Below are 288,358 nucleotides of genomic sequence, written 5' to 3' on the forward strand. Positions count from 1 at the left end.
TGAGTTTGGGAGAGTTCCCTCCTCTTCTATTTTCTGGAATACTTTGAGAAGTATTGGAATGAGCTCTTCTTTAAAGGTTTTGTAGAACTCGGCTGAGAACCCATCTGGTCCTGGACTTTTCTTTGTTGGAAGGCTTTTGATGACTTCTTCTATTTCGTTACTTGAAATTGGTCTATTTAAATTGTTTATGTCCTCCTCGTTCAGTTTAGGCAATTCATATGTCTCTAGAAACCTGTTGATGTCTTCGAAATTTTTTATTTTGTTGGAGTATAGATTTTCAAAATAGCTTCTAATTATTTTTTGTATTTCAGTCGTGTCTGTTGTGATATTTCCTTGTTCATTCCGAATTTTAGTGATTTGGGTTTTCTCTCGTCTTCTCTTTGTTAGTGTGGCTAAAGGTTTATCAATTTTGTTTATTTTTTCGAAGAACCAACTATTTATTTTGTCAATTTTTTGTATTGTTTCTTTCGTTTCAATTTTGTTGATTTCAGCTCTCAGTTTAACTATTTCCTGTCTTCTACTACTTTTGGTGTTGGTCTGTTCTTCTTTTTCTAGGGCTTTGAGCTATAGTGTTAGGTCATTTATTTTTTGAGTTTTACTTCTTTTATTAAATGCGCTCCATGAAATAAATCTTCCTCTAAGTACTGCTTTCATAGTGTCCCAGAGATTTTGATATGATGTTTCTTTGTTCTTGTTTACCTCTAAGAATTTTTTAATTTCCTTCCTAATATCTTCTGTTATCCATTCATCATATAGTAGCATATTGTTTAATCTTCAGGTGTTGGAGTAGTTTCTGTTTTTTACTCTTTCATTAATTTGTAACTTCAATCCATTATGATCTGATAGAATACAAGGTAGTGTCTCTATCTTCTTGTATTTGCTGACATTAGCTTTGTGGCATAATATATGGTCTATTTTAGAGAAGGATCCATTTGCTGCTGAGAAGAAAGTGTATTCACTCTTGGTTGGATGGTATATTCTATAAATGTCTGTTAAGTCTAAATTATTGATTGTGTTATTGAGATCTATGGTTTCTTTGTTCAATTTTTGTTTGGAAGATCTGTCCAGTGGTGAAAGAGGCGTGTTAAAATCACCTAGTATTATTGTGTTATGGTCTATTTGGTTTCTAAAATTGAGAAGGATTTGTTTAACATACATGGATGAGCCACTGTTTGGGGCATAGATGTTTATGATTGTTATATCTTGCTGATTTATGCTTCCCTTAAGCAGTATGAAATGTCCTTCTTTATCCCTTCTGACTAACTTTGGCTTGAAGTCCACATTATCTGAAATGAGGATGGATACTCCAGCTTTTTTGCTGAGTCCATGTGCATGGTATGTTTTTCCCCATCCTTTCACCTTTTGTCTATGGGTATCTCTTTCTATGAGGTGAGTCTCTTGCAGGCAACATATTGTTGGATCTTTCTTTTTAATCCAATCTGCCAGTCTATGTCTTTTGATTGATGAATTCAGGCCATTAACATTCAGGGTTATTATTGAGATATGATTTGTATTCCCAGTCATTTGGTTCATATTTAAAATTTTTGACACATCTTGGTTCCTCCTTTATTTGACAGTTCCTTTAGGATAATTCCTCCCTTTGCTGATTTGCTTCTTTGTTTTTTATCTCTTCCTCATGAAATATTTTGCTGAGAATGTTCTGTAATGCTGGCTTTCTTTTTGTAAATTCTTTTAGCTTTTGTTTATCATGGAATGATTTTATTTCATCCTCAAATTTGAAGGTAAGTTTTGCTGGGTATAAGATTCTTGGTTGGCATCCATTTTCTTTCAGAGCTTGAAAAATGTTGTTCCAGGCCCTTCTGGCTTTTAGGGTCTGGATTGAAAAATCTGCTGATATCCGTATTGGCTTCCCCCTGAATGTAATTTGGTTCTTTTCTCTCACAGCCTTTAAAATTCTGTCTTTATTTTGTTTGTTAGGTATTTTCATTATAATGTGCCTTGGTGTGGGTCTGTTGTAATTTTGTGTATTTGGAGTCCTATAAGCCTCTTGGACTTGATTTTCCATTTCATTCTTCAGATTTGGGAAATTTTCTGATATTATTTCTTCAAATAGATTGTTCATTCCTTTGGTTTGTTTCTCTAAGCCTTCCTCAATCCCAATAATTCTCAAATTTGGCCTTTTCATGATATCCCATAGTTCTTGGAGATTCTGTTCATGATTTCTCACCATCTTCTCTGTTTGTTCAACTTTGTTTTCAAGGTTAAACATTTTGTCTTCAATATCTGAAGTTCTGTCTTCCAGCTGTTCTATCCTATTGTTTATGCTTTCTATGGAGTTCTTAATTTGGTTTATTGTTTCCTTCATTTCAAGGATTTCTGTTTGGTTTTTTTTCAATATCTCTAACTCTTTATTGAAATGATCTTTTGCTTCCTGAATTTGCTCTGTTAACTGTCGATTGGTGCAATCGTTCAATGCCTGCATTTGCTCTTTCATCTCATCGTTTGCTTCCCTAATCATTTTAATTATGTACATTCTGAACTCCCTTTCTGTCATTTCTTCTGCCATGCTGTCGTTGGATTTTATTGATGTAACATCTAGATTTGTTTGGGGCATTTTCTTCCCTTGTTTTCTCATATTGTTCAGGAGTCAGTGGGTCATTAAGATATTGCAGATTTCCTCTATCAACTTATAATGTCCCTGAAGATTGCTAGTATATCCCCTCTTATCCTTCAGTAGCCTGAAGTCTTGGAGGAGGTTGATAATGCAGAGCTCCACGAAGAAGCTGCCTCTCTAGGGGTGGTGACCCTCAGGTGGCGTATATTCCCTGCTAGTGGGCAGAGGTGCCTCCACTTGTTGACCAATGGTCATCCAATGGGGAACTAGACTGCAGGCTGAGGCAAGGCCTGTTTGTGCCTGTGTCTCTGGTTTTACTGTCCCTGTGGGAAAACCTCCCCCGGCCAGGAAGACTCACTCGGTGGGGACGTCTCGCTAGTCAGTTGCCCTCCTAGAGGTTCCCCTCAATCTACAAGTACCACCTGGGCTGGGCTGTCTTCCTCTGCAACGATCCCAGGGGCCCGGACCTACGTCCTGGGCCTGGGAGCCTCACCCTTCGCAGGCGAGTCTCCTTAGGCTGCCTCTCCCAGAGAATCTGCCCGCCGCCCTGGAAACTTTGCTCCGCCCCTAGGCGTGTCTCTGTGCGGCTCTTCCAGCAAGAAGCCACCTAGCTCCTGGGACCCTGCTCTGCACCAATCGCCTGGCTATGCAGCCCCTCCTCTGAGCCACCACCTGGAGCCCCGTACAATAGCTCCGAGACCCAAAGACCCGCCACACACCTCCTCCTCCAGACAGCCACCCGGTTTCCGAAGCAGTCACTAGGAGTCCAAACAACTTACTTCGGGTCTCCTCCTCCCGCCAACCACCCGTAGCCCTAGGCAGTCACTCCAAGTCCAAGTGACCCGCCCTGTTCCTCCTCCTCCTCCTTGGGGTAGCCCCCCGGGTGTTCAGGAGCGGTGGCTCCGAGACCAAGTGACTCACCACGCTCCTCCTCCAGGCAGGCCACCGGTGTTCAGGAGCGGTCGCTTTTAGTCCAATCAACTCACCACTCGGCTCCTCCTCTGGCAACCACCTGTGGCTCTGATGCAGTCACTCCTAGACCAAGCGTCCCACCGCTCTCCTCCTCCAGGCAGGCCACCAGTGTTCTGGAGCAGTTGTTCTGAGATCAAACAGCTCGCCACGCAGCTCCTTCTCTGGCAACTGCCTGTGGCTCTGATTCAGTCACTCCTAGGTCAAGCAACTCGCCGCACTCCTCCTCTTCCTCCGGGCAACCTACCTGCATTCAGGAGTGCTCGCTCTGAGTTCAAACAGTTCACCACGCAGCTCCTCCTCTGGCAACTGCCTGTGGCTCTGATGCAGTCACTCGTAGACCAAGCATCCCGCTGCGCTCCTCCTCTTCCTCCGGGAAGTCCCCTGGTGTTCAGGAGCGCTCGCTCTGAGTTCAAACCACTCACCACGCAGCTCCTCCTCTGGCAACCGCCTGTGGCTCTGATGCAGTCACTCCTAGACCAAGTGACCCGCCGAGCTTCTCCTCTTCCTCCGGGCAACCCCCCCAGTGTTCAGAAGCGGTCGTTCTGGGTCTAAACAGCTCGCCACGCAGCTCCTCCTCAGGCAGTCGCCCGGAGCCCCAGCGGTTGCTTGAGTCCAAGCGCTGTGCTGAGCCGCCTCCTCTACGATGATCCCAGTTGTCCGTATTTACCGCTCCAGTGGGGGGAGGGGCGTCTCGCCGAGCAACTCCACTTCACAAATTCCCTGCGTTCTGGGGCTACCGCCCCATCCGGGACGCCTCCCCAACGGGAGAGACTCACCCAGCGGCTTTGAGTTGGTCCCAAGTCTCTCTCTATCTCCTCTTTTGAATCTTGCGTCCTGGAGCAACGTGAAATGCAGCCGCCCTCTAGTCCGCCATCTTGGCCCGCCCCTTTAATTTGTCTTTTAATTATATTAATTTATTTCAGTTCAATTTGTAGAGCCACAGACCATAACAGGATAAAGAAAAAGTCATTCTTTTAAGGCAGAAAGGAGAAGAGCAAATTTGACAGTCTTTCTAGGAGGAGGAAGCGGGAGGCTAGCCTGGCTGGTCTGGAGTGAGGCTGGGGATGTGGCCAACACTTGGAAGAGTTGGAATTCTGTATCACAGGAACATTAATTTCATATATAATTTTAAAAACAAAAAAGTGAAAAATTCTATGTATAGGATAAATTGTAACATTTTTCTTTTTAAAAAATTGTTTTTTTGGTGATGAGATGGAACCTAGGACTTCGTGCAAAATAAGCAGGCACTCTACTACGGAGGTGCATCATTAGCCAAGTAACATATTTTTCTTAATTACCAATACGGGCATATTTGGTCCATTGTCTTCTTGATAGAACTAGGTGTTAGTCAGCATTTTATCACTGTGATGAAATCACCTGACAAGAACAACTTAGAGGAGGGAAAGTTTATTCTGACTCATGGTTTCAGAGGTCCCAGTCCATGGTCAGCTGACTCCATTGCTCTGGGTCTGAGATGAGGCAGAACATCGAGGCAGAAGGGAATGGAGGAGGAAAGTTATTCAGCTCATGGCAGCCAAGAAGCAGAGAGATCAAGACACCAGGGATAAAATATAAACCCCAAAGTCATGCCCCCAGTGACCTACTTCCTCCAGCCACACCCTACCTGCCTATAGTTACCACCCAGTACAATAGTCCTTTCAGACTGTTAATGCATCACATGGATTCATACACTGATTACAGCTCTCATAATGTAATCATGTCACCTCTGAACACTCCTGCATTGTCTTTTTTTTTTTAATGTGACACCTCATGACTAAACCACAGCACTACTGTTCTCACGCCACTGTTTCTTCGTAACTCTGCCTATTTCTTACTAGTGTTTCGCTGCCAGTGTATCAGAGAACACTAGACTTTCTATGTCTACCAATACATTATAAATTAGGAAAACGGTCACTTCCCTTTATATGCATCTTTGAAAGTAGTTCCCTTGGGACTGAATAAATGGGATTTAAAAAAAAAAAAAAACTGGCCTCAGGAATCTTAAAACAATTGAATTGGATTTACTCCTAAGAGGTTATTAAGGAATTGGAGGTACTGATCCAGCCTGGAGTGGTGGTGTGCATTTGTAATCCCAGCACTCAGGAGGCCAAAGTGGGAGGATCACTAAGTCCAGGGAGTTTGTGACTAGCCTGACCAACAAAGCTAGACCCTGTCTCATGAACAAAGTAAATAAATGAAAAATGAAGTTGGAACCTCCTGGAACTTCTCTGTGCACAGTTCAGATGAGAAGTGATTTTGAGAAGCAGGGCATGGTGGCACATGCTTACAATACCAGCAACTTGGGAGGCTGAGGCAGGAGGATTATAAGTTTGAGGCTAGCCTGGGCAATTTAGCAAGACCCTGTCTCAAATTAAAAAATAAAAAGAAGTGGGGATGTAGCTCAGTGACAGAGTGCTCCTGGGTTCAATCCCCAGCCCCCTCTCTCCTACCCAAAAAATAGAAGTGATTTTGGTCTCTGATCTTTGGTTTCAGGCAACAGGAGCTAGTTGTACAAGTCCAGTCTTCTCAGGGAATTAGACGAGGGTCACCTGGCACTGACCTTGAGAGCTAGGGCCAGAAAGCAAGTGGTAGATGGGTTTGGTTCCCCCTCTGAGGTCTGCTGGAAGGTCCTAGGCAGTCTTTTGTGGAGTTTGTTTCCCAGGGGTTTTGATTATCTAGTCAATCTGTTACTGGACTCAGGTCTGCAGGCCCGTCCCATGGAAAAACCAATGTCTGAGAGAAAAGTGTTGGGGGAAAAGAGAAGCTTTGGTCAGTGGCCAAGCAGTGGAGAAGGGGGAACCCAAATTTGCCAATCAATTTCTCAACTCCAAAGAGTTAGGGGGTTGCAAATATAGGAAAGGAATAATGAGGGGGAGAGAGGCTAACATAGTGGAGGTATATTCTTTTTTTTTTTTTTTTTAATTATTTTAGTTGCTGAAACTTTATTTATTTATTTGTATGCAGTGCTGAGAATTGAACCCAGTGCCTCACATAGCTAGGCAATCGCTCTGTCACTGAGCCACAATCCCAGTCCCAAGGGAGGGATGTTCTTGTCTTTTCTGGGAATAGTGGAAATCTTCCAGGAGCTCAGATGCACTTCACTGCTTTCATGGTCTGGTGTTTCTGGTGATGTGGCTGGTAGGTGTCTTTAGCCTTGAAGTAGGAGGAGAGATGCTAGGCAAGTCTTGGTCAAGTTAGCCCTGTATATAGTTCTCAGCAAATCATGTCTCCGAGTTCAACATGTCTACATGTAGAGCTGAGTAGAATCTGACCAAAAGGTTAAGGAAGCAAAAGAGACAGATACAATATGGAGGTGGAGGCACCAAGCTTTCCCATGCCACATCAGCAGGTCAAAGTGAAGAGACTATGTTTTCAGCAAAAATGGACGTCAAGTTCCTAAAGAGTAATTTAGGCAACCATTATCATCATTTTTTGGTGTGTGTGGGTGTACTGGGGGTTGAACCCAGGGGCACTCTACAACTGAGTATATCTCCCAGCCGTTTTTAATTTTTATTTTGGGACAGGGTCTCACTATTTTCCCAGCCTGCCCTCAAACTTCCCAGCCTGGCATCTTCCTGCCTCAGCATGCTGAGTTGCTGGGATTGCAGGTATGCAGCACTGTGCCCAGTACCTGTAATCTTCATAACCCACGTGTCAGAGGTGCTACCTACAGCAAAGATGGTGAGAGAATAATGTTGTATGCCCAGCTGTGTGACCTTCAATATTTTTAAGTGATTTTTAAGTCAACTAAGAGCAAGTGAAGCTAGAGGATTTATTTAGATTTTCCCTAGTAACACTTCTCTGAAAAGGATACTTTTCCTGGGAATGTTTATTTTTAGGAAGTAAATTTATGATGTTGGGACATATTTACCAGCCTAACAAGGAATGCTTCACCCAGTGATACAGGATTATTTATCTGGTTTCTCACTTCAATTTTGGCCTCATTTTGTCCCAGATAGTGGAAATACATTTCAGGTATTCTAAGATTTGAGGGGTCTAATGAAATATTAAAGCTCATTTGTGGTGCCATTGGAAATAAATAGTAATAAATAGTAATAGTTTCAATTATCTCACATTATGACTATTCTGGAAGTGTAATATTTCCAGAGTGCTCTGGAGTTACCTTGGCTTGGGAACGGATCTACTCATTTTGGTGGTTTGTAAACATATCGACTGTGTTTATTGAAGATCTTTCTAAATAATTACAGATTTCCATTTCTTTTTAAAAAATTTATTTATTTTGATTCATTATAAACAAATGGGGTAAAACATTTCTCTGGTTGTACATGAAGTAGAGTCATACCATTTTTGTAATCATACATGTATGTAGGGTAATGATGTTTGTCTCAATCTGTTATTTTTCCCTTCCCCTCACCCCTTCCACCCCTCTTTCTTCTATACAATCCATCCTTCCTTCATTCTTGCCTCCCTCCCACCCCCCATTATGTATCATCATCCGCTTATCAGAGAGATCATTCGACCTTTGATTTTTGGGATTGGCTTGTCTCACTTAGCATGATATTCTCCAACTTTATCCATTTGCCTGCAAATGCCATAATTTTATTCTTCTGTATGGCTGAGTAATATTCCATTGTGTATGTATACCACAGTTTCTTTATCCATTCAATTGAAGGGCATCTAGGTTGGTTCCACAGTCTGGCTATTGTGAATTGAGCAACTATGAACATTGATGGGGCTGTATCTCTGTAGTATGCTGATTTTAAGTCCTTCGGGTACAGGCCAAGGAGTGGGATAGCTGGGTCAAATGGTGGGTCCATTCCAAGTTTTCTAAGGAATCTCCACACTGCTTTCCAGAGTGTCTGCACTAATTTGCCTTCCCACTAGCAATGTATGAGTGTACCTTTTCCCCCACATCCTCACCAACACCTATTGTTGCTTGTGTTCTTGATAATTGCCATTCTAATTGGGGTGAGATGAAATCTTAGGGTAGTTTTGATTTGCATTTCTCTTATTACTAGAGATGTTGAACGGTTTTTCATGTATCTGTTGATTGCTTGTAGATCTTCTGTGAAGTGTCTGCTCATTTCCTTAGCCCATTTGTTGATTGGGTTCTTTGTATTCTTGGTATAAAGTTTTTTGAGTTCTTTATAGATTCTGGAAATTAGTGCTCTATCTGAAGTATGAGTGGCAAAGATATTTTCCCACTCTGTAGGCTCTCTCTTCACATTACTGATAGTTTTCTTTGCTGAGAAAAAGCTTTTTAGTTTGAATCTATCCCAATTATTGATTCCTGCTTTTATTTCTTGTGCTTTGCAAGTCATGTTGAGGAAGTCTGATCCTAAGCCAACATGATGAAGATTTGGACCTACTTGTTCTTCTATAAGGTGCAGGGTCTCTGGTCTGATTCCGAGGTCCTTGATCTATTTTGAGTTGTGTTTTGTGCAGGGTGAGAGATAGGGGTTTAGTTTCATTCTGCTGCATATGAATTTCCAGTTTTCCCAGCACCATTTGTTGAAGAGGCTCTCTTTTCTCCATTGTATGTTTTTGGCACCTTTGTCTAGCATGAGAAAATTGTATTTATTTGGGTTTGTGTCTGTGTCCTCTATTCTTTACCATTGATCTACCTGTCTATTTTGGTACCAATACCATGCCGTTTTTGTTACTATTGCTCTGTAGTATAGTTGGAGTTCTGGTATTGTGATACCCCCTGCTTCATTCTTCTCGCTAAGGATTGCTTTAGCTATTCTGCGTCTCTTATTTTTCCAAATGAATTTTATGATTGCTTGCTCTATATCTATGATGTACGTCATTTTAATTGGAATTGCATTGAATCTGTATAGCACTTTTTGTAGTATGGCCATTTTGACAATATTAATTCTTCCTATCCAAGAACATGGGAGATCTTTCCATCTTCTAAGGTTTTCTTTAATTTCTTTCTTTAGTGTTCTGTAGTTCTCATTATAGAGGTCTTTTACCTCTTTTGTTAGATTAAGTATTTTTTTTTTTTTGAGGCTATTGTGAATGGGGTAGTTTTCCTAAGTTCTCTTTCAGAGGATTCCTCACTTATGAATGAAAATACATTAGAAAATACATGATCATTGATTTTATATCTTACTACTTTACTGAAATCATTTATGAGTTCTAGAAGTTTTCTGGTAGAATTTTTTGGCTCCTCTAAATATAGACTCATGTCATCGGCAAATAAGGATAATTTGAGTTCTTCTTTTCCTATTTGTATTCCTTTAATTTCTTTTGTCTAATTGCTCTGGCTAGAGTTTCAAGGACAATGCTGAATAGAAGTGGTGAAAGAGGGCATCCCTGCCTAGTTCCAGTTTTTAGGGGAGTGCTTTCAGTTTTTCTCCATTTAGAATGATATTGGCTGTAGGCTTAGCATAGATAATAGATAGCCTTTACAATGTTGAGGAATGTTCCTACTATCCCTATTTTTTCTAGAGTTTTGAGTATGAAAGGGTGCTGTATTTTATCAAAGGCTTTTTCTGCATCTATTGAAATTATCATGTGATTCTTAACTTTAAGTCTGTTGATATGGTGAATTACATTTATTGATTTCCGGATGTTGAACCAACCTTGCATCCCTGGGATTGGGATGGTACAAGAAGATCTCAGGAATGACTATCTCCCAAATTAATATGTGAATTACAATTCTAACAGAGAACAAGTAGAATGTAGCCTTTGAGTTACCTCTTTAAGAGCACCCTGTTGCTACTGATGGGAAGAATCCCAGACTCTGGGACAGGAGTCCCCTGAGTTTCTCCTTTGTTAGCATAGCAATAAATCTTTTTCCTTTTTCTCAAAACCATGGCCTCGTTATCAGATTGGCAATGGGGACAAGAACCAAGCTTTCGGTAATGTAATTATTGTAAGCAAAAGTAACAAAAATGGTTTCAGTACCATAATGAAAGCACAAATAACCAGGATGGAAGCAGACTTCATGGGTCAGCTGTACCTTTTATTCAACAGTGGAGTCAGGCATGGGGGTGGGGCTCACTTTCTGGGTAGAAAATGGCCCCTAGTTATAGAAGGGGTGTGGGTTTTATATGTTATACTGAAAGATGACTTAATCTCTTCAACAGAATGTGTCAGATTGGGAATTCATAAAAGAGGTTGTAAAAATTTGAGATTTGTTTTACTAGGCAAGGATGGAGGGTACAGAGTTTATCTTTTCCTCCAGGAGTCATTTTACCATCACTGGGAAAAGATTAATGTTTGGCTTCTTCCTCTTTCACTCCTCCCAGGTCACACTGTCTTGGGAATTGTCATTTTCCATATCCTTCAAGTATATTTACAATAAAAAGTTATTGTTTGCCTGAAATTCAAATTTAACTGGATATTCTGTTTGTTTGTTGCTAAATCTGACAACCTCATATTAGGAGAAATGCCTGTGTGAGGGAAAATAGGAGGGATTAGGACCAGGCTGGGAAATCTCTCAGATTGACCCAGTGAGGAGTTAGGGCAGACAGGTTGGGTAGAAATATCATGAAGTCTGGAATCAGGCAAGACACACAAGACAAAGAGGCAGGTGAAGGAGGTGGCCTGGGATCAGGTTTCCTTTAGTAGTCCTGACAGAGTTGACTAGAAACAGCCATGGAGCCTGCGCCATGACGCAAAAGGAGAAGTCAGAAAGGCAAGATAGCATTAGTTCCTTCAGGTCAGAGCAATGACTGAGGCTTCTAGGTGCTGCTCCAGTGGTCTGGAACAGACCGTGGTAAAAGCTGACAGCTGACAATCTGTTAATTAGGATGTCCTTGCAAATCTCAAAAATCTCTTAGTTACTCTTATCTTGGTGTCTTCAGCTCTGAAGGGGGAGGATTACCAGCTTTAGACGAACATTCCTTCAATGATTAATGTGTCTTAGCACAGAGTTGGACAGGAACCAGACTCAGAGTTTAAGGTGGCAAAGAAGACAGATGCAAAATGAAGGCAGAGATGCCAAGATTTACCTTGCTTGTACCTAACCTGAAGTATCCATTGAACATCTGCAGGCCCAAGTGAAGAGTCAGCAGCAAAATCAGTCACTAAGTCCCTATTACACAGTCAGTACAGAATTCATTTTCCTTGGGTCAGTTTTTCTCCTCTGGGTGAGGGAAAAAAATTCCTTTTCTCTGCCTTCTTAAGTTCAGGTCTGGAGCCCACAAGTTGAATTGACACAACACAGATTAACAAGAGAAAAAGATATATTTAATATGCATATGGAGGCTTTGGAGAACTGAAAGGAAATCTCCCAAAAGGCTGTCAGATCTGAAGGTTGATGTACCATTTTATCAAAGAATGACACATTTGTGGTGAAGTGACAAGGCAAAAGAAAAAGGCTTTGAGTTTCTAGAAGCAGTAAACTGTGGGAAATTAAATATATGGAGAACTAGTGGAAGATAAGGTTCTTTCATTAAGATTTGTTTATGCAGATTCAAGCCAGTGCATCTCCAGAGATAAGAATTGTCTTTTCCTCCTGATAAGGGAGTGAAGAGAGGTGCACCTTTAAAAAGAGAAATTTATGCTTCACATTTAGGCAGATTGGTGGGCAGGGTAGAGAACTATTTCAGCAGACTCCTGTTTCTCAGTTGTCTTCAGCTCCAAAGAATTCTTTGCAAAAGTGGTCTATTTTAGGATAGCATACTCGGATTCCCTTTAGTATGTTTGATTTAAAATGGCCTATAAGTTACCCAATAAGTTTGAAACTTAGCATTATTTTCATTTGATGCATTATATGAAGACAAGCACTTTCCCTTCACAGATGATAAGCAAATCCCATGTAGGGAGAGTTGCCTTGAGAAGACCCCTGGGGACAGAAAGTGGGTTTCCAGGCTGGGGAGGCTGGCTAGTTAGAGGGGCTACTGCCAATGATGCAAGCTCAGGAAAGGTCACAGTGGGTGAGTGAGGACTTTGGAAGGGACAGACTCTGAGAGATGTGGGGGTAAAGGTAGGAAGTGCAGCATACAGCCCCAGGCGGGGAAGCGCATGACGAGAATTCTTCCTAGTACTCTTCCAGGCACCAGGAATGACAGACATGGAAGTGGCAACCCAGGTACCATGAGGAAGCAAAAGAGTAGAGACTGTAAATACATGCTGAGCAAAAACTAAATATTGAAAAAAAAATCATGCATGAGGCCACATAGGATGTTTCATATTATTTCAAAATGAATAATATTATTCTATGTTCTCTGACCATAATTGTCAATAATATCAGAAATCAATGACAGAAGCCATTATAGAAAATAGTATATAGGTTCCTTAAAAAATTAAAAATAGAAGTGATATGTGATCCAAGAGTCCCACTTTTGCATGTATATCCAAAGGAAATGAAACCAACATACCGATGAGATAGTTGCATTCCATGTTTATTCCATGTTTATTGCAACACTATTCACAATACCCAAGATGTGGAATCAACTTAAGTGCCCATTAACAAACAGATGAATGGATAGAGAAAATTTGGTGCATATGAAGGAAATCTTGCATTGTGACAACATGGATGAACTTGGAGGACAGTATCTTAATTGAAATGCCAGGTACAGAAAGACAAATACTGCATGATCTCACTCATATGTTGAATCTAAAAAAGTTAGTCTAATCCGTTGGTCATACTTTCCATTCAATTTTTAATTTGGTTTATTGTTTCCTTCATTTTGAGGATTTCTGCTTGATACTTTTAAAAAATCTCTGCCTCTTTATTGAAGTGATCTTTCACTCCTGTATTTTTTCTCTGATACTATTTTTTGTTTTGAAGATGGGTCTAACAATGTACCTTCTAAACTCCTTCTCTGACTTTTTTTTCTACTGTATTGTCTATGGATTCTATGTTGGAGTATCTTGGTTGGAGGTGCTCTGTTCCCTTGTTTTTTCATTTTGTTTGTGTGTCTTCCTATCTAGTTATATGGATCTGAGGCAGTACTGTTTCTACCCTGTAGTCTTATAGTGTCCCTAAAGGCTTCCTGTACCTCACCTTTAAGGGGGAGTGCAGGGTGCCATCCATGGCTTGCAAATAAAACCAGGCTTGGTCAAGTTACCAGACATGGAAATCTGGCTCTCAGGAACTGGCAGCCATGAGAGACTGTTTCAGATTGCCTGCGGTATGTGGTTTCTGTGCAGTGGCTTACCACCAGAATTTGCAGGCCTTGCTGGGATGATCTGCTGGAGCAGAATGACTCCTTTGGTTCCACCCCATCCTTTTTCCCATGGGGGAGGCTCCTACCAGTCCCTCTTTGATGTGTACTGCTGTAAATAAAGAGAGTGTGGACTCCTCCATTGTTAGAGCCAAATCCTTTAGCATGGCTCAATCTGTCATTCCCCCTGATTCAAGAGATAATTGTCTCCTGTGGCTTTTTCTATTAAATAAATTTCTTAGTGATTAATTTACAGCTGGCCCATCCCTCTGACAGGAATCTTTTCCCTCGCTCACATGGGATATCAAGTGAGAGGGGAGACCAATATCAATAGCACCCAATGCAAACAATATACATCCTTAAGCCAAATAGCTCCTATTAAGGCATTGACAGTTTTGTTGCAATAAACAGAAATGATGTATGTGTTCAATTATTGTCTACAATATAAACAATAAGTTTGCCAAAAGGGTTTACCATTTCAAATGATGGACAAAGAGGGAACAGAAGTAGTGTAGGATGTGATGTGCCTATCCAGAATGGGTGGGGGGAGGGAAGAATGAAGGGATTTTGGACTGGGCAGAGGGGAGTGAGGGGAGGGAAGGGGGTGTGGGGATGGGAAGGGCAGTGGAATGAAACAGACATTATTACCCTATATACATGTATGATTACACTACTAATGTGACTCTGCACCATGTAGAGCCAGAGGAATGAGAAATTGTGCTCCATATGTGTACAATGTGTCAAAATGCACTCTACTGTCATGTATAATTAAATAGAACAAATTTTTTAAAAAAGTTGGTTTCATGGAAGCAGACAGATCAGAGGCTGGAGATTGGGGGGATTGAGGAAAAGGTGAGAGACACATTTCAGTTACACAGGAGGAATTTGTTCAAGGGATCCATTGCCCCACATGGTGACTGTACTGATATATTGTACCTGTGTTGTGATTTGGAAATGGATTGTCTCCCAAAGGCTCATGTGTTAAAGGCTTGGTCTCCAATGCAGCAGTGTTCAAAGGTGGGGCTTTGGGGAAGTAAATGGATCATGAGGGATCTGACGTCATATATGGATTAATCCATTGATGGATTCATGATTCGATGGCATCATTGGGAGGTGATGGAAACAGTAGGACGTGAGGCCTAAATGTAGGAAGTAGTCCACTGGGAAAAATGCCCTAGAAGAGTATATCTTGTCCTCAGTCCCTTTTTCCCTTTCTCTGTCTGTTTCCTAGCCATGGTAATGTGAGCAGCTGAGCTCCACCACACCCTCTCTGCCATGATGTTCTACCTCACCATGGGTCCATAGCAATGGAGCAAGCTGATCATGGACTAAAACCTCTGAAACTGAGCCATGATAACATTTTCCTCCTGGCTGGGTGTGATGGGACATGCTTATAATCCCAGCAACTCAAGAGGTTCAGGCAGGAGGATTGCAAGTTTGAGGCCACCCTAGGCAACTTGGTAAGATTCGGTCTCAACATAAAAAATTAACAAGCTCTGGGGATGTAGCTCAGTGGTAAAGTGCCTGGGTTCAACCCCCAGTACCGAAATAAATAAATAAATCTTTCCTTCTCTATGTTGATTTTCTCAGTTTTTTTGTCACAGTAGTGAACAACTGACTAATACAATCTAAAAGTTGCTAAAAAAAAATGAATAAAAGGGAGGGGGCACAGGTTAATTAGCTTGATTGAGCCTTTCCACAATGTATACATATATCAAACACCTTGTTTCACATCATAAATGTGTACAATTTTCTTTTATTAGAAGAATGACCAGTAACAGAAAACTACCTTAAACATCTTATGTGTTAGAAACCAAGTAACATTACTAAAGAGATCTTGAAATTAAAAGGAGTTCATAAAAGAAATTTAGAAGTATATGAAACTGAGTGACATGAGTGGTGAGGCGGTCCCAGATCTGGACCCCATGGACTGGGGTCAGGTCTATCTAAATCTCTGAAATACGGCTGTTTGTGCACTGGAACAGCATGTCATCAGAGACTACCCAGGCCTTGCTTTTAGTATTTACTACCAATAGTGGTGTTAGGTCCTACTGATCATATGAACATCCACATGCATGGCATTCCCACACTTCTCTTGAAGGATATGTGGTTTTGGAATTATCACTTGCTTGACCATATGTCACAGATTGCCTGGGATGGTTCTGGTTTATGTCTACTGTCCTGTAAAATTATTAATAGACATGGTCTCTTACTTTCATAAGCGTGATGGTATGGATAAATTATGCCATCCCCTTAAAAGTCAGTTAAGTTGCTCCTGATCTTGAAGTGCTGATATTTTTGAATTGGATAATGTCTTTGTATTATTATTACAGTTTTCTTTTCTTTCTCTTTTTTTCTGGAACTGGGTATTGAATCCAGGGGCACTTACCATGGAACTATATCCTAGCCCTTTTTAATTTTCATTTTGTGACAGGGCCTTGCTAAGTTGCTGAGGCTGGCCTCAAACTCAAAATCCTCTTGTCTTACCTGAGTCACCGGATCCTGGCATTATTATAGTTTTCTCTGGTAGGTGTTTTGTTGTATAATTGCTGCATTATTACCATTTTGAGAGAATAGTTTCTCTTCTCTAAACCTTTGCTATTAAGCTCCCTCCCCCTACACCCACCATAGGAAAGTTGGAATGGATGAGATAGTCAAGCTATGTGTGTGTTGGGGGGAACTTTGTCTCTCTAAATGGAGAGTCAGTTGGTGAGTTACGTCTTTGACATCCACTTCCTACTGTGATACTGACTTCTATTTCAGTGCATTGTCATTCTGATCCAGAAGAGAACACCTCTGTATGCTTAACATTAAAATTCTACAACGAAATACATGTTCTTTGATGTAAATGCAGTCAATTTAAGTTTTATCAGATCTGGAAGAATAGCAAGGAATACCAACCAGAACAAACTGAACTAATGCATCACTGAGCCCACGAGAGGCGATGCCTTCAGTGTGGGAGCATGAACATTTTCTTCTCTCCAGAGAAGCTCTCAGTTCACAGTCTCCCTTGGACGTACATTACTGAGTTTACATCAAAGGATGTTTCTAGCTTGCAATGTGCTCTGGCATCCCTCACTGACATGTTTATCCACGCTCTGTTGCAATGATGGTGTACAGGGTTCTTACCATTAATAAATCTGGAATAACTAGCTTATTGTGTGACCATAAAGACTGTCCTGGGTCACATCCTCAGGGCTAAAAAGAAATCTGGATGGCCTAAAGGAATGAAAAACAGCATGATATGATGTTAGCTGCTCTTTCTTATTTCCTTTTCTGTTTGGTTCTCACAAAACTCACTGTGTGTCTATTGTATAGCTCTTTGCTTTTTGAGGTTCCTTAGGGGGAAAGGCCATCTATGATCAGGATGCATGGGATATGTTTAATGTTTCAGGATGGGCGTGTAGATACTGCCTACTTTTCTAGAGGTAGATACAACAGTCTGAGATATTTAGAGACATGACTAGAAACAGGAAGTTACTAGATAAGATTTTGAACTCTGGAAATCAGTGCCAGGAAGCCTAATACTAAAAATCCACCAAATGAAGGGAAGGGGGATGGACAGGAGAGACAGTAGAATGAATCAGACATAACTTTCCTATGTTCATATATGAACATATAACCAGTGAAACTCTACATCATGTACAACCACAAGAGTGGGAAGTTATACTCCATGTATGTATGATATGTCAAAATACATTCTACTATCATGTATATTTTTAAAAAGAAAAACAACAACAACAAAACCACCAAGTCTCTTTCTAGGATAGATTCTCACATCGCTGGACTTGAATTTTGCTCATAATACGTGTTTCCTTACACTTTTAAAGAACTTTGCAAAAAGGTATACTCATATATTGCTGGTGGGATTGCAAACTGGTACAGCCACTCTGGAAAGCAATATGGAGATTCCTCAGAAAACTGGGAATGAACCCCCCATCTACCCAGCTATCCCACTCCTCCATTTATACCCAAAGGACTTAAAATCAGCATATTACAATGATGCTGCCACATCAAAGTTCATAGCAGCTCAATTCACAATAGCTAAATTGTGGAATCAACCTAGATGCCCTTCAATTGATGGATGGATAAAGAAACTGTGGTATATACACAATGGAATATTACTCAGCCATAAAGAATAATAAAATTATGTCATTTGTGAGTGAATGGATGCAGTTGGAGAATATCATGCTAAGTGAGATAAACCAATCCCAAAAAACCAAAGTCTGAATGCTTTCTCTGATAAATGGATGCTGATACATAACTGGGTTGGGGAGTAAGGAAGAATGGAGGAACGTTGGATTGTGTAGAGGGAAATAGGGGAGGGGAGGGGGCGGGGGGAAGGAAAGATGGTGGAATGAGACAGACATTATTACCCTATGTACATACATGATTACATGAATGATGTGAATCTATATCATGTACAACCAGAGAAATGAAGGTTGTTCTAAAAAAAAAATGCGTCTGCAAAAAAAAAAAAAAAAAAAAAAAAAGAGCTTCCTAGTTTATAATCAGAGTCCAGTGAACCAATTTAAATTTAAACATTTTATTTTCTTCTGATGTACACTCCCTATGAGTGGTGCTAGATTCCCAAACCCACTATCAGAGGTTTGAATCCAGGAAAGCTGATGGGGATCTAAGGATCTGTTTCCAAACACATCTGTCTCCCTAGGATTCTGTGGTCAGTGTTTCTTGGACCACAGTGGTTTGTCGTGAGGGCTGTCTTTTGAGACAGCTGGGGAATCACACAGGCACTGCCTGAAAGATCCTAATCAAGAAATTCCTCTTCAGGCTGAACCCACGGTCCTGATTCATCAGATTCAGAATGAGGGACTGACAGTAGCAAATTTGTTGAGGTGGGCCTGTTGAGGATCACGCCCCAGCAACAGCTTGAAACGTGAGACTTTGGTATCTAGACAATGAGCAGTTATAGCTTCATATATTTCAACCTTGTGGAAAGTTGTTGTTATGGTTTGGATGTGAGGGGTCCCCCAAAAGTGCACTTGTGAGACAGTGCAAGAAGGTTCAGAGGAGAAACGACTGGGTTGTAAGAGTCTTAACCCAATCAGTGATTTAATCCCCTGATAGGGATTAACTGAGAGTTAACTGAGGTGGTAGGGTGTGGCTGGAGAAGGAGGGAATTGGGGCATGGCTTTGAATATGTATTTGTATTGGCGAATGGATGCTCTCTCTGCTTCCTGGTTTCATGTGAGCTGCTTCCCTCTGCCACACACTCCGCCATGATGTTCAACATCACCTTAAGCCCCAAGGAATGGAGCCGGCTTTCTATGGACTAAGACCTCTGAAGCTGTGAGCCCTCAAATAAACCTTTCCTCCTCTACAGTCGTTATGGTTGGGTCCTTTAGTCATAGCAGCAAAAAAGCTGACTAAAATAGTCATCATCCTAGCTGATTAAATGAGCATCTCATCAGGGAATCAGTGTCTAGTTATTGTTTGGTGCTGTGTTTCTTTTTTTTTTTATTGAAATCTTTTTTTTAAAAATTTTTACAGACTGCATTTTGATTCATTGTACACAAATGGGGTACAACTTTTCTTTTTTATGGTTGTACACTATGTAGATTCACACCATTCATGTAATCCCCATGTACATAGGGTATTACTGTCTGTTTCATTTTACTATCTTTCTGCCCCTCACCCCTTTCCAACCCATTTTCCTCTACACCATCCAAAGTTCCTTCATTCTGCTCTTCCCCCTGCAACCCCCCCTCGTTATATATTGTCATCCACTTATCAGAGAAAACATTCAGCCTTTGGTTTTTGGGGATTGGCCTATTTCACTTAGCATGATATTTTCCAACTTCATCCATTTACCAGCAAATGCCATAATTTTATTCTTCTGTTTGGCTGAGTAATATTCCATTATGTATATATATACCACAGTTTCTTTATCCATTTGTCAATCGAAGGGCATCTCGATTGGTTCTACAATCTAGCTATTGTGAATTGAGCTGGTATGAACATTGATGTGGCTGCATCACTGTAGTTTGCTGGTTTAAGTCTTTTGGGTATAAACTGAGGAGTGGGATAGCTGGGTCAAATGGTGGGTCCATTCCAAGTTTTCTGAGGAATCTCCATATTGCTTTCCAGAGTGGCTGTATCAATTTGCAACTCCACCAGAAATGTATGAGTGTACCTTTTTCCCCACATCCACGCCAACACTTACTATTGCTTGTGTTCTTGATAATAGTCATTCTAATTGGAGTTAGATGAAATCTTAGGGTGGTTTTAATTTGCATTTCTCTAATTACTAGGGATGATGAGCACTTTTTCATATATTTGTTGATCACTTGTATATCTTCTTCTGTGAAGTGTCTGCCCATTTCCTTAGGCCATTTATTGATTGGGTTCTTTGTATTTTGGGTGTAAAGTTTTTTAAGTTCTTTATAAACTTTGGAGATTAGTGTTCTGTCTGAAGTGTGTGTAGAAAAGATTTTCTCCCACTCTGTAGGCTTTCTTTTCACATTATTGATTGTTTCCTGTGCTGAGAAAAAACTCTTTAGTATGAATCCATCCAATTTATTGACTCTTGCTTTTATTTCTTGTGCTCTTGGGAATCATGTTGAGGAAGTCTGTCCTAAGCCAACGTGATGGAGATTCGGGCCTAATTTTTCTTCTATTTGGTGAAGGATCTCAGGTCTAATTCCTAGATCCATTTTGAGTTCAGTTTTGTATAGGGTGAGAGATAGGGGTTTAATTTCATTTTACTGCATATGGATTTCCAGTTTTGCCAGCACCATTTGTTGAAGAGGCTATCTTTTCTCCGTTGTAAATTTTTGGCATCCTTGTCTAGTATGAGATAACTGTACTTATGTGGGTATATCTCCGTGTCTTCTATCCTGTACCATTGGTCTACCTGTCTATTTTGGTGCCAATACGATGCCGTTTTTGTTACTATTGCTCTATAGTAGAGGATGCTGTGTTTCTTGTTAGTGTGAGTACCAAGAAAAAATAACATAAAATAAATAAAAAATATTAAATACTCAATAAAAGAGTGTTTCTGTAATCCTCAATATTTAGTGAAAACCAAGTTCATGAGAGGAAAACCTAAGCCCGTGCTTTTTCATTTCCTCAAACCAGGCTCTGTGTAGTGTAGGTATGGGCAAGAGCGAATGTCTCCATGACAGATTTCTAGATTAAAGGAAGCAGAGTGGCTGCTTGGTCTCCAGGAAAGAGTTAACCTCACTGTCTCAGGCCCTGTTTATGAAGCTGGAAGCAGAGGATGGGTGTGGCATGTTTTGTCCTTTCTAAATGTTATGAGCCGCTTCATTAAAATTCACCCAAATGTCACAAAGTTTTCCATATGTAAAAAGACCGAAGGTACCAGAACAAAAGATTATAAAAACATTGACTTAGAAATAGGAAACCTTATTTTCTTAGCAAGACCATGAACTTGGTTCTGTGTATCCACTTCAGTAGCAGGTGTGGCTGTCAAAATATTTACCTGGAGGAGAACCAAGCAGAAAGTGGGCAGCCCTCCTGCTTTCTTTGTGTCCTTGTCACATCCTAGCTTTATGCCGTTTTGTAGCTTTTCACAGCTCTCCTTATTTCGCATTTGCTACTTCTCCCACAGACAAAATTTAGCAAACGTTTGACTTTCATTTAGGGTCTTTGTAAAAATGGAGGATTCTGGTTCTAATGGAACCCATTCATGTTCTTTCACATTCTTTCCTTCCCTGGCTAAATCAGTGGAGGGATTATTTCCAAAATCCATCCTCTTGAGACCAGGAGTTGAGGCCGTTCAGATTCTCTCCCAGTCTAATACTTCACCCTTTAGAAGGTCTTACAGGGAGAATTGCTCCAGGTCTTGTGGTTGTTCCAAATGAACACCCGATTCATCTCACTCTCAGAAAAACCGAGTTCTTATCTCTCTTTTTTTTTTTTTGTGGAGTGGGTAATTAATGATTATTGCTGAGATTGAAAGTACAAGGAAGATCAATAACTTCGAGGGGAACAAAACCCCTCAAGGAGTCCATAGATAGCCAGTTTCTTATAAAACTTCATTAGAAAATGCATTTGGGCAGTAGGATCAATACAGTCAAAGGCCTGCTAGAGAGCCTGGTCTTGAGCTTAATTTCATGTTGCAGTGCTTGAGAAAATAGTGTTAGAGGAAAGCATCAGTATCCTAGATGGCCCGTGGATCAAACGAAAGGGTATAAAATGCAATAGATAGGCTCTATTCAGAGTTAAAGAACAACCACAGCAAAAGGATGTGCATGTTGACCCAAAGCTTACTCACTTCTTTTTATCAAGATTGGTAATAGGATTCTGGTCATGAGGAACCACTGGAGCCCGAATGGAGACCAATTTACCAGGCTTACTGCACTAGGTCAATTTAGACGTGGACAGGCAGGTAGGAATCACTTGTGTTTCATTGCTGAGTGAGTCCCCTTCTCCTCCCTGTTATTTAATTTTCTTTTCTCCAGGGTGACTTCAGGATTTACACAGCATTTTATTCAGTTCAGCAGCCACTCGGCTCTGATGGTACAATCAGCACACTGCCTTCAATTTTCTTCTGTCAGTAAACTACCTCTCTGGAACAACTGCCTGGCAAACAAATTGGGTCACAATATGCTTGTCTGTAAAGCCGACAGCCCGTCACATCCTCCACGCAACATTACCCAGATCAGCTGTGTCAGAGCCCCGGCATTGCCATGTGACTGTTGTTCTTATTTCTTAGTTTAGCAAGAAATGGCTTAATTTCCCACGGGCGAGTTTAATCCCTGAATGGAAATTTGCCACAGCCTTAAAAATGAAGGAATGTGCAGATTGCTCATTCAGCACTGTTCTCTCCTGAAGTAGTCAGAATAACCATTTGTCACCAAGCAGTCCAGGAAATATTTTTATGACTCCCCCCAACCTCTGCCAGACTGCTCTCTGACTCTGGCTGACTTCCTAACTGAGCGTTCACTAAATAAATAGCTTTTCAACAAGTCCAATGGGGAGGCAGACTGAAAACTGAATATTGTGGTTTTTTCAGGAAGTGAAAGTGTGATAGAGTTCCCACTTTCTGTTTAATCTTAAATAACCCATTCAACTATTCATCTTTGAATATATTATCATGAAGCTTTGATTCAGTCCCCAGCCCTCCCTTCACTAAGGCTGAGCCAGCTGAGCACCTAACAGCAGGTACAGCCACTGGACTCTAGGTATGGCGCCATTTCCTGCAAACCCGCTAGCTGCTTGGTGATCATTTTGGACCTCTTCCAGCACAGAGGGAAAAGAGATTATCATCTTTGGAATGCACATGTATTCTCAATATAGATCTGCCTTTTCGCCTATAACGCCTTGTCCATTGTGGTGACTTCATTTCACACTCTGCAACGTGTTGCTTCTGATCAAGAGATTCATTCCACAGTCAAAGAAGTGTAGCTGTGGGCTTGTGCCCATGGAATCCACGCAGAGTCTGCTTGTCTACCAGAACATTGGCGTGGCCTCCTGAAAGCCATGTTGACACATCCTGAAAGCCTGGGGTTCTCCCTTACAGGGCATGGTAGGTGCTACGGTGCAGCCATAAAACATGGCCCAGGAATCCAGGTGGGAAGAAGTGGCTTCTCTCATTATTGCAACTAATAACCCAATTGCAGATTTCTTGCTTTCCATCCCTGCAATTTTGAGCTTTACTTGTTTGGAGTTTTTGAGTCCTAAAGGGGGAATGAATCATGAGGAGTTGCAAAAATGTTTTCATTGAGTTGAAAGTTAAGACTGCCCAATGTCCGTGTTGGTCTACTAATGTCATTGAGTCAATGGGCAACCCAAAACTACAGTGACACCAAGGAAGGAAAAGGAGGGGTGGGGGAAGAGGAAGAAGTGGAGATGAGAAAGGAATGAAGGAAGGAAAAAGGAAAGAGGAAAAAAAGACAGGACTAATGAAAATTGAGATCCTTTAGGAATAAAGATTTGGGTTACCCCCATTAAGTAAAGAATTGTGACCAGCTGAGGTTCTGTTTGAGGGCAAAGAGAAGATGAAATGAGTAGTGGAAGAAAGAAGATAGAGCTGGGTGAGGTGGTGCATGGCCTATAATCCCAGCTACTTGAGAGCCTAAGGCAGGAGGGTCATAAGTTAGAGCAACTTAGTGAGATCCAGTGTTCAGAAAAAACAAAACAAAACAAAACAAAAACAAAGAAGAAGGAATTTATAACTTCGTGACTATTACAAAAATGAACACTACTATAGCAGTGATGCATATTTTTCTTGGTTTATATGTATATGTGTGCATGAGCACAGGGTACGTATGCATGGTATGTATATTGCAGATGTAGTCATATTAACTGTTTTCTTCTTTTCTCTTTTTCTTCCTTTTAATATTTTATACAAGTTTTGTTGGAGACTGTCATTTAGTAATTTGGAAACAGAATATTCATATGGCACTGTACCCAATTTGTTTTGTTTTGTATTTTAACAGGGTCTTATTATGTTGCCCTGTTAGGTCTCAAATTCAGGGGCTCAAATGATTCACCCACCCCAGCCTTCCAAGTAGCTGGGACTACAGGTGTGTTGCTGCACACCACACCTGATAATCTGACAAACCTTCTTTCCTTCCTCTCTTTCCTTCTTTCTTTTTATTCCTTTGTCTCTTTCTTTTCTCACGTAGTGTCTTGCTATGTTGCCCAGGCTGACCTTGAACTTGCACTTCTCCTGCCTCAGTCTCCTGTGTAGCTGGGGTTAAAGTCATGCACCACTCTGCTGTTTTGTATCCATTACGGTTTGGATATGAAGTGTCCCACAAAGCTCCTGTGTTAATGCAGAAGTGTTCAGAGATAGACCGATTAGACCACGAAACCTGCAACCTAATCGGTCTGCTTAGTTTTAATGGACTGCTTAGGCGGTAGCTGTAGGCAGGTGGGACATGGCTGGAGGAGGTGGGTCATTGGGGGCCTTCCCTAGAAGGGTGTATCCGCCCTGTGGCCCCTTCCCTCTCTCCCTTGCCCCCACCCCTCTGCATCCTGGCAGAGAACAACTTTCCTTTGTCTCACCCTTTGGGCATGATGATCTGCCTCACCTTGGGTCCATAGTTGGAGTTGACCAACTATGGACTACATCTCTGAAACTGTGGACTCAAAATACCCTGCCCCTGCTTTCAGTTTGTTCTAGTTGGGTATTTTGGTCACAGTAAGAAAAAGCTAACTAATACAGTGTCAAATGTGAGGAAAAATTAATGTAGCTGAGAGGTGGATAGTTTGACTACCTTCTAGAGATGGATATGATGAATGTTGAGACTTGGTCTCTCATCATTTTGAGGAAAGTGTGAGAAAAATCTTGCTTTGTTTGAAAGCGAGTTGTACTTCTTAGACTGAAACATGGAGTTGTGTTTCCTGTGGAAGACATCAAGTATGTGTCAAAGATGTGCATGATTGGAGCAGCAGAAGGGTGGGTCACGGCTGTTATCAAGCTCTCACTCTCTGCTCTAAGCCCTTCACTGCTCCATTTGTGATGCTAATGCCCAGACTCTTTCCCTTTGCCAGTTGCTCCTTGCTAGACTCTGCCAACAAGGGGCAGGAGACAGAGATCCTGTAAAGGTGAAGGCCAGGGGCTTCCTCTTCCGGTTTGCTTCCTGAGAACATCTTGACTTATTCCTGTTACAGCGAGTGTCGCCTAACTCTCACTTCACCCTGACAATGGTGACTTAACGTCTGCATGCTGAATCCACATTGGCAGAATCCACTTTACCCCCTTTGAGACCTCCTGGTTGTGCCCCTTCTTTGGAGGTCTGAGTTTTGGCTCTATGAAGTCCCTCCTCTGGGCTTCTAAGTTTTAATAGTTTCAACCACTTCCCTCTTGTTCCCCCAAACCTAGGTCTGCCACCTCCACGGTCTCTTAGTACTGTTTCCCTTTTCTGTTACCAGATGAATAATTCTTTCTTTTTGCTTCACAGTTCTGGATGTTAAATTTTCCTCTGCCATGGGACTTCCATTTATACCCAAGATGAACTAATGGGAGCTGAAATAATTGAAGAATCCAGAAAAAATATATCAGACAATGGTTTTCCAGATACTGGGAATTAGCTAATAAGGACAGGGATGCCTGAAAGACGGTTGATAGAGAGGAGCCCTGTGATTGCCCCACCTACTGCTTTACGAGTTTTTAGGCTGTGGTGCAGGGAAGGGAACCCAGGTAGTGTGGGGTCTTCTTGCAGAAATAGAGCTAGGAGTAAGTCAGGTGGCCAGAGCTTGCAGAGCAGAGCACAGAATAGAGCTTCTTTGAAAGATATAAACAGAACAAAAAGACAAACTGCAGTCTGGGAGAAAATATTTGCAAATAAAATATCTGATAAGGGACTTTAATCAGGAATATGTAAAGAACTTTCAAACTCAATATTAAGAAAATAGTCCTGTGTAAAAAAAAAAAATAAGGGCAAAAATCTTTACCTTTTACAAAGAACATAAGCACATGAAGAGATGCTCAGCATCAGTAGTCATTAAGGAAATGCAAATTAAACTACAATGAGATTCCATAACACAACTACATAGGAATGTCTGAGATTTAAAAAATTGATCACATGTGTTGGTAAGGATGCGGAGGAACTGGTACTTTCATAAAATGCTGGTGGGAATACAAAATGGTGTACTTTGGAATAATACTTTCATAGTTTCTTAAAAAGTTAAACATATACCTACTATGTGAACCAGACTTTCCATTTCTGTTTAACCAAGGGAAATGAAAGTACATATTTACACAAAGACTTGAACCAGAACGACCGTAGTAGCTTTATTTTTAATAAACTGAACTAAAAACAACTCCAAAGTCCATCCACATGTAAATAAATAATTTGTAATTTGTGTGTTTGTATGTGTGTGTGTATACTTATATATGTATATACACATATGTACATATGAATATGTATATATAATGAAATACCATTGAGCAATTAAAAGGAATGAGCTACTGAGATGTACAAAAAAGATAAGTATTAACATAATTATGCTGAAAGAAACCAGGCAAAAACCATATGTATTATATGGTTCCATTTATATAACATTCTAGAAAATGCAAACTACTATAATCTACAAAGACAGAAAGCAGATCAGTGGTTACTTGGGATGGGAGTTCAGAGAGGGGCATGACAGATGTATTACAAAGGGATGGGAGGTGATGGACATGTTTATTATCTTAATAGTGATGATGGTTTCATGAATACATAATTATGTCAAAATTTATCAAATTTGTACACTTTAAACATGTATAGTTTGCTGTATGTACATTGTACATTGGTGTGTTGGTTTTTATCACTGTGACCAAAATAACTGACAAGAACAACCTAGAGGAGAAGTTTACTTTGGGCTCATTGTTTCAGAGGTTCAGTCCATGGTTGGCCAACTCCATTGCTATTGCCGAGGAGAAGCGGAATATCATGGTTGAAGGGCGTGGAGGAGGAAAGCTGCTTAGCTCTTAGCAGCCAGGAAGAGGAGATGGAGGTGGAGAGGATGGAGGGGGAGAGAGGGAGAGAGAGAGTGGAAGCAGACCAGGTACCCCCACCCAAAGACCCTTACCATAATGAAGCGTCTCCAAAGACCCTTGCCATAAATATGCTTCTTGTCATCAAGATTTTACAAAGAGTGTCAACGGGATTTCACAGGAGCTCCGCAGAGAGCTCAGGAGTTCTGCAGAGAGATTTTTTGAAGCTTCCTCTTTCTTGTAAATGCCAGGTTTGCACACAAAAGGAGTGATAGAGTCTGTCTCAAAGTGAGCTTGTTGCTGTGCAAAAAATACTATCTCTGTTTTCTTGGCAAAAACTTGTAAAACCTCTGCCTAGCCTAAGAATATGGGGAAAAGAGTAACTGTTAAGTTCCCATCCACTGGGTATAAAGTTCAAAGAATGACCAGACTCAGGGTCCAGCATTAGCCCCTCTGGACCACTGCAGCTTAAATAAACCTGCTTCCTGAAAATTCCTCAGGGGTCCAGCCTCATCTGTCCTACATCAGAGATAGATATAGAAGAGCCAGGCTGTTTTAGTCAGCTTTTTGGCTGCTGCGACTCAATGACCCGAGCAGCACAACTGTAGAGGAGGAAAGGTTGTTTTGAGGACTCACGATTTCAGAGGTCTTAATCCATAGAAAGCCAGATCCATTCTTTCGGGCTGGAGGTGAGGCAGAACATCATGGCAGAAGAGCATGGCAGAGGGAAGCAGTTCACATCAGGAAGCAGACAGAGAGAAAGACTCCACTCTCCAGATACAAAATATATACCCCATAGCCACGCTCCAATTCCTACCTCCTCCAGCTACACCCTACCACTTCAACTAATCCCATTAGGGATTAATTCATGGATTAGGTTAAGACTCTTACAATCCCATCATTTCTTCTCTGAACCTTCCTGCATTGTCTCACATGTGAGCTTTTGGGGACGCCTCATATCCAAACCATAACAGGAAAAACATATAGTCCAACGGCATACCTACACTTCTTTTAGCCATCACTACTTGCCTATAGTTACTGCCCAGTACTCTATTAAAATTATGAATCCCTCAAATGGATTAATCCACTAATGAGTTGGGTGTGGTGGTATATCATTCTTATAATCCCAGCCGCTCCAGAGGCTGAGGTAGGAGGATTGTGAATTCAAGGCCCTCTCTCACTCTCTTAAAAAAAAAAAAAAAAGGTGGTGGTATACCAGTGATAGAGCAGCACCCCCTGGTTTAAATCCCTAGTACCACCCCCACCCCAAAAAAAAAAAAAATCCACTGATCAGAGTGTCTACAATCCACTCATTACCTAGAAACCCCACCTCTGAACCTTGCAGTATTGGGGATCATGATTTCAAAACATGAGTTTTTCAGGGGACACTAAAAGCCCAAACCCTAACAATCAGTAAAGTTTAAAAGAATGCTGTTACAATCAGTAAAGCTTAAAAGAATGCTGTTAGGATGGTAGTAGTTAGACAAAATTGCACAAACTTCCTTATAGCACCTGACAAACCCACTTCTCTCCCATGACTCTGGCTGTGCACTGCACTCTCACTACAGAGCTTCATGTTGGGGCGAGCAAACCCAACTGAGTTTGGAGGACAATATTTTTACTTCCTACTGTGACCCTATATGTGTAGATAGGAACAGGTTTCACCCTCATAATCCTTGAATAAAGGTGCCAAGGAGTAATAGGATCAATGCATGACTAGGGCCCAAGAATGAGGGAGATGGAAACAAGGAAAAATATATGGCTAAATTATTTATGCACAGATAGCCTAGTGATAATCAGAAAATGTGCAAGCAACATTCTCAACGCTTAACTGTAGCTTTCTGGAGAGAAAGAGGCATGCTTCTATCTACAAAACACTTAGGACAAAGGGATGCATGCTTCTTTATATGACTTGATCTCCCACTTCTATGTTCAGAAGACTTTTTATACTTAAGGACATTTTCAGAAAAAACAATCAAAATGAGACTTTCTGGAGGGATTCTTAAAAACCTAAAGATGAATGAATTGCACCGTTCATCAAGACCCATTGAAACAGTGACTTTGTGGGAAGCAAGGGTCATTTTCCTCTCCTCTCCCTCATTTTGTTACCATAATCAGTGATTATTATTGGCACGGGGGATGCTGATGCTGTCTGTGTGTGCATATGTATATGGAGAGAGAGAGAGAGGGGAGGGTGATTAGAAATAGAGATAAGATAAACTGTGAGAGGTAAATAGGCTGTCATTTTTTTTTCCATATTACAGAGAGCTTAGTATTGGGACACAAAAAGGAAGTACTGAAGATTCAGGAGACAAAGATGCTGCAATGAATCTCTTTTTATAATTTTTAATTTTTTAAAGGCAAGAATCTGGTGATATTAGCAGCAGCAGCAGCAGCAGCGACAGGCTTAGAAGAAGCACATAAAAAGAATATTTTATCACATTATGACCCCAGATCATGGCATAATTATTACTGATGCATATACATTTTTTTGTGTGGTACTTGGGATTGAACCTGGGGCACTTTACCACTGAGTTACAATTCCAATTCCCCCCACTTTTTTTCCCTTTTGAAACAGGGTCTTGCTAAGTTGTCCAGATTAGCCTCAAATTTGAGATCCTCCTGCCTTAGACTCCTGAGTTGCTGGGTTTGCAGGTGAGCACCACTGTCCCACCCAGCAATGATGTGTACAATTTTTTATTGGTTCTTTGATGATGTGTATAATTTTTGACTTAAAAAATGCTGAAGAGGGAGAAATCAAATGGACTATGCTAGTGTCCATGTCCTTTAGATCACCATGACCACTGAACAAGAAGAGCATTGTCTGAATTTCACTATCACTAACATACATAAACCAAAACAGCAGACAATTCACATTGAAGTCAGAAAAAATTTCAGTCTGATTCCATGAATTTATAAAGTAGGATGAGTTGTGGAAGGCAAGGAAAATGCATTCTTAAAAATGAATCTGGGATGATTTCAAAGAATTGCATAAATGAATACCTAGAAGATGTTTTAGAGCATTGTAGAGTATATGTAGGAAGGTACCTTAAATATTCACAAAACTTGAGAGATGAACAATAATAATAGCACTTCTAGCTTATGGAAGATTGGCAATTGATATTAACTAAAATAGTATATGCTTAATTGTAGATTAAAATACCAGGATGCATAGAAAAAGCATTATAATTGATAATCTCTTCTTAAGTTGTTTCCTCTTTCTAGAAAGATAGTATACAAATTTTTAAAGGCAAGGTATATTGTGGACTCTTGCTGTTATTTGGTCACTGGCATTTGAAACCCCTTCACCCCAGGTTTTGATAATCCCCTATATTTGCATCCAGGTAGTAGTGGCTGAACAAGACCAATGCTTGGTTTCCCATGCTGTATAGTTAATGTGCTGGTGTATGACCTGCATTCCACTATTAGATCCACCTGTACTAGATTTTGACTTATAAGCTAGTAATGAAAACCACCCAGTAGCAATAGCAAGTGGCATTTCTAATGCAAAAATAATATCCAACTTAGAAATGATGGAGCATCCTTTCATGTTGGACATGTCAACTGCGGTACCTGTTAGAAAGTTAAGTTCTAGGTGCAGAACCAGCAGCCATGCTGTGGTGGTGGCAGTTGTGAGGTTTGATTCCTTGCTGAGAACCATCCAATCTTTTAAAGCATCTTATCTAATTTAAAAAGGCGATGACTCCTCATTATAGGAAATCTGTAGAATACAGAAAAAGACAATGTATGTTTTCATGTGTATGCACAAATGTGTATACACATATGAAGGGTTTATAAAATTGAGATCATACTATATTTTCTTCTTATAATGTGATTTTAAATTTTATTTTCCATGCCTTTCTTTAATAGGACAATTCTAAATAACAACATCATTTAACTGTTCTGCTGTTGAATATTTAGATTTAATATTCTGCTGTCAGAAGACTTCAGAGAACATTCTTGTATGTAGAACTATGACTACGTCTCTAATAATTGCTTTAGGGTAAATTCCTAGATGGCAGATCATTAACAGTAAAATATGAACCTTTTAAAGCTCTTCACCCATTTGTAAAATTGTTCTCCAGAGGTGGCTGACCCACTCCTGATTCCCTGGTGGGTTTTGAATATAAAGCACTGGCAATGAACTTTTATAAAACTGAAATGTCAGACATGAAAATATTTTTTAAAATAATGAATGTGATGCCTTCTATGAGTACCTTACTTGCTCAACACAGCTCTGGGCTTTAGAGGCATTACCATGTTGAATCCTCACAGTAACACTAGGCATTGGTACTGTTCAGCCTCACCAAAAAAAATAAAGGGAAGTGGGCAAACTTCCTGCCTGAGTTTCACAACTCATAAAAGTTAGAAACAAACATGGAGAAGCATTGGCTTTCTGATTTCAAAGTTCACTTTTCCCCCTAATACCACTGTAATACAAGAATCTAAATCATTTTTAAGTTGAAATAAATACCTGGAAGGAAAGAAGCATGGAGTTGGAAGTTGTAGAGTGGAGGTGGAGAAAGTGTTAAAACATGCAGCACATCTTTGTTACCCTTGTTGACAAACTGACAAAACACAGGGTAAACAGGATATTTTAACAATGAGTGTTTTATTAAAAGCCAGTGGTGCACCAGGCTCAGTTGTTGTCCAGTAGGCTGACAAATACAAATGATGCCACCAATTCACTTAGCTTATCGGATTAAACAAAATACATTTCATAGAAATGATTACAAAATGCATTGCTGATAGAAACAGAATATATTCTATACTTATAGATCTTATACCCTAAATAATTATTAGTTAAAAACCAGCCAATCCATAAGGTAAATAAAGTTAGCAACCACGAGTTATTTCTTTATTTTAGTCAACAGAGAGAGACATAAACTGTCAGGTTGAAATGGGTTTCTGCATTCATTACAGCCATCCTGTTTCAAAGCTGCTAATGTACTTGGATCTACAATCTGAAAAATTCATTTCTTATTCTGTATTAAATAAAATGTTACAACTTTTGGTTTAAAGATTAGTTTTGGTTTCAGAATAAGTTTAATTTAGTATTTCTGTCTCATGTCTCATAGATTCATGACCTGTGGTGGGTGAGAATCATTCCAATTAAGTATTAGTTACAGGAACAAAGAAAATCATAAATGGGATCGTTTAATCCACTTTGCTTGACATTTACCAAAACTGAATCAAGAAGTTAAGATACATAGGTGATTTAAACCAGAACACTACAGAAAGGGGCAGGAAGGTGGGGTGGGGGAAGCTGGTGTTATTTGAAGTAAGCCTATTTAGAGACATTTATTGCCTTTTTGGAGACTTGGGTGATTCTTTAAAGGACCATATTGAGTCCATTGATGTATGATATATCCCTAGGTTTGAAGGTTGGCTAGGAGGGGTGTACGAGCAATAGGAGGGCGGGAAGGACAAAGAGGCATGGGGTGGAGTGTTTACTGACACAATCGCGGCAATTGCGGAACCCCAATCATCCCAGAGAGTGTCCGCCAGGCCTTTCCTGAGACCTCCAGAGATGGGTCTGTTTTCTTCAGGCAGCAGCAGCAAAACTTCTTCGGAGACAAGGTCAACTTTTATTGCACAAGAAGCAGAATCAATCTTCTCCCCTTTCCTGAGCTGGAGACCTCCCAGTGCAAACATGTCTGGATTCTCACCGGCTTGCACCTCTGGCCAGCAGGGGGCGCTCAACAAGCATGCCTGGGGAGCACCTTCTTGGCAGGAAACATGAGGTATTGTGTTGGCCCCAGCAATCTGGTGGGTCAGTCACTATTCTCAAGTAGCTTTTGTAAGTTGTTTTGTATCTTGAAATAAAAAAGAAGCTCCTGTTAGTAAACAGAATGGTGTAACTTAAAGGTGTGTTTGCTATGGCCTGCTTGAGATTTAATCTTTTCTACCCTGAATAAAAAGGTACACATAGGTTAAATTGAAATAAGGCAAACAAATGCTTATTCAAGGATTAGAACTCTGTTTGACAATCTAATATAAAAATGAAAAAAATAGCTAAAGAAAAAAAAAGAGAGAGAGGCACAAAGGTGAAAATGTCAGTAGAAACTGAGAAATGAGATAGAAGAAAAAGAACAAAAAACTGACAGCACCTAGTGTGGCCCAAATTCATTTAGGGACAAAGGGAAATTGGCTTTTATAGAACCCATTTGATGGTTTGAATTAGACAAATGGCACATCATAACTGTTAATACTCCCATTAGATATAATTTATATAAAACATTGCCAAGAAGACTGTAAATTTCACCAGGATAGGGATTGACCAAGGGATTGACCATGTCATATGCTTGGACCTTAAGACTATAGTTCAGTATTGGGCCATTAAAAATGTACTCATTAAATGTCTGTTGAATTAAATAATTTTAAAGAATTCAGAGCAAGGAATTCTCAACAACCAATATGGTGATGGGAATAGGGAACCTCATGGATCAAAAAAAGAGAGAGAGAGAGAGAGAGAATATATTCTGCTATGGTCTGGGAATTTGTCCCCTCTAACACTCATATTGAAACTTAATCCCCAAAGTCATATGTTGACAGTATTTTGAGGCAGGGCTTTATAGGAGGAGGAGGAGATACTCAAGATGGCAAACTTGTTGTCTCACCATGTGTGAAACACTTGTGCCACCTCAGGACTTTACAGAGTCCCTATCAGCAAGAAGGCTTTCACTAGATGTGGCCCCTTGACCTTGGACTTCCCAACCGGCAGAACCATAAGCTGAATTAACCTTTATTCTTTATAAGCTACCTGGTCTGTGACTTCTGTTATAGCAAAAGAAAATGGACTAAGACATCGTTTGAAGGAAGTCTGTGATGTCCTACAGGCATACTTAGAGTAAGAAAAGAGAAAGGGGCTCTAAGTTGTATGTGTAGGAACTGGATGAGTGCCTACCTTAACCATGCCATGCCACACAGAGGCAGGTTTTATACCTGAAATTGAGGGTCAGAGCGGTTAAGTAACATGACCAGTTCCACCAGTAGTAAGTGGCAGAGTAGGGATAAAAGCAAAGGTCTGACTCCAAAATTTATACTCTTCCTACCAACCTACTTTACCACCATTAATGGCACTTCTAGTACCAAGAAAATAACAATGTATTTCTTTGCTCATAAAAAACATTTCCTTGTCTCATATTCCTGCTTCTTAACTTCCCTGCCTCCTTCAGGAGCAAGGCTAAGTGGAAAAACAGGGAAACAAAAGATGGATATCCAAAATATTTAAAACACACCTGCTAAGCACAAACAACAACAACAAAAACCCCAAATAAAAACAAACAAAAAACAAACAAATTCACAAATGTAAACCAAAAGTGGCAAACAAACAATTTGTAGAAGAAAACCCAAATGTCTGATAAATAGACGAGAGGGTCAACCTCAGCAATAATTAGGAAAACAAAGAAAATCCACACTGAGATTCATAGTATCAGACAGGTAATCTGGGGCCTGGCTGAGCCAGGATAGGGCCAAGGGAAAGAGACTTTGAGGAGACATTGGAGGGTCAAGTTCATAGGATTTGCCAACACATTAGTCGATCAGAGGCAAGTGAAAAGAGGAAGGAGATAGACATTATTCTTAGATTCCTAATGAGGAAGACTGAAAGAGCTGTGATCCCATGAGCAGAAATAGGGAGATATAAGCCCCAGAAAGACCATGAGGCTTAGACAAGACCCATCCCTGAAGGTGCAGGAGGGAATCACCGGGACTATGTAAAAAGCCCAGCCACCGCTCACACTTCTCCACGGCATGTAGCGCTATTCACCCCCACACTGTGCTGTGTAATTGTAATTGCTTCTGAGGAAGGGGGCACACCTATCCAAAAACAGGGGGGTGGCCTGGTATCTCTTTTTACACTTAGATTCCTTTGAGCAATGTGTGTAACTTAAAGTTTTTCAGAATGTCAGTATGTACATTTTGACCCAAATCCCCTTTCACTGATTCTGCTTTGGGACAGAGTGGTCTCCATTGGTTCTACTGGAGGTCTCGCTAGCTGGCCAGCTGAGCTGGGTCTGAAGCCCCACCAGAGACGCAGCCAGCTACAGACCTGCTGAGAACAAGTCCTTTTGTATTCTGTCCCCTTATTACCAAATGTGGCATCCTGGCCAGGCCTGGCAGGAGAAAGGGAAGAAAAGCAGGAGACGGCAGCAGGATTCTGTGTGCTTTCCATCCAAAGAATAACATTTGTATGTCAGAGTGAAACAAAACTAACAACTAATACCACTCCATTTTCTAGGTCAGCATGAAAATCAACATTAGTAAGCATTTCTTTACAAACAAAACCAAAACAACAGAACAAAAAAACCAAAATTATATTCAATTATCAGAACCTAATGTTTCAGAAAGGAAAAAATAAATTTAGTAGCTAATCCATATCCTGTCTAGTTGATTTTGGATTTAAAAGAAAATGTTTCCTAGTTTGCCCATAGATACAATGACTCAATATGAATTATCTGTCATAGTTTGTTTGAAACAGTGGTTTGGAAACTCCTTTGCTCTCAACACTTGGTTCATAAATGCTAGATAATATTCAGTGTAGGACAGCAAAGATAACTTTGCTCATTTATATTTCATATTTCTTCCCATACGTGCACTATTATGTAAAGTCACCAAATTCTGAGAACTCATGATAGCAGTTCTAATCAAACACTTGACTTTTTGCTCTATATCTTTCCTTAAGGATTAAGAAAAAAAAAAAAAAAAAAGAATTAACAGATGGGAAGGGACAGAAATGCTGAAAAATCTGTTTATTAGGTTTAATTCTGGGGATTTTTCTAGCACTGTTTTTCTCCTCGTTCGCCTCGTTCACCTTCTAAGAATGTCATAATCTAAGGACAGATTTGCCCTAAAAGATACTTTTAGAGGTAGAGGTACAGTGGCCTTATCTACAAGGCCAAGGTCTGGATTCTGAGAAGTAGGAAGGCCTAGGGCTGCTTGCTTGACTGATCTATCTGTCAATTAACTGATGTATGCATCATCTATCTATTGATCTACCGATCTGTCGATCTATCTTGCACAAGGGATTGAATCCAGGGCCTCTCACATGCTGAAGACATGCTGTACCACTAAACCCCAATCCCAGCCCCCAGTAGAGAAAATTTCTAAGTACAACTTTGCAATCAGACCAGGTTCAAAATCAGTCGACTTTCTAGTGTTTCATCTTGAGCAAGGTAATGAAGCTCGTTCTTTCCCTAATAGATAGTGATCAAATGCAATATTTTATGTACAGTAAGAATCAGCCTAGGTGGTGCTGGGCTAACCATCGGTCTCAGTTGACTCCCTACTGTGCCCAGTGTCAGTGGCGACTTTCCATCTGGCCCTGTGGTACAGAGAAATATGTGCAATCAAGGAGGAAACAAAAGACCAAGGGAGACCAAATATATAAAGGAAAATGAGATTAAAATCTGCTTCTTTATGGAAATAAAAAATATTCTTCCACATTTACTATGTAACCCCCTTGGCCAGGTTTGATCATTTAGGTTTTCTGCAAAGTGAGTTGTATGAGTGTGTAAACCCCAGTCCATGGCAATTGATGGAAACTAGCATGAAGGAAATGGGTTACCTTTTCTAATTTCACTATGTTAGCTGAAAGTTCTTGGCAGAGGACCTCCACATTTAATTGTACTTGTGATCCCAGGCTGGATGGTGCTATCTGTCTGTAAAAACAAAGAGAAAAATTATTGGCAGGGAGGGCAAAGAAAGAAGTGGAACGAACACATTTTAAATTTGAGGGGCAAACTAGGCTGTAACAGGAGAGAGGGAGCATTTCACTTGTTAACATCAGAAAGGTCCTGCAGTAATCCACAACTCCAGACTAGGTATTTAGGGGACTGATTCTCAAAAGCTAAGCTGGAAATCTTTTAAGCTATTTTTGTTCAAGGGAATGAGTTATGTCTTGGCTTCCTAACAAAAATCAGACCATTATTCAAATTCAAGCACGTGGTTTCTTAGACTCCTCTTTTCAACTCCTAACATCTTTTCCTTCCCCACCACAGCATACATTTGTAAGGCTTATTGCCCCTCAGAAATACAGCTTTTTGTTGTTTTTTTTTTTTTAATGGGAAAAGGGGGTCATGTATAGTAGAACTTTTGGAAAGTTTAGAAATGTCATTCTTGATAATCAAAGTTCCATTGAAGTCTGAGACTTTTTGGTTCCTTCCTTAAGACTTGTCATACCATCATAAGTGCACTTGTCTTAGGATCTGCTGGGTGTTCAATATTGACCATTTGACTATTTTGGGCCTGGCCTTACTTTAGGGTCCTGTGCCAGTTAACACCATAGGAAATTTGGAGAAGCACAGTAAATATATTTTCCTAGAGAGGTGATCTAAAGCCATTTATGAGATTTTCACAATAAGGTTAAGAACCATAATCTGTATCCACTCTACATTTCCTGATTGTGACTTAATTGGAGCTGTTCAGTTTTTGAACAGCAGTGACTGGCCCAATTTATTTTATTTAGGGTCTGTTTTTAAGATAGAGGTACTTGGTAAGGTATTGACAACAATCTAAATCTTAAGAAAGATGTCCATTTTCTAGTATTGGGACAAATTCTTTATCCTTACCCATGGAAACATAATCCCAATCCTTGACTTTTTAGGTGAGGGATCTGAGGCCTAGAAAAGCGACTTATCAATGTGCAACTCTGAGGAGTAGCTGTTCTTATCACTGGGCTGGGGATCTGGGGACGAGCAGTCCTAGCACCACAGGCTGCTAATATGCTAACAAAACTGGCGATATGCATGGATTCAAAAGGATGGCTCTTCAGCAATGGAAGAGGCAAATTGACATGTGGATTCAGCTGCCGGGCAGCACAGATGGATCCCTCTGGACAAAGGACCTGGGGTACCTTGGGTCCCAGAATAGGGTTGTGTCAACAGACCTTCCCACCAGGCTGTTCCCTGACCCCATGTCACAAGCGATCTTTGTGATTTTTTTTTCCTTTGAAGGATATTTTTCAGATTCTTATTTCCTCCTGGATTGATTGTTTCAAAAGAATGAATATTTAATTTGTTAGTGGAATTTCCCACTTATTACCGTCAAGTTCATTAAATGATAATAGGACATGAAATCTAGCTTTCTAAGCAAAGCCAACTCCTTATGTGGTAGTGAACTAATGGCCTGTAATAATCTGGGGTCACCAGGCCTCTAATTCTGTTAACAATTGAACAGGTGGGAGAGTAAGGGCAGGGTATGAATCCATTTCAAACTATTTAATAGGCTTGTATAACATATTGGTTCAAATGTATACCTTATGACTCAAAAATGACGTCCTAGAATGACATACATAATAATTCTTAAAGTATAGATTCCAGACCAGCACTGTCAGCATCACTTGGGAAGCCCCATCCCAGACCTACTGAATCAAAAACTCTGGGATAGGGCTGGGGATATGGCTCAGGTTGGTAGTGTTTGCCTTGTAAGCACAAGGCACTGGGTTCAAATCCCCAGCACTGCAAAAAAAAAAAAAAAAAAAAAAAAAAAACACCTCTGGGATAGATCCTGCAATCTGTTTTAACAAGCCCTGAAGATGAATCCGAGGCATATTAAGGTTTGAGAGTCACCAATAGACTGGAAAGCCTATCTTTATAGTTATATAGATCTGCATTTGAATCCTAGTTTTACTATAAACCATAAGACATTAAGCTAATTATTTCCGAGCCTCAGTTTTCTCATCTATAAAATGGGGATAACAAATCTCATAAGATTATGATGAAAATATCATGAGAAAAATCTGTTTGTATCTGTATATGTATATATCCATTCTGATAGAGACTCTTGCACACAGCAGGTAGTTAAGGCATATCTCTACTTTTAAAACTTAGCTAAAAGTATGCTTTCTAAACCTGAAATAATGATTTTATTTTACTTGAGGAAAGAGTGCCATGTCTGAATAGATTTATTTAGTCAGGCATGTCGAAAAGGAATGAATGAAAAATCTTTACAGACATAGTCAACAAATTACTAGTCACATGACTCTATAGTTGTCAGGAGTTTTGTAAACTAATTAGTTAGATTTAGACATGATGAAATGTGCTGACGTACTTGCATTGTTTCTTTTCTATGAATGTCCTGACTCTACCATTTTATGAAAATAAACTTTTATAGTTTAATAAATAGGCCAAGGTCACAATTGCCTCTTGGGATCATAGAGCAAGACAATGTAAAATTAGGTGTGTTTCTTGCCATATTAGTGGCAACACTATAGTAACTTGAGAACAGTGCAGGGTTAGGTCATTTATTCCCAGGATCCTCCTACCTCTTTATTTTTATATCCTTAAACATTTCATACAGAATGCAATCTCAGTTAATGTTTGCTAAGGAGGATGCCAAGCTTGGGTCAATTATTACGCTAATCTGAACAGCCAGCAGACAATAGCACTAGAGGGAAGCGTCTTACTCAGTACTATGGGTATCCACGAAGGCGGTGAGTGACCCCAGTCGCTCCTCCAGAGTGTTAATTCTGTATCTCATGTAGAAGGTTGAGATGATTAGGGCACAGGCACTGGAGAGGGATAAAGAGCAATTTCAAACAGGTTAATGGCCAGGATCTGATATTCAAAACACAATAAACTCAGGGCCAGTTTGTACGCTGGAGCAAGGAATTTTCTAAAACAACTGGCTATTTAGATGTTTAAAAGGTCTTTTTAAAAATAGGTGGATGCTTGTTATGAAACTCTCTGGTCAGAAGGAGACTTAAAGACTATAAGCCCAGTCTCTAAAATTGCAAATTATGGCTATTCTAATAGGACTGTTCAAGGTCAGACCCAAGCTGGATCATCAAGCCAGTGTTCCTTTCTCCTCTGCTGGAGGAGCTTGGGCAGAGAGTGCCCAGGCAGCTCCCCAGTGACTCACAAATCCCTTGCTTTATCTGGGAACCAGACTGGGCATGTCCTCCTTATTGTGAGGAACAGCCTAGAATTGGACCATGCTATTCTCAGAACAACTGGTTACAGACTGGAAGTTGATTAAAAAGTTAATGCCTGAGTTTCCAGGAAAGGGAGAAGACATTTCGAAGATATCTTGCTCTTTCTTCAGAGGACAGGGAACAGATGGAAAAACAACAAGAAAAAGATACTTCGTAATTTATAGGACAATGTTCCAAGGAATGGGATCCATTCAGAACTTAGTTCTCTGCTGAATTTGGCACAATCATTATGAAAATGTGACCTACACTTAGAAAACAAAACAATGTCAAAGTAGGGGACACAAATTGTCAGAGAAAATATTTGTGTCACATTAGAGACAAATACAACAAAGATTTACAATGGCTCTTGGCAATGTGAAGAGATTTTTCCTTTATAGAACTGAATCAGTTGCTTAAGTCACTCAGAATAAAGACATTTACTTACACAATTGCATAAAATATAAGAATGTGGTGGAGAGCTGGACATTTCTGGGACTTGACTTTATGCAAAATTCCAACGTTTTCTGACAGACCTGTTAGGTGGAAACCAAAAAAGCAACAATTTAACACCATGACATACTTCTTTCATCTAGCAATATCCCAATGGGGAAAAGATCCTGGAGACAGTTGATCAATCCCAGGGAAAAAAAAATTAGAGAAAATGTTAGCTGAAGTCTTTTAGTTGTCACCTTAACCAGTAGTTTCAATTCTTTCCAACTGTTTCATCCAACACAGGCTTATTGAGAGCCTTATTGTGTCAAGTATTGAGTTGGGGTCAATGGAGAACAAGATAACACCTTCCTTACTCTTAAACCAGCATCACCAGTGACCAGTTATTAGAATAATTAGTAAACAGGAACTAATTCAATGATTTGCATTTACCACCGATATTTGGATCATAATCTCAAAGTATTCAAAAGAATGAAGATATCTTTAAGAAGACTAATTCACCTTTGTATCCCACAGAGTAAAACACAGAACTGGGTTCTGGTTGCATACTAAACAAGAGAGAATTAAAATGCAGAGACCTACAATGGGAACGGAGGGAATATGAAGTCACAAAGTAAAACATTTGGCTATTTTAAAGTTTACAAACAGAAATCTCTTCCCCCTCAAACAAATAAAGAAAATAGACAAACAACCCTTCCTCCCCCCAAACTCTGCTCCTTACCATGTGGAGGGAGACTTTTGACTTTTCCTTCAGGAGCTCTGTTTACATGGGCATCTGCCCGAGTTGGTTTTGCTTCTCCCTTGGAGACGTTCAGAACTGTCTGGGATTCTGTCACATGGAAATCTACAAAGTCAAAATGGAACTGGGTCAGTTTTCTCCACACTACATTTAAAAACATAGGATCAACTACAAAGCAAAGCACTCAATCAGTATAATGGTCAAGTACATAAATGGATCATCTAACAGCTGGGTGAGGTGGCTCGGGATGGAAATCCAAGGCTCAAGCAAACAACTGATAAAATGATATAAGGATGGTCTGTGGTAACCCCACCAATTTGCAAAGGCAATTTGGCTATAGTAATTAATGCTATCACTGAAATAAGAATTAAGAAAATGCTACATGCTGATCTTCCTTGACCACCCTAATATTATGTCCACTTAAGAGACATTTGTTAAATGCATAAAAGGAAATGGACTTTGATCACTCAGGCCATTCCTTCCTCTTGAACTTTCAAGCTGCCCCCTTTCAAATTCTGTTTGCAACTGCTAACCAGAAAGACAGGTGTTTTTTTTTTTTTTTTCTTTGTTTTTATTGGGGGGGGGCAGGGATGAGGGAGTTTAGTGGGGAATTAAATTTTAATTAAGACACAAAGATCTGCCAGACCTCGAGAGTTCTCAGACTCTGGAGTTTGAGAACCAGAACTGCTGTATCCTTCCATGTCTTGACTTCTCTGTCGAACGACTCCATCCAGATCTGAGAATTCATCATTAAAATCCTGAGGGAGATAATGAAAGGAAGAGAGGCCAATTTTTCCTCATTAAACAGTCAGGCCTTTGTAACTCGTGGCCATCTCTGTTAGGCCTGACCCATAAAATACGGAAAAGGAGGAAGGATTACCCCACACAACTGGGATTTTCCTAATAGATCAGAGTATCTGGTTACTGAAACTGAGATTCTTCTGGGTGGTTAGCATTCTGTCCACAACAGTGGCCAACTTGTTTGAGACAACAAATGTCCAGAGGGGGAAAAAAAAGCTGGAATGCTAATGATTTGGAAAGCTTCCAGTGTAAAACTGAAGAAGTCTCATTAGCACTTTATAAAGAGAAAAACTGACTGCTGTAGACATACAGAAAAGAGTAGACTGAAAGCTCTAAATCCAAGTTTGAATACATAGAGAGGTATTACTAAATTATAGTTTTTAAAAAGGTATTAGAAACAGAAGGGAAAATGACTTTAGAAATTAGACAATGAAAAGAAAGTTTCCTTTTTTCTTCTTCCTTCAACTAGATCAAAATAGGGTCAGTAATATGAAATTTAAATTACAGGGAGATGATAAAGGAGTAAGGGAAAAGGCAGAAATGTTTTAGTTTGCATTCCATGGGCTCCTCCAAAGTACTTAGAGCTACAGAGATAAGTGGGGTCATTAAAATATCCCAGCAAAGGTATAATTAGGCTGAGCTTTTAACAATGTAGTTAGCTGCCAAATGAAGAAGAGACTCCTCTTGCAAACGAATCACCAACATTTTGCCTTGAACTTGCCTCTTTTGGTCATCTCAACATTCATTTTATTTTATGCAAGAATTTACAGGGGAATGAACACTGAAAAAATTAAATCTCTTCAAGTTAATCATGATCTATTGAATGCTTATCATGGATCCAGCTGCATGCAAAGCCCCTCACATACATGATTACATTTACTGCTCATAACCACCTGGGGACATGGGCACTTTAGTGGATGAGAAGACAGAGCAGTGATGGAGCTGGCCTGATGACATCACAAGCTGGGTGGAGCCCAGATTTGACGCCAGGCTTGCTGGATTTCGAATCCCCTCTAATTGTGTTTTGTACTGCTTCCCATTACTCTTTTGTAAAAGATGGAGCCTTAAAAAATCGAGATAAAATTCATACAACATAAAATCCAGCATTTTATAAAATGTGCAATTCGGTGGTGCTTAGAATATTCACGAGGTTGTGCAATCATCACCACTACCTTATTCCAGAATAGTCCTATCACTCACCAAAGTAACCCCGTTTCCACCAGCAGTCATTCCCAGTTTCTCCCTTATCCCATTCCCTGTTAACCACTGATTTAATTTCTGTGCCTATGGGTCCGCCTGTTTGACACATTTCAGAAGCAGATGGTCCCTGACTCATAATTTTTTGACTTGCGACGGTGTGAAAACAATTCACATTCAGTAGGAACTGTAAGTCAAATTTTGAATTTTGATCTTTCTCTGGCCTGGCGATACGCCTTACAATAGTCTCTTGTGAAGCTGGGTAGTTGCAGAGAGCAGCAGCTCCAGGTCAGCCACGGGATCATGAAGGGAAGCCACTGATATTCGACGGTGTATTCCACTGCTAAGCCCTGAGGTTCAGTGGGCTAGGCATAAGGAATGAATTTTTGACTTATGATATTTTCAATTTATGATGGGTTTCTAGGGATGGAACCCCATCATAAGTTAAGGAATATCTGTAATGGTAATCACTCATCATGTGACCTTGTGTGTCTGACCTCTTTGATTTAGCATTTTGTTTTCACTTGCCATCCATTTGGAAGCACATATCAGCATTTCATTTCCTTGTTATGGCTGAATAATATTCTACTGTATGTATATACCACATTTTAAAAAATCCACTCATTAGCTGAAAGACATTAGGTTCCCCCTACTTTTTGTCTATCATGAATAATACTGCTATGAACACTTTCTTGATAGTTTTTTTTTTTTTTTTTTTTTTTTTTTGCAGTGCTGGGGATCGAACCCAGGGCTTTGTGCTTGCAAGGTAAGCACTCTACCGACTCAGCTATCTCCCCAGCCCTGAACATGGTTTTGATTCTACTATTGTTTAAAAAAATTCTCTAAAAGATTTGTAGGAGGTATTCCAACTATGGATCCATACTGCTTCACTAACTGCAAATATATAATAATAACTGATTTGGGAATAATTACTTGAATGATACCACACTCTTTAGGGGAAAACATTATATTCCATTAGAGGTACAAATCTTGTACAAAAGGGAGATACTTCTCATAAGAGATGTACCCTACAGTCAACAAATTCTAAGAGAACCAAATAATGTCTACCTGTTACTTGGGTATTACAGTTTTCATTTTTTTAAAATTGCTTCTGAGTTTGCCTCACTTTCTTTTCTAAGCTGTCAAGCCTATGAAGGCAAGAATTAGCCACCCCATCACTCCCCACCATGTTTGAAGCAGGAAAACAAGGCTACCCAGCTTCTCACCCTGGCTGAGGAGAAAAGGGACTCCCATTCTCACCTCCCAATGGGAGAGAAGCCCTGAATTAGTTTTGATTTTTCCTGTTTTCTTATTGTATACACTAGTATGGTGCCTTGAACATAGAAGTCATTTGTGGGTTGACTCATGCTCTGCCTCAAATAGATTTGTGGAATCCCTTTAAAACCATGCTAATGGTATATAGCTCATCGGTAGAGTTATTTGCTTAGCATCACAAGGCCTGGGTTCCATCCCCAGCACTGCAAAAAACAAACAAACAAACAAAAAAAACCTCAAAAAACAACCCCCCGCAAAATCCACAACCTGCCCCTGCATATCCCAAACTAACAACAACAAAAAACAAACAAACAAAAAAAACAAATCCAGTCCTTATGAATTTCTGTGGTGACAAGAAGAAACTCACTAAGATAGTTTTAACATCATGTTTCTTTTGTTTTGTAGAACTCTTCAATTACTAGAAATAAGTTATGGTTTCCAATTAATCCCTCCTTTTCCAGAGAGATAGAGAAATGTGCCTTGCTGCTTCAGCCATGCCTCAAATTCTGTGGTCTTAAGCTCCTCCCACACTCTGGCCATGGTGTATGCACAGTGTAATTATGGAACATATTCTCTCTTTTGCACAAAGATAGTTAATGTTGGCTACTTACCAGAGGCAGAGATGAAGGGCGGTCTGCTTGGAAAAAATTTTCACCAGAAGACTGAATGGGGCTGCTACCAACACTTACATTCTGAAATTATTGGAACCAAATGAAAAACCAGATCAACTATTAAACCATAGGCAAGGGAGAAGAAAAGCAGTTACAGACACTCAGGATGTCATACTCACTTCCAAGTGCCCACACACAGATTTTAGTAGTTTGTAAGTTGAATCTCTGGAGAGTAAGGAGACAAATATATACTGAAAAACAAAACAGAATAATTATTAACAGATATTCCATGATGAGAAGTATGAGTTCAGAGTTCAAAAAAGTAGCCACATGTATTCGTTTTGTTTTCAAATGACACGGACCGTCCCCTTTACCCACATGTTCAAATTTTACTTCATTTCTGGAATAAAGCATGTACTACTGTCCCCCACCCCAGATAGCAACAAAACTTCTAGACTCAATTTAAGAGTAATAAAGAAATATAGGGCTCCAGAAGTCTGACATAGGTGTCCCCCAAAAGCTCAGAGAGCAAAGGGCCTAGTCATTAAGAGAAGGCCAGTGGCTTCGGCTGGCTCCTATTTAAAGTCTCTCCCGCTCCAGTTTTGTTTTTGTGTTTAAAGGTATTTAACAACTCCCACGGGTCCACTTTCTCTGCCCTGACCTAGATTTCCTCTGAAAACTTCCCAGCGACTCTTATAGGCCAGTTCTTTTTCACACCATTTCCAGATTCTTCCCTGTACAAATATGGAGATTTTCTAGTGGTTGCTTATAAGGGAGTTATGGGAAAAGAGTAAAATCAGAGCCAGACAAAGAAGTTGGAGACAAACGACATAAGGAAAATTTTTACCATAAATGATATATTCAGAAACTATAAGAACTTACTTTTTCTCTATCTATGTGAGCCACTGAATCTTTTCAGGTCCCCTTTGCATGAGTTTGTGATGATCCCTCTCTTTCATCAAGAAAACTTGGAGAAATTTCCAAGTAAGTTTTTATTATATTCCAAAGTTGTTAACACTGTGGGTTCTGGCATTAGGTCTAGTTGCAAATTTTGGTTCTGATATTTACCAAGTGGGTAATATTGGGAAAATTGCTCAAGCATTCTTCCCTCATAGGCTGGTAGCATGGAATAAATGAGAAAATACAAAGAGAGCACTTGATATATGAGATATACCTCATGCCAATTTGCTATTGGTATTTTTTAAAATCTCAAAATAGAAATATTAATTTATTTTCTAGCTTATCAAAATTGTCTCTTTTTATCTTTCCATAAGTTATCTAGTATGATTAGAAATGGAATGCAGGTATATGTTTTCATAAATATAATAGGTAAGAGATTAAAAAAGAATTTCAAGTAAAAAAACAAGTAACCAAACTTCTCCACACCCTCTCTCCTGTCAAGCTGAAATAAATAGCATTTTCTCTCTTTCCCTTTTTTACTAGAATTGAACACAGGGCCTCAGGCATGCTAGGCAAGCTCTCTACCACTGAGTTAATCCCTAGCCCATGAATTATTACCACTTTGAATGGAGATATTTCTGGTTGCCCATGTCTGGGGTAGCTGAGCAATCACCAATAGCTCTAGAATTTCTTGATAGAAGAGAGGTTATTCAAACACCTGGTAGCAAAAGGGATGGGAACTGATCCCAAAGCTTAATTGCAGAGCAGGTACAGGTTTCATGCATTTGGGATGACTCTGAGGAGGTACCTAACTGGAGTTATGAGGAGGCTGGCCACCCCATTCCAGGGACTCCTCAGTGTTACCTGTCTTCCCTATCAGCAAGGCTGTTGTTCTTACTTTTTATAGTAATATTAAAGGAATTGAACATATCAGTTTTGTCTGACTGAACAATTGTTAAGGAAAGGGAAGTTGGGAAAGAATTTAATTTTTTTGAACTTGGTCAAGCAAGTATAATTAAGTCAGCAGGAAATTCAAAATTGGGAACAATTACATTAGAATAAATCATTTTGCAAGGGGGAATATAATAATGTCTCTAGGCTGTAATTTTAAAAATTAGTCTTATAGAAAATTCTCAGTTTCACCATAGGAGCTGATGATATTTATGGTTCCAGGACTTTGTCCTTGGAAAGAAGCCGGGAAGGCAACAGATCCCGGAGCAGGAGGTTAAAGCAAAAGTGTTCGTACACTGCAGAGTACTCACCTTGTCTGTGACTGTCGCTATAATCAGAGCATTTGGCACCAGAAGAGCAGTTTTGGTTTTCTTTATTAAGGTTACTGAGAAAGCCGGAATAGAGATCTGAAACAGAATCATGAAGTTAACACTGGTTTAGACGTCACAGAACAGTCCTTCAAATCTACACATTAAAGGAAAAAGGGAAAAAAGATAAACAAGGAAATCAACATCAAGCTTTCTAGACTTCATGAAGAAAAGTGAGTCTTCTCAGCAATTTAGTGAGACCCCCAGCAACTTAGTAAGACCTTGTCTCAAAATAAAAAATAAAAAAGGATGGGGACATAGTTCAGTGGTAAAGCACCCCTGGGTCAATCCCCCTGTACCAAAAGGAAAAAAAAATGTGAATCTTAAAGAGTGGTATGAATGGTGCCACCTCAGCTTTTCAAACTGGTGTTTACAAAGCCAGAGGACAAATCTGGATCATCGATTCTACTGAAGGTCTTACTGGGAAACTTTCATCTTTAGATATGGGGAATAGAATATAAAAGCTACAATTATTTTCATTTATTGGAGCCCAAGGCTCTACAGAAGTTTCAAGATTGTGGCCAATGATTTGGGTTAACTTCCACATGCCCCACTCCCCTCTGCTGTGCGTGTGTGGGTGGGGACAACATTCAAGAGTACTGGTGCAGGAGAGACATCACTGCAGAGTCTGGGACATGCATTCAGTTCTGTTGGTATCTGCATGACCTGCTTAACTTTACAAACTTTCCACTCTGGGCCTGTTTCCTGATCCATACATAGGAGACAGTCTTGTCTACTTTATAGAATTTTCTGTGGATTAAAAGAGATAATATATGGAAAATGTCCAGTGCCAGATAAAACTTTCCATTCATTTCCTCATTTGTCTCATGAAATCAGGACTTTTTATTAGAACCAGAAATAAACATATATTGGCGAAATATAAGATTATTTCTGGTTCTAATAATAATAACAAAACTGTAGAAGCTGCACTTACGTACACCTGTTTACCAGATGGGAATGTCATTTAATTATGATAAGCCTATAAGTTGATATCTTAAGAGAGGTACATGACCTGCTTGAGGGCCTACATAAAAGAGGTTACAAAGGTGGAATCTGAACTGAACTGATCCAAAATGTGGGTTTTTTTCAATACTGTAAGAATGCATTAGAAGGTGCAAAGAAAACTAGGCATTCCTGATATCTTGTTATATCCTTCCAACCATATTTGATTTCAAAGAAAAACAGATCACATCACTTTGATCCCTGAGAACAGAATCACACAGGCATGGTCAAAAGAAAATGTCACTCCCTCCATAGGTCTGTGTCCTCACTTGAACATCTATTTCATTAAAATGCTCCATTTATTCCATAAGAGATCAACAAGGTTGACAGGGAAGAGAAAGCCTTCTGTTAGCACTGCCAGCTCAAGGAGGGAAAACGAGCTTTTCATTTTGAATCTCTGCATTCACATTTGGGTTTATGAGATGAGCTGACTTACTGTCCTGCCAAGTTCCAGGCAGGAAGACCAAGGAGGAAGGAGGAACTAATCCAAATTAGGTATTTTCTCTACCTATTTTGCCAAGAACTGTACCCACAAAAATTTTCAAGAATGGGAGGTAATTCTAAAGTTGTAAATTGGGATAACTTTGGGAAAAAAGAATTTAAAGACCTGTGAAGATTAATGATGATATCAAAATAAGTCCAATTTGGTTTTTGAGCAGCAGTGCAAACACACAGTGACAAGGGACTATAAATTTAGGTTTTTCTAAAAACCCTTAGGGAGTTTTCAATCATGAGTGCAAAATTACAACTTGATAGCACTTGTGAAATGAAACTGAAATTACTTTTCAGTGAGACTAGATGGAACTTGATACATGCATGCTAATTTTACTAGCATTTGAAATAGAGACTGGTTGACTATAAGGTCCTGATTAAATTAAGGCTGTACTTTATTAACATTTTTCCATAGCAGGGTAGTTAGAAAGTTCCCCTTCCTAGAGAAAATTATTTGGGTGCCTTCGGTTCATATTGGAACAGGCTGGAATTCTGTTGACAATGAAGATATACCTAATCTATACCTAATGCCAAAAAAAGCAAGTGTCCAGTCAGGTGCGGTGGTGCACACCTGTAAACCCAGTGGCTCAGGAGGCTGAGGCAGGAGGATGGTGAGTTCAGAGCCAGCCTCAGCAACTTAGCGAGGTTCTAAGCAACTCAGGGAGACCCTGTCTCTAATAAAATATATAAAAAAAGGGCTGGAGATGTGGCTCGGTGGTTAAGTGCCCCTGGGTTCAATCACTGGCACCAAAAAAAAAGAGAAAGTTTCCATTACATTTGTTGAGTGGTCTCTATGTAATTGTCAGAAACTTTAAGGAGAATATTTTAAAAGAAGCAAATCAACTCAAAACATAAAGTTTATAATCAGCCTACTTCAAGAGTATAAACACTGCTTATTCATCATCATGAATCCGAGTGACTGAAAACTCAGTCATGCAACCTGAGAAGGTGTTTTTTTTTTGACTTCTTACGCTGGTGGCCTGAGTGAACTGTGATGTAACACCATGCTCGAAGGCAAGGATGTCATCAGGAGGGGGTTATCTTTTCTCTTCCTACACTACAGGTTCAGAAGGTGGTGCGTGGGCAAACTGCCAGTTTCCTCCGGCTATTCTCATTTATGCTCAGGTGTCACACGCCTCTGCTCCCCGATTCTGTGTTTATAGAGAATGGAAAGGCTCAGTAACAGCGTGTACTTGGGGAAGTGGGTATGGGACTCCCCCAGAGAAGTGCTGCCCTTTCTGCTCACTATGCTGCGGAGGGCAAGTGGCTTATCTGCTGGTCTGTGATTCTAGACCTCTTTGTTGGCATCTGGTGTGAATCTGGTGTAAAGATTCACATTTCCTACACAAAGTGTTTTGGTTTTAATGAATGCCTTTCAAACAAATTGTACCATACTCCCCATATGACTGAGTGTTTCTGGTGACACCTGGGCAAAGGGGATCTGGGGTGTGGTGTGGGAGAGGGATAATGTGCTTGAATAAGGAAACAAGTGAGCGTGGTGAAGGAGGACTCAGTCCTTGACCCAGCTAAGTTCATAAAACAGGTCTCTCTCTGACCTGTTTTCTGGGTTATTCTTCCCCTCAGTTATCTTAAATTCCAGGATCACAGGTCTGAGCGATAACATCCTATGACAGATATCGGAACCACCCTTCCTGGTCCCAGGCATGATTTCATTGGTGTCTACAAGACTGCGTGACCAGCCCAGGACAACAATCAACTAGACCAGGCCCTGAGCAAGATCACAGCCACGGCAACCCCCCTGCCTCTCGCCTCTGATCTTTCCCTGTAGAACCACAGCGCTACTGTTGAGGCCCTGAAGACAGCAGCACAACCACACTGAGAGTAAATCCCAAATCCCTTTTGCTATTGTTGTTTTTTTGGGTGGCTGGGAGTGGGCCTGGTCTGCTGGGATTCCCCTGGGGGCCAGCACTACAGCTGACAAAGGTATTTAGGCAAAGAGGGAAGTTAGTGTCATCTGGAAGCATTTAGAATGCATAGTATTTGAAACCATGACAAAAGAAACTCAGTATAAAGGCATAATCATGATATATTTACAAATAGAGTTCAGCCAAAAAGAATTTATTTTAAAATTATTTTTAAATCATATATTTGTAACATATGAAAAGGCAGGGTTAGCTTTCTTTTCTAAATATTATACCAACCTTAGTGTCTTTTCCAAAGACCTTGGAATGAAAACAAATCCAGTTTTCTGATACAAAGAGCTTTCCTTGGTATAGTATTTCTTTCTGAAGAGCACAGGTAAAGCCTGGGAGAATACAGACAGGTATAATAGCACCATGTAGCATTCCACTAAAATATTATTTCCATTATTTCAATTTAAAATAGAAGTTGTGTATCTACTCAAGGATGGGCAGAGATCACACACTCATACTCCAAAGCTCTGTCATTTCTTTCTCAGACATCTTTAGTGGAATAAAGTTGCAGTGACTAGATTTTATTTTTTAATTCAAGGTCTTACAGACTCTAGAATCCAAACAGGAAGGCAAGTCAACCATCACACATGGGAAACCAAGAATGATGTTTCTGAGGTCTCCTCTGTTTAGGAAGGTGTGTCACCCTTGTGCCAATTGTGGCACGCCTGGCCCTCCCTTCCCAGGCATCCTCACTAATGACCCACTGAAGCAACAGCCGGTCACTCAGGGAAGAGCACATGACTCCCCCGTCTGCCTGGAGATCATGGCAGGAACCCAGCACCTTGCCTTCACTTGTGTACAAGAGACTAGGACTGAACCTTGAGCCCTGCGTGAGCCACACGTAACCAGCATGCCAGGAAGGTGCTTAGGTGTGACCACCACACCCTGCATAGCACAGGTATTAGCACCTCTGTCCACTTGGACCCGTGTGTCCTTTTAACCTTTTAGTAGCCTCTCTTGCCCCAGGCTTGTTATCATACATCTCAGGATGATTCAATCAGCTGCATTTCAGCAAAAAATACAAAAGGCAGGAGAGATCATTCTGGAACCATGCTGATGAGATCATAACTCGTGGGGAAATTCAGCTTCTCATTCTATTCTCTTATCTTGCAAGGTGCTTGGGGAAAGGTGACTGTGGTTGGCACTGTCGCTCCACCATGACCTGCTGCCTTCAGAAACCTATTGTCCTCACTGACCAGTCCCCCCACTAATGAGCAACTTTTCACATACGAAGCTTAGAAAGTCAAACAGGTCAGAACTTACTTTGCCTCAGTGGCTCCTCAGTTGGGACATCAAGAAACAACTTGTGAAAGTGCATGTTCGCCTTGTACTGCAGGGAGAATAAAACACAGGCCTCGCTGCACACATTTTGAGTCCAATTCAGAATAAATAACACATCTTCCCTCCCTCATGCTATCTTTAGGAATTTACCCTCTCTGATTTTGTAAGTGTTCAACACAGCCCCTCAGTTGGGGCACAAAAGTTCACTCTCTAACAGGATTAATGTCTTGCTGGGTGGACACCACATGCAGCGGGTGGTCAGCTGAGGTATCAGGCAGGACAAGGATGTTCCTGATAAGAAATGAGATGAACTCTAAGGAATCTCACTAGAGATTCCTGGATTCCAGGGCACTAAAGATACAAGGTGGGTACTTCAGAAGACCAAAAATGGTAGAGCTTTGTACTCAAACAAACCTGTCCTAAAGTCCTTGATGTGTGATCATGGCCTAGTCACTTCACTTCCCTGGGCCTCAGTTTTCTCTTTTGGGCCAGAGGGCAAAAACACCACCTGCCTCAGAAGGATGCCACCAGGCTTACAAGGGTACCGCATCTAAAGAACCTACTGCCTGGAGTGACGTGGGTCTGTTACTATGCTGATATGATGTGAAGGCATCTCCTTAGCCAGTGACAGGAGGACAGAGGCCGACAAGTATCATTCTTTCTTTCTTTTCTTTCCCTCCCTCTCTCCCTTCCTCCCTTCTTTCCTTCCCTCTCTCCCTCCCTCCCTTCCTTCCTTCCTTCCTTCCCTCCCTTTCTTTTTCTTTCTTCTCTCTCTCCCTCTTTCTTTGGTACCAGGTATTAAAACCAGGGCACTTAACCACTTCACCACTAAGCTACATTCCCAGCCCGTCTAAAATCTTTTACTTAGAGACCAGGTCTCACTGAGTTGCTTAGGACCTTGCCAAGTTGCTGAGGCTGGCTTTGAACTTGAGATCCTCTTGCCACAGTCTCCTGAGCTGCTGGGATTATAGGCCTGTGCCACCATGCCCAGATGACCAGTGGGATTTCATATGAAAGAATTAACTCTCCAGGGCAGTAGAAGGACCGAGAGTCAGAAAAGCTGCACATTTCTTCATTTTCACCATGTGCAGCTTGCAAATTGTGTTCACAAGCCTCATTCTCACAATTACCCTGGGAACATGGCGTCCCCATTCCAGGGCTTAGGACCTGTTCCTCAGGGAGCTTTAAGCCACACCATACCACCACTATAGAGCAGAGCTGGATCCTCCCTCTGCAGGATCACTCTGATGCATAGGACACTTCTGAAGAAAAAATCTGATCAGGAGAACAGAGGGAGATGGGCAAGCAGGCCTCTGATGATGTGTTCCCCAAACCAGGAGAGCTCAATGGCAAGACTGGGCCTCTTATTGCTATGAAGAAAAAAACTGCAGACCAGATTGTCACTATGACAGGTGGTCTCTGCAAGCCAGCTATTTTATAAATAGATACCTTACTTAAAGTATATTTCCTCACGCCACTTCTTAGGAGGACACTTTGCACCTAGAAAGACATCCTGATGAAAGCTCGGTATTGGCTGGGAGCTTCACTAGGATTTTGTTTTTAAATGGCTACAGGAAGCATTGTTTGCACACTTGATTTAAAAAATCCTAGTCTATGGAGTCTTCAAAAATGTCTGCAGAGGCAGGAGGATCTCAAGTTCAAAACCAGCCTCAGCAATCTAGTGAAGCCCTAAGCAACTCAGTGAGACCTTGTCTCTAAATAAAATACAAAAACAGGTTGGGAATGTGGCTCAGTGGTTAAGTGACCCTGGGTTCAATCCCTGGTCATCCCTCCCACAGGTGCCCTCCCCCCCCAAAAAAAAAATGACAGTGCAATGAAGAGCCAAAAATAAATAAATAAATAAAGGTAGTAGGACTGTAGACAACAAATGCAGTATTTGACTCTTGACTGATCCTGGTAGGGGATAAAAACCCCCAAACACTTTTACTTTATAAAGGACATCCCTTAGTAAGGCAATTATGGAAATTCAAACTGAATTTTGATACTTCGTTAAATTTCGCGGATGTGGATTTCTTTGTTTTAGTTCTTAGGAAACACATATTCAAGCATTTGGGGTGATGTGTTGAAAACCGCCCCCAAGCCCCAAATGACAGGAAGACTGGGCTAGAGGTGGAGCTCAGGGGAGGAGCATTTTCTTAGTATGTGGGAGGTCCTGAGATCAATCCCCCACACCCAAAACAAAACAAAACAACCCCAAACTCTTAGCACCTGTAAATGCATCACACTCAATGACACGGAACTGGGCTTTATTACCTATCAGAGTTTATTTGAGAGCAGAACTGAAATTACTTCTGCAGAGTCATAACCCTGCACGCAGGCCTTCCTTCTCTGGTGCCTATTCTGTAATTTTAACTTGTGGTTGTCACATTTTCCCTTGTCCTACTAATTATTATACAAGCACTATGTTGGTACCTGCTCTCTGGGTCCTTGTCAGAGTTAGGGGACACAGAACAGCACCCACTACCTCTCAGTATGTGTTGAAAGGTAAGTTGTGGAATCTAATGTTGATCAGAAATTGACCAGAGGAAGCACTGGGGAGTTAGCTCAGCTGATAGAGTGCTTGCCTCACAAGCACAAGGCCCTGAGTTTGATCCCCAGTACCGCAAAAAAAAAAAAAAAAAAAAAAAAAAAAAAAGAAATTGACCAGAGGAAGAGTCATTTGTCTGTCCTTCCAAACTCTTTGAACTTCTGTGCCTAGGTCAGCCATGTAGGAAGCTGCATGCTCAGGTTATTTTATTTGTTCTTTTTAGATATACATGAGAGTAGAATGCATTTTGGCATATTGTACATACATGGAGTATAAAATATTCTAATTAGAATCCTATTCTTGTGGTTGTACATGACACAGAGTTACCCTGGTCATGTATTCAAATACAAGGATAAGATAGTTATGTCTGATTAATTCTACTGTCCTTCCTATTCCCCTTCCCCTCCCCCCCCTTCCCTTCATTCTCCTTTATCTAATCCAATAGACTTCTATTCTTCCTCTCCCTACCCTCCCTTGTGTGGGTTAGCATCTACATATCAGAAAGAACATTCAGCCTTTGGGTTTTTGGGACTGGCTTATTTCATGATCTTCTCCAGTTCCATCCATTTACTGGCAAATGCCATAATTTCATTCTTCTTTATGGTTGAGTAATATTCCCTTGTGTATATACACCACATTTTCTGTATCCATTCCCCTGTTGAAGGACAGCTTGGCTGTTGTGAATTAAGCTGCTACCCTGCTCAGGTTCTTTCCCTCCTTTGGCACTGATGGGTCTATCACCCTCTGAGAGACAGCACTTACTCTACTCCCCCATTACCTGGCTGGAAGATGAAGACTTTTTCCTTTCAGTCTTAGGGTCATTTTTGCTTTCTGTTTTACAGTCATTCTTATCACCTACTAAAGAGGCACCATCACAATTGGATTTTGACCTGTGGAAATAAAATCCAGGGGGATTATAAGATGAATTGTTTTAGTCATTCATTATTTATTATAATAAATCTTGATTATTATACAATGTCACGAGAAAACCTGATGTTTATTTTTCTCTTCAAGATATCAGTAATTATTCCTGATACTCTCGGGCATTTACATAGTATGCATCTCAGGCGAATGGGAGATTAGAGCAGGATCTCAGCACAAACTGCAGAAATGATAACTTATTCATAAAGGGAGAAATGACAATTGAGATGTGAAAGTAACCACATCATTTCAAAAGTATTTTAGTATAAAGAGGAGTGCTTGAAGCAAATGACTAAATAAAATTACAGTCATAATTCAATCAAAGAATATTTTTGTCTCAGAACCCATTAACATTTAACAAGTATTAATTGAGGGAGGCATTGTGCTAAATGCCTTGGGCTCACAAGACAGTCTTTATCTTTAGGGAGCCTGTGTGGACACGCATCAGACATGTTTTTAAAAAGGCAGTTGTTAGGGCTCGGGTTGTGGTAGAGCACTTGCATAGCATGTGTGAGGCACTGGGTTCAATTCTCAGCACTGCATAAAAATAAATAAATAAATAAATAAATAAATACATGTAAAAATGTTTATAAAAGGTATTTTTAAAAAGGCAATACTTCATTTAGCAATACTATCAGAGGAGTTAGGAGAAAGTACAGAGTGAGTCTAAAAAGAGGCAAGGGATGGGAGGCCAACAGAACCATGTGGGTTTAACGAGTGGGGCCTAACAGGATGAGCAGGAATTGGGTATGAGGAAAAGAGAAACAAAACATCTCAGATAGGGAAAACAGTAAAAGTGAAACAGTTACAAAAAAAAAAAAAAAAAAAAAAAACCCCAAAACAATGTTTAGATTTGAGTCAAGTCCTCTGAGGTCCTGTCTTATTAAGCGCAGAGGTCAGAGCTCCAGAATTTCTTTCTAAGGTGACTCTAGTTCTGGCTCTCCATGTTAGCAAGTGTGTGAATTTGCATACATCTTCAATCCTATAGCTAAAAACAGGCATGTCCAAGTGGAATGCACATATGATTTCTAGAGGTAACATATGAACAAGTCTTACAATTGCATAATTGTCTTCTAATTTATTGGGGGGAAATGGCATAAAAGAAGTTCATGATTTTACATTGTTATTCCTTAAAATGAGGCTCTGTTCATAATTGGGTCAAAGTAGATTTAAGAAGAATCTGAAGGGGCAGATGACTGACATTAGAAATGACACTAGGCTCTGATTTGCTTAGCTGTGAAAACACGGGCCACAGATGTCCTGGGCCCCTTCTAGCCCCAACAGTTCAAGATCCCATGATGCTCACAGCCCAGGTAAAGTGCCGCTTAGCAACCTAAGGTAATAGGATTTGATTTCAGCTGCAGGCCTTTGAACCTATTTATACATAAATGTCTGGGGAATTCTAGAGATCACATTTTTGGAAACTGTGAGTAAATGTCTGTACTCAAAAATAAAATTATTCTTACCAATGTCAAATTACCAGTTATTTTACTCCTTGCTGATTTTAGCATCATCACCACTACTGATTCAAGTGAGTACCAGCGGCATTGCCAAGGACATGGCCAGGTCTTCTGAAGACCCACAGGCTGCATGTAGGCACATAGACAAGGAGCAGGTGGCTCTACCTTGGGTAATTTCAAAAGGCACAGCCGCAGGGGGCTGTCTGTGTACTGCTGACTTCTGGGGGTGGGAGTGTCTTTATTTGGGTTTTATCGACTGTGTTGTCTCACACTTCTCAAAGGTGTCTATGAGAAAAGCCCCATGCAAAATGAAAGTGTGCAGCCCGTGCACAAAAATGATTAAGGATTTCCCAGCAAGCAGAGCATTGACCCCGTGCAATAGCACAGGCCACAGAGCCATGCGTCCTCTCTGATGCAAAGTGCTGTTCTCATCTGAAGCCTGCGGAAGTCGAGTAAAACCAATAGTGTTTGCAAGGTGACTGTTGGAACCAGTCGACGCTGCTGAAAAATACATGAAACAATAACATATTTCGTGTCCTTGTGGAGAGACTCACTTGGTGAGTGAGGCAGGATGCTCTGACAAGAAACTACTGTGGAAGGGAGGGTGAAAACAGATGCTACAAGACAGGCATGCAGAAGAGATGGAGAAATAATTGGAAACTGAAGTCTGAAAAGAGAAATCTAGAGAAAGAGTTAAAACTTACACATGGTCCTGAAGGAAGAATAGATTTGGAGAGAAGATATGGGCTGGGAGCCAGGAAAGAAGTGAAAGGCAGGAGTTAGTTAATTGTCTGTTAGCAGAGGCTTCAGGGAGAAAGCAGCAGTTCTAATAATGCCGAAGGAGCAATTGCTCCTCAGTTGAGATAAAAAACCACGTGTGGGGGCTGGGGCTGTAGCTCAATGGTAGAGCACTTGCTGAGCATGTGTGAGGCACTGGGTTCGAGTCTCAGCACCACATAAAAATAAATAAATAAAATAAAGGCATGTGTCCATTTACAACTAAAAAATATATTTTTTATACCTTTATTTTATTTGTGTATATTTTATGTGGTGCTGAGGATCGAACGCAGTGCCTCCCACATGCTTGGCAAGTGCTCTACCACTGAGCCACAACCCCAGCCCCCAACTAAAATATTAAAACACAAACAAACAAACCCACATTTGGGGCTGGAGATGTAATTCAGTGGTAGTACGCTTGCCTAGCATGTGCAAGGGCCTGGGCTCAATCCACTGTATTTCAAAAACCAAACCAAAACAAATCAAAAAATTAAGCAAACCACCACCACCACCACAACAAAAAAACCCAAACAAAAAAATTGCACATTTACTTATAACTGACCATTGGTCTAGCTATTCTCTTTAAAGAGTTAAAAAGCAACTTTAGGTGCCCTCTTTGTAGCTGGTGCCTCAGAGAGGGATGGAGACTACAGTTACGCCCCTCAAAGTACTCCTTCCCTCCCAGCCTCCCTGATGGCCTAGTCACAGGCAGAAGTGGCCTGGCAGATCATTGGGATGGGGTCTCCTCTGCTCTTTTCCATGGTTCCCAGGAAAGTGAGAGGACAGGCCCAGAGGCTGAGCCCATCTCCAACTGGTCAGCCTTTGCAGGTGCTTCATAAATCTGTGCTTGGGAGTGGGTTTTCCTGGCTTCATCAGTCTGCAAAATCAGTGCTTTTAGAAAAGGGTACCTGCTCTTCAGAAGGCTGGGGCAGGAGGAGAAAAAGATGCTGCTAGAAAGTAAAGAGAGGAAGCCAAGTGCCAGTGATTGGCTGTCAAGGAAGAACACGCTGATCTTTCTCAGAGGCCTTATTTACCTACAGTTGGTCCATGCTCCTAACACCAACCATAAAACCAGAAACCCCAGTGCTTCCCACAACCCTGAGAACAAAGAGTTAAGTGAAGACTCACCGCAGGCAAATGCTTTTCTTCTGATCTGGGGACTCGGCCTCCACAGAGGGGGTAGGGGACTGGGCTGTGGGAGACCTGCAGACTTTCTTTTTGTCCTCCACACCATTCTCAGCCTCTGAGCTGGAGAAAAGAGAGAAACGCTTCACCTTAGACATTCAGAGGGAAGTGGAAGGAAAAAACGATGAAGTAACTTGGAGTTCTGGAGAGCCAATGATCTTCAATCTCCACCGACAGGCCCGTCAAATTGGACAACTGTGCACTTTTCCAATCTCCATCTGACTCCTCTTGGCTGGAGCCCTGAGGGCAATAGCTGCAGGTCACACCTACTTCACTTGTAAAGGCTGACTGTGCAAGGACGCCTTAGCTCCCAGGTCTGTGCCTGTGGGCCCTGCACTGCCTAGCTTTGACCAGCCTAGGCGTGTGCTGGGCAGCAGATCACCTGGAGGTTGGGAGGGCCCCTGTGCGCAAGCGCGCAGGCGCCCACAAGGGGTGGCTGCCTGCAGGTGCTGGGAACTCCCACCCCCTCTGTTTGTACTTCTCTTATGTCACTTATCACCTTTTGTAGTCATGAAAGTTCCACTTTGGGTTGTTGTTGTTTTAGCCAACCACTTCCCTAAGCAATTTACAGTCTTCAATCTTTACAACCACCCAGGCTGGATAGGAATGATTACCTTATAGATGAGATATCTGAAGCTGTCATCAAATATCTTGCCTAAGTTTACAAAGCTAGCCTCTACCTTGGTTGCAATTCAAACTCAGTTCTGTCCACCTGTAAGGTATTTGTGTGCACATTCTTTTTCTCACTCTCTCTCCCCACCCTCCATCCATCCCCAACCACTTACTCGTCCATTTATCCTCCTTACTAGCTCTTCAATGTGAGAGCCCCATATTGGAAATCTTATTCATCTTTACACTAACCAAAGGGTCAAGGATAGTGACAGTATGTGGTCATGATCAAGTGGTTTTGGAAAAACTAGATCTGACCCTGGTAAAAGACAGAGTGGAAGGGAATAGATGGAAAGGTGAGTCAAGAGAATTTGCACAATGAACCACTAACAAGTGGACGACAACCTTCATGGCGCACACAGAATTAAGCTACCTCAGATGGTGATTGAAGACCATTTGGAGACAATTTCCAATGTGGGAAGCAGGAGAAGGAATATTGAGGGGAGAAGAGAAGGTGTTATTAATATATTGGAACTTCTTTGATGCCAGCCTGCACAGCAATGAACACATAAGATACATTTTTTGAGGATGTAAGAATCCCTTAGTAGTTGAACATAAAGCAAGACACAGTAAAATGGCATTGCTATGACAGGTGACCTCATTTCAGTCCTAATTTACAACTTATTAGATATTTCCACCTGCATATGACCAAGCAGGCAGGAAATGTTATTGGTCCATTTAAGCTTTGCTGTTGCTTGCTTAGCCTTTGCCACAGCACAGAAACATTGTAGTCACTCTAGGAGTCCTATCCTAGAGTCAAAATCAAGACCAAGTGTATCTGACAATGATAACCAACTAGATAATAATCCCTAGGAATGGCTGATATTCTTTAGTTAGCATTTCTTTTTTTCCTAAGTAGACATATTGGAGCACAGAGATTCAACCTTCTACTTCTTTGGTTCTTCCAGGACTTAAAAGCACTCAAGTATATTAAAAAGGCTTAGTTCTTATCTGTACTGCATTATGTGACAAAGGTTACATGAGAGACCTTGAACTATTATTAGAAAACACTGATTTAGTTTAAAATAAAATAATTGAACTTTATTTTAGTATTAATTTAACTTATGAACTTAGAGTTTTCAAATTGTGAAGGTGCCTTGGTACGTACCTTTGCCTTTTCTTTTTTAAAATTTTTAGTTGTAGATGGACACAATATTTTATTTATTTATTTTATTTATTTATATTTATGTGGTGCTGAGGATCGAACCCAGTGTCTCACACAAGCTAGGCAAGCGCTCTACCACTGAGCTACAACCCCAGCTCTGCCTTTTCTCTTTATTCCCTAAGACATACATATTACTCCTATTCTTTAAAAGCATTGGGCAGAAGTGGACTTGAGAAGCCCTCCTTAGGTAGGGAGACTAATTGCCTGTGGAACTTCAACAATCCATCTCAGCATTCACTTAAATATTTACTAAGTTTTATGTGGGAGCAGAATAAGATTTGAAAGCAGAGCCATTGCTGTTCTGTACAGCATTTTTGTGTAGAAAGAGCCATTCCTGCTAAGAGCCACTCAGAAAAAGGCACCATGTCTCGAGGCCATGCCCTGGATAATGGATTGGCAGGGAGAAGGCGCTTCTTGCTCTGGTCACAAGGAGTCCAGCACCAAGATGTAAAGGAAGTCCAGTCCATCTGGCTTTGAGCCCTTCTCGACCTTGCCCTCCCTGGTCAGGCACTTCAGTGCTGAATGTCACATGGTGGTTCTGATTCAGGGATTCTAGCTTGGCACTGAAAAGATTACAACATTTGTGCATCCTATCCAAACAACATCTTGCAAGGCAAAACACCCAGGCGTGCTTAAGTTAAAAGAGGCAATTTCCAGATATCCTCCACCTGGCTCTTCCTTAGACTTGTGCTTGTCTTCAGTGCAGGTCCTGTGCTTGAGGGCCCTACCAGGAGACATCCTTCTAAAGCTTCCATGTAACTCACCAGGCCCCTAAACAATAAATGCCTTGAGTTGTTAACTTTTCTCCCAAAGGTCCTAGTTATCCAGTGACTATACCAGTTCCTTAAAGGCAGGGAACTTTGTGTTTTTCCACAGGGCTCAGTTCTGCATTTTGCTCACTGTGGTCATCACATGTTGACTGATGTGGGATTTGTTATGTATTGTCTCAAAGAGAAAGTGAATTCCATCTATGGGTCAATTCCATGTTAGTTTTTATTTTGTTTTGTTTCTTTTCATGCAAGAGATTTTATTAAGCAGATAGGCAGAGTGTCTGCCCACAGGGTGAGAGAGAGAGAAAGAAAATGAGAGAGAAAGAGAGTGAGAGAGAGATAGAGCACGTGCAAGAGTGAGAGCGAGGGAGATAGAATCTTTTTTTTTTTTTTTTTAAGATGCTTTAGGCTCAAACAAGCTAATTCCTAACAGGTGAATTTTTTTTTTTTTTTTTTTCCCCGTTCCTTACCTTAGAGGCTTTGTCAAACCCAGACCGAAACTATGTAGAATCCAAATAATAGATAGGGTTGTGTGTGTCTGAGTGAGCAGAGTGTGGGAGGGGAGTGGAATGCTTCCTCAAGGACTCTCTGTAGCTTTAAAGTTACTGTCCATGAAGCTGAACATCTTTATTTAAATCATGAAAATAAGAAAATCAGGGTTTAGAAAAATATCTTTAGTAGTAGATGGACACAATAACTTCATTTATTTTTTTATGTGGTGCCAAGACTTGAACCCAGTGCCTCACATATGCTGGACAATTGTTCTACCACTGAGGCAAAACCCCAAGCCTTTTCAGGGAGATTGACTAAGATACTCAACTAGAAAACAAATAAACAAAAAACCCAATTTTCTTCTTTCAACAAATACTTATTGGAATGGTCCCTGCTGGTAACAGTTGTAAGATGCTTGGAGCTTCATGAGAGATAAGTGAGCTGACAGTTCTAAGTACCCATAAAAGCAGCAGATGACGCTGGAAACACAGGATTGACCTTCACTTGGCCCTGGCAGGTTATTTCTTCTCCCATTTCCAACCCAATTTAAGCATCAGCTATGGGTCCTGAAAGCTCTTCAGTAGGAATTTCAGAGCAGTGAGACAGTCATGATTACACCCACCAAGTGGGACTTCACCTACTAGGGGAAAGCATTTTTATTACTAACTACAACAAGCTGGATTCAATAAAATGATTACATATGGTTACACAATCTATAAATAAACAGGTCGGACTATCCTTATCAATGACCCAATATTGGTCACTGCCCAGACCTCAGTGGTCTGATGATGACATAAATTCAGATGTCACAATTTTTCATAACTAGAATTCTTACATAGAGTTAACTATCATTCCTCTTGGTGATAGTCTCTGTGAGTTTAAGGTAAACTCGACCCTCCTTTCCTGTCACCTCAGTCTTCCCGACCCTCTGCCCCTCCTGCTGAGAATGTATTACATTCAGATATCCTCACATGCAAGGCCTGGTAAATAAGTAGCCACCTGGCAGAAGCTATGATTAAGTTGCAATTCAGGTGAATGAAAACAAGTGTCACACTGTGGTTTAGTCCAGGAGGCTGTGCTCCTTCTTAATTACAGCAGTGATTCCCTTTGTTTGAGTCTACTTCATGTTAAATTAGTCTAAGCAAAGGCATAAAAAAAAAATCCCACTGAATTCCTTATGCTAATACAGGTGGGGTAGTTTTACACCCACTATCATTAAAAAACAAAACAACAACCCTCTGATCATCATTTTTCAAATGACCGTTGTGACCAACAAAGAAGATCTCCACAGGATACATTTCTGGAAATGAGATTGCGAGGGTCAAGGCTGGGCCAGGGAAAGCCCAGTGTTGCTGACACGCTGTAAGCTCAGCGGAGACCGACTCACCAAGATCTGGGGACTCACGACTCCTTCCTTGTTTCTGGTGTGTGCCTGCCTGTAGTCCCGTGGCTGGCCAGCAAAGACTGCAATACTTGGGAATCAAACAGTTAACCTACAGGGACAGAGGAGGTTCCTGGGAGCTGCTGGGCAGACAGACATCTAGGAACCAAAAGAAGGAAGTAGAGGGGGCGTGTAGAAGTGCGAAGTCGGCAGTGGAGCCGAGGACAGCTGGGTGACTTGTAAACTCCAATTTGGTCAATTCAGAATCTCCCAAGGTAGATTTTTATGTCCAGAATGGCCTTCCATTTGTAACTCTAATATAGTGTATCTTTGTCTAGACACTTTACATTTATTTATCTATTTACATATTTGTTTCTGAATAGGTACTATAAGCACCAGTACAAAATCTGAAAGTTACAAACAAGGAAACAAATTTCCCTTCTACCCCTGTTTGATGGTGGCATAGTTTCTTTCCACGTAAGCACCTACTGTTCCCAGAAACTTGTGTATTCTTCCTGGGAGATCCGTGCATGTGTGTGTGTGTGTGTGTGTGTGTGTGTGCACCTGCGTGCCTTTTAAAGATAAATGACAGCATAATAATCTACACCTTGTTTTGTTTTACTTACTGTATTTCAGTGTTCTTTCCTTATCACATACAATAGATCTTCCTCATTCTTTTTTTTTTAATGATTGCATCAGAGTTCCACTATAATGAATGAACTATATTCAACCAGTTCCTTATTGATGGGCATTTAGGTGAATTTTAGTCTTCTGCAAATACAAAGAACATTGCAACAAGTGTCTTTATATTTTTATTATGTATGTGAATATACCCATGGGATAATTTCCTGTATATGCAGCTGTTATGTTAAAAGGCATGTGATTTAAAAAATTTTATAGTTATTGCCAAACTGCCCTTGGTAGGGCTTCTGTGACTCACACTGCAATATGTAGCTGTATTTACACATTCCTGCTAATGAAGTGTTAAAATATAGACACATTAAAAAAGAGTATCTGGTACATAGAATAATAATAATCATTTTAATAATGATCAGTGTTAAACTTTTTGATCTTTACATGAGATGTTAAAAAAAGCCCATTACAATTTTAATTTGCATTTCTTATGGGCAAGGTTGAGTATATTTTCATATAGCTAAGAGCTTATTCAAGTTTCCCATTTTTGTAAATTTTCTGTTTGTATGAATATTTTGCCAATTTTTCTAATTTTTACCCCCTGGTACTGGAGATTGAACTCAGGGGAAGTCTACCACTGAGCTACATCCCCAGGCCTTTAATTTTTTATTTTATTTTATTTTAAATTTTGAGACAGGTTCTCAATAAGTTTGCTGAGGCTGGCCTCAAACTTGTGATCTTCCTGCTTCAGCTTTTGGAGTTTCTGGATTACAGGTGTGTACCACTGTGCCTGGCTTTCTAATGACTTTTTGATCAAAACATTTAGGAAGAATAATTCTTCTTACTGCCTCCTGGATTCTTGGCAATACCCTAGAACTGCCTTTGTTTTTAAGACTTGGGGGCCTTACTATGTTGCCCAGGCTGGCCTTGAACTCCTGTGCTCAAGAAATCCTCCTGCCTCAGCCTCCCAGTAGTTGGGACTTTGGGCATGCGCCTCCACTTGTGGCTTTTTAAATAAAAAATCTTAAATATTTAGTAGATATTAGGGGTCAGTGTGACATTAAAATAAGCCACTAATGACAAATTTTATTTTTTCTTGATAGATTTATAGACAGATAAAAGGCAGATAGATAAAAGATATGCCAAAACCAGTATTTTTTTCCCCTTACCTTCTCCAAACATTCTATCAAATCTGATGGAGAATGGGAAAATGTTTGCCTCCCCTCTCTAAGGCATATAAAATGAGAATTTCTATAAGTTGCAATAATTCTGATACAAGAATGATGGGAAACCATGAGTAGAAGAGGGATTTTCCCAAATTTCTGAAAAATGGGACATAGAGAGTAAAGTGCAATCTTCACGCATGCAGCACAATAGCCTACAGCATGAGCATCGGTGTGACCTACTAGAACAGAGACCTGTTTGTTAGCAATTCAGAGAGGTGCTATAGGAGGGGTTGGTGAGAAGCTGCCAAAACATTAGATTTGAAAGTGCCTGTGAGAAACCCTTGACAGCCCTCTCCCAGTTCCCATGCTCAGACCCAAATGGCAAGCAGTCAAGAGTTCAGCCCAAGGGGGAAAAATATCAGAAGGGTCATTTCTAAAGAATCTTAAAACCTGAGGTGCAGGAAACAAGGGTACCTAGCACGTGGGATGGAATCCCAGGGTCCACCCTGACCTTCCATTTTGAATAAGGTGGTCCTCAGTCAGAGGCCATCTCCCTGTCCATGGACAACAAAGGTCCAGGACAGAGACTCTAGTACTTCTTTCCCCCACCAGTCCCTTGTTCTTAAATTTGAAACGATAGGCAAAGATTGTCGGATCTTAAAGAAAACTTGTGAAAGTCTGAAAGAAAAGACCAAGATAAACCAATAAGAAAGTAAAATCCCAAGGAAACTCACTGCAGAGAACAGAAGAAAATTGAAACAAACAAGCAAAAAGGAAAATACACAAAACCCCAAACCCACTTACTATCTTCAGAGAAAAGACAGCACACATAAAAAAATAACCTTGGATTCACGAAGCAGGAAGAACCATTTCTTTCCCAATCCTCCCAGAGTCCAAATCCTTGTCATAGCCTAACACAGACTCCAAGATCTGCCCCGTCCAACCTCCTGATCTCTCTGACCCTCGCTCACTCCACCCAGCCACACCCCGAGCTCTGGGGAGAGATCTTTGCTGGCCTCATCGCCTCAGAAAATCACGCGATCTTCTCATCTCCTTCAAGACGTCACTAAATGTCACTTTATTCACGAGATCTATATATTAACCAAGGGCTGTAAGACATTCAAAAAGATAAAGAGGCAAGAGGGAAAAATAAGCCGCCTGTAAGGCAGGCACATCTTTATTAAATGAACAGGTGTTCTGAACAGAATAAAGAGAGGAGAGGAGGGGAGGGAGGAAGGGAGGGAGAAAGCATTACTAAAGAAGAAAATGAGAGTGTGAAGGGCAGAGGCTACTCCCTTTTTATCCTAAAAGGTGGGAGGTCAGATTGATTTAAGAAGAGATTAGACTGATGTATTAAGAGAAAAATGCATGAGAATGAGAATAGGAAGGGTGTAGTGCCACTTAAAACTGGGAGTGGGGGGCTGGGGGATTAACCTCAGTGGTAGAATGTGCTTAGCATGCAGGAGGCCCTGAGCTGAATTCCCAGCACCAAAAAAGAAGAAGAAAAACAATTGGAGTTGGAAGAGAAAAAGGTAAGCTGAGTCTTTTCCATCAAAACAGGAAGTTGAGAGATCAGGTTTAAAATTCATAAAGCAAGAAAGAGAAGGACACATATTTTTACAGACAGTGAAGTAACTAATACAATTAAAATCCATACCGTTAAAAGTGGCAACCACTTTTAGTCATATAGGGGATGGGAGAGCTGGTATTGACTTCATTATAAAATTACATTATTTTGGTAAACACTCTAAAATTAAAAAAAATCTTTATTAATAAATCTATAGACAAAATATAAAATGCAGAGTGAATAATAAAAATAGATCTGCTATCTTCAGAGGAGTTCTTACTCTGTGTAAAACTCAATGCCAGATTCTGTGTTTTCAAGGTATTCGGCCTTTACTGGGAATTTTAGTTGAGCACATAAAGAGCAACACAGATGATAAGGGATAGTATAAAGAAATCAGGAATTCAGAATGTCTTTTAATTGTAAAGAAAGAAGGAGGCCTGAGGCGATGTGTCTTTTTAAATTTAGCGCACACACACACACACACACACACACACAGACACACACACACGCAATAAGTGCCAGGAACATATTTCAGTACAAGAAAGCAGAAATGTCAATAACATCTCTATTTGTCCTATAAACCAGTAAAAACAAAACAGTTCCTTAGATTGGAAAAACTGAAACCTTCCTTTACTACTTGGGTGCCACCTCTGCTCACAGAAAACCATAATTGTGCAGAACTGATTATAGAAGGATTGATATTTGAGCTGGGTACATATGATTTGGATGTGCAGAAATACCAAAAGGGTAAGAAACATGAGGAAAGGCAGAAGTTAAATCATGCCAAGGAGGGGTCACATGCTCACAAGGAAATCTAGCAGCTTGTGTTTTCTGAAGTACAGGCGGCAGGAAGCAGTAGTAGTTAGGTGGCCATGAAGCTTGATTCCTGACGAGAACCGGCTGCTTTTAGACTTTGATTGGCAGTCGGGATTAACTGAAGATTTGTAAAAAAGAGGAAGGAAATGATGAGATATTCATCGCCCACCCTGACCCATGTGTCTCATAAGGGGTCTGATGAGACATGCACTTCTGTAGGACTATTCTCATGTTGGTGTACAGGAACTGGGGAGGCTGGAGACAGAAAATGGAAAGGCAGATGGGGGATGAATTGGAAGGCAAGAAGCGGCCCGTGCTGAAGAAATACTGCAGAGAGAGCATCCAGATGAATGCAGAGAAAGACCAATACCTGTGGGGTGGTGCAGATGGCTCCGCTACCATGAACAGTTAAAGGAACACGAGAGGAACCGTAGCTTGGCGGGAAGGAATTTGAAAGTCTGTTTTAGATACAATAGAAAGAACATTGTTAATAACTGCCTAAAAAACTGAAAGAGTCCAAAATAAATCAACAATTTTAAAAGGAGTATATGACTTTGCAGAGGAAGATTTCTGCCAGTTTGAGAACTAATTCTGTTGAGTCCTGAGCAGAATAACTCCTAAATCTCACTCAACAGCAGGGCTGGAGGATGGTGTGGCTGAGGCTCCCATCTGGCTCCAATACCTCTTTAATCTGGTCTCATGAAACTCTCTCTGTCCCCATTAAAATGGGCAAGTCCCTGTTCCATTTCCTCCTTTAAATCTACTCTCAAGTCTGTTTTTCTAAATCATTACTTTTTCTCAAAGCTCCAGACAACTCACATTATTTCACAAAGTGTTCAACAGGATTCTGATTCTGAAGGGATAGAAAACTAGCTTTTGTTAAAAACAAACAAATAAACAAGTAAAAACCAGCCCCCAAGAGCTTTATTGGTGCCTTAAGATGAAATGAACAGCTGCAGCTGCTGAAATTCCCCTTGCACCCCTGGAACATGCAGCAACGATCTCCAGGGTGTCCCTCTCCAAGTCTTCTGGGACATCAATGCCTGATTCATACCCCTGAGACATCGCCTCCATTATGTCATGCCACTGCTCCTGAGCCAACAATGGCTTTCTATTGAGCACCAGATGAAGCCTCTGAACAGAGCCATGACCCTCCAGAGTTCCCCAGTCCCCCTCTACTTTTCAAAAGAAATTCTCCATTTCAGCCCTGACTGTGGGTCCTCGAACCTCAGCCTCGATGATGTCATATTCCATCCTTCCTCTGTGTATGGCTCTTGGTTCCTCTGGCCTGCAATGTCCTTCCTGCTCCCCCAACAACTGCCCGCCATCTTTCTAGCCTTAGGACAGTCCAGTTATACCCTTCCTCTCTCCCTTTTAATTTCCAATGTCTGGATGTAAGAAACTGTGCAATTAATTCTTATTGATTGGACAACTGAACATATTTGCAATACAAGACAACAATCCACATTTTTAAAAAAGGCTTGGGCTTAAATTTTATCTCAGAATTCACCTGGTAATATCCTTTCTAAATGTGGTGACAAGTCCTATAGGAATAGGACCTTGCTGAGAGCTGGGGTGGGAGGAGGAAAAGTCCAGTATTTTTACTTTCCCTCTGTTGAATTAGCATTATGTGCAAACTTATTCTTCAAACTGATTATTAGTTAGGAGAGCAATACTTTGAAACCATATGAAAATAGGAAAATACTGTCTTTATTATTGGAAGAAACAACAATAGTAAGCAAAACCACAATCGAGCTAAATAACTTCTCAGCAGTGGCATTTTGAGGCCAAGCACCGTTGGAAAACAATAAAGGAAAAATGACAAGAAAATGCACGAAGGAGGCAGAATTGACTTCTCCAATTTCCAGTCAAGGTAGACTGATGCTGCTGATAGTTCTCTTTTGTTATTCACAACCTCAGCACGTAAGTAAATATCATTTTGCATTGCTTAGTGCTAACAGAATTTCTGAAAATACATACTGAATACATCTCAGTTATCAAATCAGAATATAACCTTCTCAGGGGCTGAGACTTTAAATATTTTTCATATTTCTATCTCCATTCCCTTTTGAAGCTGTTCTTCTGCTAGTAATTGCTGAATACTAAAATAAGCCACTTTTTGTACACTTAAGAGATTTTAGAGGGCATCTATTGGATTAAGGTTTTTGGCCTCAGGCATCTATTGCAGAGAGAACAGATTTTTAAATAGAATGAAAACCTTACCCAAACAGAAAGATAGAAATGCACAAGAACAGGACACAAAGTCCAGGAAAAACAATGTAGATAAAGTACAATTAACAAATCTTTAGCTAGAAGGGCAAATATTTAAAATATCATGCATATCAAATAAAATTAAAAAGTAGTTCAGGTTCTTTGGAAATAACTATGGATTAGGGAGTCTTGGAAATATTTTTTTGGGAGGTGATATAGAAAAAAATATGCCATGTAATAAATCAAAAGAGCCATTTGGAATTAAAGATAATTCTGAATGACAAAATGAAGCAAAGCTGTTCACATAAACCAGACTTGCAACAGGTCAAATTTATAAGTGGGCCTATCTCTAAAAGTAGGAATCATAGAGTTTAAGAATAACTAAGTTCTTTCATCTGGCTTTGGGTAAGGCCATCTAAAATTTTCATATGAAAATCTGGTCTACACCAAAAGCAATCCTATATGCTTGATAAACATCCACACACATAGTTTTTGAACCTACTGCATCTTGCATGTGGTAGGGAAGAACAAACATAGGGGTGGGCCCTGTTCCCAATACATTTAGAGTTGAAACGAAGAGATTAAACACATGGATAAAAACCAAAACCCAGGGCTGGAGTTGTGGCTCAGTGGTAGAACGCTTGTTCTACCACTACACGTGTGAGGCACTGGGTTTGATCCTCAGCACCACATAAAAATAAATAAATAAAATAAAGGTATTGTGTCTACTGACAACTAAAACACATACATAAACATATTAATAGTTACACACACATATATAAAACCAAAACCTATTGTGCTACCAATTCCATTAAAACCCAAAATAATGTTAACAGTGTTCCTTGGGATTTTCAGAATTAAGTGGGGTCCAACATAGAGGAGATGAATTTGGAACCCTGGGTTTAAAGGAACAAAAGACCAAGGATAGCACAAAATTGGGAGGTTGAGGATTTCAGGCTAAAGTCATAAAAAGTTACAGCATGCAAAGAAGAAAGAACAGGTAGCTGGGGCCTTAGGAATGCCCCAAAGAGGAAGCACTTGTAGAAGGACGACTGGGAGGTGACAGAATTCTCAGGCTGAGGTACTGCACTTGCTGATGGAGGAAAGGGTACAGTTGAGCAAAGAACTTCTGAAGTCAGGGGAATAACAGGTCTTGCCATGATTTCCTGAGATGAGATCGTTTATGAAAATGATACTGCTGACAAAAAATATTGTGAATCTTCTGATAGATGGGTATTGCAAGAGAATAATGTCGGTAGTGCTATGATGTGAATTTCTGTGTCTCCACAAAATTCTTACCTTGCCCTCTAAATGCCCAAGGAGAGGGTACAAAGGTTTGGGCCCTTTGGGAGGTGACTGGGTCACAAGAGTGGAACTCTCTTAAGTGGGATGTAGGTATGAATATGACACTATGAAATTCACTCTTCTGTATACTTAATATGCACTAATTTAAAAAGTGCATACATCACCATGTAAATAAATAAATTGATAATAATAGAAGACTGAGGGCGCTCATGGCCTTGGCCACTGTAAGGACACAGTAAAATGACAGGTATCCACGAACCAGGAAACAGGGCCCTCACCAAACGGAATTTGCTGGCATCTAGAACTATGAGAAGTTCTGTTGTTTATAAGCTACCCAGTTTATGGTGTTTTGTTATAGCAACCTGAACAGATGAAAATATAAGGGTTTTCACTCCCAGGAAAAGAATGAATGAGGATCAGGTGGAAAGTAAAAGAAGGAAAGAGGCACCCCAGAGAGGCATTGCTAATACACTTCACCGGCAGGACATTCCTTCATATAAATCCTCTTAATTTTCAATTCTCTTCTTGTGACCTTAGTGAAATTATACCCACAATAACAAATTTTATTCAGGGGAAGAGGAAGCAGAATATATCATGCCAGAAATACATGCATTTGGCCAGAAAGGAATATCACACCTATTAATAATGCACTAACATTTAAGGTTAAAACAGACAAACAAAAAACAGGGCCATTAGAAGCAAACTTGGAAAAGACAAATGTTTGCTTTTGTTTTGAGAACTGTCCCTGTCCCCATGGAGCCAAGCTGAGCTACTCTGGCCCTCACCATTGGGAGCAGGCATTGGACCTGAAGCGCAGGAGGGAAGATCTGCCTCCTGCCACCCTGGCTGGCAGCCATGATGACTAAAGCCTTTCCCTTCCTCTTATACCCTTTATTTCCTGTAACTCTGTCTTTCTGTTCCATGTGGGACAGTAAAAAATAGATCAAAAGTCAGAGTGCGTTGAAAGACCAAGATGTGTGGGCACTGCAGCAGAGTTCAAGGCACTGAGAGTCCAAAACAGCACCAGAGTGCTCCAGAGACCTGGCACTGCCATTCCTGCCCCTCTCAAACTCACCATTTCTACTCCCTCTGCTTCCTGTATTCTGATCTCAGAGTTCAGACTGGATGTGTCTGAGGGCAGCATAGGACATCCACAGGGCTGGAACTTGCAAGTCATCCCAAGCAACCAACACAGCACGGACGGCACAGATGTTATCAGCACCATGTGCAAAAGCTCATTGTTAAAATGCTATGCATTATTAAAACTCAGGACTTTTCCAAACAAATCAGCTGGATACAGTGATGCATTCCTATAATCCTAGCTACTTGTGGGAGGCTAAGGCAGGGAGATCACCTGAGCCCAGAAGTTTGAGGCTAACCTGGGCAACATAGCAATACCCAACATTAAAAATATAATTACAAATGAAACAAAATAAATAAAAAATAGAATTCAACTTCTAGAAAGGCACTGTCATTTCTTAAGAATAGGATAATTATATATAAAGAAAACTGTTTTCTATAAAGAGCTTTGCTTTAACCAACTCCAAAACTAGACACATACTACTCCCTGACAAAAAGTAAGAGTATAGTTTTTGTTATTTTCAATTGTGAATGAGGTTTTAGCAAATGTTAATGTAACATACCTAAGAAAGCAAGTGTCTATCAATCGTATTTGGATTTTCCCAGAATTTACTCCTGTGTTTTATACATGTTAGTGTCAATAATATAGGATTATTCCACATTATTAATAGAGCAAATTTAAAAATATAGTTATTACATGTATCAAGATATGAAATGATCTCTAGCAGTTGGAGAAATGCAAATTAAAACTACACTGAGATTTCATCTCACTCTAGTCAGAATGGTAATTATCAAGAATACAAGTAACAATAAATGTTGGCGAGGATGTGGGGAAAAAGGTACACTCATACATTGCTGGTGGGACTACAAATTGGTGTAACTAGTCTGGAAAGCAGTATGGAGATTCCTCAGAAACTTGGAATGGAACCACCATTTGACCCAGTTATCCCACTCCTAGGTTTATACCCAAAGGACTTAAAATCAGCATACCACAGGGATGCTCCCATATCACTGTTTATAGCAGCTCAATTCACCATAGCCAAACTATGGAACCAGCCTAAATGCCCTTCAACAGATGAATGGATAAAGAAAATAAGGTGTATATACACAATGGAATATTACTCAGCCATAAAGAGAAGCAAAATTATGGCATTTGTTGGTAAATGGATGGAACTGGAGAATATCATGCTAAGTGAAATAAGCCAGTCCCCAAAACCCAAAGGCCGAATGTTCTCTCTTGATATGCAGATGCTAACTCACATTAAGGGAGGGTGGGTAGGGAAGAATAGAAGTATTTTGGATTAGATAAAGGGGAATGAAGGGAAGGGATGGGGAAAGGGGATAAGAAAGATAGTTGAATGAATAGGATATTACTTTCCTATGTTCATATATGAATACATGACCAATATAATTCCACATCACATACAACCAGAAGAACAGGAAATTATACTCCATGTATATATAGTATGTCAAAATATATTCTACTGTCATATAAAACTAAAACCAATTAAAAAATTTATAAAAAGTTTTGAAATAATTGCAGAATAGTGATAACTCCTTACTAATATTGAAAAGAGATGTTTATCCCAACATTTTAAATACTAATTTGTACAGGGTAGAAAAATTAGATTTAGTGTAATTTATATATGACAGTACCTCTTTGAAGGAAGTAAGTACTGAGACTGAACAGATTTCAGTCTTCCAGCTGATATCCTTATTTCCCATCCTTAATTTCTCTCACCACAAACATGTATTTCCTCTATCTGCACTAAGAACCTCTTGCTTTGGAAGACACACCTTCTTTGTTTTTTCCTTTTTTCTCACCACTCCTTCCTACTGGATTTTCCAGATGATGACGCTTGCATTGAACCCTGCTATTCTCAAAGGATATCTGTCCCCATGACATCGTGCTCCACAACTAACCCTCCTGCCCACCTTTTGGAGTAGGCATGTGAAGCAGGTGCTACCCACACTTCAGAGAGAAGGGAACACAGCTGAGGGCACCGAGGAACCACATGTCTGCAGCCTCAGGGATGGAGCCTCTGTTACTCTCAAACTGTGTCTGTCTTTCTCTCAGCAAGCCCAGCCAGACACCAAGATCTGTGAATTTTACCTCCTTAATATTTTTTACTTAAGTCTCCTTTCCTTTCTCTAGTTTGGTTGGCTTTGCTAGTAAGGTCTTTAATGTCTCCTGCCTGGGACACTGTCCCTCCCTTCTTCATTGAGTTGCATAGGACACCTTCTCCTTTCATCCGTGTGGAAGATCACTTTGTCCTATGATCTTTGAAAAGCTCCAGTATGATCACATCCTTCCTTCACCCCCTTTAAAAATCCTTATGATTCTCCATTACCTGCAGGATGACGAAGATGAGTTCAATGAACAGGGCCTCCATTCTGATGCCTCCCTTTCTGACTCTTAACCTGTTGTCATGCTCTTAGGCTGCTATACTTTCTCTTGAGGTCTCCTCAGAGCACTGTGCATCTTTCAAAACTTATCTCTGGCTGGGTGACCTCCTAGATGAAGCCTGCCTCAAACTCTTTGGGGTCCTGAGGAATGACCTCTCCCCTTTTCCTGTTCCCTCTAGTACCCTATGAGATATGACTGTTATGGCAATTTTATAACTTTAATATTAGGTTTACCTAAAAATTATGAATGGGCTACTGTTTGCTTGTCTTTCCTCTGCTTAGACTATAAGCCTCTGAAGGGTAGAGTCACGGTCTTATGGCATCTCTGTATCCCTACAAAGTGTCTCAATTCATCTACCTTAAGTACTTCCTATTCTTGAACTCAGCCCTGAAGACCAGATTTGCTGATTTCTAGCCCAGAGTCCTTTTTGATTATGTCAAACAGTAATAAATAGCAATAGGAAGTGCTGTATTTCACTTGAAATTCCTGGGCTTGGGAAGACTGGCATGGGAAAGGCCAGAGAACTCGTCTGCTGGGGGTTGAATCCTGTTCAGGAAAATTAGACTAAACACGTGAGGGTGATCTTGGTGAGGCAACAGTTGCCCATCTAATTCTTCCACACAAAGATGAGACAGAAGGATCCTGCCAAGGTGGTGGGTTAGGAAGAAATGTTTCCATTGAGGAAGCTTCACCACTCCTTCCCACGGAACTGGGTGAAAGGTAGTAGAGTTGGCCTAGTTGCGGAGGCAGATGACCTCATCATCCCTGCTGGGAGGGACCTGAATGTCTCAGTCTGCTTTGCTTTGTTAGAATTTAAAGGATGATGTCTAGATATTGTAGACTACAAGAAACTAGGAAAAAATGGGGTTGTTTTCCTTCACTTTACTCCATCTCAGAAATGGAGAAGGCTCTAGAGGAAGAATCTCTATCCCATGATCTGTGGCTTCCTAAGTGTAGCCAAAGGCAGTTTCTGGGAGTAGCAGCTTTGAAAGGGATGTTTACCATATTTTGGTGTCTTAATAAGAGCCTGGATTTTCCTGCCTCCATACCAGGTCCTCCCTCTCATTGCCAGTGTTGCAGAAATGCACAGCACAGAGCTGCTATCTGTCAGATCTTCCTCAAATGTAGAAAATTCAGACTTTTTCCCTCCTCTATTTAAAAAAACTTTTGAGGAAAGAAGACTTGGGGTATGTATGCATTTTCTATCTGATCAAAGAAGCTACACATCATTGATAAAAGGAATAGTGGCAATGTTTGAAAATCAGTCACGGTTATTGTTGGGTTTCATTAGAAAAACCCAGCCTGCTCTACTTTTTTGGGATTAATAAATTTATAGCATACCTGAGTAATTAAGGGTAGTCACTTATGGTTGACAGGTATAAACCAGCAAGTTCATCTTGTTTAACCTATATCCAGGCCCACTACTTCCACTTCCTATTTATTTTGAAGCAAATCCCCCAGAACATTATTTTTTTTTATCTGTTAACTACTGCAGTATGTAGTTCTAGAAGACTGTTTCTTTAAAAAACAAAAACCAAACAAACCAATATTGAACCCCAAAAAAGATTAGAAATTGTAACTGATTTTTTAAAATGAATGAAATCTTGTCACTCAGCATGTTAAGTATTAGCTCTGTGATAGGATTCAGGTCTGGAGTGGACTAAGGCAGCTGTATTTGGGGTACCTGGAAAGGGAGTCAGGAAGGTCACATTCCCTGCCCTAATCCAGAGGGCTAGGGTCAGCATATCAGTAGGAGGCATCCTCTTTGACATCATCAGGGACCACACCCTTTTCTCTTGGGGGCTACCTGCTCTGGCTATAAGGGGGAAAGGAAAAAAACAGAAATGACATCCCTAATCTCAACATCTGGGCCAGTAATCTGACTTCCTTGAGGATGAAGTAAGAGAGATTCCTGATTACACAGAACAACATAAAGCAGTTATAATTGTGAACAGAATCCAGCAAAGAGGATGAGCAACCACAACTTGGTAGCTATCCCATGATCCCTTGATAAAAGGAATAGTGGCAATGTTTGAAAATCAGTCACGGTTATTGTTGGGTTTCATTAGAAAAACCCAGCCTGCTCTACTTTTTTGGGATTAATAAATTTATAGCATAACTGAGTAATTAAGGTTGAAGTAATTTTGGTTGAAAGATGCAGCCACACCTGCATCCTGTCTGTGCCTCATGCTGTAGCTGCTCCTCTCCTGTAACCCTTGCCCCACAGCCAACGGACAGTGTTGAGAGAAACCTAAGTAATGACAGACATGGGCGATGTGACAGTCCATCAGTACCATGTGTCAGCGAGGCCCAGGATTGTGCTGGTACAAGACTGGGCTTTCCTGCAGGCATGCTCATCTGATCTTTGAGATTTGCAGGATTAGGCCAGGTCTCTGAATGCAGTCCTGCAGCCCTTTGAAAAAATGAGCAGTATGTGGGTTTGAAACAAAATATGGAGTTCTAGATGGAAAGGTCAATTCTCTCAGAGTATTCGATTCTTAGAATTATCAATCATAAATATATGCCTCAAATGATACCTGACCCTTATCCTTGCAAGAAGTTCTTGCCAGTTCTGTGGGGGGTTGGGGGGGGGAACCTATAGAATTCTGTTCATGAAAAACAGGTCCTATGCAACAATAATTTCAATCCTCTCCTTGAATGTTTCCAGATACCAAATGGGCAGGTTACTTTAGAAAGAGCACTGAGGAAATCTCTTCTTAGCTGGAAAGACAGCTTGTTTTTAAGGCAGATGTCTGCATAGTATAGTTTGCTCAATCACAAGAGAAAATGGGAAGGAACCTTCTCTATGGTGTTCCTGAACCCTCTTACTGTAAGATATGGAAAATGACGACCCCAGAGTAGTGGCCTGGGAAGAGGAAGTGAGGAATAAGGCAACACATTGATAACACTGATCCTTTCCTAGTGACAGGACAATCCCTGAAAAGGAAGCAAATATCATCCACTGACAAGACACTCCCTGGGAAGGAGATATCAAACAAGTCTAAAATGGCAGTCTCCGGGAGGAAGCCAAAGTATTGATCCTTCCCCAAATTAATCCTTGTCCAGTGACTGTGCAATGGAACCCTGAAGGGAAAGAGATAAGCACTGAATGCTGACCCCAGACCCTCCATTCTTCGCCAAGTAAAACTATTGTCCATTAAAACAACAATTTCAAATTCTCACAAAACTGTTTCCTGAATGCCCAAACTGACATGTTCTGTCAATAATTAAGTCACCTCTCAGTGTAACCTACATAAGCACAGAACCCCCTACCTTTGGACAGTGTTTCATTTTCCACCAGGAAAGTGGGTCCACCAGATGCATGATTTCATTGCTGAATAAAGGCTGAGCTGATCCGTGAAGTTTGCACCTGGCTTGGTCAATGAACCACTGTCCATCATTATTAGGGATCATTTTTCCATAGCCCTGATTTGTGCTGATAAATTTACCACTCTTTCCCAGACTCCCTTATAAGACTGTTGCTGGGTGAAAGAAAAAAAAGACATTTTCTTCCCACCTGGCCCAATAATCTCAGCTTGGTAGATATTCAGTTCAGTGATTCTAAGATGTTTATAGGTAAAGACTTCAAAAGGTCTGAAGTAGGACTAACAAGTGCATTTTTACAAGCTGTTCTCTCCCCAGCCCCTGGTGGTTCTGACACAGAAGGTCCTCAGGCCACGCTTTGAGAACCATTAGTTTGAGGAGTTCACGTACAGTTTACCACAGAGCCTAAGCACACCTGAATTGACCCGTAGTAGAGAAGAGGAAAGTTCTGTAGTCTACATTATACTCTTGGTTCTGTTTTTAATAACTGTTCCAGTCTATATATATATGTATTTGAAAAACACGCAAATACACTAAGAAAAGTTTTTTTCCTAAAAAATTTGATTTTGCCAGGCAAAAAGTGTTCTGAATTGATGTGAAAATTTTCAATGCTGGGAAACAAAAACATGAATAGTTATATTCCTGTTACCCACTGTCATGATTATCATATGAGTTCTTTCCTGTTTAGCAGTGAAATGCTTGGAATTCAGAAGTATATTTCATTAAGAACTTCCAATAAGCTGGTCCACACACTTCTAAGAAAACTCTCATTGGAGAGCTCTTCTCATTAGAATTAAAACATATTTTCTGTCTACAAAAAATTTTATGTAAGGATTAGCCATTGCAATGATAATTGTGAGATGCTGCTGCATATCAGTATTAGTAGTTGTGGTTCTCTCTTGTTAGGATGATCAAATGATTTAAATATGAGGAGGAATAGCGAAGAAGAGTATAAAGGCTGGGAAATCCCACTGATTTCAGAAATACTTATGTGGAATTTTACATAATTGAATCATGTTATATATATATATTTTTATTTTTTATGATAAAAAAAGATCAGAACCCAATCAGTAAATGGGTCAAAGAACTGGACAGACACTTTATAGAAGACATACAGGCAATTAATAAATACATGAAAAAGTGTTCAACATCTCTAGTAATTAGAGAAATGCAAATTAAAACAATTCTAAGATTTCATCTTACTCCAATTAGAATGGCTATTATCAAGAATACAAACAACAATAGATGTTGGCGTGGATGTAGGGAAAAAGGTACACATTTACATTGCTGGTGGAGTTGTAAATTGATGCAGCCACTCTGGAAAGCAGTGTGGAGAATCCTTAGAAAACTTGGAATGGATCCACCTTTTGACCCAGTTATCCCACTCCTCGGTTTATACCCAAAGGACTTAAAATCAGCACACTACAGTAATACAGTCACAACAATGTTTATAGCAGCTCAGTTCATAATAGCTAGATTGTGGAACCAACCTAGATACCCTTCAACAGATGAATGGATAAAGAAAATGTGGTATATATACACAAAGGAATATTATTTAGCCATAAAGAAGAATAACATTATGGCATTTGCAAATAAATGGATGGAACTGGAGAATATCATGCTAAGTGAGATAAGCCAATCCCAAAAAACCAAAGGCTGAATGTTTTCCCTGATAAGTGGAGAATGATATATAATGGGGACAAGGGGTGTGGGGAGTGAGAGAAGAATGGAGGAACTTTGGATTATGTAGAAGGAAATGAGGGGAGGGTATAAAAAACGGTGGAATGAGACAGACATCATTACCCTATGTACATGTATGATTACATAAGTGGTATGAATCTACATTGTGTACAACCATGGAAACGAAATGATGTACCCCATTTGTGCACAATGAATCAAAATGTAGTCTGTTAAAAAAAAAAAAAAGATCAGAGATATTCCTGAGATTATTTTGCTCGAATGAATAGAGATAAATGCCACCTTTCATAAATGCTGTGAAATATGTCATTACATTTCTGTGTATTTCATTAAGTAAATCCAAAATTGATGATCTTTATGGTGCTTTATTATCATACTATTTATTTTGATTAAATTTATCAATCTTTCCTTTTAATTTCTGAACTTACTTCCATGCACAGCAAGACTTTTCCTACTTCAAGATTATATAGTAGGGGCTGGGGAGATAGCTCAGTTGGTAGAGTGCTTGCCTTGCATGCACAAGGCCCTGGGTTGGATCCCCAGTACCGCAAAAAAAAAAAAAAAGATTATATAGTGGTTCCTGTTTTCCTCTACCGTTCTTATGTTTTGATGTTTAAACACCTGATTGATCAGGAACTAATTTTAGTTATAGGGTAAATATGTTTCCAATACTAATTTCCCCCAAGTGGTTGACCAGTTGTCTCACCTTTTTCTCACAGGTTTGAAATTACCTCCAGATATATTTGAATTTCTTTTTGAGCCTTCATTAGGATAGTTTCACCATAATAACCTATAGGTCTATTTTTTCATCATTCAGACTTTCCCTGGATATGCTTGTTCTTTCAGAAAAAAATTTAGGATCCTTCCATAATGTTTTCATGAGTCTGAGCTCTTGTTTGGAGTTGCATTAGACTTATAAATTTAAGGAACACTTTGTTATGTTAAGGGTTCCTTTTGAAGACAGTAAACTTGATTTATTCAAGTTTTGTTTTTTAGTAGGTATACTGTTTTACTTTAGGTCCTATTAAATTTATCTCTAGTCATTTTATATTTTTGGGTCCTTACTGTACTTCTTTCTCCAATTTCTTCTTTTTTTTTAAATATGGTATTGTTGGTAAGAAAGGTATTTGGTTTTTACATATAATAAGTCAGCCAAATTACTGAATTCTCTTGTTTCTAATTGCTTCTGTTGTTAGTTCACTTGAATTTAAAAAATACTGTACAATAAAATTTCACCTCTGTTCAAACTTGTATATTGAGAAAGTTCAACCTCCTACAGGTTACTCTTGACCTACTTGTCTTTAATTTTCCTTATTGCTTTCATTCTCTGATGTATGTTCTTTTTTTAATTTTTTGGTACTAATAACTGAACCCAGGGGTGCTTTAACACTGAGTGACATCCTTTAAAAAAATTTTGTAATTTTTTTCTTTTGAGATAGGGTCTCACTGAGTTGCTGAAGTTCATGCTAAGTTGTCTAGGATGGCTTCAAACTTGAGATCCTCATTCCTCAGCCTCCTGAGTGGCTGGGATTATAGGTATGTGCCATCATGCCTAGCCATATGTTCCCTTTCTTGAGAACTCTGACACCTAGACCCTTCAATGTTTATCTGGATGGCATCTGACAACTCATGACCTTTACTGCCATATCACAGAAACCACTTGCGTCAAAGCCTGGTTTCATTGTGGCTCATAAAGTTTCCTATGGCAATCCTCCATCACCATGACCTCTCGAATGTCCCCACTGTCTGCCTGTGATCGCCTACTCTTCCAAATCTCATCCAGCTGCCACCCTCACCTCCTGTGCTTTTCAGCCTCAGCGACCAACAGCAGCCCTTGATGTTTCCATGGTCTTCTAGTTTGTCAGTCCCTCTGGACTTAACTTACTTCCTGAGGCAGCTCAGGCCACTCGGGTGAATGATCATTCTCATTTTCTATTTATGCCAGTTCTTCTGCCACATCTACTCAGCATCTTACCCTCCTCCCCAAATTAGCCAAATTTTTATGTAGTAGTTTTTTAATCCTGAGGTTGAAAAGGAGAACATTCAGTCCTCATTGTGCAGTGGCCCCTTTGTTGTCAGCTGGGCCCCAAGTGTTCTTGGACACTCCCCACTCCTATTCCTTCGACTCCTATTCCAAACAATCTCTATACTTCTCAAGCCCCTAATCCATTAGTTGAACGGGGTCATGCCATGATTTCACTAAGAAAGCTGAAATTTAAAGCACACTGATGAGAGCAGCCACATATCTTCTCTTGAGCTACAATTACCTGTACCTTCCCTGAATGAGTCTATTTGTTCCTCCAGTTGCAAGATGTTAGGTCTCTCTCCTGTTCATGTTGGAGCCCATGTGCTGACGCCTCTGGGCTTGTTCCATCAGTTATCAGATGTGCCACATCATCTTCTCCCTCTCTGCTGACTCCTTCTCCTAGTTCGTGTATGGGCTCACACACACAGTCATCTAAAACACAAAACCTTCCATCGACCTCACTGCTCTAGTTACCTTCCTCTCATTTCTTCATTTCTCAGTGGAGTCTCTTGATGTCCTGGTCTATAAATGCAGTGTCTGCTTCCTCATTTCCCACTTAGCCAGTCCACAGCAGTCTAACCTCTAGGCCCATTGTGCCACTAAAATTTCCCTGGCAAAGTTCACTGGTGACTTTTACATCAGTAAGTTATAGCAGTTCTCTTAATGCTGGTCTTGGTTGCACCAAGACTGTTGATTGTCTCTCTCTCTCTCTTTCTCTCTGTCTTTTTTTTCCTGTTGTCACTGTTGATTTTATCTGACTTTTTATTCCAATAAAAGAGTTATTTCAATTCCATTTACATTAAATTCAAAAGCTGTTTTTCTTACATTATTTTAAATTCAATTCAGAGGGTTGTATTCTTTCATCCTTATTATTATTATTATTTCTTATATTCTATCAAGCAGCATTGAGCTCACAGAACTTGACTGGCATTCCGGTTCCCTCAAGTTCAGAACTCCCAGGAATAATTCTCCCTGTGAGAGGCTGGGTTTGATGACATTTAAAAAGAAAAAAAAAAAGAAAAAAAAAGCACCAGAGTTCCCATCAAGTAACTCATATCTTCCAGGCACAGGGTCAGAGCTCCACGTATGTAAGCTCACTTAATTTCCACTACATGCTCCCCTTTACCCAGGCAGGAAACTGAGGCTCAGAGAGGCCATGTGACTTACTATTGTGAAGTCTCAGAGATGGTTAAGGGGCAGAGTAGATCTCTGAACTCCAGTGGTTAGCCTGTATGCCTGGTCATTGCCCAGCCTGGCTCACTAACTCCTGGCTCAGAGTTTCATATGATGAGTAGGGGGTCAGGCATGGAGCCAAGGCAGGGATGGGATGGCGTGAATGGAAGAAGGTCGGAGGTGTGTTCACTCTCTTAAGAGTCTCCTTTCCTTGTTATTTTTTTCATGATTCTTTTCTCTTCTGATTGGCTTTTGCGCTGTTTATTCCCCTGCATTTTTGTTGCCTCTTCTATTGATTTTCATCAAAACATAGGCTCATTCCCAGATTCTCTTTGGATTCTTCTTCTTCTCTCCATTGGAAAATCCCATCCACTCTCTACTACAACCTATAGGTCAACAATTCCTAAATCTATCTTCCAGCTCTGACCTCCACTCTAATGTCAGTTTTGTATAAGAGAATTCATTTCAATACTCCACATAGTCTTCACCACCTATGTTTTTATGGATTAATATAATGGCATCACAACCCACACTGCCCTCCTGGAGGGAGAAAATACGAGTCATCCTAGCTTCCTCCCTCTACCAATCAAATCCATTACTGGTTCTTTCTATTTTCCATCTCAATATTTCTCAAACATATTCTCTCCGTTCCCCCTACCAAATAATCTCACTTGGATTGCTTCCCAGTCAGCTAAACCCTGCTTCCTGTTTTGTTGGCCAACAAATCTATCTTAAACCCTGCTGCTTTCCAGATCTTCTCTAAAAAACTAAAACTTAACTGTCTCACATCCCCCATTAATCCTTTCAAGGGCTCCCTATCCCTTATAAAAAAAACCCAGTTCTTTCTCATTGCATAAAATGTTCTTTCGGTGAATTTCCACCAAACTATTGCTCCAGCCTCACATACTGCCATTCGATTTTATGCAATTTTATGTTCAAGTCATATGAATTTTCCATAATCACCAGACCATAACTTCATCACTGATCTTCATTTAGGTTCTTTTTTTATGTTTTGAATGATATTTTTTTTCCCCCTGAGGGGGCTTATTCCTCTTCCTCCTAAAAACTTACCTGGATTCATCATTTCCCCTAAGAAGCCTTCACTTTACTCCTATTTTGGGCTAGTTTCTACCTCATTGTTCTCTTAAAAATGTTTGTACACATTCTTATTTATCACAGCAGATTAAAATTCATATTTAATGTCATATTAAGATATTTAACCAAATTATAGTGAAATTATCTGGACTGTATAACAAGAAACTCAACAGCAAAAAATAAATAACCTAATTGAATAAGTGGGCAATTGGGACAGGGAATATTGTTCAGTGGTAGAGCATTTCCCTAGCATTGCAAGGCCCTGGGCACAGTGACATAGAAAAGGGAACAAGGAAAAAGGGGGGTGGATGTTAATAGATCTAAATACACGTTTCTCAAAAGAATACATACAAGTGGGCAAACAAGTATATAAAAAATGTTCAACGTCACTAATCATGAGGGAAATGCAAATTAAAACCACGAGAAATCACCTCACCCCAGTAAGAATAGCTATTATCTAAAGACTAATGATAACAAGTACTAGTGAGAGAGCAGAGAAAAGCAAACCCTTGCACACTAATGCAAATTGCCATTATGGAAAAAAAAAAAAAAAACCATGGAGTTTTCTCAAAAAATTAAAAATTGGAGATACTATATGATCCAGCAGTCCCATCACCAGATATATGTCCAAAGGAAAGAAATCAGTCTGTTGAAGAGGCATCTGTATGCATGTGTTTGTAGCACTATTTCACAGTAGGCATGAACTAGAAATAACCTAAGTGTCCATAAATTGATGAATGGATAAAGCAAATGTACACCATGGAATGTTATTCAGTAACAGAAAGAATGAAATCCTGCCATTTTTGGCAACATGGATACAACGGAGATCATTATATTAAGAGAAATAAGTCAGACGAAGAAAGACAAATACCACAGGACCTTATCCACGGAATTGAAAAAAGTTGATCTCATAGAAGTTGAAGTAGATTGGAGGACAGCAGAGGCTGGGGCAAGCAGGGGGTTGGGAAGGACAAGGAAAGGTTGATCAACTGGTAGTAAGTCATAGTTAGCCAGGAGTAATAAGTTATGGTGTGCCCTTGCATAGTTGGGTGACTATAGAGAACAATAATGTACTGTATATTTCAAAAAGTTAGAAGAAAGAATTTTGTATGTTTTCTCCATAAATGTTTGAAGAGATAGATATGATCAGATTTAAGCATTATACAATGTGTACATGTATTGAAATATCAATGGTACCCTGTTAACATGTACAGTTTTTAGGTTTTTATGTATCAACTTAAAAATAACTTCAGTTAAAAATCATAGTAAATCTACCTTAATGTTTTTGAGGGAGGGTCTGTGCCTACCACATTCTAATACCCGATAACAAAGCATAGTGTCTAACAATTGTAGGTCCTCAAAAATGTGCATTAAATTCAATTACTGATGTGAGAAAAGTACTTTAAATAATAAATAATATAAAGTATATTAAAAGTGCTAGTATAATCATTAAGTTGAACTGGGCAGTTAGTATCCCTTTTTATTTCCCCAATTTCATTTCTGAGACAAAGGACTTTTTAACCTTAAATTGTATTCTGTATTCAAGTGCAATAAATGATTATTTTCAGATATGAAGTATACCAAAGAAATCTGAAGCTCTACTGACATTTGTGTTACAGGCTTAAATGAAGTAACTAGACATTTCTACTATGGCCAGTCCACGAAGCCCTGTGGCCAGGCAGGGTGACTGGATGCGACATGAATGCTGATCTACATCTATAATGTGAAAGAGGATAAAGTTTAGGTTTGTTCCAATGGCAGTCCTGCCTGAAACTCGTATAAATTTACCTCAGGAAAGACTTAAAAGAAAAAATAAATAAGGAGGCCAAAAACATGTAAGAAAGCAAGGATTCTATTCCTGTTTAAAAAGCTTTTCTCAGTTTGTTCAGTCTAACAGAATTCTTTACACAAAGGCTACCACGAAGCACCGAGAAGTAGGGCAATTTTTCAAAGACTGGTCCTCCGCAGATTGGAAGGGATCTAACAACTCAGACATTCAGTCCTCTCTTTGCAGAGGAGGAAACTGAAGACCAGAGAGGAGAAATATTTCCCCAAGTGTCAAAGAGTCGGAAGTGCCAAAGCTGGAAGAGAGGCGGGGAGCAAAGCAAAGAGGGGGAAAGCCCAAGGGACCCCAAGCCTTCCCCTTCAGTCTCCCTGCTCAGCCTTGCTGCCCACCACTCCAGCCATGAGCCGCCCCTCAGCACGCAACCAAAACAAGAATTCTAACTTACAAGTGTACTGTCCTTGTTCTTCCCTCTGCTTGGAATAATTTTTGTCCTGTTCATTTGTGGCTAAATTCTTTCTTAGCCTTCAACCTCACTTCAAACATCACCTCTTATCTCTGCATACTCCAAGAAAAACTGATGGCTTACATTTCTGTTCCCATAGTGTTTGATACCGAGTGGAATTCCTATCACACCTAATTAGTAATATATGTGTCTCACTCCCCATCCACAAACTGGGAATGCCTAAAGGACATCACACATAGCACTTGGCCTCAGAGTTCCAACATAGATTCCCAGGTAAATAGTGTCAAAAATCAGATTTCAGATAAAATGGCTGTGCTAATGAGTCTATCATGACCAGAAGTCAAGAACAGGAAATTATGCTTGCCTTAAATATGCTCAGGGATTTACGAGGTAGACCAATTGACTACCAGATGTTAACTATTAGTGGTACTTAGACACAAATGGAAAGCTTAATGCTAATAATTGGTAATTACCATGTGGGAAAGTCAAGAGTAGTGCCTTGCATACAGTGGAAAAGGCCCACCTGGTGTAAATCTATAACATGGGAGGGAAACTGAAAAAATGTAATTCCCACACAAATTCCCACTATGTGTAATGAAGTAGAAGATGGCACAAGAAAACGGTGACAACTGAACCTCCACTGTAGAAATTCATAGAAGCTTTTCAAAAATTGTTTTCCAGAATAGATAGGGTATACTTTTCAAGGCAAAGATTTATACATTACAGTTGCATCTTCGAAATGTTTTTCTTAATGCTTGCGATATGCCAATGCCTATCTGGGTACATTATAAACACTGAAAAATGATTTGGGAACAGAATAGTAACTATAAGTATTTATTGTTTTCATAATGTGGTTACAAAGTAATAAATCTAGATTTGAAAGTGTGAAACTGGCCTGCAAGTATGGTCAGAAGCTGTCTTAATATTTTATAGTCACATTTTGTTTTTGATCAAACATGAGCTCATCTAGAGTGGTTTAAAAGTATTTAAACTATTCTTATCCACCTCATTCACCAAATTTGACTTCAAACAACTTCAGGCTGTTTCTAAAACCTGAATTCACCCTGAAAGGAAGAACATTTGCCAACCTTATGACTAGTCAAGGAGCCAGATCCAGGCTTTGAAAGCAGCTCTGCAAGAAGAATTTCAAAAAGATTTTGTGCTACTGCAGCATTGTTGAAAAAGTGCTTGGGTTCCTTAGGTGACTATTCTTAGACAACATTCACATGCTTCTTAAATTAGTCATATTACTTCATAGAGACACACTGTGCTTGTGCAACAAAAACCCCAAAACTATGGCTTTTTAAAAGTTGGAATTTATGAATGACCACTGTGGAAATCACAACACCAAGCTGCAACTGTAAAGTTTCACTCTCTACAGTCAGGTGTGTGAGTACAACACAAGTACCCAAAAAGGTACAGGTGTTTGAAAATACAGCAGAGTACCACTGCTCAATTATAGCTGATTTGTCTTCTACAGAGCAGTAGAAATCTTTCCAGTGTTAGACCCATAGAATGGAAATGAGTCTTAGTTTTATAGTTGGGAAAACAGACCTATAAAAAGTAAGAGTGATGCACAGACATTTAATGGGAGTTACTTTGCCTTCTGCATCTTTGCTTCTCCTGAATTTAGGGAGCTTGTATTATTAATGATTTTAGCAGGCTGGTTCAGATTAGGCTGCCTGCTTTTGAATTCTGCCTTCAACACTTACACCACAGTGACCTTGGGCAAGTCGCTGTGTCTCTGTTGTACGTACGATGTGCTGAAAACAGTATATACCTCAGTATATGTACAGATGTAAAGCATGGTAAACAGTGTCTAGAACAGAGCAGTGATATGACCTCATCTTCTTTAAACTCTGATATATTTTGAAAGAATATTAAATCTCAAAATAATACATTCCTTTCCTCTATTCCACTCTCCATATGTGCAAAGGCTTTATGTTCTTCATGCTGTGATGTCCATGATGTTCTGCATGACTCCCAATACACGGAACTACTTAGTAAATGTCAGTTAAGCATAAGATCAAATCTCTCCAGTCATTAGCTATTGTCAAATACTGCCTACCTTTCTCTTAGCTCTTATGCCATTTATAATTCTCTCATTTCATAAGTTCTGATGAAAGGTCTGCTGTTTTTTAATTTTAGGATTTCAGAAAAGGTGTGCTTCTTTGTGTGACATATAGCACCACAGACTAGGGGTTTCACAATAATAGTTAGGGTCATGAAATAAGTTTTTCAGATAATAATCTTTCAGAGTAAAGGACACAAAAACTGGCATCTCTCTGAGGTTCTTCCAAGTTTTTAACTCACTGCAGAAGATGGAAGATATAATTTGAAAAATTTAGAAGATTATAAGTATAGGTATGATCACACACCTGATCTTTAGGGACTTCAAGAAAACACCAGCACGCACACACAAATCAATAGCAGATCAATATCTCCAGTTGGAGGAAGAGGCATATCGCCACCCAGCTTATTGTCTGAGATGTCATTGGTAAGACATGGAATGAGGTAGAGAGAGGAGGAGTGTCTTCCAGGATGGAAGAAGATGGTTAATGTGAGTCAGCATTTTAAAAATTTCTCTTTTCAATATAACTCAGCATTTTTTATTGCTATCTTTTTCTAATTCTCTTCTATTCTTTCTAATACTTGACAGTGACATAACCTGGTTTCTGCATTTACTACACTATGGCTTTTACTGTTATTTTTGAATGCACTCCCACATGTATGTATGCATATTGTAAAAGAGAAAGCCATGTTATGCCAGCAGCCCCCTCCCTCATATACCTCAGCGACAGAGTCTCCTGTCACTTTCTCTTGTGCTCGGTTTCATCTCTTACTGTTTTGTTCACACAGTGATGGGCAACACCACTGCACATGTACCAGACAGGCTAGGTGTGCAGTCCACCACACCATCTAGGTTTGTGAAGGGACTCGATCACATTCCAATCATGACAAAATCACCTCATGACACCTTTCTCAGAACATATTCCTGTCATTAAGCCAGGTATGAAGGTATGTTCATTGGAACAGGGCTATCTTAAAAGGCAAAACAAACTTAAAAAACTTTAATTTTGGTTTTAAATGACAATAGCATTAAGAAGAAAAACAGAATCTTGGGAGACAGTTACCTATCTCCCAGCTTTGGGATATAGACACAAGAAGCTGTAAGGTGGGAGGCAGGAGGAAGGCCTTTATTTTTCATTTTGTAAGAATCTATATTGTTTTAGATTTTTAAACTTACACACTTATGGCTTTAAAAAATGTCAACACCAATATGAAGGTTACAGTCCAAGTCTGTCATTAAAAAAGTAATAAATTTATATGCAAAATATTAAAAGGTTGTAAAAAAAAGAAAAGTACCCAGATATCATGGCCTGAGTTCCCTTCGCCATTATGACTTAAAGAGTGTTTTATATGTTTTGTGTATGTGTGGTTCTAGGGATTGATCCCAGGAGCCCTTTACCACTGAGCAACATTCCAGTTCTTTTTTACTTATTTTTGAGATAGGCCTTGAACTTGTGATCTGCCTCAGCCTCCCAAGTCACTGGGATTACAGGCATGTGTTATCTTGCCAGGCAAATTTAAAATCTTAAGTGTAAATGTCATTTAGCCAATATTCAACAGATATTCATTATATAATAAAGTATCAGGCACTGGCCTGCCCTTAAGGTGCTTACAATCTTGTTTCTCTGCTAATGTGAATGCCCTTTCTCTTAAACTTACAACATATATATATGCATTGCCAATGGAAATATAAAATGCTGTAATTACTTGAGAAAGCAGCTTGCAGTTCCTAAAAAAGTTAAATACAGGATACCATATGACACACCAACTTCACTTCTAGGTTTATCTTCAAGAGAAATGATAGTATATGTGTGCACCAAAATTTACATGCACAGGTTCACAGCAGTATTATTCCTAACGACCAGAAAGTGAAAATAACCTAAATGCTCCGCAGGTGAGCAAATAAGATGTAATATGCCCATATGATTGGATTTTATTCAGCAATAAAAAGGAATGAACTACTGGGACATGTAATTCATAGATGAACCTCAATGAATGATGTGAAGTGCAAGAAAGCAGAGATGAGTGACTACATATTGTGTGATTCCATTTACAGGTGGTTGTCAACTTATGATCCACTTTTGATCTTTCTACTTTATGATGGTGCAAAAGCAATATAAATTCAATAGAAATCACACACTTTACTTTCTTGAACTTTGATCTTTTCCCAGGCTAGCAATTTGTGGTATGATGCCCTCTCCTGATGCTAGAGAGCAGCAGTGAGTGACAGCTCTCAGCCATGTAGGTAGGACCAGAATTCTATTGCATACCATGTTGCTAAGCTGTGATACTTTGTAGGTTAGGTGTATTAAATGCATTTTTGACTTACCATATTTTCAACTTAGATCGAGTGTATTAGGACAGAACCCCATTATCAGTCAAGGGGCATCTGTACAAGAAATGCTAAGAAAGGCAGATTTAATGGACAGAAAGAAGAGAGCCTTGAGGCTGAGGTTGCGGTCAGGAATGGGGATTAGGTATGAATGTGTCTGAGGAATTCAGTGGAAGGATGAAAATGCTCTAAAATGAGGTGATGGTGTTGGTGCACCACTTAGTGCACCATCAGTAAATGTCATTGAATTGAACACCGGAAATGGGTTGACATGGCTTGGATCTGAGATATCTCCCAGTGGTCACATGTTGAAGGTTTGATGCCCAGCTGGTGATACTACTGGGAGGGTGTGGAGACTTTAGGATGTGGGACTAGTTGAAGGAAGCAAGACAGTGGAGGTGCACCTTTAAAGAATTTGTTCATCCCCATAGCTTCTTCTCTGCTTCCTGACCACCATGAGGTGAGCACTCTGCTCAGCCTCATGCTCTCTGCTATGGTGTGCTGCCTCATCACAGGTCCATACTGATGTGGCCAAGTGACCATGGATTGAAATTTATAAAATTGTGAGCCAAAATAATTCTTTCCTCCTTTACGTTATGTTGCTTGTGTATTCTGTCACAGCAATACAAAGCCAACTAACACGTGGGTAAGTTTTATGACATATAAAATATACCTCAATAAAGTTGTTAAAAATAACATGCATCTTGGGACATCATGCACCATTACACATACAGGGACCTCTGAGATATGTGGAATGACATGTGTCAATGACAGCATGTAAAGCAATCTACTTTGGGAAGTGCAGTTAAAATTGGTCCACCTTCTCTTCCAAGGGCAAATAATCAAACCTATGTTCCTTGAGGAGAAAAAAGGGCTCGTTCTTGTGGCTGAGGAGGTCTTTCCCCAGGACTTTTGTCTCCTTGTATTTGAATATACTGAAGTGCCTAAAGCTGAGCATTTAAGGAAATAGGAAGGTATTGAAGACAGTTCTGTTGGAATTTAGCAAATGGAAAAAACTCAGCAGTTTAAAGCTGAGAATCCTTGAGAATAAAGCTCAGTGCCAGAAAGCAGGATGTGAAAAATGAATGAATCATGGGCAAAAGTATTGGACAACAGATGTGATAATCCCAATTAAGTGAATAATACCTAAATAAGTCAGAAGGCCACAAAACAGTTATGACATGAGAACTTTTTTGCATAAAGTAGAAAATGCCACATCAAACTTTTGGAAACATTTTGGTACTATTAAGACTCAAAGTCACACAGCAGGCACTGCTGCAGGCTTCTATAAGAGTTACATCTTCTGAATTTTGACAATTTAGCTTAATTACATTTTATGTCATTCTTCTACCCCCACCCCATAGCATGTCCCAGACCCTGAACAATTAAAGACTAACATAGCTTCAGTTTGGACAAAAAGGATTTATTGTATTTCTCATTCAAATTTCAAATTGAACTGGGCATGGTGATACACTCCTGTAATCCCCAGGAGACTTGGGAGACCAAGACAGGAGAATCACAACTAGAAGCCAGTCTCAGCAACTTAGCAAGACCCTGTCTCAAAATAAAATTAAATAAACAAATGAACAAACAAATAAATAAATAAATGAATAGGCTGGGAAGGTAGCTCACTGGTAAAGTGCCCCTGGGCTAAATCCCCAGTACCCACATAAATAAATAAATAAACTTGAATTGAGCCTATATGAAGCAGATGATGAAACTGAGACTTGGAGGTGCTCAGTCATTTGCCATGGTCATATCTCTAGCAGACAGAAAAGTCAGATTCAAACTTTTGTTTCCTAAAGCCATTTTATGTGTAGCCTTGATAAATCAGCAATTTTCTGTGACATTACTCTGGCCATAGAGCTGATCTAGTTCATTATATCTCTTTTCAAAAACTTTCAAACCAGAACATACACTATTTTTCTCTATCTTTTCTCTATCTTTTTTTAACACTTTCGTTAATTGTACTTTAATATAATTTTATATTTTCTAATATGACATACATAAATTTTTCTTCCTACCTCAAAATTTATATTAGAAATTGAACTGGATCTATCTGATTTGACGACCTGGAATTTAAAAAAAAATATATAATATATATATATATATATTTAGTATTTATACATACATACACATATGCATAGAAAGATAAAATATAACAGATTCTTTTGCTAAACAGGAACCCTCAAAGTTCAGAGTTGAGCAAGCACTAGAGAAATCAAGTTATACTCAACAAATATTTGCCTTTGCTTCTCTTGCTTGTAATTGAAGGTCAATTCCTAACTCTTTGTTGTGATTGTGAAGTATCCCCAACATGCCAGGCACAAACAGTATAGCTTAGATAATTCTTCCTTTCACTGCAGGTAATTTATTTTTATTTAAATCCAATATTTAAGGTAAAAATATATACCTATATATTTTATATTTTTGTATTTTATATTTTTATAGTTTTTATATTTCTAATACCAGAGAGCTGTCATTTATTGATAACACCAAGGGAATCCCTGTCCCCACCTCTGTGCTGGCAACAAAACCCAGGGCCACCCATGCTAGGCAAGTGCTTTACCACTCTGCTATGTTCTAAGCTTCCTGCCTCAGCCTCCCCTGTAGCTAGGATTACAGATGTGTAGTACCACACCCAACTGAGATAAATGTTGCATATATCCATCCTCTTCTTATATATGGAATTGAAAAAATTTCTAGAACTCTTATGCCCTAAATTATTAAAATTTAAATATTAAATATTCAGATTGTATTTAAAATGTATATTATATACAATATAATTTATTATTTGGAATATGAATCAAGGTTAAGTTTTGTCAAGAAATACATCAACATTAGGTTTAGCTGCTGAAATTCATTAAAAGTAACCTGGCCATTACTAAATCAGACTTATAAGAAACTAAGAAATAAAACTATGTTTCATAAAATGTGTATCAAAAAAAGTTAGGCAATACAACTGTCTATGCAATGGTAAATATAATTCAGAATAAAAAAGGCAATATAAGTGGGAGAAATTGGATCTCAAAAGGAAATATACAGCTACATTACCTATTTTTTATCAGAAAAGGAGTATACTGTATTTTCAAAGCAAATATGCAGGTTGGTGATAAGTGAATCAACAGTTTCATCTACTCACAGGTCTCTGGAAAGTAAATGTATCTAAAAAATAACTGATAGAAATTTAAAGAAAATGTTAAACTGTAAATTTGCCCTGACATAGTCCAGCTGAATGGCAGCTGTAAGTATATTATACACTTTAAAGACAGTGTCAGGGGGTCTCCGCCGCCGTAGCTCACTAACAGATGGTTTTTGAAAGTGACTACTTGTTTGCTTTCTGAGAAATTCAATAAGGAGAAAATGCAGTTTGTGATCTATTTAGGGAAAGACACTCAATATAATCCAGTGGTTAACATGGGAGTTAATATATGTTAACAACTTACAACAATGCTTTGTATACACAAACCCTTCAATGAGCATTCATTGTTAAATAGCAGCAGCTAAGTTCCACGGGACTGGCCATGCACATTGGTACAAGGTGAGCACCAATAAGGAAGAGATGTTTGTGGCCAGTGATAAGGGAAGGCTTCAAGTGAGGGGGAACTGATTTCTAGAATTGCAAGAGAAAGAGGGAATTGCTTGAGCAAAGAAATAGAGGTGGGGAGAAGGAAGGCAGATGGGGATTCATTCAGTCCTACAGTAGGCATATTTTGCATTCAATTTGCTTATTGTCTCTTTTTTGTTTTATAAGAAATCTATACTTTATTTAAATTATTTTTAATTGATATGTTTATTTATTAGTCACAATTGTGTACATTTATGGGAAAAATGTAATGATTTGACATATGTATACAACATGAAAGGATTAACTCGAGCAAATATCTGGCACCTCACCTATCATTTTTATAAGACATTTGAAATTTGCTCTTAAATTATTTAAAAATACACATTGTACACATTGTTACTGACTACATATAGTCACCCTACTGTGCAACAGACCTCAAAACTTATTCCTTCCATTATACCCTTTGTGCCTTTGATTACATGCTGACCAGTATCAGGCAATGAGGTCAAAAAGAGTCTATGAGTGCCCAGATCATTATAGATCTTAAAATCTTGGCAGAGAAGCCTAGGTTTCAGAGTAGGCCATAGAGAGTGATTCTAGATTCTAGATTCTGGAGCTAAGGAATGGGGATAAATTACTGTGCAGTGCTTACAAGTTTGCTCTTGAATGAGCTTCAGTGTTCTTATCTGCAAAATGGAGATAAGAATAGTACCTACCTCATTCCATGTGCAAATGCATGTAAAGTGTTGAGCATACTCCCTGTACATAGCAAGCATTCTCAGTAAATGTTGGCGATCATTACCTACCTACAAGGCTAAGTTCTAGGTCATGAGGCCTAGGTGGGTACAAGTGACAGATGCAAGGGAATAGGGAGGAGTGAGTCACTAAATTCTCTTAGAAGAGATGTCCATGAGGACTCCTGGACTTCAAAAAAACTTTGAGATTAGTAATAATTAATCTAAGTATAAAGTCTAAAACAGAAAAGTTAGATGGGATTTCTAAGCATAAATATTTGGCAACCTAAAACGATTTCAGTACAGAATTATCATACTATTTTATCATTGTGATAATGATACTCCCTCTTAAAATTACTCTTATTCTGATACCAGAGCAAGAGTTTAAGAAAAGAGGACAGTATCTAAATCTTAGCTTAAATCATTAATGACTTTAATAGGCATAGGAAATACCACTTTGTAGGAAAAAACGAACTTCAAAAAGCAATAGATTTTTACCAAGGACTGCCAAATAGGTAAAAATCTTTATAGAGAAGATTTGGTTACAGGCCTTTTCTGTGTTTAATGTGGCAATGGCCACTGATGTCCCTTGAAGTACAGTACCATGTATTTGGGCCTCCTCTCCTACCCTGCTCTTGGAGTTCCAGAAAGGTAGATCCCAAATCACATTATCCTTGTATTGTCCACCACTGTTCAACAAGCAGATACTGTGTATTAAACTGAGATCAATTTGTGAAACTGGCAATTCTAAATGAGGGGCCATGCGAGGATCTTGAGCTTCAAGGTGGTTTAGGCTTATTTTCTACAAAATTATTTTCCTATTATTTGAGTTTCAAAATAAGAAAAATTGTCTACAGGCTACAGTGGACTTTTTAACCAATCCAAAACCATCTCATTCACTGAGTATGTGACAACTGGGAACATGAAGATTTCAATGCTTGGGAACCCTTGGGCCCACTTAAATCATTCTGCCTCTTATAACTAGAGTTAAAGACCGACTTGGGCATACCCTAGACTAGGAGTTCCAAGACCTGGGTTCCGGCCTTTTCTCTGGAAAGTCTGGATCTAAAAGGGGGCGGGGGGAGAATCAGGCATCACAGAAAGAGAAAAAGTTTAGGATACAAGACTGTCCATATAAAAGTTTCAGAAAATCTTTTCCGTCCACATGTCTTCATTCTAGCATCAATAAAAAGCTCCTGTCATCTCCAATGTCTATATCACGATGAAAAGACTACCCACTTTGCCTCTTCTTCAGAGAAATAAAATACACATAAGAATGACTGAGTGCAAAGTAAATAGATGCTACTTGACAGTTCATTTTTTTCCTTGTATTGTAATTATTATAAAGTTAGAATTTTATATCGAGTGAGAAAACAAAAATGATTTCATGGGGTTTTACTTATAGTAATTTTCTCTCCATCATGCAGAGTAGGAATGTCAGATTACAATGACAATGCTGGGAGGGCAAAGGAGAGGACAGCCAAAGGAAGCAGAGACCCCAGAGACAAATATGACCAAAGCCTGAAATGACACATCAAAGCTGTCAATGACACTTCTGAAACGTCAGCTCAACTTCAGTCAATGCGCATCTAGAATCTGCATTTATAAACAAGTCCTTATGTGGAATAAGGCTAAGATTTTCTGGAAAAAAAAAAAGGCTCAGTGGTGAATGATGGGGGATCGAGTTTTCATTATTAACAAAGACTTTTCATCTTGTCATTCTAGCATCAACAAAACATTTTACTACTCCAACAACTTGACACCATAAAATAAAATTGGGTGATATTGATTTGATATTGATTTTACTATCACTTAAAATTCTGGTGATATAACAAACAAGCAAATGCTGAAAGACCATTTTCCTTTTAAAAACAAGAATGGGAATAACATTCATTTAAAAAACCACATTTCTGAATTTAAAAAGCTATTCAAGGGAGTACAGGGGAAGAAAAATGAGTTTCATTACAGGAAGTTAATCCTTGTGATCACAATATTTGAAGTTTTAGTTTCTTAACAGAGTTTGTAGTTGAAATAATGTGCAAATACTCCAAGTGCTTTTACTGCATATTGATTGAGCTTCCCCACTTCACCCTTACTCTCTCTGTACCAAAAAAGTTTAAGTTTGGATTAAGTAATCAGTCAAAAGCCGGCAGTCTTTGAGGGGAAAGATAAAGCATATCTCACGTTTTCCACAACCTTTCCTGATTCTTGAGGGGAAACGGCGAAGGAGATGGGACAAAGACACAAGCTCTGAATCACATAAACCACATCATTGTGAAGGTAATAGTCATAAGATATCTAATAACCAGAGACAACAGGATCTCCCCAGACGTCATTAAGAAGTAGGACAACTGAAATGAATGTTAGCGAACTTTCTTGACTTGATGATTTCAAAGTTTTCCCAGACATTCCTGGAGAAGTATAAAAATCGCCAATTACGATTTCGGATCAAATATTTCACAACCCCACCAACTAAAAGCTACAATTCATAGCTAAAAGAGAGAGGGGGAAAGAGACAGAGAGATCGGGCGCCACGGAAAGAGTTCAGGACGCAAGACTGTCCATCTAAAAGTTTCAGAAAATCTTTTCCATTCGCACTCGTCCCGGGGCAGAGAGTTTTGGGAAGCGCGCAGTCTACCGCCTCGGATGGGTCCCAGCGGAGACTACTTACTGGGTTGAGCCAACTTTGCTCTCTCTCTTGGCGAGCACTTTCGCAGGCTTTGTGTCTTCCACATCTTGCTGTAGTTCAGTCATCAGGGCCGTGTCCGGAGGGCACCTTCAGACTCGGCGCCGGGTCTCGGCGCGGTTCCCTCCCGCAGGCTCCGGGGCGCAGGCCAGCGAACCGCGCCGCGCCCTCCCGCGCCCTCCCGCGCCCTCCCCGCGCCCTCCGCCGCGCCGCGCAGCGCATCCAAGCCCCCGAACTCCGGGGGCCGCCAACCTGGCCACGTTCTAGCCGGCGCGATTGGTCAGACCCACTGTGGGAGAGCCGGAGGGAGGGAAGGGGAGGGTCCAAGTCAAGTGACAGCCTCTTTCCCCAACCCAGGAGGCCGAAGAAGAGAAAAAGGAAACCTGTTGAACTAGTCTTTCTGGGAGAGGAAGCTAATTGGCCAAGCAGGTGATACATTTGCCTAAGAAGGCACAATATATTTAGCCTCCTGGTAAATTGGGCTTTTTTCCTACCTCGACGTAACAGGGGAATTTTTAAGAACGGCAGCGGGCTCTAGATACAGGAAATGGAGACAACGGAGTGGGGCTTGCTCACACAAATGCATTGTGTGGGCTGGACTATGCCCGGCCTAAATTATTCAGACAGGATGTTGCCTCATTGAGGACTGCCTCTTCTGCTTAAACAATAGGTCCCCTCAATTTTTTATGTGGGAATAACTAAGGTGATAAGAAGTAGTTTGTCTTAAATGGTTGCCTGGTTAACCCTTCCCTAGTTCTATGGCATGCTGGTTCTGGGACTGGAATCAATCATCAAAATCTCATTAGCACCTTATTACCATGCACCCAGCCAATACAATAAATGCATCATCTTCCTACCTTTGGTGGGTTTTTGACTTACTGATCTTATCTGAGGTTTTGCATTTGAAACATCCATCCATTCAACAAATTTGTGAGGCTTGGTATTGCAAGCATACTTCTAAACATTGACATTATAGCAAATAACATTTTGGTGGGTGACTTTCCATTTGCTAGAGAGTAGTTGATAATAAGAATTACTAAAATAAAGCCGTATTGTTGGAAATCTAACTTCACAACAATGACAAGTGGCAATAGTTGAACACATTGCCCGGGAAGAAATTAAGAACTCTATGTTCAGAGGTTGCACGTCCTTCATCCTTCTTTTAAAATTAACTTTATTAAAAGAATAGCAACTCTAGTATTTACGTATGTATGTGATGTCTGTACCTGTATAAAACACTTACACATCCCAAATAACCTCAAACATTTTGGAGATGCAAGTTCTTTCCAAGGTTTTGTTACATTCTTTCCATCTACTAGCTTACATTGTTAGGCTGGGAGAACAGAAGCATCTTTTTGTAACCTACTTGTTCCCAAATTGGTTCTTGTGACACTTGAAAAACAAATGAAAGAAATCGTTTGCATAAATTCCTTAAAAGTTGACCTACTCAGGTCTCTTCTTTTCCTTCCAACAAGGACCCCTTGCTGGGGAGCAATGCTGGTGGGGAATGCTCTGGGTGACCTGGAACCTGGAGGCTGCCTCTTTGGTGTCCATTACTTTATCTTCCTGAGGACATTCTTGATGTCTTGGCCTCTACATTCCTTCTCTAGTTCCCCACCCTATTCAGGTTGAGAGTGGGCTGAAAATGTTGAAGAGGTTGTCAAACTCCCAAGCTCTGGGTAGTGAGTCTTCAAATCTCAGGTACCTTTCAAGCACTATCGACCTCAGATTTGACTCTGACTTTTTTCCCTCAAACTAATTTTTTTTAAATTGTGGTAAAATATACCTAATATAATATTTATCATTTAATCATTGGTAAGTATATGATTCAGTAGCATTAAATACTGTCACAATGTTTGTAATCATCACCACTACCTATATCCAAAAAAATTCATTCCCAACATAAACTCCCATTAAATGGTAATTTCCATTAAATTCATTAAGAAATAAGTACCTCTCCAGCCCCCTCCTCCCATCCCCTATTCATTTCTATTCTACTTTCTGTCTCTATGAAAGTGTCTCATATTAAGTGGAATCATACAAGAATTTCCCTTCTGTGCCTAATTTATTTCACTCAGCATATTTTCAATGTCCCTCCATGTTGTAGCATATGCCAAAATTTCATTCTGTTGGTCAGCAGAATAATATTTCATTATGACATGCATATACCATGTATCTTATTTTCTTTATTCATTCATCTGTTGATGGGCATTTGGGTTATTTCCATCTTTTGCCTATTGTGAACAATGCTGCTATGAACATTGTTGCACAAATATCTGTCCAAGTCCCTGCTTTCTGTTTTTCTGGATACATATCTAGGAGTAGACTTCCTGAGTCATGTGATATTCTATACTTCACCTTTTGAAAAACTTCAATCAGGCCTCTTTTTTGCATGAATAAGTGCAAGTGTTCAGAGTGGACCTAGCGTAGGCTTACATCTCAATTAAAAAGCACACAGATACTTTGAAACTCATTCTTCAGTATATGGAATGAGGACTTCCAACAGTGTAGTCTTAAGTGAGAAAGAACAGGAGAGGTTAAGGAAGTTGAGAGGTTAAGAAAGGAAGGAAAGTTAAGGTTAAGGTTAAAGAAGAAAGTTGGGTCTGTGGGGGAAATCGAAAAAGAAGCAAATAAGTTACATTATTACACTTATTGACATTTGCTGAAGTTTAAAAGACATTGCCAAACAGCTGCCTCCTTTGTTTATTCTTGGGGCTATTAAACCATAAAATGAAGTACAGTTTTTAAAAGGCAGCAGCAGTCAAACAATATGGGAAATTTCAATGTGACATAACAAAATAGAGATAGAAGATCATGCCTAAAATAAATTTTAGGAAGCTCTTTGTTTTACTTTTCTTCCTACAAGTCTTTGGAAATCTAAATTCTTGTTTATAATATTGAAAAGTTCTAGCCAATACTTTTTCCAGTTGTTGAAACAGTTTTGGTAGAAGGTACCTAACCTGTCAAGTTTATGAAGGTAGAAACTTCTGTTCAATAAGCTTAGAATATTAGGAAAACACTGGTCTTTTTAAAAAAACAGATCAAATACACTATGCATCCATTTGGAGTCTCAGGGACAGAGTTCAAATAATGAGTTTGGAAATTTGAGTGGAGATTTGGTTGTGATGTCTGGACAAATAATTACCTAATTTATAATACATGGCAGAGTGTGTATTTATTAGCCAATATAAGTATGTGTAAATTATCTTCACATGCTTGTGATTTTATGCAGATTGGTGGCATGTTTTGGAAGATGTTGATGACTTTATTAAAACGAAACCTGGAAGCTCTGTAATAATTTAACTATGCATAATATTTCATAATCATAATATTCTTTCATAAAGAATTTCAGAAACATTTATCAGATCATTCCTATTTCCAATTAAAGTCAATTATCCAAATGAGATAATGGGGAAAAGGTGAGAAGCATTACCTGAAAGGATACCATTATTGAATGTTTTATATCAAATATAAAGAAAAGTTTCCTAATGAATACCAGCATTGAACATTAGAGTGGGAATCTATAGCAGGCTATGGCATCTCCTACAATGAAGTCTTTGACAATAAGACTTTTAAAAAATTGAATGAGTGCCAGACATGGTGGCCCGCAACTATAATCCAGCAGTTTGGGAGACCAAGGCAGGAGAATTGCAGGTTTGAAGTCAGCCTCTGCGACTTAGTGAGGCCCTGAGTAACTTAGCAAGACTCTGTCTCTAAACATAAAAAAGTGCTGGGGATGTGACTCAGTGGTTAAGCACCCCTGGGTTCAAACCCCAGTACCAAAAAAAAAAAAAAAAAAAAAAAAAAAAAAAAAAAATCAAAGTTTAGCGCCTGTGTTAAGAGGAACGGGTACGTGATAAGTGTTCACAGCTCTAGGAGTCAGAGGACATTTGGGAAACACTAGAATAAATCTCATTCATTGAGAGAGTAGAAGTCATACAAAGACTCCTCCTGTTCAAAACTCTTTAAAAATTAAAATAAATGATACCATAAAAATAATGTATTACAATCTACCTCAAAGTCTTAGAATACATGTCTGTGTGGTGAATGCTACAGATCACAACCTGCGAAGTGAAAGCTGTCTGGTTCCTAGGGAATCCAAGCTCTTAGGACCAGTGTGCGGAGGAGCTGGCACTTAGGTCTTCTGGTTCCATTGCCCTCTTGCCACCACCACTCCAGTATAGTCTCTCCCACTTCAGTTTGAACTCTTTCACTTTGATCTGTTTCATGTATTTGTGCCCTGTCTTAATTTCTACTTGGGAAAGAAGTAAGTGTTGACCAGGACACACTAAGTAAAATTTAAAGGTCAAATTCCCATCGTTTTTTAGAGAAGAATCCAAGCTTCAGGGAGTCTAGGGATTTTGCTAAAATTACAGTAGTCCCAACGGATGGAGACCCGGTTTTCCTGACTTTCAGTGGAGGGCACAGGTTTTTATTAGAATGAAAGAGCAAGTCGCATTTTTAAAAAATGGCAGAGACACATGCTTTGTGGGAGAGTATGTTGGGCGGAAACCCTAATAGCAGGTTTTTAGGTATGAATACAGTGTTTTCAGAAAAAGAAATGTTTGAATCTAGAGCCATTTCTGGTGGTTGCATTTTGCAGTTTTCTGTTACTGCATAACTAAACACCTGAAGATTTGGTGGCTTACAACAATAACTTCTTATTACTTTTTATGGTTCTGTGAGTTGACTGAACTCAGCCAGATGGTTGTCACTTGTGGTCTTTCCTACAGGTGCAGTCAGAAAGAGGCCAGGGTTGGAGTCATTTGAAGACAGCTGAGCTATGTGTAAGAGGGCGTTTTCACTCCTCTGCCTGGTGTTTTAGGTGGGATGACTGAGTGCTGAGAGCTGGCTGAGCACTTCAGTTTCTCCACGTGGCATTCCACACGACTGACTCTGACTTCCTTTTGTCTGGTGGCCTCTGTGTGGTTGGATATTTGTACTTGTGGGAGGCCTCCTTCAGACCATATGTGGAGGTGGAATCTACAAGGCCTTGTGTGAGGTAGCACTGGTGGTCATGCAGCTTCACCTGTACTGCATTGTATTGGTCAAATGTGAGCCACAGGGCCAGCCCAGATCCAAGGTGCCACAACTGCATAGCAGGTGGATACCAGGAGGTGTACTTCACTGGCAGCCATCTTTGGAAACCAGTTGCTGCAGTGGAACTGGTTTATAATAACTGATTTATAATAGAGTAGGCATCTGACTATAGACTTTGTTATTGGGCTTGTGGGTAAGTGGACATTTCTAACAGCACAGTTCTAAATGCATGAGATATAGGGGCAAACAAAAAGGGCAAAATTCATGTTGTTGTGGCTTCTGCATCTTAGTGGGAGAAACAAAAAATTTGGAAAGTATAGTTAGCCCCCTTATTGGCAGGTTCTGCATCCTCAGATTCAACCAAGTGCAGATTAAATATGTAGTTAGGCCTACAATGGTTGTGTCTGCAGTGAATATGTATGGACTGTTTTTTTTTTTTTTTCCTTGTCATTATTCCTTAAATAATACAGTGTAACAACTATTTACATAGCATTTACATAGCATTAGGTATTATAAGTAATCTAGAGATGATTTAAAGTATACAAGATAATGCCTGTAGGTTATATGCAAATACTCTACAATTTAATATAAAGGACTTGAGCATCCTCAGACTTTGGTATGGGAGAGGGTCTTGAAACAGTCCCTGGAGGACACTGAGGGACTTCAGCACAGTTTTAATGGCTACGACATGAAGAAAATAGAAAAGGCTAAAGAGTGAGGGAGGTCTATTTTACATGGAATGACCAAACCTCTTTGAGAGGTCACATCTCAACTGAGCCTTGAGTGAGGTGTAGGAGACCCTTTGAGTGTCTGAAGGCAAAGCTTGCTAGCTAGAAGGAAGAGCCTAGGTAAAGACCCTGAGGCAGGACTGAGTCTGCCATATTCTGGGGACAGCAAGAAGGCCACTGCCTGCAGTATAAGGAGGGAGGAGAAAGTTGGTGGAAGAAGGTTGGTGTCTCAGATATACACAGCTTTCTATTTGTTTGTATCTGCTCTTTTCCTTCCGAGTAGCATCTTCTCAAAATCAAGAGCCCTATCTGTCATGTCCACCATTCTATCCACAGTGCCCACTTCTTGTTGGATGCTTAGAGAATGTTCGAGTGAATGAATCATCAAGTGATTGCTTCTGGCCACTGATTCTCAACCATACTCTAGGAACTCAAACTGACTGACATGTTCTGATTTACAGGTAGAAAAAAGTGAATGAATAAGAAATGTAGTAGCAAATTTCCTCTCATAACTGAAAAAGAAAGCTGTTGGCCCTTGCTACTTGTCTCTTGCCTGCTAGTTGAGTGCAAGTACCCCAAACAGATCAGAGAGGCCCCAGGACTCCCAGCTGGCCCAGCTCTGGAGCAAGTCCCAGAGGCACTGTTTATAATCCACAGGCAACAACTTAGAGTTATGGAATCTCTCATTTTTTCTTAGAGAAACATTCATTCAGCCTTGTCCTCTCCTTGTTTTGGGAACTAAGGATTACACCATCAGTGTGAGGAGGGACTTTCTCTTTCCTCATGCCTGTTTTTCTCCTGTGAAACATACCAACAGTGCTGTACGTGGGAAGCAGTTGTCTTACTGTTTTAAAGCAGCTGACATTTAACTAGCTAGTTTAGCATATGATATATTTACTTCTCACTCATATTAAACACTTTCTGTTGCTTATTCTGACCTTTGTCATTCTTTTTTCTATTTTCATTTTTGGAAAATTCCCATTTGCATCTTTATCTTTTCTTCTATTTTTTTCCTTCGATGTAGCACTGTGTTCATTTTTAAAAAATTATTCCAAAGAAATAAGTGATCCAAGAAGGAGCAAGAGAAAAGAGTACACAGGAGACTCCTCAGGCAGATAGGAAAGTTCTTCTCTCAACTACCTACTGATTTACTTTACCTTTTGGTTGAATCTTACAAATAGATTCTTCATTTGAGGTAATTTTTGCCCTCCCTACCTCCCTTCCTTCTTTCCTTTCTTCCAACAAACATTATTATTGTTGATTTTTATGTGCTAGGCCATATTCTGGGTGATGGAAATACAAAAATGTATAAGCACCAAGCTTGCTGTAAGTGAGTCTGCAATCCTACTGGGGAGACATACCAACAAACAGATATTTACTGAACATATTACACAAAACCTCAGTCAAAAACTATTGTGCTTTTATTTTATAACCAGACACTTGGTGCTAAGTAACTTCATGGTGTCAAATGGTGAGAAGGGGCAGGTCATTTGATGCTTCCTGTTCTTCTGTTTTGGGCCACATGTAAGCCACTCTGGACACATTTCCACACAATTTTAGAAAAGGCCTTGGGCTGAAAATCAGGAGAACTGGGCTCTAGTCCAAACTCTGTGCTTGGTGCTGGAATGTGAATCTATTAATGGAAAACAGCATGAAAGTAACAGAGCTGCTGGCTCCAAGGAAAGGACCCTAGACCTCATAGCTACAGCATTATCACTTCTTTCTGTCTTTACATTGACAAAGTACAGGGATGAGGAGAGAAAAACCTTTTACACTGAAGTGGTGTATAAACCAATTTAAAAAAATTTTAAATTTTTTCATGAGGAGAGTAAGTATTGAAATCTATTCATCTGAGAAGACAAATGCATTTACTGGTTTCCTATAGGACTTTGGTTTGCATTGGTTTCTACTTTTAAAAGCATACCAAATGGAAACTGAATGCTTTTCTGTGTGTTAAAGGTCATAGACTAGTTAAAACCAGTATTTAAATTTATTTTTAGAAGTAATCAAAGAAATCAAACTAAAAATTCACTTTTATTCCATATCAACAAATATATAATAAACTCTCTGTTCAGACATGTATCAGAGAGAGAGAGTTGGGCATTGGAAATGCTTTGTATTATAGAATCCTCAGCCCCCAGATTTTAAGAAAATATTGTACAGATTTGAAGGAGACACTACAAAGAAGCAGCTGATGAGATCTGTTGGGAATAGTCTTGGGTTCTGGCTTCTCAGTTGTGTTCCCCAGCTGGTATCACAGTATTTATTTTTCTGCCCTTGGATATCCAAGGGATCGTTTGTGGAAGCCTTTCAGTCAATAACTCTTCTTGTTTGAGCTAGTTGAGGGAGTTGTCCTGGAAATAAGAGCCCTGACTGGGAGGTAGAATAAAGAAATGGTTAAGAGTTAAACTGATCTGAGAATTTTTAAATGCACCTTACTATCTTGGACAAATGACTTACCTTCTTCTAAACCTCTTTTACTCATCTATAAGGGGGAAAATGGGTAGAGCAGAAGCATTTATTTTATAGAATCATTATAGAATTTTAAAAGATAATATATATTATGAGCATAGCAGAGTATGGCAGACACATAGTAAGCACTTATATAACTATTGATTATCATCATTGCATTATTACTGACCAGAGTAGAATTTTAATAGATTGAGGATATTGCTTTCCCTTAGTTCCTCAGCCCTCAGTACTTAATGGCAACCCACAGTATGTATTCATGTCACATGCTAGAGGGAGTTACTAAAGATATGTAAGATGTGATCTTTGTCCTCTTCTACCACAATCCTATTCAGATGATTTCTCCATGTCAGAAGTTAAGACTGATTCCTTAGATCATAGGCATTCATACATTCAACTTGCTAGATCTCAACCATAATTCATCATGCCTCCTTCTCTCTCTCGCTCTCTCTTTCTCTTATCTTTAACTTAACTAGTAAGAATCATTGGAATTCATCTAATCAAGATGAACTCCTATGGAGAGGAAGCCTACGATGTCTAGAGTGATTGTAATCGTGGTTTGCTTGGGACAGTCCTGATTAAGTCCTGCTGTTTTGACATAATTACATTAGAGTCCCCTTTCATTCTCCAAAGATATCCCTGTTGTAAAATTTCAATAGTCAATCTATAGTATTGACCACACTAAAATACATTTGTTCAGTTGTTTAGAGTAGGCATCTACTGAACCCATATCTTGAATCTGATTGCCTTGGGGCCCAGGGGCTACTCTCTATCACTCATTGTACTTCCACTTCTATTAAATGACTTGGAAGTTATCAGAGGGGTAGGATGAAAACAAATCAATGCAAGAATGTCAAATTATCACAATTACTTGAAAAAACAGTTCAAGTTCATGTCCCATTCATTAATCTGTAGTTAGCTTTTCATTTCTGCGACCAAAATACCTGATCAGAACAACCTAGAGGAGGAAAAGTTTATTTTGTCTCATGGTTTCAGAGGTTTCTATCTAGTCTGCCAACTCTTGGTTGGGGCCTGAGGTGAAGAAGATCATCATGGTGGAAGGACCTGGTAGAGGAAAGCTCCTCAGCTCTTGGCAGCCAGGAAAGTGATAGTGAGAGGAAGGGGCCAGGGACACATATAGTTCAAGACCATGCCCCCAGCAACCTACTTCCTTCAGCAGTACCCCACCTGCCTATGGTTACACCCAGTAAGCCATTCAAGTAATTAATCCATCTGATGAGGATTAATTGAGTACTGATGAGGTTACAGTACTCAGAATCCAATCTTTTCACCTCTGAACATTATTATATTGCCTAACACATGAGCTCTTTGGGGGACATTTTTAGATCCAAACTATAACAATATCAATCCAGAGCGTCTCTCTATGTACAGAACTGACGGCTTACTGACCCAATCAAGAGTTTAAGTCTGACTGACAAATTATTACCCATTTTTAACCACAAGGCAGTTTTTTGTGAATCACACTTATGCTGACAGGGAGAATGTAAAGAACCTGGCTTAATTCTCTAGATGCTTTCCTTAACTTATTTGCTCAAGATGAAAGAAATCATGAGTAATCCCCCTCTTTTACAGTAAGAATTCAAAGGCTAAGCCCCAGACCGTGGCTTTCAGTTTAATCATTGAGTGAACTAATTCCTTAGAGATTTGGGTATCTAATGAGTAAGCTCTGTAATGAAAAAAAAGGAAAAAAAAAAACAACAACAAAAAAACCAAAAAACCCCAGCACACCCCAGAACACATAACAAAATCAGCTTCAGGATTGCTTTACTTTGCTATTTTGTTATTCGTTCTATTTAAAAGGCAGGGGGCGGGCAATGGTTACCTTGTGGGTATCAAGAGAAGTCCACAGGAGGCTTTTAAGGGTACTGCAAATGTTCTATATGTTGATTTGAGTTTGGTTAGCTACCTGGGTAAAATGTAAAAATTCATTAAGCAAGCACTTAAGATGTAAATTAAACCTCAATTTTAACTATTAAAAAGAAAAGCCTTAAATCTCTGTAGCCAGACCTGGTTAAAAAATGTATTTTGAATTAATAAAATAACAGAAAGAAGAAACAAAACAACATACATGAAGTTTTTATCTCTTTTTTTTCTCTTGAATACCAACATGATCTGTCTCCTTATTGTTTTCCATGAATAAATGCCTCATTAACTCTCCTTCACTTAATAGTTGCTAATCAAACTCCAAATTATGGACAAATGAATTTTTGGATAGAATTTTCCTGCCTATTCTCATTCAGTTATTTGTTTCAGCATGTAACATTGTAAAGTGTTAAACTCTTAACTATATTTTTGTTGTTGTTTTCTTTTTATAACCTTGTCAAATATCTGTTGAAAATTTCTAGGTCATATCAGTTATGATTTATGAATATTATGTATCTTCTTTTCTTGTTCTAGTTTAATATATATCCATATAAGTTTATCATATGGCTGTTTAAAAAGTTAGTTTAAGCTGAGTGTGGTGGCACACGCCAGTAATGTCAGTGACTTGGGAGGCTGAGGCAGGAGGATCCAGATTTCAAAGCTAACCTCAGCAATTTAGCAAGGCCCTGTTTCTAAATAAAAATAATCAAAAAGGGCTGGGGATGGGACTCATGGTTAAACCCCTCTGGTTTCAATCTTTGGTACCAAAAGAAAAAAAGAGTTTAAGCAAAAGGATCAAGAGAAGCAAACAGTATTAATAATGTAAAACATGGAAAATTAAAAACTTCCAGATTAAAATAAAGAATTCAATACTTTCAAAGATTCTATATATTGCAATATATCCACCTTTAGAGGGCATTTGAAGAGTTTGTAGCCAAACATACAACCATCTGGTTCACTAGACTTAGGCCAATTTAAGAACTGAGATTATATGCAATTAAAAGAAGAAAAAGAAGTGGGGTAGGTGTAGTAGAAGTCATTGAGTGCTTCCTACCTGCCAGGCACTGTGTCTAGCATACATTATTAAATCCTCATGACCACCCTAGGAGGATTATCTCATCACACCGAAGAAGAAACTGAGATTTGGAAAAGGCAAACAATTCACCTTTATCACACAATGGGAAGTTTAGTTGTGCTGTTTTCTGAAGCTTGCTCTTTCCACAATTTTCTACCTCCGGTGACGTCAGAAGAAGTGAATTCCAAAGCAATTCAATGATTCAAAGTGATTTTTGAGATAATCTCATCCACCCACCCTTGTTCAGAAATAAGGAGATAAAGAGTCCAGAGGGGTCATATTGTGTCCAAGAATTTGTGTATCTTATCGACAACGTACAATTTGACTACTGGTTTCTCCTGCAAGCTTCCTCTACTTCTTTTCCTACCTCATCCTGCCCCCATAGCATAGTCAGAATTCAAGCTTTTGGATTCCACATTATAGGTGGCAAGAGTGAGTGGTTTCTGGAACCTGGATGTTAAATTCCTAATCTGCCACTTTTTACCTCTTGAAGCTTCTGTTTCCTCAGTGTAAACAGAAGAAAGTAATTGTGGTTGTGGCAACTGAAGGAGTGAAAATACAGAAAGTCTTTAGAATGTGGCATGTAGAAAGTGTTTTTTGAGTGCCAGGGAGGAGTTTGGTTATTTTGCTGCACAACCCCCTCTCTTGATGTATGGCTACATGTGCACAGGTGTGTCTCCCACTGACAGGAAGATGGTAACTCATCCATCTCTGTTAAGCTCTCCTCTTCCCCTCATCCCCTAGTACCAAGGTCAGTCTTAACAATTCTAGGTATGGAATAAAGGACTGTTGGATTGGTTAGTTTTGTCAGTTAATGACTTTCCAAATTTTCTACACTTTTCAAATCTCCCTGATTAATAACCCCACCAAATACAGAACTCAGTCTTCCCAGACCTTCATCTGCTGCTCTTGAGGATCCTGGTTATTGATTTCTAGGGTGGCATTTTGCTCTTAGGTTTCTCATTGCTTTTAGGAATCTTAAAGTATTGGGGTAATTGCATACATCCATGATTCCACTTAGGAATTTGTTATCTCTTTGTTGTTCATTATTAGAGGATTAACAAGAGCATGGACTGACTTTCTATTCTTGGCATTATGGAGTCAATGCACACTGGTCGGTGTTACAGGTAAGTAAACCTCATGCCTACTTTCTATCAGCCACTTTGGTTTCCATGGACACTGGTACCCAACTCTCTCTACTAGTTGACCTACTAGCTGCTTTCTGGGCATTTCTCCCCTCTATCAAATACTATTATCACAAACAGCACTAGTTTAACTCCAAGCATTTTTCCATGGGTTGTAATGAGACTTTAGCCTCAGTATTTCATTAGCACTAGGCTATTTTTAAAAGTATGGTATGTAGAATTTTGATAAGCTTTCACTAAGGGTAGACTACAGATTAGACTTTGGCATTCTATCCTTGTTTGGAAAAGTTGTGGGTTTTTTTTTTTTCCAAACAAATTTCTTCTCTAATATTTTAAGATTCAAAATATTGTTCAACCTCTCATGTTTGAAAAATGATGCAGTTATCCAACTGTGAACTTTGTAAGTTGTTCTTTTCTAGATGGCCTCATGCTTGTTCATAGAATGTGGGGGATAAATACATGTACTTAGATATTTTACTTTGTTTTTGCAGTACTGGGGAATATATGTATTTAGACTATTTCTTAGACCTTTGTGAAAATTTAGATAATTTTATGTTACTAAATGTAAATCTTTTAATGTGTTAAACTATATTTCAGGAAATATAAGGTTGCCTTTAAATAAGCAAAAGATCTGGAAAAGTTTTGATACATGAAATTAAAACAAAAAGATAACTTTATTGAATATTTAATTTTACCTTGAGTTGATTTTAAACTATATTAAGATTTTTTTCCCTTGGAGCCTCTCCACCTTGACTCTAAACTTTGAAGGATTAGTTTATGACTTTTTTGTTGAATCCTTCATTCATAGTATCTAGATAAGTGCTCAGTAAATGTTTCTTGAATAATAAATAATGCCTAATTAATTAGAAAAACACTATATATTGCAGGCAACATCCAACTTAGAAATACACTGTGTTTTAAATGCACTGTAATTTATTATTGGACACATAGGACATGTTTCCCCAAATAAAGAATAATGTGAAAAGAACTTGAATTCTTGGGTTCACTCATAAAATGGGTTTATGCCTTATTATACATTCTACTATTTAAACTACTCCAGGGTCAAACTTTGTTGGGTTACCTTTGGAATCAAATCATCATTTTAGGCAATCATCAAAAATATAAGCAACAATAAATGCTGGTGAGGATGTGGAGAAAAAGGTACACTCTTTGCTGGTGGGACTGAAAATTGGTACAACTACTATGGAAAGCAGTATGGAGATTCCTAAGAAAACTTGGAATGGAACCACCATTTGACCCAGTCAGTTTACTCCTAGGTTTATACCCACAGGACTTAAAATCGACCTACCACAGTGACACAGCCACATCAATGTTTATAGCAGCTCAGTTCACAATAGCTAAATTATGGAACCAGCCTAGGTGCTCTTCAACAGATGAATGGATAAAGAAACTGTGGCATATATACACAATGGAATATTACTCAGCCTTAAAGAAGAATGAAATTATGGAATTTGCAGGTGCTGGAGAATATCATGCTAAGTGTAATAAGTCAAACCTATAAAACCAAAGACCAAATGTTTTTTCTGATATGTGCATGCTAATTCACAATAAGGGGCAGGGTGTGGAGAATAGAGGTATTTTGGACTAGACAGAGGGGAGTGAAGGGAGGGGAAGAGGTGTGGGGGTAGGAATGATAGTAGAATGAATTGAATATTATGACCTTATGTGCATATATGATTACATGACTGTGTAACTCCTCATCATGTACAAACAGACAAATGAGAAGTTATACTCCATTTATGTATGATATGTCAAACTGCATTCTACTATCTTATATAACTAATTAGAACAAATAAAAAATATTTTAAAAATCATCACTTTAAAACTGATTTATATGGAGAAGTTACATCTTATCTCAAGATGACCTCTCCACTGAATTCAGGAATGGATTTCCCTCAAAGATTTCCTTCCCAAGTTAATATTATTAGTCCACTAGTTTCCAGACAGATGAGTAACTGACTGCTAAGAGGGAAATCTTGTCTTCATGTGGCTTTGGAGAGACTGTATCCTAATTCCTAGTTCTATAAAAGTATTCTCCTCCCATTTAATTCCCCACTAAATTATGAGGACTTCTAATTTTGAGGTACAACCTTCTCCTTTAAGTCAAACACACTGCATAATTGCCTTAGCCTCTGAGAAAATAGTGAAGGAAAATTCTAGAATTAATTTGAGGTTGCTATAGATCCGTAGGCCTTTATCCAAAACCCAGAGGACTAGATATATTTTTGAATTTAGTGTTATTTTTGGATTTTAGAATGGTGATATGACACATACACTGAACATTACATATTATCTGTGTTAGTTTTTTGTTGCTGTGACAAAATTCCTAATATAACCAACTTAAAGGAGGAGAGGTTTATTTTGGCTCATGGCTTCAGGCTCTGTTGTTTCTGGGCCTCTGGTGAGGCACAACATCATGGTAGGGAGTGTGTGGTGGAGTAAAGCTGCTCACATCATGACAACTAGGGGGCAGAGCGAGGAAGAGAAGGGACTGAGGATAAAATATTCCCTTCAACAGTCTGCCTCCAGTGACCTACTTCCCTCAACTATTTTCCATCTCTTAAAATTTCCCTCCCTTCCCAATAACCCCTTAAGTTATTAATCCATAAATCTATTAATCCACAAATGGGTTAATCTGTTGATGAGGTCAGAGTCCTCATGATCCATTCGATTCCCAAAGGCCCTCACCTCTGAACCCTGCTGCATTAGGGACCAAGCTTTTAACGTGAGCCTTAGGGGTGCATTTCAGATCCAAACCATAACAGTGTCCCTGGTGGGTAATTCAACACGATTATATCTCTTTAGTTAAATATACGAATATTCCTATTAAGTGAGATAAATAGATACTACTTATAGCCTTATCACTTCAGTTCAGGTTCTGCCAGGAAAATCATAAAAGTAATTAGATTTTTAGATGACTTTTTATCCCAGAATTGTGAATAGGAGGTTGTGGATCTCTGGTACCAAAGAGGTTATGTTTTTTAAAAAAAATAAAATGATGGAACTTGTTGCAGTCCTGGATTAGGGCCTTAAGTCACAGGGACCCAACTCTGAGATGAAGGGAATTACCTCCTTGGGATGAAGGCTAAGCACGTGACTCAAGGTGGTATTCACCAACGTCTCCTGGCTCAGTCAACCTATGGTTTCATTAGCCATCAGTGTGGCTATTATTAGAGTGCCTATTGTTCATGAAACTAGGCTTTTTGAGTAGGTTGAAAGTATTGTCACACTTAGAAAACTCTTCCGCTTTTCCTTTTTCTATGGTGGGTAGGATGACAAGAAGTCACAAAGAGAGGCTGGAGCCACCATGGAGATGTTGGCAGAAGCCCTGGAGATACATGAAAAGTGGGCAGGGAGGGTGCTGTAGAAGGCACTGGAGGAGGGGGCTGATATCAGAAGAGCGGGGCCTAGAACCCTATTCATCTGGGAATACCACCTAGGCGTTTGATTTTCCCTGTGGCTAGTTCAGCAGCTACGAAATAGTGATTCTCAGCTAAATATGAGCAACAAGTGAGTTTTGTTAAAATTTGAAAGTCAAATCGTGAACTAAGAAGTTTCTAATTTTCTTTAGTTTCCAGTCTCTATTATCTTCTGTGATTTCCACATTTGTGTCACCTGCTGGGATTAGTGTCTGACCCTGCGTTTGACCTGGGGTCACAGGGTGACCTCAGTATCGAATTGTCTGAGCTGAATTAGCAGCAGTGATACCTTGACTATGCTAAATAAATCTGGTCTACTCAAGAAAAAGTGGTTAGAAAACTGTGTATTAATGTAGGCTATCATAGGTTTATTTGATAGTAAACTTTCAAGTACTAGGTAAAGCATATCTGTGTTCAGAAGGTTCTATAAAACACTCCTTGTTGGAACAAGAGAAATGGAGCAGGTGCATTTATTGAAAAGGTCTGAGAGACCTCCGAAAACCTCTGGCTGGGACAACATCTTTTTTTCTAAAGTCAGTCAATAAAGATTGGAGGAACTGTCTGTTTCCTTAAATGTGAAGACAGCAGCAAGAGACTTCAGAGAACGTGAATCAAGAAAACACAACACCATCAAAGTAACACAATGATTTTCTGGTAACCAGTGCCAAAGAAATGAAGATCTACGAACTGCCTGACAAAGAATTAAAAATAATTATTCAAAGGAAACTTAGTGAGCTAAAAGACAAAACAGATGAGAAGTTCAATCAATCAGGAAAGCAATACCATGACAGATCAAGAAGTTCAACAAAGAGATAGAAAAAATAAAAAAAGAACCAAATATGAATTCTGAAGCTCTAGAACACAATAACTGAACTGAAAATTTCAACAGAGAACTTCAAAAATAACAGCCTATCAAATATAAGAAATACTCTGTAAACTCAAAGTGATTTAATATTTTCCAGTCAGAAGAAAAAAATGAATGAAAAGAACCAAAGAAATCTTGTGAATTTGTGGCGCATCATCAAGCAAACCTATATATATATATATATATATATATATATATATATATATATATATTATGAGAGCCTTGGAGAGGAGAGAGAGAAATGGGAAGAAAGCTTATTTAAAGGAATAATGACAGGAAGCTTCCCAAATCTTGGAAAGGATAGGGACATTCAACTTCATGAAGCTCAAAGATTCCCAAATAGGATCAACCCAAAGAAGATTATATGGAGACACATTATAATAAAAAAATCAATGACAGAGAGTTTAAAAGCAGAGAAGAAAAAAGTGATTTGTCACATGCAAGGGAACCTCCAAAATGGCAGTGTATTTCTCAGCAGAAAACTTACAAGCCAGAAGAAAGTGTGATGGTATATACAGAAAACTAGGAAAAAAAAAAAAAAAACCTTCCAAGAATATCATACTTGACAAAGCTGTTCAGAAATGGAGGGACACTTTCCCAGACAAGTAAGAGAAGTTCATTACCATTAGACTTGCCTTACAAGAAATGCTAAAGGGAGTTGTTCAGGTTGAAATGAAAAGACAATAGTTCATAATATGAAACATATGAAAGCATAAAACTAATTGATAAATGTGAATATATAGTCAAATTCAGAATATGCTAATCCTATAACAATGGTGTGTACATAATTTTTAACTATAGGGCAAAAGATGAAAGTATTTAAAATAATATCACTACAATAATTTGTTCATGGGTATAAAATATTTATATATAAACTGTGACATCACTAATATAAACTGTGAGAAATAAAAATATGTGTACTTGAAGTTCTTAGCTTAAAATAGACTATTATAACTGTAAGATGTTTTATGTAAACCTCAAAACCACAAAGAAAACAATTAGTTGAAACATGAAAGATACAGGAATCAAAACATACTATTATAAAAAATTATCAAATCACAAAAGAAGACAATAAGAAAAGAAGAAAGGAAGTACTATAAAATTAGGAAAACATAACAAAATGGCAATGGACATTGATCAATATTTACCCCATATGTAAATGAATTAAACTTACCCATCAAAAGGCATTGAGTGGTTAAATGAATTGAAAAGAAAAACAGGAGCCAGTGATGTTCTGTTTATAAGAGACTTCAGATTTAGAAGCAAAGATGAAAGTGAAAGAATAGAGACGATATTTTAGGCAAAAGATAACCAAGACAAAACTGGAGTAGGTATATAAAAAAAGTAAATTTAATTTAAAACTGCTTTTAGAGACAAAGATCACTTATAATGATAAAATGGTCATTTCAATAGGAAGAAATAACAATTATAAATGTATACACATTCAACATGAGAGCAACTAAATATATAAAACAAATATTGATCCATCTGAAGATAAAAGTTGACATCAATACAATAATAGGGAATTTCAATACACAGCTTCTAATAATTAATAGAATATCCAGACAGAAAACCAATAAAGAAATGTCTTACTTGAAAAACAGTATAAACCAAATGGAAAGTTTGTATGTATGCACTTCCCACCAAGAGCAGCAGAATGCTCATTCATCTCAAATGCATATGTAGCATTATTCAGCATAGGTCACACATAGGGCACATAGCAGGTCTTAAAAAAATCTAAGGAAAAACCAGTCCAGGTATCCTTTCCAGTCATGATGCATGAAACTGGAGATCAAAAAAATTGCAAAAACTGGACAATTTATGAGTATGTGAAACTATACTCTTGAATCAAGAAAGAAATCAAAAGAGAATTTTAAAAGTATCTCTAGACAAATGAAAATGAAAACACAACAAACCAAAACTTATTGGATTCAGCAAAAGCAGTTCTAAGAAAGTTTATAGTGATAAATGTTCATGTTAAAAATTTTTTTAAAAAGCTTTTAAGTAAACAACCTGATTTTATACCTCAAGGAAATATAAGAATAGCAAAATCTAAACCCAAAGTTAGCAGAAGGAAGGAAATAACAAAGATTAGTGAGGATATAAGTTGAATAGAGAATAAAAATAGAAAAAAAAAACCAACGGGGGCTGAGTTTGTGATTCAGTAGTAGAGGGCTTGCCTGTCATGTGTGAGGCCCTGGGTTCAATCCCCAGTACCACAAAACAAAAACAAAAACAAAAACTGATGTAACCAAAAGTTGTTTTTGAAAAGCTAAACAAAATTGATAATCACCTAGGTAGACTAAGAAAAAAGAAAGACTTAAATAAATAAAATAGCAACTGTAAAAGGAGACATTCCAATAGAAGCCTCAGAAATAAGGATTATAAAGGACATTACAAACAAATATATGCAAACAAACTGGTAACACAGAAGAAAGAGACAAATTCCTAGACACATACAACTTGCTAAGAGTGAATAAAAAATAAATAGAAACCTGAATAAGCCCCTACCAAATAAGGAGATTGAATCAGTATTCAAAAATCTCCCAACAAAGGGAAGTTTAGGACCAGATGGGCTCACAGGGGAGTTCTCCCAATCAGTCAAAGAATTAATATCAGTTCTTCGTAACTCTTCCAAATCACAGAAGAGGGAACACTTCCAAATTCATTCCACCAGGCCAGCATCACCCTGATACTCAAAGACACTATAATAAAGTGAAACTACAGGAAATATCCCTGATGAACAGATGCAAAAATCCTTAATGAAATACTAGCAAACCAACACATTAACTCATGTGGTCTCATTGCTCCAGGGGTGGGACACACGAAAACCTAAATGTAGTAAATAATGTATTAGCATTAATTAATATGGTGATACATAAGGTATAGATTATGTAGTATAGATGATCATTTTTTCATTTCCAACCTATTTTAATGCATCCGTGTAAATTTCATTGAAATATTTATGGAATGGAAAACTTGAGACTTAATGGGTTCATAAAACTAAAGAAAAACAACATGATCATCACAACAGGCACAGAAAAAGCATTTGACAAATTTCCATATCCATTCATGATTAAAATTGTTCCTGTAAAAAGGAACTTACCTCAATACAATAAAGACCATATATGAAAAGTCCATCATCATCTCTGGGGAAAATATGAAAACTTTCCCTCTTAGATCTAGTATAAGGCAAAGGTACTCCACTCCCACTCCTTTTCAACATAGTGCTGGAAGTCCTAGCTAGAGCAATTAGACAAGAAAAAGAAAGAAAAACACACAAATAGGGAAGGAAGAAGTAAAATTATCTTTATTTTCAGTTGATACATATAGGTAGAAAACCCAAAAAACTCCATCAAAAAACTGTAAGAACTCATAAATGAATTCAGTAAAGTTGCAGGAAACAAAATCCACACACAAAAATCAATTGTGCTTTTATATACAATGAACTATCTAAAAAAGAAATCAAGAAAACAATCCCATTCACAATATCCATAGAATGAAAAATATACTTAGGAATAAACTTAATCAATGAAGTGAAAGATTTGTACACTGGAAATTATAGAACACTGACAAAGGAAACTGAAGACACAGAAAAATGGAATGACATTTTGTGTTCATAGATTAGAAGAATTAATATTGTTTAATGGCCACACTATCCAAAGTAATCTATAGATTCAATACAATTCCTCTCAAAATCCCAAAGACATTTTTTTTACAGAAATGGACAAATAATTCTCAAATCAGTATGGAATCATGAAAGACCCAGAATAGCCAGAGAAAAGAAGAACAATGTGGGAGGCATCGTGCTACATGACTTCAAAATAAAGGACAAAGCTACAGTAATCAAAACAGTATGGTCCTGTATAAAAACATAAATATGAAACAGAATCTAGAGTCCATGAATCTATAGAACCTATTTATAGATTCAGTTTACCCATGACTCTATGGTCAACTGATGTTTGGCAAGAGTGACAAGAATACAAAATGGAAAAATGATAGTTTTTTCAATAATTGACACTGGGAAAAGGGGGCATGTACATGCAGAAGAATGAAATCAGAGCCTTATAAACAAAAATCAACTTAAAATGGATTAAAGGTTTAAATATAAAACTCATTGATCTGGGCAATGATTTTTTTTTGTATATGACTTCAAAGCACAGGAAACAAAAGCAAAAATAGATAAATTAGATTTCATCAAACTAAAAACTTCTATACATCAATGGGAATGAGCAACAGAGTGAAGAGACACCCTAAGAAATGGGACAAAATATACTCAAAATAAATATCTGATAAGGAGTTAATATTCAAAATACACAAGGAACTCATGAAAATTATAAAATGTTGTAAGTCCATAGCAAAAAACCAAAAAACCAAACAAACAAAAAACCCCAAAAGATATATGAAAAGCTGTTCAATATCACTAGTCATCAAAGAAGTGCAAATCAAAGCCATGATGAAATATCACCTTAGACCTGTTAGGATAGCTATTATTAAAAAGACAAAAGATAACAAGTTTTGGCAAGAAGGTGGAGAACAGGGAACTCTGTATACTGTTGGCATGTTGTATAGTCTAGATTTGTTGAGAGTGTGAACTCAGTTGTTCTCAGGACACACACAAAAAACACAAAATTGAAGGTAATCATGGGAGGTGATGGATATGCTAATTGATTATGGTAATAATTTCACAACGTGTACATATATCAAAAGAGCACATTGTGTGTCCTAAATATATACGATCTTTATTTGTCAATTGTATCTCAATAAAGTTGGAAATAGAAACCTCTTCCCTCTCGTTCTAGAAAGTGAGTAGCAGACTCTCTCCTGCTGCTTTTGACTTTTTAGTCCCTAATATCATTCTTTTTCTCTTTTCAACTTACAGCACTGATGAATACTTGGTTTTCCAATGGATTTATCTTATTAGTCCTAGCAATAAGAAAAGCTTAAAAACAGGAAGGAATAAAATGAACATTTGTGCATGCAAGTTAATTTTCCATGAAGACTTGCTAATGGGTTATGTGCTACCTGGAGCGGTACAGGGAGGATCAGGGAGACCAGCCTCTGGAATTTTCCCCTCTGCTTTCCTCCTAAACCTTGTATCAAGCCAGGCAAACTCTGAGAGACCTTTTAGCTCCAAGAAGCCACTATTCCAAATGTCTGAGATCATGGTTGTTAAACTCAGATTAAGATAAAGTGATCAGATCTTGAAATCTTGAAATGTGCTGACTGGGAAAGTAATTAGAAAATGAACTTCACTGATTATAATTAGTAGGCAAGAATAGATTGTATTTAACCAGTTTTGTGCATTAAAGATTTTAACTCTGTGACTAAATGTTAAACTTATTTTAAAATTCTTTTCAGTAGGTTTCTTTTTGGGGTGGTATGGGGGATTGAACTCAGGGGCACTCAACCACTGAGCCACATCCCAGCCCTATTTTGTATTTTATTTAGAGACAGGGTCTTACTGATTTATTTAGGGCGTTGCTTTTGCTGAGGCTGGCTTTGAACTCTCTATCCTCCTGCCTTAGCCTCTGGAGCTGCTGGGATTACAGGCATGTACCACTGTGCCCTGCCCTTCAGTAGTTTTCTTAATCAGCTGTAATTTTCTTTCCTAATTACAAAACATCATTATTCCATTTTTTCTGAAGAAGTATCTTCTAATCATAAAATAGATATAATTGAGTTATAAGAACTATGAGCAAAAGCAAAAGGACAATTCTATATAGATTACTTTTGGAAAATGGTTTAGTCTTGTTCATTAATCTCTTTTGGAGACCTCTAGTTATAATTTTAATGACTTCATCCTAATAGCATCCTAAATATTCTCTAAGCTATCCTTGGGCAGTTTCATAGCCAAGTTTTGTCAATCAGGGTGGCTCCCACTTGGCAAGAAAAAAGCCATGTAAAGGTTCTTTCAAATGGGGGGAAAAATAAGGATTTCATTTCATAGAATTCTAGTTGCTGGGGATTAGGAAACCTTCACAGATCCTGTGGTATTTATATTTGAGTCTCCTCTATACATATGAAATCTTCCTACCAGAATGTAAGTTAGATGACAGAAGGACCATGACTATTTCATTCACCTGTGTATAGACAATGTTGAGCCTCCAGAATAAGCATTTGATTAAGGAATGCAGAATGTCACATGGACGTACCAAGGACTTAAAGGCCTCTGGCTACAGGGAACTTATTCCTGCTCAAGACAGTCCAGTCCTCTCTAGGGCAACTCTGGTCATTCAGAGTTCTCCTTTATAAAGACTGAACTGTCATTTTGCTTGAGAATTTAATCTAGATTTAGCCATTCTGGCTGCAGAGACTTGCTCTACCAAATGACAAATCTTTAAATATCTGAGCTCACATTATGGGTTTTTCTCTCTACCTAATCTCTGAGATTTTTCCTGCAGACTAGTATCCCTAGTTCTTTAGCAACTGACACAGACATGAACAGTTCCCCACGCTCTCAGATTCTCTCCTCTGAACATCCACCAGTTTGCCACCTTTTTACTGAACCCAGGAAGGTTTAGGGAAGTCCCTTCTAGCAAGTAATTACTAGAGACTATTTTACTCTTTGCTATCAAATTAAATTTTTCATTTTTTTGAGATTACATTTTTTTCTAGCTTTCCAGAGAGAACTTTTAATTTAGTCTTAAAACCCTGTCTCAGTGGAAGGCAATTGTAGTAGGAGATAATTATTATCATATGCTGACTTAGCCTGTGAATTATTCATTGGTTGCATTTTCTTTCCAGTTGGATTTGTTTGGAGAGTGAAGATAATTCAACTCTTCACGAAGATAAAGCCTGCAGAGATAGCCTGAGGGTCCCTCCCTCGATCGATACCCAGAATGCTTTTTCCATGGCAACCCAGCCAACCATCCAGACTCCTAAGTCTGATTCTGGGACACGGTGTTTTCCCAGGTGGAGAAACCTGACAGTGAAGACCTTTGAAGATTTCAAAAGGCTGTGAAATGTTTCCATCTTGCTGCTAAACAAGAATTTACTATATAGTTTTTCCATAGGGCTGAAGGTACAATTTAGAAAAAAGGATTTATTGTCTTTCATGATCTTTGATAGTTTCTAAGGTAATTTTAAAAGCCAACCATTAATTTGGAAGTTGTAGGTACCTGTACATGCAAACATGTAGGAGTTTTTGTAGAAATCATCTACTGGTAAGATAATAGCTTATACTTGGGAAACAGAGAAATAAATTTGTAAAAGAGCATTTTTTCAGTTACTCATTTTTTTTGAAAGTAGAATCGGTTGATAATTGGGGAGGTGATCTTGATGGGAAGCGGGAGGAAGGGAATGGAGAATGACCATAGGGAAGGGAAAAGGAGGAAGGGAAGAAAAAAGGAAAAGAGCAAAGAAGATAGAGTGTCTAAAAAATTCCAAGAAGCTACTGGGTCCTTAACTACTTTCTTTTATGCACTCCTAGACCTGTACTATAGTTATATATTTTGTAATTAACTGATCAAAAGTTAGATAATTCTTATGTAACAGAAATTCATTGTTTTGGGAAGAAAGACAAATTTCTACTTTATTTTTCAAGTGTATTCTAGTTTATTTGTTGTAGTTACCTATTCCAAAAAGAATGGGACAGCAAATAGATCCTTCCATGCTTCCATGAGATAGAAGATGATTCTGATCTAGACTAATTAATCACAGCTAGGCTGCTTGGTATTTCAGGGATATGTCATGAATTCTATTCTTGATTAATTCAGCATCTGTATGTCTGGGAGGATTCCTTCTTGAATGCCCAGGGCAAAAGGCAAGAGTCAAAGAACCTCTGCATTTCATCTGTTCTTTAAATGACATCCTGACTCCAGGAAAGCACCAAGGGTTTACTTGCACCCGGAAGGCCATGATAGTGGATAGATATATTTCTGGCTAGAAACTCCTGGGACTATGTCAAGGTGGTCAGGGCCTAATGTGATAGTTGTATAAAATGTAAATAAATTTTCCATGACTAATAAATCAACTTCTGATTTTCCAAAGGATTGGCACTTTTTCTTAAACTAGATAATATAGACCAAGATTTTGACACTGAACTTTTCAAAACTACTTTTCTTTTATCTTTTCCCTGAAATTGTGCAAGGTGAAAACAGGGATGCATTGGGATGAGAACTATAAGAAAAGGATTGTGTCGGGTGTCCTCAAGACCAGCCCCCACTCAGAGATTCACTAGAAGGACTCAAGGAATTCAGCACATGGTTGTTCTCAAGGCTGTGATTTACAACAGGGATGCAGTATGCAGGATTCTAAGGGGGAAAAAGACACAGGTAGAGCCTGGAAGAACCCAGTAATGAGAAAGGTGGCTTATTGTGCCTAGAACTGTGCAAATAATGTGATTTAGCTGAACTCCTGCTTTTCTTCAGGGAATTTGAATTTGGGGTATGTGTTAGGCAGAGGTCACCTATGTGATTAAAAATCTTGCCTCCAATTTCTGTAGTGAGGGTTCCAATTTCTCCACATGCTCACAAACACATTATTTTTGTCTTTTCACGTATAGCCATTCTAGTGGGCATGAAATAATATCTCATCTTAATGACTAATGATATTTAGTACAATATTGCATCTTATTGCCATTTATATATTCTCTCTGATGAAAAAGCTATTCAAATCCCATTTTTGAACATGTTTGTTACTGAGTTGTAAGAATTCTTTATATATGTTGCACACTAGACCTTTATCAGATGTATGATTTGTGAATATTTTCTTCCATTTTGTGCATTGTCTTTCACTTTTTTGATAGTGTCTTGTATTTAATTTTGATGAAGTTCAATTTATTTGTTATTTCTTTTGTCATTAATCTTTTGGTGTCATATCTAAGTATCATATCAGATTTTAATCACCCTACTTACTTTAGAAGGTCTAAGACTTTTAGCCCAATTCTGTTGATCCATGATGGAAGGAAGTTGAAGGTGAGAGGAACTGGAATTCAGTAAAGTTGAAAGGCTGTGGGATATAGTTTAATGTTGAGTCCAGTTCTTCTGTTAATGGAATCAGGAACTTAATCTTTCTAAGTCCCAGTTTTCTATCTAGAAAATGAGGGAATAACTGTTCCCACTTTATCAGGTTATTATGAAAGTTTTGAATTAGCCTTTTTGAAAGTGCTTAGGAGGAGACATCTGGCACATCGGAGACATCTAATAAATATTTGGTTGTTGTCATTTTTATTAAGAGATTGTGTAACTGGACTGGACCTAATCAAGAATTGCCCAACAGATAAAGTTATCATTCCATTCCTAATAGTACATTTCTGAAAGGCTGCTGAAGTTACTGAAAACTGTAGCATTACTTATGGTTATATAGTCTTCTGGCACCATCAAAAAAACTGACAGGCACATAGAAAAATTATTTTATTTCTTTTGATTTCATCAATAAACAATTCTAATGGTCTTTAGGGTCTAAAGAAGATTCCAAAAAAGTCTGTGGAGTTAGCATAACTAAAATTTTATCACGCTGTATTCTTATTTATCTATTGTTAATTAATGGCCATTTATTTAACTACATAGAAAATAGCAAACAAAACTCTTTCCCTGTCAACTAGGTATAGGACTTTGAGAAAGGTCACTTGATATTTCAGTTAAATATTTACCATTCTTTATAGCAATGCCTCAGCACTTCCATACAAATGTCCCAGTCATTTGGTATCCACAGGTATAGAAGCAGGTTAGAGCCACAATAAAACAAACTTTTTTTTTTTTTAAATCTTAAACCTTAGTTATATATTATATTCCCTGTCTGATATCACAGAAATCTTTACAATAAAATCAGTCTTCTGAATATAACTTTAAATGAAATATTCTGGAGCCATTCTAACATGGAATAAGGTGGGAGGCAGAGCCTTATCTCAGGTGAGGTGGGGCTTTTCACAACTAACACCATACAACATTACACCTGAAATATGAATCAAAGACAGGCTAAGAGAGCTTTTAACTTTCTTTTTTGTGGAAAAGGTGGCAGAATGCTTCCATGTTTTACAATATCACCTTTAAACAGATTAGGCTCTCCTTAATATCTTCCAAAAATACATTTAAATCCCAATTTCAGTGTGAAGAGTAACACAAAATTGTATATATAACTTATTGACAACAGGTTACTTTATCCATCCAGAAAATATCAAACACACAAATAAATACCAACCAAATTTGTTATTTCCATACAAACCCGAGACTTTTGCCACACCTAATTTTAGGTTGGAGAACACCAACTTGGCAAAGTGCTCTCCAAAGCTTTACATTTAACTAAGTTTAACTTTTAAAGTACAATTTAGAATCCAGAGTGTACAGTAAAAATAATCATAGGTCTGCATGGGTTAACAAAAATCAAAGGATAGCCTTAAATCTCTTATACCTTTAGGAAATTGTTAGTGATCAGAAGTTGACTTAATCAAAGCAAACAGATATAAGACAGGTCTTCAAATGACAGTGTGGCCCTTCTATGTCAGATACAATGTATAAAAGAGAGAGTGCTTATTGGTTATCTTGCCAGTAAACTTACATAAACGTTTGTTTTATAAACTTTTATAGAACACTTAGACAAGGCTTAGAGAGAGTTCTCCAATGCATACATATACCTCGTTACTTATACTTCAGGTATCAAATACATTGTTAACCTAAGTAACAGTTGATCACTTAATCAGTTACAAAGAAATCATTTATGACTTTAAGACAGTTACACACTCTAATTCCTTTAAGACTTAGTTCCCCCAAGTAATAAAACTGAAAAAATATAAGAAAATTATCTCAATAGATAAGAGCAGATCAACGTTTCAGACTTTACTTCATATCAGTACATTAAAGTTCAAATAACTTAAATTGACTGTACTACCTATAGGCAATTTAATCACAAACACAAAGGTTTTGAGAGTCACCTCCCACAAATCTTCTGCAATATGCTTAAACATCCACAACTCCTTTACATCCTTAGTTTGTCCTCTCTCATCTTGGACTTTAGCCCAAGAATATTACTTTGCCAGACAAAATACTTTCTCATCCAGAAACATTTCTTTTACCTTCTAATTTTCCATACTAAAGAATATTTCCATACCTGTATCTTTCTTTTATCTTTTCTAATTTCAGACCCCTCCCCACCTTTTTTTTTTTTGGTGGTGTTGGGAATTGAACTCAAAGCCTTGTGCATGCGTAAGTAAGCATTTTACCAACTGAGCTATATCTCCAACCCCTAGACCCTTTCTTAAATTTATATTCTAAAACAATCCTTATGAATGTTATCTGTGCATTTAATTTACACAACAAATTTTATCCCAGGAGAGGGTTGGACAATCCAGCATAAACAAAAACTGTGCCTTAATCTTTTTTCTCCCAGGTTGCATTCAAGGGGTTGGAGCACAGGATATTTTTGAGCCTGACTGTCTCTGTTATCATTATCACAATGCCATCAACTTTAAGTGAGTTTCTCAGAGGCTCCTTTTGGGTCTTTTTCTTATACTGGGTATATTGATAAGCAATGAAGGAGGCCCTTTCCATCCTTTCCTTTCTTTCTTTCTTTGTGTGTGTGTGTAGTCCTGGGGATTGAACCCAGGGCCTTGTGCCTATGAGTATCCTTTTCTTTCTTTAGGTTTCCTTGTGATCTCTTTACAGAGGCTGCCTACAAAACACAAGTTGGTCTTAGTTTCTGCCTTTTTCTTTTCTGGGTGCAGTTGTTTATTCTGCCAGTCTCCCCAGGCATTGGGTTGGATGGGATACAGTTATAGCAAGAATTGATTTGCCCAGTGATGAGTATCACATGGTTAAATGGGGTCTCCTATCAGATCCTAAAAGGGGAGTCTATTCCTGTCCCCAGGTCATAAACTGATGGTGTTGGAACCTACTGCCACATCCTTTGTAGCCAGTAGCCTTCACCTGACCCCCCAGGGCAAAAGGGGCTTTTGACCACTTTTCTACAGCCCAGGCAGGTTTTCTTTCTTTCTTTCTTTCTTTCTTTCTTTCTTTCTTTCTTTCTTTCTTTCTTTCTTTCTTTCTTTCTCTTTTTTTTTTCAGTTTAGGGCTGGTGTCCTTTGCCCACAGTGAGATGATCTGCGGCTGCCAGGGACCAGGCTGAGAAACAGTGCTGGGAGCTCTGGGTTTAAATGATTGAAACCTTTTTTTTTTTAAATTTCTTCTGGTGTCCTTCTATCTTTGCACACCAGAGGCAGTGCCTTTTGGCACCTTCAACTTATTTCCTGATAGTTCAGACCCCTTCTCCTGCAACTGCATAAATCCCTGTACATACAGAATCTCTTTCATATATTTTACCCCTGACAGACCACCTTCAACATCAAGATTGTATAATAATCCAGAAAAACTGTCTAAAGACCAGATTGTGTTACAGCAAACCCTCTTTGTCTTAGACAGGCTTATCCCTATAGGTGGCCAATGCAGCCAAAATCTCTCTGCTCCAGAGACTACCAGTAAGATCAATGCAGCATTGCCCATTTCTTAAAGGGCCAGTAATACACAAGAGAGGATCACCAAAACCAGGTCCGACAGACAGGAACCTTTAAAACAGACAGACCTACAAGTACAAATGTTCTTGGATAGGCAGAATTAATATTGTCAAAATAGCCATACTACCAAAAGTGCTATACAGATTCAATGCAATTCCAATTAAAATCCCAATGACGTACCTCACAGAAATAGAACAAGCAATTATGAAATTCATCTGGAAGAATAAGAAACCCAGAATAGCTAAAGCAATCCTTAGCAGTGTTGGGGGCTATGCCATATGGACTATGCCAAGATGGTGCCTGGCAGCCAGCCAGAAGTTGCTTTGATCACATCAGTGGTGAGGAAGTCAGTTAACATAAGCGCACTCAGGTGTTTTATCATTGGCCGTGGTGTTCCCGAGTGCTCCTGATGGTGCCTGCTCGTTTTGACCTTTACCATGATTGGACAGCTAGCTCTCGCCTAATCTTCGCATAATTGGCGTCAGCCCTACCCTTCACCTCCTGGAGGGGATATAAGCTGGCTTTCCACCGCTGGTGTACCCGGGTTTCCTCATCAATAAACCGTTCCGAATTCAAGAGCCTCGCTACTCGTTTGTCTCCTGCGCCAAATTGACTCCGCTGGACGGCATCAAGCAGGGAGAATGAAACGGGGGGTATCGCAATACCAGAACTTCAACTATAATACAAAGCAATAGTCACAAAAACAGCATGGTATTGGTACCAAAATAGACAGGTAGATCAATGGTACAGAATAGAGGACACAGACACAAACCCAAATAAATACAATTTTCTCATACTAGACAAAGGGGCCAAAAATATGCAATGGAGAAAAGATAGCCTCTTCAACAAATGGTGCTGGGAAAACTGGAAATCCATATGCAACAGAATGAAATTAAACCCCTATCTCTCACCCTGCACAAAAATCAACTCACAATGGATCAAGGACCATGAAATCAGACCAGAGACCCTGCATCTTATAGAAGAAAAAGTAGGTCCAAATCTTCAACTTGTTGGCTTAGGATCAGACTTCCTTAACAGGACTCCCATAGCACAAGAAATAAAAGCAAGAATCAATAACTGGGATAGATTCAAACTAAAAAGCTTTCTCTCAGCAAAGGAAACTATCAGCAATGTGAAGAGAGAGCCTACAGAGGGGAGAAAATCTTTGCCACTCATACTTCAGATAGAGCTCTCATTTCCAGAATATATAAAGAACTCAAAAAACTCTACATGAAGAATACAAATAACCCAGTCAACAAATGGGCTAAGAATATGAACAGACGCTTCACAGAAGAAGATCTACAAGCAATCAACAAACATATGAAAAAATGTTCAACATCTTTAGTAATAATAGAAATGCAAATCAAAACTACACTATGATTCCATCTCACCCCAATTAGAATGGCAATTATCAAGACTACAAGCAACAATAGGTGTTGGAGAAGATGTGGGGAGAAAGGTACACTCATACATTGCTGGTGGGGCTGCAAATCAGTGCAGCCACTCTGGAAAGCAGTGTGGAGATTCCTTAGAAAACTTGGAATGGACCCACCATTTGACCCAGCTATCCCACTTCTTGGCCTATACCCAAAGGACTTAAAATCAGCATACTACAGAGATATAACCACATCAATGTTCATAGCTGCTCAATTTACAATAGCCAGACTGTGGAACCAACCTAGATGTCCTTCAATTGATGAATGGATAAAGAAACTGTGGTATATATATACACAATGGAATATTACTCAGCTATAAAGAATAATAAAATTATGGCATTTGCAGGCAAATGGATGAAATTGGAGAATATCATGCTAAGTGAGATAAGCCAATCTTAAAAATCCAAAAGATGAATGATCTCACTGATAAGTGGATGATGACACATAATGGGGTGGGAGGGGGGCAAGAATGGAGGAAGGAGGGACTGTATAGAGGGAAAAGAGGGGTGGGAGGGGTGGGGGGAAGGAAAAAATAACAGAATGAATTAAACATTATTACCCTATGTAAATGTATGATTACGCAAATAGTATGCTGTTACTCCATGTACAAACAGAAACAACATGTATCCCATTTGTTTACAATAAAAAAAAAAAAAAGCAACTGCACATGGAGACATGCCACGCCTATGGCCCCCAAGAAGGAGGATGATCTTTCAACAGAATGGTGTCAAGCATTGAATCCTCTACTCCAACAGAACTGTGTCAAGTGTTGGAGTGGTAGGAAATAGATGCAGCATAATGGAAGGTAGAGGAGCCGTCAAGAGGTAGAACCTAGTGGAAGAAAGTTAGGCCATTGGGAGCCTGCCCTTGAAGGGAAAATTAGGGGCCCACCCCTTCTTTTCTCTTTCACTTCCTGGCCATCCTGAGGTGGAAGACCTCCTCCTATGATATATTGTGCTACCACAGGGCCAAAGCAATGTGGCCCACAGACTGAAAACTTTGAAACTGTAACAGCGTTCCCATTCCCCTGATGCTTTGATTATAACCCTTGTCGCGGCCCTTGTCCCCCACCTCTCCCCCCCCACCGCCCTGGGATTGAACCCAGGGTGAACCCAGGGCTTTGTGCTTTACCAACTGAGCTATATCCCCAGCCCTCCTTTGTCACTTTGAAACTTACATTTTTTTTTTTCTTTTTCCTAAACTTTACCCTGAACTTCTCCCTGATTGGCTCCTTCCTGATCTCTCCTCCCTAACCTCATTTTCTCTGAATCACCTCTTAAAAACCTCCCATTTGGGGCTGGGGTTGTAACTCAGTGGTAGAGCGCTTGCCTATCATGTGTGAGGCACTGGGTTTGATTCTCAGCCCACATAAAAATAAGTGAACATTGGGCTGGGGAGATAGCTCAGTTGGTAGAGTGCTTGCATCGTAAGCACAAGGCCCTGGGTTCAATTGCCAGCATCACACAAAAAAAAATAAAAAATAAAGGCATTGTGTCCATCTACAACTAAAAATATATTAAAAAAAAAAAAAAAAAAAAAAAACTGTTCCCCATGATGGGCAGAATCACAGTCTTTGGGACAGGAGTCTCCTGTGTTTCTCCTTTGCTAGCAAAGCAGTAAACCATGTCCTCCATTTGGATTGGCATCGGAGACAAGGACTGAACTTTGGGCAACAAATTTGGCAGCCCAGATGGGACCCAAGAGCAGCCCCTCGGCCCCCCAGCTTCCTTGGGCAGGTCTGGCACTCTGAGGAACCCCACTTCCATGCTGAGTATGCACGGTGACTGGTGAGATTGTTGAGAGCCAACCACTGGAGAAATTGGGAGATGGTGTGAGTTTGCCTCAGAGGAGCTGTTCCTGTGAGTAAAGGGAGGGACTAGGGACCATCCCAGCAGCTGCTGAAGCTCTTTTTGCTTCAGGGAACCCCCACCTTCTCTCCCTGCATGCACAGGTTGCTCCATCTTTTGCTCTACTTTGAGAAAAAGGAATTGAACTCAGAAAAGTTGAGTTGGCCATTTGGTAAGTGCCCCAGTGTGCATGACAAGACCCTTGATTCCATACAGCTAGTTCCTCTCTGTGGGAACATCAGGTCCCTCTTTCTGGGGGCATCTGTGGCACCAGTGGTGTAGGAGTCACAGTTAAGTGGGATCAAGAACCCAAGGATATGTACCCCCTTCTGATCTACTCTAGGTTCTCATCTCTGTGTTGGCCTTGGGTTTGGGAATTCCCTCCAGTAGTCTGTTTTATTTGTATCTGCTACTGCCCCTTTTAAGACATGGCCAGGACTGCGTTGATTCTATAGGAAGTCTCTTGAGAAAGATCTTGGCTGGTCAATTTAAAGGTTCCCATCTATCATTCACAGTTTGTGGTCTCCTCTCTGACTGTTTCCCTCTGTGTTTGTTTTTTGTACCATCTTACAATTAGAGATGGTCTGTCAGGTAAAGTGAGTTGAAGAAAGGGCACCTACAAGTCTGTCTAAGATAATGTTTTTTACTGTAATGATCAGGATTTTAAATGGCTTTCTAGATTATTGTACAATCCTTCAGTTGGAGTTGGTCTGTCACAGGTAAAGTAAGTGGAACAAACTGTTTTATTATTGTAAACCTAGATATTGGTGAAAGTTCAAAGTTAAATCATCTTCTCAGTTTAACCTGTTTTTATGTGTCAGGTAGACTAATAAGCAAGGAGACATCTTCCAGTAAAGATATGCTCATTAATCTATAAAAGAGACCTTTCTGCAATTTTTGTTCAAATAACTCCATCTGCCATTTTGCCACTTTATTCACCATCAAAAGTAAACCTTGGTCAGGAATTGAAATAATAGGTATTTCCCAATGTGGGTTATCTAGCAAATATTAAAAACATCTTTAAAAACACATAATAATCTGATGCCATAAAACATTTACCTTAAGTCACAGTTTCCTATTTTAGTCATTCTTATCTTAATTTGCAATCCAAAGAAATCATTTAGAGACTCTTACTAAGAAGAGAAGACTAAAGGGCACCTTAGTGAATACAAAGATGAGTAACACTGTCTCTTCCATCTAAAATGTGGTGATTTAGAAGGTGACCTAGGAGCATGTCATCACTAGCAGACTGAGAGCGAGAACAATCTTCAGTCATGATCCAGGTTTTTTTTTTAGTATTTTTTAGTTGTCAATGAACCTTTATTTTACTTATTTATGTATTGTGCTGAGAATGGAACCCAGTGCGTCACACATGCCAGGCAAGCACTCTCCCACTGAGCTACAATCCCAACCCGTGATTCAGGTTGTTGAAGCAATTTATGAAATGATTTGAGAAATCAGCCACAGGCATTTTAAGCAGTACTTGGATAGTGCTTAAGTCACTAGGTAACTTTCTAAGCACTTCACAGGTCTGGAAACTCATTGGTCCTTACAGCAGCCCTGTGAGGTCAGAGCTTTTTCTCCCCTTTCAATAATAGTACAACCTGAAATACAGACTGAGTGGCTCAGATATGGCACCCAGGCAGCCTGGCCGAGGAACCCGAGCTCTAACTACTGTTCTGAGTTACTTGACAACTCACATAGGAATCATCTGTGGAGTGGCTTTTGGATTCCTAGAAGCTCTAGTTCTTCAAAACTCCCCAAATGTGGGATACAATAATGTAGATAAATAAAAGATTCAATAGTTTTCTTTTTCTTTTTTAACAAAGATAATGCCATTTTTGTCTATAGTTTACTGTAAAATAGAATTTTACATTGAAAATATATAATCTAGTGTGATGAATTACTTGGTTTATATAATATGTTATAATAAGATGGATGTTCTCCCAAATAAGTTATATATTTGTAGGGGAATAATGTTGTTTCCATATTTTCCAGAAAGCAATCATTTTGGACATAATCTTTCATAGAATAATAACTTCCTTTAGAGGTTTGTTAAATAACTTGTGAATAGCATCCTATTTACTAGAATGAAATTCTGATTATAATATTTAGAAATTGGTCTTGTGCAAAAATGCATCTCTAAGTTAACAGTTGCAATTGGGTCTTGAGCTTGTACATTACAGTATGGGGGATTTCTTTAAGAAAAAAATAATACAAAATTAGGTGCAAATAGTGATATTGAATTAGTAGAGGCATTTTCAAATGATAGCTGCTGAAGTTTCAATTTCATTAGTTTTATGGTAAATCTGCCACTTTAGATAGCAAATAAATGCAATTTCTAAAAATACTGTAAGAATAAAATAATCCCTGGGAAAAAAAATCTCACTTTTTTCCCCTCTTGAAGAAAATTTCTTTAGTTTGATTCTCTTCATCCCCTCTCTTTTCTTTCTCAATTGTCTGGAAAAACCTGTTCACAATGGATCTCTCCATCTGTGAGATGAAGAGAAGAGAGAGTTACTGATTTGCCCCAGGAAGCTGAAGCCTATCAGGGTGGGGCTGACTCTTTCCACTTATGCTCTCAGTGGACAAATTTGAAACAAGAATTATTTCGTGTACACACATGAAGAACCCTTGTTTTCCAGTGTCTTTATTGTTATTTTGCTAGGGGAGAAACTTAAGCTCGGAGACATTTAAAACCAAGCCATAGCCCAAATGCTCAAATTCCTGAATATAAAGCATCATTTAACTTCATCAACCAGTAGCAATGTTGGAAAAATGTATCATTTTGACATGAGATAGACTTGACCATTTCATATTTCTTCTAGAAATAACCTAGGGGAGAAACTTAAGCTCGGAGACATTTAAAACCAAGCCATAGCCCAAATGCTCAAATTCCTGAATGTAAAGCATCATTTAACTTCATCAACCAGTAGCAATGTTGGAAAAATGTATCATTTTGACATGAGATAGACTTGACCATTTTCATATTTCTTCTAGAAATAACCTATTTTTGTTTTTTAGAAAAGCTGTAATTTTGAGAAACCCACTTAGCTCAGGATAGGTAGTTTACATTTTTTCCCCTTTTATTTCCATGTTTGTTTAAAGATATCACAATATGAACTTCAGCCATATGGGAGGAATAGAGTAGCTTAACAGCTGTTTGAAGCTTAAGGTTTGACTCTTACAGTCCTCATGGTTTCAACTAGTATTTGAATATACAAAAAAATATATATAATTATTTTAGCTTCATGTAACTTTTCTTACCTGTGTTTGGCTCTTACTAAGTTATGAAAGAACATATGGAGATAAGAAACCTGAAGAAAAACTTTAGAATTTGATCTAGGGTTGTATGGATAATGATTTCCACCTTTGTGTCTACAGTAATAATTCACCTACCTTGTAGTCATAATAATAGTTAGCAATTCTTGAGTGTCTCCTACTTGCCAGACACCATAATCATCCACACCTAATCTTCAAAATAGTCCAACAAGTCAGGTGTTATTAGCCCTATGTCACAAATGAGAAAACTGAGGTTTTGAAAGATTAGATAACTGAATTAAGGTGACACACTAGAGGCAGAGTTAAAATTCAAATACAGATCTGAGTAACTTCAAGTAACTTTCACCATGTGTCATCTTTTAGATTAAAAATACTTGGTAGTTTCTGTGTCATCCCATAGCTATTGTGGTGGTCAGCCAACAAGGTGGCTCTATAATCTCCCCTCTGACTACTCTCACCCTTTGAATAGTCCCTTTCCACATGGAATGCACAGAGCTGACCTGCATAATCAATAGGATAGTTAAAGAAAAATGATGGTCTGTGACTTTTGAGATGGGGCCATATCAGACACTAGTTTTTCATATGGTTGTCTCATGTATCACTTGCTCCAGGAGATGCCAACTGCTATGTTGTAAGGAGCTCAAGCAGCTCTCTATTCACATGGAGAGAAACTAAGCTCTCCTGCAGACAACCAGCACAAACTCACTGGGTGTGTGAATGAGTCACCTTGTAAACACATGCTCCAGCCCTAGCCAAGCCTTTGGAGGACTGTAACCTCAGCCAATAGCTGACAGTAACCACATGAGAGGGCCCGAGCCACATACTACCTAGCCAAATTGCTCCCAATATCCACAGATAGTGTTGTGTGAGATAATAAATGCTTACTGTTTAAGAGACTGAGTTTTGGCATAAAGTCCTGTGAAACAATTGACAGTTCACACAGCCTTTGTCAGCTGTTCCTACTCAGTTTGGAACGTGCTTCCGTGGTGAGTTCATGTTCATGTCAGGAATGGATTTGGAACTTGGATTTGCCTTTGCATGTTGGATAGGACGGAGTCATGCAAGGATCAGTGGGTAGAACTGCGGTAGTGACGGTGATGGAATGAATGTCTTTTGTCCTCAAGGCTGGCCTGTACAAAGAGTAACTGCTAACTTAGCTTCTACATGAACTGGACATGGTTTCTAAAAGGGAGGAAAATAGGATAATATTACTCCTGGAGGGTGTTATGTTTATAACTCAGGACAAAATTAGTCTTTTGCATTTCTGCTTCCTCTTTGAGGAAAGTGTGTTTGGATCCTACCTCATTTTCTCCAGCCTCCCAGGTCCCTCTGCTCCAGACCCAACATTTCTTTCAGCAACTTGAAGTGCAGTTTCTTTTCCACAGGGATAGCAAATGCTATTCTTTCAACACAGGATTCTATCTCTCATTCTTCCTCTCTTCCAGTCACTCCCTTTGCCTGAGGTTCAGATCTCTTTCATTTCATTTCTCAGGACTCCTTCATGCCTTCAGGGACTGGCTGCCCCCCTTGTTTCATGGGCCCTGTGTTCTGTATTCCCAAGATGCAAGATGCTCAGGATCCTTTAATACCATCTTCTTCTGACTACAACAACGTAACAGCCTGGACCACACTTGTTTTATTCACTGCTGGATCTCTAGTGCCTTATTACACAATAGAAACTTGTTGATTAACTTTTGTTTGAGGAAAATGTTATTCCAGGCAGAGAAAATAAGAACAGAGGCATGAAGCTAGGAAAGTATGTGGCATGTGTGAGTGATTATTTGTTAAATTAAAAACTGATGTTTTATTGAAGTAAATGCGTATTTCTTTCATATATAATTTAGTTCAATTTTACAGTAAATTTTTTAAACTTTAAATAAGTCAATATGAAATTAAGTTATGATTAAATTTGCACTTACATTTATGGAAATAGAAATGTAAGCCTATATTGCTCCTGGTAGTCTTTTTTGTTGTGTAATTTTCACTTCTTTTTCCCCCAATTTCAAGGATAAAACTTTTGAGACCACAGAAAGTCAAATACCAATTCAAATCTAATGATAAATCCCTGTGGGGCCCTGACAGACCTGGATTGTAAGTCATGGGGTCTGAGGGGTCATTTGACTTTGCCACTTGCTGTTCTCCTTGAACTGGGCAAATGAATGACTTGTATGCCCTGTGTGTTCCTCTGAGCACCTGCCTCTCTGGGGTGAGGTCAGCAGCGACCCTGGTGAGGGGCAACTCCTGGAAACTCTTCCTTTACCGTCACCTTTCAACATTTATTCACCTATCTCACATTTATGGTTGTCTACTTTGTTCCAGGAACTGTGCTGAGCGATTGGTTAGAAACCAAAGGCAGCGTGGTGAGAAAAAACAGCTAATGTTATAAAAAGTATAATTAAAGGTGTGATAAATGCTAGACTGGAATTAAACAAAAGGTACACTCTGAACACAGGGAGAGGGAGATTGATGTCAGGGTTGGCTTTGTGAAGGAGGGATAACAGCTCAGAATTTACTCTGTCAGAGTGTTGTAGGCAAAGAAGAAAGTCTAAAGTCCTTCCATGGCTGAGGGTGGATTTCCGGGTTGGGGGAAGGGCAAGAGATGTGACTGGGGAAGCTGACCAAGGCACAGAGTGTCCTCCTCAGAGACCAGAGGACCACCCTGTGAGATAAGTGAACACACCCATAGTGCTTCACCATTCCTACTTCCAGGTTCTTTCCTCTGCATGGGCGCATGTTGGGCATGAGGCCTGGACACAGCACATGTTTCTGCCCCCATGGGACTATTGAAAGGAATAAAAAAGATTTCCCCTCCTCCAGGGTCACCCTGGCAGCCAGCAGTTTTTTACATTAGGCAAGACTTATTTTTTGGTACTAAGAATTTGAAATGTGCAGTTAATTTCTAGATCAAAGTGTTGGAACATGGGGATGAATGGGAAGCATGCTGTGGAAAATGGCAGTTTGGAGATTTATGATAATAATTTAATTTTCAAAGTGTGTGCACATTGCCTTCTTGTTGGTATCTGTCAGTTACCAATAGAGATCGAAGCCTCTGGATAAACAGAAGCTGAGTCTTCAACTAGTTACTCACAACAGTCTCTTCTCAACATAGTTTCTTCTATGTGCTGGGTGCTGGAATATAGAGGAATGGATATATTCTTAGTCCCTAGGAGCTCCGGGTGATAAATGAATATACTATTATTCCTCTGTGCCCCCCACTATCTTTTAATAATAATAGTTGACATTAGAACAACTGCTGTGCCAAGCACTTCATATATTTTCTCATTTAATACTCTTCGTAATCCTATGACTATCCACATTTCACAGCTGAAGAAAGTGAAGCAACAGAAAGAAAGCAGGGCTTGTAAGTGACAAAAACCAGCTGTAGACCAGGTCGTGCTCCTTACAGGGAGCATCCCTACACAGATAGTAAAAAGTATTCTATGCTATCCAATGAAATCACCCACTCTTCAAAATTACTTACAGCAAATACCATTGCTTTTTATAAATACATATGGTCCCTGACACATGATATTTGACTTACGATATTTTTACTTTATGATGGTATAAAGTGCGGCACAGACTGTACTTCAAATTTTCATTTTTTCCACCACTATGGTATGTGGTATAATACTGTCTCTTAATGCTAGGTGGTGGCATAGAGCTGTAGCTCCAATCAATCACATAATCAAGTGCAGAAACCAGTGGCACGCTACACTATATTGTACTGTCAAGCTATGATGTTTGGTAAGTGAGATGTATTAAATGCATTTTCAACTTAGGATCTTTTAAACTTAGATTGGGTTTATTGGAAAGTGACCCTTCCTAAGTTGAGAACACCTGTACACTTCATTTGGAAACAACTAGAATCACAGGATGAGTTAGTATAGGATCAGGAATCCCAGTTACCTCTTCTTAACCTTCTTCCTTCCAACGGTACTGAATCTACTCAAACCAGTGTCCCCTCTTAGACTCTAAGAATCACTTTAGGTGAGATGAAAGAAACTAAATGAAATGAACTTTGAAGACAGATTTGACTTTTGGAAATAGTCCAAATAATTTGAAACCAAGCCATGTAAATGTATTGGTCAATGAAGTTGAAACAGGCCACTTTGGTCATGTGTCTGGTTCTGCATTCACCCCTGAACTTATTTTGTTGGTTTAATTTTGTCATACATCAATGACATAAAAATTTCCTTTTTCTGTTACTTGCTCCTCATCTAAGCATCTAACATAGTGAAAAGCCACCAAGGTTTGTAAGGTCATGTTTGTAAAAAATTTCCATAAATAAGCCACTGTGCAAATAGAAGAAATGATTAATATTATTGCCGTATTATATATATGCACTCATTTGTCACTTTTGTTCTTCCTGGAAAGGCTCCCAATTTGCCCTCATGTAGCTCTATGCTAGGTCTCCAGTATGATCACATTGGAGGAATTTCTAGAATTGGAGGAAATTCTAGAATTTCCATTTAATTATACTTGCCTGGCTTTGGTTTTGTTAAACACAAAGACTAACTAAATAATGGATAAATAAAGATGAAGGCATGTATATTCACTAGATTGATTTTTTAAAAAAATCTTCTAAGAAACAAAAAAGCTTTTAATGAAAGTGGGGACTTTAGATTGAATTAATCTAAAATAGATCTCTTTGTGGTCTTAAAATTTCATTCGAAAATGAGTAAAAAAATTAGAGCATAGATTATTAAATTATGTTTTCTTTTAAAAAACAATTTTAGATGGTCTGAAAATTTTAGTGTAGTTGAAACTGCTCAAAACAATTTATAAAATTGATTTCCTCATAAGTAACTTTAAACTGCCAAAAATGAAAGACTGATCACAGGCAGTCAGTTTTAAGCCAGCATATATTCCACCTGGGCGTTCATCCTTGGCTGTCTATTCCTCTCTCAGCCCTGCATCAGTACATAACCTGCATCAGGTTCTGCACACACAAAAATCTCAGATCTGTGGAAGAGTGAGTCCCAGGAACACTTATTATTAGGGACAGGTGCAGCTTTGTGGGCCTGAAGCTTATACAAATTTAAGGTCTTCAGTAAAAAAAAATTATGAGTAAAAGATTAGGTATGAAAGTGACTATTTCACTTAGAATGAGGAAAGAAAATCAAATCATTGATCTGAAAAAACTGACCAACTTCACAAACATTTCCAAATCCAGGAAAATATTGCAATAACTATCTGATGGGCTCTATAATATTTCCTTACACTTTTTAGCTGACATTCATTGATCTTTTTGTATGGCAACAATTTTGTACTGTTTTCAATCAAGAGAATAGAAGATAATGCAGTCTTTTCCCTAGGAAAAATACTTACTTTTTCATTGATAGGTTAGACTTTTTTTTTTTCAATTTCAAACCCATTCTTGAGTGTCATATTAATCTATGTGACACACATAGATGCAATGGCTGTTTTTAGTACGACTTTATGGAATTCTGTTAAGTTCTATTGTATACAAGTGCAATTGAAAAAAGAAAGTAAAAGTGTAAGACTGGTTACTTATATCAATCTGCATTATTGAGTATATAGTCCTAATGGCTATTGTGATTAGGCCACTAATGACAACGGAGCCCACCTCTTAGAATTTATACATCCAAAGATTGGAAGAAATTTCCAGAGCCCAGCCTCTGGCTCCATACATTTCAAACCTTGGTTCTATTCCACTACCTTCATGTTTCAATGTACATCACCTGTGGAGTGATGTACCTGATGACATCTCTGGCTCTGTACCTCTGTGTCACTAAGCTGGGTAGCTTAGTAGGAGGTGGGGATACTCAGGTAAGCCATTCTTGCACGAGCAGTTACTTATGTGTACCTAGACATGAAGGCAAATGGATACATATATTTCACTAATCCCCAACTCCAAAATACTTCCCTTAGATTAGAATGCCAAAAATGCCCAGGGCCGGGGGTGGGGTGGAGGGTGGGACTGGAGTGGAGAGAGGTAGTAATCATAACTGCAGCTAAAAGAGTATCTGCGAATTTTACAAAAACGGACGACTATGTGAGCATGTTGCTAGGGACCCTCCCCTGGCCTTGGAAGGGCTAGTGAGGGTACAGGTAAAGCTGCATTGGTTTTGTGAAAAATGCACCCTTCTGCAGGACATTTTGATAAGTGGCTGATATAGGACATGGTGCCAAACAATAAGAAAAGCCTGCTAGCTCAGAGCGGCAGGAGGCTGTACTAGACCTTTCAGGAGGTGCATCTGGAAAGATGAGTAAGAGCTTTTGAAGCAGTCGTGGGGAAGAGCGGGATTACGTGGTGTTCAAAAGTCTGGCAATAGCACGGAGCATGCGTACTGAGAGCCGCTTACGTGCTTTGTATAAGTGGAAGTGCCTGGGAAGTCCGAGAAGACTGTGGGTCCTTTTTCTCCTGGTAACAACAGCTTCTGAGGAGTTCTGCTGGAAATTTCTAATGCAAGGCCTAGTCCTCTGCAGCCAACCTCCTCATTTTAACTTCCACAGCCCGTTTCACCGTGTCCTGGTCACTGCACCCTGGTTGCCTCTGAGTCAGCCTGCCCTATCTGAGGCTCTGCAGTGTTCCCAGGTCCTGCCACCCCAACCTTGCCCATGCATTGAAATAAGCCTTTAGAAAACCCCCATCAGAAGGGAACTTTTTAAAATCTAGAAATAGGCTAATAAATCCTGAAATGTTAAAAGCACCCCCTTTAAAATCAGAAACAAAACAAGAATGCCTGGAATTGCTACTTATATTCAACATTCTAATAGGGTTTCTTGCTTGTGTAATAAAGCAAAAATGATTTAAAAGGAGTAAAGATCAGAAGGGCATAAACAACATTTTATTAATTCAAATGATATTATTATCTATGAAGAAGAGGGCATCTTGCAGGGTGTGTGGAGCACACCTGTAATCCCTGTGGCTGGGGAGACAGAAGGATTGAGATTTCAAAGCCAGTCTCAGCAAAATCGAGGCACTAAGCAACTCAGTGAGACCCTGACTCTAAATAAAATACAAAATATTTGTATCGAGTGCCCCTGAGTTCAATCCCCAGTACCCCCTCAAAACAGGAAGCATCTTGAGTCTATAGATTATTAAAATTAATAAAAATACTTAGCAAGGTTGTTGAATATAAGATCAATTTAGAAATAAAATAATATTTCTGTACAACATCAATGAAATAAAATAAAATATATTTACAATAGCAACAAAGGTATAAAGTACCTAGGAATAAATCTAATGGATGATGGAAAGAGTTTTGTGTAAAATATTTGAAAACTTTATTAAAGGACATTAAAGAAGACCTAAATAAATGGAGATATATACCATGTTTATGAGTAGATATATTTCTACTGTAAAGGTGCAACTTCCTCAAATTGAACAATTGATTCAATGCAATTTCAAGCAAAGTTTTTACTTGACAAGCAGATCCTAAAATTCAAGTTGAAGAGCAAAGGGTCAAGAGAATCCAAGTACTTCTAAACCAAGTATGGGGTCTTGTCTTGCCAGATTTTTTAAAATTACAAAGTGACAATAATTAAGAATGTGATGTATGACAGAGCTGACAAGGCAGATTCATGGGAAAAGGAGCCTATTCAATAAGTAATGTCAAACAATTCATTATCTGTACAAAAAATTAAACTATGCTCTAACTCACAACAGACGCAAAAATAAATCCCAAATGTGAATAAGACCTCTTTTGAAAAGAAAACATACTATTAGAAGAAGATACATAAGAAAATTCTTATGACATCAGAGTAGGGAAGGGTTTCTTAAATGAGTCACACAAAGTGCTAACCATAAGAAAAATGATTACTAAATTAAAATAAGGTTTGGGACATAATAGAGCATGAAAAGACAAATTCATATATTGGAAAAGTGTTTTATAACACATATAACTAAAAAAAAAGTCACTGTGGAGTATTTTAAAATTTGTTAAAAAGAAGAAAAGTTAGTGACTCTTCTTTTCCAAAAGGAGGATGAAGAAGGAACCACAATGATGAGTAAACATGTTGAAATGATGACCCTCCTGTTATTAATAAGAGAAATTCACATTAAAGTCTCATTTCATGACTTCCAGATGGGAAAAAATTAAAAAGGTGGACAATTCAAATGCTGTTGAGGCAACAGAATGACTGCTGGAGGTAGTGTCAACGGCAGAATTTGGAGCATGATTTGATGTTAATAGGGAGGGCTAATCATGACCATAATCTATGATTAGCAAATTCCTCTCCTGGGTGTGTACCTTAGAGAAAAGCATGCCAGGAGACACCGGCAAGATGTAGCATTGCTTGAATGAGCAAAAAACTGGAAACAACCCATAGGGAGAACTAAGTGTCCTGCTAACGTGAACATCACATCACCCCCTCTTCTAACCCTTGGAGGCTTCCCATCATAACTAGAGCAGAATGCTAACGCATCAGGCGGCACTCTCCCCAGATGCAAGATCACACTCACCTCAGAACAACATGCCCCTTCCCAGTCTTTCATGGCTAGATCTTTTCATTCTCTAAGTTGGCCTACATATCACTTCTCTGGAAAGTTCTCTATCATCTTTTCATTTAAATTAGTTCTCCTATCTTATTCTCTATCTCAGCTTTGATTTGTTTCCTATAGCACATGCTAAGTTTTAAATTCTGTATTGATGTTGCGTATGTACTCATTCATATCTTTTTCTGCTTGTCTCTGACTTTAAACTAGTAAACACCTTGAGGGCAGGTGTTTGTCTCACGCGTGATTGAATCACCTGTGTCTCCCACAAAGCTGGGCATATGATAGTTATTCTCAATAAAACTTTGTTGAATTGAATGATTGAATAAAAATGCTGCACAAATTCCACCTGTGCCCATTTAGTTTGTTGATCTGAACTCTAGTTCATGGAAAGAATAATGGGATACTAAAACAGCCACATAAATTCTTGACATTTATTTTGAAGCTGAAGGTAAGTGTTTACTTGGTCTTATTTTGATCTCAAAAATTTGACCAATTACAAGTTATTTTCAGTGATTTTACATACAAAATACTAAATAGATTTGTCAATTAGACTAAAAGTTCTCTAATGTCTAAAGTATTTGGAGAAATTTTTAGGTTGGTTCCAATACATTTTAGAATAGCACTTATAAATGCTAAAATGGAGATCTGATGTTGAGTGCTTGAATAGGCAGGTGACATGGGCCTGGGATCTTCCTGAAAGAAGTTTGCACTTAGGTCAATATAGATTTTTAATTTTTATTCTATTTATTTATTGACAATTACAAAAATTATATTTAATTATATTTTATATGTATTTATTTCCTGACACCGTTTATTTTGATTTATTTTTCCTAGTTACAGTTTGTACCCAAAGAGAAGACTGCATGACAGTCTATTTCAGAGACATGTTAAGTAGGCAAAACATGAAAGAGACACCTGGAGTTCAGCAAAATATACTTTACGTTTTCAGTCATGAGACTTGTACTCTTGTCCAAACAATCACTAATCCAAGTGAAATAGTCTTTTTAATGATAGAAAAATTAAGCTAACTTGAAAATAGATACATTAATCAATAAGTTGCATAAATTTTTGGTCTCCAAAACTTCTTTTAAAATTATTGAATTTGTTTTCATAATTTGACATTCTGATTTGTAAATGCCATGAAATAAGATGGGATTTCTTTGTTTTTAATTTTATTTTTGAAAGCTATGATTTATTCATTTATTGTATTACTAGGGATTGAACCCAGGGTCTCCTGGGTGTAAGACAAGCACTCTACATCTTCAGCCCTTAAAAGCTATAATCTAGAGCAATGCTGTGATTTTGAATGATTAAAGAAGAAAATAAATGATTATGTTTAATCTCTGACCTCCTAGACATGATATTATGTAACAGTAAAGTTTGGGTGTGGAGATTCTTTCTTTGCTTTCACTTGAGAAATTCACATGAAAGCTCAATGAGAAACTTCTTATATTTGACTTCCCCCTCTACTTGATTTCTACATTTTATAAGTTGCTAGATAATTATTGAGACAGACTGAATAGAGTTAATGATTAATTGAATTTTTATTAAAATATTTATTTGTAAAGTGTCAGAGTGAATATTGATATGAGTATTAATATTTGTGGCTCAAAAGGATTTGTTCTGAATATGGCCAAAGTTGCTGTAAATCACTGTAAAGTAAATAGTTGAACTACGGTACAACCAGTACTATTTTACTATTTAATTTAGAAAGGCAAAAAGAGGGCAATTACCTTTTATTTTAATAATTACTACTTAATATATTTTAATAATAATTCAGGTAATTCTGACACCAAAGTAGGTTTTTGGTTTAACTGTCTGGCTTCACTTCCTGGGAGCCTAAGTCAAGAATTGAGGAACTGCCCAGTAGTCAGTTATCTAGTACCAACAAAATACACAAGAAGGCACTAAATATGATTTTCCTTAGCAGAGGTGACAGTTCTGTTTGCTCAACTCATTTCCCTTTTTTGTTCCCCATCGAATCCACTGGCTGGGATGCCTAGCTGTGCCTTCTCTTTCCCCTTACTGGCTGCTACCTCAGGGATGAGGAAAGGGCCCTCCAACAGCCACCTTTTGGGTGAGCGAGGTCGCCGGGGCTACTCACAGGAAGGTCAGGGAGAGGTTCTACCCACCTGAGAAACACCGATCCGGTGCTGTCCATGGAGCTGTGCGGGGTCCCTGCACTGGCCTTCTTTGGGCTGCCGGGAGTCTCAAACCGGAACACACTGTCACTGGAAGACAACCTTTTCTTCACCATTGTAAGCTTGTCCACCAGCAAGTCAAGAAATTAGCTCAAAGACTCATTTTCAGATCTCCCAAATAGAGTGAAAATCTTTGTGTTTCAGCCCTGCACAATTCCTGCATCGCCTGACTTCTCATCTGAGTTTTTTTTTTTTGTTTAAGTTAATGAGTAACATATCAGCATGACATGGGCGGTTTTCTTCCTGCTGACATTTGCTCTGCAACAGAAGTAAATATGTTTGGGAAATTTGCTTTCAGTTTACTAATATGAACACCACTAAATTGGTGGATTTACGCAGGTGAGTCTACAGAAAAAAAAAAAAAAACACTTGAAGAAAGAAAGAAAAATCAAATAAGGAGGAACAGAGAATGGCAGCATCTAAATATTAAAAGTAGGATGCTTTTGCTGATCAGCGAGCTTGACCAGCAGGGTGAGGAATGTGGCTGTGCTTCATGACTACACATGCAGGAAGTAGCCAGCCCACTGTGTGAGTTACACCCAACGCCTGGCGAGATTTTCTCGCACTGGAGGGTCAAAGCTGTGTTCTTTGGTCCTGGGGACCTAAAGTTCCTGGAATTCTTATGGACATGATATGTACAAAGTCAAGGGAGACTTGACTTGCAGGCTATATATTTTGCTGGGTCACAGGAGACTGTGACCTATACCAAACAACAAAGACAAATAAACAAGCACTAAGAGTTTGAGTCCCATCTCTGTTGCTTGCTGGGGCTGGGCCAACCCAGATGGTCCCAACTCCACTGTGCTTGATCTTAGGATTAGAATGCAATTACACAGGAGAATAGGCCATGGTAATGTATTACTACTTATCTGGATATACGTTGTATTAAAAACAGAAAGTTCAGAGGATGAGTTTCTTTATGTGATCATCTTCAGTCACTTAATGTTTATCATGAAAACATGAAAGTCCTTCCTCCAACTTTTCTAGCAGCAGTGTTCCAAAATAACTATGGTCTCTCTTCTTATTGCCTTTGACTAGTGAGTGACATTGGAGAAGGCTGGCTTAAGAGAAGTACATGGATTCTGATTGTGGAAGAGAGCAAAGTTTCCTGGGAAATCAAACCTTTAGCCTTGGCCTCATTAGCACTTTGCTCTGACCAACTGATAACCCGGCAGGGAGAAGTTTGTGCTGCTCAGTGTGCCGTATTGACACTAATTTAGAAATTAGACAAAATATGTCCTTCTGGTTTGCCTAGGATTTCTCTCTTTAGTGCTGAATACTCCAAATCCTAGGACACTCTTAGTGTTGGGCAATTGTGATGGGTGGTCACTCTCATGCTGTAATTCTGACAGCGCACTGCTTCCCTCCTGTCCTTCACAGAGCATGACCTACACCTCTTTTTTCCCCTTCTATCTATACTGCCATTGTGTAGGAAATCATGTTGGAAAGACACTAAATAAGTTATTGCTAACGTGTTGAATCAAACCAATCACCATTTCTCATATCAAAGCCACAACCTACTTGGTATTTTCTGTTCCTTCCAAACATAGTCTAATTGGTGCAGTTGTTAATAATCAATAAAATGTAGTATGATACGGTTTCTCTTGTGTGAGTTCAGATTTTAACTAGGGACAACTTAGAACAAAATGTAGAGTAGGGAATCCAAGTGTCAGTAATTAGTCTTTGAGCATGTTTTTCAATAGGTTAAGTTTTTCTATTATTCACTCAACATATGTCTATTGGCAAAGCTCTATACTAGCTATATATTTGAATGATATGAAAATTTTAAAAGATGAGTCCTTGTACCAACCTTGTACCTAGGGAGAGACCATGGGCATAATCAAAAAACTAACTAAAAATAAAAGAGGGAAGCAGTAATGTTTCTTGAGTCTGTATTAGCTAATTTTTTTCTGAATCTATTTCATATCTCTGCTACATAATCTCATATATACTATGTCATTTGATCCTTGCCCAAATTACATTTTTAGAGATGAAGAAACTACATCTTAAAAACTTGCCATAATTAAATAGTAGGAATGTGGTCATGATGGAGTTCATTCATTCCACAAATATTTATTGAACTTTTACATTTAAAAGTAGGTGAGATCATTGAGATTGTAATTATTTAGGAAAATCTCATGGAAAAGGTAGGATATGAGTTGAAAGGCGGAAAGTAAAGAGTCAGGGTGCATGAGCACATACGTGAACATGAACCAGATGTGCATGAGTACAGAGTGTGTTGGTGAGTTTGAAGGTTCCCATGGAGGTTGAATTATGAAGAACCCTGAATGCCAGGGTGGTTAATTTAAAATTTATTTTGTAGGTGAAGTGAATAAATTGATGAAAGATTAGTTTGATGGCCATGTGCTCAATGTTTGGAAGCAGAAGGAGATGATGCAACCTTTCTGCAGTCATTGTGGCGATGTGATTATTTCTGTCAGGCAGCAACTTAGCAACCCATAGGAAATACTTAGAATAGTCTTGACAGAACTTTCAAGTAAGATGTCAAGTTAATTCCTTATCATGAGAAATTGTGCCAAAGATATGCTTTGCTGAAAGTCTAGAGTAGAGGTCATAAACTCAAATGTCTTTGGGAGCTGAAATGGTGGACGTAGAAGCCTGTGGAAGGAGGTAGAAAACTGAAATGCGTGTCCCATTCCCAGGGACATTCAAATTTCAGACAAAGCAGATGCTGGTGGGGAAGGTAACCTATACCTGTTCAGGGAGTGAGGTTCAGCAAGAGCTTGCCCCAGAATTTCACTTCTTGATAGAAGCTGCCTATGATAAATCTGACAAAATTTCCAAGTAGTATGTTCGGGCTTGATGTTCAAATGGGAATAAGGTTCTGTTGCACATGACCACTAAAAGAAAACTAAATTCTAATTTTTTTTCCTCCAGTACTGGGAATTCAGCTCAGGGCCTTCTGCGTGCTAGGCAAGCACTGTACTACTGAGCTACAACCCCAGCCCAGAAAATGTGAATTCTGACTGCTCTGTTTTTAAGATAAATTGCAATTGACTTCAGTCCACATCAGGAACACAGTGCTCTCACCACTGGACCCCTTTACCATTTAAATATCACCATTGCCCAAGGAATTTATGGCCTGTGCTACAGCTTTTATTTTTGTGTGTGAAATGTAAAAGAAGACCAGGAGATCAAAGACAAACAACTGGGACATTTCTATATGTATGAATTCATGTAAATATGACATTCATGTAAATATATCCATAAAAGGAGATTAACACTGACCAAAATGAATAATATATAATAACAATTAGAATATAACTAAAACAAAGGCAGCCAAGACCCTTTTATATCTGTTTAAAATAAAACCGAACACAAAAAAACTGAAAACTAGCAGGAAGTTTTAAGACCACCAAAGATCTAAATATATCATATTTTGGATATTCTCCAATAAGTCAGAATGTTGCATTTTTCTAAATTGAGTTTGTAAAAGAGTTCCACTCAGAAAATAGAGAAATGAATTTGGGTTCCTCCAGTTGTTAAGTTAGTCTGTCAACATCTTTGGACTTTGCTTTGCTCTTCTGCCAAATCCAGAGATTTTAGGTGAGAATTGTTCTGCTTGGCCTTTCCAATATTTATAAATAGAAATTTCTTACACATTCATATAAAGCATGCTTATCTGGCCTTGCCTGGAAAATCAGACCTGATGAGAGTGTGGCAGTAACTGGTTGATGCTAAGTAGTTTGCAGAGCCTGCGTGTGACAGGGCTGCCCTCTGCAGTTGGCCTCATCTGCAGCCTTCCTTTTATCTCTCTGCTTCACCTATTCACCTATTCTCATAATCTGCAACTAAGTTTAAAATTTCCAGCCTAGACATTGTTGAAGGTCTTCTCAAACTCTAATCTTCTTTGCTTAAACCCCATGAATTAAAGTTTGATTGTAAGATTTTTTTTTCTTTTTTCAATGAAATGGCCCATAGTTCCAACAGGTTAGTATTGTGCAATAATGGTTGGTTTTGATAGTCTCATACAACAAAGACCAAATTACACAAGAAGAAAGCTTCCCTTGTTTCCAAGTGTTCTGAGGTACATGAATAAGGAACTAATGTACCTACTGGTGCTAAGCTAGGTAGGAGGCAGGGACCTCACTCTTGTGTGTCTTCTTCTTCCTCCTCCTCCTAGAAGTGAGGGACTTGTATTTCAAGGCACAAAATCAAACTGAAAACACCAGATACATGGTTTCAAAACTGAGATTTCCAGAGGCATGAAATATAAATTTTCATTTATAAAAAAAATGAGACTTTTTCTAGAATTAAGCAAAGTTAGAAGTATTTGTGCTTTAAGATATCTGGTGGATTATGCTTTATTCAGGCTACTATTAATAACATTAGTTTATGGGGTTGGAGTTGTGGCTCAGTGGTAGAGCACTTGCCTAGCATGTGTGAGGCACTGGGTTCAATTCTCAGCACCACATATAAATAAATTAATAAAATAAAAGTCCATCAACATCTAAAAAAAATAACATTAGTTTGTAAACTCTAATCACTACTCAGTTGGGCATGGGAAGTGCGAGCCTGAAGTCTGTACATTGTAAGTATTCAGAAGATGCTCACGGTGATGGAGAAGGAGGAGGAGGAAGAAAAGGACAAAGGGATGGAAAAGAAGAATATGATGAGTTTTGAACTGGTCATATTTTCATAAATGCTGAGTGGAGACATATATAATTTAAAGATATAATTACTTTTCTCCATGTGGCCTCAGCTGTGTCTGCTTGTGGTCTGTGGAAGACCTAATCCCGTAGGGAGAGTGAGTGTTAACAATCCTGGCACATGAAGGTTCCACATTGGTGGTAATGGCCTTGCCAAGCCGCCTGGAACATTCCAGTCTGACTCACAGGCTAGATTATATCTAAAGATCCTTCCTGTCTCCTCAAACTCCTTTATTCTATGGTTTCTGTGATAAAGATTGGAGAGGAGTTTAATTTTTCCTTAAAGTCCTGAACACTTTGTTCAAAGGATACAGAAAGAAATTGTATGTTGCCCTTGATGGAAAATTATGACTATCTGTAGTGGGGTCATGACTTTAGAGGGAGTTTTTTTCCCCAAAATATTAGAAAATTGATCCTGCAGCTCCAGTAAACATGGTGAGACCAGACTTAAGGCAACTTTACTTTTTCTGCATTTGGTTTTTGTGATACAACGGAAAGAAAATTAAAAACCCAAGTTCCTCTTCTAGTTCTTCCACCAACTAGGGAAAAATCTTTTTGCTGTTTTTAATTATGTTTAATTAAGTTTATAAAATGTGTTGCAATAGTCGATTTTAAACATTCTGTCACTGTAAATTTCTGTTGATTGAGCGATATATTTATTAGTTAACAGTGATGTGCTGATAAACTGGTTTTCCAGAAAGTGGGGAGGGAGGGAGCTCTGATTCATAGCGTCAACCAATTTTCACAGTGTAAATAGTCCCACTATGGATGATCTCAAGCTACAAACATGCCCTGAATGTGGCTTTGGGAAGAGATGCAGACCACCAGCTCTTGTGAGCCAGGACATGTTGACTTCCTTGCCCCATCATAAATGCTCAAATACTCAAATCTGGGTGTTGGGTAAAACATTTGCATTTGTCCATACAGTTAGCAGATTTATGAAACCTTGTTCTTTTGTTTAAATTACATTGTTGTCTGTCAAATTGCATACTATTTATTGTATATTCTGCCTTTGTTTGATTTTAAATAAATTGGTAATTATTTCCAACAGTTTTCAGAGAAATAGTTCTGGGGATGGAATGATCATTAGTGTCCCCATAAGAGTTTTTTTGGTATTATTATTATTTTTAAAAAATATTTTTTAATTGTCAATGAATCTTCATTTGATTTATTTATATGCAGTGCTGAGATTCAAACTCAGTGCTTCACACCTGCTAGGCAAATGCTCTACCACTGAGCTACAACCCCTGCCCCTTCATATTATTTTTATTGGGGTAAAATACATATAACATAAAATTTATCATTTTAATCATTTTAAAGTTTAAAGTTTAATGGCATTAACTACATTCACAATGTTGTACTCTTAAGGTTTTAAAATGTACTTTTTTGTTTACAAAACAAATGTATATGTATTGTAAACATTTTGAAAACACACACACACACACACACACACACACACACACACCACTATACCTGTGCTTCTTAACCCCCAGAGATAAAATCACAATTAACATTTTAGTGTCATCAAAATTATGTTTTTCTCTGAAGGTTTGTCAAAACAGTTTGGTAATCCTGAAAATATGTTCAAGGTTTGCTAAATTTATCTTTATTGTTTTCAAGAGGTTACCACTTTTGAGCAACAAAAGACACGTCTTTCCTCCCTCCCAGCTGGAGCACCAGGGGCCAGAGCAGTTGCAATTGAATCAAGGGCCTGTTTAGAGATTCCAGGAAACAGACTTGAGAAAGATTTGCTTGGGAGTAAACACACCACTGGCCAAGATGTTTGTGAGATTAGTCTAGAAACTCTGTGAGATTTTTAACCTTAGGAAGAATCTACTTAAGATATTTCATGTATCCATTTGTGTCCAGAGGGAATAGACCCGCCCATGGGCTCATGAGAATGGTCAGTGGCAGAGCCAGGGCCACCCTGGATTCACCTTTAACTCCCACCTGGTGGTCTGGGTCCTTCCCACACCACAGTACTGTGCAGAACTCCTCCTCATAGTGACTCAGAGGAGAACCAGAATCAGCAACAACCATGTGTGGGTAACACAGTCTGTATACAGGGCAAGGGAGGGATGGGATGGCCCCACCCATAGTCTTTCATCTTCCACTGCTGTCCTGTGAGGTAACACTCCTCTCTCTTTCCCTCTCTGAAGAAAGGCATTAGCTTTCTTCAGCTCTGTTATTAATTATAGCACTTAAAAAGCCCCCGATTCTCTCAATTTCAGCCATTTTTCTCACCAAGATGCCAGGGTTGATACATATTTGGTTTTAAAAATGCAGACTCTCTGTGAATTTTCCCTAGGCCATTAGTAACTGGGGGCTTGAAAACTGTGCTTTAGTTTCCTAATCTGTAAAATGGGAATAATAGTATCTATTGAATAGATTTGTTGGGAAAGCAATTAGTTAATGTCTGTAAAGACTCTGAGGATGGCTTGGCACATAATAAATGTTTAGCAATTTTTTTAACATTTATTTTGATCACTATTTATAGTCATTTTATCAATATAATAAAACCATAGACCCTATTTAAAGTGACTGTTTTTGGAATTTTGAAAAAATATAGCACTAAGATATAATTAATATGATACAAAGTTCACCTGTTTAAAGTGTATAATTTAGTGGCTTTCAGTATATTTACAGAGTTGTGCAACCATCCCCATCATCTAATTTTAGAACATTTTCATCATTCCCAAAGAAACCTTGTACCCAACAGCAGTAACTCCCTGTCCTTCTTCCCTCCCTTCCCCACTTTCCCTGAGGCATCCTCTAATCTATGACTTTATTTTTTTCTTTCTGTAGATGAGGTATAGCTTATGTCATCAGCAGAGAGAGAAAATATTCATTCTGTGCATTTCATGTGAGTGGATCATACTACATGGGATCTTCTGTGGCAGATTTTGTCCACTTAGGGTAAGGTTTTCAAAGATCATTCACATAGCATGTATCAGTATTTCATTCCATTTAATAACAAAATAATATTCCATTGCATGGATGTATCACACTTTATGGTATCTATTCTTTAGTTGATGGGTGTTAGCATTGTTTCTGTGGTTTGGCTATTAAGAATAATGCTGCAATTGATATTTGTGTACAAGGTTTTGGGTGTCTGTGTTTTCAGTTCTCTTGGTTAGATACTCAGGAGCTGTCATATTTAACTTTTTTGAGGAACTGCTGAACTGTTTTCCAAATAGTGGGAACATTTTACATTCCGACCAGCAATAGATGAGAGTTCCAATCTCTGACACTTGGGATTATTTTGTTTTGTTTTTGATTATAGCCATTCTAGTGGATGTGAAGTTGTGTCTTATGGTTTTGATTTGTATTTTGCTGATGACTGATGATATTGGACATCTTTTCATATGCTTATTGGCCATTCATATGTCCTCTGAGAGAATAATCTATTTAAATAAATCCTTTGCCTATTTTTAATGTGTTATTTTGTCTTTTATTATTGAATTGTGTCTTTAAATATTTCAGATGGAAGTTCCTTAAGACACATGATTTGCAGTTTTTTTTAACCATTTCATAGTCTCATCATTTTCTCTATGTTGTCCTTTGAAGCACAAAAGCCTTTTGTTTTGTCAAAGTTTGACTTGTCAATTTTTTATCACTTGTGATTTTTGTGTGGTACCTAAGAAATCATGGTCTAACCCAAGGTCATGAAGAGTTTCCCCTAAGAGATTCATAGTTTTAGCTGTTATGTAAGAGTAAGGTCTATGATCCACTGAGTTAATTTTTGTGTATGTCATGAGGTAGGGATCCATTTTCCTTCTTTTGCCTGTTGTCCTGGCACTATTGTTGAAAAGACTATCCTTTTCCTATTAGATTGCCTTGACCACTTCATTGAAATGAATCATTTTTGTTAGGGTTTATTTCTGGGAAAATAATTACTTTGATCAATATAAGTAGACATTTATTCAGAATTGGTGAACTTGATCATCTCTATTCTTTTTGGAGCTATTGTGTTCTCATCCTATTTAAATGTGGATCCACCAAAGTCTAAGGCTATGACTCTAGGTATTTTTCCTTTAATTCTTTTAATTATTTTTAAATTTTTTACATACTGCATTTTGATTCATTGTACACAAATGGGGTACATCATTTCATTTCTATGGTTGTACACGATGTAGATTCACATACCGTTTGTGTAATCATATATGTACTTAGGGTAAAGATGTCTGTCTCAATAATTTTGAAATTATGTTTTTGTAGGTGGTTATTTATTTCACCTGTCTACAACTGTGATAATAAGAAGCAACATTAATAATCATGATTTTCTTCAGATTTGTCAGGTATTTAGGAGAGTATAAGCTATCATCTCTTAAATAATGACAGGTAAAATGAAAGCAACTCATGTTCAAATACTCATCTATGTTGCTGATGATTGTATCTCTTCAGGTTAGCAAATTGCAGGGTCTCTTCATCTTGCAATTCTTCAAAGTAATGAAGAACATTGGGGCTGGGTCAAATTCAGAAGAGGTGACTGAGACGGCGCTTCTGTGATATTTTAATCTTGAGAACTGAGCTCATGGGATCTTTTAAAATGTGATTCAGGTCATAAGCATGTAATTTATAGCAGAGGAAATAAACATGGCTAATAAACATGAAAAATATTCTCTCCTAGCGATAAAAATGTGAACACCCATTTGGGTCCCAAGTTGGCAAGGAGTTTTTAAAGGTCACCACATTTTTGGTGAAGATGGCAGGCTGCTGTGCAGTGCTGGAAATGAGATGATGCACTCATTTTGCAGAGGAGAAAGTTGAGACCCAGATATTCTAATGAGCTGATGTTATGTCCCATAGCTTGTAAGCAGCAAAGCTGAGACTCAAACACAGATATATATGCTCACCAACTCTGCCACAGCTATGGAGAGCAGTTACCCCGGCAGGTCGAATGTCATGTTGAGATTTTTGGTAAGCCAGAGTTTGAATTTGACATCAGTCCTTCACCCTGTGAAAATGCTGCAGGGTGAGGTAGGGTTTGGTGATCAGCTGGCCACCATGCAGTTTCTTAGAGAGGGAGAAAGAGGAGAGGCAGGAATTCATTTATCATGTAATTTCTATATACCTGGCACTTTACATTTTTTATTATTTACATATTTAAGAATCTGAGATTGCTAGGGAGCAGGGATGTTTTTCACCATTTTGGAGATAAGATCACTGAAACTCAAGAGAAACCATCTCTTTTCCTAGACTACACATTCAGTTAAGTGGCAATGAAGCTGAGATTCAAAAGTTGGTCAGTAGAATCCAAAGTCCTGCCTCTTTGCTCTGTTATGCCCAACTTCTTCAAAAGGAAAACAAAGCTCCCGATCTTCTCAGTCCATTTACATTTTATATCATGTTTTCTGTTCCCATCATGCCTCATAGACATTGTCTACCTTTACAGAGTCTGTCTGTCCGTATGGTGATGCCTTCAAAGGTTTTTATGGACACATTCTCTTCTTTATTTTCTCAGGTCTCAGCTGAATTTAATAACCTTTCAAAACTCTTTATTCTTGGAAGATAGGTTTTTTTTGATGAATTTTAAAGAAATTGTAGCTAGAATAATGGAGGAGTTTAAAAACCTCTCTCTATATACTTGGTACTTTGCTAGTAGTTCCACAAAACTTAAACTAGAAAACAAAGCAAAAACCGCAAACCCAAAGCCTAGCTATGGTGTCTGCTTACAAGGTTTCCAAGAAACCCAACTAAAACCAAACAGATATTTCTGGATTAAAAGGAACTTAATCCAAACCTCACATGGCAAGTGTGACTTAGTGCCAGTGTGTTACACTCCCATTCCTCTTAATTGAAATGGAAATAGAGAACTCTCCTGAACAAATCGAGTCTTAGATAGCAATGATGTCTTCCAAGTCTCTCCTGGCTTTGCTCACTATCCCTTTGCTTGAACTCTTCAACCTGAGTGGCATGGAAACCATAAACTCTCCCAGTTCTTCTGTGTAACAAACATATAACAAGCAAAACAAGCAAGCATACAAACATACAAGTAAAATGAATCTGTCTCAGAGGTGGCTGAGTACATGAAGCCTGTGGGATCATCCTTTTGCTAAGCCTCTAAGGGTAAACAAGGAAAAGGCCCCCCCGTGGGCAACAAAGCCCTTTTCTATGTGGAGGTACGGTGTCCTTGAGATCCCATAAAGACCCCTTACACAGTAAAGAGGCAGCACTCACTCACAACTGTTTTTTCCAGATCTGAAAACTGTCACTCACAATTCCAGGTCAGGATCCACTGACTTCACTTCCCTTCCCCTGAGCACATTCTTCAAGAGCATGAGTTGTTTTTGAAGTGTCTGCGGGAGGCTCCTCTTTGCTGCTAGGGCCTGCTGTGTTCCGTTCATTTTGTAGAGGCCAGCTGATCTTCAAGAAGCTCCAAAGAGTATCAGGAAGGAATTTGAGTTTATCCCTGAGCTGGCCAATGACAGCCTTGTCAGTCAAATGACCTGTTCTTCCTTCACTAGTGCTAGATCAAGGTTTCTCTTTTAGAGTTGATGTAGACAAATGGGATCAGCCACACCTGAAAGCCTCATCTGTGGGTCAGCAGTGACCATAGAAACATTTGATGTGATTGCTCAGATCATGTTGCTGCCTCACCTCCAGTGCGTCATCTTGTTTTGATGTTGACTTAGCTTTGCTTTCCTCTACCCCTTATTCATGTCCACTGTGTCTTTCTCCAACCCTGATGTCTGTTCTCACTAGAGGTTAGTGAGTGCATGCTACATCGAAGGTGGTACCCTAATGCTCCCTGAAGGGCCCTCAGTTTACTCTTATGAAGTTATGATGCACAATATATAAATAAAATGTTCCTTACTTTGATATTTACTATTAAATGGTATTACCAATGTCTCATCATTCACACATCATCTGTGCTTTCTGTAATCAGAATATCCTTTTTTTAAAAAAAATGTTTTCTGCCATATTCATCATGGTTCTTTTTTCACTGTAGAGATTCAAAACATATTTACTGACAATAATGCCAGAAGGTGAATTCATGGGAAGTTTATCTTCTCTGTTCTTCCTTTTAAAAAATTGTTCTACTGTGTCACTAGTGCAGACACTGAAGTTGCTCTTACTGAAGGGGAACACACCTTTAGTGTGAGGCAAACCTGGCTTCTCATCCTGCCTCATGCCTGACTTGTTAAGCATGCTCTCAATGCTAGAGGTTTACATCCTTGTATTTCAGTTTCCTTTCCTGCAAAATGGAGCTGAGACTCTGGCAAGGCTCTTCTTCCTGCTCACTGCTTAACCTTACCGTTAAGAAGGAAATAAGAAAAACCAGAAGCTGTGGCTTTCAAGATGGTTAGTCCAAGGTCCTTTTGATCACTGGCAAAGATACTTTCTGCCAGTTTAGAAACTTTAGGATATGGGTCACATCTTTAGTAAATATTAACCCCCAGTTTACTACCGTTGTTATTAATGGCCAGAGAAACGAAAGTTCACAGATTTAATATGATGTGGATAGATCCAAAGTCACACACGCCTGGAGGTGAGACCATAAATAGAATAATGGTTTGGTTGTCTAATTCGTATTATTTAGAGTAGGAAAAAATAAAAAAATAAAAACCTACCTCCCACACCAAGTTAGGAATCTGTAACAAGGTCACTCTTACTTAGGCAACCTTTCATAAATGGAAAAGGTGCTATTTCAGACAAAGAAATTTGAAGACTTTTTATAGGCATTTCATCAAACTGAAAGTCTACTCCATATACCTCATAAACTCAAGTTTTTTGGAAAAGAACAAAAATAGTGTTTTGAGAGGGGAAGGCTGGTGGAAAGTGGTAACTTTGTAACAAGCTCATTACCATGATGGTACTAGAACAAAGAGGTTCAGGCTAGGTATTAGGACTCTACTTGTGTGGGACTTGCTCAAGCCATTTTATTTTCTTGTCCTTTGTTTCCTTATATGTAAAGTGGGCTTAGGATAGTGCTTCCCTGAATTGTGGTGTGTGGGCAGTTTCTCTAGCCTGTGTGAAAGCTGGGAAACACTGTAACTTAGATTTTGTTCCTTAGAGAGCTTCATGAAGGTTGTCGGCATTCAAGACATCTATTTACCTTTCTCAACTCAGACTTAACCAAATAACAATCATGGAAACCAGTTAACCTCTGTAGCAAGAATCTCATTTGAAAAATGCAGAGACAGGTAATTCCTAAGACTTCCTCTGGCTGTAAAGACATCTGAGTGAGCAGAGTTTCCAGTTCTATTGCAGTTCACTGTAGAGTCCACTTTTACCAAAGAAGGAAATGGTGCTACTGGCAGCCAAGCCAAGTGACCCTGCCTGAATCCTGGCTGGCCAAAATCAACTGCCTTCCCACATTTAAGAAAAAAAACAAAAAAAAGAGGTGAAAAGGACAAGTGAATTTTATGCAGTTTGATCAAACTAGAGGAAGCAGCTAAATTTGTTCTCTACCAGTCCCACAGAAGGAGTTACAATGTATAGAAACAAAACCCAGGTGATATACATATGGAAATTTAGCTAGGTTGTGGAGGCCAGGGACAGCTCAATGGCACCTGACTGGAGCATGAGGAAGTTCAGGAGCTCTCTGTTTCAATAGGGGAGTAAAATCATGTTTTATTGATTGCCTACTCTGCCAGACACCATCTTAGATATTTCCTATGTTCCTTGTTTGCTCCTTGTAATAACCATATAGAGCATTACTATTCCCACCTTTCCAGTGTTGGTTGCAAGCATACCATCGTTTGGATAGCCACTGAAGCCTGCCGGAGCGAGTGGCAGTACCTCAGGTTGCTGGGATCAGCACTGCTCTTTCTATCCACATGTATTCTCTAAGTGGTATCAAATATTATCTGTAGGCTAATGACTCCCAAATCTTATCATCCCCCATGACTACTGTCTATTAAATAAACATCTCAAATTTCATGTGACCAAAGTAGAATGTTTCCTTCACAGCTCTCCTTTAAAACTTTTCTCATTTTACTCTCATCTACCTGGTTATTCACGCAAAAATTTAGGTGTGTTGATTCATCTCATCCCCTGGTTCTCCACGCTCTCCTGGTGCAGCTTTTTAACGAACCTTACCTGCTGAACCTTCAGAACACTTCCCGAATTCCACCCTGCCCTCCACTGAGCTTTTATCACTAGTCCAAAATGGTATCATCTCTCATCTAGACTATCAGTACTCTAGTTGTTATCTCTCCTACCTTTGTCTACGCTAGAATCAGCAGCCCAGATGATCTTAAGGAAAAAATCAAACCATGCTTTGCCCCCATTCCCTACGTACTTTTAAAACTGGGAATCAAACCCAGGGCCTCATGCATGCTACGCAAGTGCTTTACCACTGAGCTACACCCCCACCCTCCCCTTCATTTATTCATTTGTTTTTTTAGAGGTGGGGTTTTGCTATGTTGCCCAGGCTGGCCTCAAACTCCTAGGCCTGGGGGATCTTTCTGTCTCAGCCTCTCAGGAAGCTGGGGCTACAGGTGTAACCACTGTGCCTGACTTTATTCCCAGTCTTAAAATGGGATGATTTGGTGATTTCACATTTCACTAAAAATAAAATGTAAATGACACCCTATGGTCCTGATCAGGTTTATTCCCTCCTCACCAATCTCTCTTGACTCACACTTCCTTTCTTTCTGATCTGCAATGCACCAAGCTGGTCCCTACCCCTGGTCTCTTTGCACCTGCTCTCCCTTCTGCCTGGGTAGCTTCACCTTCAGCTCTTTCTGTTCTCAATCTCTCTTCCACTGTCTCCTCCTCAGGGATGACTTCCCTGATCTCACTATCAAAAATAATCTCGAATTGTGCAGAAACTATCCTAGCTCTGTGGTTAATTATTTTATTAAGTCGTCTCTATTATTATCTTGTTAATTTTTGTTTTCTTTTTTTTCTTGTTTTGTTGAACCTTGTATCCCTGTATCAGTGGAAGTCATGGCTCCTGGGACAGGTAGTTGCTCATTGGTATTTATAGAATTCCTTAGGTTTGAATACATCTGCTCCCAAACCTAGTGCTGCCAATGCAATACTCTTACCAGGTGAGGCCTGTAAGAGGTGATTAGGCCAGGAGGTCCTCTCTTGTTAGTGAGATTAAGGTCCTTGTAAAAGAGGCTTTGCACAGGCGCGTTTGGTTGGTTGTTTCTTCTGTCTTCCGCAAGAGGCTACAGCAAAATGGCTCTCACCAGACACGGAGTGTTGGCCTTGGTCTTCGGCTCCAGTCAGCCAGAATGGTGAGAAAGTGATTTTTCTATTCTTTATAAATTACCTATTCTCGGGTATTTTGTTACAGCAGTACAAATAGACCAAGGCTAGGATTAATAATAGAAACAAACAATTTGTTTTGATTGGTTTTCTAGCCATTTCTGTTCAATGCACATTGAAAAATAAACCACGTAAGTCTCATGTCCTCAAGTAGATTTCAAACACATGAACTCTTAAGAAAAAACTTGAAATGAGATTATCATGTACTCATAAGTATTTTGATGTACAAAAAATAATAAAATGAGGTCAAATACATTTGCACTGGGGCAATGGGGGTTAGGAAAGAATAAGGCTGATTTGGGTACACTTTTGAAGTCATGGTTTCTGGGGAAGGGCACGAATTAAAAATGCACATGGTTAAATATGGAACTTTTATGGTTCTTATCCTCATTGCTAATAAATGAGTAAATTACCACCTGTCCTGGGATTTCCTCCACAGCTTTATCACTCAGGTTAAGGGAAAGGAGAGGGTTGAAGCCTCCTTGAAACAAGCCTGCCTCTCATAACCAAGATACATTCAAAGCAAAACTGTCAGACGGTGAAATGCTATTTTAGTGTGATGCAACCCTTTTCTACATGTTGTAGAGATGGGGGTGGGATGGGGGTAATGAGTACATTGTATTCTCAATAGGAAATGTATATTGTACCAAGAAAATTACATCTTTGAATTCCTGGCACCATCTAGTGGTTAAGGAATCCTGATTTAGAGACCAGTCAATTTCCTTTTTTTTCTTTTTAATTTTATTTTTAGTTGTGGATAAACCTTTATTTATATGCGGTGCTGAGAATTGAATCCAGTGCCTTATACATGCTAGGCAAGCCCTCTACCACTGAGCCACAACCCTAGCCCTGAGAGCAATTTCTTTCTTGTTTTCTGGTTTTTTTTTTTTTTTTTTTTGATTGTTTCATGGTTTTTAATCATAAAGGACAAAGCTTATACATTTTTTTGCAATATATCTATTTGTTTACAAAATATACAAAGACTGGAAAACTCAAGTCAGCAAATAATGCAATTGAAAATTAACACATAAACAAGTATTTCATTGAAGAGGATAATCAAATGGCAAATAAGCATATGAAAAAATACCCAGCATTGTCATTAGAGAATTTCACATTAAAAAACCATAATGGGATACCAAAGATTGTCTCTCTGTGTCTCTCTGTGTCTCTCTGTGTCTCTGTCTCTCTCTCTCTATATATACACACACACACATACTTATATATGTCTAGTTTTTATTTGTAAAATAAAAAATGCTAACAAAATTTGTTGCTGTGTACCATATGATAAATGAGGGAATGAACAATTGCAATAAAAAAGCATTGCAACAATCTTCTCTGAGCCCGACAGCAGAACTATTTAACCTATCATTTACCTAATTTTCCACTGCCCTTCATGTCAGGTGTTTGTTTTCCCAAAAAATATCTATAATTTAAATATAAACGATCTAGATATTGTAATTAAAAGGTACAAGTGTTCAACATGTGTAAATGCAAACAATAACATAGATATATGTTCTATACATATGTCACACTTTAAATATCAATACACCAATAGGTTAAAAGAAGGGGAAAATAAGCATGGGAAATCTGAAGTAGAGCCCTTAATATAAAATTTCAAGAAAAATTTTTTTCAGAGATAAAGGGAAACATTTCATAACCATAATAGGGTAACTTAATCAAGAAAGTATAACAACCCTGAATGTGTATGTCCCTAATAACAAGATTTCAAATATATGAAGTAAAAATTAATAAAACTAGAAAGACAAACCCCCAATCATAGTTGGAGGTTTTAAGCTCCCTCACTTTGCTGGAAGGAGTAATGTTTTAGAAGGCTTAACAACATTATCAGTCACCTTGACCTATTTGTTATTTATAGACAACTATACACAAAAATAACAAGTAGAAAATTACTAAGGATTAACTATATTGTCATAAAACAAGCTTTGAGAAAATTTAAAAATTTGAAATAATGAAGACTGTTTCCTTCATGATTACATTTGAAATCAATTACCTTGAGACGTATAGAATCCCACCCCTGTTGTGGGGCACAACTTAAGAACAGACCAGTCACCACTGAGAAGTCCAAGTCTGAGAGTCTTTATTAGCCAGCCAGCTGACTGTCTCACACAATGCCCAAAATGGCTATTGGAAGAACAGCCCCGACCACAGGGTTGCAGGGATTTTTATATCATAAGTCAGTACATCAATCTTAAGTGTCTGTTCTATGATTCAAAACTACAAACTAACATGAGATCTAAAATCATTAGCAGAAAGGGGGAAATGGGTCAAAATGACCTCACTTAGGTACAAATAAAAGAGTGGTTACTAATGTCTAGACAATCACTGTTGACATGGTACATTACTTAAGAAAAATAGGAATCAAAAAGAGAACAATTTTACATTATATAAGAATTTCCATTTTGTGTTGTCAAACATGCTATGCTAAGCAACTGTTGATGGGTACAAAGGCAGGTGTTCCCATGGGAGAAGCATTTCCTGCATGACATGGAGTCTCAGGGTAAAATTGAGTCTGTTTAGTCATTGCCCATATAGCCTGGCCTATAACATTTTCATGGAGTCAAATATGTCAACCCGTCACAACCCCCATGTCTCAACTACTTCAAAATTAGATCGTATACTTATAAATATCTCACGATCAAAGAAGAAAGCACAAGAAAAATAAAAAGTGCTTTGAACTAAGTGATAATTAAAGCTTAAACCATCTGAATCTCTGGGTTGAAATAGTACTAAGATGTGCATTTATAACTTAGAGTAATTGTGGCACAAAGAAGCTAGATTAACAAATTATTTTCAAATTAGTAGGAAGGAAAAAATAAGAGGAGCAGAAATATGTGAAATAGAAATGACACAGCTAAAAGTCAATAAAAATCTAACAAGTATAACCAAGAAAAGCAAGAAAAAATATCAATGGAAAGGGAACTATCAAAACAACCCTACAGCTGGGGATATAACTCAGTTTGTAGAGTACTTGCCTCTATGTACAAGGCCCTGGGTTCTAATCCCCAGCACTAGAAAAGAAAAGAAAAAAGAAAAAAATAAACACCAACCCTACAGATAATAAAAATATATTAAGATAATATTACAATTGTATAATTATATAGCTTACATAACTTGGTCTTTTTTGGAGGATAGAAACATGTGCTTATTTATGCAATCCATGTGAGGTGATATATTCCCATCCTTTCACCTTCAGTCTGTGGATGTCTTTGTCTATGAGGTGAGTCTCTTAGAGCATATTGTTGGGTCTTTTTTTTTTTTTTTAATTTTTGAATTATTTTTGTTCTCTGCCAGTCTGTCTTTTGATGAGTTTAGGCCATATTATTGACACATGAAATATGTTCCCAGTCATTTTGGTTTATTTCTAGTTTTTAATTAGATTTAGTTTCTCCTTTGACTATTTCTTTAGTTCCTCCTGCCTCTGGTTTTCACTTTTTCTTTTTTCATTTAATCTTTGTGGAATATTTTGTTGAGAATATTCTGAAGTGCAGGCTTTCTGGTTGCAAATTCTTCTAATGTTTATCATGGAAGGTTTTTATTTCATCTTCAAATCTGAATCTTAATTTTGCTGGATACAGGATTCTTGGTTAGCATCCATTTTCTTTCAGAGCATGGTATATGTTGTTTCATAACCTCCTAGCTTTGAGGGTCTGGGTTCAGAAATCAGCTGAGATCTGAATTGATTTTCCCCTATACGTATTCTGATACTTTTCTCTCACAACCTTTAAAATTTTATCTTTATTCTGTATGTTTGGCATTTTCATTATAATGTGCTCTGGTGTGAATCTGCTGTAATGTTGGATATTTGGTGTCCTGTAAGCCTTTTGTATGTGATTTTTCCATTTAATTCTTTAGATTTGGGAAAATTTCTGATATTAATTCATTGAAAAGATTGCATTTCTTTGGTTTGTATCTCCATGTCTTCATCTATCCCGATAAACCTTAAATTTGGTCTTTTCACAGCATCCCATAATTCTTGGAAGTTCTGTTCATGGTTTTTTAACATCTGTGGTCAACTGTTTTCAAGATTATATAATTTGTTTTCATTGCCTGAGGTTCTGTCTTCCAAGTGATCTAGTCTTTTGGTGATGCTTTCTATTGCATTTTTAATTTGGTTTATTTTCGTAATTTCAAGAATTTTTTTTTTCCCTAGAATCTCTGTCTCTATTGAGGTGAATTTTGCTTTCTGTATTTGCTCTTACATCATCCTTTACTTTGAAGATCAGTTTAACTATGTACATTCTAAACTCCTTCTCTGACATTTCCTCAACTGTGGTATTGATGGATTCTCTTATTGGAGTATCTTGATTTGCCTGGGTTGATTTGTTCCCCTTTTCATGTGTGTCTACCTAACTAAAAGTATGGATCTGAGGTAGTAGAGTTTCTACCCTGTGGACTTAGTGTCCCTGAAGGTTTCCAGTACCTCACTGTTTAGGGGGAGACAAATAATAATAATCAATTCAAACTATTTACAGCATTAAACCTAAGAGTTCCTACAATGATGTCTACAATGTTAATTATCACAATACACAGAAAGGATATGATTGGTTATGCCTATAATAAAAACAGCAAGTTTACAAAAGGGTTTACATTTTCAAATGGTGCAGGGAGAGAACAGAAGTGATATAGGATGTGATGATTATGAGGGAGGAGGAGAGAAGACAAGTAAAAAATTAAAGAGTGAAAGAACAGTAGAGATTGGTTGTTAGCAGAAGAAAAGAGAATCGGGAAACAGGAGAAAAAATATACATAAAGCAAAAATTTAAGTTTAAAAATGAATACAAAATTAAACTGAAATATACTAATCAAACATCCTAGTTCACAAGAAACTAATCCATGTAAAATAATTGGCTTCAAAAATGCTAGAGATGAGAAGAAAGGAAAAAAAAAGGAATCTGTATAAATGTCCATGTACTATTAAGGTCACAATTAAACAATGAAAAATAATTAAAAAAAAATAACTTAATGAAAAGTTAAAGAATTCTTTCCTATGGAGTTCAAAATATTCTCAGCTTCTCAGCAGTTTTAGGTGGGGTTGTCTGGAGCGTGAAGCCCCACCCTCTGGGTTGCTGGAGTGAGAGAGAATCCCATTGGTGGATTTCCTGGAGGCAGGGTTTAGGCTTAGGCTTTTTACTGAGTGCCAATTGGTCTGGAGATTTTAAATCATTGCCGCTCTGGTGCCCAGTACTTGCTGGTCCACGCTGGAAAACTTTGCACCAGGGCTTCCCTGGGTTCCACTCATGTAGGGGGGAACCACTTCTTAGTCTCCTAGGTCACCTGCAGACCCCTGTTTCCTGGTCTTGGATTTAGTCTCTAAACAATTTCTCTCATCTCTGCCCAGATTCCTCTCTCCCAGTCCATCTCCTAAGCAGTTGGATTGGAGGGGGAGGAGTAGAACTGGGGGGTTTCTGTGACTAGTTGTCCCTTGTCCCTCTCTCCACATTTGATTTTCTTCTGGTCACTTAAGCACACTCTGTTGTGCAGTGTATGTTTACTGGGCCTGTATTTTGGGCCAGGAATCCACTTCCTCAGTTGCTGGCCCCTGTGCCACAGTTGCATAATGGTTTCTTCCTTTGCCTGGAGAGATGGCAGCTTCTTTCCCCACACTCAGATATCCTGCAGTGTCCCCTTCAGGTTTGTTAGGCAATGTCCTTGGTCTCTAAATGCTCCTTACCCAGACATGCTTTGGCCTCCCCAAAACATGGATTCCTTTAATTCCCTTATCCCTCTGCTGTGTTCACGGAGGGACCTCTCTGACTGGAGCTTCTGGCCTGGCTGTGGCAGTGGCTGTGCTGCTGGGGATTTTTTTTTTTTTTTAATATTCAAAATCCTGTGCCCCTACTCTGCTTTGAATGTCCAGTTTTAGGTTCCAGTATAGTACCCTCCCCCCCGTTTATTGTTGACCCACCTTGTGGAGAAGCTGCCTTATCGCGTTCCCTCTGCCCGCAGACAGAGACACGACAAACGTCTGAAGCTTTGGAAGTTTATTGTGCACAGTCCCTCTCCTACACTTCTCTTGCTCCTAGCTTCCGCGCACTCCCAGCTTCCCTTCTCCCAGCTTCTTCCAGCTTCCGCGCACTCCCAGCTTCCAGCTCAGCTTCAGCCTCCACCTCCGCCGCTTCTTCCGCTTCTCCCTCTTCTTCAGTCCCCCTACTCTCTCACCCACCAGGCTTATATACACTTCAACCAATCAGGGGAGAGTACACGAGGTAAACGCGGACAGCTGCAAGCCTAGGATAGGTACACGAGGGGGGCATGCTCTAATCACATCGTTAACTAGCCAATCATCGGAATTCGCTGGTTGTTTACTGTATAGCTGGCCGCTTTTGACTCAGCGTCAGGCGCCATCTTGACCATGTCCAAAGGCTGGGGGTCCCGGAAACCCCGACACTGCCTGTCTGCTTTCTTGGTTTCACACCATGGAGCAGCCAGGAACTTGACCTCCGCTATTCCGCCATCTTGGATTGCCACCCAGTCAATTTCTTAAAGGGTAGTTTTCAGATTTTCTTGGTTTTCTTGGGAATGGCTCAGTGAGCTTGTGCACTTAACCCATTCCTGCAGGTTCTGATTCTGAAGGTTTGGTGTGGGCCTTGAGCATCAGCAGATTTTAGTTTTCTGGTGATTCTGCCTTAACTGATTTTAAAAACTAAAAACTACCTCTGTGGATGTTAGCCCCTTGTTTGTATGATCCTCCCTCCTTTCCTTTTCTCCTTGTAAAACTTACAGGATATTTTACATTGTAAAAATCAAAGTGAGTTGTGGTTAGCACTACTTTAAAATTTTCTAAGAACTTTATAACATAACCAAATCAATGACATGTGTTTACTGAGGGGTGCAGTGGGTGCCCTACTGTTACAAATCACTGCTTCTAATCAGCCAACAGCCAAATTAAACTTGGCAGATGCTACTTGTTTAATTTCAAGAGTCCTCTTCTAATTCATCTTCCATTCTATTTAACAATTTTTAAAGGTTTCATTTTAAATACTTCTAATTTATTTCCAACTTACAGAAAGTTGCAAATGAGTAATTTTTGTCTTTTATCCAGATTCCCCAAATAACACCTTACACAGAGTACAACTATCAAAATCAGAAAACCAACATTGATACAATACTGTTACATAATTTATAGATCTTATTCAAATGTTTTGTACCACTGTGTTTTTTCTGGTGTGCAATCTAATTCAGGGTTTTGTATTTAATAAACATCTCCTCCAATCTGTCATTATTGCTCTGTCTTTGTCAATAAACATGACTCTTTTGAAGCATGCTATAAAGTTATCTTTTAGAATCTCAATTTGGGTTTTCTAATGCTTACTCTTGATTAAATTCAGGTCTTTTTTATTGGTGCATCATAGTTATACATAATGGATTCCTTATGCCATATGCATATAAGCACATAGCATAATTTGATCAATCTAATTCCTTTCCCCTCCCTCCCCTAATCTGCTTGCTCTACTAATGTTACTTCTATTTTAATTAGTGCATTTTATACACACAGGATTCATTATGGCATAGTCCTACATGGATTTAGTCTAATTTGGAGGAAATTCCCAAGCACTTCCTTCAGGTTGATTTTGGTAAGAACACCATGGAAGCGATTGTGTTCTCTGCCTCAGATCAAGAGGCATGTGGAGTCAGTTTGTCCCAGTGATTATTTTGATCACTTGGTGCTATGGAGGTTCCTCTTATTATTATTTTTTGTAAAAACAATTGGGTGTCTAGAGATGTTTCTAATGGTTTTGTGGTGTGTCCTAGAAGGAGCACTCAGGTCACAGATAAACTTAATTGGGATAGTGCTGTCTAGTAATTCATGGAGATAGAAGGTTTGCGTAACCACCTTGGGCTGTGAGATACCTGGCACATCCCAGGAGACCTTTCATGAGGATTCCTAATGAGATGGAAGTTCAGATACAACCTCAGACAAGCAGCAGCAGGTTCGCTGATTCGTAAATGTTTGGCCTGCCCTCTAGTTTCAGTGGTGGTTGTGCTGGATAACTCTGGCAGGCTTCAACTCATTTCCAGTTGACACTGGCTCCATTGAGGTGCTTCACTTATGACTCAGGGATTCCTCTGGTGTCCTGGATGCTGTCAGAAACTTTCTAGGCAGATGCCCAGCATGGAGGCGCGGGGTGTAGGGTGGATAGCATGTCTGGGAATAACCCTTGATTGGTGGGCCTGGGGCCAATGGGTAAAGTTCTCCTACCTCCTGCATCCAGCAGGGGCCTTATTACAAAGGTTTGTGAATACCGGGCTCTATATGGGGTTTTATTTGGTAGATGAACTGGGCTTGAGGGGAAGAGTGCTGGCAGGGAGAATTTTAATTAGGATTCTAGCTGCTTTGATGTGGAGGTTAGATAGCTATGAGGAGTAAATGGAAGCAAGGACAGGCACCAGAAACCAACTCTAATTGTTCTGATTAGAAATAAATTGGCTTGAACTAGAAAGAGCAGAGCTGCAGAAATTTAAAACTGGAGACTTCAGAGCAAAACCCCAACTGTTCTAACCCATTTTCCATATTGAGTCAATATGTTTGATAGCCAATGAAATAGGTTGTACCTGTTGCTTATCTTTTCCTGAGTTAACAAACCTCACCCAGGTTTAGAGGATTAAATGAATATAAAGTCGGTCTGGCTCAGTGAGTTGGTCCTGCAGCTGCCCTTATTTGGGTTGTGTTCAAGTAGTTGTTGTCTAGGGGCCAGTTAATTAGAGAGCAGATGCACATGACCTGCTCCAGCCTCACTCTAGCCTCCTTGCATGGAGGCAACTGGTTCAGGAAAGAACAAAGTTATGAGTCCTCTTAAAGCCTGAACTCGGAAGTCACAATGTCATTTCAACCTCATTCTTTTGGTCAAAGCAGTCAGGCACAAGTCCAGCTTGGTGGGGAGGAGACCCCATGTCTTTGGGGAGGAGCTGACCACCTCTGATTTACTGCAAGATGTTTTGGTAGCCAGTGAATGGACTTAGGATGTCCTTTTCTGTCTGGGTTTGGTTTTACAGTTAGAATTCAGACTGATCATTTGCTGATGGCCCACTCCTACCATGGATTACTAACTCCCTGGCAAATATTCTAAAAACTTTGTTCCTCTTCCTGACTAATGTCTTAAAACAGGGCAGTGGAAATTGTGATAGGTTTCATCTCCTGTAGGTGGAATGCAGGGGAAAGCACAGGTTCTCAGAATCTTCCAAATCTGCTGAAATTTGCATCTTTAAAAGACAAATTATACTCTAAATGAGTTTTATGAAACTAAAGGGTTTTGTGAACTCTGAGGAAGAAAAGGATATTTATACCTACTCTTAGAATAACAATATGGGAGCATTTTGATAATTCTAATAAACATCTTAGCATGTTTTAAATGCTGGTTGTTTTATAGAGCACTAGCAAATTTTAGTATGTTAAACATTAAAATTGACTGGTAACATTAGTAACTTAGAAATTCTCAGTGAAGAGAACTCTTACAGAGGTTGTTTTTAAAACGGGCAGAACAGTGCCTCTGGTTTTATGCACAGGGCTGCTTGGTGAAGCTTATCATGTACAGAAAGCTGTGTCCAAACCTGATACCGGGCAGGGGGCACTGCCTTTAGAGCCACTGCAGCTGGAGGGCAGAAGAGGTTGTGCTGCAGGTGGGAGCCTGTGGTCTGAACCAGAACCTTCCCAGAAGGCTTTAAAGCAAGATGCCAGAGTTGGTTCTGGGCATTCTTTTATAACATGGCTTTTCTGATTTATCTTGTCGAGCTTGAAGTATTTGATACATACTTATATGTATTCATGGGGGGCAATGCAGTGTTTCAACACATGCCCATGTTGTGGAATGACCAAGTCAAACTAATGACCATGTCCACAGAGCTCTTCTTACTCTGCCCCTTCTCTTTGCTGAAACAGCGGCTGCTTGGCATTGACCTTAGGCTGTTTCAAGAAGTGGTCTTTTCACTGTTGGCTCGTCAGATTAAAACACATTCTCATGCTGGGGTTCATGTATCTGGAAGTGTTTTTCTTGGAACACTTGTTTGCTTAGATGATCCTGAAACAAAAGGAATTCTACAAAGCCATGATAATGAACAGAATGTGGCCCATGCAAAAACAAAGATGGCAGGGTTGGTGGTGCATGCCTATAATTCCAGCGGCTCAGGAGGCCGTGGCAGGAGGATTGTGAGTTCAAGACCAGCCTTAGCAAAAGCGAGATGCAAAGAAACTAAGACCCTGTCTCTAAATAAATACGAAAATAGTACTGGGGATGTGGCTCAGTGATCACGTGCCCCTGAGTTCAATCCCTGGTACCCACCTCTCCCCCGCAAAAAGAGAGAGAGAGAGAGAGAGAGAGAGAGAGAGAGAGAGGTATGGATATCACAAAAGTAACTTGGAGCAAAAGGAATGGGACAAGAGTACACATTCCACTTATGGAAGATGAAAAGCAGGTGAAACCAGTCTAGTGAGAATGGGGTAGGTATTACAGGCTGACAAGGGCATTTGGAGCACTGATTATGATTAACTGCTGGTCACTTGGTTTTGCCTTTGAATTTATTGAGCTGTGCTCTTAAAAATTGTGCTTTTCAGATCACAACTCATGAAGAAAAACAAGGATAAAGGCTTCTAGCTGACTCAAGGGAGATCTGACTTTGTCTTCTCTAGTGGAAATATATAAACTGGCAACAGTATTTTTTTGGACCCATTTGAATACAGTAGTGATTATTTTCTTCGGTTTGTCTTTTATAAAACACATTTAGGGAATCAAATGTCCCATGCATCTGTGCAGTCAACAGAAAACACAAAACACCAATAGTACAGTGATGCTATAGGACTGCATTTTATTGAAAAGGGACATTGTGTTATAGGAGCTACCAGTAAAAGTTGCTATTCCAAAGAAATCTTAAGAGGAAACTAAGAATTGAATTGTTGAACAATGAAACCATGAAGCCAGTGTGACCTAAACCATCCTTACCCCAAACACCATCTAAGATTAGGTCATTTGGTACTTTAGTGGAAAATTTGGGGCAGATAAGTTGTTTATTTCTTAAAAGGGGAAGGAAAATGGAAATCATAGTGATAAAATTCATGAAATATTTCACACTTACCAATACAACTTAAGTGCTATATATTGATGGGTTTGAAACAGTCAATGGATTTCTTTGCTGGACTGTCTACATGGGCAGGCTTTTAGTTCCATAACAGAACTGACTGCTCTCACAGTTGGTGTCTGACAGGTTTGGAGACTATAGAACGCTGGACATAATTCCCAAAGTCCTCATTCCCTCCCACCAGCAAGAAGGCTGAAATGGTGACAGTGATGCTCTTTAGACTCTGTCCCCCGCATGTCTGGGATGTTGCCTTCATTTTGGAAGTTACACAAGGAAAGACAGACTGATAGATTAGCAGAAATGGAAACTGCAGAGACACTACTGGGTGGGTGGAAGTGGAGCTCATGCTTGAGATGTGGAATTACATGCTTTAGCCTATCACGTTGTAAGCCTGGCCCACAAACTGAAGGATTATCATACTTCAAACGAATACCGGGTGGTGTTTACCATGCAAAACACGGCGATGAAAAGATGAACAAAGGAGAGGTCTCAGAATTGTGGGAGAGGAATGTGCACATAAAATGATAATATAGTACATGCCAAGGTATAAAAATACAGAGATGGCATTAAACTTAGAAAAGGGTGACTAACTGGACTGGTGTCAGGGAAGGCTACAGGGAAAAAGGATCTGAAAAGCTGAGTGGGAATTCTTCAGATAGACAAGGTGGGGGAAATTAGGATGCGAAGAACAATATTAGAGGCACAGAGACTTGGATTTCGGTAGAGATGACAGAGTAGTGAGAAATCTGGGTGGTAGGGGTTAGAGATGGGGAAGCTGGGATTGGATTGGGAAACCTAGGGTATAGCAGGGTCTTGAATGCTGTGGGAAGGAGTTTGGATTTTAACCCGAAAAGCAGTAGAAGGATTAGAAAAAGGAGTAGCATGATCTTCCTTGTGTCACACAAAGGTAAGGTCAGTAACCATGTGGATGGTGGGTCATAGAGAAAGCCAGCAAGGAGACCAGTTGGGGAACTACTGGAGTCCTTAATATGCTGAGCTCAACTAAGGCTTGGCAACTTTTGGGGTGCAGAGTTCTTCCTGGGTTTAAATAGCATGCATATGGCAGAATCACATAAAAACAGTATTCACCTGTTTTTATAGATTCAGAAGGATGTCCAAAGGTATCACAGGATAAAGGCTTAAAAAGGGTCATAGCTGAGTGGTAGTGTTTTCATCTAGCATGTGTGAGTCCCTGGGTTCAAGCTCCAGCACTGGTTTTTTTTTTTTAACTACAAAAACATGAGTGCTAATATTCCATATCAATCCACTAACATAAAAAATATGTAATATACTAAAAGATTATCAGTAATACTTACTCATAGGCTTTTGGGTAATTTTGGTGAAAAGCAATTCAGGTGTGCAATGAAGAAAATAGTATACAGGAACACTGAAAAAAAATGTTCTTTTCCATATTTAGACCCTTATTGAAACCTAGTGGATATTCTGGCATTTGAAAGTAAGAGGAGAATACGCAGGACCACAAGGAGTATACAAAAGGGTTGAAAGGTGGCAAACAGAAAATGTGAGAATAGAATGTAAAAAAAAAAAAAAAGAGAGAGATTATTGAACTGAGAAGACAGGGAAATAATCTGTTTAAAGCTTATCTCTGGATGCTTTTAAAAAATGATCCCTAGTGTCAGTCTGAGCTACCGTTCCCTAAAGGTGGTGTGGGTCAAATGCTCTTCAGGACCCTTAAAACCATGCAGTTCCTTGCATTGTCTGGTTCCACTGAACCAGTGTAGGAAGGGAACTTTTATATTTCAGAAATTATTTTCTTAAATACATAATTCAATGTTTCCTTAAAAGAATATATATTTAAATATTGTATGTCTTTCCAAGTTCATAAAATTGGCTACAGATGCAAGAATGAATTGATAATGTGGGATATTAAAATTTACATGGAATGGTGTAGGACCAAACTGGTTTACTAATTCAGGATAAAACACCAAGGTAGGGTTGGAGTTTGAGGAGATGGCCAAGGAAAGGTTGAGGAGGTTATAATTAAGGAAAGGTGAAGCATCTCTCAGGTTAATTTGCGGGATGGTTGTATTTGTGTTGAAAAACTTCAATAGTCATACTGCCACCAATGACCCAGTCAACAAAGTCCATCTGGGGATTGTTCAGACTTGTGAGGGATCACCTCTTGTAAGTGCATTCTAGATGCTTGGACAGTTGAAGTTCACCTCTGTAAGGCCCCAGTGCCAGCTGCCCGCTTTACATCTTGGTTTGCACCACTTGTTCTTTTACCTGTGCTTTGCTCTGGTTACTTCTCTTTGACATTCCTTTGTTTTTAAAGGTATAGGGTTAGTTTAGGGTGTGTGTGCACATGTATAAACCATGGGCCCCTTTAAGCAGGTAGACTTAGAAGAATTCTGGAACGTCAGGGTCCGTCTCTTCTCACTTCCCCAGTGCTCCCAGGAGGGGTTCCATAGAGCTAGGGTTGCAAACTGTCACTGAACCTGTTTCCTAGAGTCAGATTAGCATGGCCAGGTGGATCTGAAGGACAGTAAAGACCCTTGTGAAGATGTTACTTTGCTTTTCCACATGTAAGCAGATTTCCTTAAAAGGAAGTTTATGGCTATCTTGTCAGGCATCCAGTATCAGCGCTTTGTTGGAGAGAATGAAGTTGTGCCATCAGAATTGGAACATTTCCTGTCTGCCTGTGGCTGGCTGAGGGGTCTTTTGAAAATCTGTCAGAGCCCCACACTTCATTTTCTCTTCACTCTTCTGTAAAGATGCTGTGAAAACCTCTGACAGAGATGCGTATCACTGAGATTCTGGGAGGAAAGGTGTTAGCTCTGGTCTGTCCTTCAAGGTGTTGTCTTCATTTGTACTTGATTGAGTGGAGGTTTGAGTCTTTGGGACTTGATGTCTCCCCCTGAGCATCTCCCTGTCGAGTAGAATACTCTTAGCCACTCTCCTTCCAAGGACTTGAGAGAAGAATTGCTGCATCCTTTGTCAAAAGTATTTCCTGCTGCCATTTTGGTCTTCCTCTCTGGACACATTGTATGAAAGGAGTGTGAATTATCCTTTGAGGGGGAAAAAAAATCTGATAATTCTGCAGTGTCAGATGCCCATCGCTTCCAATGGATGAGCCGCCTTGACCTGCCAAGGCTGCTGGTTAGCACAGACTGCAGAATGAGTTGGGAATGCTCCAAGGGATTGATTCAAGGCTGCAGAAACCTCTTAAGCTACAACCTTGCTGACCTTTTTTGAGATTCATTCAAAAGCTGTATCTGGGACCTCTGTTCTGTGGTTTTTGAAGTAATATATCTTCATTAGGACTCAGAAGTAAATAATTTTTTTTTTAAAACTTCTAAGAAGGAAGCAATTTGTCTTGACACAGTGGATTTGATCTTTAGAGAGGTGAACAGCTAGCTTGCTTTTTTTTCTCCCCCAACAAAAGCTAAAGATGATGAATGAAATGCCCAGGGCTAAGAATGCCTCTTCACAACAGGAAGGGTTATCTGCAGAATTTTAAATCAGTGCACATATAGTTACTTGGCTAAGGAGCACTAAGCTCTGATTTGCATTACCCTGCAATGGGAGGTTACATGTACATACGTGCACTCTTGTGCACACACAGAAACCCAAGATTGTATCTTGCAAACCTGAACGAGTTAGTGTGTGGAATGTGTCTTGCAAATTAAAATTACTCTGCATCTTCATCAAAAGAATAAACTTTCATAAGCCTTGATTAAAATATAAGGATTTTTCTTGGAAAGTATGCCATTCAGTGAGTGTGTACGCAATTATTTGACTTTTGCTCCCTGGATCTTATATTTAGACATTTGGGGGAAGCATACATGGGCAACACCATCTAGTGAGGATGTGAATCAGTGTAAGATGTCATAAATGAAGTCTTAATTACCTATAGAAATAGAGGTTTGGTTAGTGTAAAAAGGAATTTGAGTCATATTAATATTTCGATTAATTAAAAAGTTGACATCTGCTCTATCATTTCTATAGCATTTTGCTGGTCTAGTCATGAGTCATTTGATACCAGCATTTAGTCAAACAAATGAGGAAAAAAAAAGCATGTAGTAGTCTTGTAGAGCAATGTGGGAACACCTGGCTCACTTCAGAATGGTCGGTTTATGACCTGACTTAATGGATATCTTAAAAATGGTTTATTTGTGCCACACGCCTTTCAGTTTAATGTCATATTATTTAGTCATTTAAAATTCCTGTGTGACAGGTGTTATTACCTCATCCCACAGGTGAGGAAACTGAGGCACAGAGCACAAGTCATTAGCTCCAGGTCACTCTGGTAGAGAGTGGCAGAGCTGGCATTCGATGTGACACTGAGTCCAGAGCTCATGTTCTTGATGGCAACTCTACTGCCACCACCACAAGGAAAATGTAGGAGGGCCCATGTCTATTTGCACCGTCTACATTGTAGCCGACAAGAGGACAGATGTACAGGTGTCCTCCAAGGAGCACGGCGTTAGCTTTGGTTGGGGGAGCCATCCCTTTGAGTAGGTAGCACGTATCTGAGGGTGACTTAGACTGACACGTATACTCTACCATAAATAACACTTCGGAGTAATTTGGAATTATTGAAAAGTTAAACTGAGTTGAATAAAGATGAGCTATAAATAATCACTATCTTACAAAAAGATTTAGAAAAATATTAGATGAGGAAAATGATAGAAACTAGTTGTAGAATCTGGAGTGATTTTAAAATTCCCTTTTTAGGGCAGAGCCTATCCCATTGAGTTCCTATTTGGGTAGGTCACTCATTGTTTCCCAGAGGGGTATTGACACTCAGGTGTAGAACCTCTTGGGGCAGCTTGGTGTGGACTGGGGCAGATGTTGATGTAGGGCCTACCTCTTGAGGTGTAGGCTTTTTATAAACCCTAAGATCTTAGATTTGACCAATGCAAAGGAAGGAATTCCAAATTGACTAAAATTGAGGGTCTACCAATTTAGCAACATAGGAGCTCAAAATATAGGTCAACTTTCTGTACCCATGTCTTTGACACTGAGGTTGTGGTCATAGCTAATATTGTTACAAGGGACTGACTTTAAGGCATGCAAGTGATGAATTTTAAAAATTTCAGAAGGAACTTCATTGATGGGATTGTGGATCATCTGTGTAGAGCTGGGCTCTGGAGATGGAGCCTTGGATCACTTTAACTCCTCGTAGAAAAGCAGGCAAGGCTGGAAACAGATTACAGAAAAAAATCAATTGAGGGTTGCAAATCCAAGCAATCTATTTCTGGGATTTTAATGTGTGTCTAAGTTAAATGCGCTCTGACTTACAAAGGAACGAATTCAAATGCTCTTACATAAAAATAGTTTCTCTGTCAAAAGTACAATTGACAGGAAAGCTGGAGTCTGCTATTAATCTTCCTTATCTAGCAAAGGACTGAATTTTCTCTTCCATACACATGGCCAATTTCTCAGGACAGGGATGTGCATTTGAAAATAAAATGTCCTTTCCCACAGGCTGTATAGACTTAGGGAGTCACTATTTATAAAGATAGAGATTTGAGCTGATTTTGTTATTAGCCTTATAGAAAGAGGTTTATATATTAAGAATCACTATTGTAGGAGGGAGAATAAGGGGCATCTGCTGTCACCCCCTTCATCTGTTCAACTGCAGCATTTCTGGTCTCTGATGTGGCTTATTGCTTCACTATGGGGCCTGATTTCTCCTTCTTGAAATTGGTCTCTACCTGGAAACTTCCTTGACTGGGATAGGTGTTGCCTTGGTTTCAGTTTTATTGTTGATGCTCATTTACAGGGTTTGTAACTCCCTGGCTTCCCAAATTTCTTCTCTCTCTTGGCCATTGGCCAAAGGTACACTGGATCCTCGGTGTACAGTGTCTAAAACTGATAACTATTCTTACACAGAATTATATGCATGTTATATGAAATTATAGGTAAGAAAAATTCTAATTAAAGGAAGAGAAGGGGTAAAATAAAATCAGCCATAATTTAATAACCCAGAAGCATCACAATTGAGTATGTCATTCCAGGATGTATTATAAAATGGTGCCAACTATTAGAATTTTTTTCTAATTAATATATCAAACATGTTTCATTATCATTAACCCTTACCAAGTCAATAAAAAAAAGCTACATGTCACATTGTCTAATGGACATATATACTTAAACTATCAATATCGGCAGTGTTATTTTAATTCAGTACTGTAAACATCAACTTTTTGGCTACATCACTGGTTAGAGTCATAATTATTTCCTCAGGTTAGATTTCTGGCAGTAGGGCTTTTTGTACCAGTAGGAAGATGACCAAGTTGCTCTACAGAATGTTTGCTCTGACTTATTCACTCACCAACAAAATCTGAATGGCATCTGCCTTGGCTTTGGTGTACATGACGTTTTGGCTTTTAAATGTTCTGTAGAATCCCCAGAGGTCTTTTCTGGAGGGTACAAGACAAAACAAAATGGCAAATGAATCATTAAATGGGCTAAGTGGACCTTTAGGAAAGGAGGGATTAAGGTCCCCTTCTGCTTGGTTTAGGGTGTTCTTGTGCTGTCTTGAGTGCAAAGCACAGGTCTCACAGCAACAGGAGCTGAAAGGGTCAAAGATTCTTTGTGTTGGGGACAAAGCATGGCTTCCCAGTGCCCAAGTTCTCCGAAAATTGTACCTTGTTTTAGTGCAGGTGAAACGTGTGTGTATATATATATGTGTAGGTATTTTTAAAAGTGTTCATAAGTTCAAATATCCTAAGGACCTCATAGGGAAGAAGGAGGAGCCAGATGATTCAATATATTTCATTAAATAAGCAAAAACAAAGTCTTTCTCTATAATTAAAATATAAATAAACTTGTATTAGAGTACTTGGATATATAGGAAAGCTGAATTTTGTATGTTAATTTTTAAACCTACTTTGCTGAATTTGTTAGCTCTAGCAGTATTTTGGTGGAATATTTTGGATCTTCTAAGTATAGAATCATATATGAAGATAATGGTAATTTGACTCCTTCCTTTTCCTATTTTTATCCCTTTTATTTCCTTCTCTGGCCTGGCTAGAATTTCTAGCACTATATTAGGAGCTGAGAGTGGACATTCTTATCTTGTTCCAGATTTTAAAGGCAATGCTCTCAGTTTTTCCCTTTTCATCTATATTAGTGCCATGGGGATAGGGCTGCCTAGGGACACAGGTCTCAATTTTTATCCCAGTGAGTCCAGGAGGTGGGATGTGGAGTCAAAGTTGATAATTTTTAAGCTTCAAGAACCAATGTTGATTGCTCGGTTGAGTTTTAGACTTATCTGGGACCTATTACTCTTTTTTCCCCCCCTTATTTCTTCTTTAGGCACAGGAATGTGTATTCTGTGGTCATCCTATTGCATTTTGGAAATGACTTGTTGGATTTTATAGACTTGTAGCTGTGAGGGCCTGAGTCTCAGCCATCTGATATAGAAGTTTAGATGGGACTTCAAGTTGATGCTTGAATGAGGTAAGACTTTTGGGACTATTAGGATAAAATGAATGTTGTGTGTGTGTGTGTGTGTGTGTGTGTGTGTGTGTAAGAACATGAATTTTGAGGGGTCTAGGCAGAATGTTATGATTGGAATGTGCCCTTCAGTTCATACCCTGAAATTTTAATTGCCAACATTAAGTATTAAGAGGTGGGGCCTTGAGGAGGTGATTAATCATGAGGTTGAGGTCGTTGCAGGTGGCCCTCTTACAGAAGAGGTATGAAGGTGCTGCCTGGTCCTGTTGTGTGAGGACACAGCAAGCAGAACCTTCTTTTCTTTTTGTACTGGGAACCCAGGGTTGCTTAACCACTGAGCCACATCCCCAGCCCATTCTAATTTTTTTTTTTTTTTTTTTTTTTTTTTTTTTGCGGTACTGGGGATTGCAAGGCAAACACTCTACCAACTGAGCTATATCCCCAGCCCCCATTCTAGTTTTTAGAGACAGGATCTCCCTAAGTTACTTAGGGACTCACTAAGTTGCTCAGGCGGACTTTGAATCTGAGATCCTCCTGCCTTGGCCTCCTTACAGACGTGTGCCACTGTACCTGGCTAAGCAGCTCCATCTGGAAAGCAGAAACCTCACCGGACACATGACCTGCTGGCTTCTTCATCTTGGATTTGTCAGCCTCTAGGACTATGATGAGCCAAGTCCTGGTTTTTATGAATCACCCAGTCTAAGGCATTTCAACGTAGCTGCAGGAATGGGCTAAGGCAACACTGATGAGACCATTGAAAATTATAACCTTTCCTGGATATTTTGTAATAAAATGCTACTTTTTAAGTAGAAAATGGCATTATGGATATTTGTATATAAATGTATTTTTAATGGTAGAATGTTTTGTTTTTCGCTCAAATTGTGAGGAGATGGCAGTTTCCCATGGTTTACTGATTCAAATTTGTATGAGTGAGTAAAAGAGGGGATAGGAGAAGAGACTGATTCCTATTAGGCTGGGGCCAGTTTGTTAAGCATTATGGTTGAGATCTGAATTTAGGTGGTATTTCTATATGTCTTTGATGGCATGATTGTTGCCACCACATTAACATATACTCAGAAGTATTCCTTGCATCCTCATTGTGCACCAAAGATGGCTTAGTAATTTTAAAATAATACTTGTGTTTGTGTGTGTGTGTGTGTGTGTGTGTGTGTGTAAAATCACTTCTCATAATGGTCTTGCCCCACTTTTTTTGCAAAAAATTATAATCTGCAATTATGCAGTTAAATATGGTACACAGGGATACAATTCCTGTATTTTAGGGTTGGATTGAACCCAGAGCCTCATATATAGTAGGCAAGTGTTATACCGTTGAACTATATACTCCCAGCCCAATCCCTGTATTTTAAGAGTCTTTGCATATCTAGTCTCTCTTCAGTTTTTCCAGAACACAAATCTTGACATTCAGAATTTCTCTTACAAAATGCAGAGTTTGTCATTCCTATTATACAAACAGTTTAATAATCAAGGACACTACTTTAAACAGGTTTGTTAAAAAATACTTATTCAGTTTTATTCCATTTAACTCCAATTCTGAAATTGTTTGTAACTCGACATTTTAAACATTTCAGGGTGAATGTGTTAAGCCACAACTATAAAATTCAAATAATATGAATAATTATTAAGCTAAGAAGGAACCTAAGAAGCATAGATTGACTTGACTTTGGGTCAAGACAATTTTTTTATGAATGCATCTCAAGGTATGAGCTTTAATGATACAATGCTGCCACCCGGTGGTTATAGTCTCTTACTGCAGTAAGATTTGTGGTCACAAGTTATGCTTGTGTAGTGAAAGGTTAGAATTTTCTAAGCAGTTATCTGTTTTACCTGAGACTAAGTTGAATCAATTTTCCATATAACACAAATTTTAATGAAAAACAGAAGTGGTGAATCCCTTCATACTTGAATTTGTTTCGTAGCATCACGAATGATCAATGAGAGACGGGCACCCATGGATTGTATTTGGTACATTATTTTTCTCTCTGTTCTGGTTATTAGAAACAAAGCCACCTTCACAATCGTGGTGGTGGTAAGCTCCATCGAACAGTTGACATCTGAATGTGAATCATGTTTGGAACCCCCAAAGGGAACTTAGAAACACAAATTTAACTGAAAACAGTATAGGATTTTGTGGGGGCTGGTCAGAAAACTCTGGGTGTTGGAGTAGGTCCTTAAAGGGACAATTTGAGTGCTCCAGGTCTAAATTTTTGGTACTAGGGATTGAACACAAGGTCATTCTGCCACTAAGCTACATCCCCAGTCTTTATTACTTATTTTGAGACCGGGTCTTGCTGAATTACCCAGCAGGCCTCAGACTCCTCTCAGCATGGGATTACAGGTGTGCACCCTGTGCCCAGCCTCCAGGTTTTTAACTACAAGATATCCGAATCAATCTGTTCCACCCTGCCCTCATGAGTTGTGCCTAGCTGACAGATTTTCTTACAAATGCCTTTGGATGCCAATTAAGAAAAACTATCTTGAGGTCTCTGAATCAGAGTCCAGAGGTAAGTGCGCATTGTCAGTGGTGTGACGGGCCAGGGTGTGTCTCTGCCAGCTTGCTCCAGGCCCCACATGGCAAGTTGCACTTATCTGCCAGCCTGAACTTGTAGCTGTTTGTTTGGAATCTTTGCCTTAAGGCTTCTGAATTTTAATGGGAGAAAAGTAAAAACTGGTTAGAGTTAGAAAGAGGCCTCAGGGCAACAAGCCTTGCCCCTTCCTTTCAAGAAATGAAAGAACTGGATTTACCCAAGGCTGTACACCTATGGAGAGCGCTAGTTGAAGCCCAGGACTTCCTTGGGGCTTTGTGTATTTGCTTGGGAATAGGTTAGATTTTAGGGGACCTGATGCAAGCAAGTCATTAGTGACAGCGCACTTCATTAGCCACATTTTTGCAATTGGGACGGAATTCCTGATGACCTTAGAAAAATATTTTAACTTTCAACTGGTAGAACACGTGAGTGCAGTAGTAATGGAAGCCATACAGATTCCAAATAGAGCAAAACATTTCTTGAGTGTTGCATCTCTTCCTCACTGTTCAAATATGGTAAATAATTGCCTGTGTTTGACTCTATATTTAAATGAAATGAAGTTCAGTTCTTCAGCTGCACTAGTCTTAAGTGACTAGTGGCTACCATGTTGGACAGTCCAGATTTAAACCAGATTTAAATCATTTCCACCATCCCAGAAAGTTCTATTGGTCATTGATGTCATTGAAAATGCTTTTTATTTTTAAAGAATTTTCCATAGATTTTCTTATTCATTCTTTGTGATTAATAGAACTGAAGTTCAAGAGTTGATTGTTTTAGGCCACTTAGGCTCCTGTCACAAAACACTGTAAGTTGGACAGCTTATGAACTTTCTTGGAGTTCCAGAGGCTGGGAATCTCAGACTCAGTGCTGGGATGGTCAGGTTCTTAAAAAGTCCTCTTCAGGGTTGCAGCCTGATGACCTCTTGCTGTATCCTCACATGGTGGAAGGGACAAACAAGATCCCTTGGGCCCCCTTTACAAGAGTGTTAATCTAATTCTGAGAGTTCTGCCCTCATAATTCACTAGTGTTCCGAAGGATCTTCCTCTTAGATCTTAAGGACTGGGTTTCAACATGGAAACTTTGAACAACCTCTGATTCGAACCATAGTGGGAATTTAAACCTGGTGAATGTGAGAAATCTGTTAAAAGAAGCAATAAAATGTACCCAATGCAGGTGGAGGAGGGGGACAAGAGCTGAGCCTGGTGATTGGAAGGCCTGCCCAGCATCCAGCCTGTCTTCTGCTCCTCACATTGTTCCTCCCTTCCCGAGTCCATGCAGCTTCCATGGGAATCTGAGGGTCCAGCCCTCTTCTTCCCAATGGTAGGCACAAAAGTCAACCCAGAAATTTGAATCATGAGTGGAATGACAGACTGGAAATGGCTGGATTTGATTTTTTGTGCTCTGAAGAGGCTGTCCATTATTTCCCAGCATTAACCTGGTTTCCATCCTACCTTATACTTGGCTGCTCATTTTGCTCTATTTGACCAAAGTTTCCCAGAACTAATTTCTATTGCATTCAATCAAATAAACAAAATGAGTATGATGGTATTTTTTTTTTTTTGGATTTCCTGAGAGATAAGAATGAGTACATAAGGTGAGTGAAAAAAGAGATTCTTCCAGGAGCAAAATAATCACAAATAGGGAGAAAACCGTAACACAATGATATTGAGTAGGTCATACAGACTGTATTTACACTTGGTGAGCAGTTTCTAGGAAAGGCTTCATCTCAATCCCACCCTACTCCTATCTGGTCAGGATCAGGGAAACACATAACTGCACAGTCTCCAGTGTAGTCTCCCCACTACTGGAAACACTGCCAATTTCTATTAACCTCACTTGTCTGCGTGGTCCTTTCCTCAGCGTGACCCTTATCTCAGCACACCTAGTGTAGCTGTTTCCAGTGTTTGCTTATAATTTAAAACCATGCACTCCAGTAAACTCTATCTACCATCCTGCTCTGAATTGTTAGGCAAACCAGGTAGTATCAAAGTAGATTGTTCCCCTTGGAGTTGAGGTATTTAGGTGAAAGTGGTGGAATCAGAGCCTCGGTTGAAAACAAAATCTGGGTAGAGGAAATGGGAAGCTCCTGATGGAGGTTCTGGAACCCCTAATGGCCAATCTCACTATTTGGTCAAGAATGTTTTATTCATTCTTTCAAAGCCCAACATCCGTCTTTTCCTGCTTCCTTAAACTGTCCAAGTTTGTGTTTCTGTTCACTGCCAGTGTATTCACTAATGAGGCAGAGGGTTCTGCAGCAGGTCTGGCTAGACATTGTCAATGAGCTGTCAGGCTTCAGCAGACCTTCCTGTGTTCATGCCAAGTAATGGTTTCCTGTTAGGAACCAGCACACAGAGAGGAGAGTCCTTCAAGTTAATGGTACATCAGGCCCAAAGAAGCACATGTACAGGGTTTCCTTGGAGTCAAATTGCAGTGAGTTTTAGAGGGTGTTGACAGGTGTGGATGCATTCATACAAAGTTTTTATGGGTTAAAAATGTTAAGTTGTATACTGCCATCATGTTTAGTGACCCTCCAATTTTTTAATTAGTGGCCTGCCCTTCCCCATTGTGATTCTCATGAATCATTAATTCTCCCCCTCAAAAAAAAATTTAGAAAAAAAATCAATTAAATTTTACCAACTTGAATAGTAGCTATGGAGCCCAAGCCACACCTAGGCTTGGTAAACCTTTGCTGCTGTATTTCTACTAAATTGTTACTCTTTCATTTTTCCAATTTTGAGGAATAAGCCGGGCACGTGTTTTAATGTGAGCTAAGTGTTATCAGCCAAATTGAGGTCTGAACATCTGCAAATATGTGAATCAATAAAAACTGGAGGACTACTTTATCAAGGGTCACTTTATGAAGAGATGTTAATCATTTAAGAGTCCTTAAATGAGAGCCTGCCCCCAAATACAAACACCCTTGCATACTACGTACATTATAGTATGATACTTTGAGGTCCCAGTATCAATGTGTGGTTTAGCTCTAACTGCTACTTAAATTCACTACTTGAGCAAAAGAGAAAATAAATGTGATAAACATGAATTCCATTATAGAGAACTGCTCCTTAGGATAGACTTGCCCATGTCTTTAGATGAAGGCTGTGAGGTTCTGAAGCCGAATCTTTACCTCTACTGGGCTGCCTTTCTCAGATGTTGAATCTGCAACAGGAAGACAACTGATCACAGACCACAGTTATATTAATTCTTAGTGCTGAGAACATCTAATAGCATTGGACAAGGACAGCTGCAATATAATGTAATGTTCCTGTCCTCCATTTCACGCCGTACCTGTTTTTTTCTTCCCCTCCCTGCAACATTGATTGATTCGGTAACGTAGAATGTTTGCTTTCCAGCTGGCAGATCTAATTGTAAATAAACAGCTGCTGGCTGCAGTTAGACAGTGGATGATGTTGGCAGGTACACGCAGGGTATGCAGGATGATTTAATGTTGGTGCAGTGGAGTGTGTGGGCAGATGGGGGAGAGACCAGGCAGGAGGATGTTCAGGCACCAAATTCTCTATGGCTTGAAATGATTTCAAACCCGAGTTAAAAAAAAAAAAAAAAAAAAAAAAAGAAAAGAAATTTTAAGGGTCTGTGATGGTCAATATTATGGACTAAATATGAGGAATAGATGATTTCCGTTGCGTGGGAGTTTTTCACATTTGAAGAACACAATCGGATATCAGACTCATCTTTGAGGATTATTTCCTTGATCAAGGTAGCTTTGAGAATTTGGAATGAAAGCAAGGTGATGAACGTGGGAAGTGGAATCCTTCCTGGGCTAGGAGATGTCATGAGGACAAGGGTAGCAACGACAAAGGTGCCAGGACCAAGGTGCATGTCCCCACACCAAGGATCAGTGGCTCAACCTTGACGTGCTGAGGCATGTGGCACGGGGGAGCAGGACACTTCCAGGGGCGCTCTGTGTTTGAGTTGGGACAACAACTCTTGTCAAGTTAAGGAGGAACATTGAAATTATCCCTTGTTATCGTTGGTGTGAGCCAGAGATGTGGTATCACAGGTCACCTGAGCCAGAGGCCACAGCTGGCCTTCACTTGCTCTGGGGTGAAGGTCTCAAGTGGACAGCAACCTGCCTATTATGCTGACATTAATCTGTGGCTCTAGATCTTCCTGGGGTGGAGGTGCCTCTTTCCACAACTCAGAACAATCTTTAAAAAATTAATTTATACAGCATGTAATGGTCAGATCAGGGTAATTGGCATATATCACCAGACATCTTTTCTTTGTCTTAGGAAAATTTGAAATCCTCTCTATATATTTTGAAATACTTGACTAATTGTCAAAGTTACCTACTATGCTATGGAATGAGAAGATTTTTCTATCCAACTGCACCCTTATACCTGTGAACCATCCTCTCTCCATCCCTCCCTCCCCCAAGCCATTCTAGGCTCTGGCAAACACTGTTATTACTTTTTTTGAGATTAATGGTTTAACTTCCATGTGTAAGTGAGAATATGTATTTTTTTTCTTTCTGTGCTTCAACTTATTTTGCTTAATATCCTCTAGATCCATCCCATGTTGCAAGTGACAATTTCATTTTTTATGACTAATAGGGTATTGTGTATATATACCATATTTTCTTTAATTTGTCTTAATTTTGTTTTTGGAACTAGGCATTTAACCCAGGGGTAAATCACCACTGAGGTACATCTGAAGCCCTTTGTGTTTTTGAGACAGGGTCTTAATAATTTGCTGAGGGCCTTGCTAAGTTGCCGAGTCTGGCCTGGAACTTGGGATCTTCCTGTCTCAGCCTCCTAAGCTGCTGGGATTACAAGTGTGCACCACTACACCCAGCTACTGTCACATACTTTCGAGAGTTGGACTATAATACAGTTTGGAAAAGATCCTTTTTGGTTAAATCTGTTGGGGGTTCTTTTTGCTTCTTGGACCTGGATGTTCATGGATTTCCTAAGATGTGGCAAGATTTAAGCAATTATTTCATTGAATAGGGGTTTCTAGTCTTCTGGAATGTCACGATACAAAACTTTGCTAAAATAATGGTGTCGCAAAGTCTCAAAGTCATTTTCTTTCCTCTTCCTCCCCATTTCCTTCTCTGTTTTCTGACTGTGTTATTTTAAAAGAACTGTTTAAGCTCAAATTCTTTGGTCTTGATTATTGAGGCTCTCAAACAACTCTTATTTGAGTTCCTTAGCCCCAAGATTTTGAATTGGTTCTTAAGATCTCTTTGCTAAAATTCTCATTAATATCATGCATTGTCTTTATAATACCATTGAATCATCTATTCTCTTGTACCTCTTTGTTTCCTTAAATTCATTATTTTGAACTTTTTCAGTCAACTCATGTATTTTTTTCTTTTGCATCTGTTTCTATATAGTTTGTATTTCTTTGGAGGCAGCACATAACTTTTTTCATGCTCATGTCCCTACATTAGTATTAGTGCATTTGGTGGGTGAGTTGCCTGTACCCATTTTATAGAGTGGCTATCTTAGAAGACTTTCTGCTGGCAAACTGTGGTAGACACTTGGGTTGGTTCTGCTGCCTTGGCTTTGGTTCCTGGTGGTCACTTCATTATAGTGTCTGTAGTTTCTTCAGCTGTAATTTATTTTTGAAAACTCCTGGTGGCCTGGGCTGTGAGCATTGTAGGATTACACTGCTAGGTGGGATGTACCCCATTAGGTGGGATAGCTATCCTGTCAGTTCTAGGCACAGGGTGCCTGGTTGTGTGTGTGAGGTGCCTCTTCATTCCTATGGGTTGTTTGAGAGTGGGGCCATCCTGGTGGGCCCAGATGCTGGTGGTACAGTGTGGCCAGTAGCAGGGTGGGGTGCCTATCAGTGTCTGAGGGCTGCACCAGAGACTTCATGGGGCCTCTACTGCTTAACTTCTCAGGGTGATCTGTCTAGCTGCTTCCAGGAAATGAAAATCTGCTTTTCAGGGCCTCAGTAGGTTAAGCTTCCAATAATAGGCTTCTGGGGTAGTTTCTTAAGGTCACAGGAGAATGGGTAGAACTTCCTGATTGCTTCCCAGGAGCCTCCATGGACCGAGCTTCTTAGGAAAGGCTGCTCGACCGCTTGAAGGTCATAGGTGATTGGGCAGGGCTGTTTATCTGCTTCCTCTGTGGGCCAGGTAGATTGGAGTTGGTTACCAAGCTGCTTCCTGGGGTCAAGATTATGGGGACAGGATAACCTGGCTGTTTCTGGAGCAATGGAAGGGGGTCAGAGGTACCTGTCTACTTCCTGGGACAAACGGTGACTGAGAGGATTACTTCCTGAAGAGTGGATGGTGGTTGTGGGTGGGGCTGTTCAACTCTCTTTGGGGGTCTCTGAAAGCAAAGAAGCTTAGGATTAGGCTGCTCAGGTGCTTCCCTCGGGCATGGGAGAGAGGGTGGAGCCTTGTGGCTGGTTCATGGGGCTGCATGGGTAGAGCTGCTGGGGCCAGCTACCTCGCTGCCATGGCTCCAAACAATTGAACGCACTCCTCATTCTGTATCCCTTGTGGATGGGGAGCAGGGTTCTGGACAATTAAAAGGTGGATGTTGAGATGGAAGAAAGAACCCTTGTGGCTAACTGAGGAGGGTCCAAGAAAAGACTGAAACCAGGTCAAGGTATGATCAGGGATGGTGGTGTGACAACCCACAGCCTTCCTGGTTATAGAACTGAGGATGCAAACTATGGTTTCAAACAAGGAAAATCTCAGTTATGTAACTGCACCAGCAACAAGTACGAGGGAAAAAGATTGTCGGGCACAAAGTACCTGGTGGCATCAGAAAGGTTTTCTGCATCTCTCTGTGCCAGACTTCAGGGGCTCCCAGTGTAAACACAGGCTCTGTGAAAAGCCGCAGCAAAATTGGGGATGGAGGTGGAGGCATCACTTGGAAGTCTCCTCTTGGCTTTTTGGATCTCTTAGGTTTTTGTCATGGCCTTCTTTTAAGCACGTTATATTAGATTATTCTGGATGCTTTATGTTCCATTCCCTTCTCCCTTCCTTCACTGCCTCTTCTTTTTTTTGCTATTGTATGTAACTTTAGGTCTTCGCATCCGCATCCTTTCCATTAGGTGGTTTCATTCTTACCTGTCTTAACAAAGGGCTCCCCTTCCAAGTCTGTTTTCCTGTTCACATACCCCTGTGGCCATTCCCACAGCACAATGGCATGTTAGAAGCCAACTGCTGACCTTGCCTGGAAGGAAACCACTTTCTCTGACATATTGCATGGGGAAAGGAAAAGTGAGGGATCATCATTGATCATCTCATTGGACCATCACCCTTGTTACCAGTGGAGCAATTATCTTCACCTGCATTCAGTAGTAGGCAAATGTAGGCTCCCAGACAGGTACTTGCTGGTGACTACAGAGCTCATGGAACAATCTGGTTTGATTCCATTCTGCTGGACTCCAAAGCCCACCTTTGCTCCACCACCATGGAAGAAAGATGTAGGTACTTTAAAGAGACAGAATACCTTGCTACATCGAGTCCTAGCGTTCAGAAGAGATGTACACGTATGTATGAAGAAAGAAGGCACCTTGAGGTATGAATGTATGGCATATTGTAGCTTATAAAAGTCTGTTGCCTCGGCTCAATTTTTACTCCTGAAACAGCCTGATGATCTGTGGTGATGAGGATTTGAATCCATAATCTGAATTTACTTAACAAGATAATGAAATATTTAAAGTCAGTTCATTTAGAGGCTAGCAGGGATTATAGATAGCATGCTTATAGATTTCTGTCCCTGTATTAGTATGCACAGCAGCACACTCTTAATTTTGGTTGTAGCTGTTTTTCAGTTCTTATATCTCTGCATTTGCCATGGCAATTAGGACTGGAGGGAGTGTGCAGTGTCCTTGGAACTAAGGGAGAAGAGAAATTATAACACTAAATAATACAAAATGGGCCTAGTCCTCATTGCAGTGGAAACCACTCAGAAAAGTTAATTAAACTCAGGAAATAGGCTGCAAGATAATTAAGTTTAGGTCTAATTTTACACTGCAGGAGTTCTATATTGTTTTTGCAAGGGTCCAAAGGAACATGAGGTAGAAAATCTCCAGGTTGTGGGCTTGATTCATAAAGAATCATTATCAGTAGTTAAATGGCCAGATAAAATGTTAATGTGTGGGAGGCAAATTTTATTTTGTAAAGTAAAAGTAATAATTATGCTGTACATATAAGACATTTATAATTTAATTATTATAACCGAGTTGTCAGCATGTCTAATGTAGGAGATAATAAATACATACACCAAAACCCCCAACATAGACATATTTCCTAAAATTTTGGCTACTTAATATATTATTTGAGCTTGACTATACATACATATTTTTTGATATTTAAAATTATTGTATTCAACAAAATCATTGTGTACACATTTTGGGGTACCATGTGATTTATGTAGACTAGGTGGAATCATTAAATAACATATCACCTCATTTCTCTATCATTTTCATGGTGAGACATTTGAAGTTTACTGTTTTTGAAATATATAGTACATTGAGTATAATCATCCTATTATGCAATAGATTTAAAACTCAATCCTGTCCATCCAGAACTTTATACTCTTTTTTTTTTTTTCCTTTTTCTTTTGGTGCCTGGGGTTGAACCCAGGGGCGCTTAATCACTGAGTTGCATCCTTAGGCCATTTTGGTATTTTAGACTCTCACTGAGTTGCTGAGGGCCTTGCTAAGTTGCTGAGGCTGACTTTGAACTCACAATCTTCCTGCCTCAGCCTCCTGAGTTGCTGGGATTATAGGCGTGCTCCACTGCGCCCAGCCAGAAATTTATACTCTTTGATCAGCAACTGCACTCCCTTCCCCTAAACCCCAACTCTCACTTAGGCTTGGGTCTATTTTAAATCTTAAAGCTGGAGGTAACTTTGGTCACTTGTATGGGACAGATGAAGAAAAACTGTCTCAGCCCGAATGAACCTGTCACCTGTTATTGGTCTGACCCATCAGAGAAGATGTATTTGCGTTGAGGGACTTGCTATTCACCAACCTCTGCCAGCTGTTACTTAGTAACCTGTGACCTTCAAGGGTATTGACAATTGACCAATTGATTATATTTTCAATTGTCTAATGTTTAGTTTTCTTAAGCCTGACATGAACTTGGAACTGCTTTTGGACAAAGCACAAATGATCTCAAAATTGACCTGGGATTTGTCCTATTCCTCTCATTTTTTTTTTTTCTTTTAGAAAATACCATTCTGTGGGGCAGGAAGAAAATAAACTCAAGACTGTCTCTTTGCTGCCAAAATGAGTTGCAACAATTTTATTTACTCTTTGTAAAAGTTCTGAAAAAGGACAACTTGCTTTTGGTTAAATTTGATCAGTGACTACTCTTAACACTCAGTACTATTCTATTTCCTCAGCTGTCTGGCTCCAAAAGGGACTCTCTAGGGTTCTTTCTTTCATGCATAGCTTGACTGACATTTTGCAGGTCACGCAGAGTTTTAGTGACCATTTCAAGTGTTAGCTTTGCATCACTGGGACCAAAATACCTGACAGAGAACAAATTAGAGGAGGAAAAGTTTTAGTTTGTGGTGCCAGATTTGTTCATGGTTAGCCAACTTTATTGCTCTGGCCCAAGGTGAGGTAGAACCTTATGGCAGAAGGGCATGGTGGAGGGAAGCTGCTCAGTCTTGGTGGCCAAAAAATGGGGAAGGGGCTTCAGGGAAGATGCACCCTTCCAGGGCACACCCCAGTGACCCACCTTCTCTGGTCACACCCTACCTGCCTATAGTTCCCACCCAGTCAGTCCATTCAAACTAGGATGGACAAATGAGGTTAAAACTTTCACAGTCCAATCATTTCACCTGAGTATTCCTGTCATTAACACAGGAGGCTATGTGAGGAAACCTCACATCCAAACCATAAAACCGAGGTAAAGAAATCATCAGGGCAAAATGGGCAAAAGTGTACCAGAATGTGAGATGGGGCACTTCCTCTTTGTTCATAACTTTGATCTTAAAACCCAAAGGTAAGGGCAGTTGGCACAGAGTACCCCTGTGTTCTACAGAGAAGGAGGAGAACAGATAGACCCCCACCCATCCAATAACCATTAAGGGTTTTGACTCTGCTACTCAGCCAGACTTTGGAAATGAAGATCAAAATTCAATGAAGGAATCTATTTTTCCCAAAACTGACTTAATGGGGAGAGGGTGGCATTTCCCTCCCTACCTCATCCAACCAAATTGCTCATCTGGCTAATGTGAGTTAAGAGCTATGGCCTGTTAAGAGAATGGGTGAATTTCCCCATTCTTAAAATGTCGAATGTGGATGTTTTAGTTAGTTTTATTGCTGTTGTGACAAAAAGACCTGACAAGAACAATGAGGAGGTTTATTCTGGGGTTCATGGTTTCAGAGGTCTTAGTCTATAGATGGCCAACTCCATTCTTTGGGGCCTTAGGTGAGGCAGAAAATGGCAGAAGAGTATGGCAGAGAACAGAAACTCAGTACATGACTCCAGGAAGCAGAGACTAAGTTCAGCTGACAAAATGCATATCTGAAGGCATCTCCTCAATGACCTACCTCCTCCCTGCCGCACCTTACCTGCCTACTCACCACTCCATTAATCCCTATCAGAGGATTAATGCGCTGATTAGGTTAAGGCTCATATGCAATTATTTCACCTCTAAACCTTCTTGAATTGTCTCATAAACTTATGGAGAACACTTCACATCTAAACCATAACAGTGCAATTGGAGACGTTTTTAGGAAGTAAATCCTAATGTTGTATGACCTCACCTAGTGGGGTGGATATTTACATTCCTAATACTATACACTATGTTTAAATGACATCAGAAGTGAAGCAGGAGGCATCACAATATCAGACCTTAAATTATACTATGGAGCTATCACAACAAAAACAGCATGGTATTGGTACCAAAACAGGCATGAAGACCAATGGAACAGAAGACAAAGACAAACCCACATAAATATTTATCTCATACTATACAAAGGTGTCATAAATATACATTGGAGAAAAGATAGCCTCTTAAACAAATAGCGCTGGGAAAACTAGAAATCTATATACAGCAGAATGAAATTGAACCCTATCTCTCATCCTGCACAAAACTCAATTTAAAGTGGATTAAGGACCTAGGAATTAGACCAGAGACCCTAAACCTACTAGAAGTAGGCCCAACACTTCAAAATAGTGGCTCAGGAACTGACTTCCTTAACAAGTTTCCTCAAGTGCAAGAAGTACAATCAAGAATCATAAATGGGATGGTAACAAACTAAAAAGTTTATTCATGGTGAAGGAAATGATCAAGCGCATGAAGAAAGAGCCTATAGAATGAGAGAAAATATTTTGCCTTCAGCATTTCAGAGCATTAATTTCCAAAAAAAACCCCTCAAATTTAACACCCAAAACAAAAACCTCGTTAATAAATGGAAAAAGGAATTAAAAAGACCCTTAAAAGAAATACGATCAACATATATATGAAAAAATGTTCAGTATCTCCAGCAATTAGAGAAATGCAAATTAAAACTATACTGATTTCATCTCCCTCCAGAATACAAGTAATAATAAATGTTGGTGAGGATGTGGGGGAAAAGGTACACTCACACATTGCTGCCAGGACTGCAAATGGTGCAACCACTATGGAAAGCAGGGTGGAGATTCCTCAGAAAACTTGGAATGGAACCACCATTTGACCCAATTATCCCACTCCTTTGTTTATTCCCAAAGGTCTTAAAATCAGCATGCTACAGTGATGTGGTCACATTGTTTATAGCAGCTCAACTTAAAAAAGCTAAGCTGTGGAACCAACCTAGGTACCCTTCAACAGATGAATGGATAAAATAAATGTGGAGTATATATACTATTAAATATTACTCAGCCATAAAGAAGAATGAAATTATGGCATTTTCCAGTAAATGGATGGAACTAGAGACTATCATGCTAAGTGAAATAAGTTAATCCCCCCAAAACCAAAGGTCAAATGTTCTCTGACATGTGGCTATTAACACACAATAAGGGATCAGGGAGGGAAGAATAGAAAAGTTTGTTGGATTAGACAAAGGGTAATGAAGGGAAGGAAATAGGAAAGATAGTAGAATGAATCAGACATAACTTTCTTATGTCTATATGTGAATTCATGACCAGTGAAACTCCACATAATGTATAACCATAAGAAAGGGATTCTAATTAGAGTAAGTTAAACTCCATGTATTTATAGTGTCAAAATACTGTCATGTATAGCTAAAGAACAAATTTTAAAAAAAATAACATCGAGGCAGATCATACCATCTCATCCTAGAGATCTCTCACAGCCTGGGCCCTTTTGAATGTTAATGTGAGTCAGAACGCTTGTCCCATGGTGTGGCCCCCTAGACCTTTGAAGAACTAAGATCAATGTAAATGATACCTAATTAGACTTATTATGTTCATGGAGTAGTTTGTCAGGCACTGTTCTAAGCACTTATTGTGTACACTCATTTAGTGCTCAAAAAGAACTGTTAGTATTAACTTTAGTTGAGTGCAGGAGGCCGTGCGGAAATGGTTACCTTCAAGAGTATGCAGCTGGTGGGCAGTGGACCAAAACAGTGGTACCAGGGCTCCTAACCCCAACACTTCTTTTCTTCCAAAAGCGTTCCAATAACCTCAGTTACATGGTCTACTGCTGGAGAGCCAGCACCAGACTGTTCCATAATATCTTGGATCCCAGCTGATAAAGTCCACTGGTTGCCTCCTGTCCCTAATGAAGCAATGACTTTATCTTAACCCTGGGCTTCGTTCCTTGCCCTTGACAATTGTTGCTAGGACCCTGAGCTTTGTGTCCCTATTTGTGTTCCCTGGCATAGGATAATACAGCATCTTCTTAGATGCAGGAGTAGAACCTTTTTTTTTTTTTTTTTTTTTTTGGAGGGTGGGGATGGTACTGGGGATTGACCTCAGGGGCACTAGACCACTGAGCCACATCCCTAGCCTTTTTTTGTATTTTATTTAGAGACAGGGTCTCACTGAGTTGCTTAGCACCTCACTTTTGCTGAGGCTGGCTTTGAACTCAAGATCCTCCTGCCTCAGCCTACCGAGCTGCTGGGATTATAGATATGTGCCACCACATCCCTCAGAACCATTTGGAAGTTACCAGGAAAGTTCAGTTCAGAGGGGAAGAAATATCACCAGAAATTACTTGCAGGGGAAGGGTAGGTGGGGTAATGAGCCCAGGAAAATATTTACTTAATCCCCAAAGTAGGAAAAACAGCCATTGTTTTCCCTGACAGATAAGATATTTCATCTGTTAATGTCATGGAGAATGCCAGCTCTCATGCAAGAAGGGCACCAAGTCACCAAGAACAGCTGTGGGTGGAAACGTGAACAGCACAGTCCTAAAATTCAGGTGACTTTTATTTAGACAGTTCTTTGGAGGATGAATGCAAAATGGTCCTGATACTGATAGTCTTAAAGGCCAGGTAGGCAAGTATTTTGCCCTTTAGCTTTTCCATGTTCTCTTTCAAGATTAGAGAAGAACTGTGGATGCCATTAGCAAAATAAAATTGTTCCTACCATTGTTAACACAGGAATTGAGAGAGTTTTAATTCTAGAAAAGATATCCAATGTGTCCTATTTATACTTAGTAACTGATCTGGCCAATTTATCAGATTCATTTCTAAATCTGTACCTAAAAAATTCACCAGCAGCAATTTGTAGCAACACACATAGGACTGTAATATATTTTCACTGTTTCACCTCAGGGGTGTGTAAATTTTCTTACTGTCACATTGTTGATAAAGGAATTTTAAATCACATGGAAATCTGAAGGTTTTGCTTTCACCTACAGAGAGAGTGTTTTAAGTTGAAATGGGGAAGCCATTGTCAGTGTTTTCTCCTTTATTGAGTTTGACTTTTAGCATTGGTGACTGAAAAAGTATTTGAACACTCACAGATACTCACCATCTTGGACATACGACTGTTTGGAACCTATGGAGAAAGGCCTGTTCAGACTAAAATCAAACTTCCTGGCTTACACCTTATTGGCATCAGATCTGCCATTTTACTGCCACCAGTATTCTGTGTACCCCCCCACCCCCCACCATTTTACAACCCAGATCATCAGTCTGCAAACATCCTAGCAAGCCATAGGTCCACTTGTCAACCTGCGAATGTTCTCAGCAGTCATTGGTCTGTTATTAGCCCGTGAAATTCCACTACTTAAGAACAGCTCCACTGCCATTCTCTCTCTCTCTTTCTCTCTCTCACTCTGTCTCTCATTTTCTCTCTCACTCACTCACCCTGCAGGCAGACACTCTGCCTGTTGGCTTAATAAAATCTCTTGTGTGCGTTCTCATGTCTGGAGTGGTTTCTGGGTGGCTTCACACCTTCTTTTTGTAACTTAAAACTTCTGTGTCTTTTATAAAGGGAGTTTGATTATTAGCAGTGGACTTGGAAAAGAAGAAACACGTAGAGCTTCTCATGTTATCAGTCAAGCATTACCTGTACCTGCTAATGTGGCAAAGCAAGAGTCACACACTGTATAGAAGGGCACGCCTTCATTACTGAAGTTGTTTGTCTTATTTTGTATACTCCTGGTAATACCTGAAAACATTTGTATTAACACATGAAGTCCCAAGTTTTCAATTCTGTGAACATAGTTTTCAACTATCACTTAAGTCATCTATAAGCGGTGTATTTGTTGCTCAATTTAAGGTGACTGTAGTTGTTCTACACATGTGACAAAAATGGGTGTGGTGCTTTGTTAGGATAAAGGACCAGGGGGTGAGTTCCCAAGCCCTGGGAAGTGAGCTCCCCTCTAGGATGGGAGCTGGGAGCGCAGGATCTAGGTGCATATGCAACGGACAGAAGTGGCTGTCTGTGTGCTAGATTTAAGGCAGAGAATCTTGTCTTCAAGGTGTTAGAAATATGACCTCTGAGTCAGGCGCAGTGGCACACACCTGTAATCCCAGCAACTCAGGAGGCTGAGGCAGGAGGATGGAGTTCGAAACTAGGTTCAGCAACTTAGTGAGGCCCTAAAGCAAATGTGTGAGACCCTATCTCTAAATAAAATATAAAAAATTGGTGGGAATATGGCTCAGTGGTTAAGTACCTGGGTCAACCTATGGTACCAAAAAACAAACGAGCCTACTGAAGGGAAAAAGAGAAGGCTGGACCTGGTTATGATTTGGGGTAGACACACCAACCATTTGACATGACTTTACAGAAGAGGGTGACCCCAAGATGCTGGGAGACTTGGAATGATCCAAGGTCACATAATGAGTTTAGATTGTGAAAGGAAAAATAGATATTTCCTTAGTTCATGCCCTATGTGTAGAAATGGACAGGAGAAATTGGTCTATAGAGCCAGGTTAAGAATCCCCATCTCCTGATTTTCAGTCTGATGCATTTCTAGTGACTTTATGTGAATTCAAGTCTTTCAGGATACTGCCACTGAAAAAAATTGCTTCTATTGATAATTGACTGTTTTGAACAGGAAATAATCAGTTGTCCCATAAGAGAAATGTCACTATTATAACTGCTCATTGCTAGGTGGTGGAGAATGTGGCCTGGACCACCCCAGATTACTGGGAGTACTTGAACAGTTTTTAGCTTGTCTGGACATCTGTCCTCATCTGCAAAATATGTGAATTAAATAAAATAACACCCAAAACAATGTCTAACACAAGGGAAATGACTACTGAATATTAGCCAATATCATCATTCTTTATCATCTTATTAATAAAACAATACATTAACATTGGTCAAAAGCATGAAAATGGAGTGAAAAGTCTCCTCACTTTGTCCCCCAGCCACCCAGTTTTGCTTTCCACTGGCAGTTATTTTCTTTTTCCAGTAACTTCACCAAGTCTGCTCTCCAGATCTGCAGGTTTTGTGCCTACTAGTACAACAAACTGTGGAAGGAAAATAATTGCATCTGTACTGAATATGCACAGACTGTTGTCATTATTCCCTAAACAAGGTAGTGTAACCACTATTTATACACTTTGGTGTTTTAGGTGTTAAAATTAATCTAGATGATTTTAAAGTATAATAGAGGATGTGTGTGGGTTATAAGCAAATACACTATATTATATAAGGGATTTCAGCATACTTAGATTTTATATTCTTTGGGGTTCTGGAGGGACAACAGTGTATATATCTGTTATGTATATACATGTTATATAAGTATGTGTAAATGCAAGTACATAAGCCTCCCACTTAAATCCAAATGATAGGATACTATGCACAATATTCTGTGCTTTTTCAGTTAATGTCTTTGAGCTTATAAACACATGTATTCTCATTCATTCTAATAGCTGCAACATACTGCATGGAATGCATTTCTCATAATTCTGTTAAAAGACATTTAGGTTGATACCAATTTTTGCTGTTTATTAGTCTGTGATGAATAACCATGGACACATGTTATTTTGTATACATATGCAGGATAAATTTCTAAGTGGAATTGCTGAACAGAAAAGTGTATTTTACATTTTGGTAGATACTGCCACATGTCCTTCCACAGGGTTATTCATTAACAGTCTTAAGTATGTATGAAAGTGACTTTTTTCGCTGCTGAGACAGTGTTATCAAACTTTAGGGTATTTGCCAATTAAATGAGTGAAAAGTGGTCTCTATCATTTTGGTTGGCATCTCTTATTTTAAGTGAGGGTAAACATTTTAAAAGAGTTGAATTTTTTACTCACTTTTGAAAACTTTTTCCATATCTTCTGCTCATTTTTTGGTTAGATTTCTTTTCATTTAAAATAACTACAAAAATGTGATTATGAAATTCTGAAGTTATAGAAGGGAAAGAAAAGATAAAATTGTTTTTTTCTTACTACCAGACTGACTCTTCTCCAATAAAACAATTACTAAGAGTTTTTTTTTTTACAGTATTATATATTTATTTGTGTACAAGCAGTGTTTGTATGCTCCTTAAAAATACCATTCAGTAATTTTCAGTATTACTTTATATAGAGGGAAGTGAAGGGAGAGGAGGGAGTCTGGGGTAGGAAGGATAGTAGAATGAATCCGAACTTTACTACACCCCATTTACCTACTTAACTATACGACCTGTGGTATTCTACATCATGTGTAACCAGAAGAATGAGAAATTATACTCCATTATATAGGATATTTCAAAGTGCATTCTACTGTCACAAATAACTCATTAAAACAAATTAAAAAAATACTGTTAAGCATTTTTCTCATTTAGGAGACACCTCCTATCATTCCATGTAAAATCATTTCATTTTTACAATTCTGTAATCAAAATGTACTAATAGATCTTACAGTGGCATATTCCTGCAGGCAGATACCACACTTTGATCATATCTGACTATGAGAGCCCAACCTCCCATCTCCCTCTGATCCCCTTCTTCTGTCTCCCTTGGACTTTGATGTTTTTCCCCCCTAGTCACCACATACGAGGGAAACTTGTGATACTCATCTGAGTCTGGCTTATTTTGTTTGAGGTCATGATCTCCGGTGCCATCATCTTCCTGAAATGACAGCCACAAAGAGTGATGCCATCCCGTGGCTCTTGTTAGCTATGCAGCCATAAACATGGGTTTGCAGGTTTGTCTACAGTATGCTGACTTTAATGACATCAGGAGTTGTATAGCTGGATCATACAGCTTTTTTTCCTTTAAAATTTTAAATTTATTCTATTTAGTTATACATGACAGCAGAATGCATTTCAATTCATTATACACAAATGGAGTGCAACTTTTCGTTTCCCTGATTGTATGGGATGTGGAGTTGCACCATTCGTGCAATCATGCATGTACTGATCATACATGTAATGATGTTCATCTCATTCCACTGTCTTTCCCACCCCCTGCCTCCTCCCCTCATTCCTCTCTGTTCAATTCAAAGTTCCTCTAATCTTCCTTTGCCCCCCTCCCCTCTCCCATTATGTATCAGCATCTACTTATCAGAGAAAACATTTGGCCTTTGGTTTTTTGGAATTGGCTTAATCTGGCTTATCATGATATTCTCCAGCTCTATCCATTTATATGCAAATGCCATAATTTTATTCTTCTTTAAGGCCAAGTAATATTCCAGTGTGTGTGTGTGTGTATGTGTGTGTGTATGTGTGTGTGTGTATATACACACATACACACACACACACACACCACAATTTCTTTATTCATTCATTCATCTGTTGAAGGACATCTAGGTTGGTTCCACAATCTAGCTATTGTGAATTGAGCAGCTATAAACATTGATGTGGCTGCATCACTGTAGTATGCTGATTTTAAGTCCTTTGGGTATAAACCAAGGAGTGGGATTCCATTCCAAGTTTTCTAAGGAATCTGCATACTGTCTTCCAAGAGTGGTTGAACCATTTGCAAGGTATAAGTGTCAATGGTTGCTCTTTTGATTTTGATGTACCTCCATACTGATTTCCATAGTGGTTTTAATAATTTACATTTCTGCCAACAGTGTAATAAGGGTTCTTTCCCCCTCATATCCTTGTCAGTATTTGTTATATTCTTTTTTTTTATTTTATTTTTTATTTTTTTATTTTATTTTATTTTTTTATTATTGTACACAAATGGGATACATGTTGTTTCTCTGTACATGGCGTAAAGGCATACCATTTGTGTAATCATAAATTTACATAGGGTAATGTTGTTTGATTCATTCTGCCATTTTTTCCCTTCCCCCCACCCCTCCCACCCCTCCCCTCCATCTATACAGTCCTTCCTTCCTCCATTCCTGCCCCCCTCCCTAAACCCAACTCCAACCCCAACACTAACCCTTCCCACCCCCCATTATGTGTCATCATCCACTTATTAGCGATATCATTCTTCCTTTGGTTTTTTGAGATTGGCTTATCTCACTTAGCATGATATTCTCCAGTTTCATCCATTTGCCTGCAAATGCCATAATTTTATCATTCTTTATGGCTGAGTAATATTCCATTGTGTATACATATACCACATTTTCTGTATCCATTCATCAATTGAAGGACATCTAGGTTGGTTCCACAATCTGGCTATTGTGAACTGAGCAGCTATGAACATTGATGTGGCTGCATCTCTGTAATCTGCTGATTTTAAGTCCTTTGGGTATAGGCCAAGGAGTGGGATAGCTGGGTCAAATGGTGTTTCCATTCCAAGTTTTCTAAGGAATCTTCACACTGCTTTCCAGAGTGGCTGCACTAATTTGCAGCCCCACCAGCAATGTAAGAGTGTACCTTTCTCCCCACATCCGCGCCAACACCTGTTGTTGCTTGTATTCTTGATAATCGCCATTCTAATTGGGGTGAGATGGAATCTTAGGGTGGTTTTGATTTGCATTTCTCTTATTACTAGAGATGTTGAACATTTTTCCATATGTTTGTTGATTGCTTGTATATCTTCTTCTGTGAAGTGTCTATTCATTTCTTTAGCCCATTTGTCAATTGGATTATTTACATTCTTGGTGTAGAGTTTTTTGAGTTCTTTATAGATTCTGGAGATTAGCGCTCTATCTGAAGTATGATTGGCAAAGATTTTCTCCCACTCTGTAGGCTCTTTCTTTGCATTGCTGATAGTTTCCTTTGCTGAGAGAAAGCTTTTTAGTTTGAATCTATCCCAGTTATTAATTCTTGCTTTTATTTCGCTATGGGAGTCCTGTTGAGGAAGTCTGGTCCTAAGCCGACATGTTGAAGCTCTGGACCTACTTTTTCTTCTATAAGATGCAAGGTCTCTGGTCTGATTCCGAGGTCCTTAATCCATTTTGAGTTTAGTTTCATGCATGGTGAGAGATATGGGTTTAGTTTCATTCTGTTGCATATGGATTTCCAATTCTCCCAGCACCATTTGTTGAAGAGGCTATCTTTTCTCCATTGCATATTTTTGGCCCCTTTGTCTAGTATGAGAAAATTGTTTTTATTTGGGTTTGTGTCCGTGTCCTCTATTCTGTACCATTGATCCACCTTTCTATTTTAGTACCAATACCATGCCATTTTTGTTACTATTGCTTTGTAGTAGAGTTGAAGATCTGGTATTGCGATACCCCCTGCTTCACTCTTTCTGCCAAGGATTGCTTTAGCTATTCTGGGTTTTTTATTCTTCCAGATGAATTTCATAATGGCTTGCTCTATTTCTGTAAGGTACATCATTGGGATTTTAATTGGAATTGCATTGAATCTGTATAGCACTTTTGGTAGTATGGCCATTTTTTTTTTTTTTTCTTTTTATTGTAAACAAATGGGATACATGTTGTTTCTCTATTTGTACATGGCGTAAAGGCATACCATTTGTGTAATCATAAATTTACATAGGGTAATGTTGTTTGATTCATTCTGCCATTTTTTCCCTTCCCCCCCTCCCCTCCCACCCTTCCCCTCCATCTATACAGTCCTTCCTTCCTCCATTCCTGCCCCCCTCCGTAAACCCAACTCCAACCCCAACACTAACCCTTCCCACCCCCATTATGTGTCATCATCCACTTATTAGCGATATCATTCTTCCTTTGGTTTTTTGAGATTGGCTTATCTCACTTAGCATGATATTCTCCAGTTTCATCCATTTGCCTGCAAATGCCATAATTTTATCATTCTTTATGGCTGAGTAATATTCCATTGTATATATATACCACAGTTTCTTTATCCATTCATCAATTGAAGGACATCTAGGTTGGTTCCACAATCTGGCTATTGTGAACTGAGCAGCTATGAACATTGATGTGGCTGTATCTCTGTAATATGCTGATTTTAAGTCCTTTGGGTATAGGCCAAGGAGTGGGATAGCTGGGTCAAATGGTGTTTCCATTCCAAGTTTTCTAAGGAATCTCCACACTGCTTTCCAGAGTGGCTGCACTAATTTGCAGCCCCACCAGCAATGTAAGAGTGTACCTTTCTCCCCACATCCTCGCCAACACCTGTTGTTGGTTGTATTCTTGATAATTGCCATTCTAATTGGGGTGAGATGGAATCTTAGGGTGGTTTTGATTTGCATTTCTCTTATTACTAGAGATGTTGAACATTTTTCCATATGTTTGTTGATTGCTTGTACATCTTCTTCTGTGAAGTGTCTATTCATTTCGTTAGCCCATTTGTCAATTGGATTATTTACATTCTTGGTGTAGAGTTTTTTGAGTTCTTTATAGATTCTGGAGATTAGCGCTCTATCTGAAGTATGATTGGCAAAGATTTTCTCCCACTCTGTAGGCTCTTTCTTTGCATTGCTGATAGTTTCCTTTGCTGAGAGAAAGCTTTTTAGTTTGAATCTATCCCAGTTATTAATTCTTGCTTTTATTTCTTGTGCTATGGGAGTCCTGTTGAGGAAGTCTGGTCCTAAGCCGACATGTTGAAGCTCTGGACCTACTTTTTCTTCTATAAGATGCAAGGTCTCTGGTCTGATTCCGAGGTCCTTAATCCATTTTGAGTTTAGTTTCATGCATGGTGAGAGATATGGGTTTAGTTTCATTCTGTTGCATATGGATTTCCAATTCTCCCAGCACCATTTGTTGAAGAGGCTATCTTTTCTCCATTGCATATTTTTGGCCCCTTTGTCTAGTATGAGAAAATTGTTTTTATTTGGGTTTGTGTCCGTGTCCTCTATTCTGTACCATTGATCCACCTTTCTATTTTAGTACCAATACCATGCCGTTTTTGTTACTATTGCTTTGTAGTAGAGTTGAAGATCTGGTATTGCGATACCCCCTGCTTCACTCTTTCTGCCAAGGATTGCTTTAGCTATTCTGGGTTTTTTATTCTTCCAGATGAATTTCATAATGGCTTGCTCTATTTCTGTAAGGTACATCATTGGGATTTTAATTGGAATTGCATTGAATCTGTATAGCACTTTTGGTAGTATGGCCATTTTGACAATATTAATTCTTCCTATCCAAGAACATGGGAGATCTTTCCATCTTCTAAGGTTTTCTTTAATTTCTTTCTTTAGTGTTCTGTAGTTCTCATTGTAGAGATCTTTCACCTCTTTTGTGAGATTGATTCCCAAATACTTTATTTTTTTCGAAGCTATTGTGAATGGGGTAGTTTTCCTAATTTCTCTTTCTGAAGATTCATCGCTTATGTATAAAAATGCCTTAGATTTATGTGCATTGATCTTATATCCCGCTACTTTACTGAATTCACTTATGAGATCTAACAGTTTTCTGGTGGAATTTCCTGGTTCCTCTAAGTATACAATCATATCATCAGCAAATAGGGATAGTTTGAGTTCTTCTTTTCCTATTCGTATCCCTTTAATTTCTTTGGTCTGTCTAATTGCTCTGGCTAGAGTTTCAAGGATGATATTGAATAGAAGTGGTGAAAGAGGGCATCCCTGCCTTGTTCCAGTTTTTAGAGGGAATGCTTCCAGTTTTTCACCATTTAGAATGATATTAGCCATGGGTTTAGCGTAGATGGCCTTTACAATGTTAAGGAATGTTCCCACTATCCCTATTTTTTCTAGTGTTTTGAGCATGAAGGGGTGCATTTTATCAAATGCTTTTTCTGCATCTATCGAAATAATCATGTGATTCTTGACTTTAAGTCTATTGATATGGTGAATGACATTTATTGATTTCCTGATGTTGAATCAACCTTGCATCCCTGGGATGAAACCCACTTGATCATGGTGCACTATCTTTTTAATATGTTTTGTATGCGATTTGCTAAAATTTTGTTGAGAATTTTTGCGTCGATGTTCATTAAGGATATTGGTCTGAAATTTTCTTTCCTTGATGTGTCTCTGTCTGGTTTAGGAATCAGGGTAATATTGGCTTCATAGAATGTGTTTGGGAGAGTTCCCTCTTCTTCTATTTTCTGGAATACTTTGAGAAGTATTGGAATGAGCTCTTCTTTAAAAGTTTTGTAGAACTCGGCTGAGAACCCATCTGGTCCTGGACTTTTCTTTGTTGGAAGGCTTTTGATGACTTCTTCTATTTCATTACTTGAAATTGGTCTATTTAAATTGTGTATGTCCTCCTCGTTCAGTTTAGGCAATTCATATGTCTCTAGAAACCTGTTGATGTCTTCGAAATTTTCTATTTTGTTGGAGTATAGATTTTCAAAATAGCTTCTAATTATGTTTTGTATTTCAGTCGTGTCTGTTGTGATATTTCCTTGTTCATTCCGAATTTTAGTGATTTGGGTTTTCTCTCGTCTTCTCTTTGTTAGTGTGGCTAAAGGTTTATCAATTTTGTTTATTTCTTCGAAGAACCAACTATTTATTTTGTCAATTTTTTGTATTGTTTCTTTTGTTTCAATTTCGTTGATTTCAGCTCTGAGTTTAACTATTTCCTGTCTTCTACTACTTTTGGTGTTGGTCTGTTCTTCTTTTTCTAGGGCTTTGAGCTGTAGTGTTAGGTCATTTATTTGTTGAGTTTTACTTCTTTTATTAAATGCAGCTCCATGAAATAAATCTTTCCTCTAAGTACTGCTTTCATAGTGTCCCAGAGATTTTGATATGATGTTTCTTTGTTCTCGTTTACCTCTAAGAATTTTTTAATTTCCTTCCTAATATCTTCTGTTATCCATTCATCATATAGTAGCATATTGTTTAATCTCCAGGTGTTGGAGTAGTTTCTGTTTTTTACTCTTTCATTAATTTGTAACTTCAATCCATTATGATCTGATAGAATACAAGGTAGTGTCTCTATCTTCTTGTATTTGCTGACATTAGCTTTGTGGCATAATATATGGTCTATTTTAGAGAAGGATCCATGTGCTGCTGAGAAGAAAGTGTATTCGCTCTTGGTTGGATGGTATATTCTATAAATGTCTGTTAAGTCTAAATTATTGATTGTGTTATTGAGATCTATGGTTTCTTTGTTCAATTTTTGTTTGGAAGATCTGTCCAGTGGTGAAAGAGGCGTGTTAAAATCACCTAGTATTATTGTGTTATGGTCTATTTGGTATCTAAAATTGAGAAGGATTTGTTTAACATACATGGATGAGCCACTGTTTGGGGCATAGATGTTTATGATTGCTATATCTTGCTGATTTATGCTTCCCTTAAGCAGTATGCAATGTCCTTCTTTATCCCTTCTGACTAACATTGGCTTGAAGTCCACATTATCTGAAATGAGGATGGATACTCCAGCTTTTTTGCTGAGTCCATGTGCATGGTATGTTTTTCCCCATCCTTTCACCTTTAGTCTATGGGTATCTCTTTCTATGAGGTGAGTATCTTGCAGGCAACATATTGTTGGATCTTTCTTTTTAATCCAATCTGCCAGTCTATGTCTTTTGATTGATGAATTCAGGTCATTAACATTCAGGGTTATTATTGAGATATGATTTGTATTCCCGGTCATTTGGTTCATATTTAAACTTTTTGACACATCTTGGTTCCTCCTTTATTTGACAGTTCCTTTGGATAATTCCTCCCTTTGCTGATTTGCTTCTTTGTTTTTTATCTCTTCCTCATGAAATATTTTGCCGAGAATGTTCTGTAATGCTGGCTTTCTTTTTGTAAATTCTTTTAGCTTTTGTTTATCATGGAATGATTTTATTTCATTGTCAAATTTGAAGGTAAGTTTTGCTGGGCTAAGATTCTTGGTTGGCATCCATTTTCTTTCAGAGCTTGAAAAATGTTGTTCCAGGCCCTTCTAGCTTTTAGGGTCTGGATTGAAAAATCTGCTGATATCCGTATTGGCTTCCCCCTGAATGTAATTTGGTTCTTTTCTCTCACAGCCTTTAAAATTCTGTCTTTATTTTGTATGTTAGGTATTTTCATTATAATGTGCCTTGGTGTGGGTCTGTTGTAATTTTGTGTATTTGGAGTCCTATAAGCCTCTTGGACTTGATTTTCCATTTCATTCTTCAGATTTGGGAAATTTTCTGATATTATTTCTTCAAATAGATTGTTCATTCCTTTGGTTTGTTTCTCTAAGCCTTCCTCAATCCCAATAATTCTCAAATTTGGCCTTTTCATGATATCCCATAGTTCTTGGAGATTCTGTTCATGATTTCTCACCATCTTCTCTGTTTGTTCAACTTTGTTTTCGAGGTTAAATATTTTGTCTTCAATATCTGAAGTTCTGTCTTCCAGCTGTTCTATCCTATTGGTTATGCTTTCTATGGAGTTCTTAATTTGGTTTATTGTTTCCTTCATTTCAAGGATTTCTGTTTGTTGTTTTTTTTCAATATCTCTAACTCTTTATTGAAATGATCTTTTGCTTCCTGAATTTGCTCTGTTAACTGTCGATTGGTGCGATCGTTCAATGCCTGCATTTGCTCTTTCATCTCATTGTTTGCTTCCCTAATCATTTTAATTATGTACACTCTGAACTCCCTTTCTGTCATTTCTTCTGCCATGCTGCCATTGGATTTTATTGATGTAACATCTAGATTTGTTTGGGGCATTTTCTTCCCTTGTTTTCTCCTATTGTTCAGGAATCAGTGGGTCATTAAGATATTGCAGATTTCCTCTATCAACTTATAACGTCCCTGAAGATTGCTAGTATATCCCCTCTTATCCTTCAGTAGCCTGAAGTCTTGGAGGAGGTTGATAATGCAGAGCTCCACGAAGAAGCTGCCTCTCCAGGGGTGGTGACCCTCAGGTGGCGTATATTCTCTGCTAGTGGGCAGAGGTGCCTCCACTTGTTGACCAATGGTCATCCAATGGGGAACTAGACTGCGGGCTGAGGCAAGGCCTGTTTGTGCTTGTGTCTTGGTTTTACCGTCCCTGTGGGAAAACCTCCCCCGGCCGGGAAGACTCACTCGGTGGGGACATCTCGCTGGTCAGTTGCCCTCCTAGAGGTTCCCCTCAATCTACAACTACCGCCTGGGCTGGGCTGTCTTCCTCTGCAACGATCCCAGGGGCCCGGACCTACGTCCTGGGCCTGGGAGCCTCACCCTTCGCAGGTGAGTCTCCTTAGGCTGCCTCTCCCAGAGAATCTGCCCGCCGCCCTGGAAACTTCACTCCGCCCCTAGGCGTGTCTCTGTGCGGCTCTTCCAGCAAGAAGCCACCTAGCTCCTGGGACCCTGCTCTGCACCAATCGCCTGGCTATGCAGCCCCTCCTCTGAGCCACCACCTGGAGCCCCGTACAATAGCTGTGAGACCCAGAGACCCGCCACACACCTCCTCCTCCGGACAGCCGCCCGGTTTCCGACGCAGTCACTAGGAGTCCAAACAACTCACTTCGGGTCTCCTCCTCCCGCCAACCACCCGTAGCCCTAGGCAGTCACTCCAAGTCCAAGTGACCCGCCCTGTTCCTCCTCCTCCTCCTCAGGGTAGCCCCCCGGCTGTTCAGGAGCGGTGGCTCCGAGACCAGGTGACTCACCACACTCCTCCTCCAGGCAGGCCACCGGTGTTCAGGAGCTGTCGCTTTTAGTCCAATCAACTCACCACTCGCCTCCTCCTCTGGCAACCACCTGTGGCTCTGATGCAGTCACTCCTAGACCAAGTGTCTCACCGCTCTCCTCCTCCAGGCAGGCCACCAGTGTTCTGGAGCAGTTGTTCTGAGTTCAAACAGCTCGCCACGCAGCTCCTCCTCTGGCAACTGCCTGTGGCTCTGATGCAGTCACTCCTAGGTCAAGCAACCCGCCGCGCTCCTCCTCTTCCTCTGGGCAACCCCCCGGTGTTCAGAAGCGATTACTCTGAGTCTAAACAGCTCGCCACGCAGCTCCTCCTCTGGCAACCGCCTGTGGCTCTGATGTAGTCACTCCTAGACCAAGCGACCCGCCGGGCTTCTCCTCTTCCTCCGGGCAACCCCCTGGTGTTCAGAAGCGATTACTCTGTGTCTAAACAGCTCACCACGCAGCTCCTCCCCTGGCAACTGCCTGTGGCTCTGATGTAGTCACTCCTAGACCAAGCGACCCGCCGCGCTTCTCCTCTTCCTCCGGGCAGCCCCCCGGTGTTCAGAAGCGGTCGTTCTGGGTCTAAACAGCTCGCCACGCAGCTCCTCCTCAGGCAGCCGCCCGGAGCCCCAGTGGTTGCTCAAGTCCAAGCACTGTGCTGAGCTGCCTCCTCTACGATGATCCCAGTTGTCCGTGTTTACCACTCCAGCGGGGGGAGGGGCATCTCGCCGAGCAACTCCACTTCACAAATTCCCTGCGTTCCAGGGCTACCGCCCCATCCGGGACGCCTCCCCAATGGGAGAGACTCACCCGGCGTCTTTGAGTTGGTCCCAAGTCTCTCACTATCTCTTCTTTTGAATCTTGCGTCCTGGAGCAACTCGAAACGCAGCCGCCCTCTAGTCCGCCATCTTGGCCCCTGTTATATTCTTGATGACAGCCATTTTGACTAGGGTGAGATGGAATCTCAGTGTAGTTTTGATTTGCATTTCCCTGGTGGCTAACAATGTTGAATGTATTTTTCATACAATGTTTGGCAATTTGTACTTCTCAAAAGAAGTATCTATCGAGCTTATTCGCTCATTTCTTTGAGGGCTATTTTTTTAGATAAAAATTATTTATTTTTTTAAAATTTATTTTTATTGTAAACAAATGGGATACTTCTTGTTTCTCTGTACATGAAGTAGAGGCATACCATTTGTGTAATTGAAACTTCAACATAAATTTTAGGATATTTTTCCAGTTCTGTGAAGATTGTTATTATTATTTCAGTGGGTAATTTATATTTCAATTGCACTGAATCAGTAGATCACTTCTGTTATTCTGTCTATTCATGAACATGGGAAGTATTTTCATCTTCTAATATCTTGACTTTCCTTCTTCAGTGTCCTGTAATTTTCATAGTAGAGATCTCTCACCTTGGTTAGGTTTATTCCTAGATTTGTTTTTGAAGTTATTAGGGGTTTTTTCTTGATTTATTTCTCAGCAGGTTTGGAATTGGTGTATAGAAAAGTTTTGATGTTTTTATGTTGATTTTGGATCCTGTTTTGTTGTTAGATCTAAAAGTCTTCTGGTGGAGTCTTTAGGGTATTCCAAGTATAGGAGCATACAGGCAAGAAGAGAGGATTTGACTTCTTCCTTTCCTATTTTATTTCTTTCCCTTGGTAATTCCTCTGGATAATAGTTCAATAACTATATTGAATGGAAGTGGTGAAAATGGACATCCTTGTCTCAGTACTACATTTTTTAAATGACTGCATATATTTCAGTGATCTCTTAAATATGTATATTCACCTTAAAGGGTCTTGAGATAATTTACTAGGGTACAAAAAGAAAATATAATCTTGTACTTACATTAACTGTTAAAGTCCTATTTAAAATAAAAAGAAAAACCTGTATGTCCTATAACTTACATTTTATTAATCAAGTAAATATGCATATAATTAACATTATTTACATTCCAAGTGTATTTTTTTCCTTTTTCAGCTGATGGGTATGCTATAAGCAAGTTTGACAATTGCCATACTTCATTTAACATGCCCTTCATTAATAATTATTTAAGCTTTATTATAGTTTGGTTCTAGAATGTTTCCCCAAAAGTTCATGTGTATTAGGCAATGCAGAAACTTTCAGAGGCAAAATAATTTAATCGTGAGGACTATGATATTATCAGCAAATTAATCTGACCAATTAATAATTTCGAAGGACTTTTGAGTGGCATTTCCTGGCTGCTGCGAGTTTCCTCTGCCATGCCCTTCTTCCATATTTCTGCCCTGGAGCAGGTTGATCCATACACTGAATCCTCTGAAACAATGAGTGCAAATAAACCTTTCCTCTAAGTTGCTCTTGTCAGGTATTTTGGTCACAGCAATATAAAGCTATGTAACACAAGCTTGTTCTGTAGTGGTTTGTAAAATACATTCACAAGTTCTTTAACATTTGTCTTTTGAAAAGGTGGAGCCTAAGTTCCCTTGAGTATTTACCTTTCATAACTTGCTTCTAAAGAATATAATGTGGTAGAAATAGCACTTTGTGATTTTTGAGGAAAAAAACAATACAATAAAGACATGATATTGTGGCTTCTGAGTTGATCTATTGGACTACTTTTGATGGAGGAAACCAACTGCCATGTTGCAAGATGCTCAGTTAGCCCTGTGGAGAGGAACAGAAGTTCTCACCGAAAACCGGGACCAGCTGGGTAAAATAGCTCATTCCTGTAATCCCAGCCCCTTGGGAGACTGAGGCAGGAGGATTGCAGTTTAAGGACAACCTTGGGCAAATTAATGAGACCCTATTTCAAAGTAGAAATAAGAAAATACTGGGACTGTAGCTCAGAGTTAGTGAGCCTCTGGGTTCAATTCCCAGTACTGTAGAAGAGGAGGGGAATAAAAGGAAAAGGGAGCGGGAAAGGAAAACATAACAGTAAGGCCAACACCAATATGCTTACCATGTGAGTAGCCATCCTGGAAGCAGATCCTTTAGCTCCAGCGATGCTTTCTGGTGGATGCAGCCCCAGATACTATTCTAAACTGCAATCTGATGAAAGGTCCTGCTGTAACGTCCGGTTACAAACTTATATGATGAAACACCATTTTAACGTTGATAATCTAAGAGAACTGAAATACTAATAACTGGTGCTCATCAAATCTTGCATTCAGTGAAGGCACCTGACCAAGATTTTAGGGGTGGTCCCAGTGAGGAAGTGCCTTAAGGCAGGTGAAAACTGGAGACCAGTAGAAAAGGGAAATGATAGCTCTGCTCCTGAAAAGATAAAAGTGTATACGCTGAATAAAAAGAAAAGGGCTACCCCTCATAACCAAGGTGAAATAGGACTTGGAATCGGACAGATCTTGGTGAAATTATATACCTGAAGAAGGAAGAATTGTAGGACTTCACTTTAATTGTAAATGTAATTATTTCCTCTTGATAGTTTATATATGCTATTTTATTATGGGTATTATATTTTATAGTGCAAAGTCTGCAAACTCTGAAGTCCTCACTTGGGTATCAGAGTTGTTTCTAATGCTTTTCCCCACAACTCCCACAGGTGAAATGCTAAAATAAAGAACAAGAAGAGTTTTTTTTTTTTTTTTTAATTTGGGAGAAATTTTTTTTTTCCTATACTTAATGAGTATAACAGTCTCAAATGGGTCAGTATTACTGGTGCAAGAGCATATACCAATGGAAAGGTGTGGCTTGGTCTTTGTTACACCTGGTGTGCACCAGGAGCATATGGGCATATGCTCATGAACTGAGGCTTTGCCTTCTCTTGATTTTCTTATGTGTCATTTCTGTGGAAAAAACGTTGCTTCATAAGCTGTTTTTTATGATTCTGATACTATCTATTGAGACATCTAGTACAATTGGAATCCTTTTTATTATAAAATGGGAGAAGACAAAAGAGAAAGTACCTTTTTATACTTTGTTCTGTATTGTTCTTTTTTTGTGTGTGTAGCTATATTGACCGTTGGAAGCCTTTTTGATTTTTTTTAAATCTGTATATAACAAACCATACATATCTTCCTTGGTTTCAGAGCCCTAAAGGCTATACTCTGAAATTTTTAGTAGGCAGTTACTGTGATGGCTATGTGTGTGGGGTCTGGAATAGTTATATTAAAAACTAACTTTTCTGTTTTCAGAAGTATTGCAACTAAACTTTATGAATTAAATTTAATACTACAAGCCAAAATATGTTTTTTCCACTTTCTGCAACCATAAAAATATTACTACTAGAATTACTTTGTGAGTCAAGCCTTAGGCTCTGAATGTCACTGTATTTCTCCAAGTTGAAGATTTTTCATTTTCAATTAGACTGAAGCACAGACACAATACAGTTAGAAATGCTTATCCCGAAGTGAAAATACAGCTGTAACCTTTCTCATCAAGGTATGGAAAATTCTGTTGAGTTCTTCCATTGATGTTACTTTACATAAGAAATTGGAGGATCTTTTTTTTTTTTTTTTTTCTGGCTTAGTTTAAGTTAAAATATTCTCTATATGATAGGAATTTGAAATCTCTGTAATATGATGCTGTCCAACACATCAAAACCATTAACATGCAAAAGGCTTAAGTTTTCTTTTTCTCCTTGTTTCTTGTGCAATATTGGAAATTCATTTTATTCTCCTACATTCAAATCTGTTTTCTAGAACAGAAAAATTCATCACAAATCATGGTAGTATTCACATCTTGAAAGAAATTTGAATTCTTCTGTATGACATTGCACACGTAGGAATAGAATTTTATCTTCAGATGCTCTAGCCTTGGAATTAAGAGCTTTAGTAACTTAAAATGGATAGGACATGATTGCAGTGGTAAAGGTAGTTAAACAAGGGCAGCTACATATTTTTAAGTAGTAGGACAATAATGATCTTGACAGAATCCTGGTATTGCTATTTGGGAAAACTTGGACTTTATCAGCAAAGATTTCTTTCTTAATGGTTATTTTTCACTGTAGATGACAGTAGAATCCATTCTGACATTATTATAAAAGCATGGACTATGTCTTGTTCTAATTCAGTCTCTGGTACCTCTCCTTCCTCTTCCCTGCCCTATACCCTGTTCCCTTCCCTCTACTAATCATTTACCCATAGTTATTTAAGTATATGATGGTGAGATTCACTGTGGTATATTCATTTATGTACATAGGCAAGTTTTGTCAGATTCATTCCACTGTCTTCCTTTTCCAATCTTCCCCCTGTTCCCTTCATGTTGCCTTAATTCCCCCTTTTAAAATTAATTTTTAAAATTTGTTCTAATTAGTTGTATATAACAGAATACAATGCATTTAAGCATTTTGATAAATCATACATAAATGGAGTGTAGTTTCTCATTTTCTTATTGTACAAGTTGTAGGATCACATCAGTCATTCAGTCATATATGTACATGAGGTAATATCTGTTTCACTCTACTATCCTTCCTACCCCTATACCCACTCCCTTTCTGTCGCTCCCCTCTACCTAAAGTAACTTTATTCTTCCCTAGTGCCCCACCCGGCATTGTGAATTATCATCCGCATATCAGAGAAAACATTTGGCCTTTGGTTTTATGGGTTTGGCTGATTTCACTTTGGCTGATTTTCACTTCACTTATATATTCCATCATATATATATATATATAGAGAGAGAGAGAGAGAGAGAGAGTTTAGCTATTCAGTTGAGCTGCTGTAAACATTGATGGGACTGCATTTCTGTACTATGCTGATTTTAAGTCCTTTGAGTATAAACTGAGGAGTGGGATAGCTGGTTCAAATGGTGGTTCCATTCCAAGTTTTCTGAGGAATTGCCATACTGCTTTCCATAGTGGTTGTACGAGTCTGTGGTCCCACTAGCAACGTACGAGTGTACTTTTTTCCCCAAATCCTTGCCAACATTTATTGTTGTTTGTATTCTTGATAATTACCATTTGGACCGGAGTGAGATGAAATCTTAGAGTAGTTTGGATTTGCATTTCTCTAATTGCTAGAGATGTTGAACATTTTTTCATGTATTTGTTAATCAACTGTATTTCTTCTTCTGTGAAGTGTCTGTCCAGTTCCTTAGCCCACTTACTGATTGGGTTATTTGTTTTTTTGGTGTGAAGTTTGAGATTAATGCTCTGAGCTGCATTTGGTAAAGATTTTCTCCCCTTTTTTCCCCCTTTGTCTAATTCACTGAACTTTTTTTTTTAATCCCACTCCACCTTATTGTGGGTTAGCTGCATATCAGAAAACATTTGACCTTTTTTGGGGGGAGTGATGGGACTGGCTTATTTCACTTAGCAAGATATTCTCCAGTTCCATTCATTTACCAGCAAATGTCATAAAGTCCTTCCTTATGGTTCAGCAATTCTCTATTGTGTACATATATCACATTTACTTTATTCATTCATTTGTTGAAGTGCACCTAGCTTAGCTATTGTGAATTGTGCTGCTATAAACATTGATGTAGCTGCATCACTGTAGTATGCTGATTTTAAATCCTTTGTATATATATATACCAAGGAGTGGGATAATGGGTCAAATGGTGGTTCCAAGTTTTCTGAGGAATCTCCATACTGCTTTCCAGAGTGGTTGCATCAATTTACAGTCCTACCAGCAACATGAGTGTACCTTTCCCCCCACATCCTTGCCAACATTTATCCTTGATAATTGCCATTCTAACTGGAGTGAGATGAAATCTGTCATTTTAATTTGTATTTCTTTAATTTCTGGAGATGTTGAACTTTTTTAATATATTTGTTGATCATTTGCATTTATTTTGAGAAGGGTCTGTTTAGTTCCTTTGCTCATTTATTGATTGGTTTATTGTTTTGGTGTTAAGTTTTTTGAGTTTCTTACATATCCTAGAGATTAATATTCTGAGTTGTAGGCAAAAGATTTTTCCCCCATTGTATAGGCTCTCTCTTCATGCTCTTGATTGTTTCCTTCCCCATGAAGAAACGTTATAGTTTGATACCATCCCATTTATTGATTTTTTTTTTTTTGTACTGAGGGGCACTCAACCACTGAGCCTCAGTCCTATTTTGTATTTTTTAGAGGCAATATCTCACTAAGTTCCTTAACACCTCACTTTTGCTGAGGCTGGTTTTGAACTCGTCATCCTCCTGCCTCAACCTCCTGAGCCACTGGGATTATAAGCATATACCACTGTGCCTGGCCCATTTATTGATTTTTGATTTTACTTCTTGCACTTTAGGAGTCTTGTTAAGGAAGTCAGTTCCTGAGTCAATACTTTGAAGTGTTGGGCCTACATTTTCTTCTAGTAGGTGCAGGGTTTCTGGCCTAATGCCTAGGTCTTTGATCCACTTTGAGTTGACTTTTGTGCAAGGTGAGAGAGAGGGATTACATTTAATTTTATATATAAATTTCCAGTTTCCTCAGCATCATTTGTTCAAAAGCCTATCTTTTCTCCAAAGTATGTTTCTGGCACCTTTGTCAGGTATGAGATAATGGTGTTCATATGGGTTTGTCTCTGTCTTCTATTCCATTGGTCTACATGTCTGTTTTGGTGGCAATATCATGCTATTTTTGTTGCTATAGCTTTGTAGTGTAATTTGTCTGGTATTGTGAGTCCTTCTTCGCTTTTCTTACTAAGGATTACTTTGATTCTTCTTGAATCTTCTGGGTCTCTTGTTTTTCCTAATGAATTTCATGACTGTCGTTTCTGTTTTTTTTTTTTTTTTTTGGAACTGGGGATTGAACCCGGGGATTTGCAAATGCGAGGCAAACACTTTGCCACTGAGTTACGTTCCAGTCCTGCCTTTTCTATTTCTATGAAGAATGTCATTGGAATTTTGATGGGAATTGTATTGAATCTCAATAGCACTTTTGGTAGTATGACAATTTTGACAATCTTAATTTTGCTTATCCAAAAATATGGGAAGTCTTTCCATTTTCTAAGGTGTTCAATTTTTTTCTTTTTTCTTTTTTTTATAGTTTTCATTGTAGAAGTCCTTCACCTCTTTTTTTAGATTGATTCCCAAGTATTTATGTTTTTTTTTCTGGGAGGGGTATTGTGAATGGGATAGTTTTTGTAATTTGTTTTTCAGCAGATTCATCATTGGAGTATAGGAACATGATTGATTTATGAGTGTTGATTTTGTATCCTATTTAATTCAACTATGAGTTCAGGAAGTTTTTTGGTGGAGTTTTTTGGGTCTTTTAAATACAGGATCATGTTGTTGGCAAACAGATAGTGTGAGCTCTTTTCCTGTCGTGTCCCTTTAATTTCCTCCTTTTGCCTAATGGCTAAAGTTTCAAGGACTATGTTGAAAAGAAGTGGTGGAAGTGGGCATCCCTCTCTTGTTCCTGTATTTAAAGGGAATGCTTTCAGTTTTTCTCTGTTCAAATTAACATTGGCCTTGGGTTTGTTATTTTAGCCTTTATAATGTTGAGGTATATTCCTACTATCCCTAGGATATTTTTTATCCATTCATGTGAATGGATGCTGTATTTTGTCAAATGCTTTTTATGTATTGAGATAATCATGATTCTTGAATTGAAATCTATGTGATGAATTACATTTATTGTTTCCATATGTTGAACCAATCTTGCATCCCTGGGATGAAACTCACTGATCATCTTGCACTATCTTTTTAACGTGTGTTTGTTTTGATTTGCCAGTATTAAGAATTTTTGAATCTGTTTTCATCAAGGATATTTGAAGTTTTCTTTCCTTGATGTGTCTTTGTCTGGTTTTGTTATCAGGCTGATACTAGCCTCATAGAATAGTTTGAAAGAGTTCTCTCTTTTTCTATTTCATGGAATGACTTGAGGAGGATTGGTTTTAGCTCTTTAAATGTCTGGTAGAACTCAGTTGAGTATACATTCAATCCTGGGTTTTTCTTTGCTGGTAGGCTTTTGATGGCTTCTTCAATTTCATTACTTAAAACTGATCTGTTTTAAGTTTTTTATATCCTCCTGGTTCAATTTGGATAGGTCATATGTCTCTAGGAATTTCTGACTTCAAGATTTTTTAGCTTATTGGAGTATAAATTTTCAAAAAGTTTGATAATCTTTTGGATTTCAGTAGTGTCTGGATATTTCCTTTTTCATCATGGATTTAAATAACTTGAGTTCCCCGCCCCCCCCCCCCTTTTGGTTAGCTTAGTTAAGGGTTTATCAATTTTGTTTATTTTTTTCAAAAAACTAACTTCATTTCACTTATTTGAAAGTTTTTAACCTCAGTTTCATGGATTTTAACTCTGTTTTTAATTATTTTTTATCTTCTGCTGATTTTGTTGGTTTGTTATTTTTCTAGGGTCTTGAGGGGTAATGTTAGGTTATTTGGCAACTTTCTAGTCTTTTAGTGTATGTGCTCAGTGCTATGAACTTTCCTCTTAGAACTGCCTTTGTAGTATCCCAGAGATTTTGATATGTTGTATCACTATTGTTGTTTACCTCTAAGTATTTTTTTTATTTCTCTCCTGATTTCTTTTGCTATCTGCTCATCATTCAAAATGTATTATTTAGTTTCTAGGGGTTAAACTAGCTTCTATTTTTTTAATCTTATCATTGATTTCTAATTTCAATGCATTATGAACTGATAAAATACAAGGTATTATCTCTCTTTTTAAAATATTTGCTAAGAGTTTCTTTGTGTCTTAAAATATGGTCTATTTTAGAAAATGTTTTATGTACTGCTGAGAAGAAAGTATATGCAGTCCCTGATGGATAAAATATTCTATATATCAAGAACAAATTATTAATTGTATTTTTTAGTTTGTAGCATCTTTAGTTTTTGTTGGGATGGGCTATCTAGTGTTTAGAGAGACATGTTAAAGTCACCCAGTATTGTATTGTGGTCTATTTGATTCTTGATATTGAGAAGGGTTTGTTTGTACCTAGATGCTCCATTGTTTGAGGCATAAATATTTATGATTGTTATTTCTTATTGTATGATTCCCTTAAGCAGTATGAAATGAACTTCTTTGTCTTTCCTGATTAATTTTGGCTTTAAGTCCACTTTATCTGATATGAGAATAGTAACTCCTACTTGTTTACAAGATCCAAAATGAATTGTGTTTTTTCCCATCCTTTCACCTTCAGTCTATGGATGTCTTTGCTTATGAGATGAATTTCTTGGAGACAGTATATTGTTGAGTCTTGTTTTATAATACAATCTGCCAACCTAGGATGAAACGTGTAGACCATTGACATTCAGTGTTATTGAGAGTTGATTTTTATTCCCTGTCATTTTGATTTAGTTCTGGTTTTTAATTTGTATTAATTTCTCCTTTGATTGACTATTCTTCTAGTGTAGCTCCTCCCTCATCTGGTTTTTATTTTTCATTTTTATGAAATATTGAGTTTATTTTGTAGTACAGGCATTCTAGTTATGAATTCCTCTAGTTTTTGTTTATCATGGAAGACTGTTATTTCAATTCTGAAACTTAATTTTGCTGGTTATAGTATTCTTAGTTAGTATCATTTTTTTCCCCCCAGAGCTTGGTATATATTATTCCAAGCCCTCCTCCCTTTTAGGGTCTGGGTTGAGAAATCAGTTGCGATCCAGATTGGTTTATTTCTAAATTTGACCAGTCATTTTTCTCTAGCGGACTTTAAAATTTTATTCTTACTCTGTACGTTAGGCATTTTCATAAAAATATTTTGAAGTGGATCTGTTGTGATTTTGTATATTTGGAGTCCTGTATGCCTCCTGTATTTGAATTTCCATTTCATTCTTAAGGTTTGTAAAATTTCTGATATTGCATTGAAAAGATGGTATATTCCTTTAATTTGCATTTTAGAGCCTTCATCTATTCCAATAATCTTAAATTTGGCCATTTGACATTATCCCATATTTCTTGAATATTCTATTCATGGTCTTTTAACATCTTTTCTCTATGGTCAACTTTATTTATTTATTTTTTTATTTTATTTTTTATCAAAAACTTTATTTTTTTCATTTGTTCACATACTGGGGATTGAACCCAGTACCTCAGGCATGCTAGGCAAGCAATAAAATAAACTTTTTAAAATTTGTTCTAATTATTTTACAAGACAGTAAATTGCATTTTGACACATCATACTTAAATGGAGCATAATTTCTCATTTTTCTGGTTGTACATGATGTAGAATCACACCATCACATATATACATAGGGCAATAATGTCAGATTAAATTTTATATTAAGAGAAAAAAATCAGAAGATAGTAAGGAGAAGTACCATGTAGCCCACATCAGTCTCCCCTATTATTAACATATTGGCATGGCAACCTTGTTACAGTTAATGAACCAAATTGATATATTGTTATTAACTGACTTAGGCTGCCAGTGTTGACCCCAGTCACCTGTGGGGTGTTGTTTGTTACACCTCTGACAGGTTAGGTTTTCCTCAGTTCTCTAGCCATGCTCTGTAGAAGGAAACCCAGATGGACAGCTCACCTGCCAGGAGGGGGCGTAAGCCCCACCTGCTTAAGGGCAGGGTGTGTATGTTCACCTGGATTCATCTCTTTTTCTGAGTTTACCTATGAATCATTAGTGCACAATAATACAGATGCACGGATCTTTATTTCCTACTCGAAGTTATGACCTGATACTTTGTTCATTCTGGTACTCCAATTGCTCCAGCTCTGATCATGTGTCCCTTTGATGGATCCCATCATTGTGTGTGTGTGTGGGTGGTGTGGTGTGCCAGCGCATTACAGAAAGATGCTCCAGGCTCATCTTGCTTACAGACAGTCCCTGACTACAGTGACTCAAGTTATAATTTTTTGACAATAATGGTACAGAAGAGATCTGCATCCTGTAGAACCCATAATGTGGTCCCAGTAGACCACTCTGCTTTTCACTTTCCAGAGGCTTCAATCCATTATGTGAGGTTCTCCAACACCTCAGAGCACAGCACACTTGCATTAGATGCTTTTGCCTGCTGTGGGCAGATGGTAGAGTGCTAAGCCATTCACGGTGAGCCAGGCTGTGCTACAGAAATGCCACAAGTTAAGTGTATTAAACTCATTTTGACCCCTGATCTTTTCACCCTGCTGTGGGTTGAATCAGGATCTGGCCCTTCATAAGCAGAGAGGCAGCTATGCCTCCTGCCCAGCCCTATAAGAATGAGCCAGTTCTCCCAGGAACTGGCTCCTTTTGTTAGGGAATGGCCATAGGAACCAAGACCCAGGTTCTAGAATTTTAATATAACAGAGAACATGGTTTCAAACTCAAATGAGTTTTTTTTATTTTTATTTTTAAATTTATTTTTACTGTAAACAAATGGGATACATCTTGTTTCTCTGTATATTAAGTAGAGGCATACCATTTCTGTAATCATACATTTACCTAGGGTAATAGTTTTTGATTCATTCTGTTATTTTTCTCTCTCTCCCACCCCTCTTTTCCCTCTATACAGTCCCTCCTTCCTCCATTCTTGCCCCCCTCCCACCCCCCCATTATGTGTCATCATCTGCTTATCAGCGAGATCATTCGTCCTTTGGTTTTTTGAGATTGGCTTATCTCACTTAGCATGATATTCTCCAATTTCATCCATTTGCCTGCAAATATTTTCAATATTTTATACTTTGTCTTCAAGGCCTGAACATCTATCTTCTAAGTGGTCTGGTCTATTGGTGATACTTTCCATTGACTTTTAAATTTGATTTATTCCTTCATTTTGAGGATTTCCATTTGATTCTTTTTCAGAATCTCTTTATTGAGATGATTTTTCATTTCTTGTATATTCTGATTTCATTCCTTACACCATCTTTTAGTTCATAGAACAGTTTATGAACTTTCTAAAATCCTTCTGACATTTCCTCCACTGTGGTGTCAGTGAAGACTGTTGAGGCATTTTGGGTTGTTTGGGATGGTTTTCCCCTTTTACATATTGTTTGTATGTCTACCTATCAGTATGGTTGACTACTTCTTTTAAGTGAAGGACTACTTTATGAGTTTCTTTCCTTAGGAGCCTGTGTCCAGGTGAAGATAATTTTTGTTGACTCTTGTTTTGGATTTAATTTGGGTTTGGACTTTTAGCAGATGTCCATCAGGCTTAGGTTGTGTATCTCTCCTGAGTTGCTGAGGGATAGAGGCCAGTTTCCTACTTATGATCATCCTACCAGCAACCATGGTTTGTCAGTTCTAGGGCCCGCAGCTGAAATCTTGGTTGGTGCAGTATTTCTATTTTGTGTAGTAGTTCAGGTTATAGGCTCTGGAATGTCCCTGTTCCCTGCTGTTGGTTCCTTTTCATAGTAGTAAAGGTCCTGGTGACTGACTATGGGCATGTGAATAGTGGTAGTGGGTTTTTTGCAGTTGATCTGTGGTGCAGAAGTACTCCTCCAGCTGACAGCTCTCTGAGATATGGTAGTGAAGGGACTACAGTGGTTCATCTGGACCCTAATTTTCACTCCCCCAGGTTGTGAATGGTGTGTATTGATTACCGATGCAAGAACCTGCAAGTGTCTTAAACACTGCTATGTCACTTGCCAGTTATGATCATGCTGATTTCAGTCCCTGTCTGCTGTGTAGCCTCAGAGAATTTCTTGCTGGGTCTCTATGCCCCTGCATATTCAGGCAGCTTCCCTCTGGTAGGCCCTTGGATCCTAGCCCTGTAATCCGGTTCCTGAGGACTACCCCTAGTTTTCTGATGGTGTCTCCCCACAGAGTCAGTGGTTGGGGACCTGGTGAATCTCTCTTCCTTTGTTCAGTGCCAAGGCTGCTGCTTTGTTGCCTCTGTCAAGTAGCGAGCAGAGGCTGCACAGGGCTTTCACCCCTGCCCATGCTTCAGACGCTGTGTGGGGCTTGCTGCACGTCCCTGGTACCAGTCCTCTCCAGCCTGCTTTGTCCCCCTAGTTTGCTGTGAGAGGAGAGAGGGAGGACAATTTAGGACTAGTAGTTGCCCTTCTAGAAGTTCTTTATGGGTAGATTTTTAAGAGGCCCCGTTGTAGGAGACTTCCATCTGGTTGAGTTTGCAGCTGTCTGGGAGTGGGAAGATGCTGTGCTGATTGAAGAACTGATGGTCAACTGATGGCTCCCCAGGATGGCTGTGGCTCCTCCCTCAGCTTTCTTTTCATGATGTGGTTTTAGCTGTTTTTAAAGGAACTTTCTGTTACTGTTGCACTTGAAGTTTTGTCTGTCTTTCCAACTGTTTTTAAGTGGGTGAGGTTGAGAGATTGTCAACTCCTCCACTCTCTGATGCCCCTCCCCCCTTATTCACATTTTTGGGTGGGAGGGAGTTTAGGGCACTGTTTTCTACTCCGGTACCCTATCTTCCAGTCTCTTCAGGTCTCAGATCTTGTAATATTGAGTCTTCGTGTATTTATTTCATCACTCACCTCTCAATTCTGCTTTTCCTTCACTGTCTCCTCTCTGTGCTGCAAGGAGATCCGGGATTGCTGCCTAGCTCACTTCTGCCATCTTGAGCTTCCTCCAAGTTCAAGATTTTTCTTTTCTATGACTGCAATATAATATACAAATTAGTTATACTTAACTTTTAAAGGGGGCTTTACCAAAAACCAGTCTTGGCTCACCACACTAAATGAGAAAACTCAACTGTCAAGTAAAAGAGAATTTTTTTTTTTTCATGTACTTTTTTGGTATTTAGGTGTATCAAAGGAATCAAAAGAAACCAGGAGGAACATACTGCTAGCCAGGGATAAATCAAGAGTACCTGATACTTTTTACTATGAATATTAGCAAATTATACTTGATTAAAATTGCATAAAATTTTTCCATATATTCAAAATAAAAGGTTAAGTCTGACATTTAAATTATTCAGAATTGCTTTTCAATCATGCCTGTGAAATTGCTCATAACCAGATGGCATACTTGGTACATGTAGGAGACACCCACGTGCATCATCCAAATATGTGTGTGTGTGCGTGTGTGTGTGTGTGTGTGTGTGTGTGTGGCTGGCTTTCCTCCTCCCCAGATTTCATGTCAGAATATACTTTTTTCCAGTATGAAAAAAAAATCAGTATGAATTTTTTCTCTTTACATCATTTATTTTAAAATTCTAATTAGTCAAATATTACTATTTTTCTCCTTAAACTCTAAAATTATTAAATACATTCAGCCCCTGCTGAAAAAAATGAAGAGCTATAGATGCATTCCACAGGATGCCTACATTATACAACTGTGTATGAAACTTAAGTTCCAACATAAAAAATTATATAATGTTGCTGTTATTTAAAAAAAATCAACACACTAATTTTGCCAATATTTTATTAATTTCTTAGTCACTTCCTGTTTCTACTTGTAAATCTTTTTACTGAGAGTAGCAACTTCCAAGAAGGTGTATAGATGATATATTTTTTGAGTGCTGATTTGAAGATGTTATTTTTGCCATCACTTTAATAATACATTTGGCTCATAGTTGTTTTCCTATATGATTTTAAATAGTTTTAAAATAACTTCATCAACTTCTGCTATTGATAATTTCTTCTGATGTTGACATTGTAAGATGTCTACTGTGGATCTGCTTGTCATTCCCTGGGTGATGACGCATTTTCTCTTTGGAAGCTTTTTGAAATTTCACTTGGTTTATTTAGTTTTGTTTTATTAACAATTTGCCTGGGTATGGATTTCTAAAACTTTATCGTTCTTGGCACTCAGTAGGATTTACAACCAGAGATCTCATGTCTTAGCTGTATGTAATTCTCTGTAATTATCTCCCTGAATATTATTTCCCCTTCATTCTCTTGTTGTGGGCTTATATGTGTATTGGGATGTCTTTATATATCTTGCACTTGTTTATCTCTTTATCTCCTCATGATATGCCTTGGAAAATTTCCTCAATTCCACCTTTCACTTCAGGGACTTTCTCCTTGGTTGTGCCCACAACATCATTTATTAAATGCTTAAATTTCAATGAATAAAATGGTCTCTAATAGAAGTCTGTTCTTTATTCTTTATTTTATAGACCATAATTCCACATTTACATTTTAAACACACTTATTTAAACTTTCATCTCATCAAGTGATCTATTTAACCTTAATAGGTGAGCTTTTTCTTTTGCCTGAAGTAAACTGTCATTAGCTGAACAAAATAGATTAAACAATTGGATTCAGATTTTTGGTCAGATCTCTGTAGAAAGAACTGAAGTTCCCTAACTGGTCCCATACATTTTCCTTGTGGGAAGCAAGTGGACGTAACAGTTTCTTGGGGCCGATACTAACCTTGTAAGATTTTTATGTACAGCCATACTGTGGGGGGGGCGGGGTTTAAATAGGTAATGACTTCAGAGTTCCCATAGAAATTTCTTTTTCCAAAAATGTTCCCAGCTTTTGATTTAATTTTGATACTATAGGACAGAAAGCCCTGCTACAAACATGCCTCACTTGAGGCCATGTTTATCACAGCTTGTCCCTACCCTTTCCTTCTGCCCTGGGTTCGAGTGAAAAGTGGGTTAGAATGTTGTCCATTTGAAGCTGTCTTTTGATTGTGAGCCAGACCTTCTTTGTCTATTCTTGATAAATGTGGGTATGTGGGTCCATTTTTACCTTATCTGAAGCAAAAAAACCCAAAAACAATAAAAAAAAAAAAAAAGAAAAACACCACCTCTCAGATGGTTATTTTACTGAATGATAGAGAATAAAGGAAACGGAATAACCTTTGGATTAGTGTTTTGGTTTGTCTCTTAAAACTTTTGCCCATCCTTTTTAAAGTTTCACTTATTGTAATAGAATCAAAATTCATTTTGTCAGTGAACAGTCAGTGTCCAGACCCTTCCATCCCAGCCGCATGCATAGAAACTGCTTTGTGCAGCTTGTGTGAATGTGGGTTCAATTCTATCCGTGGGACAGGTCTGGGTCCTGTGCCGTGGAGGAGTTTCAGCTTTATTCCCAGCCACAGCAGTGGATATATGGGCAGAAATGTTTCTGGGCAAGTAGCTCATACCTGGATCACAGCTTTAATTGAGACCCTGGCTTTTAAGCCATCTCACTTGTGTGGAGTAGGTTCAGTGACAAACCCATCAGACCACCAAGGCCCCAGGCTCGATATCCCATAAGTAGACCCAAACTGCTTTGAGCCATGAGACTTAAGTCTCTGTATCCCACTGAGTTCCTTTCTGTTCCTAATTCATGGAGAATGTTTTCTTGTCTTCAATTATAAGTTTTTACATACATTTATATCCATTGTATTTAGCTTGCAATTTTAAGTGCTAGTTGCTGGAAGGTGGAGGTGAGTAATATGCTTTCAATATGCTATCTTGATACTTTTAATGTTGATAAATACATTCCATTTTCTTACAGTGCACTTAGATTTTAAAAAAAGTCTTTGCTATACAGTAAACTTAGGAGGCATGGAATTTAACATTCAGATGATAAAATAAACCCGTTTACCCCTGTAGACTGTCTCATACCATCTGTTCTTCCAATGTTGATACTTTACTCAGTTATAACTGCTGACTTCAGCTGATGATCAGCTGGCTGTTTCCAGATTTGGTGTGAGGAACTGTAGTGACCCCAGTTCTGACTCTGCTTGTATACATCACAAAATATTCAATGGAACGGGCACTAGGACAGGGTATTTATATTTTTCATTAGAGGGAACTGTCTAATTCATTGGGAGTGGAACCGATTTACATTTTGTCCATTATGTAAAGAGTTTCATGTGGAAACACGAGTTAATTGGCACCATATTTCCGATATCTTCCAACCGTGTTTAAGGGCCCTTTATAGACTGGATAGCTAGCAGCTGCCCTGTGACCTGTCTTTTAAATCTGGCTTTACTTTCTTCTTTTGGTTTTAAGTCATTTTGCTCTGAAGTCTATAGTTTAATGAAAAGAAAATATCATCAGTAACTTTTGCCAAAATGGATGTGAAGAGTCTTTGAACTGCTAGACTGTCCTTGTAGTTTTTTTCTTTCTTTCTTTTTTTTTTTCCTGGGTAGCAGTTGGTATAATGCAATCTTTTCATTCTATTAATAATATGTTATGCATGGTCACATCCCTGGTTAATTAGACTTACAGTTTTCAATTAACAGCATTTTTGATGATACATTATTATCCTTATTAGTGAGGTCGTAGACTATATTATAACAGTCTGAAGACTCTATTGTCAGCATAATCTTGAAAGAACCGTTTAACTTTATGAAATGTATCTGGCAAAGGAACTTCATACTTTGATGTATAATTTGACCCCCATAAAGAAGCAAAATGCTTCTCTTCTCCCTCCCCTTCTTAGATTAAAATGTCCAGCACTTCAGATAGTGTGAATATTTCTCAGTTAAATAACACTGTCAAAAAATGAAATCTGAATTTTTAAAAATTGAGTGGATGAGCAGCCAGATATTCTTATTCAACCATTTATCATGTCTTTGGATGAAATTTATAGTTCTATGTGAAACTGATTAACTCCATTAGATTTTAATTATTGTTCCAAAATCAATACTCTTCTGTGCTTCAGGCAATTCCATTCACTCATCTGAATGAGGAGGTGGATTTGGGGTGGACATATTCTTTTTAGTTGACATTAAAAACACAATTAGGTTTACATTGTTCATTTTTCCTGTTTAAATATCAAGGAAGCTGAAACCTATAGGAGATTTGTGATTTTTATCAAAATCACACCACAGCTATGGAGTGATAAATTTTCCTTTTTTCTTTTCAACCCTGGATCTGATGATCTGATACTTTCAGATTAGCCCATGACTTCTGTGGTGTGGTGGAGTCAGGTAAAGTAAGGCATGGGCACTTCTCTGTGCTTCTACTTCATCCTTATTTATTTTTTGAACTGAATATGTATGGATTTTTATCATTTCCTGAACAATATAGTATAATAGCTATTTACATAACATTTACATTGCATTAGGTATAAATAATCCAGCGATGTTTTAAAATGTACCTGAGGTTCATCCCTATTTTAAATATTATGGTCAAGGGTATGGTGAATAAACAGGTATACATTGCTATCTATAGGTTGGTTCACACAAGTGTAATGGGTATTCTAACTTCTATCACTATGAAGTAATTTAACCTGTGGTTAAACTTTAAGATGAATCATTAACATGTATTTGTGTCTTTCTTTCCTCTGTTATGTGTTATGTCTGGAGAATTCATCCAGTTGTGCCCTTTTTCAGTGTGGTATAAACTTTTCAGTAAGGATTCAGATAGTAAACATTTTCAGCCTTGTAGGCTATTTGGTTTTTATTGAAACTACTGAAATTAAACATTGCAGCCAAAATGCAGCTGTAGATTATATGTGAAGAAGCATAATTGACTTTGATCCACAGATCATGGTTTGCTGACTCCAGATAGTTTCTGTTGGAAAAACTCTATGATAGTTCATCCTTTCTTTGGTTTGGGGGAAATTATGCATAAATCTGCATGAAAACTCATATGCTTTTTGTGCACATATTTATACGCCTTTATATTTATAGACAAGGGTAGAATTGCTAGCTTAGAGATGTATGTGATGAGTTTTGGCAGAAACTGACAATGTATTCTAAAGTGGTTGTACCAACTTCTCCTACCAATAGTGTTACAAAAAAATTAAATTTTTACAAACACTGAATGTTAAGAACTAATACTGGTCATTGAAAACCATCCCTCTCTCAAAACCCCTTAATTTTTGAACTTTCTAATTATTATTGAGTGGTATCTCATTATCTTCATGATGAATGATGCTGGACATCATTTCCATGTACTTATTAAGCAATCTGGTTATGCTTTTTGGTAAAATATCTGTTCAGGATTTTTTTGTTTAATTTTTCAGTATTAATATTTTTATTAATGTACAAAGTTTATCCTGGAAGTGAGTTCTTTAGAAATATCACAATTTTTCCCCACTCTAGGTTCTTTTTACTCACATAATTGCATCTTTTTGTCTTTTGGTGCTGGAGATTGAACTCGGGGATGCTTAACCACTGAGCCACATCCCCAGTCCCTTTTTTTTTTCTCTCTCCACTTTTGAGATAGGGTATCGCTAAGTTGCTGAGGCTGACTTTGGACTTGAGATCTTGTCTTGGCCTCATGAGTTGCTGGGATTACCAGCATACACCACCATGCCTGGCCATAATTGTATTTTTTGACATACAGACTTTTAAAGTTGCAATGAAGTCCAATTTTTCAACGTTGTTCTTTATGGTTAACTTTGTGTCCAATATAGGAAGTCTGTTTCTGCTAAGATCTCAAATGTACTTTCCTGTGTTATCTTTTAGAGGCTTTATTTATCTTCTGTATTCATATTCATGGTCTAACTGGAGTTTTTTCTTTGTATGTTATAAGGTAAAGGTCAACAGTAACTTTTTGCCCTATAGATATCTAATAATACAACATGTTTTATTTAAAATACCATTCAAATTTGATTTTAACACAATGATGCTTTGTGATGATACACATATGCATGTTTCTGGACTTAGCTGTTGATATGTTGTTTATCCTTGTATCAGTACACTATTTGAGTTACTGCAATTTTAGCTTTTATATTTCACAGTACAAGTCCTCCAACATTGTTCTTCAAAGTTGTCTTTGACATTCTTGGACCTTTGTTTCTACACATTTTAGAACATCTTATTAAATTTCCACAACATGCTTCCTGGGATTTTGATTGAGATTGAATTGAATCTTCAGATCAATTTGAGGAAAAATTACATATTGACCACATTGGGTCTTTAATGCATAAACATTGTTCATAACACTCTCTTCAAGCATCTGTGAGATCTGTAGTAGTATCTCCCATTTAATTGCTTGTATTGGTAATTTGTGCCTTCAACTATTGCTTGTTTCATTGTCTTCCCCTGTGATTCCAATCATGTGTGTATTAGAACATCTAATTTTATGTCTCTTATGTATTTTCTGTATTTTCAATTCATTTTTCTGTTTGGTTCAATCTGAACATTTCTTCAGACTTACCCAGCCTATCTGTTGTCTTATTTGCTATCTTTAACCTGACATTAATTTCATTAATGGAATCTCAAATTCAGTAATAATTTTCACTGAGACTGCTACAACTTCTAGGCTACTCCCTTAAGTTTGGCTTGACTCTTATGCAGGGAATCAGAAAATGCTTGTAAGGGAACATGTGAGGGCTAAACTCAAGTTTATTCCCAGTGTGCACCCTTGTTTTCTGGGATTCAGACATTCAGGTCCTGTCTTATTTGATCTCTGTGGATGTTAAATAATCTGTTATGTATTTTTCCACCTTTTATGGTTATTCTCAATTGGGGAGTGGTTAGTCTCACACATATTACTTTGATATATAAACCATAGTTTTAAAGGCAGAGTTTCAGGTTCAATTTGTTATTGAATTTAAGAAATTCAATGGGTAGAATATAAACCAAATTTAATTTAGCATGTCCTACTTTACCCTTCTGTTATAAGGATGTAGACTACAGGAATTATTTCAGTTGGATAATATGATTTTTAGGTTTTGACAATGTCTTTTTGCAATTAACAAGGTGTTTGTTCTGTGGTTCAGTTTTCTGATAAGCTCATACATAAGAGTAATAACTAATTTTAGTGTCTGATCATTTATAAATAATATAATGACTCTCACAATGATATCCTGTGAAGTAAGTGGTATTCTCTCCTCATCAGTTGAGAAAATTCATTCTTACTTATGATCTGGAGCTAAGACCTTAACCAGCTAATCTCTGTGTGACAGATTAAAGCTAAAACCCTGCCTTCCATATCTTGCTTTCCCCATCCTGATCTTATTCTAATAATTGTGAGACAATAGGTTAGAAAACAAAGCTATAAATATAATCAAAATAGCACTTACTCTTGAGGAGCTTCATAGTTAGTGCATTATATCACATTGCTTTCTAGGAAATATTAATTTTAACACACCTAACCTAAAGTGTCTTCAAGATTTAGCAATATCTTAAGATATAAGCAGAATAGGAAAGAATATTAATCAGATTTGGAAAGTTTGGGGAAGGCAGAACCAGAGATTACTGTACTTCTATTTATAGAATGATGACTCCTAGGTTGGTTTCAGTGAAAATAGGACCAGTAATGCATATTTCATGTGAAAATCTTCCTCCGCATGACATTTAGCAAGTTGGGAAAAACCTGTGTTTTTAAACTCTTCCAGGCTTATATGTCTTGTTTTATATGCCTTGCGAAAAATTTTGTATTTAACTTAGATTAAGTCTCATTTCTTTCATTAGTGAGATACATCCCAGAAAAGGATAGACAAGATTAGAAACAGACAGCCTTTGCCCACAACAGACTTGTTCATGTGCATCGTTACAGAATGATGTGGAGCTTTGGCTGTGCCTCCCTGGGGAGTTGCTGTCTCCCTAGGTATGTTTGGAAATGTGTGGGCATGTTTACAGTTGTCACAGTGACCCAGATGGGGGTTACTACTGACACTTGGTTCCCCAGGGTCCTTGAAGTGGAGGGCCTTGCAGGCCGTAAGTTTGGTATTTTATTCTGTCAGCAATGATGAGTAACTGGAGGCTGAATTTATTGTTGGTAAAACATAAATCTGGTGGTGATATATGGTGACTTTCAGAGGCAAAAGCCAGAGGCAAGGCAGCAGGTAAAAGGTGTTTACAATAACTGACACAGGCTGAAATGAAGAGTTATTTAGAAATTGGGAAAGGAGAAGGATGGTAGGCTACCTTTTCTTCAAATCCGTCTCATAGCATGTTATGATTTGAAGGTCTCCTCCAAAACTCATACTGAAATTTAATTGCTATTGTAAAACAGTGCAGAGAGGTGGGACTTCTGAGATGCAAATGGGTCATGGGAGCACTGCCCCCAAGTGGATGAAGGCTCTTACCTTGGGAGTGAATTAGATACTACTGGAGTGGGTTACTCATAAAAGGAACTTGGCTCCCTTTTTATCTTACACACTTTTTTGTGATCCCTTCCACCATGTTATGACACAGCAGAAAGGCCCTGACCAGATGTGATCCCTCAGTCTTGGACTTAACTACCCTCCAGTACCATGAATCAAATAGATTTCTGTTCGTTATATATTGCCACATCTGTGAGATTCTGCTATAAAAACAGAAAACGGATTAAAACATAGCATTTGTAATGGAAAAGAAAAAAAGCATGTGTTCCATATTTTGGGGCATGAAAGAGGGGGAGGAGTGTGGCACTGGGATAAAGGAGAAACTTAACACACAGCAGGCGTAGGGCAGATGGAAGGTCTTCTTACAACCCCAGCTAGTTGAACACTCATTAGGTTCTTGTTTTGGCTGCACATGAAAATACTCTTTAATCAGTGCCTAAAACGGATCCAAATATTCAAATAAGTCCTCTTTCCAGTCCAAAGTAGCTCAAATATTACTCCCAAGAGAAAGAGGGAAATGTATTAGTGAATAATCTGTAGGCAGAAGTGTAACACAACTGCATGGAATACAAAAGGCTTATTTAGAACATCTTGGAAACTAATTTAGAGTTCAGAGATTTCAGGTCAAAATAAAAAAAAAAACACTTTCAAAACATACCTTCTCTGACAGTTCAGTGAACAGCAAATGAGATGAAATAATTTGGAAACCTTATTTCTCAAATTTGGATGGATTAGTGAATAATTCAGCTCAGTTTGAAGAGCAAGTCCAGTAGTATTTCCTAGATGGGCTTTCTCCTGGTTAGTAATTGCCTTCAGAATAGGGGACATGTCTTAGTCATCTTGCATCCTTAGAATCTATTCTTGTGCCTTGCTCATAGTAGGTACTCAGTAAATATTTGATTGAATTGGTGAGGCTTGGACAATACATCAAGAAGCAATAGTCTTCATTGTACAATACATTATTTGTAGACTGTTTCTGATTGAGCCACCCAATTATCTCTTAATTACATAAAGGATCTCTTAATCTGGATTTTTGTTTTAACAGGTACACTTTAGCAGGACACAGCTTTTAGCAATTTAAATGACTGCCATATTCTGTATTTGTAAAAAGGAATCCTCAACATTCTGACAAAGGACAGAGCTAACAGTGTTTGAATCTTAAAATCCTTCTTAGAGAAGTATAATGTACACAAATGCCTTCCTTGTATTCCAACAGAGCGTGGGTGGAACTGGGACCTTAGCCACATACAACAGATGCCCTCCATTTGCATGTTGGTTGGTCTGTAATGATGATGCTCTCCCTTAGCTTGGTGTTAATGTACATAGGTATATCTGTGTGTATGGTAAGATGTATGTGTTTAGCACTATTTGTAAAATTGCACAGGTGGTCAATATGGCTTAACAATAATTTTGGGAATACTTTATTTCCATTGTTGTTGCTGGCTTACAGTATTATCACCAAATCCTAACTATGTTTCCAGTGTCCACAGTAAAAATTCTGTACACAAATGGAGATGTAGAATAAATCTCTCTGGTTTTCTCTAAATTTGCCTCCTTTGTGGTTAGAGGTCAAGGTCCTGAGCAGGTAGTGCCTGTGACATAAATGCCTAGGATGTTATTGGCGTGGGTGTGGGGTACTCAGTTCCTATCATGGGCTCTCGTGAGATCAATTATTTTATTTATTTATTTTTGTACTGTAGCACTTTATTTTTCCTTACTCAGTTGCTAGGGCTTAATGTTTTCACATAACAGTAGAAAACTAAAAATTTGTCACTTGTAAACAATTGAGTACAAAAAACCTTACATAAATTAAAATGAACAAATTTACAGTATAAACACAAACTGTTTTCAACTCAAGGCAAGTTATAACCAGGGGTGGTCAGGCAGGAAAACATTGGTAAGAACTGAAACTGGGTCCTAAGTCTTGGACTGTCCTACCCTGTTAGACCGGCAAGAAGTGACAACTGGTCCAGGAACTCTTGCCAGCTGGAGCAATCCTGGAACAGTCTGTCAGTGGACACACGAATACCTGCACAGATCACTGCTGTGGTCTCAGATTCGCTAAACCACAGACTTCTCTCCTGTATGCATGCTCTCACAGGTGACTGAGCCACATGGATTAAGGGCTTAAATCAAAGATATGCACAGGGCATCAAACATATACCAAGGGAACAGCTAGCTTGAGTACAAGGTCAAAATCAGCAACAAGCTCTTGGATCCAGTGCTGACATCAGATACAAGCTTCAAGGGCAAATTTCTTTTCAAAGGCTTATTCCAGTTTCATGAGGCTAGCATGAGGTATATACATTTGCCAGGGCAAATTTGTCCTTCAGAATCAGCTTATGCAGCAGGTGTCTGGCACCTGCTCAGTCCATCTAGAAGCATTTGTGGTTGATGATGGAGGGACCCAACTCGTCGTACTCCTGCTTGTTGATCCACATCTACTGGAAGGTAGACAGTGAGACCAGGATGGACCCGCCAATCTCCACTGAGTACTTTTCCTTGGGGTGAGCAGTAATCTTGATCTTCATGGTGCTGGGGGCCAGGACTGTGATCTACTTCTGCATCTGCTCAGCAATGCCTTGTTACATGGTGGTACCCCTGGATAGCACAGTGTTGTCATAGGAGACAACACTTGCAGATATTAGCATCACACTTCATGATGGAGTTGAAGGTGGTCTCATGGATGCCAGAGGATTCCATGCCCAGGAAAGAGGGTTGGAAGAGTGCCTCTCGACACTGGAACTGCTCTTTACCAGTGGTGATCACCTGCCCATCAGGCAGTGCCTCACTCTTCTCCAGGTAGGAAGAGTATGCAGCAGTGGCCATCTCCTGCTCAAAGTCCAGGGCAACATAGCACAGCTTCTTGATGTCATGTACAATCTCCGGCTAGGCGGTGGTGGTGGTGAAGTTGTAGCTGCACTCTGTCAGGATCTTCATGAGGTAATCTGTCAGGTCCCAGCCTGCAGGTCCAGACGCAGGATGGAGTGGGAAAGGACGTAACCCTTATATATGGGCACAGTGTGGGTGACCCCATCACCAGAGTCCATGACAATGCCAGCGGTACACCCAGAGGCATACAGGAACAGCATGATCTGGAAGGCCACATATGTGGTTGGTGTGTTGAAGGTCTCAACCATGAGCTGAGTCATCTTCTTTCTGTTGGCCCTGTTCAGAGGGGCCTCCATCAGCAGCAATGGGTGCTTCTTCAGGCTATGTACAGTTCATTGTAGAAGGTGTGGTGCCAAATCTTCTCCATGTTGTCCCAGTTGGTGACAATGCTGAACTTGCTGGGGTGCTTCAGGGTCAGGATGCTGTGCTTCCTCTGGACCTAGTTGCCCACGTAGGAGTTCTTTTGGCCCATGTCCACCATCACATCCTGGTGGCAGGGGTGCCTGAGATGGAGGGGAACACAGACTCGGGGAATCATCACCAGCAAAGCCAGCTCTGCACATGGCAGAGCCACTATCAATAAGGAGCCTGGTGATTTCCTCTTCCATTTTGATGGGGGCAAGTCACATATTGGAGCGGCAGGGAGTACACCAACCGAGCATGGGCCTGTGGCAGCAAGTGACTGAGATCAATACATTTTGATGTCACCTCCGAATGATTTTTGTCCCAATGAGGTGATGTTGCTTTGGAGGTTTCCATTTCAACAGTGTCACTAAAGGAGGAGTTCTGATTGTATTTTGGTTGTCCTGCATAATTGTAGAAAACTGATTATTCAGCTCCTGAGAATTGTGTGACTAAGAGCATGGACTTTAGAAATAAAATCTTGACTTGACCGGCATGGAGTTTCTAATACTGGGCAAGATAAATGACCCTGTTAAGCTTTGATTTCCTCACCTGTGAATACGGGGTTAGGAATGGTAGCTGCTTCATCGTACTGCTTGAAGGTTAAAAGATATTTTTAAGTGCTTGGGCGGCACTTAGTTTACAATCTGGAAGTTCATAATTGCTCAAGTGCCAGCTGTTGTTATTACTTTTATCTCTAGTAAGTCTACTGACTCTTCCGTCATTTATCTCCAATGGAAGAAATGTCAGATACTTTCATAGATAGCATTTTCAAGAGAGAGATTACAAAGGGTTTGTTCAACCTTAGAAATGCTGTGCAAGACTTGACTGATTTCCCTCTTCAACCAAGAACTGGAGCAAACAAAGCAGGTGGCAGAGGGACATGTTGAGTGAGCAATACCCTTATTTCTCAATTAGAAGTTGAGCCCATTCTAGTGTGAGCAGGAAAGATAAACTGCTGATGAAGTGACATTGATTCAGCACAGATACACGAACAGTTAATAAATGTAGTCTGGTCTCATGCAAATCAAACCTCTGGAGTAGAATTTTAATGACAACTCTCCTACAAGTAACGTTTATTTCAGGATCGAGCTCATTCTTGTTAAACAAGCCCAAGGTTTTTTGCATTCCCCCCAAAGGGAAACTGTCATAGGAACTGAGTCATGTTTTGTATACCTACATCTGTTTCTATGATTTGACTGCATATAAAATACACGCACATGTTAAGGAACCGAAGGAATTTGAACTTCAAATAATTGAATTAAACACTCTTCCTTAAACATTGCACTGGGATCACAGTTGAAACTCATTTGCAGGAAGAGCTTTAGATGAGGTAAAGATAGTGGTGTTAGTTTCCAAGCAGAGGCCACATTTTCATTTGAAATCTTTTGTTAAAGAGATGGTGATAGCATTGAAATTGAAAATACTTGGATTTTGATTTGGATGTGTGGTAATGTCATATTTCTCTCAATCTTATTTTGCCATCAGAAAATAGAGTATACATGTGTGTCTACATTTGAGGTACAGGGTTTGAGCAGTTATTTGTACCATGTCTCCTTTGTTCTTACTGAAGGGAAATTTGTTTAGATTCAGCAAGTGGCTTCAGGCACTGATGGCTCACAACCCCCCTGTACAAACACGCTCTTCCCCACTTTGGGAAATCTGGATTTGTCTTTGGCCAGTTATTTTGATTTAGAATTATGTAATCTCAAGGCTGATGCTTTGAAACATCCTTTCTGATATTCTCTTTAAGTTTGTAAATTACCTTGGAAGATGTTAATTTTTCAGTGGGTATTGATGAGTATTGTGATTCAGAAGTCATTCTTACTACAATAAATAATTCATTTTGGTTGTAGAAAAAAAAGTGATACATTTCTTGTGTGAGATTAAGAGCTAGTATGAAAATTGGTTCCTGAGGAGTATTTCATGGGAAGCAGAACAATTTAGTTTGAATATTCAAGGTGACATGGTACAAAGGAAAAAAATTCTACCCTTCCAATAGGAATGTGTGTGAGGTCACTCTGTTAACCTTGGTGAACTCTAGCATTATCAGGGGCAATACTACAATTAAAAACTCATTTTGCAGCAGCCAATTAAGCTTTGATTCACAATTATACTGTCTTTCAAAAGACTATCTGAGCATTTTTGAAAATATGATGGCTTCATTTGTTATGTTTCCAAAGTTGGAGCTTCAAAGGTGCTCCACAAACTTTCTCAATCATGTAGAAATTCATGAATAAAACATGCATGCCCAGAATTTAAAATTAAAGTAATTAGATCACATTAGAATCTTAAAAAAAAAAAAGATTTAACATCCTGTCAATGTAGAGAAAGATGCCCTTCATTAAATTACATCTTCTTCCTGTCCAACATTTTAAACTGTCACTTTTAATGCAACATTTAGAAAAATAATTACTATGATTGAGATAATTTAAAAAACTAAATGTTAGCGATTTCAGACCACAACATTTTCAGTCCCTCTGGTTCCAATAAAATTTTTTTCTATAAATTATTTGAAATTAGCTAAGTGATACATTGAAATTTACACCAACATTCTGAGTCCAAGTTACATGAGCAGAAGGCTGATGCTTGACTGATGATTCTGAGGGCTCTGGTATGGGCAGCCGACAAGTCTGATCTGCAAACTAGCACCTCGATTGCGAGATAAAAACATAGGAGAACAGGGTGTTAAAGCAGTACAGCTCTACAGAGGCAACTCCAAATGAAAGTGGGAACTAAGTTTGAGACCTGGGGAGTGTTCATTCAAGAGACTCCCAAATTTAGGCAAAATGCTAGCAAGGAAGAGTGAGGTAAATGGAGATAGGGAGGAAATCTTGTGGCTGAAGCATTGCAAAGTCATATTTCTATCTTAATTAGGTATTTCCCATAGAGTCCCCATATAAAATGTTTCTTGCCAAAATCTCAACTTTTGAGTTGTTTTCCATGGATGATGTCAAGGGAAACGGGATTAATTTTATCTACTAGCATACTTGTATTGGTTGTCTTAAAAGTACACTGCCAGTATTGCTGACTCAGGGCTGACTTTTGAGGATCCCTGGGTTAGACCAATGGCTTTTCACCCTGCTTATACTTTAGATTCACCTAGGTCTTGCAGAGAGTTTTAATCAGTATTTGCAGAGAGACAGAATTGATAGACTATATATCTCCTATCAGAGAGAGACTGAGGCAGACAGAGATATGAGAAAGCATTTATTAGGGGGAATGGGCTTGTTTGATTCTGGAAGCTGAGAAATCCCATAAAAGGCCATCTACAAGCTGGAGAGCCAGGAAGACTGAGAGTGTGGCTCAGCCCAAGTCAGAAACCTTGCGATTGAGAAAACCAGTGGTGTAATTCTCAGTCTTTGGCTGAAGGCCGGAGAGTCCAGGAGGCTGCTGGTTCAAAGGCTGAAGAATCAGGATTCCTCCTATCCAAGGGCAGGAGAAGGGCACTCTGCCTTCAGGAAAGAGTCAGAATTTGCCCTTCCTCTGCATTTTTGTTCCTTCCAGGCCCCCAAATAATTAGATGGTGCCTACCTACATTGAGGGAATCTCTCCCACTTGGTCCACCAACTCCTTATTTCCTCTGGAAACACCTTTAAGACATACCAGGGGCAACCCAATCATTATAATCAGAAGCAAAATCACCTATGCTTCCCTTTCAGCAGCTCAGTGGGTGCCAAAGCATTGACAATAAGTAATGCTCTCTTAGCTATCTGGGTATTCTTTAATTCAGTCAGTTTGACCTTCCAAATTAACCATTATGCTTTGGAAATTCTGATTAAATAGGAATGGGGTAGGAGCAGATCATCAGGTTTTAAATCTCCTCAGGTGATTCTAGTCACACAACTGGGCTGGAATGACTGAACCTGAGTAATCATGTCATATTACACCCAACTGAACTTGAGAAACACCGAACTAGAGGCTCCAGGTAACCTAACCACTTCTGCATGTGTTGGCTCTGTAATGCTTCTGGGGGGTAGTCTGTTTTTACAGAACACCACAGATAATTTTGGATGGACAGTTTTTTATTGAGTGATTGATATCAGAAATTATGTGGGTATACAGAATTGGCATTGGGTCTGTCAGTGTTTGGGCTTTTAGGGACTCCCAGGGAGCTTAGGCCTCTTTTGGTGTGCATGAAGGGGCTGGGTGACCTGGTTACTCAGGGGTCGGACAAAATGTTACACATCTCCAGCCTCTTCTTGCAACTCTGCAAAGACTTGAATTTTATCTGCTTTATCTGTTGGAAGTAAGAGTAGAAATGAATAGCTGGTATCCAGTTTCTCACCAAAATTTTCTAAATTTGACTGTTAGGCTTCTGAGAGATGCCAATTTAAGGTCTGGGGAGGATACTCCCCAGTCAGGGGTTGGGAATTATAGGGCCCATACTGGGGAGACTTCTTTAGCTTATACTCCATCTGGACTTTGTCTCCAGCTCAAGGACACAGCTATGCCTGGGCAGTTCAGGTTTGGGCATAGGGGTGGGGAAGCTCAAGATTGCTGTACTGCAGCTGCCAACCTCTTGTGGTCCTGAGTCTTTGGTTGTAAGGAATGGACTGAGTATTCATGAGGAAACATGTCTCATTTCACTGAACCCATTCTTAGAGTTGCCCCAAAAGTGGTGACTGGACTATAAGGGAGTGCCCCAAATTACCTTGAAATGGGACCAGTTGCCATTCCAAAGGAAGAAGCACTAAATGCTGGGTGGTCAATCCAAAGCATTTATTAGGGGAACTTGGAGTGCTGCATTTTATCCGTGGAGCAGAAGGAGAGGTAAAATGTTCTACTGAGGCCTGTCCATAGCGAGGAAGTTAGAGTATGGAGTTTATAGGAGGTTCTGTGGAATTTTGGCTGAGGGTTAGAGTCCATTTCTTTCAGTGTTTGGGCAACAACTTAAATTTTTTATAGTGTTGGGAATGTTCAAGGCCCTGGCTTGGACTCAAGTCTTCTGAGAAAAACCTGCAGCTGGCTAGGTCAGAAACTTCAAGAGACATTGTGAGTTTTAGTCAGGGCATAGAACTGGGGCACCCTGCAGCACAGATCTTTAGTCAGAGGAACAAACTCTTGGTTTTCCTGGGACTGTCCAAATTTTAGCATTGTAAATCCTGTTTCTCTGGAAACCCCTACCAAATCGGGTCATCCTGTACTTGGCACTTCTTTGTTAAAAGAAAAAGGTATACTCCTACATGCTGGTGGGACTGCAAATTGGTGCAACCACTCTGGAAAGCAGTATAGATATTCCTCAGAAAATCTGGAATGGAACCACCATTTGACCCAGTTATCTTGCTCCTCAGCATATACCCAAATGACTTAAAATCAGCATACTATAGTGACACAGCCGTTTCAATCTTTATAGCAGCTCAATTCACAATAGCTAAACTATGGAACCAACCTAGGTGCCCTATAACAGATGAATGGATAAAGAAAATGTGGTACATATCCACAATGGAATATTAACCATAAAGAAGAATGAAATTATGGCATTTGCTGGTAAATGGGTAGAACTGGAGACTATCATGCTAAGTGAAAAAATCAATCTCCAAAAACAGAAGGCCGAATGTTCTGATATGTGGATGCTAACTGACAATAAGTGGAATGGGGGAGGGAAGAATAGAAGTTAACTGGATTAAACAAAGGTGAATAAAAAGGAAGGGAGAGAGATGGGGATATGAAAGATAGTAGAATGAGTCAAACATAACTTTGTTATGTTCTTATATGAATACACAACCGGTGTAACTCCACATCATATACAACCACAAAAATGGGAAGTTATACTCCATATATTTTTTTTAAATGTATGAATTGTCAATGGATATTTATTTATTTATTTATTTATATGTGGTTCTAAGAATCAAACCCAAAGCCTCACACATGCTAGGCAAATGCTGTACCGCTGAGCCATGACTTCAGCCGTCCAAATATTTGATATGTCCAAATATATTCTACTGTCAAGTATAACTGAAAAGAATAAATTTTTAAAAAAGGAGGTGGTAGACATAGGAAGTAGTAATGTTATTTAAATCACATAGGTAGCAATAGAAGAGTTAGCAGTTTGGGTCACATTCATGATATAATGTTTTCTTTTTCCATGTAACAGGTCACTGAAACTGTACCTCAGCATCTTACGTAGAAAAGTCAAATAAGAACCCTAAAAACCTTAGGGAGATTTAACAGTGGAAGAGCTCATATCCCTGTGAGCAGATCATGGCTGATGAAACATTTGCTAGATGTCCCAGCAAAAAGACGAGTAGAAAAAAGCCAGACAGGTAGAGGGAGGGAATGTGAATTGTGCCAGGGACTGCAGAACTAGGGAGATTTGACTGGAACAAATAATTGCAGCAGTAGATAAAGTGAGAAGGGTAAACTGTGAGGCTTGAAAGTCAAGGCGAGAGGTTGGCTAATTTAGTACACAGTTGCAAATTGTGGAAGAGTGTTTTTTTTTTTTTTTTTTTTTTTTTTTTTTTTTTTTTTTTTTAAGCAGCGAGATAATAGAGGAAAAGAAAAACCACGGAGCAAGTCTGAATTTAGCATTTTTCCTTCAAGTGAAATACTGATTTCAAGAACAGGTGCCAAATATTTTCCAAGTGATTTTCAAAGTGGAAAGAAATGCCCTTGAGAAGCAGTCTTATTAAATGTGTGCTTACAAATACTGAGAATCAAGGACACTTTATCCTTCTCTTTAGCAATCACTGGAAGGGCTTCTTCTCTTAAAATAGCTATCAACTGAGAAGGTGTCAATCATTCAAAGAGTATTCATCCCATTCCAACTATGTGTCCAGGAGTATATCATGAATTAAAGATAGAAAATGATGTATAAAAGGCACATTTCCTGTCCTCAAGTAATCCAATCTAGTTGGGGAAGAAAGAATGATACACATGTAGAAATTAAGTGGATTTTAACAGATTAGTATGTGGTCAATTAAATGATTCATTTTTAGATCTTAGAAAACCAGGTAAATTCCAGTTCTAAGACCTGACATTACTGTTTTTTTACTACTCTGCCTCAGCTGTTCACCTAACATTTGACTAAGCACATAAAATGAAATGCAAATTGCTCCTACAGCAAATGCATCGGGCTGTCTTTACTTTGATCACAAATACATAAATCACAAGATGCCTCTTCAAGTTCATCCTGGGGAACAATAGAACACAGTATAGGAGTAATTCAGAGTGATTTACAATCATCTTCTCATTTAAAAGCAGATCTACTCCAAGGAAAGCCAAAATGCTTTTTTAAAGGAGATTGAAATGTTATTTGCTTTAGTGTGTGTGTGTGTGTGTAACTAACTCAGGTGGTTACTCTATACAGTTTTGAAAGCGGGCTTTTTGTTAATACACTTTACTAAATTTTATATCCTGTTTAAAAATTTTTAAAGCAAATGAGGAAAATCTTTTTAATTGTTGGAATAACTTAATCAGTTTTCAGAACTTTTAAAAATATTTAAAACACGGGAGAACTTTTAAAAACACTTTTAGCAGTTTCTGATATTAGGAAAGAAACTGCACAATGCTTCTAATCAGGTACTGAAAAATTTTATAAAGTCAGTGAAAGTATACAATCCCATCTTGGTTCTCAAGGACTTTTAAATAATGCTATGATTTATATGGATAAAAATCTCAGGCAGCCTACAGAAAGTGGTCAATAAATAGAAATAATGTGTATTAAGACTGTGCATTATGGTGAACACAGTGTCACATGCTTGTAGTCCCAGTTACTTGGGGGTTTGAGGTCAGCCTTAGCAACTTAGATGCTGTCTCAAAATAAAAGTATTTAAAAAGTGGCTGGGGATGTAGGACAGTGGTAAAGTGCTGGTTTAGCATACATGAAGCCTTGGGTTCAATTCTTAGTACTGAACACTCCCCCACCAAAGTTGGTATTTTTCACAATTGGATTTAAAATGCCCACTTTATATTTTTAAATATATAAATTTTTTGTCAGTTATATCTCAATAAACTTCAAGAAGAAGAAGACAGACATAATCATGCTATTGAATATTGCAAGCTGAGGCTTTTTAACTTTAGACTTCTTTTACTGTATTATATTAATATATAATGAGATTTGTTACTTTTTTTTTTTTTTTGGCACTGGGGATTAAACCCAGGGGGTGTTCAACCACTGAACCACATCCCCAGCCTGTTTTTTATATTTCATAAGAGGTAAGGTCTCACTGAGTTACTTAGGGCCTCTCTAAGTTGCTAAGGCTGACTTTGAACTCAAGGTCCTTTTGCCTCAGCCTCCCAAGCCTCTGGGATGACACACAATGCCCGGCAATTTTCTGACATAATTGTACATGCACACAATACAACAATATGATTTAGCCGATATCACTCTCCAGCACTTCCCCTCCCTCCCACCTCTCAGTCCCTCTCCTCTACTAATCTACCTTTGATTTTTAGGAAATCCACCTCCACTTTTCCTTTTTCCTCTCTAACTTCCACATGTCAGACAATAATGACCCTTGACATTTGGAGTTTGGCTTATTTTGCTTAACATAATGTCCTTAAATTACATCTGTTTTCCTGAAAATGACATAATTTCATTTTTTCTTTTTGAATGAATAAAATCCATTGTGTATTTATACCACATTTTCTTTATCCATTCTGTTGATGGACATCTAGGCTGGTTCCATAGTTTTATTGTGAATTGTGCCACCATAAACATGGGTATGCATGTATTCCTGTAGCACACTGACTTCAACTCTTCAGGATAAATACTGAGAAGTGGAATAGCTGGGTCATATGGTGGTTCCATGCCTAGTCTTTTGAGGAATCTCCATATGGATTTCCATAGTAGTTGTACTAATTTATAGTCCCACCAACAGTGTAACAATGTTCCTTTTTCTTCACATCCTCTTCAGCATTTGTTTGTATTCTTGATGACTTCCGTTCTGACTGGTGTGAGATGAAACTGCAGATTAGTTTTGATTTGCATTTCCCTAATTGCGAATAATGTTGAACATTTTTTTCATGTGTTTGTTGTCCACAAAATGGATTTAACACGAAGTTTCAACTGAGGTAGTTAATTTGATAAAGAAGCACTTCTATAGGAATAACGACTATTAGGTATTTTTATTGCAGGGATATGGATGCATTTCACTTAGGAAAACTTTACTGTAAACAGGAACAAGGCTTGCGACCACCTGTTAGAGAAGGATTTGTGTTACATAATCGGTGGTCCAGAGAGAAGCAGACCAAGGCTGGTGCGACTGCTCTGTGATGACGATACCATCCAGGATGCAGGTATCTTTCTAACCATGCTTCCTTGTTCTTTCAAGGTGAAAGGTGGCTATTACAGCCCAGCTATTAGAGGTTACCAGAAAGAATGGGCGAGACTAAAGGGCCAAGTCCTGAAGGGGTGTGCCACTTGGCTCTTAAAAAGCCTGGTCCAAAGTCCTATCCAGTAGCATCTCTTACAGATCATTGGCTCCCAGCCCATGTGGCCACCTTTAGTTGAAGGGAGAAGGTGTTCTGACCTTCCTCCTGTAAAGTCGGAGGGAGCAGGGAGCAGTCAGTGGCCTTGGTGTAATCAGCACTCAATGTTTGCTCTAGTGATCTTTCAATCTTATTAAGTTGGAGAGAACACAGACTCATTTGTGAGACAGAACTGGTTTGTACACAGTATCCTGGCATTCCATCTAATTTAGCACTTGCGATGTTTTTATTTTTCCACTTTTATTTTTTAGTTGCCTTAAATGAGTGTTTTGTAGAAACTCCATGTTTCTAGATTCATCCATGGTCTTATCTAGTAGTGTACAAAGTCTACAGGCAGTGAGTTAGCAATGTAACTGTTGTCTCCCTTTCAAGACTAGGTTGCAGGGTGTTCAACTACAAAAATGAAATGTTCTTGGTCACTGGTGACTAGGAACAGTTCTTGGGTAGCAGTGGGGGAATTATTTGCTGTTGCCCCTTCGGGTCACTTAGTATGCTAGCTGCGCAGTGACCAGTGTGTCAGCCTGGAGCACATGAGGTCACTGGTTGGCCAATCAGTAGGAAATTGTTAGGTGCATGTGAAACTGGGGCTGCAAATAGAGGAAATGCATGCAGGGAATAGTCTGAACGCTCTGAAAGAGTGACTTTGTCATTTATTTAGGCTGTAAGTTTATAAATGTTAATTTGATAGTATTGTAAGAAATTTTGGGAAAATTTTAGTCAGCAGGGAGCTCAAAGGAATGGAAGAACAGGCATAATAAAATACTAAAATTTTAAAGCAATTTGATAATGAACCCACTATAAGGGTTGTAAGTGGCATCACTGACCGCATGAAAACCAGAAAACACTAATTTGCTGAAAGATCATGAGCAACAACTTTAAATGTTAATAGTTTTAGAAGACGGTAGCCAAGGCAACAATTTTCCACGTGCAGCTAAAAGATGCATTTACTCTATGAAATGATTTTGGTTCAGATCAAATGAGTCATCTTCTAAATTTATCTTTCTCACTTTCAATTCCAAGTTGGGTGCATATGCAAAAGTGTAGCAACAGCTCTTGCAGTGCTGGCTCCATTAGCAGAAGAATTTTGTAGTTATGTTGATATTTTCTAAGTGTCATCAGATGCTGCAAATAGAAATTGGTTAGTTCCAATCATGATTCAGTTTTTTTTTTTTCAATCCATGGGATTAAAGTGAAGTTACTGGACCTTCATAATTAGTTTTAAAAACAAAATTGGGTATTATTCTTTAAGATTTAGTTAGAAGGTTCAACTTTGAAGAAATAATATTCATAGTCTGGATGTAAATGTTAATGGCATATAGAGTTGAAGCAAATATACTAAATTAGAAATCTGTGAAACTAGCTAAAGCAATTCTTAGCAGGAAGAATGAAACAGGGGGTATTGCAATACCAGAACTTCAACTATACTACAAAGCAATAGTCACAAAAACAGCATGGTATTGGCACCAAAATAGATAGGTAGATCAATGGTACAGAATAGAGGACATGGTCACAAACCCAAATAAATACAATTTGCTCATACTAGACAAAGGGGCCAAAAATATGCAATGGAGAAAAGATAGCCTCTTCAACAAATGGTGCTGGGAAAACTGGAAATTCATATGCAACAGAATGAAATTAAACCCCTATCTCTCACCCTACACAAAACTCAACTCAAAATGGATCCAAGGACCTTGAAATCAGACCAGAGACCCTGCATCTTATAGAAGAAAAAGTAGGTGCAAATCTTCAACTTGTTGGCTTAGGATCAGACTTCCTTAACAGGACTCCCATTGCACAAGAAATAAAAGCAAGAATCAATAACTGGGACAGATTCAAACTAAATAGCTTTCTCTCAGCAAAGGAAACTATCAGCAATGCGAAGAGAGAGCCTACAGAGTGGGAGAAAATCTTTGCCACTCATACTTCAGATAGAGCACTCATTTCCAGAATCTATAAAGAACTCAAAAAACTCTACACCAAGAATACAAATAATACAAATAATACAGTCAACAAATGGGCTAAGGATATGAACAGATACTTCACAGAAGAAGATCTACAAGCAATCAACAAACATATGAAAAAATGTTCAACATCTCTAGTAATAAGAGAAATGCAAATCAAACCTACCCTAAGATTCCATCTCACCCCAATTAGAATAGCAATTATCAAGAATACAAGCAACAATAGGTGTTGGAAAGGATGTGGGGAGAAAGGTACACTCATACATTGCTGGTGCAGTTGCAAATTAGTGCAGCCACTCTGGAAAGCAGTGTGGAGACTCCTTAGAAAACTTGGAATGGACCCACCATTTGACCCAGCTATCCCACTCCTTGGCCTATACCCAAAGGACTTAAAAATCAGCATACTACAGAGATATAGCCACATCAATGTTCATAGCTGCTCAATTCACAATAGCCAGATTGTGGAACCAACCTAGATGTCCCTCAATTGATGAATGGATAAAGAAACTGTATATATATATACAATGGAATATTACTTAGCTATAAAGAATAATAAAATTATGGCACTTGCAGGCAAATGGATGAAATTGGAGAATATCATGCTAAGTGAGATAAGCCAATCTCAAAAAACCAAAGGACGAATGATCTCGCTGATAAGCGGATGATGACACATAATGGGGGGGGGAGGGGGGCAAGAATGGAGGAAGGAGGGACTGTATAGAGGGAAAAGAGGGGTGGGAAGGGTGGGGAGAAGGAAAAAAATAACAGAATGGATCAAACACCATTACCCTATGTAAATGTATGATTACATAAATGGTATGCTGTTACTCCATGTACTCCATGTACAAACAGAAACAACATGTATTCCATTTGTTTACAATAAAAATAAATTAAAAAAAAGAAATCTATGAAACTGGGGTTACTTGGAATTGAATATGGTATACTTATAATTTATGACGATATCCAAAGAATCCACATACTTTTACACATATTCACAACAGAAAAATAGATATGTGCACCAATAGGTATGTGCATTCTTATTTATACAACACTTTTTATACCCCAAGACTGGGAACTAGCCAAATAACCACAAGTAGAATGGGAAGATTTTAGTACATTCATCCAGTGGAGTACCAAGCAGCAGTGAGGAGAAGCAAGTAGTGCATCAAGCAGTGTGAGGAATCTTTGAGCATGCTGCTGAGGAACAAGAGTATATCTGGTTTGATTCCTCTTACAGAAAGTTTCCCAACAGGGAAATCTAGTCCAAGGTTTCAGAAGTCAGGTAATGGTAACCTTGGCTGCAGAGGTGAGAGAGAAGGGTATAATTACTAGAAAGGAACATGGCATGGCTTCTAGGCATGGGTAATAACTGTTTCTAGACTTGGTGTTTGTTGCAAGTGTTTAGTTTGTGAAAATTCATCAAGATATACATTTGAGATGTGTAGTTTAATATGTGAATGCTGTATTTCAACAAAACTTTAACTGAGAGTCTGCAAAGAAATCTCTCTAAGGGAAAGCTCTTCATGAGCAGAGGTATGAAGAGATCAACCTCCCATTTAAAGATATACTCTCTTCAAGATGAAGGCAATCTTTATTCTTTGTGCTTTATGGTGTTTTATGGTGTTTAACAATCATTTTTTTTTTAACTGCCAGGAAACTTGATATTGAATATCCTGGCCAAAGTAATTTCCCAAACTAAACAATTAATTTAAAAATCTGTAGTTAACACAGTAAGAAATGTAAAATTTTTATGAGAAGGTTGGTACACACGAAATAACTGAATAAGTCCTTTTTCTTTAACTGCCTGTCCAATTGTGGACATGTTTGAGCTCTTGAAATTTGAAATCAGCCTAAGTGTCCGACAATTGCATTTAATGTTTTGTAAACAAATACTATAGATCTTGTTGAATATTATTCACAATCAATCAAATACCTTTGAGCAAAGTATTAAAACCAAAACTTCAGCTTTTTAGCAATTTTCAGTAGCTGAAAACAACACCTACAAATGAGAAGATATTGAAAGTTATCCCCAAAAAGCAAGAGGGTAAATAAACAATGTAGTCAAAGCTACATGGTTTCAAATTTGAATTCCGAATTTCCTAAGGGATTGGCAATATTTCAATTTCTTGAGATTTTAATGGAGTTCTCTTTTCAATAGAATTTATATACTGGATTGGAGTGAAATTGAGAAGGACTAAGGTTTTGCTGTATTAAAATCTAGTGTAAGGTTTAAAGGAATCAAACAGGTTATGAGACAAGTTTTGTTTGTATGGAGATAAAAATAAATGAATAGGGTTAAAATAAGCAATGTAATTTTAAAGTTTATGGGAATAATTTTAAGGATTTTTGTTATCAGTATTCCATAGGACCATTAGCATAATTTATTGCTCAATAAAGAACCATCAAAATTTATAATTTTCAGTACTCTAGACAGTCAGTACTACCTTTGTCTTGACATCAGATTGGACTGTCAGCTTAGCTTTTCCCTAAAAAGCTTAGTGTTCACAGTATGACTTTCTCATCCAGTAGTATCTTATCTGTTCTTCATTATGGGTAATGAGTTAATATCATATAGCATTTCATTTCTTTGCTTTCTTAAATAAGACTGATGCAAGTTCTACCTTCCATTATTATAATAAATGAGTCAGACTTGAACACAGAATTCTGACATCTGCCATCCTATCTCTAGTTCAATTGATTATTTTATCTCTTGAGGATGGGTCACCATTTTCTTTTGTAGTATAATGAGAAGAGGGACTGAGGTAAACAGTGTTTATTTTCTGGAAAAAGCACTTTACATCAGACCATGCATTTGCTGGGGTGGGCTATCTTAAGAGTGGAGGGAGCTGGGTTTGAGCTTTGCAGTTGTTTTGGTTACAATAAGAGTTACAAAGTCAGCCAGTGGTCAGATGCTGAGGCTGCTTGTTCAGTGTGAGGGTGGAGTCCCAGAGGATCGTGAATGCTGCTGCCCTCAGGCTCCGTCCGGCCAGGTTTGCCTGCTCTCCAGGTTGGGGCTGACAGCACCTCCTCCCCTTCTACCAAGGTGGACCACTGTCATCTCGTACTTCGGTGGGATCTTGAATTCTGGGTCTTTTCTTTGACCTGTTTTCACCATCAGATGTAGGCCACCTCTGTATGCCTGTTCACAGAGCGTTCTCCCCACTAACCTGCTTTAACTGCAGTCTTTTTTTTTTTTTTTTCTTTCTAGATATATATGACGATAGAGTGTATTTTGACATATTTTACATAGAATAAGAATAGCTTGTCCCAGTTAGTATCCTATTCTAGTGGTTATATATGATGTGGAGTTACATTGGTCTTGTATTCATATATAAGAATAGGGAAGTTGTGTCCAATTCATTCTACTGTCTTTTCTATTCCCATCTACCCACCTTCCCTTCATTTTCCTTTATCTAGTCCAATGAACTTCTAATCTTCCTTTCCCTTGTCAGGTGTTAGCATTCACTTATCAGAGAGAACATTTGGCCTTTGGATTTTTGGGAGTGGTTTATTTCACTTGGTATGATAGTCTCCAGTTCCATCCATTTACCAGCAAATGCTATAATTTCATTCTTCTTGAAGGCTGAGTAATACTCCATTGTGTGTATATACCACATTTTCTTTATTCATTCTTCTGTCGTAGGGCACCTAGGTTGGTTCCATAGCTTGGCAATTGTGAATTGCTTTTATTATGGTGCCAAAACCATTTTGGTTATTTTTGCTGACACCTGCTCAGTTCCTTAGTCCATTTATTGATTGGGTTATTTATTTTTTTGGTGGTTTCTTTTTGGCATTAAATTTTTTGAGTTCTTTCTATACCCTAGAGATGAATGCTCTATCTGAGGTGCTCATGGTAAAGATTTTCTCCCATTCTGTAGGCTCTCTGTTCACGGTCCTTGATTGTTTCCATTGTTGTGAAGAGCTTTTTAATTTAATACTGTCGCATTTATTGATTTTTGATTTTACCTCTTGAGTTTTAGGAGTCTTATTGAGGAGTTTGGTTTCTAAAATGACATGGTGGAGAGTTCAGCCTGCTGTTTGTTCTTGTAGGTGCTATCTGTAGTTTCATTAATCTACCTAGCAGTCTTAATTCTCTGAACTGAAGAAATTATTTGTATTCATTTTGCTTGTTCTCATTGTTGGAGGAGAGTAACATTCACTTCTGACTTTGTACTTTAAATGTAGGAAAACTTTGTGGGCCAAATCCTGCCTGTCACCTGTTTGTGTAAATGCAGTTTTGTTGGAATTCAGCCATGCCCATTTTGTTTACACATTTTCTGTGGCTACAAATTGAGTTGTTGTGTCAGAGACCATATGGTCTGCGAAGCCAAGAAAACATTATCTGGCCTTTTATAGAAAAAGTTTGCCAACCCTTGTTCCACATCTTAAGCAGTTGGTCCTCTTGGAACTATTAAATTTATGTTGCATCTGGAATGAGGCTCCATGCTTTAAGACTTTGTGTTTCTTGTTTAGAAGTGAAATTGACTCTCTTCTGCATTCCACATTGCTTTTTAAAAATCTTAAAAAACAAAACAAAACAAAACCAAAAAACCCCCAAAAAACAACAGTACACATGTTTTCTCAGTTTTGGGTATTTGGCAAATGTTGTGTCTTTTTTAAAAAAATGATGTATTTGCTTATGAAGGTGATACCGTGGACTTACTGAACTTTGAGTTGTTTTTTAATGGCATTTCATTTGCATGAACTCCTTATCTTCCTGGTGACCAACACCTCTTAAAAAGCCTCTGGAGTATTTGCATAGATTGTGATACAGGAAAAAAAAAACATAAATTACACATACTCCAAGATTTATATGCATAATTTACATGACCATATTATCCTGGTGACTTCTTCAACTGCCTGTATTAGCCAGGTCTATCTTTTGATGTGAAATTCTGATTATAATAACTTATCATTTTAGCAATCATTGCCAGGGAGATGAAAAATTATACTAGTCAATACTTTCTTGTTTTAGCTTTACTAATTATGAACTTATCTGGAAATCTATAGAAAAAAGTACGAAAATTGGTTTTGGTCCTATTTTAGCATTAAGTTTAATTTTCACCTAGCATTTTAAAAGCAGTACAAGCAATTGAGAACATACTGTGTAATTTGTATCTGATTTTATGTAACATCGTGTCATTTTCCTATGTCATTAAAACTGAATAGCTTCTTTACATTTCATTTTATGATTCATATAATTCAATTAATCAACCTTCTTTTTGACTTTTTTCCTAATTTTTAATTTTAAATTTATAATGAATCTCAAGTATTTTCCTATTTTGATTCCTTATTCTCCAGCAATTCTTGTGGACTCTAATATAAATTAAAAGATGTATTTGAATTTTAATGTCATTTTTACACACATGGTTTTTTTTTTTTTTCTCTTTCTGAGTCTGCCAAGGTTTTTATTCAGGTGTAGAAACATGTAGGGAAATTCAGCCATAACCTGAAGCACCATCTAACTGCAGCAATATAATATTTTTATAGTTTAGATTTTTAAAAAGAAGGTAGGCCTTATGTTTTTATTGTTTTAACTATTGTGGATACAGGTACTTGGGATTCATAGACATGACAAGTAGGTCTGGATTTCTGTTACAAGCATGAGTTTATTCTGAGTTCTATTCTCTGTTGTTTTACAGGAGTCAGTTATTAAAAAATCCAACAAATCAGATCTGCAGTAAACACCATGTGGATATTACTATTATTATTATTATTTGAATTTATTTTTATTTTTACAGACTGTATTTTGATTCACTGTACACAAATGGGGTGCAACTTTTCGTTTCTATGGCTGTACATGATGTAGATTCATACCATTCGTGTAATCATACATGTACATAGGGAAATGATGTCTCATTCCACCATCTTTCATATCCCGCCCTTCTTCCCTCTCATTTCCCTCTATGTAATCTAAAGTTCTTCCATTCTTCTCTTATGCCCAACCCCATTATCCACTTATCAGTGAAAACATTCTGCCTTTGTTTTTTTGGGATTGGCTTATTCCACTAGGCATGATATTTTCCAATTTCATTCATCTGCAAATACCATAAAATGTTTTAGATGTATAATGTTATGGTTTGGATCTGGAATGTATGCCAAAGGCTCACATGTTGAAGGCTTAGTCCCCAGTGTAGCAATGATCAGAGGTAGGGCTCTTGGGAAGTGATAGGATCTTGAGGGCTTTAACTTCAGTGGATTAATCCATTGAGGGAGTCAGAGCACAATCAAATTATTGGGAGGTGGTGGAAAATGTAGACTGTATATCTTGTTGGAGAAGGTTGGTCTTTGGGGGCATGACCTGGAAGGGTGTTGGTGTTTCTTGTCCCTGACCTCTTCTCTCTCTCTCCCTGTGTTTACTCCTCTGCCCCCCCCCCCCCCCCCCCCCCGGCTGCCATGAGCTGAGCACTTTCCCTTTTCCATACCCTTCTGCAGTAATGTTCTGCTTTGCCTCAGGCCCAAAGCAATGGAATCAGCAGACCATGGACTGAAACTGTGAGTCAAACCCTCTTTAAGTTGACTTTCTCAGGTATTTGGTCATGGCAAAGAAAAGCTAACTATACAGAAAAAATAAATAAAATATAAAAAGGTCATATGGTCTAATATTGATATATATATATATATATATATATACATAGTATATATGATCTAATATTGATATATATATATACATAGTAATTTTAATCACAGTGATAAGTATACTGATAGATATATAACATGAACAATCAGACAGTTGTATCTGTTTTATAGATACTTTGGTTGGCTCATATTTTAAAATATTTTGATTTTTTTCTCAGTTTTTACACTAGAAACTTTTATACAAAATGTGCAAATAGGTAGACTTAGTAACTCTGGATCCATAGTTTTACATGGCTACCATCTGCTGTGACTTAGTAGTAACTGCTCCCTCAATACAGGCCATGTTCTCTCCAGTTTGTTAGTCTATAGAGCACCCTTTACCAATACTGGTACCCTCCCTGGACCTTGAAGGACTTGTTTATGATCCTGGAATCAAGATGAATGTATATTCATTATTTAACACAGAGAAGGCTTTTTGATTCAGAAATTTACATTTTTAGTATAATTGATGGGAAATTCAAGAATGGTTGATTTAGGCAGTTTGGGAGTGACTACAAAAGTAAGCTAGTGCCAACTCATCTGTAAACATTTAGCTTGAAACAGCACCCAGGTGACTAATCAACTATCTTTTGTTTAAAGACCATTAAAGAATTGATTTTTCTTTTGGAAGGTAGAGACCACTGTTCTATTAGAAGTGAGAGTTCAGTGGAGGGTAGCTACCTCTGGGTTATTATCGCGTTCCCTCTGCCCGCAGAGAGAGACACGACAAACGTCTGAAGCTTTGGAAGTTTATTGTGCACAGTCTTCCTTTCTTTCCCTCTTTTCTATCCCTTTCTCTCTTTTCTTTCTCTCGCTCTCTTTCCCTCTGCTTAACTCTCGCCTGCTTCGGCCGCTCCGCTTCTCCCACTCGGCTTTCGCCCTCGCTCGCACTCTTCTTCCTCGCTTCTACTCCTACTCTCAGCTTCTCCCTACTCCCCCACCCATCAAGCTTATATACACTTCAACCAATCAGGGGAGAGCACACGAGGTAAACGCGCGGACAGCTGCAGGCATAGAATAGGTACACGAGGGGGGCATGCTCTAATCACATCGTTAACTAGCCAATCATTGGAATTCGCTGGTTGTTTACTGTATAGCTGGCCGCTTTTGGCTCAGTGCCAGGCGCCATCTTGACCGTGCCCAAGGCTGGGGGTCCCGGAAACCCCCACAGGTTATTAAAAGAAAGTGAAGTCCTTGTTTCTGGTGCTTCAGTACATTGAAGGGTTGAGGACCTATGAAAACCTTTCCTTGATTAGCCTTCCTCTTCTCCACATTCCTAGTATATTCTAATATGAATTGTCATCACTAACTTTTTAGAGCTGACTTGATTCTTCATTGTTACCTGTGAGAAAGAACAGTAAGGTAATGCTTAATAACTTGAGATATATTTCACACACTGTATAATTCACTCTTTGAAAGTATACAGTTTGGTAATTTCTTATATATTCAGTTGTGCAAATATTGTTGCAGTCTAACTTTAGAACATTTCAACATCCCCAAAAAGAAATCCTATAACCCATCAGCAGTTGCTCCACTCCTACTTTGCCCCAGCTCCAGGAAACCACTAACCTACTTATCTGTGTCACTTTTGTGTCTTAATGAGCTTTCCATCACTATAAAAAACACATAACAAATACCTGAGATAATCAACTTATAAAGAGGAAAGAGGCTATTTTGTCTCAAGGTGTCAGAGGTTTCAGTCCATGATTGACTGGCCCTGCTGCTTTGGGCAGGAACATCATAACGGGAGCCCGGGATGAAGCACAACCATTTTGCTTGTGGCTGTGAAGCAAAGAAAGGGACCACTGTCCCCTTCAAGGAAAAGTACCCACAAAACTCAAGACCTACCAGTAGGCTCCACCTCTTAAAGATTCAGTTGCCCCCCTAGTAGTGTAAAGCTGGGGCTAAGTCTTTTAAAAAATGGGTCTTTGGGGACATTCCAGATCCCAACTATAGCAGTCTCTCATTTGGCATGATGTTTTCAAGGTTCATCTACACTTGTAGTATCTATCAATATTTAGTTCCTTTTATGGTTTCATAATAGTCCATTGTATAGATATACTACATTTTGTTAATTAATAGGTAGATATGTAGGTTGCTTCCATTTTGCAATTATGAATAATGCTATAATTAATATTTGTGTACAAGTTTTTAACATAGACATATATTTCTACTTAGGAGAAGAATTTCTGTGACACATGGTAACTGTTTAGCTTTTTGAGGGACTGCCAAAGAGTTTTCCACAGTGGTTGCCCTATTTTGTAATCCAGTCAGCAATATAGGAAGATTCCAATTTCTCCATGTGCATTCTAAAACTTCTTACTGTTTGTCTTTTGATTATAGCTATTATTGTGGGTAAGAAGTAATATCTCTCTATGGTTTTTACGTACATTTTCCTGATAACTACTGATGTCCTTACTGCTCATTTGTGTGTCTTGGAGGAAATTCCTCTTCAAATTCTTAACCCATTTTAAATTGGATGTTGAAATCACATCAGAGAAATTATGTTTAATTCAAGTACACAGAGATTATGTCCTCTAAGAATTTCATGTTTTTAACTTTTAAACTTAGGTTTCTGAGTAAATCTGCATTTATTTTTATATGCAGATTATGTCAGGGTTCTAATTTCTTTTGCATGTGGACATCTATTCAAATCCCAGCACCATTTACTGAAAGGACTATTTACTCTTTTCTGTTTTAGTCAGCTATTTTGCTGCTGTGACTAATTGACCTGACTAGCACAATTATAGAGGAGGAAAGGTTTATTTGAGGGCTCATGGTTTCAGAGGTCTTAGTCCATAGAAGGCCGGCTCCATTCCTCAGGGCTCAAGGTAAGGTAGAACATCATGGCAGAAGGGCGTGGCAGAGGGAGGCAGCTCACATCATCAGGAAGCAGAGAGGCTCCACTCTCCAGATAGAAAATATATACCCCATAGCCATGCCCAATACACACCTCCTTCAGCCACACCCGACCACTTCAATTAATCCCATCAGAGATTTATTCACTAATTAGGTTAAGACTCTTACAACCCAATCATTTCTCCTCTGAGCCTTCCTACATTGTCTCACATGTGAGCTTTTGGGGGACACCTCATATCCAAACCATAACATTTCCCCACTGAATTGCCTTGGTGGGTCTCCTGTTAATTGACTGTTGACATTGTATTTCTGTACTTTCTGTTATCCATATGTCTATCCTTATCGGTACCACAGTATCCTGATGACTGTAGCTCTTTTTAAATGTACTGTGTCTTTGAAATATGAAAGGGTGAGTTTTTTTCCCTTTTTCAAGAATGTTTTCATTGTTGTGTGTCCCATTTCCACATGAATTTTAGGATCAGCTTGCCAATTTCTTCTAGAAAGGCAGCTAGAATTTTGATAGGTTTGCATTCACTCTGTTTATCAATTTAGGTATATCTAATATCTTTGCTATATTAATTCTTCAGATCCATGAACCTGGGATGTCTTTCCGCTTGGGTGTTCTTTAATTTCTTTCAACGATTCTGTCATTTTCATTTCTCTTGTTAAATTTGTGCCAATATTTCTTTTGGTGCTGTTTTAAATAGAGTTCTTAATTTTATTTTGGGTTGTTCATTCAGTGTTTAGAAAGAATTAAACAAGTACAAAGTTGCAGGATACAAGATAATTGGTTTTATTGGTAGATATCTTAGGTCTATATACAATATCATGTGGCATGTGAATATAGTTTTGCTTCTTCCTTTACAATATGGGTGTCTTCAGCTCAGTGAATATTTTGACATAGAGGTTGTGTGAAAAGGAGGTGTGCCTAGTGGTTTTCATGGAAGAGTGACTTCGCACAAGCTAAGCCATTGCTTGGCTGTCTTTGGGTTACAAGCAACTTTTTTGTCTTAGCATTAAATTGAGAGCCTAAAATTTATCACCAACCCCTCTTGGCTAGAGCTCTTGTGACTGGTCCAATGGGAGATTAGATGTTTTTCATACCCCAATGACAAACTGATCTTGTTCTGTGGAGTGTCCCCCCAACCCCTTCAAGTATATGATCATATTCTTAAGCAATTACTTTTAGATTGAATCTCAAAACTTGCTGCCCAATTCTCAGAAGTTTTGCTAGCAGCTTGGATGTGGCAGAATGCTGATTTAGCTCATAGGATGCATTAAGCTACATTGCCATGGTAACCAGCAGACAGACCTGAGAGAAGCAAGGATGCAGAGGAACTGTAGCTATCACCAAAGAACAAATCAAAGGGAAGTGTCTCAGGAGAGACTTCTAATTATCACACATTTGTCCCTGAAGCCAAACCAGAATGCAAAAGAAATGGCACCATTGGCACTGGCATCTGTAGGTCACAAAATCATGGAAATTGTCCTGAACTCCTTGGCTAATTCCGCAGAACCTCCTGCTGCCTTAAGGTGTATTGAAATAGATTCTTACAATGACCTTTTCCTTGGAGTTATCACCAAGTCTTTAGTAGTGATAACTAAAATGCTGTATAGCTTAAGGTATTTTATGGACAGCAAGACAATTTTAAGAAGTCTTACATCTAGAAGTCTGATAGCTAATAGCACCTGAGATGGTTCTTTGACACCTTGAAAAAGATTGCCCCTATTTATTCCTTATTTTTTGCATATTCCCTTTAATATAAGCAATTCTGTTTCAGTAATCTTTGATGCAAGTGGAGTACAAAATGATATGTCTATATGCAAATATATGCAAATCATGTTCAGTAAGGCAGTCAGGGTTCCTAGAGTAACAAGGGGTAACATCTCTGTTTGCTTATGATGAAAGTGCTCAAGGTTACAAAGCTATCACTAAAGATTTACTAATAATTTGCAGAGGAAATTGTAGAAATCCTTTTCCTACTTTTAAAATGTGCTGAGATCAAGGCTGTCGAATTCTTGAGGAGAGCGAGAGGTGATAAATGAAGACACACCATCCCATGAATAAAATTCCAGTTGCCTTTGTTAAGAGAGCAGCTTTGACCTTCTCCTTGCAGTCAGAGCAAGCCATAAAGGCATCTGCATTAGTAGGGGTCTTTAAGGTATCTGTTGTGCTTTAATTCATATTTCTGAATGGCATATGCTGGAGGCTGGCCTGAATCACCTTTGTTTTATTAAAGGTGCATTTAAGGTCAACTACCACTAACTGCATTGTTAAATATTGATTTAGCCATTTGAATTAATGTAATTTTCAGTCCTTTCCCTACTTAATGTACACCGGCACTCCTGTGACCCGTCAGACGGAAGATCAATATGTGGGCACTCAGTTTGGAGCGAAGCCGGGCTGGCTGCTTTCTGCATGCTTGCTTATTTTCCTGTGGAAGTCAGTGTTGGGGATAATGGACTGTTGGATTTTCTACTTCTGCAAATCTTCTGAATGCTTTCATCTCTTGTAGAATGTTGGACTTAGTGGGCAGTGAGTCTGAGTTCTGAGTCCTTGTTTAAGGAAAAAATTGTATCATGTAAGCACCCGCACCCCCCCATAACAGCAAGTTCAGCGTTACCTGGGTTCATAGTATTTCAGAACTTGAAACAAGGCTTAGAATTACCTCACTCTGCACTTTCATTTTATTGGTGATGAAATAGAGGTTGAAGGATTTTTTGAACTGCTAGGGTCAGAACTAGAATGCTAGACTTCCAAATATTCTCTTTTCATTCTACTTACTGACCTCTAATATGTTTGTCTTTTGTAAACTGGGGCACAACAAAATTGTGACCATATTCATTAGAAATATCAATGTCAAAGAGAGTTTTGGCAGATAACAAATGGAAACTGTGCTCAAAGCCCTATCATGCTGATACTGCTTCCTTTGGAAATTTTCAGCTTGGCTTTTGAATTGGTAGATAATACCAACTGAATTTACTTAGTTTAACATGAAGATAGAAAAAAAAAAAAAAAACTATGAAATTGAGATCATAGTAGTCCGACATGTCCTTTTCCTGCTTAGTCTCCGGTAAAAACTAAAGATGCCAAGGGGCCTTCTTTAGCACTATGTACAAAAAAGCCCACCTTAGGATACAAAAAAATTTGAGGGAAGTCAGAGAGAGAGAGTGACTAAACCCTGTTAATATGAAGCAAGTGGTACCCTCTGAAAATTCAGGTTATCGAATTAAATAGATTGCCTTATTTGCTTATGTTGAGTATTTTGAAAGCCATAGTCAAAAGCCTCAACTTCCTGGCTAATGCATAAGCTGAACTGGGTGTTTGAGAAATACTTGTACCTTGATGGGTCTAGTATGGAGCCTGAAATTCATGTGGTGGTTCTACAGAGCTTTCTTATGGCAATTCTAAATGTGTTCTAAAAGACCAACGGATGGGTCTGATGTAAACATGTATATCTAAGATCTCTCTTCAATTTACATCTACATGATTCTGTAGTACAAGCATTGCATATTGACATTTTATGTTCAAAGTCCCACATAAAGTCAATGCTTTTAGTTTTTAATAACATCTTAATAATGATAGGGTATTTCAATCATGTATAAGCCATAGTTAACTAAGCTAGTTCTGTGTAAAAAATTAACTTGAGAAAAAACTATGCAGCTCCAAAACAAATTAAATCTCTCTTCAGGAAAGCATAGAGATTGAAATTATAGACTTTAGCACTGAAGAGTAACTGTAGAGATGATTCGGGACTCTGAATTTATAGGTGACACCGAGATCCTGATGGTTTAGATGACTGACCTCAGTAGTATAGTTGTTTACCTGTGGAACTGATGTTAACACCAACATCTACAATACGTATGCTGTTCCCTGATCTGACTTCTCAGCCCAATGCCCTTGCTTACCTTTCTTTTAGATGGCAGTATGCTGAGAAATACTTTCTATTACTAGGCTGCCTTGGCTTGAAAAGTTCTAAGGCTTAGATGATACAGAATGGTCACACAATCCTTGACAGCCGTGGAAGTAATTTAGTTTATGCCCACATTTTCTGAGTTCAAGAAAAGGTGTAGTAACACTCCAGTCTCGGTAGAGCTTACGAATATAATTAGAAAATAGAAGTTTAAACCAGGCAAGAAGAATTAAATTATCTGGAACAAACACAATAAACAGAATCAAATCTTTTGTTTCAGCACCTGGTTACACAATAAAGCCCAGGATCAATGAGGGAAGAGAAAAACAAAACAAAAACAAACAAACAAACAAAAAAAACCCAAGCTTTTTCATGACATCTCTACCTGCAAAAGATAGCATTGAGAGCAGATTTGATCATTCCATTTGTTTTTTATTCACAGCACATAGACCTCCTTGGAAACACTCTGCAGTTATTTTCAATTAAATGAACTCACTTATTGACACAAAGGGGGTTTGATATATAAAGAATATTAGGTATTGATGATTTTTGCCTTTGTGTTGAGTGTAGTGTATGTAGAACAAAAATCTAGGACTATAACATCAAGATTATAAAATGTCTAGATGTGAAGTTCATAAAGCGAGAGTACTTTTTTTCTTAAACAAAGGCAGATGCTTTGTGTAGATGGATATCTCTTTTCTGTGTCCTAGGCATTTACTTTCATTTTTGAAACCCTTTTAAGTGCTACATGAGGCACCTGGCCCTGGAGTGAAAAGAGATTAAAAACACCTTGGGGAATCTTAATTCCCTCTAAATCACTTTTTTTCCCCCTAAAAAAGAGTTGATCTCAAATGAAATATGGAACCTTATATACCTTATGAATAATCTGCTCTCTTGTCTCCTATTGCTCCAGAGTTCCAGGGCTCCCTGACAGATAGGTGGTGATTAAAAATTCTCATCGTGCCCATGTGCTTTGTGCCCCCTCCTTTGTCATTCTGCAGTTGGGTATCAAAGCTGTAGCATCTATGTTCTTTGAAGACTAAGCAGGTTGGACATGCAATTTAGATGAAAAACAATTACTCTGTGTTAGCTTGCTTTTGGCAAGAGTGTATTAAGACTCATCTCACTGATGGGAAACAAAAGCTGCACTTCATCTTCATGAATTTCAAATGAAGGAGAGTGGGGAGAGGAGGAAACTGAGTTTTCTGGCAGGAGATTTTCCGCATAACCTTTCTCTGACGAGTTGGTTGCTTTCTTGATCGAATACCCTTAGCACTGCCTTGGGTAATAATGCAGTTCTCTCCCTTGCACAGATGGTGCACATGAGCATGCAGTTCTGGTAGGGAGCCTTTGAAACACACACACAAAAAAGTACGAAGCAGCTGAAGTACATGCTGTGGCATTTTTTGAACTTATGAGGGAAGAGAATTAATAGCCACATTGCGCAGATACCTTTTGTTATAAATGTTTAGTCTGGAGAAAAGAAGCATGCAACAGGCATGTTTGTGAATCAGCTATGCTCTGAATTAGATTGGAACTTAAAATGCCACTTTAAGTCAGGTGTGTAAGCCAGGTGCACACCTGTAATCCCAGCCACTTGGGAGGTGGAGGTAGGAGGATTGCAGGTTCAAGACCAGTCTGGGCAACTTAGTGAGACTCTGTCTCAAAAAAATAAAAGGCACTGGGGATATAGTTGTGATAGAGGGCCTCTGGGTTCAATTCCAAGTACCATACAATTAAAAGAATAATGTCTCCCACCTTCCAAAAACCACAACTTTACCTTCAAGAGCTCTATTTAAAAATCTGTTTAGAGACACTGATCGCTAACTTCTGCATGTAGTACACATTGCTTGTGATATTATAATGAGCTGTTGGCCTTGGCAACTGAAGGCAGAGCTGAGTGACAGTCGCTTAGCAAGGACCAAAAATTCTTGTAGGAGGCCCATACTTGCCAACAATAGCATGCAACTAAACACAAAATAACACCTAAGGCATTATGGAAAGGGAATAAAAGTCACCCCAGCCCAGTAAGCATTGTATGTGTTTGTAAGAATGTGTATCAGGGAGGTGGTGGCCAGTTTCATGGGTTTGAGAACTGTGTAGTCACCAAGGGCCTCCCCTTAGAGGGCTCTGGGCTTGGTTTAGTGCTCCACTGTTTCTTGAAATTCTTACTCATCTGTTTTTAACTGAGAGCCCTGAATTTTGACTTTAGCCTGGACCCTTCATTTTATAACTGATCATGAGGGGAGAGATTTTATGGAGGATCAGGGATGGAGGGTGTTTCTGGGTGGATGTTGTGGCTGTCTGCTGTCAGAATTTTCCAGTTACTTTTAGGTACAATTATCCTAGTATTTGTTGAACTCCCTTGTTGAAATGCAAATGCTCTAAAATTAGAACCGTTTTGAGCACCAAAATGCCATGAGTAGAAAAGCCCACACGCAACCTCATGTGACAGGTTGTAGTCAAACTTGTTAGACATATTGTGTAAAATTATTTTCAGGCGCTATGTATAAGGCATATGTAAAACATAAATGAATTTTGTGTTTAAACTTGGGTCCGCTTCCCAAGATATCTCATGTATATGCAAATATTCCACAATCTGAAAAAATAGGAAATTCAAAATACTTGTGGTTCTAAACATTTGTATAAGGGAAACCCAACCTTTGTTACAGGTGGAGCCAGTTGTTCCTCACAGGCAGGCATAGCGAGTAGGCACCATCAGAGGCAGCTTTGAATGAAGGGACATTTGCTCCATGTCTTCACATACTCACCCCAGCATGTCACATTCTTAGAATTGAAACCTGTACTGTATCTGAGGTTAGCACTACTTGACTTCAAAGGAAGAAGTGATTTGCTGACTCAACATGAACATGTCCCCCCACCCCCCACCCCACAGGGTATTGATCCCAGTGCAGATAAAAAAATTGTTTATTTTAAACATTAAATATTTTAAATCAAGCTAATTTAAAACTCATGAGGACATAATATAAAAACTTTCAATTTATTGAGCATTTTGTTCACTTCAAGTAGTAAGCCATCAGCTTTAAGTCTATGACTTTGTTTCTGCCTTGGAGAAAGCCCTATCTCATAGCTCATGTCATATCTGTAAGATTGAAACCTCTGGTTTCCATTCCATGAGAGAGACTCTCTGATGTGCTTGGGGTTTTAGAAATACAAGATGTTTATAAATTCCTTATGAAATTTTAAAATTCAATAACTTGGATATAAAAGAAACAAACATCTCATGCAAACCTATTTTGTCAAGTTTTCAACATTACTATACTTCAGAATCATCATCTGTAGTGATATATTACTTATTTTGATTTTCCAAACCATAGAAAACATTCTCCATTTGGTATTGAGTAACTTCATGAACTACATTTGTTGAACATAATCCTAAATTTATTCAGCATGTGGTTTTCAGGATGCAGGTTTATGTAGGTCTCTTAAAAAAAATGGGGGTGGGTGTGATACAAGGTCCTCAAGTCATTCATGCAGATGTGCTCACACATTTTCTTAAGATATCCTGAATGCATCATTAACCCTTTGAAATAAGATTGCCCAGGAAGTGTGATGAAAAATGAAATTTTCATAATTTAGAATAACCGTATAACTCCAAAGTAACACCACAAAACCATGTTTTTTTTTAAAGGATTAGTAAATTTTCTGAGAGCAGATAATGAGTAAATTAGCATTAAGACTAAAAAATTTTTCACTATTAAAGTTTCTAATTGTGTACTTTATAAAATCACCTTAGGTATGCATCCACATACCCACATCTCTCTGAACATACACACATTTCACATTGCTGCACAGAGTTGCTAAATGCCTTCTCTGCTTTCCACATGTGTTTCTGTAAAGGAATAAATCATTTAAATGAATCAAGTGATTGGTACGCTGACTATTAATAGAGGGAACTTCTATCACTTTTACAAAATACATTGGCTGAGTTCTCTCCCCTTCAGAAACCTTCTGGGTTAAACTAACAGGAAAGAATCCAAAGTGAATAAAATTTATATTAGATGAGTTCAGTTTTTAAAAATTACATTTCATATATATATATACACATATATATGTGTATATATAGTTGTAGATGGACACAATACCTTTATTTTATTTTATATGATGTTGAAGATTGAACCTAGTGCCTCACATATGCTAGGCAAGTGCTCCATCACTGAACTACAGCCCTAGCCTCAGATAAGATCATTTTTAATATGGTAGTTGCTTATGGAATAAGGGGATGGAGAAGACATTCCTGTAGTTCTTTTAAGTTATTCTACTGACTTGGTTCATTTTTGTTGAGAATTTTAGATTAGCTATAATGATTTCATTGTACCTTTTTATGGCTTTAAAAAATGTAGTCATAAGTTACATTGAGTCATAAGTTATATTGGCTTGTACTAGGTTGGTCACTTTTGATAAACATTTGGGAGGCAAATGAAGAAAGAGATCAGCATCACAGTCAGGAAGAAGTAGGTTTGGACCTGCCAACACTCTTCAGCATCATGTGGCTGGGGGTTAGTATATAATGTTTGCTAAATTTCCTAATCTTAAAAGTTGTTAAGATTTAGAAATAGCATGCAAAGGATACAGTACACTGGGTGGAGTGACTCAGTTGAGAGTAGTTAACCGTACTAACTGTAGGCAGGGTGGCTGCATATCCAGACTTTCTGTTCCGCATGCAATTTGCATGAAGCCAGAACACCTTAAAAATTTAGGCATTGCACTTTAACTCCTGTCTACTACGTGAATTTTGAAAACCTATAGGAACATAAATACACATCCCACAGAGTAAAGTTGTGTTCACAAGTAACCTTTCAACCTTTGGGTATACTTATAATAGAAAATGGATTTTTTTTCCCTTCAGGCTTTGGAATCTAACATTCTAAAATTAGTAGTTATCTTTAAATTCTAGTTATTGAATTGTCTTTTTAGAAGTGTTCAATTTAGATTCCTTATACATACGCTTGAAATCAAGGCTTGCAATGTTCCCGTTCCCAGATGCTCCCGTGTGTGTGTTTGTGTGTGTGTGTGTGTGTTGGGGGGATGGGGGGGTGCTGTGGTTTCTCTGCACTTGGAATACAAGCTGGCATTTTTTGCCCTTAAAAATAATCTGGAGGACTATATTTTTAGAGGATTCCAAATTGCTACTTAAGAAGTGAGACAAGTCAGACCTTTTCATTGTGCATCAGGTTCTCTGCTGTAATTAAACAAGTGCCTGAAGTTTTCCAGGTGAATGGATGTGACAGTGGATTGGTGGTCAACAACTGTCGTCAAATGAAACAATTTCAATAGGTGATATCTGCATTTGTTCAGAGAATCACATGGTTCTGACTTGTATCTACTTTTCTATAAATCTAGAGCTTCAAAGAGACTGAAAATTCTTTTTGTATTGATTTTTTTCCTGGTTGATTTTATTGAAGAAAACTAATGAGGAGTTGCTGAGCATGAACACAGAAAGGTGCATTGGAAATGTGTGGCATTTGTCTCATTTCCAGGACAATAGGCTAATACCTCTAAAGGAAAATTGATTCAGAGAATGACATTGAGCATACGCTAGGTTAATCCCAGAGTCTGAATTCATCCTGAGCACGTAATCTTAGAAGCTCTGAAAGTGTTCATTGGAAATCCAGAAATGCTGTCTAGTTCTGACACATTTCTTCTTTCAATAAAAACCAGATCTGGGCTGATGCTAGTGCTAAGCTCTGGGGCAACTAGAACGGAGTTGGCATTGGGTGAAATTCCACCATTTATCACACCAGCTATTCCAGTAACTTAAATATCCTACTCCCAACATGTTAACACAGTGCACTTACTTTGCTTTTGATAGATGGCATTTGTTTGTTTGAAAAGGTTATTGCTAAAAGTGCTGTCTTCAGATAAATGTACTCAGATTTGTATTTTAAATGTAGATCACAGCTGCACTTTTTAAAATAGGTCGGAAAATAGCTAGATGCCGATTTATGTTTGGCCGCTAGTTTTAGTGGTATTCAGAATTTCTGCAAGGATACTTTGAGTTGTTCCCTTGAGTTTTCACAGCTCATGAAAACTCAAAACAGCATTAAAGACAAGAAGGAAAAAAAAAAAAAAAAGCTTTAATACAATATGTTCAAACCTCTGTGGGTTAGTTTGTTCCAGGTTTTCCAAACTTGTTTCAGTTTGGAATAAGTTTTTTTCCATTTGTTTAAACAATTATTGCAGTTGTTTGAATGTGTTCTGTGAATAATAAAAGACTTGCTGAGTGCTTAATGTAGATTTGGAAATGCCCAGGTCAAAGTGCTCTACTTGTGGGCAATATGTGTTCATTTGGTCCATTTTTCGTGTTAGTTAAAAACATAGATTCTGAGTCCCAATTTCTAAATGTGCTCTGCAGGGACTGTTGCACAAGTTTCTCAGTTTCTCTTGTTTCAGTTTCCTCGTCTGTGCAATATGGACTTTAATAGTACTTGACTATGAGGAGTTAGGTAGATTAAGTTAACACAAAGAATTTAGGAATGCTTAGCTCAATATTCACTGTTACGTGTACATGTACACGTATATGTGCAAATAGTAATTAGTAATCTCGAACTACTCTTAAAGTTATTTCTTACATCCTATCCCTATTCCCATCATTAATTATGGGAAATTTGTTTTATCAAATGTGTTGAATATCTTACAAAATATTGAAATAGACTCTTTTAAGAAAATTTGAAGAAAATCATGTTACTGGATAGTTTGAAAATATTCTACACCTTCTCTTATTTTATCCTTTAATATTTCCAGGTCTAGAGAGTGCTGGGAAGCAGGGAAGACTCTGAGTAGATCATAAATTACTGGAATGATCCATTCAGAACCTTCCAGATGTATTATAGAATTGGTGTGAATAGATCAGTGTGAGAAAAAGATGTGATAAAGAATTTGGGCAGTATGTTTGTTTTTCTTATGGAAAAAGCTCCCCCCCAAACTGGTAACTTTTTCTTCTTCAGTGTTCCTTGGAGATTTCAATAAGTGATTATTTTCCACCATTTCTTCCACATAGCCAACTGATTGACCTCCTTGTGTCTGAGGTTCTTGTTTTTGTTCATCAGTCCAGAGCACTTTGCTCAGAGATGGAAATTGTTTTGGACACCCCCTGGCCCTCCACGTTGTGAGATTGGCTCTGGTTTGAGCACAGTCTGTGCACTTTGCTTTACTATTCTGAGAGTGCTCAGCATGGAGCAGTATCTACTTTTCCTGTTTTACATCTTTCATTTTAAAGATCCAATTACCTCAAGTCCTTTCCTTGAATATTGCAGTGAGCCTGCTGACCTAATAATTCTCTCATCTCTAATTTCCATCATTATCTCTACTTGAAGTTGCATCACACACACACCTGGGCCAGACAGTGTGTGTGAAGGACGGAGACAGTCCCCCATGCAGGAGGAAATGACTCACATCATCTGGGAGCTCCGTCTCAAGTGCATCATCAAGGTTATTTCCTCATTGTCGGTAGCATTTGTCAGGTATGTTATTTTAGATCTGTGCCATCAAACTGCACGGGCACAGCTGTTCTGCTCTTCAGAAATGCTGAGACAGGCACAGCCCAGAAAATGTCCACTACAGTCTATATATTCAATAGTTGGAGTTTTTAGGTCCATTCCTTTGTCACCCTCTGTGACGGCCAAATGCAGTCAGTAGTTTGCTCTGTTCTTTTTGATGCACTACTGTCAAACCTTTGGTAAATTGACAATTCCTTATTCTTGGGAATTTAGTAATGAGAAGATGTTTCAGTTTTCCTGATGGTGTTTGAAAAGGTAACACTTGAATTCCATTTCTGGAAGCTGTAATTCTGGCAAAATAAGGATATCGTTAAAATAATAACAGCAGCTATCATTGTTGAGGGTCTGCTCTGTGCCAGACTCCATTACAAGTGTTTTATGTATCAGTATCTTTTGAGCTACACAGCAGCACAATGGTCTTGCAAAGTATTTATTTTTATTACTGTTGTTCCATGGGTAAGCTGGATCTTGGAGGGTGGAAGCTTCTTCAGAAGGCACACTACTGAAGAGAGAAAAACCTCCTTGTGACTAATCCTCTTTTTCCACTGCAGAGAAGTTTAGCTGCAGATGTGATCCATGCATTTGAGGGTCTGGGCATTTTGTTTTCTGGAAGAAATGCCTATTGATGGAGAGTCTAAAGGAAGTTCAAGACACTGAGAAGTGGTGTGAGAACTTTTGCTTCCCAATTGGTTTGGTTCATCTGTCAGTGTACAACCCAGAGGGCAGTATATGAGGTGGGTTACCAGGCAAACCAGGCTTCTTGACCTCTCCAGAGTCTGCTTCCCAGGGGGCCTGACCTCCCCAATCCCTCCTTTTATTCCACCACTGTCTGTGCCCCAAATTTTTCATCATTCCCAGTAAGAACTATTCACATTAAATATCAACCTCTTCTTCCCCTACTCTCTAGCCCCTGGTAACCTCTATTCTACTTTTTATATGCATTTACGTATTCTAGGTAGCTCATATGAATGGACTCATACCATGTTTGTCCTTCCATGTCGAGCTTATTTCACTAATGATAGTGTTTCAAAGTTCATTCATGTTGTAGCATATATCAAAAATTTCACTTTTATGTCCCCAAATTCCATTGTTTGTAGATACCATATTGTGTTCATCAGTTGCTGGTCTCCAGGTTAGCTCTTGCGGGGAGGTCATCGAATGGTTTCCTTTTCCATTTTCTCAGAACCTCATGGCAAACCCAATGGTTTGTTTTAGGAAGTTCTTCAGGATGGAGCACATTAAGATTGGGTTTTAAAATCAGGTTCTTCCAAGTATTTATTGAGGTCTAAGTAGATGTCTGCTGCTGTTTTTGACAATAGCAGGTGTCCATAAGCAGTTATGGAGTTCGCTGTTCTTGCAGAAACTCCACTTAGGCCCACATGCATGCACTAAGACTCTTTCATAGCCTCAAGATCATCTTGCACATGTGGAACCCTTTGTCTCTCCCAGATCCTTCCCCAAACAGTTAAGTAGCCATGGAAGTATGCATCTAAACAAGTTATAGAAGATATGGAAAATCCAAGGAAGACAAGTTGGGTATTATTTTGAATGGTCAAGCATGCATTTGAGAAGAGACAGAATTTGAATTAGATCATAAATCATGGGGAAGATATGTGTTGGTATAGTGGGGATGGAGATTGTTATCAGGAAGAAGAAACTGCTTAGGTAAGTTAGAGCCCAGAATAGGGACAGTGGGTGTGTGTTATGGTTCATGGGAGATTTTAGTTGAAGAGAAGTGGGAGGAGGATTAGGTAGTTAAAGTCATATAATTTTCGATTGAGGAGAAATATTGGACAAATATTTACCAATTTATTTTTTCAGATGAAATTGTTCTGAAAAATCTGTAGACCAGTAACCAGCCTTTATTTGTAGGTAAGGGATAATATTGGGTTGGGTACCGAAACAAAAATCACACCCAAGGTCAAACCAGGGGAACATGAAAGTTTTGGGGGTTGAAGGGGGAAGCCAGAAAAGAAGGCAGAGAATACCTAAGGTAGAATGGGTCAAGTGTGAAATATCACAACCTAGCAGGAGTGTTTCAGGAGAGTGTGTTCAAAACTGCACTAAGATCCGAAAGAAGGATGGGATCTCTGCCATTGGCTTTGACAAGTAGGAGGGAGATGGTTTATTGGGCAACATCACAGTACTGTGGAGTAGTCGAGGGTAGAAACCAGTGTGCAGTAGGCAGGGAGTTGGAGTGAAGATGCTGAGTGAAGTCGTCTCCAAATGAAAACTGATGGACAAGAGGTAGGCAGAGTGGTAGCTAGAAGGGGCAATGTGCTTAAGAGAATGGACTATGACCACTGTAATTGTTGTTAGAAAAAAAAGAGAAACCAAAGTATGTTTTTGTTTTAGTGGAAGAACTAGTAATGAGGTGTGGTTTGATTAATCAGCCAGAAGGAGAATCACTGGAACAGGTGGTTTTATAAGTGGTAGTTTTGAAAGATGAATCTGGCAGTGGAGTGCACACTGGCCTGAAGTTCAGGAGATTCCAGGGGCCAGAAGTGTATTTGGGGCATTGCTTCAGATGGCAGTGAAGATGTTGGGGAGCTGCATTTGGACATAAGGGAAGTAAAGGGCTAGAGATGGCTATCAATGAAGTTTCAGGAAAAGAAGGAAGAGAGCTTAATGTTGAAAACTGAAAGTAAATGTATAAAAGAAACCCTAAGTGTGGCTTGACATTCTAGTGCATTTAATGTAGTGGGGTCATTTTTCCTATACTCCCGAAAACTGTTGAGGATACAACTTGTCCAGGGTCTCTGACAGTGACACAAGAACCACTAGACTGTTTTTCTTTGAAGTATGCCTTTATGTTAGGAGAGTATTATATGATCTTACAAAACTCATTTCTCTCATTTTGCATCTCACCTGTCATTCCATTCCCATGAGTGAGCAGTCATTAAAAATAGGCTGAGTCATTAGGGGAAGAAAGAGATGCAAAGGCCAAATCTGTAGGGGCCGAGAGCCTGACCTTCCAGGATAAGAGCCTTGAGCCTCTGCACAGTGCACCTGTTCACATAATTATTTTGTTGTCAAAGCTGCTTTTTTGCTGCTTTTCCTTTGCTCCTGTTTCAAACTTATTTTTGGAGCATTTCCGTGACCTTGAACATGAAATGAAATGGTGATGCCACTTCTCAAGGGGAAATGTGCTTAAGATGTGCTGGTTCATGAAAGAGAATCATCAGGGAGAGTTCCCCAAGGGCTTAACCTTCATCAGCTTTTCAAAGAGAAAAGCTGCTTCCTTCCACTTGCACAGAACGCTCTCCCCGGGTTCCTTTCCCACTTCTCTTCCCATCGTTTTCCTGCACAACAGTAGATTTTTTATCTTTTGAGTCTTGTAGTGTGGACTCACCATCTGTAGTTCAATAACATGGTGACTTTTTCTTTCCTCTCTGAACTTTGCTAGTACATCACTAGTTTCCAACATTATCTGGAAGGACAGGCAATATTATTGAAATTACACAGCCCAAATACAATAATAATTCAATCATTGTTCTCCCATTGGTTGAATGTCTGGGAGATTTTTGTTTGTATAGCATAATGTGAGTGAATGTTAGATGTAGTCTGGCAAGGGTAATTTCCTTTCTTAGGACCCTTTCTGTATGGAAGAGACAAAAAGGGAATTCACCCCATAAACATAAATAATTATGAACTGTCAATTAAAAATATGAGCACGAAAAGACACAAACCATACACACACCAACAAAACTCCAAAGAGGGGTATAGGAGAAAAGTTTTGCAAAGACAGAAGAACCATGCAAATTCCTCTACCCTGAAATACCTAGACAACCATGAATGAGGGTGCCGATGAGATACTGGTGACCCTGGAAAATAATGGAGAAGTCTGAATGCCTAGGACTCAGAGCTGGAATTAGCTCAATGGTCCCCAGATGGCTGGGGCAGAGACCACCACTGAGGGATGCATTGGGGAGCAGAGAAGGGTGTATAGAGGCCAGTTTTGGCTGGCAGCCTTGGGGTGAGTGGGATCTTTGTTCTGCTTGCTCTAGGTAATATCATGTTCAGCATAACTAAAAGTAATTAAGAGGCCTGACTCGACCTTCTAAATTTAGGTGGCCCATTTTTCACACTCGCAACAATGATGCTTCCCAGAACAATTGCTGGTCTCCAGGAGAGCTGGTTCTCTTGTGCAGTGGTAGGAAGGAACTTCTGTGCCTAAAGTTAGATTAATGATCTCAGCATGGCCCTATGGAGAGTGGATACTACTATTATGTTCCGGAAGTGGTGTGGGCCTCTACCACTCTGGGCCTACTACTCTGACATAATTTTTGTCCTGAGTGAAATATTTCCCAGTGTCCTTTTTTTCCAGAGAATTTCTGTTGTTTCTACCTTTGCTTATTCTTCCTTTATTCAGTTTCCTTTTTTGATAAACATTAAACATGGGCCGCACTCAAACTAGTCATCTAATTTAAATACATTTGTGATGAATTTTCAGATGTGAATTACTGTGAAGTATGTATTGACTGTGTTATCTCACAATGGAAGCAGCCACACAGGGAAGGCGAGACATAGCAGACAAGGGCCCATTACCTGCATCTCGTGTTCTGATATGCTGGTATGCAAATGTAAAAATTTACAATAGTATTTGATTTCATGAAATAAATTGTTGCTCATATTAAGGCAAGGAAAGATTCTTCATCCTGAAATTGAGAAATTATTAATGTGTAAAATCTGTGAGACTTGGACTTTTGAAGAACTATGGCAAATCACTAAAAATGTCCCTTTTAGAGAAAACAAAATTGGATGATTTTAAAAGATTTAAATAAAGGTTGAAAAATGTTTTCTTCCCCCATGTTGACTTAGTGAAACTTGAATTTGAGTGGAACACATTAGAAAATAACAGAAGCATCTTTTTTTTTAAAAGTGAACTTATTCTTCAGAATATTCCTTCTTCCCTTTGAAATTCTGAGAAAACAACTGCTTTCCAAAAGAGAACTAACTTCTAGAATAGATTGTTTTCTGAGAGTAAATTCCAAAGAATCCAGCAAGTTTTTCAAGAGTAGGTACATCTCTTCATGAAAGAATTTGAAAAACTGAACACTCCCCACCTCCTACATAGCCCAAAAATAACCATGATAAAAATAACATAACCATCCAGAGAAACAAAGTATAGAACACTAGCAAATGTTAATTTTATATAGCCAATACAAGGGTAATGGAGCAGCTATGATTGACAGTTACTGAGTGATATCGGTAAAATTCATTATCTGTGTGATGTTTCCTATATTGCAAGGAGATTTACTGTGAGCTGAGCCTGTACAGGCAGGCATGTGGGGGAAAATGTAGCAGCAATTTAGAAAGGGAAATGGCCTGGGATGATGGCCCAGCTGGAAGTAAGAATGTTCCTGCACTGAAGATCAGTGCAGTTTAGAGGATTTAGCAGCTCTGATTATCAGGTTAGTAGCTGGAGGACTTCATTGGCCTCAACATTTCTTCTGCTGCAGTGATTTAAATGGGAGGGATGATGGAATAATCAATTCCTTTAATATGGAGTTGTGGGTTTCCAACTCAACATATTCGTATTCAATTCATATGAATATGTTGAGTTGGAAACCCACAATTCCGTATTAAACAGGCAATTGAAGACTGAACAGAAGTGGTGAGAGATCTGAAGGACCATGTGTAGAGGACACGTTTTAAGTACAAGAACATTTACTTTGGATACTTACTCATCTTGAGTTCTAGAGTATTTGGAATGCTGAAGTTGTACTGCAAGTTTCTAATCAATTTGAAGTCTAGGGTCCTAGTATGAAAGGTGTTAGATCTGCTAGACAGTTCTAAAAACAATTGCTAGCCACAACTTTATTACAAGTTAAAATTATTTATCTGTGTGATGTAATCCGAAGGTGGTGATGGGTAGTTGGCCGTGAGCAGGTGGGTAGGGAAAGGAAATTAAGGGATATAACTTACAGGGGGACAGCAAAGATATGCATCAAACTGAGTCATAAGTCCCAGGACTGGGAATCACCAGAAACGTTATCAAAGCAGACAAACATCTGAAAAACAGGAATTGGTGTGTCAAACTGTCCCCTAATTACAAACCCTTAAGCATCTCTTGTTACCAGGTTATCATGACCATCACATATCAGTCAAAAAGGGGAGTATGAGAGAAGGCGGCAATAACAAAGGGGCCCCAAACCCTTAAAAACCCAGACTGTAAGAGTTATGCTGTTCTCTCAAGAGATGGTCCGCTTAGCACCTACACTGTGCATCCTTATCCTCTCTGCCTCTAATAAACTCCTGCTCTGAGTGGCTTGTTTGAAATCTTTCCTGTGGGATCACCAGTGCTGGTTGGTGCAGATCCCTGTGACTGCTTCCGGTCCTCAGGACCAACTCTGCAGCAGTAGCATGGTGGGAAGGATTGAGCTTTGGTCCTTGAGTAACATGATTTAGTTGCCAGACTTGGACCTAATAATTCAAGCTCTCTGAACTGGGGCAAACCATCTTCTATATTCCAATTATTTTGTCTGTACAATAGCAAAGTTTACACTGATCCTACCTTTTCCAGGGGAGGAAGTGAGAATCAAAGGAGATACTCTACTTGGGATGCTTGAGAGAGATTTGTAATAACTGTATGCAAAAATAACCAAAATGGTTTCCACACCATAATGAAAGTACAAATAATCGGGATGAGAGCAGACTTCATGGATCAGCTATGCCTTTTATTCAGCAGTGCTGTCAATTAGTCAGGCATTTGAGGGCTCACTTTCTGGGTAGAAAATGGCCCCGATGACAGGGGAAGTATGGATTTATATAGGTGACACACTGGGAGATACCTTATCCATTGAAGACTTCAACAGAACATACCAGTTTGGGCACTCAGGAAACAGGTTGTGAGAAGTTGAAATTTGTTTTTTACTGGGCAAGGAGGGAGGGTCCAGAGTTCAGCATTCAGTGCTTACCTCTTTCCCTCCAGGGTCTATTGTACTGTCACTAGGAAAGGATTTATTTGGGGAAGGATCAATGTTTTGGCTCCTTCCCAGAGACTGTCATTTTAGGCTTGATGGATAACTCCTTCCCAAGGATTGTCTTACCACTGGGCAAGGATGTATTGGGAAAGGTTCAATGTTACCAATGTTTTGCTTCCTTCCTCCCTCCCTCTTCCCAGGCCACTGTTTTGGGGGTTGTTATTTCCATATCCTTCAATAACAACGGAAGATTTCCTTCCCCCAATTTTCCTTTAGTATTTTTATTTTTGATAGTTTAATTATTTTAATGATTTTGATAAATTTTTTTGGGGGGGGTGCTGGAGATTGAACCCAGGGGCACTTTACTACTGAGCCACATCTCTAACCTTTATCTTTTTTTTTTTTTTTTTTTTGAGACAGTGCCCCACTAAATTGCCCAGGCTGGCCTTGAACTTGCAATCCTCCTGCCCCAGCCTTTCCAGTCACTGGGATTATAGGTGTGTACCACTGAGCCCAGCTTGGTAGTTGATTTTGATGAGTTTTGTCTAATACAGATGTCACTGATCTAAGCCATCAAAATTCCCTTTTTGGAAATATACAAAATACATTTTTAAATGAACTACTATTATTAGCTACCTCTTAGAAGTTCTCAAGTCTATTTTAGCTTCTAGAAATACTCAGAAGAAAATGTTTCACTAATTGGTGATTTAATAACATTGTTGAATTTGATTTATGTTAATAGCTATATTTTGCCTCTAAACTCTAAAAGTATTTAGAGTCTAAATTATGTATACTATATATGCTAATACAGGAAAAGGGGGAAAAAAGGACACTGTTGCTGTGGTTTGCTGAGTAGTGGGGAAAACACATTTTACTACTGCTTCCCTTCTATACTTCTGCGGTGGATGGAGTCCACTGAGGGAAATTATCATTTCAAAGCTCTCTCTGGTTTTTCCCCTGGTAAGGATGTAAGTCCAGACTGGATGGCTGAGTTTAGAAAAACACATTAATGGCTTTTTTTTCTTTTTAAGTTCCAGAAGACAAGTTTCTTGTCTGCCACCACCCTAGCCTTACTGAAAGAGACTTGAGAGAAAAGGGCTAAAGTGCTCTGTCAAACTCATGGTTCTCCTGTTGGGATGGGATAATGGCATGTGTGGTCCCTGGATTTAGAGGAAAGATGGAAAAAAGGTCATCAATGGAAGTAGCGAAGAGGCCCAGCAACATGACAGCTGTATGAGACCTATAGAGGAAATTAGTCAGGGAGAAATCCACATGGTTGGGGATAGCCGAATAACCTGTAAGAATGTTACAAAGCTATGCTGTATTATTCCCAAACCCTCGGGAAGAGTCTGTTAAATCCAACTGCATTCTGTTAGTAGTGCTTTAGGGAATGAGGAAAGGGAAAATTATTGATTACATCTGAACAAGTGCAGGATTTCCTTGTGCTCAAGGGCCAGAGCTTGGGTATTAAATCTAGTATTAAGAAAAAGTATTAACCCAGAAGTTTGGGCTGGGGATATGAGGATTATTCTTGTAGTAGGAAAAATTGTAAAATATTAAGAAATGGGCACAAAGATTACTGGATGATGTAGAAATTTCATTTTTATAATAAAGTAAATGGTTCCTGTTCCTTGAGATGCAAATAAATCTTGTCAGATGAGTGGCAGCGATTGCTCTCCCTTTTTCCTTCCAAGATGATTCCAAGCATTACATTTTTTGCCCTTGAATTTTGACCACTTTTGGTCTCCTAGCAAATTCATTTCACCATTACCTATCTTGAATATTTGAACTGTTTGACATGACATCTTATGAATCCTCTAATGAGTTCTACAAAATCTTGACATATGTTCATTCTGTATTTGTGTAAGAGTCACAATCTTATCTTTTGAAATACTGTCTTAGCACAAATTTCCACAGTACTAATGTGATCATACTAATCCTTCAAATGACTAAATTCCTGACTCCTCCTTTTCTGACTTCCTTGTTACCACATTTTTTTGGTCTATGGGAGACACTGAATGATTTGTACCTCTAACCCCTGCTTACGAACTAGTGCTCATAGACTATACCCCCACTCCTCAGACTGAAGAGTGGATTAGCCAGACCAGGGTTTAGCCACTAGAGTCCCACTGTGAGAGGCAGCATGCAGAGAAAAAATTAGCATAACCAAGCCTGGGAGGCTATATTAAATATATATCTTTGATTTCTACTTCCTCCCTCAATTTTAGGAAGTTAGGGCATGTGTGCAATGGTGTAGACTGAACCATAAAAATATAAATGAATTATATTACATAGTATGTATTACAATCATAACTGATACAAATTTCAATCAGTAATAAGATTAAACAGTTGAAGAGTTTTCAGAAAGAAAAGCATGAAATCAACAGGTTTGTCAAAACTTGGAGATTTATTCTTAGGTTCACCAATAGTTTCCTTTTAATTGTTTCATAATGTGCTATCCTGTGACAGAAGAATTGAACCATAAAAACTTCCAGATGGAGGTGAGAGGTTAGATCCTATGATCTTTCTTGCTCAGAAATGGTACTGTCTTATTAAGACAAGATGACTAGTACAGTAAGTTTGTGTTTTAAGCTGTGAATAGTTAAGAAATCGATTCTTATTAAGGAAATTAATAAAATGTGCTTCAGAAAATACTACATTCCCTAAATGATGTGTGCTATGATCTGAATATGTCTCTTCAAAATTAATAAATTGAAATTCTAAACTTCAAAGTGATGGTATTAGAAGGTAGACCTTTTGAGAAGTAACTAGGTCATGAGGAAAAGGCTCTCCTAAATGGGATTAGTGCCCTTATGAGGCCCCAGAGAGCTATCCTGCTCCTTCCACTGAGGCAAAGGAAGAAACAGCCTCTGTGAACCAGGATGTGGACCTTGGACAGACACTGAGTCGATCACTGTCTTGACCTTGGACTTGCTGGCCTCCAGAGCTGTGATAAAAAATTTGTAAGTTATCTAGTCCATGATATTTTGTGTAGCAATCCAAAGAACGAAGACAATATGATTATTTCAAATTAACTACAGAACTCTTGGTGTAACCTTCAAGTAATTAATGCTTATTTCACTTTTTTTTTTTTTTGGTACTACAAATTGAACCCAGGGTAGTTCTACCACCAAGGTACAGCTCTAGCCTTTTTAAAAATGTTGAGACAGGATCTTGATAAATTGCCCATGCTGGCCTCTAACTTGTGATCCTCCTGCCTGAGGCTCCTGAGTGACTGGAGTTAGAGGTATGTGCCACCACACCCAGCTATTTCATGTTCTTTTAGTTTTCACCCAGGTTTTAAGTTTCTTTTAAAATTTTCACTAAAATATATTGTATATTTTGTTATTATATATAATAATAGAAACTTCAGTTTGATATTTTTATTACCAAAATAACTTTCTAAAAATATCTAAACAATATGTCAAGAATATGGATAGTTGTAGAAAAAACTAAAATATAGTAAAAGAATTCTCCCATTTAACTCCTAGAAATAAAAAGTGTTCATGCCTGAGTATTTCATTTCTTTCAATGGATAAATGTGAATATAACACTTTATGTATACATATATATTTAAAAAATGATCTGGTTTTTAAACTTTTTGAATAAAAAAAATCTTAAGTTCATAATAGGTATTAGAAAGCAGGTGTTCTTAACCATGGACTGTGGAATCAGACTGGTTCAAACTGGTCTGGTTATGACGTTGGGGTTACCTTGCCTTAATAAGGCTCAGTTATTTGATTTATAAAATAGAATTAATTGTTTAATTAGATCTGTTGTGATGACTGACTGGTACTTGCAACAAAACCAATACCTAAAAGCATTAAATAAATGCTGATTGATCATTTCCCTGTCATTAAATATAACTCTATTTTGACTAATTTTATAGGTTGAATTAAAAGTTCAATTGGGATTGAGGGAAAGGAGACAGGAGATTAGTTTTTCTTCCATTGAGTTTAGGAATAATCTTTAAAGTGTGTTTGGTAATCCAATGATAGAGCACAATCTGAGAGTGATTCTCTTGGTGCTGTTACTCAGGGTTAGTGAGCTCTGATCTGCCCATTGCTGGGTAGAGGACTCCTTTCTCTGTGTGCTTGTTTAGAGCTGAGGGTGAGCTATTATTCATTATTGGATCAGACTCTAGTTCTAGTATCCAGGAGACAACTGAACTCTTGTGGTTGGCAGCTGTGGAAATTAAATTTTGGCTGAATGGGGCAATTAATGATTAACAAAAGAACTACATGCTTGAGTTCATCTTAATGGCTAAGCTCCTACTGGGTTTCTGGAGATGCAAAATTCATGGCAAATTTAATCACATCTAATTCAAAGCAATATTTATTGCAAACTGGTCATAAAATTGATTCTAAATCCCACGCTATTTCTCAATTTCAGCGAGGAGATATTTAAACATGGCAGAAGTGCATTTCTGGAATTTGATCAATTTTGGTAGTAAAAACTAGTCTAGCTCTTATGCCAAAATGATTAAACCTCCCTTTTAAAAGGATTATTTCGCACAAATATTTTGTTTTACATTTTGGGCTACATTGATGACCTTACAATGATTTGGATGGAATTTGTTAAAACAGAAAATTATATTTTCTGTCTTAACTGAGTTTATCATCTTGCCATGTTCTGAATAAAGTCAAATAACTATCTTTTAATTTTTGACAATATCTTCCCATAGTCCCACCATTTGTAAAGATTCTCAATTTTTAAAAGTTATTTTAAAAATACTGTAGATATTCTGAGCAATATAAAGCACAAGAATTGGAAAGAAAATGCAAATTCTACAGAGAAAGCTCAGGGGTTAATGACCAAGTTGAGATCTTGGGTCAATCCTGGGCCTCACCTTGGACTTGAGGGCTATTCATGCCTATGGTTAAGGACTGTTATAGGGCGCAACTTCAGAACAGACTGATCACCATTGAGAAGTCCAAATTTGAGAGTCTTTATTAAGCTGATTGTCTCACACAATGCCCCAAAAATGGCTATTGGGAGAACAGCCCTGACCATAGGGTTGTGGGGGTTCTTATACCAAAAATCTCATCAATCCTAAGTGTCTGTTGCTATGATTTAAAATTACAAACTTAACATCATGAGATCATCAACAGAGGGGGAAGTGGGTCAAAATGACCCTCACTTAGGTACAAACTAAAGAATGGTTACTAACATCCACACAATCACTGTTCACATGGTACATTGTTTCGGAGCAATAGGAATCAAAAGAGTAATTTTTCATTACATAACAGTTGTCATTTTGTATTGCTAAACATGTCACCCTAAGTAACTGATGGTACAGAGGCGGGGTGTTCCCATGGGAGAAGCTAAGCAATTGTTGATGGGTACAGAGGTGGGGTGTTCCCTTGGGAGAAGCTTATTTCCTTCATAACATGGAGTCTCAGAGCAAAATGGAGTTTGTCTGGCCTATAACATTCTCATGGAACCAGACCTGTCAGCTCATCACAAGACTTTGCTGTAGCTTCATCTAGAAATGAACATATATAAATGAACATATATATATGTAAAATTTGATGTACATTGGAGATAAAACTTTGTTCTTTTATTTCTATTCATAAGGAGTATGCTTGCTCTCCTCAGCATTAATTAAAATCATTCCCCTCTTTCATACAAATTGAAAATGAATTCTGGGAATAATTGGGGTGGGTTGTACCTCTTGAGGGGTCCAGTAAACGTGAGCTAGTACTCTATTTTCATTGTAACGGAGTGACAGAAGTGTTGGTTATTCCCTTCATGGTTTTCCCAGGGCAGTTCTTACTATTTGAAGGTTTGATCAAGAGCTTCGGTTGTGATAGTGGGGAGACCTGCCGTCTCCTATGTGCTCTGCTTTCTCTCTTGTTCTTCTCCACTTGAAACTCCTCTTCCCACCCCAGATACCACTTGGGGCAGATCAGTGTTCTTTATAGTGTTCCATATAACTTCTATGAATCATGAAGAATAAGCCTGTGTTGGTTAAAAAACTCATAAAGTTAAATTATCTTTTATTAACACCTTTAATTGTGGCATTTTTTATAGACCACATTGATTTTGATTCTATCCCTGTGCTCCATGTATAGAAAATGAGAAGCTAGGGTCTTTGTGATTTCCATTGCATTGAGATGCTCTTTTAGTACAAAATAAAAATTTAAAGGGATAGCTATATAAGAATTTTCTAATGCTTATAAAATTTTTCAAAAGTCTAGCTATTTAGCATTGTATTTGTCATGCTATAAATTAGTAATGTTGATCTCATTTGAGTCATGTCTCAGCTTTCACCATTTTTGTATTTTTTAATGTGCATAATATGTAGCAGAGAAAGATATGGTATTGTCATTTTACATTTTTATAATAAAATTTTCTGATGTAACAATTTAATCAAAAGTTAAACATTGAACTTAAAAAAATTTACTCTGAATAAAACATGAATAAGTATACTAGTTGTAGAACCTTAGAACTTGACATTAAACATCTTTTAAAAGTTTTAAAGTTCAGTTCTTTAAAAAAAATTTAGTATTCTCATTGGTAATTATATCTCCATTAACTGATAAATGTTTTATTTATTGATGCCAATATAATATACTGTGTGTTCCTAAAACATTCTGACATGAAAAGCAATTTTACTGTCCCTGAGAACATATTTTTCCCTGAGATTATTCTTGTAGATTGCATTAACTTAATGAACAGTGTCAGAAGAACTTGTATTCGTACTCGGTGTTTACTGGTTCTCATCACTGAACAGGTCACCTGACATATCTGATTCTGTTTTCTCCTGGGTAAAAAAGGTTTTGAGGATTAAAGCTTTAGCACAGATGAAGGCATAGGGAAACCTCAGTATGTGCTGGTTGTCCTTCCTTTGCTCTTCTATAAGCAAAGTAAAATAGAATAGTTTGTAGTAGGACAAATTGTATTCCCCTCCCAAAGATGTGCTGCAGTCTAGACCCCAGTGCCTTAGAATAGGATCTTACTTGGAAGTAGGGTAGTTGCAGATATCATTAGTTAAGATAAGGTTATATTGGAGTAGTGGGCCATGTTCAAAGATAAACTTAAGTATGTTACAGTTTTTAAAAGTTTTTATTTGAGCAGAAAGTGATTCATGAATGAGAAAGCACCAAATCATAGATGGTTTGGGTTCCACTGAATGGACACAAGGAGAAATTTATAAGGTGCACATGAAAACAAGACAAAACATTTCATTGTTAAGTGGAACAATAGCTCCAAATTCCCTGGAGAGGTTAGTTGGCAAGTTCTAACTGGTTAATCATAAGTTTGATTTTATTTTTTGTGTTGAGTTGAATTTCCATTTGCTGACTTAGGAAACTAAGGCATGGGATCGCTGTCTAAGCTTCATTACTTCTCAGTTAATTTTTTTAACAGTATTTAATTCAATATGACTGGCATCCTTATAAGAGTAAAATTTTGACACACAGCCAGGTGACCATGTGAAGATAGGCAGAGAGAACAGTTTTGCTTTCATAAGATAAGGAACACCTGCGACTGCAGGATTTGGAGGGAACATGGCCCTTCTGATACACAGATTGTATCCACAGTGTGATTTTGAGCCATCCAGTTTGAGGTAATTGGTTATAATTTATTATAGTAGTCCTAGAAATGAATGCAGAGACAGGTAGGTCACATGCAAGGCCTTTCTAGATCACCTCCTGACTTAGCCTTTATGGTAAAAGACTGAGATTCTAGGACTGAGATGCTGCTTGCGTGTTCAGCTCAGGGATGGTGTAAGTATACCCTGATTGTCTACATCAAAGTTTAAATTTTTGGTTCATGCCAGGTGCAGTGGCACATGCTTGTAATCCCAGTGGTTTGGGAGGCTGAGACAGAGGATCACAAGTTTGAGGCCAGCCTCAGCGATTTAGTGAGGCCCTAAGCAATTTAGTGAGGCCCTATCTCAAAATAAAAAGGGTTGAAGATGTACTTCCTGGGTTCAATCCTTAGTATAAAACAAAACAAACAAAAACCCTCCCAAAAGTCAGTTTTTGGTTCATAAATCCATTTTAAAATCTTATATGTGGTTTGATACTTTTCTAAAGAAAAGGAATACACATTCAATCATTCAAAAATTTTCATTGAATTTTATGGCATTCACAATCTCTTTAAGGGGTTCATAATTGAAGGTTAAGTATTCTTGCTGTAGAATTTCACTGAGTGCTACTTGTAAAAACCAAAGAATAAACAGCTAAATAGACACAACACAAGTGGTGTAATCAAATTTACATTTAACAAAATAAAGGTTATTAAAAGTTGGTGGATAGAGAGGTCACCTTGGGACGTTAATGTGTGAACATGAGAGTTTTCACTGTGTGGTTAATTTGCATTTTTGCCTCATAGCATTGTGGGAAGTGAGTAGGAACTAATTATAAGTAGAACCAACATTGATTATGTTCTGAGTACTGAGATAGGTGCTTTGCATTCATTATCTCTGAATATAGGCCTATATTGGGGGTGGGGGTGACCTGGGGCTATTTAGTCTTCTCATTCATGAAGGGCCTTTAGACTTTGGATGTATTCTGCAAATTAGGTTATACAGACATGGGAGCACACTGAAAGAATCTAAGAAGATCATATCTTGCAGTTGGCCCATTAATAGGCTGTATATCCTAGGGGCATTTTAAATGCTTATTTAATTCCTGAACTTTCCATGTGAGTATCACAATTATATAAATATATGTATATACACATTTTCCAGATATTCTTCAAGTAAAATTTGGAAATAGTCTACCATTTTTGAAATCTTATTTGACAGTTCCCTTTTTAGTATCCTTGGAGTCTCAGAAACTGTCAGTGGTCTGGGCCTTTCCTGACCTGGGAGACTCCACTGACCACAGCTCTTCAAGGTTACCCATTCCATGTATCAGGGAGAGGGATTGCTCTCCAGGTTCCTGCAGCCTGCTTGATTTAGTAAGCCTTTTGGGGTGGGGAACTGGGAAGTGGGTTCAAGGTCTGAAAACCACCAGATTAAGGAGGAGGAGAGAGCAAAGACTGGAGTACTCCATGGGGCAGACTTTCCTAGATGGCCAGATTTCTAGTCACTGTGCCTTAGAGAGGGCAATGCATGTCTCTGTGAATCCCTACAAAGGTGGTAACACTGAGTATTGGAGTAGTGAAAATTAGTTGGCTTCACTGGGCACCTAAGGTAGTCCGCAGATGGTGTGAGGTAGAAAGTTGCTCTCAAGCCCCAGTTCTGTATTCCTGTGCCTAAGCAAATTGCTACCTGGCCCATGACACTTGTCATATACATGGAAAAAGGAAACCACTGTGACAGCTCTTTCATTGTTCTAATAAAAATGTGTCTGGATTATCAAAAGTACTGAGAACACTGGAATATGAAGTCAAGCAGCAGTGTGCCAGAAAACAGGGCAACTGAAATTGCAAAGATACCTGTGTGGGGGAACCTGGGCCATCTTAAGGGAGGTGACATCAAATGCTGTGTCCAAGGCCATAGTCATTGTTCCATCATTATTTCATTATGTCCTTCAGGAGTGGGTATGACATCTTGATTGTCTGCCTGGATCATAAGCAGATTAGAAAAATGTTTACGGCAGCATTCCCAACGTTAAAGTTAAAAATTTAAAGGCAACAGTCAGTATTACAACACACTGGTGCACAACGAAGTCTGTAAGTTAAGTCTGACAGCTTAAAAAACATGAGAAATAGTGTAATTATCAGAAATTCCAAACCTGAAGTTTTCTTTCCTTTTAATATATATATATATATATATATACATACATATATATATATATATTTTTTTTTTTTTGTGAGAAACATACCTGTCCAAACCTGACGAATGGCTGTGAGACAAAAGGTACAGAGAGAGTGAGGCTTTTAGTGATAATCTTGTAAAATGGAGTGTCTGGGTGAGTAGGCACAACCAGAGCAGTTAGAATCAACATTTTATTCCCTAGAGCACAAGGTCCCTCCCCAGTTCCTCAGTGACTGAGTAGGTCTTCCCCAGTGTTGCCTAGATTTTACTGTGTCCTGCTGGGTTAAGGAAATGTACCTTTCCTCGTCCCCACCTCCCTCTGTTCTCTTGCGGTGGGTGGGAAGGCCTTCTTGGGTTGAGTGCATTTTGCAGTTTCTCTCTGCTGGTCAGGCCAGTCCCTTTCCTCCTCAAGGGGCTGTGATTTTGTCATACGCTGGTGTTAACTGCTTTTAACTTTCCATTCTGCTCTCCCCTCCAGCTGTTTTTCTTACATTGCAATTTTATGTTTAAGGCTAAATACTGTATTCTAACAATAGACCACTGGACTTTCTAGTTCTCAAACTTCTCAAATTTAGGTTTCATTTCACCTCAATCTCTTAGTTATTTCCTTCCATTTTTTTATCACATCACTTAAAACTTATGTTTTATTTTGTTGGGGCCTAAAGATTGCATTGGAAAACTAGAGGATTATTGGAAAAAAAAAATGACTTGTACAACAAAAGTGATCAGAAGAAATTGGCGAATTTCACTTTCTTTGGGATAGTCAGAGAAAATGGTTGAAAGGTGTCTGTTGTAAATAACTGTCACTCCGAAAATGATTTGAAACGGTAATGGGGAAGAAAAACTACATTGAAAAAATTAAATCTTAGACTCCCAGGGGATCCAAGATGTCTGCTCTCTTTTAGCTATTAGAAGTGATTCCAAAAGAAAGCTGGTATGGAGAGAGACTCTGCCTTCCGTTAGCAGTTCTTAAAGTGAAACCTTTAAAGAGTATTTTCTTGATAACAACCCCAACTATTTCTATAGGGGAAATTGCACATTCCTGTTCTCTGGTGGAAGCACCACCCAAGAATATTTTGTTTAGTTTTGAGAAACACTCTGGTTGGGTATGGTAGGTGTGTTGGGCCCCTTACAACAGCCTCTTTTCAACCACCAAGGAAGACTTTACTAAAACAGGTAAAATACAGAGTTTTGGGGGAAATGTTTTTCTTGGGGCCTGTACTAGCATATTAACTTTGAACTATTTTGCTCGCTTTTCTAGATGTAACCTCTTGAATTTCCTCTTTGCACTTTGATCACTATTTGGTTGTTAGCACTTTGATTTTCCATTGAAAAGTCTTACTGATGTGTGGAAGTTAAAAACTAAACTTTATATAATAGGATAATCTTTTCTTTAAAATAGTATTACCTTTTCTACTCTATAGACAGTTTTGTAGCTACAGTTTTAATTAGTCTTTTTTTTTTTTTAAACAAATATCTATTTGTCCTTTCCTCATTTAAAGAGTACTGGCCCGTTAGTTCCTTTTATTATCAATATTAAAAAATATACATGTTCATTATAGAAAGATTAAAGAAGCCAAAAGGAGGAAAAAGTAAAAACTTCATGCCATACAGTGACAATTACTATAAGGTTTGTATGTGTTGTCTTACTGGATATTAATACAAATGTATATATACCAAATCTAAAATATACAATTGATTACCCTGTATTCTTTCACTTCTGTTTTAATATAAGTTGTTATGCTAAATCTCTAATAACAGCTTTAATTCCAGAAACATGGTTCTGCTGTGCTGTAATTAACTCCATCCTATATAGTTGAATATCTAGTTTATTTTCTAGTCTTTATTTTTTATGATGCTGAAATACCCTAGGGTTAAATCTTGTCATAATCCAATCTCAGTTTCTGGGTGCCAAACTACCACTTGTGTAGTATTACTTTTAATTTGTTCATGTTTTTGAACTTGAAGATTCAACAAACTTTTTTTTTTTTTTTTTTAACTGTATGCAAGTGTTTAAACTCATAAACAAAACTCAAGGCATGATTCTTGATTAAACCTTTGGTCTCACTCCTGAGTATCATATAACCAACCAGTAATACTTTACATGCTTAAAAATATATTTAAACACATTGACCCCTTATATCTTGCACCCACTAGTTATAAATAATGACCCTCAATGATGTGAGAGGTTTTTGTCTAACTCACAGCACAGTTTTATCATCCGTGCAGCAAGCGGAAGAGAAACTGAGAGCCACGTGCCCAATAAGTGGTAGGCTCCCTGCTCAAGCTTCAGAACTCTTGGCCTCTCACTGGTGGTCATTTCTTCAGCAGCACTGACCAGGACTCGAGTGACTTTTGCAGTGCTGGTAGTTGTCATGAAAGAACTTCTCCCATGGGAGCACTGGGCTTTGGCTGATACTTTATTAATTAGGAAATATGTACCTATTGGAGTTTCTTTTTCTCTTTCCTCTGGTAGTAGGAACTGAACCCAGGGCCTCATGCATGCTAGGCAAGCACCCTACCACTGAGTCGTATCCTCTGACTTGTTTTTAATGAACTTAACCTTCAATCTGTACAGTACCCAAACCTTTAGGATTTGAAATCCTTACCCTGTGTGCACTATTACCTTAAAAACATTAGTTTTATAAGACATTGAAATAAATACCTTTGAAAATTCAACTTATGCCAACTGACAGTTGATGTCATTTCTCAAGTTATTTACTACTAAAGAGTTCTGATAAATACCTTTTTAGAACCAATCACTTAAAGCCTCATTTTGTGAAGGGGAAAAAATGGTCCTTTAAGGGGAATTTCCTGATTTATTTGGGATTTCAAGGCACTGCAATCAACTTTTCCAAGTAGATGACATTCTTAAAGACTTTAAAATTTAGAGGAATATATATCTCTGGAACACAATTATGGTACAAGATAATACCAAGGCTTATGAGAGGTCAAAGAATGAGAGATTACATTTGTTTGGCAAATCAGGAAAACTTTGATGGAGGAGGTAGCTTTTATGTAATGGGAAACTTGGGTAAAACTTAGTTCTTCTGGGGAGAATGGGGAAGACAGGCTGTGGGTTTGTGTGTGAAGTTTCTGTGGGTTTGTCAGACGTACTTAGGGACAGTCAATCACTGATTTTTCTGGGATACAGCGGGGAAGTGTCCTGATACCTTTGAGTCAAGGTTGGGTTTTTGTATTTGGTTTTTGATGCAATGGGAAAAGGAAACACTTTGGTAATCTATCATTGAAGTGTTGTAGTTGGACTTAATTTGAAAAAATAGTGTATGAGTAGAACAGACTACTGAGGAGATGACTCAAGATGGCCTAGGAGTTAGATTTAAGCAGAGCCTGAATTGGATCTTAGCGGTAGGAATCACCCCTGGAGGGAATCTGTGGCATTGTTTAAATGAATATCTTGGAGTGACAGTTCTCACACTTGGGGACTGGGGAAAGAGAGTATCCTTAATAAAGATGGGGAGTCAGAAGGAAGAGTTCAAAGGGGAAGGAAGGTGATAATTTATTGCTAAAGAAGTTGTGGGGGAAGGGAGGAAAGGAGACAAGATAGTCAGGAGTCCGAGAAAGACAGGGAAGGTCAGGTCCACAATTTACAGTGAAGAAACTTAAGGTAGATGCAGCTTGAAGTAATTACCAGATTTGTCCCTTAGGGAGATCATTGGCAAACTTTTGAGACACTGATTTTAGTAGAGCCCTAGAAGTAAGAGAGTAAAGAGTTTGGAAAGAAATGGGTGTAGGCAGTGGGGCAGAGCTCTCTGGAGAAGTGTTATTGATGATGTGTTTTTAAAGGAAGACTTTAAAACTAGGAAAATTGGAAGAGTGGGGCTCATTTAATTATTTAGTAAATATTTGTTCAGCTCACTATGTGCTATGCTGGTACCAGGCAAAAGGATAAAATGATGGGCAAAAAAGACCTAATACGTTTCATGAATTGGGAAAACAGGTATTGATTAAATAGGTTCAGCTATTTAAATGCAAGCTCTGGACAAATGCTAGGAATGAAAAGTACAGGTGGCAGAGTGACACAGAACTGGTCTAGTCTGGAGGGTGGTGTCAAGGATGGTGCTGATGAGAGAAGGAAGTGAGTGCTGAGGTGGGCTTGAGAGGAAAAGTGGTGGGGCTGTGGAAGGGGGCTACAGGGAGCTGCATCGGACATGGAAGAGCCCTGAATAGGAGGAGGGTCAGCAGGGGCAGAGGCGGGGCTGGATGCATGACCCTTTTCAGGAGTGGAGAGAAGTCGAATCAGGGGAATTCATTTTTTTGTATTCTAAGGTAGATTAGAAAGGTAGCTAGATTATAGGTGTGCATGGCAGGGAGCAGTCAGTGCACATGGAAGGGAAATTAAGGATTTCAGGAGTTGTCTTGCTTTGTGCCAGATTAATAAACACAACCCAGTGATTATTAACTCTAAGGGCTGTTTTATTTTACTGAAGAGTCTGAAATATGTTTCCTGGGGACTCATTTTCAGACCTGCCGTTTTTAGTAGGTGTACCTTGTTTTAGGGAGCAGATGTATTTCTAGAGAATTGTGCCCAATTCACATTTTTGTAAATTGACTCATTTTAAACACAGCAGGGAGTTTGCTTTTTAAAGGAAACCTATGGAGCATCCTTTTATAAAGTGCAGAAATTTTTGGAAAACAAATTTCTCCTTTATGGAAGGGAATAAGAATGCAACTATGCAGGGAAACATATATTCATAAAAACTTAGAATGCAATTAGCAAATAAGGCCTTTTGAAAACAAGAGCAGCTTGCCTTCAGATTCTTTGGTCTGTAAATATTTTAGTAGGAAAGCCCAATCTCTGCCTCATGGTTCTTATTTTTTGAAAACAATCTCTGGTTTCATTTTAATTGGAGATCACAACTTGAGAATTCCAAGGAGATAGTTTCAGAAGAATGATGCAGGTGTCTATTTTTTAAAAGAGATGCACTTTTCTTTCTTCATGTTCCACAATGAGTAGTGGCTCAGGAAAAAAAAAGTCTTCGTGGAAAGCAGCAGTATCTATCTCCTTGATAACTTATTCTCAGGGAGCTGATGTAATAGTGCTGCTGCAATATTTTGATATGGTGCAATGTGCTACAGGAGCTTCCAGGGTGATTTTTTGCAGATGCTACCCTGGAGAATGATTGTAATATATATATTTTTTCTTCTTGGTCTCAACTTCTGTGTCTACTTGATATGGAATTTGTCCAGGGAAGAGGAACTTTCTCAAATTGCTCATCTTCCTCTAAGAATAGTAGCTCTCAGAGTTCTTTGGGCTTGTCTAGGGTTTGGCGTGGTATAGAATAAAACATGAAATAGATGTAACCTTTATTCAGTCTGCATAGGAGATGTGTTCTACATGCTTTCAGCTACAGTGAATTATTTTAACTTGCTATTGTAAAAATGCCAAGAGTATTTTCTGTCTCTTGGAATGATGATCTGCTAAAAGTATGGGGTTTATTTTAATGATCTTGACAAAAGGAAAAAATGTACCTTTTAGGGAGATGTTCAGTTTTCAAGCAATGTTTTGAAATTAATCCAAAAACTAGCTGTTGAGATGACATAGGGTAAGGGTCTAAACAGTACATAGGTGTTTTAGTCAACTTTTTTGCTAGTGTGACTAAAAGACCTGACAAAAACAATTTTAAAGGAGGAGAATTTTATTTCAGAGCTCACAGTTTCAGAGGTCTCAATTCATAGACAGCAGGTTCCATTCCTCAGGGCTCAAGGTGAGGCAGAACGTCATGGCAGAAGAGTGTGGTAAAGGGAAGCAGCTCCTTTGATGATCAGAAAGCAGATAGAGACTCCCCACCAGACCCAAAATGTGTACCCTGAAGGCATGCCCCTAATGACCCACCTCTTATAGTCACACCCTACCCACTTTCAGTTACCACTCAGTTAATCCAATCAAGGGATGAATTCACTGATTGGGTTAAGTTTCTCATAACACAATCATTTCACCTTTAAACGTTTTTGCATTATTTCACACATGAACTTTTGGGAACAACTTACATCCAGACCATAACAGAAATCACAGCAATAGGATATCAGATAGCCCTTTCCTGCTATTTGATTTTACAGAGGGCATATAGAATTTTATTCTCTTTGCTTATAGCTACAAATACTTTCTTTTATTTTCTGTAAGTAGATTTGTCCTTTAAAAAGAACAAATGAAATGTTCTACATCTGTAAAAAGGAAAAAAAAGTCCTTAATTTTCTCTCCATCTGTCTTCATCTGAGCGTATATTCTTCTTGCACACAACAAAGTCAAATATGTGATGAAGGATTCCAGGGTGTATTAATTAACTCTTGACCTGGGTGTGGATGACCTCCCAAAGGAGGGATTAAGGTGTTGGCTTGTCGCTATTATACATTAAATAGCTATGGGAATGTATTGGACATATATCTAAAAATAGAACAGTTATCTTTAAATCCAAGTACAAGAGCTGATAAAAGAGAAACCAAAAATAGGAGCTTAAATAAAACCGAAGACAGACAAGTGGGAGTGTTTTGAGAATGGCTATGCTGGGGAAGATGGGAGGCAGTGGGATACCTTTTCCTGATCATCAAGAATGAGCAAAGTCTATGGTTTCTGTGACGATGGATTTCTAGGGCAATCTCACCTGAGGGTGTGACTGAGGACACATATGACATCTATGAGTATTTGTCTGGATCTTTAGCTATTCATCTTCTCAGGTGTTACATTTTACATGTGTTTGTGGGAACACAGTCCCTAGGATGGTGGCATTAGAGGTGGTATGGAACTTTAAGAGGTGAGGCCGAGTGGGTCAGATGTCTTTAGGTTATTGGGGGTGCTGCCCTCAGGAGTTGTAGGACCTCATTCTTTCTGGCTGCCTGTTTGGTGATGCGATTGCTTGCAAAATACATGCCTTAGTTAAGGAGCTACTTTGTGTTAGGTGCTGTGCTAGTATTTTATAATTTCTAATTTAAATTTTCAAATAATGTGTTTTAGGGACTATGATAATACTTGGAGAAAAGAAAGCTGAGGATAAGAAGTTAAAATGATTTAAGATAATACAGCTGGAAAATGTCTATTTTTCTACAGAGCACTGTTACTATCACCAGTCTGAACTTAACTTCTTGTATCTGGTCTGTGTCCTTTACTGGGTCCCTGAGGCCAGGGATCTTGTCAGTCTTCACTGAATTTCCAGTACCTAGAACAGTGCTGGTAAGATAGTAGGTACTTAATAATCCTCCTTTAGTAAATTGGCAAAATATGGACTTTCATAGCGTCTGAAAACCTCCTCAGAGAATAAGTGAAAACTAATACATTAGATATTTGTCACTCTCATTGCCCCAGATTGAAACTATTCTTGAGTTTGTATCTTTGATATCTGTCCCCATTCTTTTTCCCCATGTGGGTTTCTTGCCTCACAGTGCAGGCTCCCTGTTCAAGTGACACATTTGCTTGTCTGAAGTCTGAGATGTGCATCTGTATCTCCACCTGTCTACCACTGTCACGACTCACCTAGGAACTTCAGTCTGCTTCTCTTAAGCTCACTTATCTGAATATGCCCAATAAAGAACATGCCGA

At 38.7% G+C, this 288,358-nt stretch overlaps 1 protein-coding gene and 1 pseudogene across 3 annotated transcripts; both read right to left on the reverse strand.

Moving 5' to 3' along the window:
* Window positions 1-31,643: 31,643 nt before the first annotated feature.
* Window positions 31,644-143,941, reverse strand: Gramd2b (GRAM domain containing 2B). Of its 3 annotated transcripts, XM_047555970.1 has the most exons (15): window positions 97,451-97,514; window positions 58,792-58,911; window positions 57,591-57,633; window positions 55,284-55,395; window positions 51,940-52,006; window positions 50,905-51,008; window positions 47,192-47,287; window positions 45,209-45,280; window positions 45,030-45,110; window positions 41,792-41,903; window positions 41,128-41,250; window positions 40,402-40,489; window positions 39,450-39,554; window positions 36,612-36,705; window positions 31,644-32,859 (listed from the first exon to the last, which is right to left on the reverse strand). In XM_047555970.1, the coding sequence occupies exons 1-15, from the start codon at window positions 97,512-97,514 to the stop codon at window positions 32,818-32,820; spliced, it is 1,323 nt and encodes a 440-aa protein (XP_047411926.1). In that variant the 3' UTR covers window positions 31,644-32,817. The 3 variants fall into 3 exon arrangements, with proteins under 3 accessions (XP_047411926.1, XP_047411924.1, XP_047411925.1); XM_047555968.1 differs by lacking the exons at window positions 57,591-57,633; window positions 97,451-97,514 and adding an exon at window positions 143,721-143,941; XM_047555969.1 differs by lacking the exon at window positions 57,591-57,633 and having other exon boundaries at window positions 97,451-97,739.
* An 87,001-nt stretch (window positions 143,942-230,942) lies between these two features.
* On the reverse strand, window positions 230,943-232,067 carry LOC124986790 (actin, cytoplasmic 2-like; annotated as a pseudogene).
* Between the last annotated feature and the right edge of the window lie 56,291 nt (window positions 232,068-288,358).

Source organism: Sciurus carolinensis, chromosome 6 (genome assembly GCF_902686445.1).
Source record: "Sciurus carolinensis chromosome 6, mSciCar1.2, whole genome shotgun sequence".
NCBI classification, from domain to species: domain Eukaryota; kingdom Metazoa; phylum Chordata; class Mammalia; order Rodentia; family Sciuridae; genus Sciurus; species Sciurus carolinensis.

Bases quoted from the DNA above. Each gene is read 5' to 3' on its own strand.
- Gramd2b (XM_047555968.1), bottom strand. From the start codon at position 143,845: ATGGTGAAGAAAAGGTTGTCTTCCAGTGACAGTGTGTTCCGGTTTGAG. The intron at 51,009-51,939 runs GTAAGTTCTGAC...GTATTCTCCCAG, and splicing joins TGAGGAGCCACTGAGGCAAA to GCTTTACCTGTGCTCTTCAG. The intron at 41,251-41,791 runs GTCTGGCAGATC...TTGACTTTGTAG, and splicing joins AGAGTCTGAGAACTCTCGAG to ATTTCCATGTGACAGAATCC.